The sequence below is a fragment of the Salmo salar genome, chromosome ssa01 (assembly GCF_905237065.1).
Source record: "Salmo salar chromosome ssa01, Ssal_v3.1, whole genome shotgun sequence".
Classification (NCBI taxonomy): domain Eukaryota; kingdom Metazoa; phylum Chordata; class Actinopteri; order Salmoniformes; family Salmonidae; genus Salmo; species Salmo salar.
In genome coordinates this window covers 28,656,655-28,945,012 of record NC_059442.1, presented here as the reverse complement: position 1 = coordinate 28,945,012, position 288,358 = coordinate 28,656,655, and the positions used below count along the sequence as shown (strand labels likewise).

Here is a 288,358-nt window from a genome sequence, read left to right as displayed (position 1 = left end):
ACTATAGAAAATGACATCTTACAAGCGTTAGGACGTGACAAGCCTAGTGAATGTATTTCAATTGACTGATTTCCTTATGAACTGTAACTCAGTAAAATCTTTGAAATTGTTGCGTGTTGCGTTTTTTAAATTTTGTTCAGTATATGTTATTATATTCCAGACTCTGACATTGCTCGTTCTGATATTTCTGATATTTTTTTTATTTTGGAATATGTGTGTATTGTTATTGTATTGCCAGATATTACTACATTGTTGGAGCTAGAAACATAAGCCGTGCTTAATTTGTAAATTGTGAGGTGCCAGAAGAAAAAGTGAGAAGTGAGCGCGAGGAGGGGTGACCTCAGGAGCTCTGAGGTACCGGAACGCATCACCTTTATAATAAATCATCGCATTTTCATATTGAACACATGGGTAAATGTTGGCTTTTTATAAACGCATTTCATGCAATTCTACACCATTTTACATGACTGGAGACTTTGGCATAATCAGTTTTAATGCCGCGTTCAAAACAACTGGGAACTAGGAGCTGGGAAATCTCCAATTTCTGACATCAGTTCGTTCAAGACAAAAAAAAAAAACGAGATCCGAATGGGAAAATGTGTTTTGAACGTTCATCCAAATCGGTGTTCCAAGTCGGGAACTCAGGCTTCTTTCTAGATCTCCGACTTTCCGACCTGATGATCACTGACGTCATGATTGGACCATGTTTTTCGTGAGTTCCCAGTTGTCTTGAAAGCACCATAATACCGTACAAACTAACAAAATGATAGGCTACTTTGACACTGACAAACTGAGAATCTGAGATCAATAAAAATGAGGTGCCTGGAGACATATTGTAGAGGCTACAATGAGGAGGAAATTACAGTCCTAAAAATGCTTTCCAGTTTCACCCAATGATGCGCAGCTCACTCGCTGGTGATGGCAGATGGGCTCGTGCCAAAAGCCCCTCTCTCTCTCTTGTTTTAAAACAATATTTGGAAGTTGATCAAATATTTTGACAGCCTACAGCAGACATAATAGAGTCTTCTCTTTTCAGCAGGAGCCATTTGCTTTTCCAGCCTGTGTTTTCCATAAATGTATTTGGAATATTGAGATAGGCCTGTTTTGTATGCAAGCTGTTTGTTTACTGACTGATTTACGAGCATTCTCAATTTGTAAGTCGCTCTGGATAAGAGCGTCTGCTAAATGACGTAAATGTAAATGTGATTCACGACTGTAGGTGATGCATTGTTATTGGGCTCCAATCCACACCTAGAGTATGTTTTTAAAGAAGCTATTGATCCTCTGTGGCAACATTATAGGTTTTCTCATGGTGTAGTAGGCTATTCTGAATTATTTAATTTCTATCTGAACAGACAGCAGTAACTCTATAACTTTGGCAAATGTATTTCAATTTAGCAGCTCCTCCAGAAAATAACCCTTCATGTGGCTGTGATTCTAAAAGGAAATAAATAATAAATGATGAAGTGGAGAGATGAGGGTAGCAGGCTCATGTCTATCAGAGGATAGAGAGAGAGAACGATCATAGAAAGTGAATTTCATTCTAGTTTTGTGAGAGATACAGGTGTGCTTCTCACACAGCCACGGCGTTGGTGATATTGTGTGTGGGGGGGGGTCATCAAGGCAAGGGTGGCTACTTCGAAAAATCTCAAATATGAAATGTATTTTGATTTGTTTACCACTGTTTACCACCACTAGAAAATAGTACAAATAAAGAAAAACCCTTGAATGAGTAGGTGTGTCCAAACTTTGGACTGGTACTGTATTTTCATGACAGGAGAGGTACTGGATCCGGCCAAATATGTTCCGGAAAGAAACTGTCCAAAACTGTCCAAAAGGGAGAGGTGCTGGATCCTGTTTCAAATGAAGAACATAAGCATTTCAATGCACCTGCACAGTGGATGCCTTAACCCCAACCTTATCCCCCAAAATTACCAAGAAAAAATAATAAAACATTACATTATTTATCTTTCATCTCTGTGTTTCAGAATTTTCCTTCAATAGAGCCCCACGGTGGATGAGTCATAAAACATAGCGGTCAAACATGGACATTTTCCCAATTCTCTTTCCTCTCTCTGTGTTTCATAAATGTCCTTCAATTCGCAAGAGGTTGAATGTATCTCATTAAAAAAAAGCGTCCGAGCAAGCGAAACAGTGCCCATCTGTCTCTGTATGTGTAACCCATCTTTCTGAAGCTGTCTGGTCAAAAAAAGTATGATATTGTTGTTGCTGGCATCATTGAATGCAAAGGAAGCCAGCAAGCATTTGGTCCTCCCTTGATAAAAAAGTATACAGTAATAGCCAATCAGCGTTGAGCTAAACTGAGTGAGCTCAACTGTGAATGGTCCTTACACACAAAAAAAAGTGTCAAGGGAAGCCAGGATGGGTTTGGCTTCACACCAATCACATCAAGCCAAATGTCATTTGACAGAAAAACAACGTGAATTGTTACATCTAGCTAGCTAAAATTGTCCCTTAGCTAGCTAAAATTGTCCTAAATTAGTCATGGACGGAGATAGGGACTTGTGGTTTACTTAATTCTCCATACTGGCCTATGATTATAAAGGCGATTCTAATCCAACAATGAATTCATTGAGCCCCTGGCCTGAGAGGATGGAAGTTCAATATGTAGCTACAGTAGGTGTAGTAGGCTAATGTAAACTAGCTGGCTAATCATTGCTCATGAAAGGAAGTTAGACTAGCGAGCAAGCATTTAAGCCAGGTAGCCTAGGCCAACAAAAACTTAAAGTGTGTACTGTATGGCAGTGATAGACTCGGCAACATGAAAGAGAGGATGATGGCATTGGAAGCCAAGTAGGGTGATTCAACATGTTTTTTCTATTTACACACACATGGAAATCAGTACCATGGACAGCCATGTGATATTTAGCTTACGCTGATTGGACTAAATTGTTTTTGGAATCTTTTAGTTGTCACTGTATTAGACTAAGCATATGTAATTGTATGACATTGAAATGTTAAAGTTGCTAGAATAGTGGAGCCAGCTCCTGTTTTCTTTTGCGACTTGCAGTAACTTTGCGACTTGCGGTAACTATCCAGTGTTCTAAATCAATAATTGTTTAGTAGTCTGAAAATACTGGAAACATTAACTTGATTGACCATGCTGTAGGTCATGTATCTGTCACATGCAATATGCTTTGTGGACTCCACCGGACAGCTGTTGCTCTCTGGTTTTATGATGTAACAAAGGTGTGGTTGAATTTATTCTGCCAATGTGTCTTCTTATTCTCTCAGTCTTAGGTCTATATATCATGGTGGCAAGGCATATGAACTAACAGGTTATAGAGAAAACAACGCAATTATCACAACACATAGGTTGTAATATGGCTTTTTTTCTTGGCTTGGCTTCTCCAGTGATTTTTACTGCACCTCTACCGCGACCAATACCGCGACCAATTTGATTTAATTTGATATTTGTGTGTCCTTACCAGGGCCTAAAATGAACACCCGCCACCTGCCAAATATGGGTATATTTTGGCATTGGCGGGTAAGATGTCTATTTCACCAACCACATTGGCCAGTGGTCAACGCTCCACAGTGCGAGCATTTCACTTGCATTTGTGAGTAAAAATAGTCAAGTATGATCTCATAGATTGTAAAATATGTGCAGCAGTAGTTGTTTTCAAAGTATTTCCTCTATTTTGTTTCATAGCTGGTAAATTAATTGCAGCCAGTCAAAGAACTAAGAATCCTATACTGAACAAAAATATAAACGCAACATGCAACAATTTCAAGATTTTACTAAGTTACATTTCATATAAGGAAATCAGTCAATTGAAATAAATTCATTAGGACCTACAGTTTTCTATGGATTTCACATGACTGGGAATACAGATATGCATCTGTTGGTCACTGATACCTTAAAAAAAGGTAGTGGCATGGATCAGTATCTGGTGTGTCTCATGCAGCACGAGACATCTACTTCGCATAGAGTTAATCAGGCTGTTGATTGTGGCCTGTGGAATGTTGTCCCACTTCTTTTCAATGGCGGTGTGAAGTTATTATATTGGCGGGAACTGGAACACGCTGTCGTACACGTCGATACAGAGCATCCCAAACATGGTCAATGGGTGACATGTCTGGTGAGTCAGCAGGCCATGGAAGAACTGGGACATTTTCAGCTACCAGGAATTGTGTACAGATCCTTGTGAAACATGAGGGGATGGCGACAGATGAATGGCACTACAATATGCCTCAGGATCTCGTCACTGTATCTCTGTACATTCAAATTTGTTGTCCGTAGCTAATGCCTGCCCATACATAACCACCATGGGGCACTCTGTTCACAGCATTGACATCAGCAAACCGCTTGCCCACAAAACACCATGCACATGGTCTGCGGTTGTGAGGCCGGTTGGAAGTACTGCCAAATTCTATAAAACAACGTTGGAGGCAGCTTATGGTAGAGAAATTAACATTACATTATGTGGCAACAGATCTAGTGGACATTCCTGCATTCAGCATGCCAATTGCACGCGCCCTCATTGTGTTGTGTGACAAAACCACACATTTTAGAGTGGCCTTTTATTCTCCCCAGCACAAGGTGCACCAGTGTTATGATCATGCTGTTTAATCAGCTTCTTGATATTCCACACCTGTTAGGTGAATGGATTATCTTGGCAAAGGAAAAATGCTCACTAACGGAGATGTAAACACATTTCTGCACAAAATTTGAGAGAAATATGCTTTTTGTGTGTATGGAAAATGTCCGGGATCTTTTATTTCAGCTCATGAGACATGGGACCAACACTTGACATGTTGCATTTATATTTTTGTTCCGTGTAGAAGCGCTGCTCACAGGCATAAAAGTTGTCCAATTTACTTAAAACGAAAGTCTACTTACATTTACATTACATTTACATTTACGTCATTTAGCAGACGCTCTTATCCAGAGCGACTTACAAATTGGTGCATTCACCTTATGATATCCAGTGGAACAACAACTTTACAATAGTAGATCTATATTTTTTTGGGGGGGTTAGAAGGATTACTATATCCTATCCCAGGTATTACTTAAAGAGGTGGGGTTTCAGGTGTCTACGGAAGGTGGTGATTGACTCCGCTGTCCTGGCGTCGTGAGGGAGCTTGTTCCACCATTGGGGTGCCAGAGCAGCGAACAGTTTTGACTGGGCTGAGCCGGAACTGTGCTTCCGCAGCGGTAGGGGGGCCAGCAGGCCAGAGGTGGATGAACGCAGTGCCCTTGTTTGGGTGTAGGGCCTGATCAGAGCCTGAAGGTACGGAGGTGCCGTTCCCCTCACAGCTCCGTAGGCAAGCACCATGGTCTTGTAGCAGATGCGAGCTTCAACTGGAAGCCAGTGGAGTGTGTGGAGGAGCGGGGTGACGTGAGAGAACTTGGGAAGGTTGAACACCAGATGGGCTGCGGCGTTCTGGATGAGTTGTAGGGGTTTAATGGCACAGGCAGGGAGCCCCGCCAACAGGGAGTTGCAGTAATCCAGACGGGAGATGACAAGTGCCTGGATTAGGACCTGCGCCGCTTCCTGTGTAAGGCAGGGTTGTACTCTGCGAATGTTGTATAGCATGAACCTACAGGATCGGGTCACCGCCTTGATGTTAGCGGAGAACGACAGGGTGTTGTCCAGGGTCACGCCGAGGCTCTTAGCACTCTGGGAGGAGGACACAATGGAGTTGTCCACCGTGATGGCGAGATCATGGAAAGGGCAATCCTTCCCCGGGAGGAAGAGCAGCTCCGTCTTGCCGAGGTTCAGCTTGAGGTGGTGATCCGTCATCCACACTGATATGTCTGCCAGACATGCAGAGATGCGATTCGCCACCTGGTTATCAGAAGGGGGAAAGGAGAAGATTAATTGTGTGTCGTCTGCGTAGCAATGATAGGAGAGACCATGTGAGGATATGACAGAGCCAAGTGACTTGGTGTATAACGAGAATAGAAGAGGGCCTAGAACTGAGCCCTGGGGGACACCACGTGGTGAGAGCACGTGGTGCGGAGACAGATTCTCGCCACGCCACCTGGTAGGAGCGACCTGTCAGGTAGGACGCAATCCAAGAGTGAGCCGCGCCGGAGATACCCAACTCGGAGAGGGTGGAGAGGAGGATTTGATGGTTCACAGTATCAAAGGCAGCAGATAGGTCTAGAAGGATGAGAGCAGAGGAGAGAGAGTTAGCTTTAGGAGTGCGGAGAGCCTCCGTGACACAGAGAAGAGCAGTCTCAGTTGAATGACCAGCCTTGAAACCTGACTGATTTGGATCGAGAAGGTCATTCTGAGAGAGATAGCAGGAGAGCTGGCCAAGGACGGCACGTTCAAGAGTTTTGGAGAGAAAAGAAAGAAGGGATACTGGTCTGTAGTTGTTGACATCGGAGGGATCGAGTGTAGGTTTTTTGAGAAGGGGTGCAACTCTCGCTCTCTTGAAGACGGAAGGGATGTAGCCAGCGGTCAAGGATGAGTTGATGAGCGATGTGAGGTAAGGGAGAAGGTCTCCGGAAATGGTCTGGAGAAGAGAGGAGGGGATAGGGTCAAGCGGGCAGGTTGTTGGGCGGCCGGCCGTCACAAGACGCAAGATTTCATCTGGAGAGAGAGGGGAGAAAGAGGTCAAAGCATAGGGTAGGGCAATGTGAGCAGGACCAGCGGTGTCGTTTGATTTAACAAACGAGGATCGGATGTCGTCGACCTTCTTTTCAAAATGGTTGACGAAGTCATCCGCAGAGAGCGAGGAGGGGGGGGAGGGGGTGGAGGATTCAGGAGGGAGGAGACGGTGGCAAAGAGCTTCTTAGGGTTAGATGCAGATGCTTGGAAGTTATAGTGGTAGAAAGTGGCTTTAGCAGGAGAAACAGAGGAGGAAAATGTAGAGAGGAGGGAGTGAAAAGATGCCAGGTCCGCAGGGAGACTAGTTTTCCTCCATTTCCGCTCGGCTGCCCGGAGCCCTGTTCTGTGAGCTCGCAATGAGTCGTCAAGCCACGGAGCAGGAGGGGAGGACCGAGCCGGTCGGGAGGATAGGGGACATAGAGGGTCAAAGGATGCAGAAAGGGAGAAGAGGAGGGTTGAGGAGGCAGAATCAGGAGATTGGTTGGAGAAGGATTGAGCAGAGGGAAGAGATGATAGGATGGAAGAGGAGAGAGTAGCAGGAGAGAGAGCGAAGGTTGCGACGGCGCAATACCTTCTGAGTAGGAGCAGAGTGAGTAGTGTTGGAGGAGAGCAAGAGGGAAAGGATACAAGGTAGTGATCGGAGACTTGGAGGGGAGTTGTAGTGAGATTAGTAGAAGAACAGCATCTAGTGAAGATGAGGTCAAGCGTATTGCCTGCCTTGTGAGTAGGGGGGGACGGTGAGAGGGTGAGGTCAAAAGCGGAGAGGAGTGGAAAGAAGGAGGCAGAGAGAAATGAGTTAAAGGTAGACATAGGGAGGTTAAAGTCACCCAGAATTGTGAGGGGTGAGCCATCCTCAGGAAAGGAACTTATCAAGGCGTCAAGCTCATTGATGAACTCTCCAAGGGAACCTGGAGGGCGATAAATGGCAAGGATGTTAAGCCTGAATGGGCTAGTAATTGTGACAGCATGGAATTCAAAGGAGGAGATAGACAGATGGGTCTTGGGAGAAAGAGAGAATGTCCACTTGGGAGAGATGAGGATTCCAGTGCCACCACCCCGCTGACCAGATGCTCTCGGGGTGTGCGAGAACACGTGGTCAGACGAGGAGAGAGCAGTAGGAGTAGCAGTGTTTTCTGTGGTTATCCATGTTTCCGTCAGCGCCAAGAAGTCGAGGGACTGGAGGGTAGCATAGGCTGAGATGAACTCTGCCTTGTTGGCCGCAGACCGGCAGTTCCAGAGGCTGCCGGAGACCTGAAACTCCACGTGGGTCGTGCGCGCTGGGACCACCAGGTTAGAGTGGCAGCGTTTGTATGGCGTTTGTATGGCCTGTGCAGAGAGGAGAGAACAGGGATAGACCGGCACATAGTTGATAGGCTCCAGGAGAGGCTACGCTTGTGTTTCTTGGCTATTCATATTGTTTTGTTCACAAGTTTTTCTATGTTTGAGTTTCAACTGCTAGGGAAGAAAAGACAATTATTTTACTAGTCAGACTCAATCTCTGTCACGACTTCCACCAAAGTCGGCTCCTCTCCTTGTTCGGACGGCGTTCAGCGATTTTCGGCGATTTTCATATATCCATTTGTCTTGTCTTGTTTCCATACACACCTGGTTCTTATTTCCCCAATTAAGCTACTTGTATTTAACCCTCTGTTTCCCGTCATGTTTTGTGTGTAATTGTTTCATGTTGCTGTGGTGTCTTTTTACGCGCTTTACTTTTGTTATGTTCTGTGTTTTTGAGCGCATTTGATTTATGTTGTGCTCTCACGCTACCCTCCTGCACCTGACTTTGCCTCTTTTACACACGCTGACAGAATTACACACCTTCAATGGAGTCAGCAGGATCAGGTACCTCGGTTAGAGGAGTCGAGGAGCACGTCCAGGAACATTCGGCCATGTTACAATATCTTGGTGCCATGATAGATCGCGTTGTCCAAACCATGGACCTCTGGGAGAGACAGGAAGTCTCTCCAGTGCCTCGACCAGCACAACCAGGGTTGTCTCCATCCGTTCCATCCGGAGAGAGTTCCAGTGGGATGCGTCTCTCCCTTCCCAGGGAGTATGATGGAAAGGCAGCACAGTGCCAGGGATTCTTGTTACAACTGGACCTCTACCTGGCCACTGTGCACCCAGCTCCCTCAGGAGGAGAGAGAGTGGCCCCCCTCGTCTCCCATCTCACAGGAAGAGCGCTGGAGTGGGCAAATGCCGTGTGGAGAGAAGGAGACACAGCGCCAGACCACGTCGAGGAGTTCACCCGTCGCTTCAGGGCCGTCTTCGACCATCCACCTGAGGGCAGAGCGGCGGGGGAGAGGCTCTTCCATTTGAGACAGGGGACGAGGAGCACCCAGGACTTCGCCCTGGAATTCCGGACCTTGGCCGCCGTAGCAGGCTGGAACGACAGGGCCCTCATCGACCACTATTGATGCAGCCTACGAGAGGACGTCCGACGTGAGCTGGCCTGCAGGGATGCCACCATTTCCTTCGACCAACTGGTGGATTTGTACATCCGGTTGGATAACCTGCTGGTCACCCGCAGACGTCCAGAGGGGGCTCTGTCGGTTCCATCATCCAGCACCCCCGCTCCGGTGCCCATGGAGTTCGGAGGGGCTGCTCATAGGGAGACTGGAGGAGGAGCCATCACGTGCGCCATCTGTGGCCACAGAGGACATACTGCCAGTCGGTGCCGTGTTGGTTCCTCTGGGAGTCGAGGCAATAGGCAGGGCACTCTGGTGTCACCCCAGGTGAGTTTGCACCACACTCATCCAGAGTCCTCTGTTGATCAACTGTTTGTGCCTGTTTGTTTTCCCCACATTCCCAGCATAAGGCATTCATCGATTCAGGCGCAGCTGGGAATTTTATCGACAGCGCATTAGCCATTAGGTTAGGGATCCCTATTTTTCCTATAGTTAGACCCTTCCCGGGACACGCTCTAGATAGTCGACAATTAGGGTCCGGGCTAATCAAGGAGGCCACCATCTCCTTGGCCATAGTTATGCAGGGGAATCATGTGGAGAGAATCAGTCTCTTTCTCATGGACTCTCCTGCGTTTCCTGTGGTACTAGGCCTTCCTTGGTTGGCTCTGCATAACCCCACTATTTCCTGGCAACAAAGGGCTCTCACGGGGTGGTCGCGAGAGTGCTCAGGGAGGTGTGTAGGGGTTTCCGTTGGTGCTACCACGGTGGAAAGTCCAGACCAGGTCCCCCCAGAATATGCCGATTTGGCTCTCGCCTTCTGTAAAAAGAAGGCGACTAAATTACCACCTCATCGACGGGAGGATTGTGCGATAAATGTCCTGGCAGACGCTGCGCTTCCCAGGAGTCACGTGTATCCCCTGTCGCAAGCGGAGACGGTGGCTATGGAGACATATCTCTCTGAATCCCTACGTCAGGGGTACATTGGGCCCTCTACTTCACCCGCCTCCTCGAGTTTCTTTTTTTTGAAGAAGGATGGAGGTTTACGCCCGTGCATTGACTATAGACAATCTCACAGGCACAAACATGACTCTAGTTGCGCTACCACAGTAACCTCCCATCCCTTAAAGGGGCAGGTGAATTTTTTTGTCTCATCTGTGTATTTTGGTTAAATGTTTATTAAACAATATAAAACATGACTTACTTCTTACTAATAATACATGTATTGTTTTAGATGCATTATAAAGCATATTCATCTGTTTTTTATGTGTTTTGTTGGTCTACTTTTAGCTTGAAATCTTTTTATTTTGGCTGGTAAAACATCTGAGTGACTGGTAGATTTTTTTTTATCTACCTGCCACAGTGGCTGGTGGACCAATAATTTTTTTATAACCTGGTCATTACCTTATACTTGTCTTTAGTGGAAGAAAAACATATAATGCACCCTACCTGTCAGCCATAAGCATATATGCAACACTATATCTCTGCTAGACACTTCTCTATATTCTGGATTCCATATTTCTACTTGGGGCCAGCCCAGAGCACACCCAAGGAGTGGCAAGGTCAGAGGAACCAGGTTAGAGGTCCGGCCTCGGGGCAGGGTGCAGGATGTGTTTGGGGTCTGAACTCTTCCTCCTGGCTCCTGGGGGAGTTGAGATAAAGCTAGTGAATGACACCACCACCCAGTCAGGCAGCCAGCCAGGCACTGTCTGATGCAGCCCAGCAGGTTGGGAGGGAACCAGGCCAAGAATAACTCCCAGCTCCTGAATCAATACACCATAGAAAAGAATGGCAGAAGGTTATCGAGTCTGCTGTGTGTTACCACAGGGCAAGGGTTTGGCTTTTACAGGAGAGACACATCTGGCATCTTGGTTTTCCCCCTGGGTCACTCCCTGCTTCTACAACAACAACCAACCTCACATGCACACAAACATCCCAAGAAAGGGTATATACACACAGCCAGGAAACCTCAGTCACAGAAACAAAAAGACAGCTAGGAAACCTGTCACAGAAACAAAAAGACAGCCAGGAAACCTGTCACAGAAACAAACACAGCCAGGAAACCTCAGTCACAGAAACAAACACAGCCAGGAAACCTCAGTCACAGAAACAAACACACACATTCCATCTGACACAGCCAGACAGACCAACCCATTCAAAAATGCTGGCCCCGTAGAATTCTCTGCATACGCATCTTTACCACATCTGTGCTAACTGTGAGGTGGCATATGACTTAGTATATGTATTTATATGTACATAAGTATAGGTACCTGTATAAACTTTTGTTAAGCCACACACACACACATCTACTGGGAACATCCCTGTGTTGCTGTGGTGACATGCCATAGAAGAGGGGTGTTTTACAGGTTTAAGACAGTGGGTCTCGTGCCAAAGCGTAAATCACACAATCCCGCTGTGCTGCGCTCCATACCGCTGTCTCTCTCTCTCTCTGGGTGACAAGACAGGTCCAGACCTTGTTTCACCTGCTCCACACCTTAGCCCCAGTCCACAGAAACTCCCCAAATACAAACTCACAGCACAGTAAATACAGGGGTAAGTCTATGTTCACTGCCACTTTACTTGCATTGGCAGTAAATCAAATCCATCTGCATGTAATTATCCCAGGGATAAAGGTGGGGTTTCTGTTTCTGTAGGTGTCTGAGGTGACACACTTTCTGCAGCACAGGCCAGCATCTGAGTGGGACTCCTACTTACATTCAAGCTACAAAATGCACATTTATGGTGTAGAAGTTAGTGCCGGCCGAATCGCGTTATTTGAAATGAACCCTGTTCTGAGGACAGGCCTGGTTGTGGCTAGATATGTTTTGAGTCACGTCAGGGACAATTTGAGCATTTTAGCTAACCCTAACCGTTTTTATAAACTTAACCTAATTATCCTAACCTGCTATGTTAATTCTCCTAACTTGCTGCGTAAGTTCTTCTAACTTACTATGAAAAGTCACTTTGGCTGTACTCCATCTAGTCAAAACTGGCAGGCCTGCCTGTAGAACAGGGTGAGTGACCAATAACGTGATACACCTCGGTGCAGAGCCCAATATATCAGAGCTCAGAAAAACCTGCGTTTGTATTGAATAAGACCTAAAATATTCCATTCCCCTAATTTCATGTGCTCAAATAGCTATTAGTTGTTATTCTGAACGAAAATATAAACGCAACGTGTAAAGTGCTGCTCCCATGTTTCATGACCTGAAATAAAAAATCCCAGAAATGTGCCATATGAACAAAAAATCTGATTTTTTAAAAGATTGTTTTATAAAGTTTTGTGCACAAATTAGTTTATATAGCTGTTAGTGAGCATTTCTCCTTTGCCAAGATAATCCATCCACAAGAAAGGTGTGGCATATCAATAATCTGATTAAACAGCATGATTATTACACAGGTGCACCTTGCGCTGGTGACAATAAAAGGCCACTCTAAAATGTGCAGTTTAGTCACACATAACAATGCCACAGATGTCTCAAGTTTTGATGGAGCGTGCATTTGGCATATCGACTGCAGGAATGTCCACCAGAGTTGTTGCCAGAGAATTGAATGTTCATTTCTCAACCATAAGCCACCTCCAAAGTCTTTTTAGAGAATTTGGCAGTACGTTAAACCGGCCTCACAACTGCAGATCATGTGTATGGCGTCATGTGGGCGAGCGGTTTGCTGATATCAACATTGTAAACAGACTGCTTCATGGTGGCAGTGGGGTTATGGTATGGGCAGGCATTAGCTATGGACAACGAACAGGCCCCATGTTGCAAGGCTCTGTTCCAGTTCCCACCAATATCCAGAAACTTCGCACATAGATTGAAGAGGAGTGGGACAACATTCCATGGGCTACAATCAATAGCCTAATCAACACTATGCAAAGGAGATGTGAGCTGCATGAGGCAAATAGTGGTCACACTAGATACTGACTGGTTTTCTGATCCACGCACCTACATTTTTTTAAAGGTATCTGTGACCAGATGCATCTGTATTCCCAGTCATGTGAAATCCATAGATTAGGGCCTAATGAATTTATTTCAATTGACTGATGAACTCTACAGCAGAGTCTCACAACTCAATCGCTGGTTGAAAACTGTTTTCTGCCCCTCCCAAAAGATAGAATTTGTAGATAATTGGCCCTGTTTCTGGGACTCACCCACAAACAGGACCAAGCCTGGCCTGTTGAGGAGTGACGGACTCCATCCTAGCTGGAGGGGTGCTCTCATCTTATCTACGAACATAGACAGGGCTCTAACTCCCCTAGCTCCACAATGAAATAGGGTGCAGGCCAGGCAGCAGGCTGTTAGCCAGCCTGCCAGCTTAGTGGAGTCTGCCACTAGCACAGTCAGTGTAGTCAGCTCAGCTATCCCCATTGAGACCGTGTCTGTGCCTCGATCTAGGTTGGGCAAAATTAAAGATGGCGGTGTTCGCTTTAGCAATCTCACTAGTATGAAGACCTCCTCCATCCCTGCCATTATTGAAAGAGATTGTGATACCTCACATCTCAAAATAGGACTTCTTAATGTTAGATCCCTCACTTCAAAGGCTGTTATAGTCAATTAACTAATCACTGATCATAATCTTGATGTGATTGGCCTGACTGAAACATAGCTTAAGCCTGATGAATTTACTGTGTTAAATGAGGCCTCACCCCCTGGTTACACTAGTGACCATATCCCCCGCACATCCCGCAAAGGCGGAGGTGTTGCTAACATTTATGATAGCAAATTTAAATTTACCAACAAAAAAAACAACAACGACGTTTTCGTCTTTTGAGCTTCTAGTCAAGAAATCTATGCAGCCTACTCAATCACTTTTTATAGCTACTGTTTACAGGCCTCCTGGGCCATATGCAGCGTTCCTCACTGAGTTCCCTGAATTCCTATCGGACCTTGTAGTCATCGCAGATAATGTTCTAATTTTTGGTGACTTTAATATTCACATGGAAAAGTCCACATACCCACTCCAAAAGGCTTTCGGAGCCATCATCAACTCAGTGGGTTTTGTCCAACATGTCTCTGGACCTACTCACTGCCACAGTCATACTCTGGACCTAGTTTTGTCCCATGGAATAAATGTTGTGGATCTTAATGTTTTTCCTCATAATCCTGGACTATCGGACCACCATTTTATTACGTTCGCAATCGCAACAAATAATCTGCTCAGACCCCAACCAAGCATTAAAAGTCGTGCTATAAATTCTCAGACAACCCAAAGATTCCTTGATGCCCTTCCAGACTCCCTCTGCCTACCCAAGGACGTCAGAGGACAAAAATCAGTTAACCACCTAACCGAGGAACTCAATTTAACCTTGCGCAATACCCTAGATGCAGTTGCACCCCTAAAAACTAAAAACATTTGTCATAAGAAACTAGCTCCCTGGTATACAGAAAATACACGAGCTCTGAAGCAAGCTTCCAGAAAATTGGAACGGAAATGGAAATCTTCTGATTAGCTTGGAAAGACAGTACCGTGCAGTATCGAAGAGCCCTCACTGCTGCTCGATCATCCTATTTTTCCAACTTAATTGAGGAGGATAAGAACAATCCGAAATTTATTTTTGATACTGTCGCAAAGCTAACTAAAAAGCAGCATTCCCCAAGAGAGGATGGCTCTCACTTCAGCAGTGATGAATTCATGAACTTCTTTGAGGAAAAGATCATGATCATTAGAAAGCAAATTACGGACTCCTCTTTAAATCTGCGTATTCCTCCAAAGCTCCGTTGTCCTGAGTCTGCACAACCCTGCCAGGACCTAGGATCAGGGGAGACACTAAAGTGTTTTAGTACTATATCTCTTGACACAATGATGAAAATAATCATGGCCTCTAAACCTTCAAGCTGCATACTGGACCCTATTCCAACTAAACTACTGAAAGAGCTGCTTTCTGTGCTTGGCCCTCCTATGCTGAACATAATAAACGTCTCTCTATCCACCGGATGTGTACCATACTCACTAAAAGTGGCAGTAATAAAGCCTCTCTTGAAAAAGCCAAATCTTGACCCAGAAATTATAAAAAACTATCGGCCTATATCGAATCTTCTATTCCTCTCAAAAATTTTAGAAAAAGCTGTTGCGTAGCAACTCACTGCCTTCCTGAAGACAAACAATGTACACGAAACGCTTCAGTCTGGTTTTAGACCCCATCATAGCACTGAGACTGCACTTGTGAAGGTGGTAAATGACCTTTTAATGACGTCAGACCAAGGTTCTGCGTCTGTCCTCATGCTCCTAGATCTTAGTGCTGCTTTTGATACCATCGATCACCACATTCTTTTGGAGAGATTGGAAACCCAAATTGGTCGACATGGACAAGTTCTGGCCTGGTTTAGGTCTTATCTGTCGGAAAGATATCAGTTTGTCTCTGTGAATGGTTTGTCCTCTGACAAATCAACTGTAAATTTCGGTGTTCCTCAAGGTTCCGTTTTAGGACCAATATTGTTTTCACTATATATTTTACCTCTTGGGGATGTCATTCGAAAAAATTATGTTAAATTTCACTGCTATGCGGATGACACAGAGCTGTACATTTCAATGAAACAAGCCTGTGTCTCAGACATAAGGAAGTGGATGGCTGCAAACTTTCTACTCTTAAACTCGGACAAAACAGAGATGCTTTTTCTAGGTCCCAAGAAACAAAGAGATCTTCTGTTGAATCTGACAATTAATCTGGATGGTTGTACAGTCGTCTCAAATAAAACTGTGAAGGACCTCGGCGTTACTCTGGACCCTGATCTCTCTTTTGAAGAACATATCAATACTGTTTCAAGGACAGCTTTTTTCCATCTACGTAACATTGCAAAAATCAGAAACTTTCTGTCCAAAAGTGACGCAGAAAATTTTATCCATGCCTTTGTTACTTCTAGGTTGGACTACTGCAATGCTCTACTTTCCGGCTACCCGGATAAAGCACTAAATAAACTTCAGTTAGTGCTAAATACGGCTGCTAGAATCCTGACTAGAACCAAAATATTTGATCATATTACTCCAGTGCTAGCCTCCCTACACTGGCTTCCTGTTAAGGCAAGGGCTGATTTCAAGGTTTTACTGCTAACCTACAAAGCATTACATGGGCTTGCTCCTACCTATCTTTCCGATTTGGTCCTGCCGTACATACCTACACGTATGCTACGATCACAAGACGCGGGCCTCCTAATTGTTCCTAGAATTTCTAAGCAAACAGCTGGAGGCAGGGCTTTCTCCTATAGAGCTCCATTTTTATGGAATAGTCTGCCTACCCATGTGAGAGACGCAGACTCAGTCTCAACCTTTAAGTCTTTACTGAAGACACATCTCTTCAGTAGGTCCTATGATTAAGTGTTGTCTGGCCCAGGGGTGTGAAGATGAACGGAAAGGCTGGAGCAACGAACCGCCCTTGCTGTCTCTACCTGGCCGGTTTCCCCTCTTTCCACTGGGATTCTCTGCCTCTACCCCTATTACCGGGGCTGAGTCACTGGCTTACTGGTGTTCTTCCATGCCGTCCCTGGGAGGGGTGCGTCACTTGAGTGGGTTGAGTCACTGACGTGGTCTTCCTGTCTGGGTTGGCGCCCCCCCTTGGGCTGTGCCGTGGCGGAGATCTTTGTGGGCTATACTTGGCCTTGTCCCGGGATGGTATGTTGGTGGTTGGAGATATCCCTCCAGTGGTGTGGAGGCTGTGCTTTGGCAAAGTGGGTGGGGTTATATCCTACCTGTTTGGCCCTGTCCGGGGGTTTCATCGGATGGGGCCACAGTGTCTCCTGACCCCTCCTGTCTCAGCCTCCAGTATTTATGCTGCAGTAGTTTATGTGTCGGGGGGCTAGGGTCAGTCTGTCACATCTGGAGTATTTCTCTTGTCTTTTCCGGTGTCCTGTGTGAATTTAAATATGCTCTCTCTAATTCTCTCTTTCTCTTTCTTTCTTTCTCTCTCTCGGGGGACCTGAGCCCTAGGACCATGCCTCAGGACTACCTGGCTTGATGACTCCTTGCTGTCCCCAGTTCACCTGGCCGTGCTGCTGCTCCAGTTCCAACTGTTCTGCCTGCAGCTATGGAACCCTGACCTGTTCACCGGACGTGCTACCTGTCCCAGACCTGTTGTCCCAGACCTGCTGGAACCCTGACCTATTCACCGGACGTGCTACCTGTCCCAGACCTGCTGTTTTCAACTCTCTAGAGACAGCAGGAGCGGGAGATATACTCTCAAAGATCGGCTATGAAAAAGCCACCTGACACTTACTCTTGTGTTACTGACTTGTTGCACCCTCGACAACTACTATGATTATTATTATTTGACAATGCTGGTAATTTATGAACATTTGAACATCTTGGCCATGTGCTGTTATAATCTCCACCCGGCACAGCCAGAAGAGGACTGGCCACCCCTCATAGCCTGGTTCCTCTCTAGGTTTCTTCCTAGGTTTTTGCCTTTCTAGGGAGTTTTTCCTAGCCACCGTGCTTCTACACCTGCATTGCTTGCTGTTTGGGGTTTTAGGCTGGGTTTCTGTACAGCACTTTGAGATGTCAGCTGATGTAAGAAGGGCTATATAAATACATTTGATTTGAATCTAGTGAGGGTTTTTCATTTCCTGTCATTTATCAATTGTACAACAGTAACATTACATGAAGCAAAAGGGAAGACAGGAAGGCTCCAAAGCCCTATTCCACCACAAAAGCAATTATCATTTCCTAACTGAAAGTGACAGATCTGCTTTGTAACACAAATATATGTCTCTGTTTATCCTCCATCTGCGGAGGCATCTGTTTCAGAATGCTTTCTCTCTCTCTCTCTCTCCTCTGTTTGAAATGCTGGCTTACACCACATTTCTCACCTAAGGACTGTCATTTCCCTGAACTCAATACCCTGCAGTCCACAATGCACCTGCTGAAATTGGAGAGCCAATGCATGGGGATGCTTGACACCTAGAACATGCATCAATGCCAAGATTCATTCAAATAGAACATATTATAAGTGTGGTTGCCCTTGCACAGATTATTTTGTTTTGTCCTGAAGATGAATGTTTGCACTCCTGCCATGTGTAAATGTGTCCTTCTGCCCATAAGGAAATTAAATAGAGAGCCTAAGACCCAGGCATCCATTGAAGCCAACGTGGAGAAAAGTTATATATCTGTCAATGTCAGGTGGAAGTGCACAGAGTAATCATTGCTGTTAAAAGCCAGGGTCACTTTAAACCTTTGTCCCCAATGTTCCTTCCCATGTCGGGTCAGGGTCCTGCTAAGTTCAATGGTCTCAGCCCAGTGTTAAGAGTGGGGTGACAGGTCACAGGTGAAGAGGATACCAAGCAAAAACATCCATGCTGTAATGAGTAGCATTGCTATGAGTATTGGTGGGCCTCTCTCATTGAACTGGCCAGACAGGTCATTGTAACAGCTGTCGTAGAGAGGGGACCAAAGCACAGTGTGTTGATTGCTCATGATGATATTTATTTTAACTCAGAATAATAAAGACAAAATAACAAACAGAAAACAATCAGCTCACAGTTCTGTCAGGTACATAGACTAAACAGAATACAACTACTCACAAACACAGGTGGAAAAAAAACCCTACTTAAGTATGATCTCCAATTAGAGACAACGAGGACCAGCTGCCTCTAATTGGAGATCATCCCAAAAAACAACAACATAGAAATAGAAAACTAGAACTAAACATAGAAATAGAAAACATAGAAAAACACAAAACACCCCCTGTCACGCCCTGACCTACTCTACCATAGAAAATAACATCTTACTATGGTCAAGACATATCAGACATCCAACAATATGGCCACACTTGACCACACAGGTCATTTTCATAAAAGTTCAAAAGGGCTGCATGATCTTCCACCCTTGATCGCTGTCATCAGCCAAAGAGATTTGAGTGGACAGCAGATATGGAGGTGGTTAACCACTCCAAATGAGCAAAAAAAGAAGAACAATATGAGGATGAGGTAGTTGGATGGGCTATTCACAGATGGGCTATGTACAGGTGCAGTGATCTGTGAGCTGCTCTGACAGCTGGTGCTTAAAGTTAGTGAGGGAGATATGAAAGATATGAATCTCCAGCTTCAGTGATTTTTGCAATTCGTTCAAGTCACTGGCAGCAGAGAACTGGAAGGAAAGGCGGCCAAATGAGGAATTGGCTTTGGGGGTGACCAGTGAAATATACCTGCTGGAGTGCGTGCTACGGGTGGGTGCTGCTATGGTGACCAGTGAGCTGAGATAAGGCAGGACTTTACCTAGCATAGACTTATAGATGACCTGGACCCAGTGGGTTTGGCGACGAATATGAAGCGAGGGCCAGCCAACGAGAGCACACAGGTCGCAGTGGTGGGTAGTTTATGGGGCTTTGGTGACAAAACGGATGGCACTGTGATATACTTTTTCTAATTTGCTGAGTAGAGTGTTGGAGGGTATTTTGTAAATGACATCGCCAAAGTCAAGGATTGGCAGGTTAGTCAGTTTTACGAGGGTATGTTTGGCAGCATGAGTGAAGGATGCTTTTTTTGCGAAATAAGAAGCCAATTCTAGATTTAATTTTGGATTGGAGATGCTTAATGTGAGTCTGGAAAGAGAGTTTACAGTCTAACCAGACACCTAGGTATTTGTAGTTGTCCACATATTCTAAGTCAGAACCGTCCAGAGTAGACATTCTGGCTGTCCTCTCCATGCCTTTTCACCTCTAAGTATGTTGGAGATTGGAGAGTAACGGACCCATTGAAATCAACAAGGTGCCTGCTAGGCTTCTGGAATAAGGAGCAGGACTCACAGCAACCCATTTCACACACATTGGACTTGGATCAGCAGGAGAACATTAGAGGCATGTATGCTTGAGGAGACAAAAATATACAGTACTCTCTACACTCAATACATATGGGGTGGCAGTCCCTGGTTGCAACCATGAAATTATCTCTGAGTTTTCACTGGGCTACCCACACATCTTAAATCAGGGATTTTCCTGCCATTGAATTTTATTTTCAGGATGCCTAATTCCAAATGTGTGTTTTTTGATAATACATTTTCGGGATGAAAACCGCGCTCAGTGTAGACTTAAATGACAAAAAAAGGAGATATAAAGTACTTAGAAAAGATAACCGACATAGAGTATATCATTTTTAAATATTATAAACTTTGAGAACTAACAATCACCAAAATAAAAGCTAGACATTTAAGGAGAATTGAAATTTAGTTGATTCAATGATTGTTAGTTAATGAAAATTCCACAAACAATAAATTTAGCAACAAAATAACATATCATTAGTCATGGAAAAATGTGTACAATTGCAGGAATTTAGCTTTAAAAGTGTAACCATTTCTCTCAGCTCCATGGAGAAATTTGTAGAATTGCTGAAATTATCTTAACCTGTTGGGGGTAGGGGGCAGTATTTACACGGCCGGAAAAAAACGTACCCGATTTAATCTGGTTATTACTACTGCCCAGAAACTAGAATATGCATATAATTATTGGCTTTGGATAGAAAACACCCTAAAGTTTCTAAAACTGTTTGAATGGTGTCTGTGAGTATAACAGAACTCATATGGCAGGCAAAAACCTGAGAAGATTCCTTACAGGAAGTGGCCTGTCTGACCATTCCTTGAGCTTCTTGCCTCTGTTTATTGAAGACTGAGGATCTTTGCTGTAACGTGACACTTCCTACGGCTCCCATAGGCTCTCAGAAGGCGGGAAAAAGCTGAATGATGTAATTCCAGCCCCAGGCTGAAACACATTTGCGCTTTTGGCAAGTGGCCGATCAGAGGACAATGGGCTTAGGCGCGTGCACGAGTCGACCCCATGCTTTATTTTCTTTCGTCTTTTTACCTAAACGCAGATTCCCGGTCGGAATATTATCGCTTTTTTCCGAGAAAAATTACATAAAAATTGATTTTAAACAGCGGTTGACATGCTTCGAAGTACGGTAATGGAATATTTAGAATTTTTTTGTCACGAAATGCATCGTGCTTGTCACCCTTCTTTACCCTTTCGGATAGTGTCTTGAACGCACAAACAAAACGCCGCTGTTTGGATATAACTATGGATTATTTGGGACCAAACCAACATTTGTTATTGAAGTAGAAGTCCTGGGAGTGCATTCTGACGAAGAACACCAAAGGTAATAACATTTTTCTTATAGTAAATCTGACTTTGGTGAGTGCTAAACGTGCTGGGTGTCTAAATAGCTAGCCCTGTGATGCCGGGCTATCTACTTAGAATATTGCAAAATGTGCTTTCACCGAAAAGCTATTTTAAAATTGGACATATCGAGTGCATAGAGGAGTTCTGTATCTATAATTCTTAAAATAATTGTTATGCTTTTTGTGAATGTTTATCATGAGTAATTTAGTACATTTTTTGTAAATTCACCGGAAGTTTGCTAGTTCTGAACGTCACATGCTAATGTAAAAAGCTGTTTTTTGATATAAATATGAACTTGATTGAACAAAACATGCATGTATTGTATAACATAATGTCCTAGGTGTGTCATCTGATGAAGATCATGAAAAGTTATGGCTGCATTTAGCTGTCTTCTGGGTTTTTGTGACATTATATGCTAGCTTGAAAAATGGGTGTCTGATTATTTCTTGCTGGGTACTCTGCTGACATAATATAATGTTTTGCTTTCGTTGTAAAGCCTTTTTGAAATCGGACAGTGTGGTTAGATTAACGAGAGTCTTGTCTTTAAAATGGTGTAAAATAGTCATATGTTTGAGAAATTGAAGTAATAGCATTTCTAAGGTATTTGAATAACGCGCTACAGGATTCCACTGGCTGTTACGTAGGTGGGACGATTTCGTCCCACTGGCCCTAGAGAAGTTAAAATAACTTTTCATGTTCAAAATTGTGCACTCTCCTCAAACAATAGCATGGTATTCTTTCACTGTAATAGCTACTGTAAATTGGACAGTGCAGTTAGATTAACAAGAATTTAAGCTTTCTGCCAATATCAGATATGTGTATGTCCTGGGAAATGTTCTTGTTACTTACAACTTCATGCTAATCGCATTAGCCTACGTTAGCTCAACCGTCCCGTGGAAGGGACACCGATCCCGAAGAAGTTTGCCGCACATACTGGAGATCCCAGATAACAGCTTACACAAACATCAGCACACCACTCCCATAAGGAACTGTATATTCCAACAGTTCTCTAGAGCGCCAAGATGGGCATTCTAAAGGGGCGGCTGGATTTTATCTCTAAAATCCAGCCGCGCCAATGAGCCGACCTTGCCCATTGCCACGCCCACTGCCACGCACGCCACCTAAATCAAATCAAGTACATTTTTATTTGTCATGTGCTGAATACACGTGTAGAATTTTGGGGTGGCAGGTAGCCTAGTGGTTAGACCATTGTGCCAGTAACCAAAAGGTTGCTGGATTGAATCCCCAAGCTGACAAGGAAAAAAATCTGTCGTTCTGTCCCTGAACCAGGCAGTTAACCCACTGTTCCCTAGTAGGCTGTCATTGTAAATAAGAATTTGTTGTTAACTGACTTGCCTAGTTAAATTAAAAAAAATACAACAGTGAAGTGCTAACTTACAAGCCCATAACCAATAATACATTTTTAAGAAAATAGAGTGAAGAGAATATTTACTAAATAAACTAAATTTAAAAAAACATTTATTTTTTAAAGTAACACAATAAAATAACAATAATTGAGCTATATAGAGGGGGTACCAGTACCAAGTCAATGTTCGGGGGTACAGGTTAGTCAAGGTAATTTGTAGATACAGGTAGGGGTAAAGTGACTATGCATAGATAATAAATAGTGAGTAGCAGCAGTGTAAACATAAAGGGGGCGGTCAATGCAAATAGTCCAGGTGGCCATTTGATTACTTGTTCAGCAGTCTTATGGTGTGGGGGTAGGAGCTGTTAAGGAGCCTTTTGGACCTAGACTTGGTGTTTCGGTACCGCTTGCCTTGTGGAAGCAGAGTGAATTGTCTATGACTTGGGTGACTGGAGTCTTTGACCATTTTTGAAGTTTTGGACAATTTTTAGGGCCTTTCTCTGACACCGCCTAATATATAGGTCCTGGATGGCAGGAAGCTTGGAACCAGTGATGTACTGGGCCGTATGCACTACCCTCTGTAGCGCCTTGTGTACCTAGCCATACCAGGCGGTGATGCAACTGGTCAGGATGCTCTCGATAGTGCAGCTGTAGAACTTTTTGAGGATCTGAGGACCCATGCCAAATCTTTTCAGTCTCCCGAACAAGGAGAGGAGCCGACTTCAGCGGAAGTCGTGACACAGTCTGTGTTAGCAAAACAGTCCTGTAGCGTAGCATCTGCGTCATCTGATCACTTCCGTATTGAGTGAGTCACTGGTACTTCCTGCTTTAGTTTTTGCTTGTAAACAGGAATCAGGAGGATAAAATTATGGTCAGATTTGCCAAATGGAGGGCGAGGTGGGGCTTTGTATGTGTCTCTGTGTGTGGAGTAAAGTTGGTCTAGAGTTTTTTTCCCTCTGGTTGCACATATGACATGCCGGTAGAAATGAGGTAAAACAGATTTAAGTTTGCCTGCATTAAAGTCCCCAGCCACTAGGAGCACCACTTCTGGATTAGCATTTTCTTGTTTGCTTATGGCCTTATACAGCTCGCAGAGTGCGGTCTTAGTGCCAGTGTCGGTTTGTGGTGGTAAATAAGCGGCTACAAAAAATATAGATGAAAACTCTCTTGGTAGATAGTGTGGTCTACAGCTTATCATGAGGTACTCTACCTCAGGCGAGCAATACCTCGAGACTACCTTAATATTTGACATTGCGCATTAGCTGTTATTGACAAATAGACACACACCCCCACCCCTAGTCTTACCAGATGTAGCTGTTCTGTCCTACCGATGCACGGAAAACCTAGCCAACTGTATATTATCCGTGTCGTCACTCAGCCATGACTTGGTGAAACATAAGATATTACAGTTTTTAATGTGCCGTTGGTAGGATAGTCTCGAACGGAGCTCATCCAGTTTATTGTTCAGTAATTGAACGATGGCCAGTAGATCGGATGGTAGAGGCGGTTTACCCATTCACCGACAAATTTTCACAAGGCACCCTGATCTACGCCCCCTGTATTTCCTTATTTTCTTCATGTGAATGACGGGGATTTGGACCTTGTCAGGGAGTAACACTATAATCTTCGTGTCAGACTCATTAAATTGAGTAATCGCTGTTCTGTTATCCAGAAGCTCTTTTCGGTCATAAGAGCTGGTAGCGTCAACATTATGTACAAAAGAAGTTACAAACAATGCAAAAAAACACACAAAATAGCCCAATTGGTTAGGAGCCTGTAAAATGGCAGCCAGCCCCTCCGGCACCATCTATGTGGAATAAGCCTGTTTTTGAATCAAGAAACAAAAAGTGTTAATAGTGTATTCTCAGCCAGCAGAAACCAACAGAAAGCCAGATTTAAATATGGGGGAAATGCTTGAAATAGAAATATGTATTTATATCACTAGATAAACCGGGCTATGAAAATAATGAATATGGCATCCAACAATTTACCGTTAACAAGCGTGACAAAGCGATTTCACATTTTTCAAGAGGCCAGGACAGCACTCTCATTAAATTGGACTGATCCAAGTTTATTTTATTTAGCCTTTATTTAACTAGGCAAGTCATTTTCTGGATGCTCTTTGCTTGATGATAGTTATTTATCCGCTTGCTGAGAATTCATCCCTTTGTGTTCAGGAATCATCCATTCACAACACACAACACAATCATCTGTGATGTCCACAGACCTTCAGAGTGAGGCCCATGCCTGGTTGGTTGTCTGTCAGTCTGTCTGCTCCAGCCCTGCTCTACACAGAGGTCAGTTGGGGTCAGGGTCCCAGACACTCTCCATGGGACAGACAGGGGGGGTAGGGGTGCAGCTGGGCCTGTCCTGGATGAGGAATGGGGGATAATTCTATCAATTTAAAGCAGTGGAGAGTAATCTATACTCTGGCTCAATCTGACAGGAGTGACAGTGACTCTGTCATATAACAGCTCAATTACGATGTTCTGTCTGACAATGTTCTGACAGGACATGATAGGACAGGCTGATGAAGGCTCATAAGTGTTTAAGAGAAGTTCTACCCTGCGGTACAACCTTTCATTTCCCCAGGAAGAAATTACATTTTACACAAAGCCTCCTAAAACAGCCTCCCGTGAAAGACATACATTTTATACATAATTACACCTGCATACCTGGATAATAGGGGAGATAAAACCCTGCCAGAATGACACAGCCTACATTATCTGTTTACCGTAACACTGACCGCTGGGCTCTTATCAGAACAGTTTACTGCCTCTCACCTCTTTATCTTTTCAGATTGGCCTTGCTGACTCACTGCTGAAAACTCTTAATATGCATTCAAACGACTTGACTGCCACTTGGAGTGTGCATAATTACCTAAATTGCACATGCTCTATCACCGCTCTCTGAAAAGTTGTTCCTTCACATTCAAAGAGATTGTGTGTGCGTGTGTGTATTTGTGTGTGTGCACACGCTCTGGCCAAAACAGAGCCCACATTATTATAGCAGACTACAGAACGTCTGATCCGATCTGAATGGAGCCGCGGCACTGATTGACCTGAAAGTTTTCAAGTAAAACTGTGTGAGCAGTCTCCCAGGCTTAGGAAAATCAGGCAGGCTCCGCTGCTCCCCATGCCATTCATCTGTTCTCATCTAGCTGGTGCCCCCGCACATTGACTCTGTACCGGTACCCCCTGTACTGTATATTGCCTCACGTGACAAATAACATTTGATTTGATTTGATCTAGCTCTGCTCTGGTCTGCGTAGCCTGTATTATATAGCACTCAATGTAATTTCGCTGCCTGCTCAGGAAGGCCATGAGGAGAGGTCAATTCCAAACACAAAGCTGTAAACCCCATTTTATGGTGGATTTTATGAGGCCCACGCTACTCTGTGTCACTCTTTATTTGCTTCACTGCTGACAAACCATGTTCCCTGAGACCCGGCTGCTCCGGCAGTCGCGTATATTCACACCCCGAACAGGGAAATATATGAACCCACTTTTAACAATAAAGAAAGCTATAAACATTCCCCCAAAATAAGAGAGTCCAGGAAATGAATAGCATTGCCTTTGAAGTGTGGTTTGAAAGAGCACAACCACATTTTCCTTTTAGCTAATAAGGCCTAAAATTGTCCTTTTGCTCAAGAACATAAAATATTCTCATTACAAGGCTACACACTGAAAAATAAATAATTGTATGTGCTCTTGTTATGCCATCTCTTCACAGGGCCTGTAACTAGTTTATCCTCCAAGTGATGAAGTTAGGGTGAATAAGAAGTGAAAGCTGACAGTTAAGAGGGATGTGCATCAGGACTAAGTAAAAGAAGGTGAACAGAGAAGGTCAGTTTTTGTGTGAGGGTTATGATCTATTTGTTTGGGGGTGAGGATGGGCAAATGGAAGACCATTGTAGAAGACATTGTGATGATTAAAACAGCAGGGTAAGGGTTGGACATTCTTGTGATCAAACTGGGAGGACTGACATTTTACCCCCTCACCTACCACCTTGATTAATCCACCTGACCCAGTCTGGTGTCAGTTTATTTTAGAGGGGCCGTGGTGCCGTTGTCACCGGGGGTTGGGTACAGGTGTCTCATCTGGCCACCCGGTGGCCTTAACATTCCATGGTGCACTTGTCCTGAGCACGTCCCTGGAGAACTCAGGAAACAGTGGACAGAGGCTGACACACATAGTGGTACAATATTTAATGTCTTTGGTAAGCTGTTCTGTTCAGCTTCAGGTTAAGTTCATAAAAGGGTTTTCTTCTTAAAGCTGGGTAGAATTAAGTAATTACAGTAAGCCATCAATCTAGGGCAGTTTTGGAAATTAATTGCCAGTCCGTCTGTTTTTTCTGTAAGATACAGACTAGATATTAAGTCAATCCAGTGTTCAAGTAAGAAATGTGTGACAACAAACTGTCCATACAAGCCCTGTCTATGATTTCATAAAAATCAAGGCAACATTTTATTCACTCAGTGAAATTGCTTTTCCCCAGTCTGAATGGCTGGGCATTAGCACTTGAGCACTTCTAAGGAAATCTGAAAACCTGAGATGAAAAGCCAGCTTTAAGCCTAAGGTTCTTGGGGAGGGAATTATGTCTGAATCATTTCTGCTCTTTCAAAGCAGTAGTGCTTTCAATAAAAGGGCTAAATGGTGAGGCTTATAGTTTGCCATGTCAAAATGACAGTATAATTAGTAATTCTGCATTGGTAGAATAGAAGGATCTGAAAGGAGACCAGAGAACAGACAGATGATGTACCACAACTTGTGCTTCATACCTCCATCTCAAAATAATAGAGCGTATAACTGCTTTTCTGAACACAAAAATATACAGTTTTATTTATTGCACTCTTTTTAACATTTTTCTTCCTTTTTCTCTATCATTTCCATAAGTCTGGATGTTCTACACTGATCCCCACCCAGGGGGTCGGCCTGGGTCTCATGACCTCTGCCCCCCCCCTCTGGGAGAACAATGATCCTGGCTCACCTCTTCATCGCCCTAGCCAGATGGCTGCCTCCTCGCTGGGGTCCCACTCATGGCCAAGGTTACTCCCATCCCCAGCCCCGCTCTCTCCTCTAGTTTGCTACCCCTGCCCTCCCAGCACGTGTCATCCCAGGGACAGGGACACTGACCCTGTTTAACCCTAACCCCAACCCCAACAGGGTCCTCTGTTCAAATGGACAGGCAAAGAAAAAGGAACCAGTATGAGTGAAGAGCTTGAGTATACTAATGTATAAGACTGTAGATCTCATCTCGCCTCTAGATATACTGCACGTTCATCTTTCACTGCTAGAAACAGTGGTCCAACAATAGAGAACCATGAGAAAAGCCATAGCAGTCAAAATGGTTTGATAGATCACAAATGCTTCGCCTACATTATCCTAAATCAATTGGCACCTGTGCCATCCTAAGCGGACACACAATTTGGGGGGGTATTGACTGAGGGCTATGATCAATGAGAGTGGGTACTTGTCAGGGACACAGGGGTCCCTCCCTCTCCCCTTCAATAGAGCGACCCATCAGATCAATGCCCAGGAAAAGAGTCCTCCCCCTGAAAAACTAATTACCTGAGCATTTTAGACAGCCAAGTCACCATGCTTTGTTTATGTAGGCTGTAATTAGGGAGATAGTCAATAAAAGCAGGACGAGGTTCGACTGAAAGAGGCACAATGGGAGGAGGTGAGAGGTGTGGTTGCATCAATGTTGCCAGCGCACTGCCAATGATGGAACCCAGGGAGGGAGGGAGGGAGGGAGGGAGTAGACTGCAGAAATACAAATTAATTATCATAAAGGCAGGATTCAAGACTTCATGATGCAGGCTACCTTGAGAGTTTCCCAGTGCAGTCTAAGTGAAATGCCAGTACCCTGCTCAAGCATCGATTCCCCACAAGTATGGTGGCGTTAGGCTGTTTTATACCAGCACTTCAGCACGCAATTTAAAGTTGCTGTGAATATTTATGATGAGTTTAAAGACAACCGCCCTCAGTCCCTCAGGTGTCGCAAAGCAGATGTAATCAGAATTCAGAGAGGCCTCTTCTCTTCCTGTCAATAAACTCCTAGTCAATAGCCACTGTGAGTTGTAAAAACATGCTCTGCTAATAGTGTCTCTATGACTGGTAAAGTAAAAAAGGACACTAACAGGCCTTAGAAGGACCTGGTTCAGCCACACACCTTCTTAAGGCTCCATACACTGTAGATGAGAAGGGCTGCCTAGTAGAAATTCAGATTTCTCTTGTTCATAAAGTACTACTGTAATTATTAGAATGGCTTTGGAGCCACAGCTTAAATTCATTTACATGTGGAAATGTAAAACAATATTCATGGGAAACATTTCTCTGAGGGAATAAAAAAAAACTGACTTCAGAAAAAAAATGTACAAGAGAACAAACAGTACTCTAGTCTCTCCGATACAGTCAATCGCAATATCAACATGTCACCAGAAGTGTCCTCTCCCTACGTGTGAGTGATTAGCACAGGGGGGATGCAGAGTGATTTTAGATCTTACCCTACCTTTTGTTCCCACAGGGATATAATGATAGTTTGTGTTCGTGGCATGTCTCAGGCCTACCATATGTCAGCAGAGCTGTTTTGGGGTAGTCTGAGGATGGTCCAGGTGGTAGTGATTCTGTGGGGTGGAAGAACTTAAGTGGATTAATGTTGAAGCACACACTTTTAATAGCATGCCACACTTCTAGAGTAGTACATGTCTGAAAGAATGCCAAATTATACTTTTTAGTTTTGTTTTATTTTACATATTGTGTGTGCACATGAGTAGGCTGGTTCTATATTGGCCTCGTCTTGCCCTTCAATAGATAGCTTCAGAGACCTCATGTTAGTACTGCTCCATGGTGCTGATTCTTATCTTTAATTAAAACCTCTATTTCCCTATGCAGATAGACGATTTCCTCCTGGTCTAATTACTGCAGTTTAACTTGTACATCGTGTTGCTGGCTGCCTGGTAGATGATTCATCCAGAGAGCATTGATCCCTGACCAGCACAGCTCCTTACATTCATTAAGACACTTTACACCACCAGGCCTGAGAACAGCAGCCTAGTGCACCAGCTCTGATTAGTTAATAATATTCACACGTCACTACAGAGAACAAAGGATGATGGAATGTGCTTTGTGGCTGCCCGACAATGTTAATTTTGCTTTGACTCTAGTGTTCAATTTGTACATTTGCAGGGCAGAACAAAAAAGAAGCCAAGCCAAGTATCATACAGATCTTCTCCCGACATTCCCCTTCCCCTCCGTGTCTCATTTACTAAAATGAGTTTGTTTCTCTCCCTAAACACACTGAGTGCGTACACAAGCTCCCATTAGGCCTACAGAAATGCATGCTTATAAAAACATACTGTATCTAACAAATATGGTACACAAGGTACATTCCTTGCCAAATGACGACAGTTTTATCACAAATTCAAAATGGACTGGTGGATTGAAGTAAAAAAAATATGTGTTACAACTACAAGCTGGAGTTTTGGAATAATTGCATCGTGTCTATTTTCCGCTTAGTCTACATTGCGAACTGTTCGTGTCATTTAGAATTTTGACCCTGCTGGTCATCTATGAACATTTGAAAATCTTGGCCATGTTCTGTTATAATCTCCACCCGGCACAGCCAGAAGAGGACTGGCCACCCCTCATAGCCTGGTTCCTCTCTAGGTTTCTTCCTAGGTTCTGGCCTTTCTAGGGAGTTTTTCCTAGCCACCGTGCTTCTACACCTGCATTGCTTGCTGTTTGGGGTTTTAGGCTGGGTTTCTGTACAGCACTTTGTGACTTTAGCTGATGTAAGAAGGGCTTTATAAATACATTTGATTTGATTTGTTTAGCATAGGCTATAACCCCCCCGTAACATAAACAGGTTCCACACTGAAAATATGCAAACACATTAGTTTGATAAAGACAAAGAGCATATTTTCATCATAATCATTAAGCATATGCTAACTCACCATACAGATGCCATGGCCGTAATTCATGCAGTGTTCAATGTGGAATTGTTAATCCATTATGAAAATTCCAAAGCACAGTCAGAATAACCTAAATCGAACGTCTGTATATCAAAAAGTAGACCGATTTTGGTTTGTAATACTGAAAGAATGGTCTTTCAACTCACCAAATTGAGCCCCGTTTCTTTGAGAATAACTGTTCCAGACTCGAGATACACATCACTTCACACTGGCAACCTTTTTTCATTTGGAAAAATATTCTGTTCTATTTCATTCTGTTATTTGACAATAAAATAAGAGTCTTGACTTTGATAAGGGCTCGGGAAAAAGAGTGTCTTGCCTGATAAATGAACAAAGAAAGTCTATGCCATTGCACAGCCATAGGTTTCTACAAGCAAGCGCCAATGCTGAGGTTACTGCCTTTTTGAAAATTGTGTTCCATGATATAATATAACCAGTTGATATTATGGTTTCAATACATTTATCTTAAATGGCACTTGCTTTTTTATTGACTGAATATATATGGGGCAATTTAGCAATTAGGATTTGTTATCTGTAATGGTTATGATAAATTAGGCATTGTTGTGCACTGTTGGCATAGGCCTATACTCGAACAGTAAAAACATGTCAAATCCCCATCCCTACAGGCATTTTACATTAATGGAACGTCATATCCTCACACCAGAATTTTTTTTCAATTAGTTATATTTTACTGGTTAATAACAACACATTATAGAAATAAATCAATATCACAAGGTATACATGGGCAGCAACTGAAGGCATCATACTAAAGGCCTGCAGCTACATTGGAATACATAAAGGTTTGAGTTATGTGCTAATATCAAGTTATGATTCAACCCTGAGTCATGTTGCAGTTTAGTTTGCATCCCTTCTTCTGAACAGAGAGGATAAGAACGACATGGTTGACTGAGTAAGCAGCTTCCCTGTCCTACAAGTATGCACACAATTTGAAAAGCTCTCTTTGTTTGGGATAGCGCCCTGTAGGCATTCTCTGGAGGGCAGTGGTGGTGGTGCCTTCTAATCAGAGGAGAGCTTGGAACTCCCATGTGTGGCTAAGTCCCCTCTGGACAAACCAAAATAAGGCAAGGGAAAAACAAGTGTTGTTTTGCTCCGCTCTCTTTCTCGCTCTCTCCCTCTCTGTCTTTCTCTGTGGGTGTGTGACTGGAGGCTGGGGACTCCTCTGTGTCTGTTATCTCCAGACAGCAGCCCATGCCCAGTGAAGAAGACCGGGGGTGGCAGACACCACATAGATCCTGCCTCACTGTCTCAGGCTCTACCTTAGGAAAGAGTCTTATCACAGCCCCAAGAACGGACCTGCTATAAATGACAAAGATTTTGGCAAAAAGCAAGCAAAACATACCAACATTTGTGTGATTTTATAACTTTTTTTAGGCATTTTGGTGTTCTCCAAATGTCTGCAGTTGGGTAAAGCAAATCAGTGAATACTGGAAAACTACTTTTTAATAGCACTTAAGTTGTCTTTTAGAGTGCAAAGCTCATGGCAGGCCCCCCCACCCCGCTGACTGGCAGGCATTTCTAACGGTAGTGTATAGTTTTGCATGTGTAAATGTACACTGTAAGCAGGTTGGCTCATGCTCTCTTAGTTACAGTTCTTCTGTCACACCACATTTTCTCTATCTATTAGCTTTTGCCCTTCAAAAGGAAAACAGACTTTCACATTACATTTGTTTAAGAGATATGTTCTTTCAAATTATAGATGTCCTCTAAGTTCACAAAAAGCTAATTACAATAATAAAAAAATTGTATGATTGTTCTGGCAGTGAAACAAAGGATTTTCCAACTCAACAAACAGTTTCCTGCCACCCCCAGCAGAACAGAGGAAAGACTAACCCTCCCTCATCCCAGTGGAAGGCTCTCTTTGTTCTGAACACAATGGTGAACATCTTTGACAACATCAAAGAGTTCCAGGGTGTTTCTCAAACCAACTCACTAATGAGAGATGACCGTCCTGCACAAGTGTGATTACATCAGCTTCATTAAGGGCCCGACTGATACACTCTAATACACTGGTCTGAAGCTGCTGCCTCCTCCTCTCCTCCTCTCCTCCTCTCCTCCTCTCTTCCTCTCCTGCTCACTTACAATAACACCTGCCTGAGATGAGTGACAGGGAGGGAGAATAACTTACTGTTCAGGCGTTATACCTTTTATACTCAATCATTAGCCGATTTGATCATATTTACATAAACATCACATGGGTGTTAACCTAATGGAAGACTGAAACCAATTGTGTAATTTCTGTAACACCTTCCAATCACACACCTCCTTGACCTTCTCTTCCCCTATATCTTTATAAAAAGCTCACAGAGGTAAATGCAGAAAGGCAGAGGGCCCATTTATCCAAGCAGTTTCTGTTTATCACTGCGCACAGATTAAAAACCTATCCACTGTGAATAAAAAGGCAAAGAAAAAACAAAGCCAAACCACTTATCGCCAAGTCACCTATAGGATGTTAAAACACAAGCATTCCAAACCATGCGAAACGTTGGCGACCAGGTGCAGAAGTAGAGAACAGATAATGACAAACAACTTGACCCTGAATTTCATTTAGTCTGCGAGGGATAGCACACCACTAGGAGTTTATTTCCACCACTGACTTCAGCAGCCATGCATCAAAGTCACAGCATCTAGCCTCTGTATTTACAGCCTGCTCGCCCAATACTTATATTGTTATGGACTATTCCGTAAAATTGGGCTTTGTAATTAATCGTGGTTTATTGTTGGATTAATTGCTTGACCTTTTTGCTGTGTGTGTGTGTGCATGCGTGTGTGCATGTGTGTGTTTACATGTGTGTGTGTCTACATGTTCATGTGTGTGTGTGTGTGTGTGTGTGTGTGTGTGTGTGTGTGTCTACATATGTATGTGCATGCAGTTGTGTCTGACTCTTTTGAGAGAAAGAGGAACAGAGGCACAGAGAAAGACAGACAGATACAGACAGAACCACCCACAGACCTGAAGGCACAGCTTGATGATTGATCAAACAGTATCCCATCAAGACATAGTATAACATAGTCATGCCTGGCCTGAGCTCCAACAATCACCCAATATTTCCATGCCAGTATTCATCCAGCACCTGCCATTCCAGATCATGTGGCCAAAACAAAAAGATTATTACATACCCATTTCTAAATGAAATGTTTTGTGATTAATAAAATAAGTACATCCAATCAGAGTCAACTACATTGGTTTCAATGGGAAATCAATTAGTTATTCCTCCAGTGATTTCTGCAGGATAGGCCTGAATCCCTCCTTTCCACCTCTCATATTTAGACCTTTCTCCTACTCCTCCTACTCCAAAAGTAAGTGAATGGTTCCATCCTCCCTCCTTCTTCCCTCCCTCCATCGTTATTTGAGGTGCCCCATTAAAATTAGCATTGTTTTATGATAATTCCTTTTGAAAAACCCTGTTGATGGGGGAGATAATTATCTTGATTATTCAGGATATATTATTCAGGGTGTGTGGAACAGAGCAGAGCCTCCGCTTGGGGCCATTCTTCCCCACAAGTGGAAATAATTGTAATGTGGCAGATGTTCAATTATTGTTATTTCAAGCACAACAGATCATAATGAAGTGTGTATTATTCTATCATATTCATATCCTCCTTCATGCCCCCTATAAACACTAGTGAGTCGTTATTTTCTCTCTTGTGCAAATGTAGTTATTAAATGTTCATCAACTATCTCTATAGCCTATATCCCATTTTATCAACAGAAGCTGATCACAATGTTGAATCCAAATACACCCCGTTTAGAGAAGACTACTTCTGAGAATATCTCTGGACTGACTACTCACTCAGATGGATGAAAACATTAATATTTCCAAAGAAAATACAACCAAGCAGCTTACTTTTAGACTTAAACAGACGTGTCTGTAAATATAAAGCATCCTATTACAATTGGACTAGTAATAGTACTATCACAAATCTCCACTGCATAGTGCGCCATAGAGCAATGCCAATGAAAGATGATGGATCAATGTGCTCTTTTGAAAAGACCTTCCAGAAAAACACCAAAGGAAGCGCGCCTGCGCTTGATATGATCTGGAGTTCTCACAATAACAAGGGTAGGCACAAGGGCACTGTTCTCAAAGGACCACATCTATTATTCATCTAAAGATCTCATGAATTAGCAATGAGACAATCTAACCATATATGTTTTACATCAGAAACAGGAAAAACAGTGTTATCCCTAATATATCTTTTGCTATTTAAAAAAAATGCAATTAGAATTTGAAGAGAAGCATCTGATGATCTGATAAATGTGTAGCGTTAATATTTGATTCAAACTAAAAGCATAATGGACAGAAAGACATGCTACGGTCAGCATTGCAGAAAATCTACATTTGATTCAGTCTTTTCACTTTTGATGCTTATAGTTCCATGTCTTATCGTATAATGGTCTCATATCCAATGTATAACGACTCACAGAAGGAGAAAAAAGCACTCTTGCAATGGAGATTAAACGACATCTGGTTGAGTTTTTTGTCCAACGCTATATCTGCTGCCCCATTAGCTGTGTTCTTCTACATGAGTAAGGCTAACCCATTACCACCAATAGCCCAAACCAAAAACTGTGGATAGATGGCAGCATTCGGGGCAAAACCGAAAGTGCGAACCATCACAATTATCTACGGCAAGGTGAATGGGAATGTGGTTGAATACATTTACATTACATTTACATTTACGTCATTTAGCAGACGCTCTTATCCAGAGCTACTTACTAATTGGTGCATTCACCTTATGATATCCAGTGGAACAACAACTTTACAATAGTGCATCTAAATCTTTTAAGGGGGGGGGGGGTTAGAAGGATTACTTTATCCTATCCTAGGTATTCCTTAAAGAGGTGGGGTTTCAGGTGTCTCCGGAAGGTGGTGATTGACTCCGCTGTCCTGGCGTCGTGAGGGAGCTTGTTCCACCATTGGGGTGCCAGAGCAGCGAACAGTTTTGACTGGGCTGAGCGGGAACTGTGCTTCCTCAGAGGTAGGGAGGCGAGCAGGCCAGAGGTGGATGAACGCAGTGCCCTTGTTTGGGTGTAGGGCCTGATCAGAGCCTGAAGGTACGGAGGTGCCGTTCCCCTCACAGCTCCGTAGGCAAGCACCATGGTCTTGTAGCGGATGCGAGCTTCAACTGGAAGCCAGTGGAGAGAGCGGAGGAGCGGGGTGACGTGAGAGAACTTGGGAAGGTTGAACACCAGACGGGCTGCGGCGTTCTGGATGAGTTGTAGGGGTTTAATGGCACAGGCAGGGAGCCCAGCCAACAGCGAGTTGCAGTAATCCAGACGGGAGATGACAAGTGCCTGGATTAGGACCTGCGCCGCTTCCTGTGTGAGGCAGGGTCGTACTCTGCGAATGTTGTAGAGCATGAACCTACAGGATCGGGTCACCGCCTTGATGTTAGTGGAGAACGACAGGGTGTTGTTCAGGGTCACGCCAAGGTTCTTAGCACTCTGGGAGGAGGACACAAGGGAGTTGTCAACTGTGATGGCGAGATCATGGAACGGGCAGTCCTTCCTCGGGAGGAAGAGCAGCTCCGTCTCGCCGAGGTTCAGCTTGAGGTGGTGATCCGTCATCCACACTGATATGTCTGCCAGACATGCAGAGATGCGATTCGCCACCTGGTTATGTGAAGGGGGAAAGGAGAAGATTAATTGTGTGTCGTCTGCATAGCAATGATAGGAGAGACCATGTGAGGATATGACAGAGCCAAGTGACTTGGTGTATAGCGAGAATAGGAGAGGGCCTAGAACAGAGCCCTGGGGGACACCAGTGGTGAGAGCACGTGGTGCGGAGACAGATTCTCGCCACGCCACCTGGTAGGAGCGACCTGTCAGGTAGGACGCAATCCAAGCGTGGGCCGCGCCGGAGATGCCCAACTCGGAGAGGGTGGAGAGGAGGATCTGATGGTTCACAGTATCAAAGGCAGCAGATAGGTCTAGAAGGATGAGCGCAGAGGAGAGAGAGTTAGCTTAAGCAGTGCGGAGAGCCTCCGTGACACAGAGAAGAGCAGTCTCAGTTGAATGACCAGTCTTGAAACCTGACTGATTTGGATCAAGAAGGTCATTCTGAGAGAGATAGCAGGAGAGCTGGCCAAGGACGGCACGTTCAAGGATTTTGGAGAGAAAAGAAAGAAGGGATACTGGTCTGTAGTTGTTGACATCGGAGGGATCGAGTGTAGGTTTTTTCAGAAGGGGTGCAACTCTCGCTCTCTTGAAGACGGAAGGAACGTAGCCAGCGGTCAAGGATGAGTTGATGAGCGAGGTGAGGTAAGGGAGAAGGTCTCCGGAAATGGTCTGGAGAAGAGAGGAGGGGATAGGGTCAAGCGGGCAGGTTGTTGGGCGGCCGGCCGTCACAAGACGCGAGATTTCATCTGGAGAGAGAGGGGAGAAAGAGGTCAAAGCACAGGGTAGGGCAGTGTGAGCAGGACCAGCGGTGTCGTTTGACTTAGCAAACGAGGATCGGATGTCGTCGACCTTCTTTTCAAAATGGTTGACGAAGTCATCCGCAGAGAGGGAGGAGGGGGGGGAGAGGATTCAGGAGGGAGGAGAAGGTGGCAAAGAGCTTCCTAGGGTTAGAGGCAGATGCTTGGAATTTAGAGTGGTAGAAAGTGGTTTTAGCAGCAGAGACAGAAGAGGAAAATGTAGAGAGGAGGGAGTGAAAGGATGCCAGGTCCGCAGGGAGGCTAGTTTTCCTCCATTTCCGCTCGGCTGCCCGGAGCCCTGTTTCATTGCCTTACGGAGAGCAGTGCAGTTATGCTCTCCATAAGGCAATGAAACAGGAAACATGTCAGTACAGAGACAAAGTGGAGTCGCAATTCAGCGGCTCAAACACGAGACATATGTGGCAGGGACTCCAGACAATCACATATTACGAAGGGAAAACCAGCCACGTTGCAGACACCGACTTGTTCTCGGACAAGCTAAACACCTTCTTCACCCACTTTGAGGATAACACAGTGCCGCCTGACATGGGACGCTTCTGTGGGCTCTCATTCTCCATGGCCGACGTGAGTAAGACGTTTAAGCGTGTTAACCCTTGCAAGGCTGCCGGCCTAGACGGCATCCCTAGCCACGCCAGGTTTCTTCCTAGGTTTTGGCCTTTCTATGGAGTTTTTCCTAGGGAGTTTTTCCTAGCCACCGTGCTTCTTTCACATGCATTCCTTGCTGTTAGGGGTTTTAGGCTGGGTTTCTGTACAGCACTTTGAGATATCAACTGATGTACAAAGGGCTATATAAATACATTTGATTTGATTTGTTGTCCCCACATGCATCAAGATGTTCACCCAAGAAAGCAAAGGTAACTGAACTAAATGACTATCGCCCCGTAGCAGTCACTGCTGTCATCATGAAGTGCTTTGAGAGGCTAGTTAAGGATCATATCACCTCCACCTTACCTGACACCCTAGACCCACTTCAATTTGCATACCGTCCCAATAGATCCACAGACGATGCAATCACCATCACACTGCACACTGCCCTATCCCATCTGAACAAGAGGAATACCTATGTAAGAATGTTGTTTATTGACTACAGCTCTACCTTCAACACCATAGTACCCTCCAAGCTCATAATTAAGCTCGGGCCATGGGTCTGAAATCTGCCCTGTGCAACTAGGTCCTGGACTTCCTGACGGGCCACCCCCAGGTAGGGAAGGTAGGAAACAACACCTCCACTACACTGATCCTCAACACAGGAGCCCCACAAGGGTGTGTGCTCAGCCCCCTCTTGTACTCCCAGACTACACTCAATCATAGGACCTGCTGAAGAGATGAGTCTTAAATAAACACTTAAAGATTGAGACAGAGTCTGCGTCTCTCACATGGGTAGGCAGACCATTCCATAAAAATGGAGCTCTATAGGAGAAAGCCCTGCCTCCAGCTGTTTGCATAGAAATTCTAGGGACAATAAGGAGGTCTGTGTCTTGACAGAAAGTTTCAGATTTTTGCAATATTACGTAGATGGAAAAAAGCTGTCCTTGAAACAGTCTTGATATGTTCGTCAAAAGAGAGATCAGGGTCCAGAGTAACGCTGAGGTCCTTACCAGTTGTATTTGAGATGACTGTACAACCATCAAGATTAATTGTCAGATCCAACAGAAGATCTCATTGTTTCTTGGGACCTAGAACTAGCATTTCTGTTTGTCCTTATGTCTGAAACTCAGGCTTCCAGGGAGGGCAATTTTGGGGCTTCACCAATGTTTCATTGAAATGTACAGCTGTGTATCATCCACATAGCATTGAAAGTTAACATTATTTTTCCGAATGACATCACTAAGAGATAAAATATATAGTGAAAACAATAGAGGTCCTAAAACGAAACCTTAAGGAACACCGAAATGTACAGTTGAGAGAGGACAAACCATCCACAGAGACAAACTGATATTTTCCCGACAGATAAGATCTAAACCAGGCCAGAGCTTGTCCGTGTAGACCAATTTGGGTTTCCTGTCTCTCCAAAAGAATGTGGTGATCGATGGTATCAAAAGCAGCACTAAGGTCTAGAAGCTCGAGAACAGATGCAGATCCTTGGTCTGATGCCATTAAAAAGGCAATTTACCACCTTCACAAGTGCAGTCTCAGTGCTATGATGGGGTCTAAAACCAGAAGTGTTTCGTATCCATTATTCGTCTTCAGGAAGGCAGTGATTTGCTGCACAACAGCTTTTTCAAAAAATGTTGAGAGGAATGGGAGATTTGATATAGGCCCGATAGTTTTTTATATTTTCTCGGTCAAGGTTTGGCTTTTTCAAGAGAGGCTTTATTAATGCCACTTTTAGTGAGTTTGGTACACATCTGGGGGATAGGGAGCCGTTTATTATGTTCAATATAGGAGGGCCAAGCACAGGAAACAGCTCTTTCAGTAGTTTAGTTGGAATAGGGTCCAGTATTCAGTGTAAAGGTTTAGAGGCCATGACTATTTTCATCAATGTGTCAAGATGTGAGTGTCTCCCTTGATCCTAGGTCCTGACAGTGTTGTGCAGACTCAGGACAACTGAGCTTTGGAGAAATACGCAGATTTAAAGAGGAGTCCGTAATTTGCTTTCTAATGATCATGATCTTTTTGTCAAAGAAATTCATGAATTTATCACTGCTGAAATGAACGCCATCCTCTCTTGGGGAATGCTGTTTTTTAGTTAGCTTTGCGACAGTATCAAAAATAAATTTAGGATTGTTCTTATCCTCCTCAATTAAGTTGGAAAAATAGGATGATCGAGCAGCAGTGAGGGCTCTTCGATACTGCACGGTACTGTCTTTCCAAGCTAATCAGAAGATTTCCATTTCCGTTCCAATTTTCTGGAAGCTTGCTTCAGAGCTCGGGTATTTTCTATATACCAGGGAGCTAGTTTCTTATGACAAATGTTTTTTGGGTGCGACTGCATATAGAGTATTACACAAGATTAAATTAAGTTCCTCGGTTAGGTGGTTAACTGATTGTTGTACTCTGACGTCCTTGGGTAGGTGGAGGGAGTCTGGAAGAACATTTAGGAATCTTTGGTTTGTCCGAGAATTTATAGCACAGCTTTTGATGATCCTTGGTTGGGTTCTGAGCAGATTGTTTGTTGTGATTGTAAACATAATAAAATGGTGGTCCGATAGTCCAGGATTATGAGGAAAAACATTGAGATCCACAATATTTATTCCATGGGACAAAACTAGGTCCAGAGTATGACTGTGGCAGTGAGTAGGTCCGGAGAGATGTTGGACAAAACGAACTGAGTCGACGATGGCTCCGAAAGCCTTTTGGAGTGGGTCTGTGGACTTTTCCATATGAATATTAAAGTCACCAAAACCCACTGAGTCGATGATGCCTCAGAAAGTCTTTTAGAGTGGGTCTGTGGACTTTTCCATGTGAATATTAATGTCACCAAAAATGTGAATATTATCTGCCATGACTACAAGGTCCAATAGGAATTCAGGGAACTCAGTGAGGAATGCTGTATACGTCCCAGGAGGCCTGTAAACAGTAGCTATAAAATGTGATTGAGTAGGCTGCATAGATTTCATGACTATAAGCTTAAAAACACATTTTTTTTGTAAATTGAAATTTGCTATCGTAAATGTTAGCAACACCTCCGTCTTTGCGTGATGATATGTCTCTCTTGTTGTGATGTGTGTTTTGTCACTGCAGGAGGCCTTTTGCCTTTTGGTAGGCCGTCATTGTAAATAAGAATTTGTTCTTAACTGACTTGCATACAGTTAAATAAAGGTTCAATAAAATAAAATAAAATATGGTCACTAGTGTAACCCAGGAGGAGAGGCCTCATTTAACACAGTAAATTTATCAGGCTTAAGCCATGCTTCAGTCAGGCCAATCACATCAAGATTATGATCAGTGATTCGTTCATTGACTATAACTGCCTTGGAAGTGAGGGATCTAACACTAAGTAGCCCTATTTTTAGATGTTAGATATCACAATCTCTTTCAATAATGACAGGAATGGAGAAGGTCTTTATTCTAGTGAGATTGCAAAGGCGAACACCGCCATGTTTAGTTTTGCCCAACCTAGATCGAGGCACATACACGGTCTCAATGGGGATAGCTGAGCTGACTAAACTGACTGTGCTAGTGGCAGACTCCACTAAGCTGGCAGGCTGGCTAACAGCCTGCTGCCTGGCCTGCACCCTATCTCATTGTGGAGCTAGGGGAGTTAGAGCCCTGTTTTATCGTAGATAAAATGAGAACACCAATCCAGCTAGGATGGAGTCCGTCACTCCTTAGCAGGCCAGGCTTGCTCTGTGGGTGAGTCCCAGAAATTACTGGGACTCACTGTTTTCTGGGAGGCAGAAAACAGTTTTGAACCAGCGATGGAGTTGTGAGACTCTGCTGTAGAGCTAGCACATCACTCCCCTAACTAGGAGGGGGCCAGAGACAATTCTTTCTAGCTGATTTATACACTTAGGCTATGTTGCGCTTGGTGACCTCTGACTGTTTCATCCTAACATTGTTGGTGCTGACGTGGATAACAATATCCCTATACTCTCTACACTCACCAGTTTTAGCCAGCATGTAACGGTTGTCTGTGGAAGAAGGAGTAGACCAAAGCGCAGCGTGATACGTGTTCATGATGTTTATTATAACTTGAACACTGAAACAAAAAAACAAAGTGGAACAAAACGCAACAGCTCTGTCAGGTGAACACACCAAACAGAAAACAACTACCCACACCAACCCTGTGGGAAAAGGCTACCTAAGTATGGTTCCCAATCAGAGACAACGATAGACAGCTGTCCCTGATTGAGAACCATACCCGGCCAAAACAAAGAAATACCAAAACATAGAAAAAAAGACATAGAATGCCCACCCTAGTCACACCCTGGCCTAACCAAAATAGAGAACAAAACCCTCTCTATGGCCAGGGCGTGACACAGCACCATCTTCAGATTAACCTTTTGGGGTTGTGCGAGGGGGATTTATACTACTATCTGTACTTATTTGTGGCACAGACACTGTTTCATCCTTTCCATAAATGAACCTTGTCAAATGATTGCGTCTGAATCTGGGCTTGCAGCATGGCTATCCTCACCATAAGGCGATCGTTCTCCTGTATATTATGAGTACAGCGACTGCAATTAGAAGGCATAATGTTATTGTTACTACTTAGCTTCGGCTGGTGGAGGTCCTGTAGAACCATGTCCAGATAAAGCGTCCGGGGTGAAAAAGTTGAATGATAAAATAAAAATATAAAACCGTAACTAAAAAGTAAAAACCATAAAGTTGGCAGGTAGCAAAGTAACACTAGCAACAAAACGTACAGCAGCACGTAAACAAGTCCACAAGTTGAGAGCATCCTGTCGGGCTGCATCACTCTCTGGTACGGCAACTGCACCGCCCGCAAATACAGGGCTCTCCAGAGGGTGGTACGTTTTGCCCAACGTATCGCCAGGGGCACACTGCCTGCCCTCCAGGATATCTACAGCACCCGATATCACAGGAAGGCCAAAAAGATCATAAAGCACATCAACCACCAGAGCCACGGCCTGTTCACCCTGCTATCATCCAGAAGGTGAGGTCAGTACTGCTGCATCAAAGCTTGGATCGAAAGGCTGAATAAAAGCTTCTATCTCAAGGCCATCAGACTGTTAAATAGCCATCAGACTGTTAAATAGCCATCGCCGGCCTCCACCTAGTACCCTGCCCCGAACTTAGTCAAAGTCACTAGCCGGCGATCACCCAGTTACTCAACCCTGCACCTTAGAGGTTGCTTCCCTATGTACATAGAAATGGAATCACTGGTCACTTTAATAATGGAACACTGGACACTTTAATAATGTTTACATACTGTTTTACTCATTTCATATGTACAGTGCATTCGGAAAGTATTCAGACCCCTAGACTTTTTCAAAATGTTGTTACGTTAAAGCCTTATTCTAAAATTCATTCAATTGTTGTTTTTCCTCATCAATCTACACACAATACCCCATAATGACAAAGCAAAAACATGAAATATCACATAAGTATGCACCTCAGATAGCAGCCCAAATAAATGCTTCACAGAGTTCAAGTAACAGACACTTCTCAACATCAACTGTTCAGAGGAGACTGTGTAAATTAGGCCTTCATGGTCGAATTGCTGCAAAGAAACCACTACTAAAGGCCAACACTAAGAAGAAGAGATTTGATTGGGCCAAAAAACATGAGCAATGGACATTTGGTCTGTCCTTTGGTCTGATGAGAACAAATGTGAGATTTTTGGTTCTAACCGTTGTGTCTTTGTGAGATGCAGAGTAGGTGAACAGATGATCTCTGCATGTGTGGTTCCCACCGTGAAGCATGGAGGAGGAGGTGTGTTGGTGTGGGGTGCTTTAATGGTGTGACACTGGCGATACGCCATCCCATCTGGTTTGCACTTAGTGGGACTATCTGTTTTTCAACAGGACAATGACCCAACACACATCCAGGCTGTGTAAAGGCAATTTGACCAAGAAGGAGAATGATGGAGTGCTGCATCAGATGGCCTTGCCTCCATAATCACCTGACCTCAACACAATTGCGATGGTGTGGGATGAGTTGGACCACAGAGTGAAGGAAAAGCAGCCAACAAGTGCTTAGTATATGTGGGAACTCCTTCAAGACTGTTGGAAAAGCAGTCCAGGTGAAGCTGGTTGAGAGAATGCCAAGAGTGTGCAAAGCTGTCATCAAGGCAAAGGGTGGCTACTTTGAATAATCTAAAATCTAAAACATAGTTTGATTTGTTTAACACTTTTTTGGTTACTACATGATTCCATATGTCTTATTTTATAGTTTTATCTATTATTCTACAATGTAGAAAATAGTATAAATTAAGAAAACCCCTTGAATGAGTAGGTGTGTCCAAACTTTTGACTGGTACTGTGTGTATGTATATATATATATATATTTCTTAATTCCATTCTTTTACTTTTAGATGTGTGTATTGTTCTGAATTGTTAGATATTACTGCACTGTTGGAGCTAGGAACACAAACATTTTGCTACAGCCGCAATAACAGCTGCTAAATATGTGTATGCGACCAACAAAATCTGATTTGATTTGATTTGACCACCTTTGACACTCAGATAAATGGGCTGTCTCAAACAACAGCGGAATATATTCAGACAGAATATCCTTTCTCTGGTGCTGTACAGTAATGGCACGTACCCATTTGAGATTTACTCCGATGATTTACCCAAAAGACCATCTACGCGGACCGGCACCGGTGTCGCACAAGTCCATGGCTCCGGCGGACCTGCTCTGACTAGGTGCCAAGGCGAGGGCACTGGTGAGTTAGGGCGGGGTTTGTGACATCGTCGATAGTCCTCCGTGCTTGCCCCCAGTGGCCCCCCAAAGTCTTTAGTGTCACACCGATGGAAACACAAAAACACTAGAGACCACATTAACATAAAACACTGGTGACACACTGGTGTGGGGTAAATGGTTCTATCTGGCCAGGTTGATATCAAGATTTTAACTTGGTAACATCGAACAGTGTGGCATGTAATAATCCTAAAAGACTGAAACCAACATACAGGGTGGGAAGGCCTTTAATTAGCAGTGAAGGACCCCATGTAGGTGTCCATCTGTCTGTCTGTTCCTGAGGGCAGATGTCCCTCGCACCATGCCCTATCACAGTCTTTCTGGGGTTTCCTCCTCTAACGCAGATCCTCTTTTAATTAAAACGTTGTACTAACTGGCCTGAGCGTGTTACACACTATCGTCCTGTAGGGAAGCAGGCCTATCCCAGAACCCTCCTATAGAGGACGTTCGGGGTCTGCTAGGATGGAGACATGATAGGATCAGACATGACGCAACTGTCTCCCTCTAGGGTGGTGTAAAGACTGTCCTGCTACACCTGCCCATCCCTCACTGGCCAGCCAACTACACTACAGCAACAAAAGAGACTGGATCAAGCCAAGAGGCTCAACCCAAATGAGCACAGGTCACAAGTGCTACTTCACAGGCGATACTATTGTAGAGGACCGTCAATAAATCCAATATGATGGATGATTTTTGTAAAGCTTGTCAGCACAGAGGACAGACGACTGAGGCATCACTGCCATGTTCTATGATAAGCCAAATCCTTTACGGCATAATCAAATCAAATCAAATTGTATTTGTCACATGTGCCGGAAACAACCGTACAGTGAAATGCTTACGTATAAGCCCTTAACCAACAATGCAGTTTAAGAAAAATAAGTGTTAAGTAAAAAATAGATAAATAAAAAATTATTAGAGAGCAGCTGTAAAATAATAGTAGCGCGGCTATATACAGGGGGTACTGGTACAGAGTCAATGTGCGGGGGCACAGGTTAGTCAAGGTAAGTGAGGTACACTACCGTTCAAAAGTTTGGAGTCACTCAGAAATGTCCTTGTTTTTGAAAGAAAAACAGTTTTTTTGTCCATTAAAATAACATAACATTTATAAGAAATACAGTGTAGACATTGTTATAGTTGTAAATGACTATTTTAGCTGGAAACGGCAGATTTGTATGGAATATTTACGTAGGCGTACAGAGGCCCATTATCAGTAACCATTACTCATGTGTTCCAATGGCACGTTGTGTTAGCTTATCCAAGTTTCTCATTTTAAAAGGCTAATTGATCATTAGAAAACCCTTTTGCAATTATGTTAGCATAGCTAAAAACTGTCGTGATGATTAAAGAAGCAATAAAACTGGCCTTCTTTAGACTAGTTGAGTATCTGGAGCGTCAGCATTTGTGGGTTAATTACAGGCTCAAAATGTCCAGAAACAAAGACCTTTCTTCTGAAACTCTCAGACTGACCAATAAAAAGAAACGATTAAGATGGGCAAAATAACATAGACACTGGACAGAGGAAGATTGGAAAAAAGTGTAATGGACAGACGAATCTAAGTTTGAAGTGTTCGGATCACAAAGAAGAACATTCGTGAGAAAACATGAGGAGTGCTTGACGCCATCTGTAAAGTATGGTGGAGGCAATGTGATGGTTTGTGTGTGGGAGTGGTGGTAAAGTGGGAGATTTGTACAGGGTAAAAGGGATCTTGAAGAAGGAAGGCTATCACTCCATTTTGCAACGCCATGCCATACCCTGTGGACGGCGCTTGATTCAAGCCAATTTCCTCCTACAACAGGACAATGACCCAAAGCACAGCTCCAAACTATGCAATAACTATTTAGGGAAGAAGCAGTCAGCTGGTATTCTGTCTATAATTGAGTGGCCAGCACAGACACCGGATCTCAACCCTATTGAGCTGTTGTGCCCATCAAGCCAATCCAACTTGTGGGAGGTGCTTCAGGAAGCATGGAGCGAAATCTCTTCAGATTACCTCAACAAATTGACAACTAGAATGCAAAATATCTGCAAAGCTGTTATTGCTGCAAATGGAGGATTCTTTGACGAAAGCAAAGTTTGAAGGACACAATTATTATTTCAATTAAAAATCAACGTCTTGACTATATTTCCTATTAATTTTGCAACTCATTTCATGTATGTTTTCATGTGAAACAAGGACATTTCTAAGTGACCCCAAACTTTTGAACGATAGTGTACATGTAGGTAGAGTTAAAGTGACTATGCATAGATAATTATCAGAGAATAGCAGCAGCGTAAAAGGGGGGACAATGCAAATAGTCTTGGCAGCCATTTGATTAGCTGTTCAGGAGTCTTATGGCTTGGGGGTAGAAGCTGTTAAGAAGACTTTTGGACCTAGACTTGGCGCTCCGGTACCGCTTGCCGAGAACATACAGAGGGAGGTGTTTATTCACAGGGTCCTTAGCTTAGTGATGAGCTTTGAGGGCACTATGGTGTTGAACGCTGAGCTGTAGTCAATGTATAGCATTCTCACGTAGTTGTTCCTTTTGTCCAGTTGGGAAAGGGCAGTTTAGAGTGCAATAGAGATTGCATCATCTGTGGATCTGTTAGGGGGTATGCAAATTGGAGTGAGTCTAGGGTCGGTCTTCATTTAGGCAGGTTACGTTAGTGTTCTTGTGCACAGGGGCTATGGTGTTCTGCTTGAACATGTTGGTATTAATTAAAGACTCAGTCAGGGACAGGTTTAACATGTCAGAGAAGACACTTGCCAATTGGTCAGCGCGTGCTCGGAGTACACGTCCTGGTAATCCATCTGGCCCTGCGGCCTTCTGAATGTTGACCTGTTTAAAGGACTTACTCACATCAGCTATGGAGAGCCTGATCACACAGTCGTCCAAAACAGCTGATGATCTCATGCATGCTTCAGTGTTACTTGCCTCGAAGCGAGCATAGAAGTCATTTAGCTTGTCTGGAAAGGCTCGTGTAACTGGGCAGTTTGCGGCTGTACTTCCCTTTGTAGTCTGTAATAGTTTGCAAGCCCTGCCACACCCGAAGAGCGTTGGAGCCGGTGTAGTACGATTCAGTCTTTAGCTCAGTGCTGATGTTGCCTGTAATCCATGGCTTCTGGTTGGGGTATGTAAGTACAGTCACTGTGGGGGCGACGTCATCGATGAACTTATTGATGATGCCAGTGACATGTTTCAGTCTGTGCCAACAAAACAGTCCTGTAGCTTAGCATCTGCATAGTCTGACCACTTCTTTATTGACCGAGTCACTGGTGCTTCCTGCTTTAGTTTTTGCTTGTAATTATGGTCAGATTTGCCAAATGGAGGGCGAGGGAGAGCGTTGTACACGTTGTACTCTGTGTGTGGAGTAAACTTGGTCTAGAGTTTTTTTCCTTCTGGTTGCACGTTTAACATGCTGGTAGAAATTAGGTAAAATGGATGTAAGTTTTTCTGCATTAAAGTCTCCGGCCACTAGGAGCGCCGCCTTTGGATGAACATTTTTCTGTGTGCTTATGGCCATATACAGCTCATTGAGTGTGTTCTTAGTGCCAGCATCGGTTGGTGGTATTGTGGTGGTAAATAGAGAGCTACGAAGAATATAGATGAAAACTCTCTTGGTAAATAGTGTGGTCTACAGCTTATCATGATATACTCTACCTCAGGTGAGCAAAACCTCTAGATTTCCTTACTATTAGATTTTGTGCACCAGTTGTTGTTTACAAATATACACAGATCTCCACCCCTTGTCTTATCGGAGACGGCTGTTCTATCTTGCCGATGCAGCGTGAAACCCGCCAGCTGTATGTTATTCATGTCGCCGTTCAGCCACGACTCGATGAAACATAAGAAAATACAGTTTTTAATGTCCCATTGGTAGGATATTTGTGATCGTAGTTCGTCTATTTTGTTATCCAATGATTGTAAATTGGCTAATAGGACTGATGGTAGAGGCAGATTACACACTTGCCATCGGATCCTTACAAAGCACCCCGACCTACGTCCCCGATATCTCCTTCTCTTTCTTACGCGAATCACAGGGATTTGAGCCTTGTTGGGTGTCTGCAGTAAATCCTTTGCGTCCGACTCGTTAAAGAAAAGATCTTTGTCCAGTATGAGGTGAGTAATTGCTGTCCTGATAATCAACAATTCAAATCAAATCAAAGTTTATTTGTCACGTGCGCCGAATACAACAGGTGTAGACCTTACAGTGAAATGCTTACTTACAGGCTCTAACTAATAGTGTGAAAAAAAGGTATGTGTGTGTGTGTAGGTAAGTAAAGAAATAAAACAACAGTAAAAAGACATTTGAAAATAAGAGTAGCAAGGCTATATACAGACACCGGTTAGTCAGGCTTATTGAGGTAGTATGTACATGTAGGTATGGTTAAAGTGACTATGCATATATGATGAACAGAGAGTAGCAGTAGCGTAAAAAGATGGGTTGGCGTGTTTTTGGACACAATGCAGATTATGTGCGGAAGCACTGGTTGGTCGGGCCAATTGAGGTAGTATGTACATGAATGTATAGTTAAAGTGACTATGCATATAAGGTAAACACATGAGTAGCAGGAGGGGGCAGGGGGAGGGCACACAATGCAAATAGTCCGGGTAACCATTTGGTTACCTGTTCAGGAGTCTTATGGCTTGGGGGTAAAAACTGTTGAGAAGCCTTTTTGTCCTAGACTTGGCACTCCGGTACCGCTTTCCATGCGGTAGTAGAGAGAACAGTCTATGACTGGGGTGGCTGGGGTCTTTGACAGTTTTCAGGGCCTTCCTCTGACACCGCCTGGTGTAGAGGTCCTGGATGGCAGGCAGCTTTGCCCCAGTGATGTACTGGGCCGTACACACTACCCTCTGAAGTGCCTTGCGGTCGGAGGCCGAGCAATTGCCGTACCAGGCAGTGATGCAACCGGTCAGGATGCTCTCGATGTTGCAGCTGTAGAACCTTTTTTAGGATCTCAGGACCCATGCCAAATCTTTTTAGTTTCCTGAGAGATAATAGGCTTTGTCGTGCCCTCTTCACGACTGTCTTTGTGTGTTTGGACCATTGTAATTTGTTGTTGATGTGGACACCAAGGAATTTGAAGCTCTCAACCTGCTCCACTACAGCTATAGAGAGCACAGGCCCCTTACCTGAAAGGTGGTAATCCATTCCCATTGAATGCCAACAGAGCTGGCCTTTCAGAAGCTTCAGGTGTGGAACCTGTACAGCATGGAGCTGCTACAGGAGAACATGATCAGCTGTAGCCTAATACATTGCAATCACAGAAACCCAAGAGAAACCTATTAATCAGAATCAAATATAGATCATTGATTGCTTTATTCTGAATTTTGGTTTCTCCATTTTGTATGTGAGTAATGTCATACATATGTCCTGACACAACATATGTGTGGTATTCGGCATAATTCAATTGTTTTCCTAAATAATGTAACAGCTATGTAAATTCTTGGGTAAGCCATCAGGTTCCAGATGAGAACTATTCTGCAGGCGGTTCACATATGCATGAAATTACTCACATGCAAATAGAGCGAGACTACATGTGCATAGGCGTCACGCTGACAATGTGCGTGGGATCAGATTTGTGCCTAACTTGCAGGTTGGCATTTATTGGGATGATTCGTGTACTGGAGGCAGCTCTGCAGAGTGGTCACTAGCTGGCACAGCCACAAAGTCATGAAATCTCATTTGAAACCTAACATTAACCTTAACCCTAACCTTAACCACACTGCTAAACCTATTCTTAACGCTAACCTTAAATTAAGATCAAAAGCTTATTTTTGTTTTCATAAATGTGTACAATATAGCCAATTTTGACTTTCCAGCTGGCCCATATAGTTGACATCGCTCAGTTCTGCCTCCATGACAAGATTCATGACAATAAATGTCAACCTGCAACTTTCTCCCTAGGGAACACAATTACGGACCGATTTACACATCCTCGTCTCTGTGTTGGCCATTAATCTTAAGCAAAGTGCACTTAAGTTGACCTAAAGCACAGCAATGTTCTCTGTTAATGAACACAATCAAAACAGGGCTGAATCGTCTGAATCCTGAACCATATGTTCATCTACCATGCCACTCAGGTTGCCTCTTCTCAAAATGATTTTAAACTAAAGGGAATTCATTCTTCTGGTTTGTTATTTGATTTCTGTTTGAGCTGCAGGTCCATTTTTGAAAGCAACAGATTGTGGCTAATTGATATTGCCTGATGCCAGGAAAGATAACACACAATCTCAGGAATGTCTCAAATTGAAAATATTTGATGTTTTTATATTGAACGACCTGTATACAATATAAACTGTATGTACACTAACCATTTTGTTTGACATTCATGTTTTCAATTATATTGAAACGATTATTGCAATTCAATTAATCTTACTCTGTTTGTTGGCTGAATGACTGAAGAGTGGGGGTAAACCCTCATAAGTGTCTTTATGTCTACAAACAGGCCAGACATTGGCTTAAACAAGGCTTGATGAATATTCAAACATCTCCTGCACTGCCAGGGAGGGAATCCCTACAGCCATTTTAAGTGCTGCAGTTCATTATATCAGGCTCTAAAATGGAGATCTGAAGCCCTGTCTTGTCTGATGCCCTCCAGCTTTTAATTAACTAAATTACAGCACACTTCTCCCCCATTGATTACTGCTAGGGGATTGATTCTGTTTTCACACAGGCATAAAAGTGCTCCAGGTGTGAAAACTGGTCCTAATGAGGAAAGCTGTGTAAACTGCAGAAATACAAAATATCTCCTAACAAAGACTTTGTTATGACAATATTAGGCGACAATGTCGATTCTTTTTTTCTATATATTTTATTACTATTTCAATATATAATTTGCAATAATTTCGCTATGTGGACCCCAAAACCAACAACCAAAATAAAACATTTGCTTTTGTTTAAGAAACAGTTTTTTGTTCAAAATGAGGGGACAGTGCTGGTTGGAAATGACTGGCTTGGCTGTAACAGGGCAGAGCAATGTCAGTGACCAACACCATCCTCCCTGTGAGTCCTGGAGCACAGTGGACCACCAGACCTCCCCACAATGCCATACTCACCCTATGATTGGAGCCAGTTGGGAGAAAAAACAGGGGTGAAAGAAGACGTAATGTCTTCCCGGTACGGGACCTCCTGAGGGTGCACCCTGCGTGGACCCAAAAAATGTATCGGCAGCAGAGCGACCCTGTATGTTCTGCCGCCCTAGGCGAGACAAAAAATGACCACCCCCCTCATATCCCCGCTAAACTAGAATAGGGTACAGCAGGGGTCGGCAAAAAGTTTAGCCTTCTTCTCAGCTAATAGCTAAGTTTAGTAGGCTGTACCCTATTCAGTTTAGTAGGCTGTATAATCAGTTCAATGTCAATAACATATCCTAATATTTTCAATCTGATTACACTGATGAAATCACCAATGTCTCTATTAAATTTGTTTTTATATTTCTTTGTGCATTGATTGGGGAAAAAAGCTTGCAACAAAGAGAAATGTTGCTCTGAAAAAGTCAATAGGCATTCTTACCATATTTCTCCAATGCCAAACCAGAGCAACGAAACGATTGCTGTTTACAAATAATTCAATATTAGACATCCTTATGAATCTAAGCACGGCACTTTCAAAATGTACCTTTCCACCCAGGCTCGAACGACGCAGACAAATAAGCTTAATGCTGGCTATTCGTCTGTTTCTTAATCCAACAACGTACATGCTTCCCTAAAAGCTACCTGCATGGTTTAAACATCTTCTCTTTTCAGAAAGTGAAAAGCTAAATTAATAAGGACAGATTAGCAGTCTATTTTCTGTCTCATCGAATATTGAAGGCCGCAGCTGAGCTTCAGAACGTCTTAGAGATCAGTCATATGCCTCAGTCATGTATTTTGTGTGCATTTTAAAGCTTGTATCTCGCATAAGGCATCACGGAGTTAAGCATTGTTATAGAACACTTTATATTATCTGGATACTTTGTATTTATTTCAAAATATAAAGTTAACAATAGGTGTCCTTTTCTTTAAGAAAGGTTATGGCATACCATCACTCAATTTGAGCGCTCGTTTTAATCTGCCGCTAATTCTGCCTAATTCTGCCTAATGGGCGGGCCGGCCGTGGGCCCTAATCATATAATTATATTTAGAATCCCTATTAATTCAATAGCATCCCGCATCTCTGTGGGCTTAGTCATTAAAATGTATTACCTTTTATTGTGGCATAAACACAACCAGTCATGATGTTTTTATATAATTGTCAATCACTTCAAAGGCCTCCTTTACTAGGTAACCCGCGCACGTTCATCCACTCACAACATAGTTCCAGCCTCTAAACAAAGCGGTGAATGGAAAGAGACATCTGTTACACAAAACACCACAAAGTGTAATGACATTTGGTGATTGTCATTAGGCCAGAATCGATGCCTCCACTGCTGTCCAACACATCTCGGTTTTGGCCACTCATTTCTGCCTTGGCAAAATGTCAGTGTTCTCGTTGAACCACATGGTATTTTGGAGTGTAGGCTATACCACCCGTATTCATGTCCATTTGTTCATTGTTCATGCCTCTGACATGCAGTAACAATAAATAATGGTTTAATAGCCTACAGTTGTCTTGACATTTTGTTTTCATTATTGTGATAGGCGCATATTTTACAGGTACAGCATACAGCATTATTTTGCTGGGACGCCGTACTATACCGCCTTACTTTCACCCCTGCTTTTAGCCCTGCATCTAAAAAACACAGTTACAGCTATTTCACAGACACATGATAGGAACTTGTCCCGTTCCATCTGCAGCCCTTTACCAAGATGGACAATTTGGACAGAGTGAAATTGCTCAGTTAAATTGAGTAGGATGGGTTGAAAATGGTGCTGTGTGTTTCCCCTATCCAGGCAGAGAGAGTATAGTGGTAGCTAGTGTCTCATGTGATCAGCCAACACTCCCTCTGTCTATGGAGATTACTGGCCAGAGTGGATCTCACCTTCATGCTCATCTCACCTTCAGGCTCCTTCAGAAGTGGGCCAAAGATTCTCCCCTTTCCACCAGTAACAACCTGAACTGAACCTCCAGCCAAGCCTATTTGACAGAAAAACATGATTAGATTCAAATTTTCCACATAGTCAGTCTAGTAAGGCTCATCAGCAATGAGTGGAGAGAGACAGAGCAAGACAAAGAGCAGTCATTTCACTTAAACATAATTACACCAACAGACACAGACCTGACAAAATAAGTCATTTGAAAATAGGCGTATGTCTACATACTCTAACAAAATAATTGAAATCTGCAGGGTACTGGTATAGTGGTAGTGGTGCTTCCCCTTGACCACACATTAACCCTGGCGGTACAGGTTCAAACCCTGACTCTCCATTCCATGTCTCTTCTTTTCTCCTCCATCTCAATCACTTATTCACTGTATCTGTCAATGAAAACAACAAAATACATTCTCTTATTCACAATGATGGCCTAGGAACAGTGAGTTAACTGCCCTGTTCAGGGGCAGAACAACAGATTTTTACTTTGTCAGCTCTGGGATTTGATCTAGCAACCTTTCAGTTACTGGCCCAATGTTCTAACCACTAGGCTACCTGCCACCCCTTAATATGTATATGTACATAGCTACCTCAATTACCTTGTATCCCTGCACATCAACTCGGTATTGGTAGTCCCTGTATATAGCCAAGTTATCGTTACTCATTATTGTTATGCATTTATTCCTCGTGTCACTATTTATTTTTAAAATAAATCTTTATCTTTAGCTCTGCATTGTTGGTGAAGGACCCGTAAGTAAGCATGTCACTGTAAGTCTACACCTGTCTAACAAAGCATGTGACAAATAAAATGTGATTTGATTTGATTCTGCACTATTCTATGAGGCCTTTCTATTAAATGTCCTCATACAGAAGACTGTGCCTGAGGCTTGCTTTAAGGAGGCTCAGGGCTAGAGCTTTTTGAAGAAACCTGATAAGTGATCTGTGACTGTCAAGTGGAGAAAAGTGGTCTACAAAACCAACAGATTTATTTTTTTTATCTTTTAAGAGCACACTAGTTTAAAAAAGTACCATTCAGACTGGTAAAGTCCCAGTGAATGACATCTATTAGCAGGGCTGATACAGTTCATTTATTTCATTCCTACTTCAGTATTTACTCTCTGTTTCCTTCATCCCAGGGCTTGCTCCTAGCAATATTTCAGGCTTTAGACTCAATTACTGATGCATATGACTCTTCTCTATAGTACATACAGTATACTACTGGAGAGATCAACATTACAGACTGTATGACATCCAGTTAAGGAGAGAGGAGTTGTGCTGCACTCGCTCCAGCACCCCATTACACATGTGGGTATAGGATATGATATGAGCTTTCTCTCTATCCCTTTTTCTCCCTTTTGGAGAGAGGGACCATAGGGCTGACAGGCTGAGGCAGTCATTGTCATGCCATCTGAATGCCATGACAGTCTCTCTCCCTCTCCTCATCTCTCTCCCCCTCAACCCCCCCCCTCTATCTCTCTCTCTCTCTCTCTCTCTCTCTCTCTCTCTCTTTCTCTCTCACTCTCTCTCTCTCTTTATCTCTCTCTGGACCCACAGGGCACAGCCTCTAACACATGAACTTGTGAGACAGTGAGCTCTCACACATTAAGAGAGCCTTCAGTCATTGCTGACATGTAGGTATTCCAGGTCCCGTTTTAACAGATAGGATTTTTACTGGTATCGTTTGGGGTAAAGAACCTCACTCAAGGGTAAAGCAGCTGTCTGAATAGAACCCCCTGCCTCCATCCCCTTTGCTCCTCTCCTCCCCGTTATAGAGCAGATTAGCTCTGTGCATCAGACCATACTGCCCACTGCCATATTATACATTATAATTATTCCGGGACACATAGAATACCAAAATATTACCCATTCAGATGATTTCTACACTGATAGAACCAGAGGCTACATCTACAGTACCTACTCATTCCCAACCACCAAATATCTCAAGTATTGCATCAACAGATACAAATCAAATCCACAAAGATTTTTACTCAAGCTTGGCTCCGGTCCAGAGATAACACTGTAAAATCTCATTTCCGTGGCAACTTGAGCCGTATGGACCACTCCAAGCCTCCATCACTCACTCTGAGCTCAATAACCTTGGACTCATATTTCTCTGTTGCTGATTTAACGCCTCACAAAATTGCATTGCGGTAGAGGTTGTGCTGATGTTGATGTCTCCACTACTTTACTGTCCTGTGTCCCGTCAGTCTCTCTCTGTTATTTATCTGGCCCGCTGCGATCTACGCTATGACACATGAGCACCGCCCAACCACCCATTCATCTCCCTGTTAAATATGGTGCCAGAGAGATCCGGTTGGGATCAGAGAGCCGAGGTGAAGTATGCTGTGTTTTGAAAACTCTGCCTGTCTGTCAGCAGAGTTATGAGCAGCCAGGAGTTCATCTGAAGTTCTGCTGCAGAGTATCCTCCTTCTCCTGAGCTCTCACAAGTTGTAAAACTATATTTAAATGCAAATAGTTGACTATGGGTAGATACATTCTGCATCGGAATGCAACCGAGTCATTTGTCTTAAAACCTCTCTGGGATATGCCGTCCCACCTCACCAACAGCCAGTGAAATCGCAGGGCGCCAAATTCAAACAACAGAAATCTCATAATTAAAATTCCTCAAACATACAAGTATTATACACCATTTTAAAGATACACTTCTTGTTAATCCAGCCACAGTGTCTGATTTCAAAAAGGCTTTACGGCAAAAGCACACCATGCGATTATGTTAGGTCAGTGCCAAGCCACAGAAAACCATACAGCCATTTTCCAAAGGAGAGGTGTCACAAAAGATAGAAATAGCATTAAAATTAATCACTAACCTTTGATGATCTTCACCGGATGGCACTCCCAGGACTCCATGTTAAACAATAAATGTGTGTTTTGTTCAATAAAGTTAATCTTTATGTCCAAAAACCTCATTTGAAATTGGCGCGTTATGTTCAGAAATGCATTGTGTCAAACAAACATCCGGTGAAAGTGCAGAGAGCTACATTAAATTACAGAAATACTCATCATAAACATTGATGAAGGATACAAGTGTTTAACATACGATTAAAGATAAACTTCTCCTTAATGCAACCGCTGTGTCAGATTTCAAAAAGGCTTTACAGTAAAAGCACACCATGCGATTATAGCGTTAAAATGTATCACTTACCTTTGATGATCTTCATCTGATGGCACTCCCAGGTCTCCATGTTAGACAATAAATGTTTGTTTTGTTGTTCAAATACCTCCTTTTTGTTCGCGCGTTTAGTTCAGTAATCCAAATGCACAAGGCGCGCTCACAAAGTCCAGATGAAAAGTAAAAAGAATTCCATTATAGTTTGTAGAAACATGTCAAACGATGTATATAATCAATCTTTAGGATGTTTTTATCATAAATCTTCAATAATATTCGAACCAGACAATTCCTTTGTCTTTAGAAAGGAAAGGGAATGGAGCTTGTGCTCACGGCCGCGCGCGATAATCAACTCAAGGCTTTCAGCCAGACCCCTGGTTCAAATAGCTCTTATTCGCTCCCCTTTCACAGTAGAAGCCTGAAACAACGTTCTAAAGACTGTTGACATCTAGTGGAAGCCTTCTGACCCCATAGACACACTATATTGGATAGGCAATCACTTAAAAAAACTACAAACCTCAGATTTCCCTCTTCCTTGTTGGATTTTTCTCAGGTTTTTGCCAGCCATATGAGTTCTGTTATACTCACAGACATTATTTTAACAGTTTTGGAAACTTTAGAGTGTTTTCTATCCAAATCTACTGACTATATGCATATTCTAGCTTCTGGGCCTGAGTAGCAGGCAGTTTACTCTGGGCACCTTAGCCAAGCTACTCAATACTGCCCCCCGTTCCCAAAGAAGTTAAGATTACATATAATATCATGGAAGAACAATATGTGATGTGCTACATCGTGATATAAAAACCACAAAAGTCTACTCAAAGTGCTGATGTCTATTGAGAGTGGTACAGTATACATGTAATATACATATACACAGATATATTTCCCTGTATGAGCTGTACCACAGTGGCTTTAATCTGAAATTGTCACGACTTCCGCCAAAGTCGGTTCCTCTCCTTGTTCGGGCGGCGTTCGGCGGGCGACGTCACCGGTCTTCTAGCCATCGCCGATCCACCTTTCATTTTCCATTTGTTTTGTCTTGTTTTCCCACACACCTGGTTTACATTTCCCTCATTACTTGTTGTGTATTTAACCCTCTGTTCCCCCCATGTCTGTGTGTGAAATTGTTTATTGTTAAGGTTGGTACGCTTCCGGCTGGTTTGCGCCGGGTTTTTGTTTGATACCCGGGCTTTGTGGCAGCCGGTACTTTGTACTTGGGTTTTTGTACTTTGTGCTGCCTCACTTGTTCGTTGGGCATTTATTTTGTGACGCAGTTGCGTTCTGTGCAACATGATTGCCTAAGTAAAGTGCTTTGTCCACTTATCTCTGCTCTCCTGCGCCTGACTTCCATGCACCAGCTACACTCACCCCTTGACAGAAGTCATACTCACTCTGTGTGGGAACACAACACAAGGGGTAGAAAATCTATATTTGAATGACCTCAGTCCATCCTGTAGATACTAGAATATATATATTTTCTCTTAAATCATTAACAACTAACTGTCCATGGTTTTCAGCAGGAGGTTGGGGAGATATCATCGGGGTGAGGGAATAAGAGAGTAAAAGGAACTCCCGACATATTTTAACAACAAATGAAAAATATATAAGGGGTAATATGGAGGTATATGGAGTTGTCTTTATGTAAATGAGGAACCTCTATCTGCTTCACGATGACTCGCACATAGAGGACTGTCGCGATCAGCTGAGCCAACTAGAAAATATAATGGCATGATGAAGTAAAAGTCACTAAGCTGGAATTGGAATATGAATTAATTGAGACATTTATTAGTGTCTCAAGACATTACAGTTCAATATACGCCAATTAATTGCAGTACATTTGATTTTCTGAATAGCACGGTAGTGTTATTAAATTGGCCCAGCTGTGCTGTAACTTCACTGAACAGAGTCAGGACATTAACATATTCTATTTCTGCAAGGCAATGTCATTGCCTATCACCAGTCTATATGCCCAATTTAGAGGTAACTGTCGGCCATTCAGACAGCATTTCCTCCAAATAAGGTACCAAAATACTATTTATTTATTTACTTGCACTAATCGTAATTCAGTACACGCCAGGCCTCTGATAATTACTACATTCTGCATGCACTGGCAATTAATTCACATAAATATTGGACCACAACACTGTAGACACATGTACAAAAACATGTTACATAAATATGTATGCAATCATCAACATTCACAACGCAACATATATGAGCATCCTTGATTAGCGTGTGCCTGGATATATTGGCCTTGGTACAGTAGCTGTTTACAAGCAGGAACAGGGAGAGGGAATACAGTGTAGTAGAGACGACTTCTTCTAATTGGCCAGAGATCATTACTACCATGATGATGCTCCTACACTACATTATTTTAGTGGCAGTATTCAAAATGTCAGCCCAGTTGGTAATTACCAAAGCATGTTTCCAGCACAACCTAATAACCTTCCTTTACAAAGACCACAGATAAAACCTTCTCTCTCTCTTTGTTCAAAAGACGGTCAAAACCAGTTGCCAGGCTTTTGTCAGAGATTTAACCACATATTTTTCACAATGCACAGACAATGGGTTCCAGTAAATCGATCAAACAAAAATACGGATCAAAGAATCATGTCACTTAAATTCAATTTTGCCATTGAGATGAAAATGACCACTGACAGGACTGAACAAACGGAGAAAAGGTTTTAAATGGAGGGCAAGAATGGAAACATATTACGTTATGATAGTAGATTACAAATGCATGGTGTTCCAACAGGACAAAAACAGCTGGCATATCAACCAAACGTTTCCCCATTCAATTTCCCCTCTCATATTAATGCAGATGTTTGGTAAGAAGAATGCCCCTCTCCCCACAGGTGTGATTACTACCTCTGAGGGTTTAGAGCTTGAGGTAGTCACCTCATACAAATACTTGGGAGTATAGCTAGATGGTACACTGTCTCTCAGCACATATCAAAGCTGCAGGCTAAAGTTAAATCTAGACATGCTCCTCTTTCACCCTTGCTGCCAAACTAACCCTGATTCAGATGACCATCCTACCCATGCTAGATTACGGAGACATCATTTATAGATCGGCAGGTAAGTGTGCTCTCGAGCAGCTAGATGTTCTTTACCATTCGGCCATCAGATTTGCCACCAATGCACCGTATAGGACACATCACTGCACTCTATACTCCTCTGTAAACTGGTCATCTCTGTAAACCCGTCGCAAGACCTACTGGTTGATGCTTATTTATAAAACTGAAGGACCATACCAGGATCATATTGACCCAGGGCCTATATCTCAGTGCTTTTGTAACATCTTACTCCATTTTGTGTTGAATAGAATTTCTTGTCTATAGCACATTTATACAATGGTCTGCTCTATTGTAAGTTGTTCATGTGGTGTTGAGCTATTGAGGAAGAGCAACAGACAGGTTTGCACACAGTCCACATCATAGCTCACATGCATGGACAGACTCACGAGAACCCAGATGCCATTTATTTAATAATTAACGTCTGGCTGAGATGAACTTTGATTTCATTGATCTGGTCAGGCCTGGCTGAGGAGAATTGATGGGCGACAATGACTCACCATCCAAACTGTGAGAGAATCTGTGTGGCTGGAGGATTTATTGAACACATTACAGCAGAGAGCAGAAACATGCCTCTGTCACCAGCATGACTAATATCATTACAGAACAAAAACGATAGTTTGTGTTGCCGTAATTTGTGTACTGTCATGGAGATGGACTATTCATTAACTGTTTCAGTCAGAATGAATGCCACCGTGCAGACAAAAACATACAAACCATTCAAGCAATTAATCATGCAATTAATCCAGCTATGTTGATCCTTTTTAAAGACGGCGAGTAATGACACCGTGATCAGAGTCTATATTCACTATGTTCTCAGATGCAGAACCAAGTGAAGCGGTTCCCAAAAGGGCTGCTAGTCTGACATTGTCAGGGGGGGGGACGCAATCATGCAGACAGAAAACATTATCCCAGTCCCTCCCTGTGTTCGAAGGTACTGCCAAAAACCATACAGGTGGAAGAGTGACAGTGTAAACAAACAAGGGGAAGGTGGAGGTGGAGGTGGGTGGATACTCCCATAGACAGGCTGTGCTGTCTGTCACCAGGGGTGTGTGGGCATGGAGGCAGCAGCTATTATCCGGGAGACTGCTACTGTACTAGGGGTAGGGGACTTCCTCTTCCCTATTGTACTCGGCAGGACACCCCCAAACAAAGACCTACACAGAGGAGTAGGGAAAGGTGGTGTGTGTGGGTGGAACCACAGGAGTGGTGGTGGTGGGGGGGGGGGTGTTTCAATGGCACCATGCACTCAGGAAGCTGCTCCTTTTTCTGCAAATTGCCTGCGCCTGGTGATGTTGGCTGCCACCTCCTCTCTCCCAGATTAACTCCACAGGGAAAATGAAGGGAGGAAGGAAAGGAGGGAACAAGAGAGGCCGGATATAGGAATGAGAGGGTGGGGTGTTGGGGTGAGTGCTATTATCAAAGCACCCTTTTCTTTTCTCCTCTCCATCTCTCTCTCTTGTTCTGCCTGTGTGTAAAAGGATCTCCTGTGCAAGAGTGGACAATCCATACTGAGATTGGTGCGCTGGTGACTGGGGGTCCAAATTGAAACTCTTTCCCTCAACCAGCTCACCAGGGGATCCAAAGAGGGGAGAAGACTGGCAGAGAGGAGACTCAACACATCAACATAGGGGCCAAACTACAGTACAGTGTGTTAGTGTGGGGATTGTGGTAGCACCTGAGTTCCTACATTCTCTCAATGAACTAGAGCAGGTAGATACTGTAGGTCTGTGCATAGTGTGAAGAGTCTGAACATTATGCACAGTGCTCCAGTCACCTATTATAATTCCACCCATCATGCCAGGTCTCTGGTTCCCAAGGCCTTGGACCTGCATCCTTTAATCTCCAGTGAATGGCCTGAGGCTGACCTTCAACTGTGGGACACACAACCACACACTCCTCCACTCTATTGTAGTGCTGGCACAAAATCCCCTGCCCTATCTGTCCCTCTCTGTCCCCTGAGTGGGTGTAATTTCATTAGGGACTCAGGGACCCTGGTCTCCATACAGCTGCATATCTTAACATGAGCCTCTCCATAATCCTGCCCTTGGGCACTATTAATGACCTGGCTGTGTGTGTCTGAGAGGCCTCTCCATCCAGCCAGGGCACTGTAATGAAATACCCCTCCACTTCCAATTTAACGCAGCACCAACCCTCTAGTCACTGGGATTACTCTCACCTATCGTTTACAATTTTAGAGAGAAGGTTTATTTGATAAATAGTCATAATCCATTTAATTTTTAATATATATATTTTTCCTGAATCTCATTTGGCTCAGTTTATAGTCTCCTCTCTCCCGCCCATTATTTTGTCCTTCCTCGCTGTAAGAGTAAAAAGTAAAAATTACTTTCATTATTGTTCAAGTGAGAATTTAGACATACAGCCAATGTTGGCAGATCAACATGGATTGCAAATATACGCAAGCTATATCTTAAAAAAAAATATTCCTGAAATACATAACAGCATTAATGCAGAATTCAGCTTGTTTCTTGTTAGTCAAGTCATCAATCAAAGCAGGTCACTGAGAAAAGAAATGACCGTGGTGATTGTGACTGGGGTCAGATGTACACCCCACTCTCCCGCTTTCAAAGATGACTGAAAGGCAAAGAGAGGCATCTCTGGGTTCCTTTTCCACAAATGAGGCCAAATTCAATCCAGGAAGGGTGGAGGTCGCCGTCCTAATATGGTTAGTGAATATTCTTTTGTCTTGATAATTGCTTTACCACTCAACTTTTAGTTGTAATTACATCACTAGGTTAATATCAGCATTGGGTTTATGTTAATCTAATACTGGGAGGAGTGGGTGAGCATAGCTGTTAAATCCTGTTGATTGTGTTAGAGACTATCGTTTTCAGCGATTCAGCTACATTCCAGAGCCATTAGAGCAGGGGCGGAAATCGCGGGGGGGACGGGGGGGACACGACCCCCCCATCCTGGGAAAAATATGATTTGTCCCCCCCAATATATCACTGAAACATAACTATGTAATTTAAATAATATTAATAATACGCAATGAAAGCAATTGTGCTGATTATAGACACTTAACAGCGCGTTTTTAAGTTTCAAAAGATTGCGACCCCCCCACCCTTTTCCTCACAATGGTTTGATCCACTGGCAAGGTAACAGAGGGGTCGTAGCCACTGTCTGGAAGGCACTCAATGAACGTAACTGACGTGAAGTTAATCCAGTCAATCGCGCACACACACTAGCTGAATATGCACAGCTAGCGCGCAAATATTAACTATTAAGCTAGCTAGTACCTATTCCATTTATGTGGCCTCGTCAAAGATGGAATCTTTGCTATGGTTAATTTATTCCGAGATCAGCATGCAGATGACGTAAGTTAGTGCTTCAAAGTCCCTGTGATAAGGTTAGCGATAAACTGATTTAACCCAGGTAGCAAAGATTATAGCAAACACCACTGAAACTGAATTGGTGCTCGCTAGCTTTGCAAATTCAGCTATTGTTGGAAGCCAGCCAATATGAAACAAACTATTAAAATTACAAAAGGTTGCAGCATATGTTATGTAAATGGTGAACTCATACAGCTGTCAACTCTTGTCATTTTAATCCGTTTCACATTTGCTAGCTACCTTTTAGATCGAAGCCCAAATAGAATGATAAAAGATAAGATGATAGAAGCCCATCTCCTACTGTAAATAACCTACACACTGTGTGTGTGTGTAGCCAGCCAGCCAGGTAGAAAAATGGCAGAAAAATAAAAGACGGACATCAGAGTATTTTTCACTACACCAAAACGCAAAGTAAGAATCCTAGTAGCCTAATATCTCAAAGACTAGTTGATAAAATGTTCATAAGAAAGAAATGAAATTCTAATGGAAATGTTTCACAATGATGTCATTAGGCAGAGCAGGCAACAGATTGCACACAGACAGCAGAGTTGGGGACAGATATGCAGGGACAGACTGGCATAGACAGGGAGTCTCAGGTAAGTTTGTTGAGTCTTTGTTTGGCAACATTATGAAAGGTTCTCCATTTTTTTACTTGTAAAATAGGAACATAATTGGAAAATGCCATGGATACCCCCACTCAACTTAAACTGGTGACTGAACTAAGATTTGTTAAAGGCAAGGGTATTGCTGTTGTGAATAGTTGTGTAGTTTTGGGTACCGGTAGTTAGGAGTACGGCAAACACCTTATTTCTTTGGTTCCTCAATATACATTTACCATATTACAATGTAGGCTATGTGTTACAGCACTACTTTTGGTGTCCCCCTCAGGAATTGCTCTTGAGAAAATGTCATGTAATTGTCCCCCCCAAAGTTGATATCAGATTTTCGCCCCTGCATTAGAGGGGTGACTCACTGGCTCACGCTGTCCCCAAAGAAATCAGTCCCCCAGCAGACATGAAGCACAAGTGACAGACGAATCACTGATTCAAAATAAGACATTAATCATCACACTTTTACAGCTCTTGAATATGACGTGAACACGCATTCACCAACCCACACACAAACGGCTGCTGCTTAAAATGCACACAGTCTCACACTGACTAATGCATGGCCATTATTGCACTCTGATAGCCTTGGCATCAGCCAGATTGCGCACAGACTCTTCTCAGCGTTTAATCCACATCACATATCCAGAACATCAGTGTTTTCAGAGAAGTGAGGAGTCAGGAACAGCAGAAGGCACACTTCACCAACAACAATATATCCTAATGCTTACACTGGCTCCAAACTGGGATGTTATCCCATGATTAGAGCAGAACTGCTGAACTGTTCCTATCGATCCATGATCCTCCATGTAGAATTATAAAAATAACAAAAACAGGCCTTTAAAATTGCAATTCATAAACCTGTTGTCATATGCACATTTGAAGGTTTGTGGTAGAGCTGGGACGATAAACGGAAAATGATCAACACCGACCACTTATCACTGGGAAGTAGCCTATACTAGAGAAATGTGAAGTTTGAAATGAAATACGTTTGTTAATATGGGTCATTGTTAATCTTAGTAATTTAAAGGATACATTTAAAAACTGTGTTGCACTGTTATAAATGTATCGTTCCATATATCGTTATCGCATCAATTCTGGCAATGTATTGTTTGTTGTAGAAATAATTCAGTTGTTTTAGTATGTTCAGGGTCTTTTCACTAAGATATGAATAACCAGACATCAATTCTTATCCACTAGAAAGACAGTTGAGATACATTTAACTATTATGCTCTGATGAATGATGGATGTATACTCATGAAAAATCTCTTAATATCTCTGTCGTCTCTTTATGTGTACAAATATTCAACAGTATTGAATAATGCTCAGTGAAAACTAGATTGATTAGGGAAGATCAGTAGGCAGTTGGTAGGTCATCTGTCAAAGTAGAGAAATCATTACAACTGAAATCCTCTATAAGGGGAGAGATAGTGTGGAGTCCCAGCATCAGTTCACACACAGATGATGGAAGACTACTGTGCAACACTGGCACAAATCTTCAAACTGTAGGCCTACACTCCCATGATGTTTACTGCATGCTTCCCCCTTTATATCGTGCACACTTTATGAATTTTACATGCCTTTTCTCCATACTTTGAAAGACAATAAGCGCCCTTTCTGGAGTGCTGGCACTGTGGTGCCTTCCGGACCCAGATCAGACCCCCCGCAAAGAAACCCGTCTGAACTGACTTTGAGAGGGGAGAGACAGACAGCGACGCCTGCATGCCTGAAGTTAAACTTGGCCCAGCTCCTACATATTCATAGGACGCTTTTTGGAAAATCAAAACCTCCCAAAATTCATTTTAATAAAACCGCTCCCGTCTTGGATGTGAGAGCTTGTTTGATGTGTGTGAGGGAGGTATGGTGATGTAATTAAGTCAGGGCATCTGGATGCACCAGCAGCATCCTTGGCTTGGCTACCTTCTGTCTGTATGATAAAAACCAGTGAGATTCCGGTACACATTGACAAGAGCAGTCACAGGCTTTTGTTTCAGGCAGCTTATGCGTCAAAAGGAAAGTGATATATCGTATTCAAAACAGAGAGAGGGAAACATAGGGTAAGACAGTCAGGGATAATGTGGTCCACAAATTGTGGTGACACGTGCATGTTCCATGTTCATGTGGAAAAAATATTTTCTGTGCAGAATTTAGGAGCTGATTGTACCATTTGACTGGCCTCACCCCACTGCCACCCCATGTATGGACACATGAGAGAGAGAGGATAGACAGAGGGAGAGCCTTGAGAGAGCCTTTTCATTTGAATAAGAGAACATTATACTGCCAAATGGGTTGGAACAACAGTCAATTTAATTCAGTGCATTCAGACATTGTACTCCCACTCTGTGAAATAGTTAGAAGGAAGAGGGGGGGTAGAGGGTAAGACTGAAAGATAGACAGAGTGCTGTACAGTATGAACACTCATGTTCCTTATATCTAACAACATGTCAGAGCCCCACTATCACATGTAGAAGGGAAAGTTTTCTAAGGGCTCAAGACACTCACAGAGATTGTTCACCAGTCCACGATACACATCACATCCATTAAAGTGTCTGTCTGTGTGTGTGTGTGCACATCTTTGCCTCCTGAGATTTGCTTTCTTTGTGATAAACCATAGTATCTGCAGTAACAATATCTGTAAAACTCCCTACTGTCTAGTCAATAACCATCAGTGTGTGTATGTGCTCAAGACTGTTAATGTTCTTGCGCTGCCTGAGTTGTTATAATGTAACCTTATTTATCAAAGCATTTGGAGATTTTATGATGATGTGATTTATATGGACTTGTGGCATGTTAATGATGCCAGCAAGCCTTGCCTTGCCTTCCATCCATATTCATGAACAACTGTGTTAAGGGAGCAGTGGGAGGGGGAGGAGCTCCACTAGGCGTACCAATGCCAAACCAGAGCTGCCAAAGGCAAGAGTTGCAAGAATACATGCAGACTTTAGATATCTAATACATTTATCATTCCTTCTGACATTTTGAAGCGCAAACCTGGTTTTCATCCAACCATTTCATGCAGAGGAATTACTTGACGCATAAAAAAGTATCGACAGGGATGATGGAAACAGGAAATGTCGGTAGAATTTCATAAATGTCGACATGGTGAAATCTTTCTGCGTTGGTAAAATGAATTATGTGACAAATGGCGGTGGAATCGCCTCTATGCACAAATATCGAAGTCAACTTTGAATCACACAATGATTTGGTACATAAAGGCCTACCACCACAACGTGGAAAATAATGAAATGTTTATTGGCAGATTAAATAAGTTATGATGAACTTAACATGGTGGTTAAGTGCACGAGGATCATGCACATTTCCAATAGGCTAAATATCAAGGGTAGGCTATTATTTAATGCTGGTGACATGATAAAATGAGCTTGCTTTTATCCATATCTCATCATATAAACCCCTGTCCACTTCATTTTTGTATTTATTTATTTAACCTTTATTTAACTAGGCAAGTCAGTTAAGGACAAATTCATATTTACAATGACAGCCTACCAAATGGGCCTCCTGCGGAGACGTGGGCTGGGATTAAAAATAAAAAATAAAAATATAGGACAAAACATACATCAGGACAAAAGAGACAATACAACACTACATAAAGAGAGACCGAAGACAGCAACATAGCATGGCAGCAACACATGACAACACAGCATGCTAGCAACACAACATGACAACAACATGGTAGCAACACACAACAGGGCAGCAGCACAACATGGTAGCAGCACAAAACAGGGTACAAACATTATTGGACACAGGCAACAGCACAAAGGGCAAGAAGGTAGAGACAACAATACATCATGCAAAGCAGCCACAATCTGTAAATTCTTGTCTAGAGAGCATGTGTCAAACCAGATTGGGCAAGTTTGCTTTTTATCGCAACAATTCTTGTTAAAAAAAAAAAAAACATTGGTACAGTAGAGTTGAAAATACACTGGAAACCGATTTAACATATGTTTTTTATTCGGTACATGGGAACTTAACCACAGAAGTGCTTTTTATGTGCATTACGTCATCACGCACAGCCTTTTACCCGCAACAAGTCAGTTTGATGGAAACACACATCTGGTGGGAAAATGCTCAAATTGTTTTTATGCAGATTTAAGAATATTCACATGAAAATCTGTGGCCAGTTGGATGGAAACCTAGCTGCATACTGTAAAAGACTAGGAGGAGAGTAGAGTGGTAAAAGCTCTCCTGGATGTAAAGGGGTACCAACCAGGCTGCCTGTGGACTCGCAGCAGGGAAGGGAGGGACATGTTCTGAGGATTGTGGATATCAGCTAGTGAAACCTTCAGGTCTTCTAATTCCATCTCAGTTGCCCAATTCACCATGTTGAAAAGCGGGTGGATATAGCAATGCAGCTTGCAGTTAGGTTAACTGCTTTTGGACAACAATAAGTCCATGAATGACAGTAATAAACCCAAAAGCTTTAGATTAGCAGATCGGAGGATGTCACACCACTGTGGTATTTGGAAAACATATTTGAAAACAAGAGGATTACAATGTCCTACTCATAATCAGCATGGCAGAGCAGAACAACCTTAAACAAATAATCCACAGACCCACAGGGTCGCCGGTTCAATCCCAAAATGGGATTTTACATATATAAACCATCAGCAGAGAACTTCATATGCAGTGGATTACAAAGGGAAGGTTTGCATGTTGAGGTGCTGGTAGAATTTTCATTCTGCCAAAGAACTGTACAGCTGTGCAAATACTGTTACAGTTTCTAAGTAAGCAGTGGGGGCCACATTCAAAGCAACCAATCCACTTCAAGGATGTGGTGTTAATTTAACCCTTCACTCTATACTATCCATTTCAATAAAGGAGCACAATTTTACATCCTATTAGCTATCATGGCCTAATCAATGAGCTGTGGCCCCAAACAGCTGAAAGTTAATTACCAGGGCAGGTCTCTGTCTGTGCTGTCAGCCAGTCAGGTAAGTATCGGTAATTAAAAGCAGGGAGAAATTTCTGTCGAAGGTCCCAGGTAGTGGGACGCAGCAGGCTGAACAAAATGTATTGTACTGAGACTCCTGGGTGAGGCCTAATTTGCAGTGGAACCAATCAATAAAACAATTTCATCTGGGTTGCTATGGAACAACATATACCAAAACAGATGGGGAGGTGGGAGTGCATCTTGTTCTTGTTCTTTTGATAAAGATATTTTGTGTGTTGTCTTTTTTGGGGTTTGTTTTTAGAAAATATTCCAGGTATAAAAGGAGCAGTGCGTAGTGTAGTCAAGGACATCTCTTTTGTCCCTTTCTCAGATGAATGTTTCCAAAGCCCTCACATCTGTACTTTCATTACTGCAGTCATACAATGGGCTGTGGAGAGTTGACTCATGGACCACAGTCAACATACAGTGCATTCGGAGAATATTCAGACCCCTTGACTTTTTCCACATTTTGTTGCATTACAGCCTTATTCTAAAATGGATTAAATTTAAAATGGTTCCCCATCAATCTACACACAATACCCCATAATGACAAAGCGAAAAACAGATTTTTAGAAATGTTTGCACATTTATTACAAATTTTAAAAAAGGAAATAGCTTATTTACATAAGTATTCAGTTCAGGTGCATCCTGTTTCCATTGACCATCCTTCAAATGTTTCTACAACTTGTTGGAGTCCAGCTGTGGTAAATTCAGTTGATTGCACATGATAGGGAAAGGCACACACCTGTCTGCAGTGCCTTGCAAAAGTATTCATCCCCTTGGCATTTTTCCTATTTTGTTGCATTACAACCTGTAATTTAAATGGATTTTTATTTAGATTTCATGCAATGGACAAACACAAAATAGTCGACATTGGTGAAGTGAAATGAAAAAAATTACTTGTTTCAAAAAATTATAAAAAATAAAGAATGGAAAAGTGGTGCATGCATATGTATTCACCCCTTTACTAGATCTGGTGCAACAAATTACCTTCAGAAGTCACATAATTAGTTAAATAAATCCACCTATGCGCAATCTAAGTTTAGTTTTTTATTTTACTAGGCAAGTCAGTTAAGAACAAATTCTTATTTTCAATGACAGCCTAGGAACAGTGGGTTAACTGCCTTGTTCAGGGGCAGAACAACAGATTTGTACCTTGTCAGCTCGGGGATTCGAACTTGCAACCTTTCGGTTACTAGCCCAACGCTCTAACCACTAGGCTACCCTGCCGCCCCATGTGTCACGTGATCTGTCACATGATCTGCAACATCACTAAGCAAGGGGCACCACCAAGCAAGCAGCACCATGAAGACCAAGGAGCTCTCCAAACAGGTCAGGGACAAAGTTGTGGAGAAGTACAGATCAACGTTGGGTTACAAAACAATATCCGAAACTTTGACCGTCCCACGGAGAACCATTAAATCCATTATTAAAAAATGGAAAGAGTGTGGCATCCCAACAAACCTGCCAAGAAAGGGCCGCCCACCAAAACTCACGGACCAGGCAAGGAGGGCATTAATCAGAGAGGCAACAAAGAGACCAAAGATAACCCTGAAGGAGCTGCAAAGCTCCACAGCGGAGATTGGAGTATCTGTCCATAGGACCACTTCAAGCCGTACACTCCACAGAGCTGGGCTTTACGGAAGAGTGGCCAGAAAAAAGCTATTGCTTAAAGAAAAAAATAAGCAAACATGTTTGGTGTTCACCAAAAGGCATGTGGGGGACTCCCCAAAAATATGGAAGAAGGTACTCTGGTCAGATGAGACTAAATTTGAGCTTTTTGGCCATCAAGGAAAATGCTATGTCCGGTGCAAACCCAACACCTCTCATCACCCCGAGAATAACATCCCCACAGTGAAGCATGGTGGTGGCAGCATCATGCTGTAGGTATGTTTTTCATCGGCAGGGACTGGGAAACTGTTCAGAATTGAAGGAATGATCGATGGTGCTAAATACAGAGATATTATTGAGGGAAACCTGTTTCAGTCTTCCAGAGATTTGAGACTGGGACGGAGGTTCACCTTCCAGCAGGACAATGGCCCTGAACATGCTGCTAAAGCAACACTCGAGTGGTTTAAGGGGAAACATTTAAATGTCTTGGAATGGCGTAGTCAAAGCCCAGAACTCAATCCAATTGAGAATCTGTGGTATGACTTAAAGATTGCTGTACACCAGCGGAACCCATCCAACTTGAAGGAGCTGGAGCAGTTTTGCCTTGAAGAATTGGCAAAGATCCCAGTGGCTAGATGTGCCAAGCTTATAGAGACATACCCCAAGAGACTTGCAGCTTTAATTGCTGCAAAAGGTGGCTCTACAACGTATTGACTTTGGGGGGGTGAATAGTTATGCATGCTCAAGTGTTCTGTTTTTTTGTCTTATGTCTTGTTTGTTTCACAAGAAAAAATATTTAGCATTATCAAAGTGGTAGGCATGTTGCGTAAAATCAAATGATACAAACCCCCCAAAAATCTATTTTAATTCCAGGTTGTAAGGCAACAAAATAGGAAAAATGCCAAGGCGGGTGAATACTTTTGCAAGCCACTGTATATAAGGTCCCACAGTCTACAGTGCATGTAAGAGCACTGGTGTCAAAGGAATTTTCCGTAGAGCTCCAAGACAGGATTGTGTTGGGTACCAAAACATGTCTGCAGCATTGAAGCTCCCCAAGAACATAGTGGCCCCCATCACTCTTTAATGGAAGAGGTTCGGAACCACCATGACTCTTTCTAAAGCTGGCCGCCCGGCCAAACTGAGCAATCAAGGGAGAAGTGCCTTGGTCAGGGAGATGACCAAGAACCCAATTTTCACTCTGACAGAGCTCCAGAGTTCCTCTGTGGAGATGGGAGAACCTTCCAGAAGGACTAACATCTCTGCAGCACTCCACCAATCAGGCCTTTATGGTAGAGTGGCCAGACAGAAGCCACTCCACAGTAAAAGGCACATGAAACCCCACTTGGAGTTTTCCAAAAGGCACCAAAGTACTCTCAGACCATGAGAAACAAGATTATCTCGTCTGATGAAACCAAGATAGAACTTTTTGGCCTGAATGCCAAGCGTCACATCTGGAGGAAACCTGGCACCATCCCTACATTGAAGCATGGTGCTGGCATCATCATGCTGTGGGGAAGTTGTTCAGCAGGGACTGGGAGACAAGTGAGGATCGAGGGAAAGATGAATGGAGGAAAGTACAGAGACATCCTTGATGAAAACCTGCTCCAGATCGCTCAGAACCTCAGACTGGGGGCGAAAGTTCACCTTCCAACAGAACAACGACCCTAAGCACACAGCCAAGACAACACAGGAGTGGATTCAGGACAAGTCTCTGAATGTCTTTGAGTGGCACAGCCAGAGCCCGGTTTCAACCCGATCTAACATCTCTGGAGAGACCTAAAAATACATGTGCAGTGACGCACCCCATCCAACCCGACAGAGCTTGAGAGGATCTGCAGAGAAGAATGGGAGACTCCCCAAATACAGGTGTGCCAAGCTTGTAGCATCATGCCCAAGAAGACTCGAGGATGTAATCACTGCCAATGGTGCTTCAACAAAGTACTGAGTAAAGGATCTGAATACTTATGTAAATGGATATATAATTTTTTTTATATATACATTTGTAAACATTTCTAAAAACCTGTTTTTGCTTTGTCATTATGGGGTATTGTGTGTAGATTGATGAGGTTTTGTTTTAAATCCATTTTAAAATAAGGCTGTAATGTAACAAAATGTGTAAAAAGTTAAGGGGTCTGAATACTTTCCAAATGCACTGTACATTCCTTTGATATATTACAGTACATAATCAGAGCACCTCAATGTCCTTCTCCTCACGCAGCCATGTATAATGCTTTCAACTTCAGCAGTCTTCTCCACATCGAGGGACACCAGTAAATTAAAAATAATTAGCACACATTAAAGCCATCTATCCATCTTTCGATATCCAAACGTCTGTAGAACACCCATGTACTGAGGGCCGCTTGACAGACTGGCCATGTACTTTACCTCCAGTCCAGAGTACAGGTACAGTGCCTTCAGAAAGTGTTCATACCCCTTGACTTACTCCACATTTTGTTGTGTTACAGCCTGACTTCAAAATTAAATATGTTTTTTTCTCACCCATCTACACACAATGCTCCATAATGACCAAAAGTTTTTTTAGAAATGTTTACAAATGTATTGAAAATTAAATACAGAAAAATCAAATTTACCTACGTATTCACACCCCTGAGTCAAGACTTATTAGAAGTACCTTTGGCAGTGATTACAGCTGTGAGTCTTTCTGGGTTAGTCTCTAAGAGCTTTCCACACCTGGACTGTGCAACATTTGCCCAATATTCCAAAAAAGAATAATTCAAGCTCTGTCAAATTTGTTGTTGATCATTGCTAGACAACCATTTTCAGGTCTTGCCATAGATTGTAACTCGGCCACTCAGGAAGATTCACTGTCTTCTTGGTCAGTAACTCCAGTGTAGGTTTGGCCTTGTGTTTTAGGTTATTGTCCTGCTGAAGGTGAATTCATCTCAGTGTCTAGTAGAACGCAGATTGAACCAGTTTTTCCTCTAGGATTTTACCTGTGCTTAGCACCATTCCATTTCTTTTTATCCTGAAAAACACCCCAGTCCTTAATGATTACAAGCGTACCCATAACATGATGCAGCCACCACTATGCTTGAAAATATGTAGAGTGGTATTCAGTAATGTGTTGCATTTGATTTGCCCCAAACTTAACACTTTGTATTCAGGACAAAACGTGAATTGCTTTGCCTCGTTTTTTTTGCAGTATTACTTTAGTGCCTTGTTGCAAACAGGATGCATGTTTTGGAATATTTTTTATTCTGTACAGTCTTCCTTCTTTTCACTCTGTCAATTAGGTTAGTATTGTGGAGTAACTATAATGTTGTTGATCCATCCTCAGTTTTCTCCTGTCACAGCCATTAAATTCTGTAACTGTTTTAAAGTTACCATTGGCCTCATGTTGAAATCTCTGAGCGGTTTCCTTCCTCTCTGGCAACTGAGTTAGGAAGGATGGCTGCATCTTTGTAGTGACTGGGTGTATTGATACACCATCCAAAGTATAATTAGTAACTTCACCATGCTCAAAGGGATATTCAATTATCTACCAATGGGTGTCCTTCTTTGCAAGAAATTGGAAAACTTCATTGGTGTTTGTGGTTGAATCTGTGCTTAAAATGTACTGCAGATAATTATGTGTGTGGGGTACAGAGATGAGGTCGTCATTAAAAAATCATGTTAAACACTATTATTGCACACAGAGAGTCCATGCAACTTATTACGTGTCTTGTTAAGCACATTTTTACTCCTTAATTTATTTAGGCTTGACATAACAAAGGGGTTGAATACGTATTGACTCAACAAATTTCAGCTTTTCATCTTTTATTAATATGTAAAATTGTCAAAAAACATAATTCTACTTAGACATTATGGGGTATTGTGTGTAGGCCGTCGGAAAACAATCTAAATGTAATCCATTGAAAATTCAGGCTTTAACACAACAAAATGTGGAAAAAGTCAAGGGGTGTGAATACTTTCTGAAGGCACTGTAGAGGAAATCCCATAGGGAAATAGCTATGTGCTGTAACATGATTACAGCACATAGACCTGGCAGAGATCTGAGAGCTAGGCCTGGTCTCTCTGAATGCCAATGGACCACAGGCAATCTCTCACTACAATAGTAAGATTGCATGTTAATTATGAAAATCACTAGTGAACTGATCATAAAGAGTGTTCTCCTGAATCTCCCACCCTCTCTATCTCTGTCATCGTACCCATGCACCCTGTCTCAGGTTTCCCGGTCCCCACATAACCAGTGTGCTGAGAGACCCCACAGACACCGTAAGTATGAAAGGAGTGGATGTGTGTGTCTCAGGCCAGGGAGGCCAAGCTCTAATGAGAGGCTCTAATGTGGCTCGATGAAAGGAGTCTGGGCTGGGCTGGGACGGGAGAGTGATGGGGCTGTTGACACGGGGCCAGGGGGCTGGAGCCGTACAGTTTAAGATGTGGACGTGGGTCATCGTGTTTAAGTGTCAGCATGAGGGCATGTGAGAAATCCATGTCTCTCAATGGTCCAGAACCACTTCAAAGTTCTTCCCTGACATTGGAATACACATCATTTATGGTTGGTGAATTTTTGGACACTAGGACACTAGGTTCACTGTCTGTAATTTCAGTTTGATATTTCCACAGTATTAGTAGAGGCAACCCATACATTTTGCACTTCTCTGTGGCTTAATGGATTTTGGTCCTAATCTGTAAAACATAGCAGATCCTATTGAGATTCCAGGGTTGGCTTTGAGAAATTCTTAGTGCAGCCAAGCAATGGAGCTATCAGGAAAGCTGGCTGCCTTCCCAGTCTTCTTGCTCACCTTTTTCATATCTGGCACTTTATGAGAGACTGCTTCATATCATTTTTTCACTGATGAGACTGTAAATTTAGGTAATCTATGTGGAACTCCTGGGCTTTTTATGCTTGCCTTAAGAGTTTTCTTAACTGTCTCTTAGGTTGTAATTCTTAATCATATTCAGATAACAAGCCAAAGGCTTCCTAGTTGCAGATTGTCTGGACTTTGGTAGGCCTTTGGCTACTGCTTCAACAACTGCCACTTTCAACTTTCTCTCTGTTGTGATTCGGATGTTCTTCTGACGGAAAATGGCTGCCTTCCTTGATGAGGCCTTGTCAATAAGGTCCATGGTAGTAGTGACATACTGTGCTGCCTGTTTTGGCATACAGGCCTTAGTCCTTTGAAAGCTCTTCCTTCTGGCAGATGGAACCCGTACATCTTGCCCTGCTGTCCGCAAGGATCTTTTAAAATGTTCAAGTTGCTTTCTCGGTTCTTCTAATTTATCTGCTAGTTCCTTGAGACAGATTCTCTCTGCCTCTAATTACTCTTGTTGTGCTTTCACCTGCTTTGCCTTTTCTTTGTGCCGAGAGAGATGGTCGCCTCACTTCAGGTCCTTAGGAAACTATGCAGTTATTAGTTTTTTATGTATTATTTATTACATTGCTAGCCCAGAAAATCTCAAATGTTATTACATACAGTCTGGAGGAACTATTGGATATAAAAGCGATGTCAACTTACCAACATTACGACCAGGAATACGTCTTTCCCGAAGCGGATCCTTTGTTCGGACCTCCACCCTTGACATGGGATCTTATCCCAGAGGCTGACCCAAAACAACGCAGTCACCTCAGGAGAGGCAGACGGCGCGGCCTATTGGTCAGACTCAGAAGGCGAGCACATCATCCACCGCTTCAGAACATATTACTCGCCAATGTCCAATCTGTAGATAACAAAGTGGATGAAATTAGGACACCAGTTGCCTTCCAGTGAGACATCAGAGACTGTAACATTCTATGTTTCACGGAAACACGGTTCACTCGTGATATGTTGTCAGAGTCGGTACAGCCACCCGGTTTCTTCACGCATCGCGCCGACAGAAACAAACATCTCTCTGGTAAGAAGAAGGGCAGGGGTGTATCCTTATGATTAACGACTGATGTTGTAATCATAACAACATACAGGAACTCAAGTCCTTTCATTCACCTGACCTAGAATTCCTTACAATCAAATGCCGACCGCATTATCTTCCAAGAGAATTCTCTTCGATTATAGTCATAGCCGTGTATATCCCCCCCAAGCAGATATCTCGTTGGCCCTGAAAGAACTTCACTGGACTCTATGTAAACTGGAAACCATACATCCTGAGGCTGCATTTAATGTAGCTGGGGAATTTAACAAAGCTAACCTGAGAACAAGACTTCCTAAATTCTATCAGCATATCGAATGTGCGACACGAGCTGGGAGCATTCTGGATCATTGCTAATCTAACTTCCGCGATGCATACAAAGCCCTCCCCCGCCATGCCTTCGGCAAATCTGACCATGACTCCATTTTGATGCTCCCAGCTTATAGACAGAAACTAAAACAAGAAACGCCTGTGCTCAGGTCTATCCAAAGCTGGTCTAACCAATCGGATTCCACGCTTCAAGATTGCTTCGATCACGTGGACTAGGATATGTTCCGGATAGCCTCAGACAATAATATTGATGTATACGCTGACTCGGTGAGCGAGTTTATTAGCAAGTGTATCGGCGATGTCGTACCCACTGTGACTATTGAAACCTTTCCTAACCAGAAACCCTGGATTGATGGCAGCATTCGCGCAAAACTCATAGCGTGAACCTTTGCTTTTAATCATGACAAGGTGACTGGAAACATGACCGAATATAAACAGTGCAGCTATTCCCTCCGTAAGGCAATCAAACAAGCAAAGTGTCCGTATAGAGACAGAGTAGAGTCGCAATTCAACGTCTCAAACATGAGACGTATGTGGCAGGGTCTATAGTCAATCACGGATTACAAAAAGAAAACCAGCCCCGTCGAGGACATCGACGTCTTGCTCCCAGACAAATTAAATAACTTATTTTCTCGCTTTGAGGACAACACAGTGCCACTGACATGGCCCGTTACAAAAACCTGCGGGCTCTCCTTCTCCGTGGCCAACGTGAGTAAAACATTTAAACGTGTTAACCCTTGCAAAGCTGCCGGCCCAGACGGCATCCCTAGCCATGTCCTCAGAGCGTGCGCAGACCAGCTGGCTGGTGTGTTTATGGACATATTCAATCAATCCCTATCCCAGTCGGCTGTCCCCACATGCTTCAAGATGGCCACCATTGTTCCTGTTCCCAAGAAAGTAAGGTTACTGAACTAAATGACTATCGCCCCATCTGTCATCATGAAGTGCTTTGAGAGACAAGTCAAGGATCATATCACCTCCACCCTACCTGATACCCTAGACCCACTCCAATTTGCTAACCGCCCCCAGGTGGGCGCCCCCAGGTGGTGAGGGTAGGAAACATCTCCATCCTGCTGATCCTCAACACTGGGGCCCCACAAGGGTGCGTTCTCAGCCCTCTCCTGTACTCCCTGTTCACCCATGACTGCGCGGCCATGCACGCTTCCTACTCAATCATCAAATTTGGCTTGTCACCTAAAACACTCACAAACAACTTTTACAGATGCACAATCGAGAGCATCCTGTCGGGTTGTATCACCGAGGCTCTCCAGAGGGTAGTGCGGTCTGCACAACACATCACCAGGGGCAAACTACCCGCCCTCCAGGACACCGACAGCATCCGATGTCTCTGGAAGGCCAAAAAGATCATCAAGGACAACAAACACCTGAGCCACTGCATGTTCACCCCGCTATCATCCAGAAGGCGAGGTCAGTACAGGTGCATCAAAGCTGGGACCGAGAGACTGAAAAACAGCTTCTATCTCAAGGCTATCAGACTGTTAAACAGCCATCACTAACATTGAGTGGCTGCTGCCAACATATAGACTCAAATCTCTGGCTGCTTTAATGAATGGACTTAATAAATGTATCACTAGTCACTTTAAATAATGTCACTTTAATAATGTTTACTTATCCTACATTACTCATCTCATATGTATATACTGTATTCTATACCATCTACTGCATCTTGCCTATGCCGCACAGCCATCACTCATCCATATATTTATATGTACATATTCTTATTCATCCCTTTACATTTGTGTGTATAAGGTAGTTGTTGTGAATTTGTTAGATTACTTGTTAGATATTACTGCATTGTCGTAACTAGAAGCACAAGCATTTTGCTACACTCACATTAACATCTGCTAACCATGAGTATGTGACCAATACAATTTCATTTTCCTCTTTTGACCTAGCTGCTCTCTGTTCATGTTTTTTTAAAGCCAGCTTCACATTCTTCTCTTTCTTTTTCTGCAATTCTGTTCTTGTAAGTGTTTTCTTAACACATTTTTGGTTGCTCTCCTCTCTTCGCTTTGCTCTCATCTTCCGCATTCTCTGGGAATCACTGGCATTATATATTTTTTTCTGCTGCTGCAGCTTTTCTGCCTTCTCTTTGTCTTCGCTTGAAATATTCCTATTTTTTGGGATGCTATCAGCAAGGGACATCTCATGTCTCTATTTTGTGTTGTAGTTTCGTCCTTTGTTTTATATTTCCTCATATTTTTTGGGGTCTTTAGTCTTCATGCTGCTTCTCCAACTTGGCTTTGTGGTTCCACTTGTTCTTTTCGGAGAGGATGAGACTCATTCATCTACCTTATTACTTCTTATGTGTAGCATATATGGCAGCTTGTTTTGGGACATTATTCAACTTTGAACTTTGAACCTGTAAAATTTCAAATAAAATGTAATTGTAAATAATACACACAAAATTCCATCAAATACGATTGGGTTCCCGAGTGGCACAGCGGTCAAAAGCACTGCATCTCGAAGCATCACTATAGTAGCTGGTTCGAAATTCAGGCTGTATGATTTGGATTCCCATAGGGCGGCGCACAATTTGTCCAGCGTCGTTGGGGTTTGGCCGGAGTAGGCCGTCATTGAAAATAAGAATTTGTTCTTAACTGACTTGCCTAGTTAAATAAAGGTTTAATAAAAATGAATACATTTTAAAACTGTCTAACAATATTTTCTGGAAGGCTATGTAAAATAATTATAATATTATAATATTGATTAATCATAAATAAAGGACGACAAGTAGGCCTATGGAAAACTGGAGATTTAGAAAATGTTCAAATATTGTAGGTTTCGCTTTCAAAATCACACTTTTTATAGAAAATATAGCAAATTGGAGGTTGTATATCCACAACAATGCTTAAACACCATCAGTAGACCACTTGCTGTAGTTCCTCTTTAATTAAACTGTGCACCTTGCAATTGAGAAATTGACTAGACATGTGATGGGAGAGTTTGCAAAACAAACGAACGCCCATCCAATTTACACAAACCATCATGTAATCATTCTGCCAGGTATGCTTTCTTTGCAGTCAACATTTAATTGGGAAAGATTTTTGGAATAGCCTTTAGAAATGAATGTTTTGTATGTGCATAGCAGTCATGTTGTGCATCATGATGGCTCCACATAAAAGCCAATTTATGCTTGCTCTGGCAATGCATCTGGAGGCTCCGTGTGGAGGGTTTGTCAAAATTGCTGGCATGCGGATCCCAAATCGAGCTCCGTACCATATCACCATGCACCGCCCAAATGTTTTATCAATGGGGAGGGCTCCTCTGTATAGCTCCGCATTGACATAATTGTTTGACGGTTGGTGGGGGCGTGAGGTCCTGTATAAACACAAATTCACTTCCTTGACAACTTCCTTCACAACAGCTCTACTCTGCTCCACAAAGTGCAAGAAGTATATAATCAATGCTCTGACTTCTGCGGAGGCCGGATCGCAGTAAATACTGTACTGCCACTGCAGACGTCGATTGACCATGCAGAGCCTTTTACACAGACTCACTGTCCCATCACAAGTCAGCTAGCGTTCCATCACCCATCACTTTCACTCACTCACGAACTTGACACTTTCTCTGCTTAATGTAACAAATCTGCCATAAAATGCGCTGGTCTGCATTGGCCGTGCAGTGATATGACCTCTGCAGAAGTCAGGGCATTCATACTTCTTGCACTTCGCTGAGAAGCGCAGAGCTGTTGAGCAGAGCTGTTGTGAAGGAAGTTGTCAAGGAAGGGAGTTTGTGTTTATACAGGACCTCCCTTAATCGTGTATGGTATCACACAAGCTCTTTATCACTTGACTGTCATTAAAAAAATCCTCTCCTGAATCAGTTGATGTTGCGCAATACTGTCCCCTTGTAACTTAACAGATAGACATGAAATGTGCATCAAACAACTATTATGGATAATTATTGAAGAACCCCGTTAATGACAGTATGGATTTTTCTTTTATTAATCATGTTAAAGTTACTCTTTCTGATAGAAGCATTCGATTTTGTAATCACTGGCATTATTTTGGAGATGTGTGTGTTTTCACACCATAGCATAGGGAGATACGAAATGTTACGAGGTGACAGTGCACTTCCGAGATCTCCATACAAAAAAGTGTCCAACAGCAATATCCAGGAATTTGACAGGATCAACTTCAATGTGTAATTACATTTTTAAGTGCTTAGTATGCGATATAACAACAAACAACAGTATCATAAATGTATGGAAATATGTCATGTATGCTCACTCTCCAGCCTCTAGGTCACCAGGCTGCTCATTATGGCGCACACCTGTCACCATCGTTTCGCGCACCTGCGTGTTGTCAGACTCACCTGGACTCCATCACCTCCCTGATTACCTTCCCTATATATGTCACTCCCTTGGTTCCTTCCCCAAGCGTTATTGTTTCATGTCTGTGTGGTGTCCGTGTATCTTGTTTTGTATTATACTCCGTTTATTAATTATAACACTCACTCGCTGACCGTCCTTCCCGACTCTCAGCACACATCGTTACAGAATGACGCCTCACCTAAGGGAAGCATCAGGGAGTTTTTTTGGTTCCGGTGGGAATGTCTTCGGGTTCGGGAGCCACTACAGGCTCTCATGCCTCAAGCAGATCACAAGGCTCCCCTGCCTCCGCCGGTTTGTCAGGCTCTCATGCCTCAGCCGGATCGCCAGGCTCCCCTGCTATAGCTGGCTTGTCGGGCTTTCATGCCTTAACCGGATCGCCAGGGGTGACCGGGGTGACTGGTCCGCTCCTGATCCCCGGGATCGTCCCTTTGGTTGGCGTCCTGCAGCTGAGACCGAACACGCCGGGGAGGGGGTACCGTCACGTATGCTCTCTCCGGCGCTCTAGGACTCCATGCTCCCGCGTTTCAGCCGGACAGGTTTCCCACGCCTCAGCAGAGGTGACCGGTCCACTCCAGATCCCCGGGATCGTCATTTGGTCGGTGTCCTGCGGCTGGAGCCGCGCGTCGGGGAGGGGGTACTGTCGCGTGTGTTTCCTCTCCGGCCTCTAGATCACCAGGTTGCTCGTTATGGCGCACACCTGTCACCATCGTTACGTGCACCTGCGTGTCATCAGACTCACCTGGACTCTGTCACTTCCCTGATTACCTTCCCTATATATGTCACTACCTTGGGTTCCTTACCCAGGCCTCATTGTTTCTGTTTCATCTCTATGCTTTGTCCATGTTTCTCGTTTTGTATTATGTTCCATTTATTTATTAAAACACTCACTCCCTGAACTTGCTTCCCGACTCTCAGCACATGTCATTACAAAAAGAAAGGATATGCTTTATGTCAGACAATTTTGACCAAATCTGTGAATTCTCCAAGTATGAGAAAGGGTTTCAACATGTACATATGTTCCCCCTTTATATCTTAATGTGTTCACATGAAAACAAATGGCAAATTATTATTATTGACTTTGTAACAGCTATAAACAGTCCAGTACAAGAAATGCTCACTCGTACCATACTTGGTATGTTATGTATGATTTTACTGAGTGTACTAACATGGCATTCACTTAACTAGAGGTCCATAAAGAACTTGTGCTCATGTTATAAATTGCAGAGAGTGAGTAACTATAGATAGTCCTGCGGCTGAATCAAAGAAAGTAATTAAAAGAAAACACCTTTGCTGTAAATAAATGCAAAGCAGGGCAGTACCTAGTAGTCCCAAAGACCCGACTAGTAAAGGACAAGACACAAGGCAGATTGATCCAACCTATCATGGCATCAAAGGATGCATTGATTCTCCACCTTCTTTGGCTGTTGATGAATAGTCATGAGAAGTAGAGGGGATTGTACCAGTCTGCCAGCCAATTCAAATAGGCAAACAGCAGGACATGATACTTCCTGCCAGACAGGCCATCGTCACGGCAACTGTTGCCACGGTACAGAGCTGCCAGCCTTGGTTTGATCTGCCTGCGGAGCGGAGGCTCGGATGTGATGCTGCCAGGATGAGAGGGGGAGGGAAGGAGGTAGGGACGGGGGGCTTAAATGTTGTGTAATTAACCTCTTCACTTTGCCACATTCCTCTTCAGAAATCAAAACGAGTGACAGCTTCCTGTCAGCAGCCTGCACCAATCAGCTGCTAATCTCCCTGACAGAGAGAGAGAACACAAAGACAGTGTTGGTGCTGTCACCGTCGTGGTGTCACTGAAAGAGTCTAAGGAGACACACTGCTGACGTACAGTATCAACATCTCCATTTTGACAATGAAAGAGCTCTTTGCTACTGAGATGTACATTTGGGGAAATTCTAATGAATTATCCTGAGTAAGCATCCTCATCATATTTATGCATGTGAAAAATAGACAAAAAATTGACAGAAAAAAAAAAAAAAGAGGATGGGTAATCAAGTGGTTGAAATACAGACCTGGAGACAATTCAATGAATAATTTCTCCTCTCCTATTACTTCTGTAGGCATGTCATCAGAAATGAGATTTTAATAGGTGTGTGGCTTTTTTGCCTGCCTCTGTCCTTTGTTGATGAGTCCATTTCCACTAGCCTTCTCATGGAAACCCTGCAGATATCTTATGAATATCATATAGCCTAGATACTAACTCTCCTCAAAGTGGGTATCTATATTCAGGTTTTTGTGAATGTGGATTATAATGCACTGACTGACACGTAGCCTAATACAGTAAGAAAGATAATTCCCAATATAGCACTCCTGCCTGGCCTTCAAGGTGGAGATGGCACCACCGAGCAAATGAAACATTGAGGCACAGCGGAAACTTTTCTTGAGAGGCTGGGTTAGAAACTTGTGCGACTTGTGAAGGTTGTTTTTGTTCAGACAGAACAGGCCATTCATCATGGAGGGAGACAGACAGCAGTGACCTGCCTGCCTGCTGCATAAGGGCTGCTGAGAAAGCAATCAAAGCTCTGTCTCCCTCCGACAACGTGCTACAAAGAGTTCATCCTGGTGAAAAGACAGAGTGAAGCCAAACACACTCCATTCTGCTCTGTGATGAGCAAAACGGGAAATTCAATTCATCTTTTCCACTTCTATAATGGAGACCTGCAACCACATTAGTCTCTGATTTCATTGAGTTACAGTTAACCCCAAAAAGTAGACAAATGATGTATATGGGATGTGCAAGCCTCATGGAAAGTGAGAAGTCAGATTCTTCAACTCCTATATGTGACAAATAATGTCTTTAACGTATGTCTCTACCCTTGTTTACTTTTGAGATGAACACACATGACAGATTGTTATGTCAACATTGCTATGTCAACATTGTTATGTCAATATAACAGAATGTGACTGTGGACTACGAGATGCAATTATAGAATGCCGGCAATAAGGGAAAAGGGTTGTCAGGTTACTATTTGAAGCTAATCCACAGTGTATTCCCCACACTACTTACCAGATCTGATCTTTAGATAAACATGAGGACAGAGCCAGATAAGCCAGTTACACATCTCCTAATCTAGACCTAATGCAGAGCAATGGTGTGTAACCCCATCAACAAATCCAGCTGACTTTCAGTTCAGAGTTCATTCAGAAGGTATAGACCCCAATCCCCACACTGATCCCAGCCAGCTCTATGGCGTGTTGACAAAATAGTCACCAATAGGGAACATCAAAGTAGGCTGCCCTTTTCAGCAACACCAGGTCTTAGGAGGGCCATCTACAGATCTTTTACACGCCCTGGCAGGAGGACACAGTCATTAGCCTGATTTCCTCGGATGTACAGTAGAGCAACCTATCTGTTGGATGTAATGCACCTTACTACACACACTCAATTAGGTATTCAGCCAATCTGAATAGGCTAATCACAAAAACTCTTACATGTGTAATTCAAATAGTAGATGACATTGCCTTAACATTTACAATCAGTATACTAAAAGCATCTCACACATAACTCTTTCAAACAAAGTGCATCGTTATGTAAATCTTCAGTTATCTACATGAATCAATCTGGAGCCAGGGATACAAAGACCAATCAAAAAGAGCACTGCGATAGAAACAATAGTTCCCAGCTGTCATCAACATTTTCATAAGGTCAAATATTCTGTGGTAGTCTGGTCGATTTCTGACCATGTTTTATCTGTGCATAATTTGAGCGTTAGATCCCCACCCGGCCCAGTCTCTCCCTCCTGTTGTAAGATGCAGAGATAGAGGCCGATTAAAATCCTCTGAGATCAGGAGGATTAGAAGTGACAGTGAGGGGCTAGCAGGTGGCCAGCAGGTGACCACGCTCATTTGCTTCCGTATCTTACTCATCTATTCATGCACTGTGCTGCTAGATACCTTATCTACAAGGTCTACCACAGGTCAGTGGAGATCCATAGAACAACGATTCGGTTGTTTTCCAACAGTGGCACATGAGGTTAATTAAATGGCCTTTCATACCTTTACCGTATTGCTGATCAAAGAAGAACCCAAACTCCTGTCTGTAGCTACTAGCAGTTGTTTATTTCCCTACTTCAAACACACATCTTGTCAACAGGACAAATTACAAATGTACTCAGCAAGCATACTAATGACTTCTGTATATCTTAAACCGAGTCAAAGTAAAGTAAAGTACTCCCCACGTAACTCTGCATGTTTCCATGACAGCCCATTCAGAGTCAGTCAGTATGTGTCTTGGACACCTAGCTGGTCAGTCAGGCAGAGCGACACTGCTCTGTTGTCGGCTGCCAGCTCCCTGTCAGAAGTGAACAGAACTGGGATGTGTGTGTGTGTGTGTGTGTGTGTGTGTGTGTGTGTGTGTGTGTGTGTGTGTGTGTGTGTGTGTGTGTGTGTGTGTGTGTGTGCGTGTGCGTGTGTGTGCTTCTGGAGGTGGACGGACACAGCAGCTTGCCAACGCTCCCTTGTCAAACCATACGAGGCCAACTCATCCACTGACCCACGTCCAGACGTGGGGGGGCTTTCTTCATGAGGCTACAAGATGTTTCACTTTGTGGCCGGTGCCAAGATTACAATCTATTATGCCAATTATCTCTATTATATTCCCATTGCCACGTGACAGAGGCCTAGCTCATGCCTTTACCCTCATCTGGTCATGCTCTGCATAGGAGGATTCAATAAACAAGGTTAAGTGTTAAGTGATAGATCACTTCGGCTGTCTCCACGGGCATTTCATTCCTTTTCACATAATGAATAGGTCTGGCTTTGATTTGGTGCCTGTAGTGTTATCTGAACTCAATGTCAGAGTGTTAGACCTTTATGTCTATACACCCAGAACTTACAGCCCTTACACTACATCTTATGGGACCCTAGATCTTAAAGCCCTATTTAAGAGTGGAAGTGGACTCACTAATGTCATCTGTTTTGGAGAGCAGGGACAGGGGGAGGGAGACGTGGGAGTCTTACATCTCCCCAAGCCTTTGATCATTTAAGGACTTTTTCCCAAACCAGCTTGCTTTAATTACTGGGAATAAGTGCCGACATTTGGTCAAATGTATAGCTTTTCTTGAGAGAAAAGGCTTGGGTTTAGACTGTGCAATCTATGTGATTTCAGTCAGAGCAGTAAATCCAATGCCCAGGGCAGCTCCAGCTTCCAGGTACCCCAATAGAGCAAGGGGACTCATACATTTTTTCCCATCTACATGGACAGTGGATACAGCAAACAACTGGTCAGTGTTATCTACTACATTGACAGAGACAGTCAGTGCTGCTGTTGTAAACAACTCATTGGGGTATTCCAATCTCATTTATGAAATGGTTACATTCAGTCACTCCTGGGCCGTCAGCTGGGTAATTTTCTTCTAAATTAACTAGGAAATACAGAGAGCACACTGTTTCTGTCATGATTTAAAGTTGCACCCATGTTGAAGTGACAGAGATACACAATAGCGTAGCATCAAACATCAGTAGGTAAGTTAGTAGAAGACATCCACTGGAGAGAGGGGGTTGAGAGAAAGAGATAGAGAGAGAGAGAGAGAGAAAGAGAGAGAGAGAGAGATCAAAATGTGCTATAATTGAAGAGGGACACTATTAGGATACTTTTTTTGAACAGTTCAGTGTGAGGGGAAAAATCCTTCAATTTATTTTCAGATGACAGGAAAGGGAAAATCGAAATTATGATTAAACTTTTTTGAGCCGAGGGGTGAGGGAGTAGGGCCTACTTGACTTTTCCATGAACTCATTTTTATTCTCATAATATCCGACTCCCTGCGCATATGAGAAGAGCCCTGAGGCAAAGAGAGCAAGGGAAGACTGGGTCTAGTGGGCCAGGAGCCCATGGACTCAGCAGCCATTAGTACTCAGCGGCAGGCCTGACCAACTGTCTCCATGTAGACACAAAGCACGTCGCTCAGAGCAGTGGGAAACCGTCTGAGCTGTCAGGGGAATGAATGACTTGTCACAAGACACTCACTTTCCACCAAACAACTGCAGGCTTAGATTTCCTCTCCAATGTAAATAAAAGTGTGCTGTGTAAAATCAGTAAAACTATAGTTATAAAGGTAGAAATGTCAGCGCATAGAAGGATTAAATCAAAGTATCCAGTACTGTACATCAAATCAAATCAAAGTTTATTGGTCGCGTACACAGTTTTGTAGATGTTATTACAGATGCAGGGAAATGCTTATGTTTCTATCTCCAACAGTGCAGCAATATATCTCTCTGGTCACCCCCAAAGCCAACTCCTCCTTCGGCCGCCTCTCCTTCCAGTTCTGTGCTGCCAATGACTGGAACGAACTACAAAATTCTCTGAAACTGGAAACACTTATCTCCCTCACTAGCTTTAAGCACCAGCTGTCAGAGCAGCTCACAGATTACTGCACCTGTACATAGCCCATCTATAATTTAGCCCAAACAACTACCTCTTCCCCTACTGTATTTATTTATTTATTTTGCTCCTTTGCACCCCATTATTTCTATTTCTACTTTGCACTTCCACTGCAAATCTACCATTCCGGTGTTTTACTTGCTATATTGTATTTACTTGGCCACCATGGCCTTTCTTTGCCTTTACCTCCTTTATTTCACCTCAATTGCTCACATTGTATATAGACTTATTTTTCTACTGTATTATTGACTGTATGTTTGTTTTACTCCATGCGTAACTCTGTGTTGTTGTATGTGTCGAACTGCTTTGCTTTATCTTGGCCAGGTCGCAATTGTAAATGAGAACTTGTTCTCAACTTGCCTACCTGGTTAAATAAAGGTGAAATAAAATAAATAAATAAATAAATATCTATCAATACAATTACACTACACACATAATCCCAATGTTTAAAAAAATAACAAGAAATTAAGACATCAGAACGAGCAATATCAGAGTGCAGAATATAAATAAATATGTATATATATATGTGGATGGTGTGTATGGACAGTATATTAATGGAAAAGGTGTGTACAGCAATAATTATATAGGATGAGCCATGACTAGCATACAGTATATACATATAAAGTGGGTAAAACAGTATCTAAACATTATTAAAGTGCCCAGTGTTCAATGACTATGTACATAGGGCAGCAGTCTCTAAGGTGCAGGGCAGGGTACTGGGTGGAGGCCGGCTAGTGATGACTTTAACAGTCTGCTGCCCTGGAGATAGAAGCTGTTAATCAGTCTCTCGGTCCCAGCTTTGATGCACTTGTACTGTCTCCACCTTCTAGATGGTAATGGGATGAATAGGCCTTGGCTCAAGTGGCTGACGTCCTTGATGAGCTTCTTGGTCTTCCTGTGACACAGTGTGTTGTAGATGTCCTGGCAGGTAGTGTGCCCCCGATTCATTTACATTTACATTTTAGTCATTTAGCAGACGCTCTTATCCAGAGCGACTTACAGTAGTGAGTGCATACATTTCATACATTTTCATTTCATAGATTTTTTTTGTACTGGCACCCCGATGATGCATTGAGCTGACCGCACCACTCTCTGGAGAGCCCTATGGTTGCGGATGGTGCAGTTGCTGTGATACAGTCCGACAGAATGCCCTCGATGGTGCATCTGCAGAAGTTTGTGAGGGTCATAGGGGCCAAGACGAATTTCTTTAGCCTCCTGAGGTTGAAGAGGCGATGTGAACACCAAGGATTTTTAACTTTTCGACCCTCTCCACTGCGCCCCCCTCGATGTGGGTGGGAGCGTGCTCTCTCTGATGACTTTGGTTGTCCACAATCAGCTCCTTCGTTTTGTTGATGTTGAGGGAGAGGTTATTTTCCTGTCACCACACCGCCTGGGCCCTCACCTCCTCCCTGTAGGCTGTCTCATCGTTGTTGGTAATCATCGTTGTTGGTAACCATATGACGACACCCTGTTGTGTCGTCATATGGTGCCATATGGTATTGTCCCTTCCTGTAATATACTTATGCTAAAATGTGTATTATATTCCACTGAGTTATTTACTTTATGTTTGTATTCTTTTCCTTTATTATTTCTCATTGTTGTTGCATTGTCGAGAAGGAACCTGCAAGTAAGCATTTCGCTGGACGGTGTATCCCATGTGCATCCTGTACATATGACAAATAAAACTTGAAACATATGGTACTCATCACCAGGAATCTAATGTGCAAGAGAGTGGGGCACTTCTCTTCACCACTGAGAGCTCTGAGTTGGCCCTCCTTCCCTCTGAGTCAAAGAGCACCCAGACCCAGCGCTGCTAAAGGCTAAATGCACCCATGGATTTGATTAGAAACACAGCAACCAGCTTCTCCTGCCAGGCCACCAAATCATCCCACTACGCTTTTAATCAAATTAAATGAACAGGGAGGAAGCAAGATGGTATCACTCAGCATGGTGGACTTCAACATCTCCACTCATCTACGATATATTGCACACCAGGAGACCTGGCATCACACGGAGTAGAAAACCATATTTGATAGAGGCGTCATTAATCTTGCTGCACCTCTAATATCTATTTGATGGCTGCATATTTCATTCTTGTCAAACTCCCACCCCAAAAAGTTTTATTCTTCATAAATCATTTCACAAAAATGCTTACATATGCACCTGGGAGATGAATCATCACAAGCAGCTCTTTGGTACCATTAATCAGATGGGGAAAACGTATCTGTGGAAACAGGTTGTTGTTAAATATTTGCTGTACTGCTGTACTGTCATACTGTACTGTCTTTGGTAAGGCCTTCATTACATTCTCCTCAACCTAACTCGATGACATTCATATCTAGTTGGTTTGAGGACGGTTATGGGTACCAATACCTAATGTAGCAGGCAGAAGAAGAAAACAAACTGTCATGGATGGTTCCCTTCTGCACTGTTCAACCAATCAAGTAAATATGGAGGAGTTAAGATGGAGTGAAATGGTCCCTTAACATCAACAGCAAGGTGAAGTAGGTGCAACAGCACCTCTTCAACCTCAGGAGTATGAAGATAGGCAGAAACTGCTTCTCCAATAGAAATCCCCGATCACGCTTTTAGGTGATGTCATGGTGACGTTGGCCAGCTAAACTCATGAGCAGAAACGCGTCATTTACTCGGGGATACCTAGTTAGCTGTACAGCTGAATGCCTTCAACTGAAATGTGTCCTCCGCATTTAACCCAACTGGGGGGATGCCTTAATATAGATTGTGCCTTTAGATTGCTAGAAAATGAACAACTAAGGAAGATGTTTCACTTCTCTCATTGACTTCTCTAGCCCCAAACGCCAGCCTGGTTTGCTTGGTCTGCTTCGCAAAAGTTCCCAGAAGTCTTGCGATGTTGCACCTCTGGGTTTAGAAAATCTGTGGTGTAGCCTTGTTAAAGTCCAAAAGTAGAAGCTGCGTCACAGGCTCTCTTTTCATTTCCCCTGAACACGGGAACATCCGGTTGTTTGGGACTTGGCAGAGGCTAGGATACCAATGACCAATAAATAGGTCATGTGGTTTTGAATTATGTAGGCCAAACATAATGGTTTATTTCAAGACAACCAATAAAGGAAAAATCATTCCAAGTCAGCTATAAGAAGAAACATTTTATTCACAGATAAAACTCAACACGAGCTGCCATATCATACATTTGTACACAGGGTCAGAAAATCCTATAGAAAACCAAAGACATTAGAAAATATGGGTTTTGATATGAAATATGACATACATCAACTTTCTTGAAAAAAATGTTTTAGTTTGCTAATAGTCATGAAACTAACCCAGCATGATCGAGAGCCAAAGATATTATAAAAATGAAAATGGTAAAAATGGAATAGAAATCATTCTTACAAATTAATAAAAAATCTCATGCAGCATCTTCAGAAAGGGCCTGAGGGTATATCTTTGTAAGAGGAAACAAAACAAAGGAATATTTTAATTATATAAATCAAACACATCAAAATACAACCAAATCCAGTTTCTTACTCTAGATAACCAAATCCAGTTAATCTTCTTTGTCCACACTGTTTTCAGAGAAGTGATTAAAACACAAACATTCTGGCAGCTACATACAGCTAGTTGATTGATTGTATTTGCCAAACAACGTCTAAATCTGAAGGCGGCAATTTCTTCACTGCATGTAAACACGGGAAACTGTGCTTTCTCATGGCCTTTATTTAGGACACTGTCCTCTTGGAGCCTATCCTAGTCTTTGATTGAGACATCCGGTTAAATTAGTAAAGAAAGTAGAAGGTTGGAGAGAAGTGTTATATGTGTAATATGTGTAGTTTTGAAGCATAACTCAGAGAGGGTTCTGAGTCCTTGCAAACTGTCTGTGCTGTTGATCTTAGTGCTTTATAGAGGTTATTCCTATAGTGGAAGTGAGAATGTTGGAATGCATAGAACCAAGGCTTGGCCCCACTTAAAAGAGCACACCACAAAATAGCCATCGAATGACGCTTGCTTGTGGCATCTCATCTATGCCCTTTTGTTTGTGTCAGTAGAACGCAGTAGAGGCCCGTCTGGGGATAAAATAGGCGCACTGACGAGCACCTCTGTGCCTGGGAAAAATACTCAGCATGCTTTCCCCATCGCTCTGGGGGTACAGGGAGGGTGACAGAGGTCTGTCAGGTTGACTCTGGACACCCCTAGCACAGAGCACTGGGGAGAGCCAACCGTCACACCCATGAATCATGGCGTACACACAGCCTGTTGGGAGCAGGCCCTGTATGGTGACCCCTCTGATTGATGTGTTCTGCCGTTGCCACATCTCCAATTAAATAAACAAGGGCAAACACAGCTCCGCCCCACATACCACATACTTTCCTCTCCCCTTCTCTACACCTCCACCATCACCCATCTCAGCACCTCCACTGGGGCCCTTTGTGATCAAGGCAACTGGAGGGAAGAAACATTTACTCAACCCTGCTAGCTTTCAGCTGGCAGTGGCTGAGTGATAACAGTAAATTGAGTCCTTGACAAGATAACACAGACCTGTTTTAAAAGGTAGACTACTGAACCAGAAAGATAACATAAGGCGCAAGAGGCTGGATGAACATGGGCAAAATGCTGACTGAGGTTGGTTTGAAACATGAGAAAAGGCAAAGTTTGGGAACGCAATAACATTAGCTTATTGCTCTTCTTTTTTTTCCTTTTTTTACCTAGAAATTATATTTACACACAGCATAATCATATAAATACACTATACAATGCAATATAAAATAATTATTTCTTAAAAGGAATATGTTCAGGGTTTGCTTAGGTATGCTGGTTATGATACTAGCACCATACAAAAAATAATGACTCAAAATAAGTCGAGTGAAAAAGGCACTTCCGGGTCTCGTTGAATGACTCTTGGGTAAATGATGGCCTCTCTCTCATCATGCTGGAACACAGAAACTGTTGTGTCTGTGCACACACTTATCTCCCATTCCAACATGAACATGTCCAGAACGAGGCACTGCAGATAAGTCGGTTCAGATCTCCTGTCTCCATGCAAAGACACCCAACCCGTTTGTCTCATCTTTCGTCTTTTTTGTTTTTCTTGTCACTTCATTCCAGCAATAACTATGAACTGGCTGCTACATTTCATAATTCTTCCTTTCTCACTTCCTTGATTCTCCATCTCTTCTTTTGCTCATTGTCAGACTTCCACTTCTCGCAGTCCCTCTTGAGTGTTGGGCGGTGATGCCACACTGATGTCGAAGCAGGTCACCATCATGACACGTGACTTGCATAGGTTGACACAGAACTCCAGCTCCTCTGTGACCTGACCCAGGGCCTGCAGGTACTCCTGGGACTCCTTGTCCAAATCCTGGTCCACCTCAACTGGAAGAGAAGAGACAGGAGAGCAGAGGAGTAAAGTCCTGGTCACACACAATCAACTGAAAACTGTCCACAGAATCAAGTTAACTTTCAATAGGAAGATAACTTTATATTTTTGGAGGGAATATGAATAATAAAAAGGTGTACATCTCCATATGCCCCAATCCTGGTAGAATAATGTAGCAGACACTCACACTCTCCTATCCACTTGCAAGGGTCCATCATCAGCCGGGTCTTGGTGTCCTCTAGCTCTTCCTTAAGTGCCTCATGTTTGACCTTCAGCTCCCTGATCTGCTGCTGCCGCCGCTCCAGAACCTTCAGCTTACTGTTGAAGTACAGCAGGCCCTGAGAGAGAGAGAGAGAGAGAGAGAGAGAGAGAGAGGTGAGTGACTGAGGAACTGTTTGAAATAAAGAATAATAATAGTCATTCCCTATCATTTTTGTTGCTGCTGAAGAATTGCAGGATATACAGACACAGTCGTGTGTATTAACATTTCCTGTCACAATAGAACAAACCTAATTTGAGATATGTGCATGCAACTCGAACAATCCAATTACTTCCTGTTCTTCCCCACTTAACCCTTACTCCAAACTATTCCCCAACTCCCATTAAAGAATAATCAAGCCTCAGCCATCCAGCGAAATCAACATACCTTCTCAACATCCTGGAATGGCTGCTAAAGATGAGAAAAGAGAGGAAAATAAAATACATAATGTAAAAAATATGCTTGTACTCTAGAAAGAGTAATGATCTCACAGTTAGAAGTCAAACAAATACAACACACAAACATGCATGAATATACAGAGTACTAAACCCTGTATACTGTTTGTAGACAGAAAAAGCCATGCGCACACAAATAGACATCTGAGAATACAAGCATGGAAACCAGCCATGATGCACACATTGCATGGTATTCCAAAACTGGCCCGGGAACAGTGGGGGATGTGCGAGGCAAAGCACTTCATTACCAGCCATTCAGCCAGTGATGGTTGGGAAAGACAAATTGAAGATCATCTTTTCCTAATTGAAACTAAATCAAACCACCATTCAGCTGATGTAATATCTTCTCTTAACAAATTCCTGTCTGGCTGCCTCTAACTTGTGGGAGCAGTTAATGACCCGTGGCAAGTGGAGCCAGCCATAAAGAGCCATCAGGCAGCCAGGGATGGGCTATGGTGATGGCTGATAGGGTGTGGGGATGTAGAGGGGGGACGCACATTCATCATACATTCCTGGACTGCTCTTTCCACCACCACCACTCCTTCCCCCTCTGTCAATCAGCACCAGCAGTGAGCCCCAGCGATCAGTCATATCTAAAGCAATTAACGCCAGACAGTAATTGCTTCCTGATCTCTTCACATTCCTGGTCACACAGACACATAAAGACTTTGGGATTCGCTATTGGCCAGACTAAAGGTCAAACATCTCAGATGCATATTTTCACCTTGTTCTTTAATAAGAACCTGAGAAAGAGTGAGCTAAGACCTTCCCACGATGTCATGCCTACCAGCCCGACTTCACCAGGGGGCTAAGGGAGGCTTAACACTCTCAGTTAAAACTTGTGCCCCCTCAGTTTTAGTTGTATGTTCCGATACGAAAATATAAAAAAATAATTGAGTGACAGGTTGATGCAAAATCTGTATCTCCGCTGCGCTGTGTCAGCACAATGGACAGAGCGTGCCACGGTGTGTGTAGGGGGGCTATGGAAAGCCACTTGGGCAGTTAGGTATGAATCCTTTGGGTTTCCATAAAAGCGGGAAAAACACTTTTCATCTGTGGTAGGCTAAGCGAATAACGTATACGCCTCTGCCTGTAATATTTGATTTTGATTTATACGGGCGCAGTCAAGTTTATTGTTGAAGCTGCTTCACTCAACTCTGCCTCACGCCCTACCACTACAGAGTTTAGTTAGCTTCTTATCTAGCTGTTAAAAACATTAGTGTTATTAACCTTAGCCTATTTAGCTAGCTCACTGCCACGATGGATATCAGAAATTGCCTTCGCCAACGTACCCACACAAAGCCAAAGTGTAAAATAATGTTCTTGGATGCTGTCAGTGGTGAAATTTCAGAACTATTCAGAGAACGCAGGCCTTGTGTGCCCTTGACCCAGAGAGCCATGACTTTCTAGATTGAAAAAGTTGAAACCACTGCTAGATCTAAGTAAAACCAGGCTGTATCACAACCGGCCGTGATTGGGAGCCCCATAGGGCGGTGCACAATTGGCACAGCGTCGTCCGGGTTTGGCTGGTGTAGGCCATCTTTGTAAATAAGAATTTGTCTAGTTAAATACTTGCCTAGTTAAATACAGGTTAAATAAATAAAATAAAAATAATAATAAAAAAATTAAGATTTGGTGGAAGCTGAGTTTAGTGTCGCTCGCCAGTTTTTGCAGACTGAAATTGCCCGCTCTGGCTCCAATGAAGACGATATGGACCCCACTTGATATCCTGAAACGATTATCTGGGCCTCTCTCCGCTATGCCGACCGTGCTTACTGGACTGACACATGGATTGACCTTTGGGGCGTCCACAGCTACATGCGAGAACTCATTTCCACTTTGACAAACGTGTTCAGTCAGCACAGAAGAAGCATGCTACACCTGAGGAAAGCTCAACTAATCCAACTGGCATTTGAGGGGATCATACATGAAGATTTTGGGGAGAATGGAATGATCGATTACTCAGGAAGTTCCACAGAGAATCAACGAGGCTGCAAAATCTTCTGAAAAGGTAAGAACAATCTAGCTGGTTGTTTTTTTAATCAAAATCTTGGTGGTATAGCCAGTGGTGTCATGTCAGCAAAAACCTAGGGTATGGAATGGCAAAATGACTTCCTTAGACACCAGCCTAGGTTTTCAAAAGCCTTGATTTAGTGCGTAGGGTGCTGTCCATGGTGCTGATAGAGCGCAACAATTTGTCACTTCTTGGTCAAAAGCACTCTATGGTCTAGGTATTTTAACTTTGATGTTTATTATGGTATTGCGTGACATAAGCAGACTTTAATATAATTCAAATGCAAGAACCACAAATAATTGTGCCCCCTCACCGATTTCCACTGCCCCCTTAGTCACTTTATCCTGGCACTGGGTCTGCATGCCTGACTTCAACGTAGCACATTCAGAATATTTCTGAGATCAATGTGACACATGCAGACTATTGCTGAGCTTGACATTGCTAAGCAGCATGTACTGTATGTAGGGATGAACTTAAACCTAATGACTCTAAAATAAGTGGAGTAACAGTATGGGGAGCTTGTATTACAGACAGTAAGCATGACCCTTCACTCACCTCAGCCGAGTCCTCCTGTCGTCGCCTCTGGAGCCGTTCCACATCATCGATCTCGTACACCTTAATCTCGAAGGGTTCCTTCAGTGGTCCTGACATGGGCGGCAGGTCCACCCACTGGCCAGCTGTGCCAGCCTTCTTCCCCAGTGACGAGGTGTCTGGCAGGGGGGCCGGGATGAGCCGCCTCCGCTGTAGCCCTGGAGAGACACAGACACAGACAGACAGGCACCTCAATTACTGCTGGAAATATACAATGGTAATATCTGCCAGGGCCGAGCTGTACAGCTCTATCTATTAGTAAATATGTATGAAGCTGAGACTGAGATGTAAAGAGATAGCACGCTTTACACAGGCCTCCTGAGCGTGCTGTTGATTGCATATGTATAAGGCTTTCACCACTGTATATTTTAAATCCCTACCAAACAATATGAATTTAAAAGATTGACTGCATAAATCTAAGAGAGCTGGAACAAGTGGAAGATTCTGCTGCTGTTCAACTGAGTTCAAAGTCATCTAATTTTTGCTGAATCAGAAAGGTGACAAAACCAACTATAAGAATCACATTTTAAAAAGTTAGATTGATGAGGTACAAGATTTCCTGGGGGAGTTGGGGAAAGCGACAGTTTGTCCTTGATGTTGTTTGGAGATTCTGTGCTATACTTCTCTGGCATACTACTTCATTCAGTAGATCTGTAGAAATGTATTTCTTATTTCAGATGGGAACACCACTCAGTCTGCTTTCAGCATGACACTTTCTAGTTAAAGTCAACAGCAGTGAACCTTGACACTTAACAAAGCTTAACAAGAGATTGTCTAAGCTGATCTGCACAGCAATCAGGGGTATTTATAGACGTGCTGTGTGACATTTAGACAATAGGCATTATTGAGGAGTGGTAGAAACAGTTAGAATTATGACCTACCTGAACAACCTTATCCATTATTTAACAAGTGGACTGTTTGACATTGTAAATAACAACAAAGACTGGGCTTAAACAAGACAACTTGGAAAAGGACCTGAGTAATTCTTGGGATTTTATAGAACTTTCAAATTTTTGAATGCCTCAATTCATTCCTAGACTACACCTACAGTACGCTGTTGTTCAGGATATTATCAGATAGATAATGCATAATGATGTATACAGATTCAGAGCTATTACCATTGCGTTTCTTGGGGGATTTGGATGTCCTGGGGCGGCCTGAGGAGGACATTCCACTCTCACTCATTGAGTCGTGTGCAGAGGAGGCGCTGCCTGTGGCCTCGCTGTCCCGGATCATGCTCTCATAACCACTGCTGCCCCCGCTGTGGTAGAACAGGGCTGTGCGGCCCATAGCTGGGGGCAGCTCTCCACTCAGAACACTGCTATTGTCACTGCCATGGCCACTGCTGTAGCGCTGTGGCCTTCTGGGGGCTGTGATCTTACTGTAGGGGGAGGGCAGCATGGCCACGGGGGACTTGTCATCACTCAGGTTCACCCCACTGTCATTACCACTGTCAGAGTCCCCTGAGCCCCTCAGGTGTTTGCCTGATGTGCTGCCTGTTGCCAGCTCACTGACCCGGCTGTTGGCTGCCCGCATAGCATGCTTGGTGCCCATGATAGTCCCCCGGCCAGGCTTGCTGCTGACGGCTGCGTTGGCTCGTGGGGCGGAGGTCTTGCCAGTCGGGGGAAGGTTGGCATTGGGGTTCCTGGTGGCTGGAGCTGCCAGGGACTTGGTGGAGGAGCTCAGGCCCTTAGAGTTGCTCGCTGACAACGAACGGGCCTTACTTCCATTGACCGCTCCTAGCGCTCTGGGGTTAACACTACTTTTGACCTGCCCAGGTTTACCTAGAGCACCTGTAGCACAACAGGGGGAAGTTGGGGATGTAGCAATGGGAGAGCTGGTTGAGTTTGGTACACCGAATCTGGGAATGGATCTGCTGGACTTGCTGCAGCCCAGGCTGGCTCCACTGTTTTCTCGACTGAGAGTGGGCTTGGAGCCCACCATTGACATGCTGTCACACCTTTCCAGAGACATCTGACTGCCGTAATGCTGCCGACTAGCATCTCCTCTGGCCCTCAGACTGGATGTGGCTTTGGCCGGGGTGTAGTCACCTCTGAGGCTGGAGATTTTGAGGCTGTTGGAGTCTCCTCTGCAGCGGATCTCTAGTTCATCCTCTGACACCGTCCCCCTGGTAAGTTTGGGCCTCCCTGCTTCCCCGTACGCAGACTTTAATGCACTTTGGGGCAGCAGAGGTCTGTTTTTCTGATCCAGACTGGACTTGCGCACTGGAGGTGGAGGAGGTGAGGTACCACCAGGTTTGGGGAGCATGCTGGCTTGCTGCCCATTTGCCTTTCCATTCTTCCCCAGAGAGGAGAACTTGAGAATGTTGGTTGTGGTGATGATGTTCTTGGTTGTGGCCTTGGTCTCTGGGGAGACGTGGATGACAGGCACAGTGCCCAGGGTGGTGGCCCCTCGTCTGAGCTGAGGCATCTTGCTGGGGGGCTCCACTTTCTTACTGGTGGACTTCTCACAGCCGTCCACCACCCTCTGGGCTGAGGTAGAACCCTGCACCTTGGGTGGGCGAGATAGACCATTGCTGTTGACAACACCAGCTTTGCGGCAGGGAATGCCACTTACTGGGGTTCTGGGGAGCTTGCTGGTGGCGCTGGAGTCTGGAAGTTGAGGTTCAGAGGGGTTGACGATGCGCTGCCAGGGGTCCTCCTGCTTGACTTCCTGTCTCTGTGGTTCACGACTGCTGCTGCTACTATAGGCAATTGATGAGGTAGGTTTTACTTTCCTGGGAAGACTGGAGTGGACTATGTAAGGGCCCTGGGAGGGCTGGGAGGAGGAGCTGAGAGAGTTAACTTTAGCTGTTTTGGATGGGAATCTGAGGGATCCTTTGGTTGACTCGGGAGACAGAGGGCACTTTGTCAGGGACAGTTTGCTAGATGCTGCACTGTCACTGTCCAGTTCAGAAAAGCTAAAGCCACTGTCGTTCAGGGAGTTCTTGGCATCCCTTCGGGATGATTCACAGTGGAACATACCCAGGGAATCCAGGTAGAAGATGCCGTCTGGGCCGATGTGCTTAGTCTGTGGGAGGAAAACGTCTGCAGAGTGTACCCTTTCACTCTCCAGAGTACAGACGCTGACCTCGCTGAGCCAGGAGCTGATGGACGAGCCCCTGCTGCCCACACACACAAATGAGTCATCCTGTAAGGGGGTGAGCACCTCGATGTTGACCTCTTCACCCCCCACAGCAGATGTGTAGGCGTCAAACTCGTCGTTGATGCTGCTGATGATGCTGACGGGCCGGGAGCCGGAGGCAAGGGCCTGCAGGGAGCAGTCGCTGTTGAAGCTGATGATGCTGGAGGGCCGCCCGTTGTCTATGATGCTGCCGATGGACAGCTCCTCCACCACAGTGAACACCAGCTCATCCTCTCCGTTCAGCTCTACAGGCTGCTGCAGGGTGACCGTAGCCCGGAGGATGTCCCTGTCCAGGCACCTCTCTCTCAGGGTGGAGCGTAGCTGGCACACCTCTACAGGTCCCCTGGTCTGGGTCCTATCAAGGAAAGGGTCCCCAGATTCCCCCTGTTTTCCAACCTGATGGCTCATTCCCACAGGGGGCATTCTAGTAGGGGACCTCTCCTCTGCCTCTCCGTTGCCCCTGCGTGAATCTCTCTGCTGTGGGGGAGGGGGAGCAGGCTTGGGTAAGGGCTTCTTGTTGAAGTAAACCTTCTCCCGTACTACTGGCTCAGAGACTGGCACCGTGGCCATACCCTGTTTGATTGGGCTTGCTCTGCTCTCTGACGTCATCACCTTCTCACCATCAGCACTTGTTCTACATATGCTCTGTGACACCCCTCTGGAATGTTCCAGTTTAGACTTAGAAGGGCTGATATGGGGGCTACTGGATGGAGGAGTGGCTACAGATTTAGGAGCAAGTTTAGGTGATATGTTGTCCTGGGAGGACGAGGCTTTAGTTACAGTCTTTGGGGAAACAGAGCCAGGGCATTCCTTTGCTTTGCAGTCCATCTTGGGGCTGGCCTGACTTCCCCTGCCCTCTCCAACAAACGCTGTAGGCTCCTCGCTGCCATCGATACACTCCAGGCGCTCCTGTAGCTCAGCAAACGTGTTGCACTTGAAGAAGTGATCCCTGTCCAGGGGGCCATCCTTCCCAGACCGCTTCCTGTTCAGGGAGGGGATGATGGGAACGAAGGTGGGGGGGCCCTCGTTGTCACTCAGCTCCCGGTCTGAGATGGCGGCGCCCCCCGGCCCCACATAGATGACGGTGTCACAGGACTGTTCGCTGCTGGAGGAGTAGTCTGGGTCGCTGAGCAGGGAGGGCAGGTCCGGGTCCAGGGCCACCGTCCGGGGGTGGAAGGGTCTGAGGTGAGGTGGCCGACGGATCCTCCCCTCCTCACAGGAGCTCTCCCCTCCAGAGGAACTGGATGCATACTACAACACAGAAACGTACAGAGACTTACAAAACAGTGTATATAGGAAATGTGCTTAGCACATGAATGCGCTACATACTTAGACTTTCTGCATAATTCACATGTTCAAGACATAACATTATTACTTTAGACTTATTGAAAAAGTCTATATAATTTTCTCCACCATTTTCCCATTTCCTGCTGTAGATTTACAGTTAATTCAATCACATAATGAATTCACGGTGGAATACATCGTAAGGCAAATATAAATTACTTTGAAATTGCCAGTCCATACATTTAAAGGTTACACATGAACATCAATAGGCACACTGAAATTAATGTCAATAATATGAATCAGTGTGCGTAGAATGCATTATAATTACGCCGAAGACAGATGCTAAATAAATACATGCTGTCATTACACCTAATTATCTGGAGTATATATTTCCTGAATCCGAAGGCATGCATTACACACATCCTAAGGCAGCAGGGTTGGGATCAATTCTAATGGAAGGCAGTCAATTCAGGAAGTGATTTAAATTTAAAATCCCACATTCTTCTAACTTTTTACATAAATAGCTTCTCCTTTTCAGTTAATTGAGAAGTCAGTAAAAATGTATGCAGATTTTTTCAATCATTGAATTGCAATTTCAGTTTACTTCCTGAATTGACCGCCTTAAATTGAAATTGAGCCCAACCCTGTTAGGGAGCCCTATTGATTACATGATTATGTGTTGAGCAAGGAAGAAAAACGAACTCTGAATTATGGAATTAATAACCTTGCATTAAGAGAGGCCCTGATTCATTTCATACCATGGCCTCCAATTTACAGTAAAGTGGGAATAGCTTTTTCAAGATCTCAGTTACGAATAGGCTACTACATGAAATGGTGAACAGTGCAACTTCTGCTAATAAAGTCACTGTAATACACTCTTGAGATCACTAAATACTTATTATAACTGTGACAATCTATGGCTTTCCCTTACCAAAACAGTTCCCTGTACATCGAAATATGCTACTGTTCAAATGGAGAATACCCATGTCTCTTACTCAATGTAAACAATGTATGATACTGAAAGCTCTGCAAGTCCAGACACAGACCTTGGACTTCTTCTTCCTCATGCGGTGGATGCGTGAGGCCAGCTGGATAGTGGTGAGGGAGTCAGTGTAGTTGGCAGGGGAGTCAGAGATGTGGGCGATCATTGTAGTTCTGCAGTTAATGTTCCCCAGCGACTCTCTCAGCAGCATCGTCAGTTTGCTGTCCCTAGAGATGATACGTTCACACACTATCATCATCATCTTCATCATCATCATCATCATCACTGCTCAGGAAACGGCAGGATGTTTCAGTGCCTTATATCAGTGTCGGTTTACGTTCAACCACGGTTCTCTACGCCTTATATTAGTCTGGGTTGCCAGAGATCTTTTTAATATCACATTTGGAACAACTGGTTCTTCGACTGTTATCTCGGGTTCTAAGCTGAACACTCCTTTTACAGTATATTTCCTCCAGTTTTAGCTCGCTTTCCCCATTTCACACTTTGTCTGCAATGCATTCCCCAAATTAAACGTTCTATCTCTTCACCTCCTTTCTGATTCCATAGTGTAGCAAACTACATAGCGGAGACTGAGATATTTCTTTAAGTCTATAGCACGCTAGATAAACACAGCCTTGATAGTAAAGTTAAATGTACTTGCATAAACTTGTCTCGAACATTTTCATTACATGACTCGACTCCTTTGCATATTATATATTTAAGGTATAGACAGAAAGTTCAGTACTAGTTTCCCTACCTGTAAGGTACGTGTTTAGCTCCATTGGCTAAAGCCATGATAACGTTTCCCAGTGCGGTGAGAGACAGACACAGGCCTCCCCCTCCGTCTCGGCTCTTACTGAGGACCTTCTCACAGCTCCCCAAGTCTATGAGGTGCAGCCTGCTCCGTCCGCCCGACACTGTAGATGACACAGGAGGAAGAGCCAGGTGAGGTTATATCTCAGCAGAGACACAGTCAGACACTCCCTCTGAGGGGTTCCCACATGCTGCTGCTGTGCCTTACAGGCAGGAGTGGCACAGCCCAGACCAGACCAGACATGGCAGTCTGATTTATTCATGAGTAAGCCTCTCGGTCTGAAGTGATTCAAATCTGGGCTGAGATTGTCTCAGTTTAACAGACAGGTAATAACGTTCCAGACACATAAAAGTATCTTGTTGTCACATAAATACAAAACAAAGGAGGACAATCTCTGTATTTTGTACCTAAATAGTCATTGGAGATGATGACTAGTTTGGGGGGCTGTGCTATGAAAGCAAAAGTATACATTGATTCAGTTTAGACGGAAGGGGAGCAGAATTTCTCAAAATGTTTTTCAGCAGAGGGGCAGAACATTGTAATGTAGGTCACTGATATTTTATTTCAGATTAAAATCTAGTCAAATCAAACATAACAAGTGTAGACTTAACTGTGAAATGCTTGCTTAAAAGAGCCTTTACACAAGAATTAAGCTATATACAGGGAGTACCAGATCAATGTGCAGGGTATGAAGTATTTGAGGTTGATATGTACATAAAGGCAGGGTAAAGTGACTAGGCATCCGGATAGATAATAATAAGAGTAAAATAAAGAACAGAGTAGCAACAGCATATGATGAGTGTAAAAGTGTGTGTGTGTTGTGTGTTGGTATGGGGTGGCAGGTAGCCTAGTGGTTAGAATTTTGGACTAGTAACTGAAAGGTTGCAAGATCGAATCCCTGAGCTGACAATGTAAAAATCTGTTGTTCTGCCACTGAACAAGGCAGTTAACCCACTGTTCCAAGGCTGTCATTGAAAATAAGAAAGTATTCTTAATTGTCTTGCCTAGTTAAAAAATGGTCAAATAAAAAAAAATTATGTTAGTGAGGTGTGTGTAGTTTCTGTGTCAGTGTAAGATATTTAGCGGTCTTGTGGGTAGTGCTGTTTCGGAGCCTGTTGGTGCGAGAGTACTGTTTGGCAGACTGAACCGTCTTTGGCTTGGGTGGCTGGAGTTTTTGGCCATTTTTCGGGCCTCTGACCTGATATACAGTGAGGGAAAAAAGTATTTGATCCCCTGCTGATTTTGTACACTGACAAAGTGATCAGTCTATAATTTTAATGGTAGGTTTATTTGAACAGTGAGAGACAGAATAACAAATGGAAGAAACACAAAAGAACTGTCAATCTCCCTCGGCCTGGGGCTCCATGCAAGATCTCACCTCGTGGAGTTGCAATGATCATGAGAACGGTGAGGAATCAGCCCAGAACTACACAGGAGGATCTTGTCAATGATCTCAAGGCAGCTGGGACCATAGTCACCAAGAAAACAATTGGTAACACACTACGTCGTGAAGGACTGAAATCCTGCAGCGCCCGCAAGGTCCCCCTGCTCAAGAAAGCACATATACATGCCCGTCTGAAGTTTGCCAATGAACATCTGAATGATTCAGAGGACAACTGGGTGAAAGTGTTGTGGTCAGATGAGACCAAAATGGAGCTCTTTGGCATCAACTCAACTCGCCATGTTTGGAGGAGGAGGAATGCTGCCTATGACCACAAGAACACCATCCCCACCGTCAAACATGGAGGTGGAAACATTATGTTTTGGGGGTGTTTTTCTGCTAAGGGGACAGGACAACTTCACCGCATCAAAGGGACGATGGACGGGGCCATGTACCATCAAATCTTGGGTGAGAACCTCCTTCCCTCAGCCAGGGCATTGAAAATGGGTCGTGGATGGGTATTCCAGCATGACAATGACCCAAAACACACGGCCAAGGCAACAAAGGAGTGGCTCAAGAAGAAGCACATTAAGGTCCTGGAGTGGCCTAGCCAGTCTCCAGACCTTAATCCCATAGAAAATCTGTGGAGGGAGCTGAAGGTTCGAGTTGCCAAATGTCAGCCTCGAAACCTTAATGACTTGGAGAAGATCTGCAAAGAGGAGTGGGACAAAATCCCTCCTGAGATGTGTGCAAACCTGGTGGCCAACTACAAGAAACGTCAGACCTCTATGATTGCCAACAAGGGTTTTGCCACCAAGTACTAAGTCATGTTTTGCAGAGGGGTCAAATACTTATTTCCCTCATTAAAATGCAAATCAATTTATAACATTTTTGACATGCGTTTTTCTGGATTTTTTTGTTGTTATTCTGTCTCTCACTGTTCAAATAAACCTACCATTAAAATTATAGACTGATCATTTCTTTGTCAGTGGGCAAACATACAGAATCAGCAGGGGATCAAATACTTTTTTCCCTCACCGTATAACATTTTTGACATGCGTCTTTCTGGATTTTTTTGTTGTTATTCCGTCTCTCACTGTTCAAATAAACCTACCATTAAAATGACAGACTGATCATTTCTTTGTCAGTGGGCAAACGTACAAAATCAGCAGGGGACCAAATACTTTTTTCCCTCACTGTAGAGGTCCTGGATGGCAGGGAGCTCGGCCCCAATGATATACTGGGCTGTCTGCATCACCCTGTGTAGCACTTTGTGACTGAGGGTGGTGCAGTTGCTATACCAAGCAGTGATGCAGTCAGTCAAGATGCTCTCAATGTTGCAGCTGTAGAACTTTTTGAGGATCCGAAGTCCCATGACAAATCTTTTCAGCCTCCCGGGGGATTAGGCGGCAGCGGCGAACCATTAAACTCTTGTCAGCAAGACTTAGAAATTGTGTGCTTCAAATCCACGCTCTCGTTCCGCTAAGCACAACCCATGAATGCAAACAAGTCTATTTTTTTCACCCATCCATAAACATTCCAAATGAGAGGCTGGAGGCTTGTTATCCATTCAGATTTATTGCGGCTTTATCCACCATCTAGCCCAGTGCAGTACAGTCTCCTATGGCTATGATGGTAATCTCTGACAGCACAGATATCTGTAGAACTACCATTATCAGCAGCAGAACTGATGGGGGGAATTACATCTGCTAATTAACACTATCATTAAGGCATAATAAAGTCATCATTCAATTCTTGGTCATTTCTTTTACTTGATTAAGTCCGTAATCAGCCAGTGGAAGAAAAAAAATTCTGTTCATGTGCAGAAATATGGTTCAGTGCATTCATCTCTGGAGGATGAATCGAAAAGGCCAGAGCATTTGTTGAATCGAATGGGTTAATGATAAATAGTATAGTAGAATGATGAATGAAAATACGACACCATCACTGTCAAAAACACACAGAGTGACACTAGAGATCAGAGAGCGCCTCAAATCATGTAGTAATGATAGATATGCTTAGTGTAGTAGTGGTAGTAAAAGGGATACCTAGTCAGTTGCACAACTGAATGCATTCAATTGAAATGTGTCTTCCGCATTTAACCCAACCCCTCTGAATCATAGAGATGCATGAGGCTGCCTTAATTGACATCATCGGTGCCCGGGGTTGTTGTTGGGGGTTAACTGTCTTGCTCAAGGGCAGAGCGGCAGATTTTTCCACCTTGCCGGCTTGGGGAATCAAACCAGTGACCTTTCGGTTACTGGCCTAACACTCTTAACTGCTAGACTACCTGTAGAAGTAGTAGCAGTTGTACTCACTGCCTCCCTTGCCGCTCTTCTCCATGCGGTACTGGTAGATATGCAATGTGAACAGCATGTGAGAGTTGCGTCTCTCCTCCTCATCTGAGTCGGGCCTGCTGGTGCTGCGTGCTGCGATGGCCGCGTCCAGGAAGAAGGCTGCCTTCTCTGCCGTGGGGGCGCGGAGCTCACTCTGGTTCTGGAGCTGAGGGGGGAAGAGAGAGGCGAGGTAAGGGTAAGGGGGGGGATAAAGAGAAGGAGAGAGTATGGGGTTAGAAAAAGAGTCGGAGGAATCGGAGGAAGGAAAGAGAAAGAGGAGAGAGAGAGGATAGCCAGGTAATTGGACCTAGGCACACATTTCTTACCCATTAGATTGTGTCTTGGGGGCAATTAAAGAAACAGGTATGCACACAGAGGGAGGGGATTATGGAAGGTAATGGAGGAGCAGGAGGCAGGGGCACTTCCCTCCACACGGATGTTGTGGTGGTGGGGTATGGAGAGGGGGGAGTAGGGAATGGGAGGAAAGAGGGGGGGAGGGGGGCATCTAGTAGGAGGCCCACATCACGTGGTTGGAGGAGAAGCCTTGAGGAGCTTCACAGGACTCCAGGCAGCCTTTGAGGTCACGGTCCACACAGAGCCCAAAAAACAACATCTGACGGCAACACCTGTCAGTGTCTTCAAATCCCCCCCACCCCCCCAATTAGTCCCATTGCTATCCAGAGGGCCAGAGCTAATGCAGGAGTAATAGATGCTCAAGCCTGCTGACAGGGGAGTTAATAAAAAGGTATGAAGAAAGACAGCGATATTGTGGATGGCTTTGGTGAGAATATAGCGCAGGGATTATTGAGATAGGTAAAACAGTGAAATATGGGATCAGATTACACAGAGGAAAGACCTGAGATATGAAAGAAAACAGATAATCTTTGGGGTAGACAGAGGTAGGTAGTAGTGAGAATCAGATCAATACACAGACACTAATATATACCAGACAGAGAGAGAGAGACAGAGAGTGAGTAAATAGAGAGTGAGAACAAAGAAAGGGAGGAAATCAGGCACGCGTCTGGCCACCTTTTTTCCTCACCTGAGTGCCACAGATAGGGTCCTCACGCAGGTAGACCCCTGGGGACTGTCCGTCCTGAACGCTTCCCGTGGACACCTCAGACAGAAGGTCCTTCAGCGCCTCGTCCTTCCCACAGATCTCCACGGCAGAGACACGGACAGAGAAGCGCGTGCCCGTCTTCTCCTTACGCTCGTTGATGAGCTTAAAGAGCCAGGAGATGGCGCAGGGCACGATGCCGAGGTTCTGGGTGGAGCCATCTTTGCCAATCATGGTGAATGTCTTGCCTGGAGACGGAGGAGAGGGTGAGAGGCGGCGGGGAAGGGGGATGGAGATATTAATATACAAGTCCTGTGCTGTTGGCTGCAGCCTGCTGCTAATTTCCCTCCGATAAACTAAGAAATACTAGTAATACTGTCTGGAATGTGTAGAGGAGAGGAAAATGCATTACACCTGTTGATTGGGAATGTACTGTATCTCTAAGAACTTACGAAGGGGGTGATTCAAGGAGCAATCCCTGGAGGATGAGCACAGTGGAGAAGAAAAGGGTGACTCAATTAGACTTTTCACCCAGACTGGGTGAAGAGTCCAGGTGAATTACAGTGGTTTTAATTCAAGACTGTTCCCTGCAGCCTCTATATAGAAGTCTCTCTCCCTCCAGCCCCCACCATCTCTCACTAGCCCCTCCCCACTGTCTTATTTTCTCCACAGCCCACTCCACTGCACCACTAATCCATTTGTGAATGTGGGCATCAAACCGATAAAGGGAGACTTTTCTTTGTCTAACAAAGTCCTTTTGCCAGTTTTCAGTTGAGTAGCGGGGCTTGCTTACCAAGCTTGACATGCCCAAAGCAGAAGATGCAACCGTCCGCACCGTTCACCACAGACTGGATGACCTCAGACACTGTCCCTGAGCACACCTCTGCCTGCAAGGAGAGTGGGCAAAAGAGAGAGATAGATAGAGAGAGATGGAGTGGTTAAAGAGCGCATATCTGCCATTCCCCTTTTAGAATTGTGTACATTCCAACATAATAGGAAATATCAAGTCATTGCCAAACACATACACGTACAAAGTATTTTCTATTTGAGAATTCCCAATTATTTCTACAAAAACATTATTCTAGCTATCAAACACAGGAGGAGTATCAGGAAGACAGGCTCTGATCACAGATTCAGAGGGCATCGTCAAAACGAACAAATGCTGCAATGTGTGGCTCATCTTTACAATCTGTTTCACCACCATGGCTCCACTGGGGGCAAGGCTTCTGCTGCAGACAGAGATCTCCTCCCATACATAACACAGATAACAAGGCCTCTTACTGCAGAACAGCTTTCTGTTACTGTTAGCCGCCAGCAGTGTGGTCCCAGCGGCACAATCTAGCAGCCTCGTCTCAGTCTGCCTTACTGGAGCAGGAGCAGGGCTATCAGCTCATATCAGCTGGCTTACTGTGGAGGAGATGTATCTGATGGAGGAAGCTCTGAACCTTACCCCCACTGTGGAGACACTGACCCATGCTGTAGACCCTGTAGCTACTGACTCTACCAATGCTTGATGAGATCCCTAATGGTTCAGCTTCTCAAACCTAAAGATTGTATGCTCTATGGGGAGCAACACAAAGCTTGAGTCGATGGTTCATGTTCCCTTTTTAGTAGGTACTAACAGCATGTTGCCTCACTGCTAGATCTCATCTCTTCAACAATCAGTTCAGAAGATACTGAGTGATCAATGGAAATCTCAATGGTTTTGTTGACAAATGTTTCTAAACAGACCTCTATGGAAAATTTTTGTCTGGATGTTACATGTCCTCAATGTCTGGCCCTTCCATTTTGATCTTAATTTGGGCATGGCTCGAATAGACTATAAGGTCTGGACTGGGAGAAGAGAAGTTAGATATAACCGGACTGAATTCAATTAATTCCCCAGACTTAAGGGCCAGCTGTTGAGGGCCCATAATGGGAAGAATGCCCCCAACCAAAGACAGGCATTTTTCTACTAAGCCCCTGGACTGCACCCAGCCAGCATGAAGATATCCTCCTACCCTTGAAAGAGTGCTCCCCTACAACCACACACACACACACACACACACACACACACACACACACACACACACACACACACACACACACACACACACACACACACACACACACACACACACACACACACAGACTCCTGAATTGCTTGGTCCTTACTTGAGAGGCATCCTGGGTAAACACTGCGTCGAAGGCGAAGATCTTTGGGACGGCCACGGTGGCTCTCCTGTGCCCTGAGTTGGCGCGGTCGTTGACCGAGGGGTCGTAAAGGGTCAGCTGCTTCTTCCTGGGGTCCACCTTCAGGAAGGACATGGACTCTGACGAATCAGGAGCCTCCAGGGAGGGGCAGATACGCATCATCACTTTTACCTGCAACACAAGGAGAGAGGAGAGGAGAGTAGAGGGAGAGAGAGAGCAAAGAACATACATTTAAGCAAACATATGGTGAAAAAACACACATTAAACACAGATAAAGCAGGCACATAAAATAGCTAACATGATACACACATAGAGCTACAGGGGACATAGCAGGAATTTGTAGTGGGGAGAAAATGGACATCTTGAAATCACATGGCAACGCTGAATCTTGATAAGCATAATTTCCATCAAGTCAACGATGATGGACACAACAGTGCCTGTTACCATGGAGACAAAGGTTACCCCTGACAAATGGACCACCATTGCAATTTAAGCTGCCACTCGTGGGTCAACACATGGGCCTAATGGTGTTAATGTAAGGATGATATTGTAAATCATAACAGTGAATGTAATATGTGCCCTTAAATGACTGTGACTCTGAGCGGCCCACCATGCTGAGGGATTATCCAACCAGCAGGCTGCTCTCTGGACCAAGAACAACTCTGACTGCAGCTCTGCAACATGGGAACATATAGTCTCATCTAGTCTAATGTTGTAATTATGTTATGGCCATGACATGTCTCCTCTAGTCTAATGTTGCAACTATGTTATGGCCATGACATGTCTCCTCTAGTCTAATGTTGAAACTATGTTATGGCCATGACATGTCTCCTCTAGTCTAATGTTGAAACTATGTTATGGCCATGACATGTCTCCTCTAGTCTAATGTTGAAACTATGTTATGGCCATGACATGTCTCCTCTAGTCTAATGTTGTAACTATGTTATGGCCATGACATGTCTCCTCTAGTCTAATGTTGTAACTATGTTATGACCATGGCACATCTCCTCTAGTCTAATGTTGTAACTATGTTATGGCCATGACATGACTCCTCTAGTCTAATGTTGTAACTATGTTATGGCCATGACATGTCTCCTCTAGTCTAATGTTGTAACTATGTTATGGCCATGACATATCTCCTCTAGTCTAATGTTGAAACTATGGAGAAACTGAACTGGAGAAAGTGGAGTAAGGTTTCATCTGCATGCACACCACGTTATATGCAAGCTGTGTGTGTGTGTGTGTGTGTGTGTGTGTGTGTGTGTGTGTGTGTGTGTGTGTGTGTGTGTGTGTGTGTGTGTGTGTGTGTGTGTGTGTTTTCATCTGTCATTCTTCCTGCCAAGCCTCCTCAAACACAATCACACCTTTTTTATTCTATGACAACTGCAACACCATTTATAAAGAACAGGTAGGAGTGGATAGTTCCTCTGATAAGAAAAACATCCTCATTCATTCTGTCAACATTTGATTGTGAAAACTCAACCTTGACTATCTTGTAGGATGACAGACAGGAGACATAAACATCTGTGTTGCCAGGAAGAGGAATGGATAGTGGTGTTTCTCCTCCCTGACAGCTCAGTGGGATTGACTACTACTAGGGTGGTAGTCAATCCACTAAACAAGTGCATCGGCACACTTCTCCTCGTCCTCCATGGTTACAAACAGCTCGAGCTTTAACAACCATGCATTGATAACAAATTAAACCTGGGATAATAAAAATATTTTAAAAAACATCACACAAAAACGACTATGATGCCAGTGAGAGGCTGTGCGATATGAGGCTGCCGATACAACTCTAACTGTTCCCCCACCTCCCCTTTCTGCAAAGGCAGCAAAACTGACACAGGGCTGGTCCTTTCATCCTCTGTGTGTCTCTCCTGTGCCATCCGTGCACACACAAAAGGCCCATTCTTCCCCTGGCTTGTTTATAAATATTGCCACAAATCCTGGCTCTGGCGTTAAGGAACAATGTGTGGTGGCGATCCCATTCTGCCACAGAGGGAATTCCTCTCTGGCTTTCCGGCAGCTGAGTGCAAACTCTTTGTGCTCCATGGGGGTCTGTTATCATGACTGACGTGTACATATGTTAAGCAAATTACATTTAAACAGGTTTCCATATATGACTGCTGAGCCTGGCCGGCCCACCAACCGGGCGGGGGAGCAATAGCTAATGTCTAGAGCTTCTATATTTACATTGGCAGAGATGTGATACCAGTGGCCGGTGAGGATCGTCTGGAGCCTCTGCTGCATTTTAACACCTCGGGCCCCTCTGCTAATGGCCCTGTTCTCCTATGTCTTGATCCCACCAAGAAATCCATTAGCTGGGATTTTACCCCAGCAGCCACCCCTCCTCATGTCCAAACCCTCCACTTGACACATCGCCTGGGTCAGCAATGACATCAACTACACATGGATAGACATGTGTGTCTTAAATAAATGCATAACAAAACATCACCTATGCCTCTCAGTGTTTCAGTCAATTCTTGACCACAGAAAATGCATACTGTAGATTAGGGGGAAAGGAGCTGGGATGAATTGTCTACCGTAGACAAAAGAATGTTGGCAACTCAAATCGTGTTGGCTGTGGTTCCTCAAACATGCATTGTTTCACAGCAGTGAACTCTTGGTTGTCTGAACCAGGTGACTCCAAACTGCAGTACTGTCTGAGACACAATGACAGAGATTGAGTTTCCCATAACAGCTTAGTTAATGAAGAGGTAACCTGAGGTTATAAACTCAGAACAATGCTGTAAACAAGCTGATTTTCCTTTTCAAAACAACCCTGTGGTTGTCACATACATAATGTCTAGCTCAGTAAAAGGTGGAGGGAGAGGAAGCTTGTTAATAATGCTGGTGTTTTATGAAGTGAGATTCACAATATGGAACAATTTGTCAATGGTGTGGAAATTTGGCAGAGTAAGCAACAACTTCCCAACCAGGTGGGACCTAATCTTGTTAGGGGACTTCTTCTGCTATGTAAATACAGGATCTCAGCCCAGCAAACAATACCCAATAAACCCTAGAGGAAGGGTGTGTTTATACAGCACTAACGCTATTGACAGACCAATCATCGCCATCCTGCTCGATTTCATCAAGAGGTTTATGGAACGCAGCTAGCAGGAATTGTATTTAACTTTTATTTAAACAGGTTGGGTCACCATTGAGACCAGGCTCTCATTTGCAAGGGAGCCCTGTGAACATGAACATACAATAAATAATATCAATACAATACATACAACAAGATTCATCAGAACAAACAACTCTCACATATCACTTCCCTTAAACTCCATCTAAACTGTCCAATGGAGACCAACGAGTCTAATTTCAAGGTGGCTTGAAGCCTATTCCATGAGCTGGGTGCATAAAACTAAAATAATTTTTCCCCAGATCAGTGGACACCCGCGGGACCTCTAGAACCACGGGACCTCTAGAACCATCCAGTCCAAAGAGTGGGTCTGAAAATTGCTTGATCTTCAGTTGATACGTGAGCTGGTGTAGTGGGAGAGTCTCTGAAGAACTGCTTTATATACAAAAAGTAGCCAATACTGGGCAATAGAACTATAAAAAAATGCAGTGATGTGTAAGAACATTGGAATGAATATTGGAATACGCTGTAGTAATGTTTGCAAACTTTTAACTTTTAAATGGATACTGTGAGATTCTGCCATTGTCCTACTTACCCACAGTCAGATGAACTTGTGGATACCATTTTTATGTCGCTGCATGCAGTATGAAGGAAGTTAGCGAAACTTCCTTCAGGTACAGTAGCATTGCTACTATAACAGTAGACTTCCATTCAGTGAGCTAATGCTAGTTAGCATTGACTCTCGAAACTACCGCTAACTTTCTTAATACTGCAAGCATAGACATAAAAATGGTATCCACAAGTTCATCTGACTCTGGTTAAGTGAATTGGATTCAAGTGTTGTGTTTTCTTTCCCTCACAAACTGTAGTCCATTCAGAGGGAGGAATGCGGCCATAACAAACTGAGTGAATTCATGACATTCCAGCAGGCTTATCTGTCTGCATCTGTATGGACTGGGCCAGACGACTGGCTGTCTATGTACTAATGCGTCGCCACTGTGCATTCTCCCATTTAAATGTCAGTCAATCATAAACATATGCGTGTGTGTTCATACTGTAGGCCTGTTTGTGTATACAAGTAATGCCTGTTGCTCCTTACTTTTCCCATCCCAGGGTTCTCCTTGACCTTTGAGACAGCGCGGAGCAGGCATGGTGGGGCGGGGGGTGGCGAGAGCTGCAGGATGCCGCAGAAGTTGGTGGGGTAGATGGAGGGCTCCTGGGCTCCAGGGTGCAGCAGGGAGGGAGGCTGGTGCTTCTTCCGCTTGGACGAGAGGTTCAGCTTCTGAGCTGCCCTGGGAGGAGCAAACACAAGAAGGTTTCAGCCTAACTTCAAAAACATACACATTAGCCAGTCATCTGTATTGTGCTGGGCAGGAAGGAAGATAAACTTCATAGGAGCCACCAGGCATTTATCTTTTTCATAGTGAGGTATCCAACAGAGAGAAGGCTGTATAATCATTCAGCTGATTGATTTAATGGTCAGGGTTGACATTTGTGAGGGTGTGCAGAGCCTTTAGAAGCCACACTGAGATTGTAGCGGAAAGGTCAACAAGCTCCTTTTTCTCTTTGCCAAAGTAAACAAAGTCGACAGGAGAAGGGCGCTGTGCCACCACTCCCAACGCTACCTCTCTTTCAACTCCCCACTCCCTACCTGTGGCCAAGGCTTTGTAAAATGCTCCAGTTATCCAATTCAAAACAGTACAAACATAAACATCTCAAATGCTTTAATTTCAGCACTGCAATTGCTAACGCACTGCTATGGAACTAAAGACACAATCAAGCCCAATTCTGCAGCAGAGCTTTGCAGGTTTCTACATAAGACAAGCCGCCATGACACCTGTGTTATTAGTAGGTCAGCTGGTGGTTGTCATGGTGCTAATGTACACTAAACGGATCCATGTATCTTCTTCAAACAACACAGGACATGACAGGAACATGACAGGTAAGGATGGCTGGCACAATGTTGCCTTACAGGCAATGGAAATGTTTGTTCTCATTATAGAATTGAAGTGATTGTGATAAGAAATGTTCTGCTATTTCATATGTTACTCAGGATTATAGGTGAAGCTTGTTAGGGGGGCCCTGGTCATGTCCCATGAAAAACATGACTGATCCCTGGATCCCCCATTCACTGAGTCCCCTGATAGACAGACTTGGTGAGGAGAGTGAGAAAAACAGTGGCTTGCGAAAGTATTCACCAGCCTTCGCATTTTTCCTATTTTGTTGCCTTACAACCTGGAAATAAAATATTTTTTCGGGGGTTTGTATCATTTGATTTACACAACAAGCCTACCACTTTGAAAATGCTAAATATTTTTTATTGCGAAACAAACAAGACAAAACAGAAAACTTGAGCATGCATAACTATTCACGTCTCTTGGGGTATGTCTCTATAAGCTTGGCACATCTAGCCACTGGGATTTTTGCCCATTCTTCAAGTCAAAACTGCTCCAGCTCCTTCAAGTTGGATGGGTTCTGCTGGTGTACAGCAATCTTTAAGTCATACCACAGATTCCCAATTGGATTGAGTTCTGGACTTTGACTACGCCATTCCAAGACATTTAAAGGTTTCCCCTTAAACCACTCGAGTGTTGCTTTAGCAGTATGTTTAGGGTCATTGTCCTGCTGGAAGGTGAACCTCCATCCCAGTCTCAAATCTCTGGAGGACTGAAACAGGTTTCCCTCAAGAATATCTCTGTATTTAGCACCATCCATCATTCCTTCAATTCTGACCAGTTTCCCAGTCCCTGCCGATGAAGGTGTTGGGTTTGGGGTGATGAGAGGTGTTGGGTTTGCGCCAGACATAGCGTTTTCCTTGATGGCCAAAAAGCTCAAATTTTTGTCTCATCTGACCAGAGTACCTTCTTCCATATTTTTTGGGAGTCTCCCACATGCCTTTTGGTGAACACCAAATGTGTTTGCTTTTTTTTTCTTTAAGCAATGGCTTTTTTCTGGCTACTCTTCCGTAAAGCCCAGCTCTGTGGAGTGTACAGCTTAAAGTGGTCCTATGGACAGATACTCCAATCTCCGCTGTGGAGCTTTGCAGCTCCTTCAGGGTTATCTTTGGTCTCTTTGTTGCCTCTCTGATTAATGCCCTCCTTGCCTGGTCTGTGAGTTTTGGTGGGCGGGCCTCTCTTGGCAAATTTGTTGGGATGCCATATTCTTTCATTTTTTTAAATAATGGATTTAATGGTGATTTAAAGTTCCGGATATTTTTTTATAACCCAACCCTGATCTGTACTGCTCCATAACTTTGTCCCTGACCTGTTTGGAGAGCTCCTTGGTCTTCATGGTGCTGCTTACTTGGTGGTGCCCCTTGCTTAGTGATGTTGCAGTCTCTGGGGCCTTTTAGAACAGGTGTATATATACTGAGATCATGTGACAGATCATGTGACACTTAGATTGCACACAGGTGGATTTATTTAACTAATCACGTGACTTCTGAAGGTAATTTGTTGTACCAGATCTTATTTCGGGGCTTCATAGCAAAGGTGGTGAATACATATGCACGCACCACTTTTTTTTAACCTCTTCACTATAGGGGGCAGTATTTTCACGGCCGGATGATAAATGTACCCAAATTAAACTGCCTCCTACTCAGACTCAGAAGGTAGGATATGCATATTATTAGTAGATCTGGATAGAAAACACTCTGACGTTTCTAAAACTGTTTGAATGATGTCTGTGAGTATAACAGAACTCATATGGCAGGCAAAAACCTGAGAAAAATCCAACCAGGAAGTTTGACCTCAGATGGCTGTAGTCATTTCAAATGATGTTCTGTCTAAACTACAGTGTCTGTGATGTCATATTGCACTTCCTAAGGCTTCCACTAGATGTCAACAGTCATTAGAACCTTGTTTGAGGCTTCTTGAATACAATTTGATTGAATAATACCCGGAACAGTATGTGGTCAACCTGGGGTCATTGCCTTACCTCGCCCGCGCTCACGAAGGATTAGCCAATTTTCTTTTTCTTTTGTAATGAATCTGCTATTGTCCGGTTGGAATATTATCGAAATTCTACGATAATAACACCCTAAAGATTGATTGTGAACATGGTTTGACATGTTTCTACAAACGCTGAGGGAACTTTATAACTTTTCGTCGACGGTGGATAGATGCATTTTGGAATGGTGATCTGGACGCGCCATCAAAATGGATTTATTTCGACATAAATGATGGACTTTATCGAACAAATGAACATTTCTTGTGGAAGTGGGAGACCTTCCGAGTGCATTCAGCCGAAGATCAGCAAATGTAAGATAATATTTTGAACATATTTCAGCGTTTTGTGGATGCCGTGGCTGGACGGCTAACTGAATAGCTTGGGGCTCAGTACTCAGAATATTGAACAATGTGCTTTCTACGTAAAGTTATTTTGAAATCCGACACAGCGGGTGCATAAAAGAGTACTGTATCTATAATTCTTAAAATAATTGTTATGTATTTTGTCAACGTTTATGATGAGTATTTTTGTAAATTCACCGGAAGTTTTTGGGGTGAATACATTTTCTGAACGTCACACGCCAATGTAAAATGTTTTTAAAAAATATATAAATATGAACTTCATGGAACAAAAAATGCATGTATTGTCTAACATAATGTCCTAGGAGTGTCATCTGATGAAGATCGTCAAAGGTTAGTGCATAATTTTAGCTGGTTTTGTGCTTTTGGACGGCTACCCTTGCTTGGAAAATGGCTATCCTTGCTAGGAAAATAGCTGTGTTGTTGTTTTTTTGCTGTGGTGGTATCCTAACATAATCTAATGTTTTGCATTCGCTGTAAAGGCTTTTTGAAATCGGTTGTAATGCAACAAAATAGGAAAAACGCCAAGGAGGATAAATACCTTTGCAAGGCACTGTAGATAGACCTCTCCTAGTACTGTGGGCTAGTTAGTCCATCTCGTTAAGTGGTTGTCTTAACGCAGTTCCACTGTTCTGGCATTTAGCACGCCTCTCAGGGTAAGATCCGACTGTGTGATGGGACTCTACATAAATCCACGGTCATCCTGCGCTCTCTCTCTCTCTCTCTCTCTATATATATATATATATATATATATAAGTCCCTGTCACTCTCTCTCACTCCCTCATTCTCTCTCTCACTCTCTCTCACTCTTTCCCCTCTCTCTCACTCTGTCCATCGATCTCTCTCTACGACTCAGAGTTAGAGCTGGAGTGGCACAGACTGGTCACAAGGCCAACAGAGCGAGACGCACACATTCCTTATAGTCTAACTGCAATATTACCAGCTATGTAAATCTGTAACATTAAGCCACACTTATAACAGCCAGCGATATGGCACTACTGTGTGTCAGTTACAACCACACCTCAACTTAAAAGTCAAGGTCAGAGTAAAGGAACATCTACAGGTAATTCATATGCACTGAACACTTTTCAGTCACACAGTTCAGAATTGGAGAGTCGCAAGAGACAAAAAATGCTTGTCAACAAGAGGAACAGACAGAGAGAAATGAAGATGGAATGAGAGATGAAAAGAGGGAGGGCTACAGCAAGAGCGAGAAAGAGAGAGAGAGCCTGTCCATCCACGTGTGTCTGTCTCAGCGAGAGACTGTTGCTTGAGAACCCAGCAGCCTGAGCTCATTAGTGCTGCTCTGGGCTCCTCCGGACAAGGTGGGCGGCTATCAAAATATACCCCCGTCTACCCCACTGGAGTGACAGCCCCACCCCTCCCCACCTCCCCAGTACAGCACAGCACGCCCCCTGCAGCGACAGCCCAAGAGCACAATCAGGGAACACACCGCTGGCTGATGAAATTATTATTACATCCAAGAGGGCTACAGGAGGAGGCTCTCCCCAGGGACCAGTCTGTGTGTGATAGCATGTGAGAAGGAGAGTGTGAGGGAGAAAATGAGATGGAATAGATGAATGTGAGATGAAGAAAAGGAAAGAAAAACTCAGCAATGCTCTCTCTCTCTGTGTGTGTGTGTGTGTGTGTGTGTGTGTGTGTGTGTGTGTGTGTGTGTGTGTGTGTGTGTGTGTGTGTGTGTGTGTGTGTGTGTGTGTGTGTGTGTGTGTGTGTGTGTGTGTCAGTCTGCACATGTATGACAGGGAGTTTGCATTACACATTCATTGCTCAAGACAAAGGCTCTTTCTCTCTTCTCTCTCTCCCTCTTTCTCCTTTCTCTCTCTTTCTCTCTCAGATTAGATACATTCAGAGGTGCTGTCGTAGAGATGAAAGGAATCTGCCAACATGACAAAGACACACGGCAACAAACAGTGAACTACAATTAACATTTGGATAGCATTCACAGGTTCCATTTTTTGCTTATTCCCCTGTCCCTCTAAGTGCCCATACGGCATTGCAGGGTATGCCTGTAACCTTGAGGGTTAAAACCAGTCACACAATGAGAAGAAAAGGCATGTGCATCTATTTGAAAGGAGGGAAAGAGAAAGGTGAGAGAGAGAGCAGAGGGAGAGTCAGGGTTGTGTCTAATTCTGTTGTTCCATCAGAACCACTCAATGGGTGATGAGCAATAACATTGAGTGCTCGCCTCTGTAACAACGCACACATACCCTAATGGGGAAATTAATTGCTTGTCACATGGCTTTCCCTCTCTATTTTCTCTCTCTTTCTTTCTCACTCTCGCCTTCCCAGTAAGAGGGAGCTGTCTGTGTGCGCTCAATGGAAAATGTAGAGGGAGGAGAGGCTCGGATTCCCTCACCCACTCCAGCTTGCCCACCTGTTCAACACCCATCTCTGTACTAATGAAGCCGTTTCAGTACACACCTTGGGTCTGAATATCTGAATGCATGCTCAGATACACCAAACACATTTCAGCCAGTTTAGAGGATTATCAGGCAATACAGCGCTGTAGGTAGGCAGTAAACAAGAAGCCTCAGTCCCTCTGATATTTTTTCATACATGGCAAATTAAGAAGGTTTACTGAAGAGTAAATTGTCCAATAGTGCCTAAATACAATCTAATAAAATGGCAAGATAGTGCAAGTGATGGAGAGAAAGACAGTACTTACAGCTCTTTCCAATCCATTATCTAATGAAAGTGCCCAAGTTCAACTTTAGGGACCATGTCTCCATGTCCAGGGTTCTCCATTACTTTAGCATCAGAGACGCAGGGAGAGAGCAGAAAGAGGCGGGGCCGTCACTGATGGGGGCAAGGGGTGTCCTTTTTACCCCCGATTGCAATCACTGAGGTTTCCACTTGATTGCACAGCGGTTTGTAAGGAGCCAAGGGGACAGAGGAAGGGGGGAACCAACGTCATCATAGTAGACTGAGACAAATCCAAGAAGGGTTGAGAGGATGGGGTGGATAGCAGAGGTCCCAGTAAGGAGGTCCAGGGGGTCCAGACAGGTTCTCAGGATGGAGGGAGAGGAGGAGAAGAGGAGGTCCGAGTAGAGAGAAGCACCTCCTCCTCTGTACATATTCCAGTGAAACAAACGCCTGTTCTGTGTCCACACCTCTCCACAAACAAAAGTTCAGTCTCAGTTCAAAGATGCAATACCTCCAACAGAGGCAGGCTCTCCAGCAGTCTGGCAAGACGGTCCTACTCAGATCTCTCTCTCTCTCTTTCACTGTCTCTTTTTCTGTCTTCTTCTCTTTCACTACTTTCCTTTTCTCTTTTCATCCAATAGCCATTGGTTTGTGTTTATTTCTTCCCTCTTTTTCTCTCTCCCAGTTAATCCATGCTGCTACATCTCTGCTGTGTGGCTGTAGCAGGGAGTCCTGATGGCTGTGTCCTTTCCTGTGCCCCGTGCCACAGGCTGAGGGAGGAGGGCTCGGCAGCAGGTATCAGTCAGAGACAGCCAGGAGGTGGAGAGAGAACCAGTGTTAGCCTGGGCTGGGGGGGGGATTGGGAATGGGGAGAATTCCTGCTCCTGTTCCGGCTTTCAATCCTGCTCCTTCTGCCGGAGAAATGCTGGTAGCTGTCCTGCCGTGTCTTTCTCTCCTCTCTCTCTCTCTCTCTCTCTCTTCTCAGCCCAGCCCCTTTTCCCTCCGACAGCCAGATGAGGTGTCAGTGCGCTACTGCTGGCTGCTCCCGGTCGCTCTCTCTGTCTCCACACACAGACACGCGCACACACGCGCACACACACACACACACACACACGTCGCATAAATACTTCATGCATAAAGGAACCCTCTCTTCTTTTGCTTCAAACAGATTAGGTTAGTATGCCTACAGTGCACACGTGTGTGTGTGTGTGTGTGTGTGTGTGTGTGTGTGTGTGTGTGTGTGTGTGTTGTGTGTGTGTGTGCATTTGTCTTTAACTGAGGATGTAATTAGTTAGTTGAGATAATGTAATTAATTGTAAGGAGTGACAGATAGATAAGAAGGGAGATACTTAAGTGTGTGAAGATGGATAGACCACTGAATCAGATGCTGGCTGAACGATGCTTTCACTCAATGGAAAGAGAGAGAGGAGGACAGACAATGAACAGATGACAGGTAGAGAGGCAGATTTATGCAGGGCCGACAGAGACAGACAGTGCACTCACTCAGTGGTCTGGTCAAGGGTAAAAAGGGGAAAGCTTTGTGTGTGAGTGGGCGAAGCTAGTTTGAAAGTAGCCTGTATTCCCACAACTGCCAATTTACCAGCAAGCCTTTTAGCTCTTCTCTGGTCCTGTTTAATAGGCAGTCTGATTTCGACACCATTAGGACGAGCAGAGTGGCTCTGCCATTGAGCAGACATATCCAGTGACTACAGAGCTTTCCTTCTGACACACTGCCCCATATCTGAGCTACAGTCGAGTGTGAGACACAAAACTATCTAGAATATATCATCTATAATACCCCCATAACGCATACAACAATTTTTGTGCAGTGTCTTACATTGAGATAAATCCAATTCATTTCACATATGAAACCTTGGTGTTTTGGGCAGTGATAAGGCAAACCCCACCCACCCTTGGTCACCACCTACCTACAAATCCACAGACCACCTTCAGACCAATACTGACAGCGATCAATAGCTGTAAGACCAACCTAATGTGGACATTGGTCATTGTGACAGTGTCACCCATTGGGATCACGCTTGGTGTGGTTTCATGTGTACATCAAAATGGCGTAAGTATAGGGAGTCACCATTGGGCCAAACTGTCCATCCAGCCCCTCAATGTCACCCTCTGTATAGACCCATTGGACAGATAACTATTGCAATATATATATAAATGAGCCAAGGTAAGATTAATGGAAGAGCAGCACTGGCATCAGAAATAAAGGCTCTGCTAGGCTTTTGTTAATGACACAATGGACATCTATATTTGGGGCTGCCTGCAGGGGGGTGCCCGCCTGCTGTTTCACAGTTTGGCCTGTTGTCAATAATGTCCCTAGCCCCCTATTCAGGCTTTGTCAAATTAGCAAGATAAATTCCTCTGGACCAGAGAGTCATTAGCCGGCGCACCCATTAGCTTGTTTGGGAAAATGTGTCTCTGTTCCTCAGCCCAGCACCATGGCTCTTTAGGTAACAGGGCATTTTCCAGCCTAATTATCATGTTGGCCCCATTTACCATCCTTGACATTGCCTTTCTTTGGTTCCCCCTCTTTTCTCCCCAGACAAGATAACGGTGCTCTGGCCATTCATGCAGGGATCAGATCACTGGGGCTGATATCAGACTGCATTAGCCTCCCCAGCGTGGGTCTGCCTTCTCTGGTGATTAGCAGCAGCCAAGCTCCTGTCTGTCTGAATGGAGATGGAAGCTCTGGGCCCCAGTCAGACTGTACATGTACAACACATTGATAACAACCACATCACAATGAACCCGGTTCAATGTAGTAGCAGACCTGCTGGAGTCTCTGCTGCTCTCAACAGGTGAGTCTGGAGGTGAAATGGTTATAGGTTTGTAATGAATGAAAGGAATGGCTAAAACATTGGCTTATGGGTAGCAAACAAAGAAGTTCCACATGTGTGCAGGATTGATTGCATGCATGTGTTTGTCAATCAGTAAAGGTGTGTTTTTAATTAAAGGAACAATCAATAGGATTTCCCCCCCTGGAGGGCATCTCCCTAGCCACCATAAGTGTGAGAAAAACATACTACTATGTGTTTCCTCAATATTATGAAAGATGTACCGCAGGGGTCAGTATTGGGACCTGTTCTCTTTACTATTTATATAAATAACATTAGTCTATGTATTAAATCGTGTACTATTCATCTGTATGCAGACAATACGGTTATGTATGCCATTGCATTGACTGTTGACCAAGCTATGTTAGAGGCCAATCTGATAGTTGCATTACAGAAAGCCCTTGTTGATTTAAAACTTGTACTTAATGTGGGAAAAAGGAAATATATGTTGTTCTCTAAAAATGTCTCAGATGGGCTACATATTCACTCATTGGATGGCTCGCTCAACGAGCAGGTTCCCGCCTATAAATATCTGGTCGTTTGGATTGATAAAGATTTAAAGTGGGCTTCAATTTTTTTGAAATCGATCTAGCCTCTCACTAAACAGCAGGAAGCAGATTGCACAGTCAACTTTCCTGCCAGTTCTTGACTATGGTGACACCATTTACCAGACTGCAGCAGCCACTACCTTTAAACCATTGGATGCCGTCTACCACAACGCCCTTCGCTTTATTACAGGTGACAGTTTTAATACTCATCACTGTAACCTGTATCAGAAGGATGGCTGGACCTCACTTAAATCCCATAGATCACTTCATTACTCCCTTCTTGTTTAGAAAAGCTCTGCTCCACAAGCTTCCAACATACTGTACTTCACTTTCCTGTTGAAATATACAAATATGAGATACCAAACCCGTTCACAGGGTTGGTTAACTCTTGAGGTCCCGCTTGTCTCCACAAAGTTTGGTAAGCCCGCCTTTAGTTTTAACGCACCACAGTTATGGAAAACCTTACAAAACAAATTACACCTTGATTCTCTGGTGCCGATAGGGCAGTTTAAAACTATTTTATTAAATTAGTTCTCTAAAGTGTGCAATTGTTTCAATTGACAATTAGAACTTGTCATAACCTGATGTAATGTATTTATAGCTGTCTTGTAGTTTTTTATATTTTGTTGTTGTATTGATTTAACTTTTGTCCTCAAGGCACCATTGCAAATGAGACACGTGTCTCAATTGGGCTCCCCTGATTAAATACATGCATGTAGTATGAAGTCCTATGGACAGCTGACACAGTGGCTCAACTGTAAGGGTGAAACACAGGGTTTGTGGGGCTGCTGAATTAGATCATCACATCTGGGCACCAAAACAACGCCAATCGTCCACCTCTACAGAACACCGACAGTGTTGAGGACAACAACAGCTCGCCAAAATTAAACAGCATCTGCATCTCTGCAGTGGCCTGGATGGCCAGAGAACCAGGTCACATCCAGACTGACCCAACAGACAGACCATCACTAAGCCTTCCTCTGATTAAGCTGAGATGACATTAGGACAGGCTTGGGCAGGGGACTGGATACAGAGATGATGTCATAGTGTAGCCAGGGTCTGGCAGCAGACAGAGCACACCACCACACAACGCCAAGATTAAGTATCAGGGTCATCAGGTTGATCATTAAAGACGTCCTCCAGCGATTTGTTTAACTTTTACTGTTGAAAACCGATATCGCAAGTATAAATACCATAAAGTACACACACTAAAGGGTAAGAAAATATATATTTTTTGCAAAATAGTGTTTTTTAGACGCAACTGCAAAGTTCAAGGAGTAGGGCATTCAAGGAGTTGGTTTGATGGGAAGTCGTGATGTCATCGGCCTCCCCCTTGCTTGAGGATCAATATATATAACAAAAGTATGTGCTATGTCATGACTTACCATGACAACCTACTGAGATGTGACTTTTGTTAACTAAATCAGGTGTTAAATGAGTTCAAAGTTAAACTGGGGTGTCACTTTAAGGACAGGTAAAACACTCACATACCTTAACAACTATTTCACCACAGGGAATTGAGGTAGCTAGCTATATCTCAGTGGACCAGAGACTTCATCTAATTCCCCATGAATCTTTGGTTCCACCGAGTGACAGTTTCTCCTGATGTATGTTGGGTGATGTATTAATACATTCATTAGCCCCAACACTGACTACTTGTGGAGTGCATAGAGTGGGCTCTTTAAATAACCTGAAGGGATGTGGGATAATTGCTGCTTGTATAGTGTGGCGGGGGCTAGTGTTACCTGGGCCCCCATATGGGAGGAGGGGAGGAAAGGGCGCTGTTCATGTCCACTTCTCAAATCGGAGGGGGGAATGACAAGGCTGACATGTGACAATGTGTCACCACGGTTTAGTCTGACCATGAGCTCTGCCTCCTCTCTAGCTGGGATGTTAACGTCAGTGCAATCATGGCACCACAGGGATAAATATTCCTCTGGTCTCTCTCAACCTTTCTTTCTTTCTCTCTACTTAACCCCATCTCGCTAAATTAAACTCATGCCTAAAATGGCAACTCATCAAAGAAAATTCACAGAATTTGTTAAATGTTCATTGAGGCCACAAACTGAATGGGGCTTTTATTCTTATCTCTGTTTTACACACTATCCCTATCTGTTCCTCTCTTGCATCAGGTTCCCTTCAACTAACAACTCTAGATCATTATCTTCTTGGTCACTATAGAGGAGTGTCTGTCTCTCCAGTCGGCTTTCTGCAGAACATTAAAATGGAGGAGAAAACTAACAGGCTTATCTCGCTGTCCATCAAATCTTATCAATCTTAAGCTTCTACCTCTTAACTGAGCGCCTGCTTCCGTCCCACAGTCCATGTTAATGGTGGTCTAAAGGGATGGTTCTCTCTCCTAGGCTCGTCCACACAGCATCTGGGAGGAAGTAGACAAATACCTCTAGGCTAGGATTTACTGAGTTTCTATAAAGCCTAACCAGAAATAGATTGATGAATCCCTGGCAGGCCAACCAGGCAGCTATGAATGTGATGTCCTGTTATCTGACCAATAACCTGTTTACCTCATCCCAAAAGCACATGTCTGGCCTTGTAGACAGAACACCAAATGGGGCATAATATGTGTGCTGACTGCTCAAGGCTGCGGGTATCTTTGCTGCACTGATCCCTGGCCAGCTAAAGCAGAATCCATACACATACAAATACACACAGTGCAGGGTTTATCAAATCAAATCAAATTTGATTGATCACATACACGTGTTTAGCAGATGTTATTGTGGATGTAGCGAAATATACAGACTGTTGTCACATATTGTTGCACGATAATGCTAAAATATCTTTCATATTTTTTGCTATCCCCTTTTGGTTGAGTAAAGCAGAAATGTGTAAAGACACAACAATCTCTCATGATCTCCTTAGCATTCAAGTGAAACTGCATGTGGAGTGATGTGGGAAAGTAAGGATTAAGGCAACCATAGATAGATAGATAGATAGATAGATAGATAGATAGATAGATAGATAGATAGATAGATAGATAGATAGATAGATAGATAGATAGATAGATAGATAGATAGATAGATAGATAGATAGATAGATAGATAGATAGATAGATAGATAGATAGATAGATAGATAGATAGATAGATAGATAGATAGATAGATAGATAGATAGATAGATAGATAGATAGATAGATAGATAGATAGATAGATAGATAGATAGATAGATAGATAGATAGATAGATAGATAGATAGATAGATAGATAGATAGATAGATAGATAGATAGATAGATAGATAGATAGATAGATAGATAGATAGATAGATAGATAGATAGATAGATAGATAGATAGAGAGAGAGAGAGATAGAGAGAGAGAGAGATAGAGAGAGAGAGATAGAAACAGGGGTTCAGCAGAAAGAGGGGGCATAAGGAAAATACAATGGGAGAGAGGAATTGGTGTAAAAGCAGAGCAAGGTAAAGATGGGGAGGAGAGGAAATGATGGAGAGAACAGAGATGAAATAGGTGAGAGAGAACTAGATGGTAGAAAACAGACCGAGATCACAGGAGAGGGAGAGGAAGAATGAAGGAGATGTTATGTATAGCCTGGTCCTTACTGAGTTGGCCCAGTGCCAGTAAGGGGCTGTCTGAGAGGAGGTAAATAATGTTATGCCTGAGAAAGAAACAGAAAAATGATTTGGAATTGCTTTATTCCCAAAGTGCACCAAGACGGGAATCCCCTGTTGACCTAAAATACATGAAACAGTTGGAGACTAAATGGAAAACATTCTAATTAAAATGGCATTACTCCTGGTTCTGTGTTGCACTGGGCAGAGGTAGACATTGTCAGTTGCTTGTATCCACTGAGTGGAAGTTGGTCTTTTTTCAACTTTGTTTGACTTTATTCTAAATTTGAAGACACATTTTCCAGAATGTTTCAACAAATTCCTGTTGTCTAGGTCCTGGAGCCATTTTGTTGGATACTAGATCAAGGAGAAGAGGTTTATGCCAACGATGCTAAAATAATCAATCCCAATGAATGTAGCATGAAACAGACTCTGGGATGCCAAGGTTAACCCCTTAGCGATGAGGGAGGGTGTGTTGATGGAGCTGCAGCCAGGTTTCTATAAGGGATGTGTGAGCTGAAACTCCTCCCTGGTACAGCTTCCTGTGCCTGTGTTTTTCCTCCACTAGCCATAAAGCATTGTGTCTCCAGAAGTCAAGCCCAGAACTCACACATACCCACACCCTAAGGTCCCCTCCATACCCCAGCTCCCTCCCACTCAACCCCCATCCAATTGAGAGGCCAAGCACCCCTCTAGCCAAGCCATGGGCTTAAGGAGGGCTTAGGGTGGCCACAGGAGGGATCGGAGGAAGGTACAATATAATTCCATTTGCAGTTCATTTTATTGTTTCCTAAATTGCCTCCTTAATGGCCTCTGCAAACATGTTGTGCTAATGTGGCCTCTCCGAGCATCTGCTTAAGCCCTGGTGAGGCAGTCCAAGCAGAGAGCTTTAGCTCAGCAGCCTTTATTTGTCAGTCAATGAGATAGAGGGACCAATTCAGGGCCTTGGAGGAGAGAGCTGAACATCTTTACAGTGGAGTCAACAGGTCTTCATACAGTAGGACAATCTCTCTTCTACAGGTTGACAATAGCGTATTTACTAAAGTCACACCAGGAGAGGAGAGAAGCTTTGGAGGAAAGGGAGAAAATACACAGTCAGCATGCTGATTTGATGTAGGCTGCTGAGTTTGGAGAACATAGTATTTCCCCCCTGATTTGATGCAGCATGTGACAGATGATAATGAAGATATTCTCTCCTTCTCTCTGGGCTGTAGCATCCCCACCCCTGCTACTTCTGACAAAGATTAAGAGCTACTTTCATCTCCTGCAGAATATTTTCCACTGCTTCGCCGACGCTGTTCCCAGGTACTCCACCACACTGTTATGTTGTCTTCACAGGTCGTAGAGTATGTGGAATAAAATTACACGCCCAACACTTCCTGAGCTGAAACTCACTCGCCCACGTCTTCGCTGTAAGCCTTCAGAGCACATTTTTACTCAGAGCAAAACTACTGTAAAGAAAAACTTTCTGTATTCACTCAACATGTCAGATAATGTGAAACATTCATTCAATACCATGAAGACCATAACATTAAGCTGTCATTGGCTGATTGACATTTCACTATATCTCCAATAATCAATTCCACTGACCAATGGAGAAAACATATCTGATGAGATCATGAGAGAGCAAGACATCTAATATTCATATTGGATGCCTTTTCTATTAAAGACACTTGCTCCTTTCCTTATTAATCAACATATCGTAGAGAGAGAGAGAGTTCTCTCGCTCCACTTCTCTACATCATTAATCAGGGCCTGGCAGGGTAAGACACCTAGCGATTATTTATTTGCTCTCCTCCACGTCGAGACTATCACAACAACCAGTCCTGGTCGAGCCCCGCGGGCCGCTGGGAACATTTGGGAAAGATTAGTCAGTAAATCGAGGGGGGGGATTCAAACATTGATATACTGTAGATGGCAGATTAAATTCTTCCTAAATCTGCCATCTATATCCGAGTCAATATGCACCCCTTGGTAAACATGAGGGATCCAAGTCCAGTGAAATGGATTTGGGATTCCAAAAGGGTAGAGGAATTCCTAGGTTCTGAAAAAGCTATTTTGAGAGGCTAAGGAGAGGTAGAGGACTACAGAGCTGTACCAAACCAACACATGAGGCTAGAGATGTAGACATTTGTAAACAGAGCCAGGGGTCAGTGACTTCTACAGTATTATTCAGGTTAATAAACGGTTTACACACTCACCCACACACACACACTTAAATCACACTCACAATGTTACCTACTGACACACACATCCTCATACACACCCACACACACTCAGTCACATAGTCAGCTCTGCAGCAGACTCTCACATGCTGGGTGATGAACTGATTACAAGCTATATAATCCACTACACCCAGACAGTCTGCATGGAGCCAGTGGCAGGCAGGCTGTAAATACAAACACAAGATAAACCATGTTCCCACTAGTGTTTTTATGTTGATCCTATTTTGATCCTTTACCAAGAATAAGAGACACTGTCCCATCTCTGATTCAAAACTCCAACCATGGCCAGTGTTACGCAACACAAAGAGGACCCTGTAGCAGAACAACAGTAGCGACCAGCCAAGGCAAGCAGAAAGAACAGCAAGAGATGTACGTAAGTGCATTCCCATAGTGGAGGTAGACAATCACAGTCAATACAATCCCTGTCCACCTTGGCTTTGCATGGTTTCCTCTCTGCAGAGAAGTGTAATTCTCTTTACAGCTGTTTGTAAAGTCAACCAGGCCCCAAGCCAGCTAGAGAAGCAGGAGGACAGTAGAGAGGTGGTGGTGGAGCAGTGGCAGAGAAATTCCCTCTGTTAGTGATGATGAGGTAAAAGCTTAACTGCCTGGCCTGATAATGGCTCTCTTGTTCTCTATCTCCCAAATGGCTCTCTATCCTTGTGTGAATAAGAATCGCTTTGGTCTGATATATAGAGAACTACCATTTGGGGAAATCAACTCACACAGATTAGGCCTAAGCAGCTATTCATTATTCATATGTAGTGCAAGGCTGGGACCTGGGACAGACAGGGCTGACAGTGTGGAGCTGGGGGTCTGGAGGACACAGAAACACAGCAGCCCACCGGAAGCCATCTTGTTTCTGCAGACTGAGGCAGTAAAGCCAGGGTGAGCTCATGGGAGCAGGGATCACAGGGAGACAATAGGTCATAACATTCTTCAACGCATATTCCATGCAGGCAGCTACTGGGCAATTAACTTGTATTCTTATTCCAGCTTTTCTCTCTTGTCTCCAGAACAATGATAATAGATTTGCATGACACCTCTAACTGAGGGATGCCATAGAGATTTACATGGTGTGGGGGTAGCCGGGGTGGGAAAATATCAGTTTAAAGACTCCTATCACTGAACACTAATGCCCAGATCCCTGCAGCCCAGCAGGATTCCTATGTCCCTCCATTAGTAGCCTCATCGTCTGTGTGAATGAACGGTGAAGTCCTGGCTGGCCGTGGGTAGAGGAACAGCCTAGCAGGCCTGGTCATGTACTGCCTAAATGCTGAGGCCACAGTCCGTCTCCAGCCCACACACCGTCAAACACAACCTGGCCTTTCAGATCATCACCAACAGCACACGAAGAGACAAAGGCACTCTTATGTCAAGTGGCAGGCACACAGGATGTAGTGGGTAGTGGGTCTCCATTCTAACATTCCCTCGTTTCCCCCTGTGTGAAAGGGATCTGTCACTGCCTGTCCACTGCCTCCCCCTGTCCTACAGGGCTCTCTATGACCCAGTGTTAGCCATAGCTCTACCTTGAGTCAGCATTTCAGCCTTTGTCTGTCAGCTCCCCCCCCCCCCCCTCCCCCTGGCTATGTGAGTGGGCCAGGCCAACCAGACTTCCTGACTCAGGAGTTTAGGGGAAGTAGACATGGTGGTAGTCAGCGCCCTCCTCGGGGGTCTCTCTCCCTTCAAACAGCCAGCTCACAGTGGACCCAGAGCACAGCCCTCGCCCTCCCTCTGGTCGCCCCTACACCAGTCCTCTCTCTTGATGTGTTTACCATGCAGGGTGACAGCCACAACCGCCTCCACCCTGGCAGTCACAACACTGGCCTTCACACAGACACCCAGGGGGCACAGCAGAGTCGCACCAAGGGAAGGCAGAGCCAGTCTATACCACAGCAGTGGTAGCGGGTGGTAGAGCTCCTCAGTGGTGGTCTGATGAGGTGGCGCTATCTCCACTGTGCAGCAGACTGTACTGCCCAGGACAGCCAGAGGAAGTATGACTGGCTTGAGAGGGAGAGTCTGTATTTGGGATACACTCAGGCTGTTCTAAGATAACCTAGCTCCCTCCAATTTCCTCCAAGAAAACAAGAACCAAAACTATTTAAAGCTGCCAATACTAAATAATCAATTAAACAAACTTGGCATTTCCTGTTCAGTTCAACCTAAAATATGAATTAGCAAATGAGGGGATCTATCACCTGACACTATAACAGAAGAAGGGGACTGGGGTTGGATCTGAGAGGTGGGTAGAGGTGTGGGCAATAGACACGGGCTTGAGGAAGGGGTGGAAGGTGTGATATTGGGGTAAAAGGGACGTGGGGTGATCCATCTGGTTGGTGCTAGGCTGGGGTGGTAGTAGTAGGCCCCTCAGGAGAGGATGGGGCCTGCCTGCTGGTCTGCTGCAAATCCCAGAGGCGGTGGGTCTAGGCTGGATCTCCATCAACACCTCCCCACTGATGACGCTAGACAGGGCCCTGATAGCTTTTCACACCTGGCCTTATCCGGAGGCTATAGTGCTAGAGTCCCTTCCCCAGGCTCAGCTGCTGCTGCTGCTGCTACGGCTGCTCAGCTCTGCTCTCCACTGCCAGACATTAGCCCCAGCAGGCTGATAGCCTGATTATGACAGGAAAATACCAGCTGGTATTATATCCGACAGTAAACAAAGAGACCAAAAGCATCCTCTACCAACCATCATCTACCAACTCTCCAGCGCTTCTATTCATTTATTCAGGGCCTTAGACATGTGTTCAACAACTAAGAATCAACAGATTCTATGTAAAAAAAATCCAACAACAATACAACTAAAGGTTTGGCTAAATGAATCCCTGCCAGTCAGGCAATGCTCAACACAGAAGCTAGCATTAACTATGCAGCTCCCCTCCGCTTACTCTCCTCATAATAAAGCTGAGGCTTAACTTGCATTTCAACAGCGTTCTCTCCTGACTAAGCATTCTGCTCACATTCTCCCATCCGTTGAAACATCCATCTCTGTGAAGCTCAGCAACCAAACCATTACCCTTTTACCATGGATTCAGGGATCACACAGAACAACGCCACCACAACATCGACACTACACACACTGACTGCATGACTAACATGAGGAGCACAAACACAAAAACACTGCAGCTGCATCGCCCATCTAAACTAAGATCTCCTCCAGCCCTGGGTTGGTATGTGTGTGACTTACTTGAGTCCCGTGGTGGTGGTGTGTCCGGTGTTCCCCTCCACAGGTCCTGACCTCCTCCTCCTGAAGCTGGCGGTCTGGAGCATCACCCCGAGCATGCTGACTGTGTGTGTGTGTGAGAGAGTGTGTGAGGCACTCAGTAGAACTCCACTCCCCTGCCTGCGTCCACTCAGTCTCTTTATCCCCTAGCCAGCAGGTCCAGCCCAGAGCAGAGTAAAGCCACTCCGCAACTCCACTCAGCATTAATCTGTCCGCCAATTTATCCCTGACACAGATCTCCACTGTCACTCACAACACAGCCGGACAAACACATTGCATTTCCCTTCTGCATTCACACAGTATCTCCCTCTCTCTCCTGTCTCCTCTGTAGTCAAAGTGGAGTGTGGGTGTGAGTGGCCCATGTTACACTTCACCCCCACATCCCTGCCCCCAACACTTACCCCCACCACTACACCAATCCCAACCAGCCCCCACCAACAACCTCACACAGGAAGAACACAAGGACATTAGCACACACGCACATGCGCACACACACACACACACACACACACACACACACACACACACACACACACACACACACACACACACACACACACACACACACACACACACACACACACACACACCATAAGAACAACTTCTAGAGACTTCTCTACAGCAACAATCACTTGATTATACTTTAATGAATTGCAGCCCGTGCCCACAGCTTTTAAAAGGAAGTTGTTGCAACAAAACTTTGATTATGGTATTTGTATGGAGATCTTCTCATAGTTTGATTAGTGCATCAGGGCTGGAGTTCCCAACGGCCAAACATTACCCATTTGTAAGTCAAACAAATACATTCACCATGGATCACAGGGAATCATGTGTTCTGAGTACATCTACATATTTCTGCATGTTCATTGACCAGCTTTCATGTTAGTTGTAAGGAGGCAAAACAATGGTTTCTATGGTTACTTTCCACAGCCTCAATAATGAAGCAGCACTTTAAATTTCTGACACAAAGACCAGGCAGGTCTTGTCTGGGGAGAGGCTGGATTGTTCGACTGTAATTACAGGATAATGCCTTGCCTTCCCCAACCCACAATCACAGTGATTACAGCAGTACACACACACACTCACCTGGGCAGCAGCAGCTGCAGGGCCGCACAGGGCCGTAAAGACACTTCCTCCTGTGCTGACACTCCTCCAGGGCCACATTCCTAACAGCTGTTATCCCTGTTCCTCTGGCCGCCCTGCACACCGCCTCTACAGCAAACACTCCTCTTAGCTGTACGGTTTGCTCTCTGTTACTCAGAACAGCAAATGTAGTTCTGAGCATTGAGGAGAACTGCTCTGTGGTTAGTACTCCATTTGCTTTCCCTCGCCCTCTCTCTTCCATTTTCCCTCTCTCTGTCTCTTTTTCTCCCTCCCTGCATGGGGCCTTAGGGATAGAAACACACCTCATTCCCAATCAGCAGGTATTAATGGAACAGAGGGATGAGCAGGGCGGTCAGTGCGGCAGCAGTGGCAGCGGAGACACGTCATTTAGCTGAGCTGCCAGGGCCCCTGCTGTGAGCGGTGCCTGCTCTCATTACTGAACGCTGTGTCAATGGACTAATCACATGCTCCGTCACAAAGAAATCAGTGTTCAGCACGCTAGTGAGCTGAATGAGCACTCCCTACTGCCCTCACTCTCTATACTGAGATACAAACACTGGCACGTGCGCACGCACACACACACACACACACACACACACACACACACACACACACACACACACACACACACACACACAACTCTGCTAGGACAGACCCTGACCTTTAACACCTACTGTCTTCAGGCTATTTTATTGGCCATGTCATTATTGATCCGGATCAATCTTTCTTTCAGTACACTTTGGTTGATAGGGCAAGAAGAAGGTTTGAACGGGGATTTGGAAAATTGTAACACTAAACTACAGTGCCTTCGGAAAGTATTCAGATCCCTTGACTTTTTCCACATTTGGTTACGTTACAGCCTTATTCTAAAATGGATTAAATAAATAAAAATCCTCAGCAATCTACACACAATACCCCATAATGACAAAGCAAAAACAGGTTTTTAGAAATACCTTATTTACATAAGTATTCAGACCCTTTGCTATGAGAGCAGCTCACAGATCACTGCACCTGTACATAGCCCATCTGTAAACAGCCCATCTATCTACCTCATCCCCATACTGTATTTATTTACTTATCATGCTCCTTTGCACCCCAGTATCTTTACTTGCACATTCATCTCCTGCACATCTACCATTCCAGTGTTTAATTGCTATATTGTAATTACTTCGCCACCATGGCCTATTTATTCCCTTAACTCCCTTATCTTACATCATTTGCACTCACTGTATATAGACTTTTTGTTTTCTTTTTTTCTACTGTATTATTGACTGTATGTTTTGTTTATTCCATGTGTAACTCTGTGTTGTTGTATGTGTCAAATTGCTATGCTTTATTTTGGCCAGGTCGCAGTTGCAAATGAGAACTTGTTCTCAACTAGCCTACCTGGTTAAATAAAGGTGAAATAAAATAAAAAAATAAAAATGAGACTCGAAATTGAGCTCAAGTGCATCCTGTTTCCATTGATCATCCTTGAGATGTTTCTACAACATGATTGGAGTCCACCTGTGATAAATTCAATTGACTGGACATAATTTGGAAAGGCACACACCTGTCTATATAAGGCCCCACAGTTGACAGTGCATGTCAGAGCAAAAGCCATGACGTCGAAGGATTTGTCCATAGAGCTCCGAGACAGGACTGTGTCGAGCCATAGATCTGGGGAAGGGTACCAAAGAATGTCTGCAGCATTGAAATGGAAGAAGTTTGGAACCACCAAGACACTTCTTAGAGCTGGTCTCCCAGCCAAACTGAGCAATCGGGGGAGAAGGGCCTTGGTCAGGGAGGTGACCAAGAACCCGATGGTCACTCTGACAGAGCTCTAGAGTTCCTCTGTGGATATGGAAGAACCTTCCAGAAGGACAACCATTTTTGCAACACTCCACTTATTGTAGAGTGGCCAGACAGAAGCCACTTCTCAGTAAAAGGCACAACAGCCAACTTGGAGTTTGCCAAAAATGCACGTAAACACTCTCAGACCTTGAGAAACAAGATTCTCTGGTCTGATGAAATGAAGACTGAACTCTTTAGCCTGAATGCCAAGCGTCACATCTGGAGGAAACCTGGCACCATCCCTACGGTGAAGCATGGTGGTAACAGCATCATGCTGTGGGGAAGTTTTTCAGAGGCAGGGACTGGGAGACTAGTCAGGATCGAGGCTAAGATGAACCGAGCAAAGTACAGGGAGATCGTTGATGAAAACCTGCTTCAGAGCGCCCAGGACCTCGGACGAAGGTTCACCTTCCAACAGGACAACAACCATAAGCACACAGCCAAGACAACGCAGGTGTGGCTTCGGGACAAGTCTCTGAATGTCCGTGAGTGGCCCAGCCAGAGCCCGGACTTAAACCCGATCGAACATCTTTGGAGAGACCTGAAAATAGCTGTGCAGCAACACTCCCCATCCAACCTGACAGCTTGAGAGGATCTGCAGAGAAGAATAGGAAACTCTCCAAATACATGTTTTCCCAGCTTGTAGCATCATACCCAAGAAGACTCAAGGCTGTAATCTCTACCAAAGTTACTTCAACAAAGCCCTGGGTAATGGGTCAGAATAATTATGTAAATGTGATATTTCCTTTTTTATTCATTTTTTTATAAATTGGCAAAAAATTCAAATAACCAGTTTTTGCTTTGTCATTATGGGGTATTGTGGGTAGATTGATGAGGGGAAAAAAGATGTAATAAATTTTAGAATAAGGCTGCAACCTAACAAAATGTGGAAAAAGTCAAGGGGTCTGAATACTTTCCGAAGGTACTGTATGAAGGGCTGGGCGGTATACTGTATTTTATGATATACCGGTATTGATGTAGGGACCGGTTTGGGTTTTTACTTTATCTTCTATACCGGGATTTGAATATTTGGTTTGTTAAATGTGATACGCCATGTGTAATGTCAATTTTTAAAGTTTACTTCTCTACTTGAGTCATCTCTCTCTCTCTCGGTGCCACTTTCCACACAGACCTAGCCACGCCCCCTGTCACTCAAGGAGCGCATTTGATGTTCCTCTTTTTTGGGTATCTGTACTTTACTTTACTATTTTTATTTCTTACAATTTTTACTTTTACTTCACTACATTCCTAAAGAAAATACTGTACTTTTTACTCCATACATTTTCCCTGACACCTAAAAGCACTCGTTACATTTTGAATGCTTAGCAGGACAGGAAAATGGTCCAATTCACGCACTTATCCAGAGAACATCCCTGGTCAACTACTGCCTCTGATCTGGAGGACTCACTAAACACAAATGCTTGTTTGTAAATTATGTCGAAGTGTTGGAGTGTGCCCCTGGCTATCCATAAACAAAACAAGAAAATTGTGCCATCTGGTTTGCTTAATATAAGGAATTTGAAATGATTTATAATTTTACTTTTCATACTTTAAGTACATTTTGTCAATTACATGTAATTTTGATACTTAAGTATATTTAAATCCAAATACGTTTAGACTTTTACTCAAGTAGTATTTTACTGGGTGACATTCACTTTCACTTGAGTCATTTTCTATTAATGTATCTTTACTTTTACTCAAGTATGACAATTGGGTACTTTTTCCACCACAACAATTGAGTGCAGGAAATGCAGAAATTATAAAAGTGCTGAAATTTGTTTTGGTTGAAGTTGAATTGAACAGTATAAAACAATCAACAAATGAAAAAAGATAAAGCAGACATCCACCTCAATAAGAGTTTATATGCGTGAAACTGCATATAAACTCTTATTCCATAAATTAACTTGAAATGCTATCTGGCCATGAAATGAGTCCAGCCAAATGTGTGCGCTCAGCTACAACATTGGGGATTGGGGGTGGCGGCTCGGAGCAAGGCCTAGCCAATCAGTCTTCCCAGAGGACACTCCCTCAGGGTCCAGCTGAGACGCACTACTACTCCGTCAAAGTGAGGGCAAAAATAAAATTTTACTCATCCAACACATTGGATAACTCTTATGTCGTTTGAGCTGAAGCTCAAAAAAAACAAAAAAACTCTGGCCTCTAGTTCACCAGGCTGCTCGTTATGGCGCACACCTGTCACCATCATTACGCACACCTGTACTTCATCAGACTCACCTGGACTCCATCACCTCCCTGATTACCTTCCCTACATATGTCACTCCCTTTGGTTCCTTCCCCAGGCGTTATTGTTTCTGTTTCAGTGTTAAGTCTGTGCGTTGTTCGTGCTTCTTGTTTTGCGGTTATTTATTAAAACACTCACTCTCTGAACTTGCTTCCTGACTCTCAGTGCACATCGTTACAGACTCATTGATATCACCTAGAATGTATGTGTTGCCACCCTGGGATCACTCACTACTCATAAAGCAAATGTACAACTTCTGTTATTCAAAAACTAAAAATACCGTCATACCGTTCAATTCTATTTAAATACCGTGATATAATAATTGGCCCTATCACCCAGCCCTAACTGTATGTGATGCATCTTTATTAGCTTTGACCCAAGCATTAATTTCATTAAACATTACCTCTACATTTTATTTTTACTGGCGCTATAAGACCCATTCTTCATGAGTCTGTATGGTGAGTTTGGGAAAATAACTGATTTATGAACTAAAAAAGTGAGGAAAAAAATGAAAGCTTAGGAGAAGAGGTTTGATGAGGAATCAGCAACTAGTAATGAAACGGTAGCAATAGTTCAGTTTCAATTGTTGAATTCATACTGAGGCCCATTTCCTGTCTACATAATGACTAGAGACATTCAGAGGGGTTGGGTTAAATGTGGAAGACACATTTCAGTTGAAGGCATTCAGTTGTACAACTGACTAGGTATCCCCCTTTCCCTTTCCCATTATGGAGAGGGGACTCAACCTAAACCATTGTATCTGGGCAGAGAGTAGGGAAGCCACATGAGATAATGCTCTGTGGGAGAACTCTCCCAGCAGTTGACAATAAGAGTAATGGTAGTTGGAGTTTATGGGTTATCAAATTAACATTTATAATAAAATGTTTTTTCAATGAAACAGACAAGTTTAAAATAATTTCAAATGCTTGATTTTTTTTATTTATCTGCACCAGAGGCAATCACTGAGAGGAACCAGTATTTTCTTTCTTTCTCTTTCCCTCTCTCTGGTTTTTCTCTTTCTTCTCAGAATCTCCATAATTGCATTCTAACAAAAATGTAATCTGTGAGTTGAACAGCTTTCCTGAATGTCTGTGGAGCTACACTCCAGAGGGAAGCAGACACTTTGGTTATTCAGCTCAAATATCCACTTTCACATGGATTTAACAAATTTTATCTTTGGAAGACACAAAAAGGAATATTAATTACAAATTAGTTTTCAATCACTTTCAAAACGTGATTAGGCTAATTTGGTCTTCAGGTTTTTACATTGTTAGAGTAAAGATGAAGATGATGATGATGATGATTACATTCTAGTAATGGAAGCAGTGGAGGTGCTTGTGGAGGCAACAGTTGCAGTAACTGAGGAAGTGGGTGTTCTTCCAGTGCATCCCCACCACCTAGCCGTCCACCGCCCTTTCCTGTATCTGTATCTGTATCTGTGGAATGTGATGCTGTTTAAAGCTGACTGAGCCCTGTCATCACCATATGTCTCCTCGCCAAGCAAAACAACACACATTCTTGGCAGGGAAGTATCTCTGGGATGAAATGAAAGGAGGAACCCTTCAATGCTTACACCACCTCCCCTCCTATCCCACCAGGACGCAAATGAGGGGGAAAACAAGTCTCTCTCCCTTCTTTCCCTCTGTTTCCCTCTGAGAGACACACACAGCATGGCTGTCCAGCCTTCGCTTTTTGAGCCCTTGTCCAAAGAAAACAGTAGAAATAATAAATCACCTTCTGAAATTAACCCTGTCCATATCTAGGTCACAGCTTGCCGTTGTTCACACTTGACCCACCGCCTCGCTCACAGGAAGTGACACGTACAGGAAGTTACATTTTTAGAAGAGCATTTGGAATATCCTCCCTGCCAAAGGAGAGGCCCCACAGTCCCAGTCATATACTCTGACCCCGCTAAAGTTGACAAGGGGAGCTCATTTGGAGCATTTGGGGAGAAAGCTGAGCCGTACTGTCACACTTCACAACGTCCCCCTCGCCTGTGTCCTCTGCCTCCCAGGGTGCAACGCGCTAACAGCCCTATGCATCATCCTTACCAGCTTCCCCCAGTTTCCCTCAGGCTAACATTCATTAGGGCACACAGCTCCTTGGGGATTTGAGGCTGTACAGGGACGGTGAATGTACACACTGACCAACCTGCCTGAGAATCTACCAATGACATCCTTCTGCATTAGAGAAGCCATTGGAGAGCTGTCTGTACTCCCAGTGGAGGCATACATATCATCCAGAGCATTAGTGTTGCCACAGCCAAATGGAGCACTGAGTGTCTGCTGAGACTGACTACATACAGGGAGCAGTAGACAACTCACTGGGAATTTAGACAATAGCAAGACTGAATACAAGCTAAACTGCACGAGAGGCAAAACTGACTGACTTTAAATAGAGCCAAACAAAGAAAACACAGCTGTGCATCAAAGAAAAACAAACTGCTTGAACCTAAGCCCTTTTGTGAGACATTATCCATTCATAGGCACTGGTGCCTTGCTAAATGTACACTCACTGCATATTCCACACACTGTTCCAGCACAGCCTAAAATCATGCCATAATTCAACCATGGCAAGGACAACATCTTCATGGAATAGGTCCAGATCACGCTAGACTCTAGTGCAATAATGAACCATGACCTCATTGTGTGAAGACAAGTCTCCACACAGATCCCTTCCACAGCAGCACGCCATACAGAGGCAACCAACCAAACACGCCTTAAAGCCAACATGATACAGCACAACAGACCATAATCATCATCACTCTCTGCCCTGTGTCAGACTCTCTCTTCAGGTGTGATTTGAGTGAAAGGCGGGTTGTGTGTACTGTGGATGGTGCTTACCTGATGAAGAAGGAGGCTGCAGCAGATGCACTCTGAGTGGAGGTGGGTGTGGAGGTGTGGCCAGGGGCAGGGGGGGTGACGTCACACTGTCCCAGCTGGACGGCGCTCCTCTGTTGGCTGGGGGTCAGACTACAGTTGGAGCTGGGGACAGGGGCCTCCGAAGCAGGGACAGGGACGTCCCTCTCTACGTCCCCCATCAGACCCTGTGCCTGCAAAGAGACAGACCGAGAGAGACAGACAGAGAGACCAACAGAGAGAGACAGAGAATTAGCAATGAGTGGGCCTCAAGAGTTAACCACCACTACTGGACCCCAACACCTCTCTTCCAGCCCATTTACTCCCTCTCTCCTCTCCTCCGCCACAGATGGGCAGGCAGCTGCTCTGGCAATCCCAGTAAACGGGTGTCAGCTATTCACCTCAGCAACAACTAACTCCCCACAGGATGGCAAGGGCATTGGACTGTACTAGACTGGACTGGACTGTATTAGACTGGACTGGACTAGACTGGACTGGACTGTATTAGACTGGACTGGACTAGACTGGGCTAGACTGGACTGGACTGGACTAGACTGGACTGTATTAGACTGGACTGGACTAGACTGGGCTAGACTGGACTGGACTAGACTAGACTGGGCTAGACTCGACTACACTGGACTGGACTAGACTGGACTGCTTGATTCTGGCAACACTAAGGAGGATGCACGGTGTGAATGATAATTAAGTGATAGTCAACATCTAATTACAGTTTAGCCGTTAAATCATTGTCCATATACATACATCAGCAGCTAATGTGGCATGTGTGAGCAGCTTTGTAACGCACAACTTGATTTAAACAGGAAAATAAATATTTACCATCCAACAACAAAAGACATCTCCATATCTACACACAAACCATAAGCAGTAGAATACCATAGTAGACGCAACCCTTTTCTCTGATAGGCCCATGATGACTACTGCTCTGTGAAGGTTCAGATGTAGAGGGGTAACAGAGCAGAGCCTGTCTGCAGCGCTGCCTGCCAGCTGGGGTATGACTCAGGAGCAGAAGGAAGCTGCCTCAGCCTGGCCCCAGGCCCCAGGGGTGGTAATGACTAGGGGTGATGAGGCAGGTCCCAGGCTGCTCTCGGAGTGCTAGTCTGGGGGAAGGGGGCCAGAGAGTTGGTCTATCTCTGACAAAGTCCACTGATCACCCAGGCAGCCCATAATACACATCGCTGTTCCTACCAGGTTCACCATGACAACATAGGGTTAATCCTCACCCTAACCACGAGTATACCCAACTGTACAGTGATCAATGAAACTTGACAAGAACCAGTTTTGTGGGTCAGCCCAAAACAAATGGTAGAATTAAGCCTCTGTTTTCATTTACATTTATCCTGGTGACACCTCCACACTGGATAACCAGCAACCTGGAGTCAAACACGGCATGCGGCTTCACAGTATATATTTTGTCAACACTATCCAGTCCCTCTGCAAATTGACTTGCTCAATGTTTGCCCTAGATTCATGTTCATGTAAGTAAAATAACATAATTTACAATATTTGTATAAAGTGTTCTACTGGTGTACGCCATCTATCAACAGAGGCTGACAGCTGAACTATTTATATGACATAACTGACATGCGAGTGCTATACATCAATATGCAGGGGCATACATTCAGACATTCACATGAACACAGGCACCTCCGGCAGTAGGGCTATACCTCAGCACAAACACGGACACTAGAAGCTTGTAATGATCACCACAATCAAATGTGGTTGTTTTGAATCCCAAGGGAATTGCTCATTGACTGTACCTCAGAGAGCCATTTGTGCATGCCACTTCTTCTTATTAATAATCACATGAAGTTATTTTTGTTAGATGCCAGACACCTGTGTTGTGTTGTTCCGGATATCCATGGAAACAAGACTAATCATTGAACATGCTTATTTAGGATGGTGTTTTGGCTGTGTTGAAAGTCCAACATGGTGGTTGGTGGGTTGTGAGACAGCGAGGGCCTCTTGTACGTGTACATGTCAGGGTTATGATTTGTGAAGTGCGTGATGGAGAGACGAGGTGCAAACTGAAATGAGCCGAGCGTAGATTCTTCACACGCACCTGGCGGAGCGGAAAGACTCACGACAGCAGGCGGGTGTCCGTGACAGGACCTCAACCCATACCAGAGAGGTGTACCCATGTCACATCATCCAGAAAGACTGAAATACTTCACACACTTAGGCAGGAAGCCTATCTGGACAGCTCATCCACAACCCTGTCATAGATTAAGCCAATTGTGGTGTCAGGTTTTAGAATCAAAACGGCAGCAGGTTTGAGGAGCCCACTGAGGGTAGGGAGTGAGGGTGGCGGAGGATTGTTGTGGGGTGTAACCAGAATGAACAGCTCACTGTAACACACACGGACACCCATATGATTTTGAAAAACACATCATAATGCCTGTCAGGAGAGAGACTCAGGACTTAAGCTCTTCAAGCAACCTGCTCTACAAGGCGGTAGGCCAGTAAGGCCACTGCTGTCCCTGGTTAAGGGCCCTGGTCAGGTAATTAGGCACTGACAGTGGTGCCATGTGTCCAGAGTGTCAGTAATGAGGGGACCTACCACCCTTCAACGCCCAACGCCCTGGCCCCCCGCACAGCCGATAGCTCCTGTTTCCCAGCAATGAGGGGGAGAAGAAGAGACAACATGATTTCAATACAGACTGTCTCAGGCCAGCTGGGCTCAGTGACTCCCTTCCCATCAGCATTCTAAAGAGCATCCACTTCTCAGAGCCGGAGCCTAGTAGGGATCCCCGGTGACCTCTGATCCCACTGTCCGACAGGCCATTACTGCTGAGGTGAAATAAACCCTGCTAATCTGGGCCCGTCCTGCTCCAATGGCTTCTGCAACAACTACAAATGGTGGAAACTTTCTACTTTTAAACTCGGAAAAAACAGAGATGCTTGTTCTTAGGTCCCAAGAAACAAAGAGATCTTCTGTTGAATCTGACAATTAATCTGGATGGTTGTACAGTCGTCTCAAATAAAACTGTGAAGGTCCTCGGCGTTACTCTGGACCCTGATCTCTCTTTTGAAGAACATATCAAGACTGTTTCAAGGACAGTTTTTTTCCATCTATGTAACATTGCAAAAATCAGAAACCTTCTGTCCAAAAATGACGCAGAAAAATTTATCCATGCTTTTGTTACTTCTAGGCTGGACTACTGCAATGCTCTACTTTCCGGCTACCCGGATAAAGCACTAAACAAACTTCAGTTAGTGCTAAATACGGCTGCTAGAATCCTGACTACAACCAAAAAATGTGATCATATTACTCCAGTGCTAGTCTCCCTACACTGGCTTCCTGTTAAGGCAAGGGCTGATTTCAAGGTTTTACTGCTAACCTACAAAGCATTACATGGGCTTGCTCCTACCTATCTTTCCGATTTGGTCCTGCCGTACATACCTACACGTACGCTACGGTCACAAGACGCAGGCCTCCTAATTGTCCCTAGAATTTCTAAGCAAACGGCTGGAGGTAGGGCTTTCTCCTATAGAGCTCCATTTTTATGGAATGGTCTGCCTCCCAATGTGAGAGACGCAGACTCAGTCTCAACCTTTAAGTCTTTACTGAAGACTTATCTCTTCAGTAGGTCCTATGATTAAGTATAGTCTGGCCCAGGAGTGTGAAGGTGAACGGAAAGGCTGGAGCAACGAACCGCCCTTGCTGTCTCTGCCTTGCCGGTTCCCCTCTTTCCACTGGGATTCTCTGCCTCTAACCCTTTTACAGGGGCTGAGTCACTGGCTTACTGGTGTTCTTCCATGCCGTCCATGGGAGGGGTGCGTCACTTGAGTGGGTTGAGTCACTGACGTGGTCTTCCTGTCTGGGTTGGCGCCCCCCTTGGGTTGTGCCATGGCGGAGATCTTTGTGGGCTATACTCGGCCTTGTCTTAGGACGGTAAGTTGGTGGTTGGAGACATCCCTCTAGTGGTGTGGGGGCTGTGCTTTGGCAAAGTGGGTGGGGTTATATCCTGCCTGTTTGGCCCTGTCCGGGGTATCATCGGATGGGGCCACAGTGTCTTCTGATCCCTCTTGTCTCAGCCTCCAGTATTTATGCTGCAGTAGTTTATGTGTCGGGGGCTAGGGTCAGTCTGTTACATCTGTAGTATTTCTCTTGTCTTATCCGGTGTCCTGTGTGAATTTAAATATGCTCTCTCTAATTCTCTCTTTCTGTCTTTCTCTCGGAGGACCTGAGCCCTAGGACCATGCCTCAGGACTACCTGGTATGATGACTCCTTGCTGTCCCCAGTCCACCTGGCCGTGCTGCTGCTCCAGTTTCAACTGTTCTGCCTGCGGCTATGGAACCCTGACCTGTTCACCGGACGTGCTTGTTGCACCCTCGACAACTACTATGATTATTATTATTTGACCATGCTGGTCATTTATGAACATTTTAACATCTTGACCATGTTCTGTTATAATATCCACCCTGCACAGCCAGAAGAGGACTGGCCACTCCTCATAGGCTGGTTCCTCTCTAGGTTTCTTCCTAGGTTTTTGGCCTTTCTAGGGAGTTTTTCCTAGGGAGTTTTTCCTAGCCACCGTGCTTCTTTCACATGCATTGCTTGCTGTTTGGGGTTTTAGGCTGGGTTTCTGTACAGCACTTTGAGATATCAGCTGATGTACGAAGGGCTATATAAATAAATTTGATTTGATTTGATTTGGAGGAGGAGTGTATACAGTAGATGGACCACTGGGATGCACAACAATAAATCAATTTCTTTCTTGATTTTCCTTAAATGTTGCCCTAGAAAATGTTTTTTGGGGGACTGAACAGTATAGGATGGACTCATCAGAAAAGAGTTCAAATAAAAATGTGCCTCTTCTATGCTTCACTCACTCTCTCCCTCCTCTATGCTTCACTCACTCTCTCCCTCCTCTATCCTTCACTCTCTCTCTCTCTCCTCTATCCTTCACTCTCTCATTCCTCCTCTGATGTTCACTCACTCTCTCCCTCCTCTATCCTTCACTCTCTCTCCTCTATCCTTCACTAACTCATTCCTCCTCTAATGTTCACTCTCTCTCTCCCTCCTCTATCCTTCACTCTCTCTCACTCCTCTATCCTTCACTCACTCTCTCCCTCCTCTATCCTTCACTCTCTCTCTCCCTCTATCCTTCTCTCTCTTTCTCTCTCACTCTCGCTCTCCGCCATCATTCACTCGCTCTCTCAATGTGTGGCAGGGTGCCATGCAGGCCCAGCTGTACTGTGGCAGACAGCAGCCCAGATGGTCCACTGGGCTTCCAGTGGGTATCAGACAAGTGAGAGGTCACACAGGGCCACTAGCGGCCAACCACACACTCTAAACCCCCAGGGTCAAGAGCACTTGGTTTTAGCAGATTAGCGCGCATTTGATTGTGGAGCAGAGAGCAAATCCCAGATTTGTGTCAATCAATTAGTCATCTTGTAGTGTCCACTGTTAAGTTCAGTATTCACTACTCAAACTGTTGTCTGCACTGCTTAGAATGACGGAGTTGTTAATCTAACTAAACCTGACATCAGGGGTTAGAAGTCATATGTGTTAAATTATCAACTGAGGGGGGAATTCAACAACAGATGCTTTGATTTTGCTTCATCAGGTTTTTGGGAGACTGGAGTTCTCTAGCGGACCTCCCAGAGGATGGATGTGCTGTTTCCTCCATTTAACCCAAATATGACTCATTCTCTCAGTGAGCCCATTGCCCCAGCTGTTAACTGTAGTGTAAATGAACACATTTAATGCCAAGCCAGAGCCTTTTCACTGTATGAAAGTTTCATGGGCTGTGTGCTGGTAGACTAGATAGAGCCTTAAGGCTGGCACACATCACACCGAAAATGAATCTAGTGTTCGTCTGCCGATCACGCGATTCTATTTGTAAAATTGGTGAGCACACGGTTCACAAATTGCGTTCACGGGTGCTAAGTACTCCCGACCAGCAAACGCTATTGGTGTGTCTGAGTCGTAAAGCCCTCGGAATAAGACACTCTGTAAGATTGCTGTCAAACAGGTGGCATCTCCCTTCCTTTGTCTGCACTACAGAGCTCAACACTCGTCCCACAATGTATTCAAGTGGGGAATTGTGAATTAAAGCACTTGCCTTTAGGGCACAGCGCAGCACCAAATCATCTATGGCCTGTGCGGGTTTTTGTCATTCTGAGGGATCTTGTTTTAATGAAAGAAATGGGCTTTAGAAGTAACATCAGGCACATTTCTACTGTTTGTATCGTGGTATCCTGAAGGAACATGTGTCTCTGAGGAGGCCCAGGCTCAGCCGTGTGGCATTGTGCAACACTTCATCCTAGCTCCCATCGGCTCTAATTGCTTTTAGACACATAGGAGAACACAAGTCAGTCTCTCTCCCTTTATGCAAGGCCTTTCGATTTGCCCTAGATTGCACACATGCTGTTAAAAGATTCTGGAAGCCGCACATAAACTGCCACTAAAAGCACTTGTTGACAGTTTAAGAGAAAAACCTGTTTGTAATCTTCAGAGTCCAGAATAAGGAATAACACTGATGGATGCCGTAATTGAGTGCAATTTTCGAGACAGCGATTTTCAATGCCATATTAAGTAGAAGCACCCAAAACAGAAATAAAATGGAGGAGCCATAAACAGCTTCTGATTGAGAACATAAAAATGACAGAAGTAGAAAATATTAGAAATTGACGACTGCTTTTTGCTCAGTGCTCTCAGACTCCCTTGTGTAGAATGTCACAGCAATGTATAAGAGACAGGTTAGAGGCTTGGTCCAGCTGTCCCATCTCTCTCTCTTTCTGCAGGAAGAAAACTCTTCAATATAAAGGACAACATCCCATAATGATAACCCTGGAATAAAATAGATTACAAGACATGGGGAATATGTCTGTATGGAGCAATATACTGTAGTATGCCTGAGACGAGAGTTACAGGAAGATTGTAAGGTGGTCATTGGTTCTGAGCTGCCCTTGAGGAGGAGGTCAGTACATTAGTCTTGGTCTCCCCAAGTAGCCTGTACCACCCAGGAGCCATGACTCCTGAGGAATGAGAGGTCACCTCTCCTGCAGAGTTTTGAGGCTCAGGGTCTGAGTGAGGTTCTTCTCATTTCTCTAAAGGATGTAATCATTCCATTGTCAGACTTTGTTCGCTCAAAGTTCTCAAGCCAAGGTTCACAAATAACTTTGAAAATAACATTGACAAGAGTAACAAGCTGTCTATCCAAAATATTCCTAGATGTACTTTGACATAGTGTATCTGTATCAATAGTGATAATGATGAGTTTTGAAGGTCTGAATACATACTGGGCTGGGCTGAGGGAGGAAGTTGTTGACTCTGGAGATGCTCCACATGCCCTCAAGGTACTGCTGGGCCTGGATAGTGACCGATCCCAGGGTCCCAGTCAGCTGCCCTCCCCCCACCGTCACCTGGACACTGGTCTTGGGCCCAGCAGAGACAGAGGAGCCCTGTGGACAGCCCTGCCCTCTGTGACAACTCTCCCTCAGGGGCAGGATGGTGTGGGCTTGGGCGTGAGCTTTAGAAGGCTGCCTCACATGGGCACTGGCGGAGGAGAGTGTCAGTTTATGAGGTTGTCCAGAGAGGTTGGTGGAGGGCAGAGCAGGCATGTCGTGGCTCAGGGTCAGGGCCGCGGGCGTGGCGCCTACTGTCTGCAGGGCCTCCTGCCTCAGCTGGTGGAGAGGCGTAGAACACACCTGACAGCAGCCCTCATGGCTCCCAGGCACTTGGAGCTGGTCGAATAGGAAGGCTGCGTAGCCAGGATCCTGCAGAGAAAATAAAGAGAGAGACTTAACATGGTCCCATTCAGAGAAAAGCATGGTAGACTACGTCATATCTCCATATCAGTGTGATTGGGGGGTTTCCTTGATGTTAATATTTTCCAGGCGTGTCAGACAGTGGCTATTGGTGTGGTGCCTCCTGGAGGCTGCCCTCTGTGATCCTAGCTCAACCTCCCTCCCCCCCCTGCCTGCCTGCACTAACCACAATCACATCCCCCCCCCTCAGGAACTCTAGAGCTGCTTGTCTAGAGCTGCTCCGCCTGCAACCAGAGACAGCAGATCATGTTGCTGGTGGATGACCCTGCCTGGGCCTTGGACCCAAGTCAAACAACAGGGGCAAATCAGAAGAGGTAACGAAAAGGGAGTTTGGGGGATTAGTGGGAGAGACTCCACCAAAGTCTGAGCATTCCTTTGGAACACCAACTCAGCCAGACTCTTCTTTAACTTTCTGCAAGGCTCCTTAAGGCCCCAGACCCTGAATAAGGGTTTTACACGGCACCAAATTAGAGAAGGAAACCAGTGGAGGTTTGTCCTTTCCCTCTGCCTGTTAAAAGACTCCCTGGAGTGTCCCTCACAGTTGGGTAGGAAGGGAGTTGTGGGGGTTTAGAGAAGGAACCACAAAATAAAACAACAGCTGAGCCGATCCTAGGAGCTCAGAGCGTGCTATTTACATATGATGATAGTCAGTATGAAAACATACGATAAGACGCCCAGCGTGAAAAAAGAATCTCCCCCTGACAGATAGAGGCTCATAGAGTCTCTGACGATCACTCACAACACCCAGCCTTTCATTAGTGATTACAAGTCACGTCATCGCTGCTTTTCCTCATCATGCAAGTGAAGTTCTAACACCCCTTTTTTAATTATTATAATTGTATTATTATTATTATTATTATTATTATGTTGTTGTTGTTTACCCCTTTTTATCCCCAATTTCATGATATCCAATTGGTAGTTACACCCTCAAATACTCTGTGTACACAGACGTAAACGCAGACGCCCACACACAGACGCGTTCACACACACACACAAACACACACACAAACACACACACAAACACACACACAAACACACACACAAACACAAACTCACAAACACACAGTCCCAGTCTCTGAAGGGGTATAAAGGCGCGGTAACCTCCCACCCATTGGAGTGGAGCTCTAAGACAGAAGACCACAGATACATATTGTTTATGAGGCCTCTGTTCCAGTGAACCTCTGTGGTGATCAGGAGGAGTGAGACGGCCTGGCCAAACAACAATCCACTGCTTTTAATGCAGCGCCACTTAATACAGCAGGCCCAATATAGCAGTCTCCAAAGACACAACCCGTAGACTTTAAATCTCCTCCCTCTGAAGACAGCTCAATACAGAGACTTTTAGGTGACCTCTATCTACGCTTATAACTACAGTAAAAATGGGTATCATTACAGAGAGAATACAAACTGACCAGTTTCTCTATCCAGTTTCTCTATCCTCATCCTTTTATAAGGGCCGGGACGATACCAGTATCACAACGTTTTTTTCCATGGCAAAAATGAAAACACAGTGCAGACCAAACTCTTTTTAAAAACCTGCTGTATGTCAAATATTGTGTCCTATAGCTTGGAAAATAAATACATGTGACTCTGAATGCTTCTAACATTAAGCATGGAACACACTGAGAATCTCACAGCCGATAGACTGCCGGTACTTATCACAGTGGGAGGCCATTCCTCCTCTTGCTAAGTCAAAAGCGGTACCTGCTGCGTGCCGACCCGATAGCGACAAACCTGCCATTTCTATTTGTAGAATCGCAATGCTCCTCAGTGGCCAACAACTTGACTTTGAGCCAATCAGAGAGCACGGGAGAGCCAACCCATTTTCTATGCTATGTTGTGCTAGCTATGGAATTTGCTAATGTTAGCTAGCTAAATATTTGGCTATTGGCTGGCACTGGCAGTATGGGATAATCATCTTGCTAGGTAGTTATCTAGCTGTGACCATCTGATTAGTATCAACAAGGGCTTTCTAAAAATTGCAACATTTGCGCACATAGCTTGGAATCTAGACCATAAGCAATACGCACGGATATGCATTACTAAACAACGCTACAGACACTTTCTGGTTTGGAGTATTTTAACAAGGCTGAGTGGCTGACGACTTCCAAGGTCTTTGCTGTGTGAACACAAAAGAGATTGACTGCCAACACTGTTAAGGGGTGCAAAGTACTGTCAGCAGGAAAACGTTTGACAATCCTACAGGTGTGTCTGAGCTTTTAGGGCTGTTTTCCTAAAGTTAAATCTGCTTCATGTTTTGTTTACTTGTCACGATACTAACGAGTATTGCGATACTGGTATCGTCCCGGCCCTGCTCTTTCTAACTAACAGCCAAGCCAGGGCAGGGGACATCATCATCTTCATTTGGTCCCTGAGTATCTAAGCAGTGTAAGGAGTCCCTATATCTCACTGATCTATCCACAATACTGATCTAGCCCTCATGATGAGAGAGATAGATCACCAAGCAGATTATCTAGAGAGGGGACCACAGAGCACATAGGCCTGCCCAAGGAGAGGCTGCTGCTCGGATTGGCCCTGGGCAGGACACGACTGTGCTGGTCCTCTTCCAATATGGATTTTCATGGGATAAAATGGGTTTAATACTGTATACTTAGTGATATACTCTGATAAATGATTAATTACATGATACTGACACTATTGGCAATGCATAGCTAGTGTCACGCCCTGACCTTGGAGAGTCTTTTTTAATTCTCTATTTTGTTAGGTCAGGGTGTGACTTGGGTGGGCATATCTAGGTTTCTATTTCTTTGTTGGCCTAGTATGGTTCCCAATCAGAGGCAGCTGTTTTTTGTTGTCTCTGATTGGGGATCATACTTAGGCAGCCCTTTTTCCCACCTGTGATTGTGGGATCTTGTTTTTGTGTAGTGCCTGTGAGCACACCATTACTTTCTGTTTCGTTTGCTTCTGTATTTGTTTTGGTGCGTTTCATTCATTAAATCATGCCTTGGTCCATTTCTAACGACGAGCGTAACAGCTAGTATGTAAAGCAGGGATAGTTGGGATAACTAGCTCATACTGTAGATCATCCTACAGCTCTTATCATAGTGTTGGGTGGGGTTATGTTGGCTACGAAACTAGAAGCACAAGCATTTCGCTACACTTGCATTAACACCTGCTAACCATGTGTATGTGACAAATAAATCTGATTTGGATTTGGATTTAATGCAGGATATGTTAGCTACAATTATCCTCTTAGGAGGATTTAGGAGGAAATTCACATGAACATGCATTTATGTAAAGAGGCTTAAAATGTAAACACCATTGAGCTTTGGAGAAAGACAGTGATACGTATGAGGGATCTAATGTGAAGGCATTCTATTTCAACCCGTTTAACAGAGGGCAGTTTCTGAACTCACCAGGTCTGTGACAAATCAGGGGAGAAATCAGAGAGAGAGAGAGAGCGGGGGTAACATATCACCACGGACACGCTTCAGTCTGGAAAATGTATTTAGTTGTGAGCAGTCATAATCAGAGTAACCCACCCTGGTTTCTTCAGCTCCACCCATTCCTCACCCCTCACCCTCCCACCAAGCCAACCCTATCCCACCTCAGGGCATATGGAATAAATCAATTCCTCTTTCCTTCTCTCTCTCCCATACATCCTATACCTTCCTCCCTCCATGTATTGTTAGGTGTTGATTTAGGAGTGCCAATAAAACCAGCCACAAAGCTCAGCCCATCTGCTATTCTGGAGGTTCTGGAGGTTAGCGAGTGAGTTTCCCTTGTAAAGCTGTCTGTCTGTGAGCATTATGCTCTGGGGAAGAGTGAGCTAGAGGTCAGGGGTAGGAAGTGGATCATGGTGATGCTGATGGTGATGATGATGGTTATGATAGTGGAAATGATGATGCTAGCCCATCTTTGAGGTGGAAAGTCTGAAGGGCAGATAATATGTGATTATCTCCACATCAGGTATGAGGAAAGCAAGCCGTAAATCAAAAATAATCCGAAAGGGCATGACCTTGACTCTCTGTCTGTCTGTCTGTCTGTTGTTTTAAGGTTTCAACCTGTTGGGGATAGGGGGCAGTATTTGCACGGCCGGATAAAAAACGTACCCGATTTCATCTGGTTACTACTCCTGCCCAGTAACTACAATATGCATATAATTGTTTGATTTGGATAGGAAACACCCTAAAGTTTCTAAAACTGTTTGAATGGTGTCTGTGAGTATAACAGAACTCATTTGGCAGGCCAAAACCTGAGAAGATTCCAAACAGGAAGCGCTCTCTCTGACCATTTCATGGCCTTATTGATCATCTCTAACAAAAACAGGGGATCTCTGGCATGACGTGACATTTTCTAACACTCCCATAGGCTCTCAGAAGGCGCCAGAAAGCTGAATCGTGGCTTTGCAGCCCATGGCTGAAAAACAGTAGCGCATTTTGATAGTGGTCGATCAGAGGACAATGGGACGGGGCGCGCGTGCCCGAGTCGACTCCATGTTTACTTGCTCTCTCTTTGAATGAAAACCACCACTCCCGGTCAGAATATTATCGCTTTTTTACGAGAAAAATGGCATAAAAATTGATTTTAAACAGCGGTTGACATGCTTCGAAGTACGGTAATGGAATATTTAGAATTTTTTTGTCACGAAACGCGTCGGGCGCATGACCCTTATTTACCCTTCGGATAGTGTCTTGAACGCACGAACAAAACGCCGCTATTTGGATATAACTATGGATTATTTTGAACCAAACTAACATTTGTTATTGAAGTAGCAGTCCTGCGAGTGCATTCTGACGAAGAACACCAAAGGTAATCAAACTTTTCTAATAGTAAATCGGAGTTTGGTGAGTGCCACACTTGGTTGGTGTCAAAATAGCGAGCCTGTGATGGCTGGGCTATCTACTTAGAATATTGCAAAATGTGCTTTCACCGAAAAGCTATTTTAAAATCGGACATATCGAGTGCATAAAGGAGTTCTGTATCTATAATTCTTAAAATAATTATCGTGAGTAATTTAGTAAATTCACCGGAAGTGTTCGGTGGGAATGCTAGTCACATGCTAGTCACATGCTAATGTATAAAGCTGGTTTTTGATATAAATATGAACTTGATTGAACAAAACATGCATGTATTGTATAACATAATGTCCTAGGAGTGTCATCTGAAGAAGATCATCAAAGGTTAGTGCTGCATTTAGCTGTGGTTTGGGTTTATGTGACATTATATGCTAGCTTGAAAAATGGGTGTCTGATTATTTCTGGCTGGGTACTCTGCTGACATAATCTAATGTTTTGCTTTCGTTGTAAAGCCTTTTTGAAATCGGACAGTGTGGTTAGATTAACGAGAGTCTTGTCTTTAAAATGCTGTAAAATAGTCATATGTTTGAGAAATTGAAGTAATAGCATTTCTAAGGTATTTGAATAACGCGCCACGGGATTCCACTGGCTGTAGAGTAGGTGGGACTAGCCCATAGAGGTTAAAGGATTTCAGCCTGAACTGCAGCTTGTCAAAATTCTCAGAAATGCACACCTCAAAAATGAATGCTGTTTCCTAGGTGATATCTGATTCCAATGTACAGATAACAAAATTGGATTGTACAGGCAAGTTCCAAGATATTTTTAACACAAACCGATGACCCAAGGAAGTTGTGTAATTCCTAATGTGGAATACATGAGACGTGACATACTGTACTATGCATGTATTGAGGCCTGATGCGTTTTTTTTTATTATCCATGTGATCTATTGCTGACAGGTGCAAGTGAGTGTAAATAATAGCCCAGTTTGAGAGCTGCATCAACACAATACAAGTGTTCCATCCATTGAGAGGGACATGAAGGCCTGAGCTTCTTCAACCATTGTTGGGTACAAGTGGAAGACCACTAGGCTTCAGAGCACAAGCACTCTAGAAAGAGAGGGAGCATGAGTTAGGGACATGGAGAGAGAGAGAGGGAGGCAGGTTGGGGTTGTGCCCCTTGCCTGGGGGCTTGTGGGTCATTGTGTTGGTTTACTGCCTGTCGACGAGGATCTTTATTAAACTCTGGGGACGAATTAAGTCAGATGCTGTGGCCTTATTATGGAAAATAGGCCAGCATGCAATGGAAAAGAAGGGCCTGTGGAATCTACGTTTACCGTCTGATGAAATTCAGCCATGGATCGACCGACCGGATACAGAAAGCCGAACCATGACTTACTTAATTAAGGAAGCGGTCATAGCGATTTCAAATGCATGAGGCCCCTTGTCATACTAAAGACTTTCAGACACGCTCCATTAAAAGCAGAAAACTCTTGGAAACAATCATTTATATTCCATTGAGTTGCGGAGCACCTGTCAGATGGGGAGCAGTGACCTTTACCACAGAGCAGGTCTCTGTGTTGTGGTGGCCATTCAGTTAAAGGAAGCAAGAGGCAGTACAGCCACAGCACACCCAAGAGTTGACTTCATAAGATTCAATTGTGCAATCTCTTATTCCTTCCTTCCTTCTTCCAGTTTTTTCCTACACTATTGTACAGGGAAACTTTCCCCCCGATGACTCAGTAGGTCAACACAGTGCTGTCTTTCCACACTTGAGCCCATTCTCAATAGTATTATTGATGTTAACACAATAGAATCCGGCAGAGTTTTTCATACTTCCTATAACGGCGTATAAAACCAACAGGACCACACAACAACACAGCTGCTTATTCTGACGCCTTTTAAAAACTGGAAATCCTCCACTCTCCCTTCTCTTATTTCTCCATAAGGACAGCTTAAGAAAGTCTGAGCCGTATCTGTTTACTTGTTCTCTGACACCTTTGGCCCTGTCAGTAGTACTGTCCCAGTGTGTTTCAATGGAACTAGGCCCCAATAAACCACAGGAGCCTACAGACAGATCCCACAGTGAGGACGAGAGCCGTCAACAGGCCTACTTTCCCACAGGTAGCCTGGGCTCTCCCTGACAGCCAGGCCAGAGAAAAACGAGCACAGCTGCAGGCCTGCCCTGGGTGACCACAGGCCATTAAGACAGATTACATTCCCAGGATAAAAGGACCACATCTAGCGGTAATCCCTCCCCTTCATACCCTCAACTCTCTCACCCCTCAGCCATCCCCTGGAGCAGCAGTGGGCTGGACAGCCTCAGCAGACCCGTAGATCTAATTTGACTTCAGGAGCAGTTAATGCTGAACCACCAGTAGAAGCAGAGGACAACAGATCATTAAGTTTAACCACCCAGGTCCTGTGCTGTGGAGCTAGAGAAGACAATGAGTCAGGATATCACACTGGCATGCTGTTTACCTCTGTGGAAACATCTCCTGTGCCACACAAATTGGGAGGGTCATCAAACCACATCAAATAGATGTTTACTGCTGCCTGCCTGTCTGTCTGTAGCACGCAGAACACTTTCCCAAGCAGAAACTCTGTATTAGCAACAGCATTGGAGTTTTGTTATTTGTCTGCATGACAAAATAAGAACATAATTCCAGAGATAGAATATCCACCACTGAAGTACTTAATTCACTCCTGACTGACAAAAGAACAAAGTTCTCAGTTGAAGTAGCTTACTAGCGTCGCTACAGTACTCTAGACTGCCCTATTTTCATGATGATATCTGGACCCCATTAAGTACTGGAAAACAAAACATTAAAATAGTACATTACAGTATTTTCCCCAAGTAACCTAGACAATATAATTTTGTCATTTAACAAATGTGTTATAGAGGGTATGTGCTCTGCTTAGTCATCCTTATGTCCCATCAAAGTGAATCCCTATTAGTCAATACATAAACAAATGCTTTCATGTCTAACTAAGTACGTTATTAGGCTATGACTCTACTTGCGGAAAAACTATGATTGACAATTGTTTATTTCATTTTTCTAGTCAAACCAATGGATGCAGACCTACCTCAAGTCACTTTCCAACAAAAAAGCAACAGCAAATTGCATCATTATTTAATACAGCCACAGGTAAATCGGTTGACTGGCACTCTGCTATTGTGTCGGGCCCATCATCGCCATTTACCTGTGATATTCATGATACAGCACTGCCTCTTGTGCCCTATTGCTTTAATAACACTTTTACCAACATACTAAAATAACAATAAATTAAATACTTTCATTAAAACATTATTTTGATAAGTCAATTCATACAATTTCATTCTTCCACCAGAAGATATAGTCTGGACAAATCTCCTTGTTAGTTATTTTGGTCATGTTTCTACAGATGCAACCCAGTTGTTTTTGCATAGTATCTATGCAAAAGGACTGGTTGTCCGTTCTAAACAAAATGGTTGCTATGCAGGCTGGATAATGTTCTTGTCACTTGCTAGCTAGCTAGCCAACTTCAGCTAACTTAGTCACGTCAAACAATGAACCTGGAATAACAGTACACTAGCTGCATATTCATTTGAGCTTTTTCTCTATTGGCATTTACTTGGCTATGTCCATGACAAGCATTTCGCTACACTCGCATTAACATCTGCTAACCATGTGTATGTGACCAATACAATTGGATTTGATTTGATTTGATAATGACGTTGGTCCGTGATTTCGACTGGCTCAGAAAAATTGTCTCCTCTGGGCACGTGTATGGTACTACAGAGATAGAAATTCAAAAGTGAAACATTGTTTCCGAGTTCGGACAGGCAGACAACGAGTTTGGACAGGCAGACAGCGAGTTCAGACAGGCAGACAGTTATTATATTAATAACCCCCTAGAGTCGATGTCTGCACCCCCGAGGAAATCTAATTAGCATAATAAAAGAATTCCCATAAAAATCCATCAGTTTAAGATAGAGATATCTGTTGCATCTCAATCCACCACATCCACAGATGTCACACTTCCACATCAGCGGTGAAAGGTGACAGAGCTAGAGAGGTGTTTGTCAGACCATGATACATCCCGAAAATCAGTCTTCTCACAAAATCATCTGTAGTGTCGAACGGTTTGGCCTACAAACGTTTTGCTCTACGACCTCCACAAGCGTCTGAAGTCGGTACAGCTGATCTGCCAACTTCTGTCAGTAGTGTCTGAAATGTTTGGGCTACACACTAATATGACCCCTCTGTGGAAAGGTGAGACTCATGAACACGTACATGTTTTGCTCTAGGATGCCCACAGGCCTCACAAGACTCGTCTGAAGGTCCCCCGGTACCAGTTGAAAAAGGAATAGAAGTACAGTATATATGGAGACTGTTTTGTGCCAAAAATAAAGGGGTTAAATTCTCAAAATATGTTTATTGATCTTTCTTATATCTCTCAGATATCGGACAGGAACCTCAGAACAAACTTCCTTTAGATTTTTTGGGGGACTATCTGTTGTTCCATGTAGTGAATCTGTTATTCAATGCGTTTCTATGGGCTAATAGCAGTAAGGCCCAAAAATTGTCATTCTTTAAATTCAAAATCAAATAACTAAATGATCATTGGCATGACCTTCTTAAAACATTCCATATAGCTTAGTAGAACCCCCTCCCAGCGGGCAGAGGTGTTCTTTTACTGTTCTAATTTTGTTGGTAACCAGTTTATAATATCAATAAGGCACCTTGGGGGTTTGTGGTATATGGCCAATATACCACGGCTAATGGCTGTATACAGCCACTCCGCGTTGCGTCGTGTGAGGGCAACCCTTAGCCATGGTATATTGCTTAATTAGCGCTATGCAAACATTAATTTAACTGTGCTTTTCAGATGACAGCGGGTGGACTTTTTGAGTTGATGTATCCCTCATGTGCTTTGATGTTGTTGTGAGGACGAGAAGACTGCTGCAAACGCTTGCGCTGAACTTTCTTGAGATGCTTCTGCAATTTGCATTGGAGGGGTAGGTTATTGTGCAGCGCAACCTATTGACTGGGGTGTTTTGGGAACCTAATACGCAAAAGCCCCACTGACTCAAGGCCTATATAATCGAGTCTACTTACTTACTTACTCAGAATCGATTCTACCTGTCATACTGTGTCTGGAAGAAACATAACTTAGCAGGACAGGCCTACATGAACAATTTATGGCTGTTTTGACATTTTTCCAACATCAAGCCTAAACATCAAGGCAAATGGAAGCACTGACAGTTCTTAAAATAAAGACAAATATGTCAAGCTATTAGTTCCTGCCTGCTGTGCAATTTAAAAAATATATATTTTATTTCACCTTTATTTAACCAGGTATGCTAGTTGAGATCAAGTTCTCATTTACAACTGCGACCTGGCCAAGACAAAGCAAAGCAGTGCGACACAAACAACAACATAGAGTTACACATGGAATAAACAAACATACAGTCAATAACACAATAGAGAAAATGTCTATGTACAGTGTGTGCAAATGAGGTAAGATAAGGGAGGCAAGGCAATAAATAGGCCATAGTGGGTGCAAAGGAGAAGAAAAAAAACATTATGGGGATGAGGTAGTTGGATGGGCTATTCACAGATGGGCTATGTACAGGTGCAGTGATCTGTGAGCTGCTCTGACAGCTGGTGCTTAAAGTTAGTGAGGGAGATATGGGTCTCCAGCTTCAGTGATTTTTGCAATTCGTTCCAGTCATTGGCAGCAGAGAACTGGAAGGAAAGGCGGCCAAATGAGGAATTAGCTTTGGGGGTGACCAGTGAAATATACCTGATGGAGCGGATGCTATGGGTGGGTGCTGCTATGGTGACCAGTGAGCTGAGATAAGGGGGGGCTTTACCTAGCAAAGACTTATAGATGACCTGGAGCCAGTGGGTTTGGCGACGAATATGAAGCGAGGGCCAGCCAACGAGAGCATACAGGTCGCAGTGGTGGGTGGTATATGGGGCTTTGGTGACAAAACGGATGGCATTGTGATAGACTGCATCCAATTTGCTGAGTAGAGTGTTGGAGGTTGTTTTGTAAATGACATCGCCGAAGTCAAGGATCGAAAGGATGGTCAGTTTTACGAGGGTATGTTCGGCAGCAATGAGTGAATGATGCTTTGTTGCGAAATAGGAAGCCGATTCTAGATTTAATTTTGGATTGGAGATGCTTAATGTGAGTCTGGAAGGAGAGTTTACAGTCTAACCAGACACCTATGTATTTGTAGTTGTCCACATAGTCTAAGTCAGAACCATCCAGAGTAGTGACGCTGGATGGGCAGGCAGGTGCGGGTAGCGATCGGTTGAAGAGCATGCATTTAGTTTTACTTGCATTTAAGAGCAGTTGGAGGGCACAGAAGGAGAGTTTGGCATTGTATGGCATTGAAGCTCGTCTGGAGGTTAGTTAACCTGTTATGGATAGGGGGCAGTATTTTCACAGCCAGATAAAAAACGTACTTGATTTAATCTGATTATTACTCCTGCCCAGAAACTAGAATATGCATATAATTATTAGCTTTGGATAGAAAACACTCCAAAGTTTCTAAAACTGTTTGAATGGTGTCTGTGAGTATAACAGAACTCATTTGGCACGCCAAAACCTGAGAAGATTCTGTACAGGAAGTACCCTGTCTGACCATTTCTTGGCCTTCTTTGCCATCTCTATCCATTACAAAGGATCTCTGCTGTTACGTGACACTTCCTACGGCTGCCATAGGCTCTCAGAAGGCGGCAAAAAGCTGAATCGTGGCTTTGCAGGCTCTGGTTGAAACAAAGTAGCGCGTTTGGGTAGTGGCTGGTTACAGTACTATGAGACTCAGGCTCGTGCCCGCGTCGACCGAATGCTTTGTTTTCTTTCCTCTGTTTACCTAAACGGAGATTCCCGGTCGGAATATTATCGCTTTTTTACGAGAAAAATTGCATAAAAATTGATTTTAAACAGCGGTTGACATGCTTCGAAGTACGGTAATGGAATATTTAGAAATCTTTTGTCACGAATTGCGCCATGCTCGTAACCCTTATTTACACTTCGGATAGTGTCTAGAACGCACGAACAAAACGCCGCTATTTGGATATAACGATGGATTATTTTGGACCAAACCAACATTTGTTATTGAAGTAGCAGTCCTGGGAGTGCATTCTGACGAAGACAACAAAGGTAATCAAACTTTTGTAATAGTAAATCGGAGTTTGGTCAGGGCTAAACTTGGTCGGTGTCTAAATGGCTAGCCGTGATGGTTGGGCTATCTACTGAGAATATTGCAAAATGTGCTTTCACCGAAAAGCTATTTTAAAATCGGACATATCGAGTGCATAGAGGAGTTCTGTATCTATAATTCTTAAAATAATTGTTGTGTTTTTTGTGAACGTTTATCGTGAGTAATTTAGTAAATTCACCGGATGCTTGTTCTGAACGTCACATGCTAATGTAAAAAAGCTGGTTTTTGATATAAATATGAACTTGATTGAACAAAACATGCATGCATTGTATAACATAATGTCCTAGGGTTGTCATCTGATGAATTTTAGAGGAATTTGTATTTCGCGCCAGGCCCATCATTGGATATTGGAGCAGGTGTTCCGCTAGTGGAACGTCTAGATGTAAGAGGTTAACACAGTGTCCAAAGAAGGGCCAGAAGTATACAGAATGGTGACGTCTGCATAGAGGTGGATCACAGAATCACCAGCAGCAAGAGCAACGTCATTAATGTATACAGACAAAAGTGTCGGCCCGAGAATTGAACCCTGTGGCACCCCCATAGAGACTGCCTGAGGTCCGGACAACAGGCCCTCTGATTTGACACACTGAACTCTGTCTGAGAAGTAGTTGGTGAACCAGGCGAGGCAATCATTTGAGAAACCAAGGCTGTTGAGTCTGCCGATAAGAATGTGGTTATTGACAGAGTCGAAAGCCTTGGCCAGGTTGATGAATACAGCTGCACAGTATTGTCTCTTATCGATGGCGGTTATGATATTGTTTAGGACCTTGAGCGTGGCTGAGGTGCACCCATGACCAGCTCGGAAACCAGATTGCATAGCGTAGAAGGTACGGTGGGATTCGAAATGGTTGGTTTTCTGTTTGTTAACTTGGCTTTCGAAGACCTTAGAAAGGCAGGGTAGGATTGATATACGTCTGTAGCAGTTTGGGTCTAGAGTGTCTCCCCCTTTCCAATCTTTGGGGATCTCAGACGATATGAAAGAGAGGTTGAACAGTCTAGTAATAGGGGTTGCAACAATTTTGGCTGATAATTTTAGAAAGAGAGGGTCCAGATTGTCTAGCCCTGCTGATTTGTAGGCGTCCAGATTTTGCAGCTCTTTCAGAACATCAGCTATCTGGATTTGGATGAAGGAGAAATGGGGGGGGGCAAGTTGCTGTGCCGGGTGCAGGGCTGTTGACCAGGGTATTGGTGGCGAGGTGGAAAGCATGGCCAGTCACAGAAAAATGGTTCTTGAAATTCTCAATTATTGTGGATTTATCGGTGGTGACAGTGTTTCCTAGCCCCAGTGCAGTGGGCAGCTGAGAGAAGGTGCACGTATTCTCCATGGACTTTACAGTGTCCCAGACCTTTTTGGAGTTTGTGCTGCAGGATGCAAATTTCTGTTTGAAAAAGCTAGCCTTTGCTTTCCTAACTGCCTGTGTATATTGGTTCCTAACTTCCCTGAAAAGTTGCATATCGGGGGGCTATTTGATGCTAATGCCATACGCCACAAAGATGTTTTTGTGCTGGTCAAGGGCAGCCAGGTCTGGAGTGAACCACGGGCTATATCTGTTCCTGGTTCTACATTTTTTGAATGGGGCATGCTTATTTAAGATTGTGAGGAAAGCATTTTTAAAGAATAACGAGGCATCTTCTACTGACGGAATGAGGTCAATATCCTTCCAGGATACCTGGGCCAGGTCGATTAGAAAGGCCTGCTCGCTGAAGTGTTTTAGGGAGCGATTGACAGTGATGAGGGGTGGTCGTTTGAGCGCAGACCCATTACGGGCGCAAGCAATGAGGAACTTCATTTGACTCTATGTAAACTGGAAACCACATGCTGAGGCTGCATTTATTGTAGCTGGGGATTTTAACAAGGCTAATCTGAAAACAAGGCTCCCTAAATTTTATCAGCATATCGAATGCGCGACCCGGGCTGGCAAAACCCTGGATCATTGTTATTTTAACTTCTGCGATGCATATAAAGCCCTCCCCGCCCTCCTTTCGGGAAAATCTGACCACGACTCCATTTTGTTGCTCCCAGCCTATAGACAGAAACTAAAACAGGAAGTGCCCGTGCTCAGGTCTGTTCAACGCTGCTTCGACCAATCGGATTCCACGCTTCAAGATTGCTTCGATCACGTCGGACAATAACATTGATGAATACACTGATTCGGTGAGCGAGTTTAATAGCAAGTGCATCGGTGATGTTGTACCCACAGCATCTATTAAAACATTCCCCAACCAGAAACCATGGATTGATGGCAGCATTCACGCAAAACTGAAAGCGCGAACCACTGCTTTTAATCAGGGCAAGGTGACCAGAAACATGACCGAATACAAACAGTGTAGCTCTTCCCTCCGCAAGGCAATCAAACAAGCTAAGCGTCAGTATAGAGACAAAGTAGAGTCGCAATTCAACGGCTCAGACACGAGAGGTATGTGGCAGGGTCTACGGTCAATCACGGACTACAAAAGGAAAACAATATCCACCGCGGACCACGATGTCTTGCTCCCAGACAAACTAAACAACTTCTTTGCTCGCTTTGAGGACAATACAGTGCCACTGACACGGCCCGCTACCAAAACCTGCGGACTCTCCTTCACTGCAGCCAACGTGAGTAAAACATTTAAACGTGATAACCCTCGCAAGGCTGCCAGCCCAGACGGCATACCCAGCCGCGTCCTCAGAGCATGCACAGACCAGCTGACTGGTGTTTACGGACATATTCAATCAATCCTTATCCCAGTCTGCTGTTCCCACATGCTTCAAGATGGCCACCATTGTTCCTATTCCCAAGAAAGCTAAGGTAACTGAGCTAAATGACTATCGCCCCGTAGCACTCACTTCCGTCATCAAGAAGTGCTTTGAGAGACTATTCAAGGACCATATCACCTCCGCCCTACCTGACACCCTAGACCCACTCCAATTTGCTTACCGCCCCAATAGGTCCACAGACGACGCAATCACAATCACAATGCACACTGCCCTAACCCATCTGGACAAGAGGAATACCTATGTAAGAATGCTGTTCATCGACTACAGCTCAGCCTTTAACACCATAGTACCCTCCAAACTCGTCATTAAGCTCGAGACCCTGGGTCTCGTCCCCGCCCTGTGCAACTGGGTCCTAGACTTCATGACGGGCCGCCCCCAGGTGGTGAGGGTAGGTAACAACATCTCCACCCCCGCTGATCCTCAACACTGGGGCCCCACAAGGGTGCGTTCTCAGCCCTCTCCTGTACTCCCTGTTCACCCATGACTGCGTGGCCATGCACGCCTCCAACTCAATCATCAAGTTTGCAGACGACGCAACAGTGGTAGACTTGATTACCAACAACGATGAGACGGCCTACAGGGAGGAGGTGAGGGCCCTCAGAGTGTGGTGTCAGGAAAATAACCTCACACTCAATGTCAACAAAACAAAGGAGATGATCGTGGACTTCAGGAAACAGCAGAGGGAGCAGCTCCCTATCCACATCGACGGAACAGTAGTGGAGAAGGTGGAAAGTTTTAAGTTCCTCGGCATACACATCACAGACAAACTGAAATGGTCCACCCACACAACCCCAGGAGGCTGAAGAAATTCAGCTTGTCACCAAAAACCCTCACAAACTTTTAAAGATGCACAATCAAGAGCATCCTGTCGGGCTGTATCATCACCTGGTACGGCAACTGCTCCGCCCACAACCGAAAGGCTCTCCAGAGGGTAGTGAGGTCTGCACAATGCATCACCGGGGGCAAACTACCTGCCCTTCAGGACACCTACAGCACCCGATGTCACAGGAAAGCCAAAAAGATCATCAAGGACAACAACCACCCGAGCCACTGCCTGTTCACCCCGCTATCATCCAGAAGGCGAGGTCAGTACAGGTGCATCAAAGTGGGGACTGAGAGACTGAAAAACACCTTCTATCTCAAGGCCATCAGACTGTTAAACAGCCATCACTAACATTGAGTGGCTGCTGCCAACATACTGACTCAACTCTAGCCACTTTAATAATGAAAAAAATGATGTAATAAATGTATCACTAGCCACTTTAAACAATGCCACCAGGTACAATGTTTACATACCCTACATTACTCATCTCATATGTATATACTGTACTCTATACCATCTACTGCATCTTGCCTATGCCGTTCGGCCATCGCTCATTCATATATTTTTATGTACATATTCTTATTCTTATTGTTGTGAAATTGTTAGGTTAGATTACTTGTTAGATATTACTGCATGGTCGGAACTAGAAGCACAAGCATTTCGCTACACTCGCAATAACATCTGCTAACCATCTGTATATGACAAATAAAATTTGATTTGATTTTGATATGATCGTTGAGATCCTGGTTGAAGACAGCAGAGGTGTTTTTAAAGGGCAGGTTGGTTAGGATGATATCTTGAGGGTGCCTGTGTTTACAATTTGGGGTTGTACCTGGTAGGTTCATTGATCATTTGTGTGAGATTGAGGGCATCTAGCTTAGATTGTAGGATGGCCGGGGTGTTGAGTCGTGATGGATCAGCAGGGATCCGTGTAGTAAAAAGGTTCAGGCCAAATGGCAAAATAGGTATAGTAGCCATAGAAATTGACTGAAGGACCACTTCAGCTAACAGTCCGGCATGCTCTAGACAGCTAGCGGGGCCGCGGCTAGCAGGCTAGCAGATGGGCATTCAGGGGACGTCGCGACGAAGGAGCCTGTTGAAAAAAAAAATTTGGGCGGATTACGATTACGTCGGTAGTCCAGTCAGGATGGATCGGCGGGGCTCCGTATCGGCAATAAAAGGGGTCCAGGCCAATTGGAAAAATAAGAATTGTAGCCCAAGGAGTGGCTGATGGACCTCTTCAGCTAGCCGGGAGATGGGCCTAGCATAGGCTAGCTCCAGGATAATTGGTGCTTGCTTCGGGACAGGGAGGTTAGCCAGGAGAATAGCAGCTAGCTAAACGGATAGCAGCTAGCTAGCTGCGATGATCCAGGTGAAGAAGTTCAGAGCTTGTGGTAGGAATCCGGTAATATGGAGAAAAAGGAGTCCGATAAGCTCTGGGTTGAAACACGCTGTACAGACTGGCAGGAGTTGTCCTGGCTAAGGTTAGCTGATGACCGCTAGCAGTGGCTAGCTGACTATTAGCTAGTAGCTAGTTAGCTGGCTAGCTTCTGTTGAGGGTTCTGGTTCTAAAATAAAGAAAATAGCAGATCCAAATCACATTGGGTGAGGCGGGTTGCAGGAGAGTATGTTGAAGTTGGGGGTTAAGAAAAATATTTTTTTAAATATGCGAAGAAAAAATATATAAAAATATATATATAAAGATATATACACGGGACACGACAAGACGAAGACAAAAGACGCCTGACTGCTACGCCACCTTGGAATGGAATTATGTGTGCAGTATTTTTATGACTGTTATGTGCAGTGTTAATACTGAACAAAAATATTAATGCAACATGCAACAATTTCAACGATTTTACTGAGTTACAGTTCATATAAGGAAATCAGGCAATTTAAATAAATACATTTGGCCCTAATCTATGGATTTCACATGACTGGGCAGGGGAGCAGCCATGAGTGGGCCTGGGAGGGCATAGGCCCACCCACTTGGGGAGCCAGGCTCAGGCAATCAGAATGAGTTTTTCCCCACAAAAGAGCTTTATTACAGACAGAAATACTCCTCAGTTTCATCAACTGTCCGGGTGGCTGGTCTCAGACGATCCCGCAGGTAAAGAAGCCGGATGTGGAAGTCCTGGGCTGGCATGGTTACACGTGGTCTGCGGTTGTGAGACTGGTTGAACAAATTCTCTAAAATGATGTTGGATGCGGCTTAACATAAAATTCTCTGCCAACAGTTCTGGTGGACAGTCCTGCAGTGAGCTTGCCAATTGCACCCTCCCTTAAAATTTGAGACATTGTGTTGTCTGACAAAACTGCACATTCTAAAGTGGCCTTTTATTGTCCCCAGCACAAGGTGAACCTGTGAAATGATCATGCTGTTTAATCAGCTTCTTGATATGCCACACCTAACAGGGATGTAAACACATTTGTGCAGAAATAAGCTTTTTGTGCATATGGAACATTTCTGGGATGTTTTATTTCAGCTCATGAAACCAATCCTTTACATGTTGCGTTTATATTTTAGTTCAGTATAGTTATAGATAATGCTACAGCAGTGGTCACCAACCTGGTCGATCTTCAAAACATTCCCAGTCGATCACCAAATATCTCTGTAGAAAAGCCAATGATAAAGACTTGCGCTCCTTTTTATTGTATTCATGTTGCGCTGTTGGCAATAGGTGCACTGGATTCAGACACACCAGCCCAGAACTTCCCATTTTGAACCATTTTGTTTGTTTGAAAAGACAAACAATGACTACCCAGCGGACCGGGAGATCTGTGGCTAAATCGAGTGTGCCTATTGCACTTGCCAATCGGATAGCTCAAAACACCAACAGCTTCCACAACTCCGCCCTCAGCAAAGTTTTATACTAGCCTAAGTGACATTTTATGACTTTTAAAACCATGACCACAGAGAGAGACTGTCAAAGAACACAGCAAAGAGCTGCTGTTTTTATGAGTGAGTTCATGTGTAAGTTTTTATTCAGCACTGTCAACACTGTTTTTATTCAACACTATTACAAAACATAAAACGTACTTCTCCCTACTTCCACTTACGCTGCAGCTGCAATGAATGAGTAGCCAAGTGTATTGATAGCCCTGCATTTTAATGTCGAGGAATATTTAACTTTCTCTGGTCATAGAAAAACATGAATTTGTGCATGAGGCAGATGAGGTGAGTCTCCAGCTTCGCTATCAGGTGGAAGATGTTGTCCCCTCTCTCTGAACAGTCTCACCGAAGGAAAGGAAGGAGAGAGTAGGGACCATGAGAGGCGGACCCTCTGCTGCTCTCACCCTCCCACCGCTGAGACTAATGCGGTGTTCAAAACAACTGGGAACTCGGAAATCTCAGACTTACAACTTCAGTGCGTTCAAGACAACTGGAAACTCGAAAAAATGATAGTTTTGAACAGTCATCCAACTCGGAATTCCAAGTCGGAAACTTTAGCGTCTTTTCTAGAGCTCATCGTTTCCAATCTGAAGATCACTGACGTCATGATTTTACCTGGTCGTCGCCCCCCCCCCCCCCAAGTTCACAGTTGTCTTGAAAGCAACATGACCATTAGATGCTGGTACCATCAGTCCAGTAAAATAAAAAAGCCAATTATTTGCAAATTATTTAAATTTATGCTCAGCTGTGCCTTGCAAGTGCTATACCAACTATTCTATTTTATTATCAAAGCTCAAGTTTTGAAATATAATATGGTCTGAGAGGAACAATGCTGCCAGGCATATATGCCCATATGCTGTGATAATCTATTAGGCCTAATGCACAAACCTCCTTCCTACAGAACTGTTTTTATTAGGTTAATGTTACATTTTTTTAAAGTCACCTTTAAAAACATTCTGAGCGGTAGATCTCGGCTTGCTTTTTGACGGCGAAAGTGATCTTGACTCAGAAAAGGTTGGTGACCACAGTGCTATGTGTGTAATATGCTATGTATAATTTGACATATGCAAGAAGAAGCCTATTACACTACTATTACAGAGCCACTCCTTTTCCATTATTTATACAACCAGATGCCACTGTCTATCAAACAGTTAGCCATAGATAGACGCTATGGGTCAAGTAGGATGCAAGAATTAATGGACCTCTGTAAAACAACCTTCCTGCAATCAAATGACCTCATATAATGATATTGTATGTCACAACTAGCTTTCAGACACAAGACTCCCAATGTTGTGTCCCAAAGCTAGTCACAACTCCATATGGCTGGCCCATTTGTCATTGTCACTCATGTTACCAAAGAGTAAACACAATAGGGTTCTAGCTAACTTTCGTAGTAACTTTGTCATGTCTGTGATTACAAGAACACGCAGCGCCTGATATGAATCACTGTACAGCTGTAAAGGTGGGAGGAATGGGTGAAAATAAGAGGGTTAGTGACTGAACCTTGTGTGTGTGTGTGTGTGTGTCCGTTTACACCACACCCATCCATCACTCCAACCTTTCGCCACTTGGCCAGTTAATTACCTCTTCTTGTTCACTCATGCACACAAAGAAAACAAGCTCCTTTCAGACTGTTTGGGCAGATTTCATCCATCCCTCTCCCATTTAATGTCTCTCTCTCCCGCAGAGACCTAAGCCAGCCGTCAGCACTCTGTTTTTACTCCAGATCAGTCAATCTGTTATCAGCTGGGTTATGCTATAGGCTAGGCTGGAGAGCTGGGGAGCAGTGGATCCAGGTTAGACTCCCCTGTAAGAGAGTGAATGACTTAATCAACTGACATCTTCATCAATGACATCACATCAGTGGACACTACTAGAATTACTACTATCATTCACGACTAAATGTAATATTTAGTTTAAGATTGCGAGGAGTCTTGTGTTTGGTAAAACAAGTCAGACTTTCTCTAGGTCTATAGCCCATAGAGTAAAATTCTGTTTCCCTGACCAGTAGTATAAATGATCTAGCAGGGGTGGGCAACTCCAGTCCTCCAGGGCCTGATTGGTGTCACACTTTTTCTCCATCCCTAGCAAACACAGCTGATTAATCAAATTGCATTCTAAACTGAAGATCATGATTATCGTAATTTCCGGACTATTGAGCGCACCTGAATATAAGCCGCACCCACTGAATTTTTTATTTATTTTTTGAACATAAATAAGCCGCACATGTCTATAAGCCGCAGGTACCTACCGGTACATTGAAACAAATGAACTTTACACAGGCTTTAACGAAACACCGCTTGTAACAAAAATAAATAGGCTTTAACGAAACACAGCTTGTAACAAAAATAAATAGGCTTTAACGAAACACGGCTTGTAACAAAATAAAAAATTGCAGTAAACTGTAGCCTACCAAGAAAGTCATTGGTCACCATCTTCCTCCTCCTGTGCACTGAAACCACTGAAGTCATCTCCTTTCAAAAAAAATTGAAAGCGGGAAAAATCCATATATTAGCCGCGTCATTGTTTAAGCCACGAGGTTCAAAGCGTGGGAAAAAAGTTGCGGCTTATAGTCCGGAAATTACGGTAGGTGGTTATTGGAGTCAGGTGTGTTAGCTGGAGCTGGGGCAAAACTCTGACACCAATCAGGCCCTCAAGGACTGGAATTGCCCACCCTGAGATTCTAGAGTGAGGAGGCACATGAGATGTGGGTTAGTGTGATGGGGAGCAGGGGATTCAAACACATCAGACCACAGCAACTGCTCTACAGCAAAGTCAGCGATGCATCTATGATCTATGATATGTGTCATGTACCTCTCTATTTCACCAGTGCAGCAGTACACATACAGCAAGTATGATTAAATATATATGTTTTTCTCTTATACCAGAGATCTTCTACTCTGTTGCCTGTGGCCAATCTGGAAGAGACCAAGCAGCAGCAGCACTCACACTGCTCTCTCCCACTAGGGAGACAATGCATGCTGCTCACCAGCTACTCAGCACTTCTAATTAGAATACCTGATTTCCCACTCTTGGAAACTCTCCAGATAGTTCTTATTTTTTTATTAGGTTTACTGAAACAAACAAAATGAAATCATGAAAAATTCAGCAGGCAAACTGGAGAACCAGGTGTTGTTTTAAGCTCTGCGGGTATTGAGGAGAAGGAGGAGGAGAAGGAGATGGTAGGGGGAAGGAGGCTAGAGCCCCCAGGGTCAGTCCAGGAGCACCATGCTAATAAGAGCTGTACTGGTTGGAGTTCTACACACTGGAAGGCCCTTGTCAAAGAACCAGTCCAACTTCATCCTGCCCTCCTTGTTGGTGCTCGCTGGTAATGAAATAGAAAAGTAATTGTTTCAAGTAAACCTCTTGAAAGTGTCAAAAGGAAGAAAAATAACAACTCTCTCTCATCTGTCGCTCTCCCTCTCCACCCATTCAGTTTTGAGTCTGTCAGAAACCTGCCTCTCCTAGACTTGCAGTGTCTCAGGGAGCAGCAGGAGGTTAGAGGAGAGAAACTAAATGTTGGCAGAGGATCATGTCTGCTCCCACAACAAAATGTCTGTCAGATCGGTCTGATAGCTTTCATGGTTTGGTATGGATAGTTTGGCTACAGCTGCGAGGCGGAAGGCCTTGTCCCCTATCAAGGAAAACCAACTGGAGTGACATTATGAGATGTTTTATACAGTAGTAAGTGGGCTCTCATAGCTGTGCATTAACTTTATATATTGGTATTCGAAGTCATAAACTGGGGCTTGTAACAAGACCTATTACTGTACATGAGGAGAACCCACTCCAGACCTTTCAGTGCAGAGGAGGATGCTGATACAACAGTTATAGCTGAAGTGGCTCCAGCACAGTGCTTCATTTCCTACCCAATCTTTACAGAGTAATAACAGCCAGCTGCCTCTCCTCTGTGTGAATTGTCCCACTCAAGTTCCATTCCATTATAGCCATTGAGAGTTTGGAGGTTTGTGAATCTGTTAATTGTTCATATGGGTGGCATTACATTATCTCCAAGTACGATTCTGATAGACAAACTAACTGAGAACACAAGATGATGATGTAACCTGCCTAAATGACATTCGCCCTGTAACACTCACATCTATAGCCATGAAGTGCTTTGAAAGGCTGGTCATGGCTCACATCAACACTACCATCCCAGACACCCTGGACCCACTCCAATTCGCATACCGCCCCAACAGATCAACAGATGACGCAATCTCTATTGCACTCCACACTGCCCTCTCCCACCTGGACAAGAGTAACACCTATGTGAGAATGCTGTTCATTGACTACAGCTCAGTGTTCAACACTATAGTTCCCTCCAAGCTCATCACTTAGCTAAGGACCGTGGGATTGAACACCTCCCTCTGCAACTGGATCCTGGACTTCCTGATGGGCCGCCCCCAGATGGTGAGGGTACATTTACATTTTAGTCATTTAGCAGACACTCTTATCCAGAGCGACTTACAGTAGTGAATGCATACATTTCATACATGGCCCCCCGTGGGAATCAAACCCACAACCCTGGCATTGCAAACATTTCGCGTTGCAAACCCCATGCTCTACCAACTGAGCTACAGAGTAGGCAACAACACATCCACCACGTTGACCCTCAACACGGGGCCCCTCAGGGGTGCGTACTTAGTTGCCTCCTGTACGCCCTGTTCACCCACAACTCTGTGGACGTGCATGACTCCAACACCATCATTACGTTTTCTGATGAAATAACGGTGGTAGCGCTGATCACAGACGACGATGAGACAGCCTATAGGGAGAGGGTCAAAGACCTGGCAGCATAGTCTACAGGATAGGACTTTAGTGGAGCAGGTCGAGAGCTTCAAGTTCATCGGTGTCCACATCACTAAGGATCGATCATGGTCCACACCAGAGTATGTGAGAGGAGTTGAGCGGTTGGAAATCTCACTTGCCCACCGCTCCAGGGCGCTCCACATCCTTTCCAACCACTCCGCGCTCACAGAAGAAAAGCTGCCGCTCCAAATTTGCTCCATTCACTATAATCACAATTGAACCAATACCCATCTATTTTTGTGACTACCTGAACCTACCATTTGGTTTTGAAGTATTGAAACCAAACCATAAGATTTGAAAGAAAAGTATTCGAATAAACATGAGAAGGTGAATGTAAGAAGCTCACACAACTTCAAATAGGCTACATGTCATATTAAACAGCATATAAACACTCTAAATACGTCAGGAGCCAGACAGGGAGTCTAAGAAGGACAAAAAATGAATTATTATCTCCACATTTGCAGAGACACTGGGGATGCTAAACACTCTTTTGGCCACTCTTGCCAGGCTGGGCAGAGATGCAGTTGTTTTTTTATTTTTCTATAGGTAGGCCTAAAGGTTTCTAGGCAAAACGATCCAATCAAAATGGTAAGCTCCTTGAATGTGGGAATATGCCAGGCCTAATAGAATAAAAATGAACTAAACGTTTAAGAGATTTGATTTTTAGTTTTGAAATACTTTGCTACAATGACACTCTTAGTTATCTACCAACCAAATTCCTTTCTTTTAGCATGTGCATGTAGTAAGTACACCATCATGCTTTTGAGATACATGTCTTTTCAGATTCCACTATGGGGTGGTAGGTGGCCTAGTGGTTAGAGTGTTGGGCCAGTAACTGAAAGGTTGCTAGATTGAATCCCCAAGCTGACAAGGTAAAAATCTGCCATTTTGCTCCTGAACAAGGAAGGTAACCCACTATGCCTAGGCCGTCATTGTAAATAAGAATTTTTTCTTAAATGACTTGCCTAGTTAAATAAAAAAATAAAAAATATTTAGTTGTGGACACTACATCACCGCACTCCTGCTCTTGGTCCTCATCTTTGTTAGTCACCTTGATTTTGCACCTGTGTGTTTTATCCAAGTCATAGACTGTTCTCTCTGCTACCGCATGGCAAGAGGTACCAATGCACCAAATCTGGATACAACAGGACCCTGAACAGCTTTTACCCCCAAGCCATAAGAATGCTAATTAGTTAGTTATATACACTTGAAATCCGCCCTAATTAATCGGCCATGCCGATTAATCGGTCGACCTCTATTATAGATTAATGAACAATATCTGTTTATGGTCCAATAACATATTTAAAATGATCCATCTACCCTGCAGATCTGTTCAGACAATTTGCACATTCGGATAAAAAGTATTATTTTGACTTTCTTTGCTGATGGGAGAAGTACAATACCTTTCAAAAGTTTGGAGTCACTTAGAAATATCCTTGTTTTTTAAAGAAAAGCAAATTTTTTGTCCATTAAAATAACATCAAATTGATCAGAAATACAGTGTAGACATTGTTAATTTTGTGAATGATTATTGTAACTGGAAACGGCAGATTTTTTTTATGGAATAGCTACATAGGCGTACAGAGGCCCATTATCAGCAACCATGACTCCTGTGTTCCAATGGCACGTTGTGTTAGCTAATCCAAGTTTATCATTTCAAAAGGCTAATTGATCATTTGAAAACCCTGTTGCAATTATGTCAGCACAGCTGAAAACGGTTGTCCAGATTAAAGAAGCAATAAAACTGGCCTTCTTTAGACTAGTTGAGTATCTGGAGCATCAGCATTTGTGGGTTCGATTACAGGCTCGAAATGGCCAGAAACAAAGAACTTTCTTCTGAAACTCATCAGTCTATTCTTGTTCTGAGAAATGAAGGCTATTCCATGCGAGAAATTGCCAAGAAACTGAAGATCTCGTACAACGCTGTGTACTACTCCCTTCACAGAACAGCACAAACTGGATCTAACCAAAATAGAAAGAGGAGTGGGAGGCCCCAGTGCACAACTGAGCAAGAGCACAAGTACATTGGAGTGTCTTGTTTGAGAAACAGACACCTCACAAGTCCTCAACTGGCAGCTTCATTAAATAGTACCGGCAAAACACCAGTCTCAACGACAACAGTGGAGAGGCGACTCCAGGATGCAGGCCTTTTAGGCAGAGTGTGTGTTATTATTGCCCATATTAATCTTTTCTTTTTTATTGGCCGGACTGAGATATGGCATTTTCTTTGCAACTGTGCCTAGAAGGCCAGCATCCTGGAGTCGCCTCTTCACTGTTGACGTTGAGACTGTTGTTTTGATTAACCAATGTCAAGTCCTAGCTGTTGGAGATCAGATACACCCCCTTCCCCTAAAACACACACATGCTGGTCCCCAGTTGTGACCATTTTCCCAAGCATCTCAGTGCAGTCAGACCTTTGATTATTTTGTGTCACCAGGGCCACAATAATTTGCCCCTATCTGATTATCCGAGTGTGACCCCCCCTCCCCATGGGTTACTGCAGCTAGTCTTGCCAGCACTGCCACTACCTGGGCACCCCACCGAAATCCCTACCAGCTAGGTACAAGGTCGTCAAGGTTATCATTAGCAGCTTTGAGAAATTACTTGTACATTATGCTCACCCATCCGGGGGCTTTGGCTTTGTAGGACCAACCCTGCCAGGCAGGCTCAGAATCTTGATGGACTGTGCTGCTTTAGTGGGTCTCTGACCGCAGTTATCTTTCTGTTTTGGGTGAGTATAGGCTACTTAAAGTAGGCCCATAAAACAGATAAGGACTTCTCCTTAGTGTACGGGTCGCTCAGGTGGGTGTCTAGGGTGTAAGGTTGGGGAGCATTCCATCATGATAGGACAATTAATAAATAAACAACATTTATAATTTATTTTAAAATGTACAGTGCATTTGGAAAGTATTCAGATCCCTTCCCTTTTTCCACATTTTGTTATGTTACAGCCTTATTCTAAAATTGATTAAATTCATGTATCAATCTACATACAATACTCCATAATGACAAAGTGAAAACAGGTTTTAATAAAGTTTTGCTGTGCAGCGACACTCCCCATCCAACCTGACAGAGCTTGAGAGGATCTGCAGAGAAGAATGGGAAACTCCCCAAATCTAGTTTTGCCAAGCTTGTACCCAAGAAGACTCGAGGCTGTAATCGTTTGCCAAAGGTGCTTCAACAAAGTACTGAGTAAAGGGCCTGAATACTTAAGTAAATGTTATATTTCAGTTAAAAAAAAGACATTTGCACAATGTTCTAAAAACCTGTTTTGTAATTATGGGGTATTGTGTGTAGAATGATGAGGGGAAAAAACTATTTAATCCATTTTAGAATAAGGCTGTAACGTAACAAAATGTGGAAAAAGTGAAGGGGGCAGGATTTTTCCAAAATGCACAAAATTGAAAGCTCTCTCTCACAACCCCTGCTCGCAGACACACATTGGCTCTGGGATTTGCAACCATTTTCCTTTTTCACTCACTTAACTCCATACTTTTCCAAACACAAAAACACACACCCCACCTTCCATCACAATACACAAACACACAATACACAAACTTTTGTGTTCCAGTTCCTTATATTTGAAGATTTATTATTTCGCTAAGTGTCCTTTCTTCTAATGCTGTCTTATCTATTTATAAAATACTATAAATAGTAAGTCAAATACTAATTATTTTACAACATTCCCTATCTTGAATGGTGTAGTTGTAGTTTATTTCTTTATCAATTGCGGTTTCTGATTGTTTTCTTATATTTTTTTTCATTACAATCCCTACCATGGATAATATTTGATGTTCCATTATTCAACTCCTCTATGGGAACTTTGTAATATTTAGAATAGCCATGGAGTAGTCTTGGTGTCACGGAAGATTTGGTTATCAAAATATAGTTTATTGACTTCGAGAGCTACACATTTCCCTTTTAATCTATTCTCCTTGAAGAGTAGGTACAGAACTTTGCACTGTTCTGTAATTTCCTTCTGGAACGTCAACCTTCCATCTTTTTACACAAGTAGACTACAAATGCATGCTGGGCCGGGCATGCCCTGAGCTTGTGAAGTGACCACTACTGGAGGGAAATTGGAGCTGGCGAGAAGGCCGACACTCCAGCCTTTGGGAATCTCAGGGTCCACACATATCAACACAGTCATGAAGAGTGCAAGAAAACGCCTCTTCCCCCTCAGGAGGCATGGGCCCTCAAATCCTCAAAAAGTTATACCAATGCACCATTGAGAGAATCTTGACTGGCAGCATCACTGCTTGGTATGGCAACTACTTGGCATCCGACCGCAAGGTGCTACAGAGGGTAGTGCGTACGGCCCACTACATCACTGGGGCCGAGTTCCCTGCCATCCAGAACCTCTATACTAGGCGTTGTCAGAAAAAGGTCAATGACTCCAGCCATCCAAGCCATAGACTAATCTCTCTGCTACCGCATGGCAAGAGGTACCAATGCACCAAATCTGGATACAACAGGACCCTGAACAGCTTTTACCCCCAAGCCATAAGAATGCTAATTAGTTAGATAAATAGTTAACCAAATATCTACCCGGACTATCTACATTAACCCTTTTTGCACTAACTTTTTTTGACTCATCACATACCCTGCAGCTACTGTTTATTATCTATCATGTTGCCTAGTCACTTTATTCCATGTTATATGTACATATTAACCTCAATTATCTCGTACCCTTGCACGTCGACTCGGTACTAGTACCCCGTGTATATAGCCAAGTTATCGTTACTCACTGTGTATTTATTATTACTTTTATTACTACGTGTTATTACTTTTTTAGTATTTATTTCTCTCTGCATTGTTGGAAGGGCCCGTAAGTAAGCATTTCACTGTTAGTCCACATCTGTTGTTGACGAAGCATGTGACGTATAAAATCTGATGATGAGCAAATCTGCAATCACATTTTAGTAAGTTATCCAGAGTGACTTACAGTAGTGAGTGCAAACATTTTCGTACTGGTCCCCCATGGGAATCAAACCACCACTCTGGTGTTGCACATGCCATGCTATACCAACGGTGCCACACGGAACCATCACAAAAATGAATCAGCAGCAGCACTGGTCCTTTCAGCTGGTAATCCACAGAAAAGCTCTCTTAAACCCCCTGAGATGGCAAACTACAGCTGCAGCCAGTAGGAGACTGACTCTGAAAGGAAAAGGTTAATTATTGAATAAAAATGCAAATACAGAGAGGAAAATATTAGAACAGAGGTAATTGCATGAGATTTCTCCATAGCATTATGGAGAACTTTGTCTCATCTTAATCAACACATCAGCATGAACAGAATTCATAATGTACTGACGAGTTTTGCAACAAGAACAACAACAAAAGCAGACTACTAAACCTCCTTTGTCTTTGAAAAACAATATTAATTATTTCATTGAAATCATTGTGACTGTCAGAAAAAAAGCCCCAACCAAATATTTATATGTACTTGTCAGAATAAAGCTGTATGCAACTGACGACAAGGTGAAATGTTGAATACACATAATTATTCTCTTCACTCCCCTGGTGGAATGGACAGTAATTATGCTGGCATATTGCCAGTGTCTCTTATTATTGACACATTTGGCGCTGTCCTGTACTCTGCTCTACTGTCCTATGTGCACTGTACTATAAAGCACTGCATCTCTTTGAGCTGTGCTGAGTTGCCCTGCTCCATTCCAGGCTGTCTCCACAGAGCTGGTGTGTGAGCAGAACAATAGAACAGAGAGTGGAAAGAGACAGTGTGGCAACTGCAGCACAGGTTAGCATGCAGGTGTCACGCTCGTCGTACGAACTGGAAGCATACTCGGACCAACGTGCAGCGTGATCTCGGTTCCACATATTTTATTTAAGTGAACCACACAAAACAATAAATGATCAAACGAAACGCGACTAAGTGGTGCACAAACACAAAACACAAAATAATATCCCACAAACACAGGTGGGAAAAATGCTAGCTAAATATGATCCCCAATTAGAGACAACGATTCCCAGCTGCCTCTAATTGTGAATCATACAAATCACCAACATAGGAATAATAAACTAGAACCCCACATAGAAATAATAAACTAGAATACTACCCCCCCCAAAGGTGCAGGGTGGGGGGGTGATTGGTGCGGAATGAAGAACCCACTCATCCCGTGGATCCGCCAGCATCGGGGGCGGCTCTGGTGCAGGCCGAAGAACCCGCTCATCCCGTGGATACACCAGCCCTGGCCTGGACATCGGTGCAGAGGAAGGCTCCGGCCATGGAGCAGGACTGGACGTCGTGCCTGGACTGGGCATCGGCGCAGGGGAAGACTCCGGCCATGGAGCTGAGTTTGCCGCCGGGCCTGGACTAGGCACCGGCGCAGAGGAAGGCTCCAGCCTTGGAGCGGGACTGGACGCAGTGCCTGGACTTCGGCGCAGAGGAAGGCTCCAGCCTTGGAGCAACACTGGACACTGTGCCTGGACTGTAGACCATCTCAGGAGATTGTGGACTGTATACCGTCGTTGAAGGTTCCGGACTGGGGACCGTCGTTGGAGGTTCCGGACTGGGGACCGTCGTTGGAGGTTCCGGACTGGGGACCGTCGCTGGAAGCTCTGGACTGGGGACCGTCGCCGGAAGCTCTGGACTGGGAACCGTCGCCGGAATCTCTGGACTGTGTAGGTACACTGGAGGCCTAGTGCGTGGAGCTGGCACAGGACGTACTGGGCTGTGGAGACGTACTGGAGACCTAGTGCGTATAGCCGGCATCAATGGTACCAGTTCGATGACACACTTCGCACGGTGAGTGCGAGGAGCTGGCACAGGACGTACTGGGCTTTGGAGGCGCACTGGAGACCTGGTGCGTGAAACCGGTGCAGATGACACCGGACTGGTGTCACACTCCTCAGCACGCCCACGCTACAGCCCCCTCATCGCCACCACCTCTCTCCGGAATCTTTCGTTGAGTTCCTCCTTCGACTCCTGACGGTTTCTGGCTCATTCCTTGGCTCCGCCGACCACCCCGTGTGCCCCACCCCAAAAAATGTGGGCTGTCTTTGTGGCCGCGAACCCCGGAGTCGTCTCTGTCCTCCCTTCTCTCCCTGCGTCTGCCGCCAAGGAAGGCGATCCTGTCCTGCCAGGATTTCCTCCCAAGTCCAGGATACCTTCTCCTCCTGGACATGCTGCTTGGTACTGTTGTGGTGGGATATTCTGTCACACTCGTCGTACGAACTGGAAGCATACTCGGACCAACGTGCAGCGTGATCTGGGTTCCACATATTTTATTTATTAAGTGAACCGCACAAAACAATAAATTATCAAACAAAACGTGACTAAGTGGTGCACAAACACAAAATAATATCCCACAAACACAGGTGGGAAAAATGCTACCTAAATATGATCCCCAGTTAGAGACAACGATTCCCAGCTGCCTCTAATTGGGAATCATACAAATCACCAACATAGAAATAATAAACTACAACCCCACATAGAAATAATAAACTAGAATACCCCCCAGTCACGCCCTGACCTACTACACCATAGAGAAACAAGGGCTCTCTATGGTCAGGGCGTGACAGCAGGAACACTGAGGCCTGGTATAGAAGGAAATACCAATTTAACCATGAAACAAAATTATATTAACATTCTAATAATGGATTCTAAGAGAATGCAATTATCATTAATAATTTCAGCATTTAGCATCAATTTAGACTTCTCAGTCAGGAAATTACATTTTAATTGAAAATTGCAGTCGATTTGGCTATCAGGACTTGACTTGAATTGGAGGCATGTTAATGGTGAGCGAGCATTGACAGGAAAACATCTCCAGACAAAGTGTACTGTGGCTTACCAGGACTGGTTGTTTTCTCCTGGCTAATTGAGATGTCTAGACATATACAATTGAATCTCTGTAAGATAAAGGGATAAGGGGAAAGGCAGAACCCCCTCTATCTGGGATGGAAACAAGACTACTAATCCACTTAATGATTGTAAAGACTTTTCTTTCTTTTTCCTAGTGAATACTACGCTTATCAAGGGTGTTTACAATGGCCATTTCACCACTTTGTCTGCTAGAACCAATGGAATACTGCAAGTGGCTGTTTAGCCCACAATAAAACCAATGAGCTACTTCCACCATTTCACTTTACATTCAAATGAGTTGGGGGTGGCCTGGTGAGTTGATGTGAGACCAAATTGGTCCTGAAGAAAAAGGAATTGGGGATTTTTGCTAAATGTGCATTATATGTTTTCAGGCTCATTCATGGGCCATTAATTCAGGTGACAAAATACCATTCTTCTCTACAGTGAGGATTAGCTAGGTATATAATACACCTTTTTTTTGCACACACACACGATAGCGAAAAAAGGTAGGTCAGTTTGCTGAAGCTTTAGACTATCCACCTGTCTGAGCGAGCCGGTACTGTACATGTGCTGAAAGGCACTGACAAATCACTGCCACAGTAGAGCAACAGTAACCAACAGCACCAGACTGGCCTTCAGTCTGCACAACCAATAACACAGGAAAAGAGTTACAATCCAACTCCTATTGTCATGGCACAGATGTAAATATTAGCAGATAAAAGCATACGCAACAGTCATTTATCATCTGCATATGAATGAATGGGGTTCGGAGATGGGTGTGGAGTTTTCATCAGGATTTAGTTGACTAGATTCTGCTGTTCCCTTCCCTCCAGATCTATCTGTTCACATCGCCTGTCAGAACAGAGCCTGTGGGAGTCAGGGATCCAGGGAGTGCAGGCCAGGCTGGCATTAACACAGAGAGAGCAATGAGAGAAGCAGACTGGCTGCCCTCTGCTTAGACCTGCAGGTTCACAGCTGCTTTGTGAGTGCATGGCCTTGCCTCCACAGCAGTAAAACGGAACAGGGCAGTTGACGTGAAAATAGAAAGTCGGGCGGAAACGCTTTCCAGCAGCATGATTTATATTTTTTGCTCAAGGGTAGAGTGGCATTTGTCTGAGCCTCTGTCTACACGACCCCCAGGCCCTATACTGATGTAAGGATTTTTGTCCATTTAAGAGCACGAGTAACAGAGCAGAGAAATAACAATCCTCACTACAAGAGGAGAGCATCACAGTCATCTGCAGCCCAAATGCTTACAATGCCACAGTGCAAAATATCTATTATACTGTACATTTGACAGTGGAGAACAGCTGCATTTAGCATAATGTCAGGGGTGCCTGGGATTATGCATTTCAAAGCTGCCCATTTTATGCATTATGTTTGAGTGTGAAATGTGAGTGCAGTGCTATCATGTCATGCCAAATCACATACTACATCAATGTCTCCTGCTCTAAGAACATAAAAATGAGCCTGTAAATTATTCGATGGTACCACACACACACACACACATAAAGATGAAAGATGGCGCCGATAGAGAGGGCAGCCGTGCTTCTGGCCCGTAGTCAACTTTGCAGTATTTCGTTTTTTTATATGTGTTATTTCTTACATTATTAGGCCAGAACATTTTTTGTGTTATTACATACAGCCGGGAATAACTTTTGGATATCAGAGTGGCGGTAACTCACCAGCATTACCAGCATTACGACCAGGAATATGACTTTCCCTAATCGGATCCTTTGTTCGTACCCCCCAAAGCAATTGAACTGATTCCAGAGGCTGACCCAAAACATAGCCAACGGAAAAGAGGTACTCAGAGTGGACTTCTAGTCTGACTCAGGAGGCGCGCACACCACCCATCGCTTCCCGAGTATATTATTCGCGAATGTTCAGTCTCTGGAGAATAAAGTTGACGAGCTGAGGGCGAGAAGTTCCTTCCAGAGAGACATCAGGGATTGTAATATACTCTGTTTCAAGGAAACATGGCTCTCTCGGGATTTACTATCTGAGTCCGTACAGCCAGTTGGGTTCTCAGTTCATCGCGTAGACAGGAATAAATATCTTTCTGGGAAGAAGAAGGGCGGGGTTGTATGTTTCATGATTAACTACTCATGGTGTGATTGTGATAACATACAGGAACTCAAGTCCTTTTGTTCACCCGACCTAGAATACCTCACAATCAAATGCCGGCCATATTACCTCACAAGACAATTCTCTTCAATTCTTGTCACAGTCGTGTATATTCCCCCTCAAACCGATAACACGATGGCCCTCAAAGAACTTCACTGGACTTTATGCAAACTGGAAACCACATATCCAGAGGCCGCATTTATTGTTGCTGGGGATTTTAACAAACCAAATTTGAGGAAAGTGCTACCGAAGTACTCCATTCTAACACATCGAATGTAGTACTCGCGCTGCTAAAACACTCAACCACTGCACCTCCAACCACTGCCCTCCATTCGGCAAATCTGATCACGACTCCATTTTGCTCCTCCCGTCCTATAGGCAGAAACTCAAACAGGAAGTACCCGTGGTAAGGAATATTCAACGCTGGTCTGACCAATCGGAGTCCACGCTTCAAGATTGCTTTGATCACGCGGACTGGGATATGTTCTGGGAAATCTCAGAGAATAACATTGATGAATATACTGATATGGTGACTGAGTTTATCAGGAAGTGCATAGGAGATGTTGTAGCAGGGTCTACAGACAATCACGGACTACAAAAGGTAAACCAGTAACATTGCGGACACCAAAGTCTTGCTTCCAGACAAGCTAAACATCTTCTTTGCCCGCTTTGAGGATAACACAGTCCCACCGACGCGGTCTGCTACCAAGGACTATCAGCTCTCCTTCTCCGTGGCGACGTGAGTAAGACATTTAAGCGCCCTCGCAAGGCTGCCAGCCCAGACGGCATCCCTAGCCGCGTCCTCAGAGCATGCGCAGACCAGCTGGCTGTTGTGTTTACGGACATATTCAATCTCTCCCTATCCAGGTCTGCTGTCCCCACATGCTTCAAGATGGCCACCATTATTCCTGTACCGAAGAAAGCAAAGGTAACTGAACTAAATGACTATTGCCCCTTAGCACTCACTGTCATCATGAAGTGCTTTGAGAGACTAGTCAAGGATCATATCACCTCTACCTTACCTGATACCCTAGACCCACTTCAATTTGCTTACTGCCGAAATAGATCCACAGACGATGCAATCGCCATCGCACTGCACACTGCCCTATCCCATCTGGATAAGAGGAATACCTATGTACGAATGCTGTTCATTGACTATAGCCCAGCATTCAACACCATAGTACACTCCAAGCTCATCATTAAGCTAGAGGCCCTGTGTCTGAACCACGCCCTGTGCAACTGGGTCCTGGACTTCCTGACGGGCTGCCCCCAGGTGGTGAAGGTAGGAAACAACACCTCCACAACACCTACACTCCCACAAGTGTGCGTGGAAAAATAACCTCTCACTCAACGTCAGCAAAACAAAGGAGATGATCACGTTCTTCAGGAAACAGCAGAGGGAGCACTCCCATATCCACATCGACAGGACCGCAGTGGAGAAGGTGGAAAACGTCAAGTTCCTCGGCGTACACATCACTGACAAACTGAAATGGTCCACCCGCAGACAGTGTGGTGAAGAAGGTGCAACAGCCCCTCTTCAACCTCAGGAGGCTAAAGAAATTTGGCTTGGCACCTAAAACCCTCACAAACTTTTACAGATGCACAATTGAGAGCATCCTGTCAGGCTGTATCACCGCCTGGTACGGCAACTGTACCACCTGCAACCGCAGGGCTCTCCAGAGGGTGGTGCGGTCTGCCAAACGCATCCCTGGGGCAAACTACCTGCTTCCAGGACACCTACAGCATCCGATGTCACAGGAAGTCCAAAAATATCATCAAGGACAACAACCACCTGAACCACTGCCTGTACACCCCGCTATCATCCAGAAGGCGAGATCAGTACAAATGCATCAAAGCTAGGACCGAGAGACTGAAAAACAGATTCTATCTCAAGGCCATCAGACTGTTAAATAACTAGTACACTAGAGGCTGCTGCCTATATACATTGACTTGAAATCACTGGCCACTTTAATAAATGGAACACTAGTCACTTTAATAATGTTTATATATGTTGCATTACTCATCTCATATGTATGTACTGTATTCTATTCTACTGTATCTTAGTCTATGCCGCTCTGACATTGCTCGTGGGGCTGTGGGGTCAAAGGTCACTTAATTGTGTGACTCCTGGAGGTCAGCATCACTGTGGCATTCTGCCTTAGCTGTAGAACACCACCTGAAGGTCTGTTAGGAAGACAATGAACTATGACCTCTCTGCTGATGACATCAACCTCAGTCAGCAAACACGGGCCACGTCTTAATCTGGGTAAGGAGCAGATCGCTGATACCTGCAAGTTTACACAGGGCTGATGGGGCTCTCTGTGATGTATACTTCTCTGGTCGTGTTCTCAGTTAGTTATAAAAATATGAAGGCTGGAACACGAACACCTTATTCCATCTCATCTCACCCAGTCTCATCAGTGGCCCTCTATGGATAGCCCATGACCAGCAACTCTCTCCAGACTGACTCGGAGCTGCAGGACAGACATCTATATATCTCTAAATATGCTGAAATTGCTCCACTCTACCCATTTGTAACAGCCAAGCATTTCGGTCAACCTGTCACCTAAATAAGCAGGTACACAGGCTGCTGGGAGGACGTAGGACACGACGACAGGGCCGTTTGCTGCAATCTGATCAATCTAACAATGACATTCTTGAGTAAGCAGCCTTTTAAAGAACCATAAATAACCTAACTAAAGCTTGCCACTAACTCCTGGCATTCCACAGGAATACCTTTCAGCTATTCTGGCTGGCTCCTAAACCCTAATCTGGAGCAGAGGCAGAACAGGGGTCAATATTTAGCCAGCTCTCTAATCAGCTGTTTGTGCAGCATACCTGTCCATTCTTCTCATTAACCCATATGGGTGCAGATGCTGTGCCATGATTCTCCATAGCATCAGCTCTGACTCTGCTGCCTGCACCACACCGCTAGTTTAGCTCACGCTGGAATGCACACTCTTAGTAGTTTATTTGATGGCATTATAAAAGCCAATCTCCCACCAGACACTAGGTGTGAGCAGGGGAGTTGTCTTCCTGTTCTAACTATTAACAAATAGGTGTGATGCATTGAATACGATAAAATAATAAGACCATTCCCTACATTGTGGAAAACGTATTGTGTTTGAAGTTCAGGGGATCATCCTGAAAAGGAGGGTCCCGTTTAAAAAATTATTAACAAAATGCCAGCAGTGACTTCCTTTCCTAAACAGTGGCTGAAATCTCATGAGGCTGGCCACCCACTCTGGCTATAGGTGGAGGATGATTAAACTCCTCTGCCCGTGTCTGCTTCTCTGAAGGGACGATTCGCTCAAAACTGTGTCAACAGCTGGGAAAAGGATTCCTCCCTGTCTGTGCTTTGTGAAAGTGATATCCCGCTGTGGGTAACGCCCTTTACAGGCTTGTTTTCCCAGCTAGGAGGGTCACTGTCAGGGAGGCCTGCTGGACATCCAGCCAACACACATCAAGGCAGTACTTTCTTATCCTCCATCTCGCCGCTGTCATTTCCTGTTTTGACAGGAAGCCGGGGATGATAGCACATCGACACAAACAAGGAGAGATTACCTCCGACCCACGGCAGCAGCTGTCCTCAAGTGGCCGTACCAGGGTAGGAAATCTCAATCAATAGGGGAGTACACACACACACACACACACACACACACACACACACACACACACACACACACACACACACACACACACACACACACACACACACACACACACACACACACACACACACACACACACACACACATACAAAAACATACACACAAATGTTTAACCCCCTGCACACACACCTTCCACTTGTTTTCATCTGCAAACCCTAGATGACTTGTCCATTTTCCTTTTTTTTTTTAGCACAACACCAATACAGTCATGTGCATGCAAAACACATCCCTCCAGCCTCCCAGCGGTTTGTCAGAGGAACAAGGCACAGACAAACCACTGGGTAATAAAACAGACCTCCAAAGTCATGGAAGCAACAGAAGAGGAGATAGATGAAAGCAAGTGTGGTCTGTCAATACAGGGACCCTAAGGACAAATTTGGGGGGGTCAGCGATGGAGCAATGTCAATATCTGGCTGGGGCTGAAAGGAGAGCTTTGAAGGCCAAGGGAGGTGTGGACGGGTTCCGTCTCTTGTCTGACTCCGGGCCTCTTTTTGGAATGTGTGTCTTTCATGTTCTCAGGAAGCCCCTGGCGGTGAGACACAACAAGAAGAGGGACGGGGGTGTTAGGAGGGCCTTTGTTGACGGTGTGAGAGCCACAAAAGGACGGGACACTTGACTGCCCTCTCTTATCTCCCCCTCCCCTTGTTTATGAGCTAATTAACCATTGTTCAACTCTATTTCCCCAACACCCCCTCCCTCCTTCTACTCATACCACCATAAGTACCACCATAAGCATGACTTTCATTCCTTTACGCCCCCTCTATAACATAACACCCCCTTTGGAACAGCTTTCAGTGACTGTGTAGTGCTCTACCCCCTACAGCTCACTATTTCTGCTTTTTGACTGTAACACCAGTGTTACACTAGTATATACCCCCTCGTGTTACACTAGTATATACCCCCTCGTGTTACACTAGTATATACCCCCTCGTGTTACACTAGTATATACCCCCTCGTGTAACACTAGTATATACCCTCTCGTGTAACACTAGTATATACCCCCTCGTGTAACACTAGTATATACCCCCTCGTGTTACACTAGGGAAATTGTGTTTCCATAGCTACAGTAGGGCTGACAGTGAGGACTTCTGAAGAGCAGAATAAACAACCTCTGCATAATCAAAACAATTGCTTTGTGAGGTGTTAAAGTTCACAGTTAGCCATTGTTATGTAAAGGCAAGCTGAAAAGTACCAGTGGCCTGGCTTTGGCCCCAGGTGAGAGAAGGAAGGCGGGAGCCATAGACAACATAGATGGAAACAGAAAAGTCTGAGCCTTTTGGGTAAAACACTGGGGTAAACCCTATATAGAAATCACATCTGGCCGTGATTGGGATTCCCATAGGGCGGCGCACAATTTCCCCAGGGTCGTCCGGGTTTGGCCGGAGTAGGCCGTCATTGTAAATAAACATTTGTTCTTAACTGACCTGCCTGGTTAAATAAAGGTTACATTTTTATTTTTTTATTTTAAATGAACTGCTGGGGCTATTTATCTAACTCATGAATGCAATATCATGTAGATTACCCTGCAAAGCATGTAAAAATAAAATGTAGCCTATAGATATAGATATATAGAGAGTGAGAGAACATGACATAGATCAAAAAGATAGAGACAGAGAGGGCTCATATTCACACATACACAGTTCAAATCCAGTTCAAATGTGCTATCATGTCTTAAGTGACCCAAAGTCTTTTATTGGGAGTTCAAGTCTGCCCCTGTCTGACCCCACTATAGGACGCTGGGGCCCCACAAGCCTCCCAGGAAAAAAGACATGAGGGCATGATGGCTCCGTGTTAGACACAGAGGAGTCACTGGACGGTCAGTGAAGAGGACAACGTCTCAGCTGCAGGATTTCCTGACATACTGTGTAGTGTCTCTGATCTTGGAGACTGATCGACAGCCTGAAAGTCATGTTGGGGCAATATATTACTCTGAGATAGAGTAAGAACTGGATGTTGTGTCCCTGTTAAAGAGACCAGGAGCTACATAGCTGAGGACAAGGGTGTTCTAAAACAGAAACAAGGACACACAGAGTGAAGGAAATATTGACCTGTATAGGAAGGAGGCCAGAGGTGAGGTCAGGTCCAGGAACACAGAAAGGAAAAGAAAAGACAAAGTTAGTGAAGCACAATACAACGGTTTCATAATCAGTTGAAGTTCTAACCTTGTATGAGGACTCACAGGTATCCCTTTAAATCTATTCAGAGCAAATCAACTGTAACAGAATTGAAATTGGCAACACAATACTGTGGCCTGAAAGGCTCCTGAGGTCCAGTCAAAGAACAGCATTGCTAGGTATGACTAAGGCCTCCCTTGGAAACCAGAGCAATAGTTGGATGCCAAACTGAAGCTGACGCAACTAGTAAAACACTGTGCGTAAATAAAACGACGCAGTTAAGCTTGACCACATACGTTTTACGGCCCGCTGGTTGTCTGGACTTGTGGTGGACATTACAAGATGTCCCTGGTTTGTATAGGATCTGTTTCCCACCACAGGCTCCAGGGCTCCAGGCACAGATGACTCAGAGAGGGGAGGTGGGCGGGAGGCTGCCCAGGGTCAGGGTCTACGGCCAGGCAGGACACAAACTATTTCAGATCATCATCCACCACCTCCACCCCCACCTACCACTCCATCCCCCCTCCCAGCAGTAAAGTTGCGCAGGAATCCATGAAGGCCACAGGCACAGGTGTACTCCCCAAGAGCTTCCCTCCCCTCTCACTGTGCATCTGAAGAGGGGAAGGATTTCCATGTTGCACAGACACGTTCAAAGGCATTCCAGCTATGTTATGTTGGATGCATACATTTAGAGTGGTCCAAACAAAGTCCAAACAAATTCTCTGTAGTACACGAAACACCATGGCATGGGAAGTTCCATAGCAACCATACGTCTAAAGATTATAAGACAGCTAGCTTTAGGCTTACTTGCCAGTCTTGTAGGTTCAATGTGAGAATACAGTGTTTGGCAAAATGCTATCAGAAACACCTAACAACTAAATGGCCACTGATACCAACTCCAAAATATGCTCAGAGTAATATCTGCAGGCTAATTCATGACATCCCATTAGAAACAGAGGCTGTTATCATGGCGTTGTATAAAAACAGTATGGAGATAAGCAGGGAGAGGAACCTAAACCAGGGAGAGGAGTGATGGGGATGAGGAATCAGCAGAGAGACTCTCAAAGCCAACGCCAATGGCCACTCTGGAGAGAGCAACTTACAAGCTTGGCTGTTACAGAGAGCTAAAAATAAGGCCATTAACACCCACACACACACAGCTTGAGAGTGGGGAGTGGGACGGCACTTGGCTGGAGGGCCGGATGGTGTGTGCTGAGTCTGAGTTCCCAGGCTACAGGGACAGGGGAATGAGGAGTAACTGGATGGCTTTTATTGTTTGTGGTGAATTGATAGTAAACGTTGAGGAGGGGAGCAGATTGGGACTCGTAAAGAGACAGAGAGGTGTGAGTTTAAGTGCCCAGCACAGAGAAGGGATGAAACAGGGCTCTTCAGGAGAAGCATGTGAGGACAGAGTGACATCATAAACCAGCCTCACTGTAACAGAGGGGATGAATAAAGAATACTCCTCATTTATGTGTTAGTTACAGAGTCACAGTGAAGGGTTTGAGTGTGTGTGTGTGTGTGTGTGTGTGTGTGTGTGTGTGTGTGTGTGTGTGTGTGTGTGTGTGTGTGTGTGTGTGTGTGTGTGTGTGTGTGTGTGTGTGTGTGTGTGTGTGTGTGTGTGTTTTGTTCACAGCTTCCTAGTCACCTTGGTACTATATGTCAGTGAGTGTCTGCCTGTCCTCTGATGTTATCCCCCCCACACACACACACTGGTGCATAATCCTGCCAACCATTCTCTGAGCTAATGACAGACTCTGATTATCTCAAGTACATTCCACTCTCTCTTTCTCCCTCTCAAACTCTGCCAAGCTATAATGTTACCCCACCCAGTGCTCTGTATAAGGTTCATCTGAGGATTCCTCATCACACAAAAAACATTCTGTCAACCAAGAAACCCCTGGCACAACCCTTGGCAATTCCATGACAGGTGACTGATAAACAGACATGGGATAATGAGGAGAATTTATCAGGTGTAATTTCTTACTATCAAAGTTCAACGCACATCTTTCAAACACCTTCCGGGGCAATAGGAAGCTATTGTTCAGGATAAAGTGTTTAGAGAAGCAGTCATATTGTGATGTTATCAGTCATCTTTATCAGTAATCTAAAGAGACTAGGGGAGACATAACAACGTTGTCAAAAATAAAGACTTTAACATTTGCATAACAGCATGGTCGATAAGGACGGAGGGAGAGTTATCAGCTCTTTATGATACAGTTAATCTCCTGTTTGTGTAAGCAAAGAAACACACTCTCTCTCTGAATATCCCGGTCAGTAAAACAACGATAAGGCAGTCTAGTCTTGGCAGCTCTGGAAATGGTCCAGAGACTTCATAGCTTCACTTGCCAGGGCAGCAGTAGTCAAGCCTGACATTTGTAAAAAATACATTCATATAACAACTGAGGAGATAGCATCTGATGAAAATCCATTTAACTGTGCAGCCAGAGATGCTCTCTTCAGAGTTCTCTCTTTCCAATAATTCAGCTTCAGTTTGTCAGTGTAATGGTGACCTTGCTTTCATTGTGAGGAGGAGTGCAATGTCATTGTCGTCAATGGAGGCTTTATCCAGGGCAATATTGCTTCAGTCATTTCACTACTAACTGAGAAGACATGTCCTGTAGACATATTCACACAATGGACTATGATTCAGAATAAACAAAATATAAATATATATATATATATATATATATATATATATATATATACAGTTGAAGTCGGAAGTTTACATACACCTAAGTTGGAGTCATTAAAACTCGTTTTTCAACCACTCCACAAATTTCTTGTTAACAAACTATAGTTTTTGGGAAGTCGGTTAGGACATCTACTTTGTGCATGACACAAGTCATTCTTCCAACAATTGTTTACAGACAGATTATTTCACTTACAATTCACTGTATAACCTGTTAGGGCTAGGGGGCAGTATTTACACGGCCGGATAAAAAACATACCCGATTTAATCTGGTTATTACTACTGCCCAGAAACTAGAATATGCATATAATTATTGGCTTTGGATAGAAAACACCCTAAAGTTTCTAAAACTGCTTGAATGTTGTCTGTGGGTATAACAGAACTCATATGGCAGGCAAAAAACCTGAGAAGATTCTGTACAGGAAGTACCCTCTCTGACCATTCCTTGGGCTTCTTGGCTCTGTTTATTGAAAATGTAGGATCTTTGCTGTAACGTGACACTTCCTACGGCTCCCATAGGCTCTCAGAACCCGGGAAAAAGCTGAATGATGTAATTGCAGCCGCTGGCTTAAAAACTTTAGCGCCTTTGGTAAGTGGTCTATCAGAGGACCATCAGACTGAGGCGCGTGCACGGGGCGACCTCATGTTTTTACTTTCTCTCTCTTTGAACTAAAACACAGATTCCCGGTCGGAATATTATCGCTTTTTTTACGAGAAAAATGCCATGAAAATTGATTTTAAACAGCGGTTGACATGCTTCGAAGTACGGTAATGGAATATTTAGATTTTTTTTGTCACGAAACGCGTCGGGCGCGTAACCCTTATTTACCCTTTCGGATAGTGTCTTGAACGCACGAACAAAACGCCGCTATTTGGATATAACTATGGATTATTTGGGACCAAACCAACATTTGTTATTGAAGTAGAAGTCCTGGGAGTGCATTCTGACGAAGAACAGCAATGGTAATAACATTTTTCTTATAGTAAATCTGACTTTGGTGAGGGCTAAACATGGTGGGTGTCTAAATAGCTAGCCCTGTGATGCCGGGCTATCTACTTAGAATATTGCAAAATGTGCTTTCACCGAAAAGCTATTTTAAAATCGGACATAGCGAGTGCATAGAGGAGTTCTGTATCTATAATTCTTAAAATAATTGTTATGTTTTTTGTGAACGTTTATTGTGAGTAATTTAGTAAATTCACCGGAGGTTTGCGGGGGGTATGGTAGTTCTGAACGTCACATGCTAATGTAAAAAGCTGGTTTTTGATATAAATATGAACTTGATTGAACAAAACATGCATGTATTGTATAACATAATGTCCTAGAAGTGTCATCTGATGAAGATCAAAGGTTAGTGCTGCATTTAGCTGTGGTTTGGGTTTATGTGACATTATATGCTAGCTTGAAAAATGGGTGTCTGATTATTTCTGGCTGGGTACTCTGCTGACATAATCTAATGTTTTGCTTTCATTGTAAAGCCTTTTTGAAATCGGACAGTGTGGTTAGATTAACGAGAGTCTTGTCTTTAAAATGGTGTAAAATAGTAATATGTTTGAGAAATTGAAGTAATAGCATTTCTAAGGTATTTGAATAACGCGCCACGGGATTCCACTGGCTGTTACGTAGGTGGGACGAAATCGTCCCACTGGCCCTAGAGAAGATAATAATTCCAGTGGGTTAGAAGTTCATGTACACTAAGTTGACTATGCCATTAAACAGCTTGGAAAATTCCAGAAAATGATGTCATGGCTTTAGAAGCTTCTGATAGGCTAATTGACATCATTTGAGTCAATTGGAGGTGTACCTGTGGATGTATTTCAAGGCCAACCTTCAAACTCAGTGCCTCTTTGCTTGACATCAAGGGAAAATCAAAAGAAATCAGCCAAGACCTCAGAAAAAAAATTGGAGACCTCCACAAGTCTGGTTCATCCTTGGGAGCAATTTCCAAATACCTGAAGGTACCACGCTCATCTGTACAAATAATAGTACGCAAGTATAAACACCATGGGACCACGCAGCCATCATACCGCTCAGGAAGGAGACGCGTTCTGTCTCCTAGAGATGAACGTACTTTGGTGTGAAATGTGCAAATCAATCCCAGAACAACAGCAAAGGACCTTGTGAAGATGCTGGAGGAAACAGGTACAAAAGTATTTATATCCACAGTAAAACGAGTCCTATATCGACATAACCTGAAAGGCTGCTCAGCAAGGAAGAAGCCACTGCTCCAAAACCACCATAAAAAAGCCAGACTACGGGTTGCAACTGCCCATGGGGACAAAGACCGTACTTTTTGGAGAAATGTCCTCTGGTATGATTAAACTGTTTGGCCATAATGACCATTGTTATGTTTGGAGGAAAAATGGGGAGGCTTGCAAGCTGAAGAACACCATCCCAACCATGAAGCACGGGGTGGCAGCATCATGTTGTGGGGGTGCTTTGCTGCAGGAGGGACTGGTGCACGTCACAAAATAGATAGCATCATGAGGATGGAAAATGATGTGGCTATATTGAAGCAACATCTCAAGACATCAGTCAGGAAGTTAAAGCTTGGTTGCAAATGGGTCTTCCAAATGGACAATGACCCAAGCATACTTCCAAAGTTGTGGCAAAAAATGCTTAAGGACAACAAAGTCAAGGTATTGGAGTGGCCATCATAAAGCCCTGACCTCAATCCTATAGAAAATGTGTGGGCAGAACTGAAAAAGCTTGTGCGAGCAAGGAGGCCTACAAACCTGACTCAGTTACACCAGCTCTGTCAGGAGGAATGGGCCAAAATTCACCCAACTTATTGTGGGAAGCTTGTGGAAGGTTACCCAAAACATTTGACCCAAGTTAAACAATTTAAAGGCAATGCTACCAAATACTAATTGAGTGTATGTAAACTTCTGACCCACTGGGAATGTTATGAAAGAAATAAAAGCTGAAATAAATCATTCTCTCTACTATTATTCTGACATTTCAAGTTTTTAAAATAAAGTGGTGGTCCTAACTGACCTAAGACAGGGACTTTTTACTAGGATTAAATGCCAGGAATTGTGGAAAAACTGAGTTTAAATGTAGTTGGCTAAGGTGTATGTAAACTTCCGACTTCAACTGTAGGTAGCACATAGGAGGACATTTTTCTCTGTTGAGATCATTTCCTTTTGAATTTCTAGCCAAATGTAAAATGTTCCTGTTTTGATTAATTTTATAGAGTGAGTTAGGTCTGCTCTCTTCCAAATTAGCATACCCCCTAAGTCCCTTCCCTGTTTCACACCTGGTAGTTTGGTGGATGGGACTGCCAGCTCTCTGTAACCTAGACAGCCACCAGTGGGTCCATCTCCTCTATACCATGTTTCTTGTAGAATGACAATGTCTGTATTTCTGATTTCTTTGGTGAAGTCCAGGTTCCTGCTCTTTAGGCGAAAGGCAAATGACCTCAGGCCTTGGATATTCCAGGATGAGATAGTGAAGGCTTTGTGTTCCATAAAGTATCTGTGTCTCTCTATCTCTCCTCACGGAGCGGGATGCGCAACCATGAAAAGAGCAGGAGCGTGAATTTTTATTGCCATTTTCACACAGTACAGATTTATACTACTTAACCACCATCAAACACCACAAAAACACATGCACACACACAGTCACATGCACTTACAACAGGTAAACCTTGCCAAACAGGGCTATGAGCCAGTGAGACAAAGGGGGGGATCCAAGGATAGACAGCGCTGGTGGTCTCGTTCAGCACATTGCTATAAGGCTGGTGATTTGTCTACTGTCACAAGGCCTGTTATTAACTTACTGCACTTCTCTGAGAGTAACACTGGAAATGTAGCTCAACAATTATTTATCCTATACTCTGAATCAGTTCCAGAGATGTGCTCCTGACAGCCAGACTATTGTACATCTCAGTTCATTATGTCCTATGGAACCCAGCAGCAGGGCAGCCTGAAAGCACACAACAATCTATGTCTCTCACACGCACACGCACACGCACTGGTTGCCTCTGCCAGGATGCTGAAACTTGGTCGCAAGTGAATCTTTCAGCAAGACAATAACCCCAAGCACACATCAAAATCTACAAAGAAATTGTTGGCCCATTGAAAACCCATTAAAAACCTATGGTTTTAATTGAAGAGGGCAATCCATAAGTGCAGATGAAAGAGATCAAGGATATGAGAGGATTCTGTATGGAGGAATGGTTTAAGATCCCTCCCAATGTCTTCTAAAATCTCATAAAACATTTTAGAAAAAGGGTCAGTGTCGTTATCCTCGCAAGGGGATTGTGCTGGAGTATTGAAAACAGGGAATCCAATAATTTTGACCACTATCATTTATTTTAAATGTTTTATTACTTGTTAAACAAAATCTATTTTATTCGTATAAAATTATATTTTTTTTTCATTTTTGGAGCATACAATATACTTCAGTATTTATTATTTATTTTATACAGTATTTTTTGCTTATATTTATCAAAGGATCCAATCATTCCGGACCTATGCAATAGTTTATGTGTCAGGGGGCTAGGGTCAGTCTGTTATATCTGGAGTATTTCTCCTGTCTTATCCGGTGTCCTGTGTGAATTTAAGTATGCTTTCTCTAATTCTCTTTCTTTCTTTCTTTCTTTCTTTCTTTCTTTCTTTCTTTCTTTCTTTCTTTCTTTCTTTCTTTCTTTCTTTCTTTCTTCGGAGGACCTGAGCACTAGGACCATGCCCCAGGACTACCTGGCCTGATGACTCTTTGCTGTCCCCAGTCCACCTGGTCGTGCTGCTGCTCCAGTTCCAACTGTTCTGCCTGCGGCCATGTAACACTGACCTGTTCACCGGACGTGCTACCTTTCCCAGACCTGCTGTTTTCAAATCTCTAGAGACAGCAGGAGCGGTAGAGATACTCTGAATGATCGGCTATGAAAAGACAACTGACATTTACTCCTGAGGTGTTGACCTGTTGCACCCTCTACAACCACTGTGATTATTATTATTTGACCCTGCTGGTCATCTATGAACATTTGAACATCTTGGTCATGTTCTGTTATAATCTCCACCCGGCCCAGCCAGAAGAGGACTGGCGACCCCTCATAGCCTGGTTTCTCTCTAGGTTTCTTCCTAGGTTCTGGCCTTTCTAGGGAGTTTTTCCTAGCCACCATGCTTCTATACCTGCATTGCTTGCTGTTTGGGGTTTTAGGCTGGGTTTCTGTACAGCACTTTGTGACATCAGCTGATGTAAGAAGGGCTTTATAAATACATTTGATTGATTAGATGTATGCCATGCAGGCCAATCAACCAAAGTCCCCCTCGAAGGTTGTTTCCTGTGGCACCGCCCTGCAGCGGACAGCCGTTTCCTTTTGTTGTTGCCAGACAAGAATAGAATCCGGAGGGGCGGGATCGGGGGGGAGACCAACACATATTGCTCTCTCTCAACCACATGCTGTCCTGTTTACAGATGTATACAAACACACGTCTCTTACACACTACAAATGTGACTTGTGTCAAGGAACTAGGCGTATGTCGCACGTCACTACTTCACAGGAGAGGAATTTGAATGTAAACATTTATTTTCCATAAAAATATTTTTGGGGCAGAAATGCCTTCTAGAACACTTGAACTTTCATGTGCTTTATTAACAAACTTGTATGCTATCTGTAAATATGAATACAATTGTTAAATTACGAGCCTAGTTGGTTTAGCCACGGAAAAAAGCGAGGAACCTTCCCGCTAGCCATGTTTGGTTGAGATAATGAATAGGCTGGAATTGCCGAGAGATGAGTTCGGATTGGTCTGCCATGTAGCACACTGTCTATAACATGAGCTGCTCAGTATGTGTTGGTAATCCTTTCTATCGCAGTTTTTTTTGAAAGATATAACAAAGAACTGCATAAGTGTTGCTAATGCTCTCTACTTTCTGGAGGACCAAGTTTTGAAATCAGTGGAATGCCCAATGGAAGCAGAGTATGATAGCTAAGGAGATGGAGAACATTTTGCCGTTTGATTGCAAATATGCGGAGGGAGTCGAAAAGAGAACACACAGAAGGCTGTTGTATAAAACACCTGTCTCTGGATTACAGTTGAAGTCGGAAGTTCACATACACTTAGGTTGGATTTATTAAAACTCGTTTTCAACCACTCCACAAATTTCTTGTTAACAAACTATAGTTTTGGCAAGTCGGTCAGGACATCTACTTTGTGCAAGACACAAGTCATTTTTCCAACAATTGTTTACAGACAGATTATTTCACTTATAATTCACTGTATCACAATTCCAGTGGGTCAGAAGTTTACATATACTAAGTTGACTGTGCCATTAAACAGCTTGGGAAAATCCAGAAAATGATGACATGGCTTTAGAAGCTTCTGATAGGCTAATTGACATCATTTGAGTCAAAAAGGGGGATGCTTGCAAGCTTAAGAACACATCCCAACCGTGAAGCATGGGGATGGCAGCATCATGTTGTGGGGGTGCTTTGCTGCAGGAGGAACTGGTGCACTTCACAAAATAGATGGCATTACGAGGCAGGAAAATTATGTGGCTATATTGAAGCAACATCTCAAGACATCAGTCAGGAAGTTAAAGCTTGGTAGCAAATTGGTCTTCCAAATGGACAATGACCCCAAGCATACGTCCAAAGTTGTGGCAAAAATGGCTTGTGGACAACAAAGTCAAGGTTTTGGAGTGCCCATTACAAAGCCCTGACCTCAATCCCATAGAAAATGTGTGGGCAGAACTGAAAAAGCTTGTGCGAGCAAGGAGGCCTACAAACCTTACTCAGTTACACCAGCTCTGTCAGGAGGAATGGGCCAAAATTCACCCAACTTATTGTGGGAAGCTTGTGGGAGGCTACCCAAAATGTTTGACCCTAGTTAAACAATTTAAAGGCAATGCTACCAAATACTAATTGAGTGTATGTAAACTTCTGACCCACTGGGAATGTGATGAAAGAAATAAAAGCTGAAATAAATATTTCTCTCTACTATTATTCTGACATTTCACATTCTTAAAATAAAGTGGTGGTCCTAACTGACCTAAGATAGGGAATTTTTACTAGGATTAAATGTCAGGAATTGTGAAAAACTAAGTTTAAATGTATTTGGCTAAGGTGTATGTAAACTTCCGACTTCAACTGTACATCTTCAAACTAAGGGCAACCATTGCATCCGTGGCAGAGAGAGAGAAGTGTTCATCCATGTATATGGGTAAGAGAGTCTAGCTAGCTACATTTTCAGATATTATACATTTCTAATTTAGTCAGAAAGTAATTTTCATTGCAAGTTAAAGCGTATTGTTAGCTAGCCAGCTAACATTAGATGGCTGGCTCACTAGCTAACGTTACGTGTATGATCGGTGTAGTAATATTATTCTTATCTCAGAGCCATTTGCATTGCTAGTTATAACCCTAGCTAACATTGAACCTAGTTGGCTAGCTTTAGCTACAGATTCATACAGGGTAGTAACGTTATGAGTTAGGATTATGGTTCATTGTTTAGCTAGCTAGCTAGCTACATGTTAAAAAAAAGACTACAATATGCAAGTAACCAGTTCACTGTACCGTTTACACCTTCTGTATCCTGTGCATGTGACAAATCAACTGTTTTAATTATTTAATTTTATATAGTGTGTGTTTACCAGAGACGGTAATAAGAAGAACAACATGATCTGCACCAAAGTCAAATTAGGATATAACGTTAGGCCAACAAGACAGTGTCCAAGTTATACAATTCTCTGGTAGAATGCCCTGCTTATATTTCATCACACTCACAACCGTAAAATATTTTCTGTAATTAGTTTGTAAATATGAACTTGATTGAACAAAACATGCATGTATTGTATAACATAATGTCCTAGGCGTGTCATCTGATGAAGATCATCAAAGCTTAGTGCTGTGGTTTGGGTTTATGTGACATTATATGCTAGCTTGAAAAATGGGTGTCTGATTATTTCTGGCTGGGTACTCTGCTGACATAATCTAATGTTTTGCTTTCGTTGTAAAGCCTTTTTGAAATCGGACAGTGTGGTTAGATTAACGAGAGTCTTGTCTTTAAAATGGTGTAAAATAGTCATATGTTTGAGAAATTGAAGTAATAGCATTTCTAAGGTATTTGAATAACGCGCCACAGGATTCCACTGGCTGTTACGTAGGTGGGACGATTTCGTCCCACCTTCCCTAGAGAGGTTAAAATACACCACCAGGCTGCTGATGTCATGCAGTCTGTCATTTTTGTGTTTATTCTCTTTCATAACGACAACAGCAAGTTTGATGTTGGATGACAATGGAATGTTCATGATGTCACTGCGACAACTGTCTACAGACATGTCGATAAACGTAGTATAAACCAGCCTTCAGTCTTAAAATGTTTGGTTGTTTAGTACACTACCATACCGACTCTGTTTAGCACATGGCTTCACATGTGAATCCTTAAAGAGATGGGTGTGAACGATGCTGAATGGGTGTAGACAAAGAAGAACTCTCCAGTACATGTACTAAAACATTCGAGGGCCATTTTCTCAAAAGTGGGGTTACAAGTTTATCAACTTTCAAAGCATTATTACTTTCCCATTGTTCCTCGACTGTAGTGTATGATACACCATTTTCTAGCTCTGAGTCTCTACTTTAATCCTATGTAAAAAACACAATTTCACATTTTTCTACGTATGATCGAGCCGGTCGGTCACAATTGTGGCCATCTGTTGTGCAGACACCCATCCAGCAAAATAAACAATCAAATGGTTAAATTAAGGTTAAATAAAATGTAAATAAATACAAAAACCACACAGTACAGCAATGAGGTACTAATGAGGTGACCAGGTAAAGAAAATAGCAAAGCAAGAGGAAAACAAAAGAGTCTCTGAATGCAGAGGTAGAGTGTGATGAGATTGTCCCCTGCTCCAGCTCTGTACTGCTGACTGAGCCACACAGACACAGCAGGGCTTTGATTGATGCCTGTGTTCTCTACACTGGTTGACATCAGATTATTGCTCTGCAGTTTAACACTGCACACATGCCATAAAGCACAGCAGCACAGCCTAGCCAGCCTCAGGGTGGGCATGGAGGAGGAGACAGCCCAGCCCGCAGTCTACTCCCTCTCTCCCCAGGCAGGGCTCTCCCTCAGCAGGCTCTGCAGGGTGGGACCTTACGCCTACACCTTCACCCCCATCCCAGACCGGTTACAACCAAACCAACAAACTCCTGAGGATCCATAGCTCATATAATGAACAAAATAATGTATGAGCCTACTTTTTTCTTGAATGTGGTCATGCTCTGTATTTACCTTTCAGCTCAGGTTTTATGACATCCCACAATCTATTTACAGTTTTGTATTGGATTGACACAATGATTTCTGTTCTTCAAATTATGTATTTCATTGGCTCTGCTGCTGTGGATACTAAAGGAAACCAAGTTGTCATTTTGTAATTTGGGTCAACTATCCCTTTAACAGTTTGGCCTGTCAATCAATCACCGTGGGTGGGATTGTCAGGGGAGGGGGCAGGATGTTTGAGTCACAGAGTTGGTAGGGTTTCAGACCTGTCAATCAATCACTGTGGGTGGGACTTTGAGGGAAGTCTAGTCTAGAAACTAGTCTAGTCTACTCTTTCAATTAAATGTATTGTGCCAAAAACTAAATCTAGTCTACTTTTTCAATGTAGCTTATTATGGCAAAAACCTAAGAAAAAAGGTTGTGTTCTGTCAAGTAAACATGGAACCCCTGTTGAAAAACAACATAGAATTGCAGGAAAATGGTTTTAAAGATGCAAACATGTTCAGGAGTAGGACCCCCAGACAGTTTGTGTACCCCCACTGTTATACAAAGTCCGACTTCATGAATAGATCTACAGGTATGATTGAAAAATGAAGCAGGTGTTAAACAACAAAGGTAGAGGTAACCCCCAAGACAAGCCAGAGAAACAGCAGCCAGCCAGGTAGACAGGCTCACTCAGTCTGACCCCTCTCTCTCTCTATCGCTCTCTTTCTACAACTCCATCTCTCTCTCCATTTCACACATACTGTATATACACAGTGTACAAAACATTAAGAATGCCTAAAATTGAGTTGCACTCCTCTACCTCTGAACATCCTCACTTCATTGGGGCATGGACTCTAATGTTTCCCACAGTTGTGTCAAGTTGGCTGGATGTCCTTTGGGTGGTGGACCATTATAGATACACACTCAAACCGGTGCGCTTGGCACCTAATACGATAGCCCGTTCAAAGGGACTTAAATATTTTGTCTTGCCCATTCACCCTCTGAATAACACACATACACAATCCATGCCTCAACTGTTTCAACTGTTTTATGTCCATCGTTGACCTCTCTCCTCCCCTTCATCTACACTGATTGAAGTGGATTTAACAAGTGGCATCAATAAGAGATCATAGCTTTCACCTGGATTCACCTGGTCAGTCTGTTTCATGGAAAGAGCAGGCATTCCTAATGTTTTGTACACTCAGTGTATACACACATGAATTATGCAAAGCCCCCCAAAAATCCCAAAAGTTTTGAAAACACCACTCATGACTTCAATCTCTTCAGATACTTCACTTTCTTGGTTTGGATGCATGGTGAGCACTGACCCTGACCCTGTCAAGTCAACATGGAAGAGGCAGATGAGAAGTGAATTAAGGTTTTATAAGCTCTGAAATGTCACCCAGGGCTAAAAAGGTGGTGATGCAAATACTGAAAGTTTGTACCTAGCCTGGACATACAGGCACACGCATACACAAATGATAAATAAACATTAGCACAGACATAAACAGATGGATAAGCAAATACAAGGACATACAAACAGATATAGCACGGTTAAGTAATTTCATTTTCACCTTACTTCAGAAAAGAATGTGTGACAATTACTTGGCTGAAATCAAAGTAACCCTTTTAAACCGTTTTTAACATCTTCAGCTGAAAGAAATCCATGAAGGTGAGAAATTGCATGACAATGTTACAAATACATTACATGCACATTCTCAAGTCAACCATTGACCAAGCAATCTCACACACCTGTACATGGGTACTATGGCTTTTATTTGACCAGTGCCCGGTTTCCTGATTGCGATGGAACTTAGGCTTAGAAGTATTTAACGATGCATCTTTCCTACAACGACCGAAGATGTAATATGCTTTTCCCAAAACACTACGCAGAGAGAACGGTCAGGAAGTGCATCGTTTGAACATATGTCAATTATGATAGGATCAAAAGAAAAAGGGAGCGCTGCACTCGGATCAGCTTTCTCCATTCAAATCTTTCCTTAACATTATAATTACTTGACAATACTGACGAAGGATCAGCTCATAGAAAGATATTACCACCTACGGCTGTAAATATTGAGGGAGATTATTCTAATGCTTACCCAATACAAATGTACTAAATAACAGATCATTGCGCACATGTTAGGCTACCAGTGGTGACCTGTCATACAGGGCAGGTGGGGCTTTATTGAGCCACACATTTTTAGCAAAAAGTAATAATAATAATAATTAAAAATAAATGTTGGGCTTGCCTGTTTTACATGTAATTTTAGCATTAATACGTGTCACATATCAGTTTGCAAACAATGTAAAAAAAAAAGGATATATCATTGAGTTCATAAAGCCGCATACAAACATGGTCTCTTTTTTGTTTTCTTGAGTAAGGCAGCTACAAAATGCAGGTGTTTCAGCCTAGCTCAGTGCTTTCTGTGGTGGTGGGGCAAGCCAGCAGAAAATGCGGAGCGTTGCGCCGTGATTGGCTCAGTGTTCTGTCACTCATGGGGACACTACGTCACTGCCAAGTCTAAGGGTAGAGCTAGAAAATTCTAGCCCTTTGGGTGCTGCCATAGAGTTACATTAGAAGTGCCCATCCAAGAAGGCTCAAGGTCATTGGCCACAGATGAAATGAAGTCAAATCACATTAGCTTTGATTGGACTAATCATGTCAACATCATACTTTCAAAATATTAGCTAGCAGTAATCATCATGAATTAAGTCAACAATCTACTGACAAATCCTTTTTAATCCTTATCATATGAAGAGAAATAATGAAGAGAAATTATAGATAAAATGTATCGGTGCTCATCGGCCATTGGACATAAACATTACATAACAAGTTGGAAATCGCAAATTCAACAATGAGTGGTTTGGAAGGAATCAGTGACAGTGGCTAACTGCAAGCATTGCAAAGTATTCACTAGCTTGCTATTCAGTGGAGTGGCTGTGTGGTCCCAAATCTGGGATTAAAGGGCTCTTTTCCAAGTTTAAAATGATAAACATTCAACATTGGCCATGCTGTCAATGAAGCATGATTTGTGCCGTGCTCAAAACTTGACTTCAGCGACTTCAAGACAACTGGGAAGTCAGGAATAAATGAGCTCCGACTGGGAAAATACGTTTTGAACGGTCATCCAGCTTGGAATTGTAAATCTGGCCTCTTTCTAGAGCTACAACCTGAAGATCAATGTGGTCATCATGATTTGGCCTTGTTTTTTTTAGAGTTCCCAGTTGTTTTGAAAGCACCATAAATCCAGAAAATGCCAGACTTTGATGACAAAATTTGCCCACGAAAGACCGCCGCGCCACCTTCCTGTTCAAGTGACCACAGCCCAACAAGGTGAGTCCAAAAATGGCTTGTATGCTGCTGCATAAATGATATGCTTGCGAGATATGTATACCGTAGCTAAGAAAGTAATACTAAGTGCATGTTGTGTAGTAAGATGTTAGTAGCCCATGTGCCTCACCCTAATAATTTGGTCCATTCTACTGTTCTAACTTGGTGGTGTACATGTAGCCTATAACCTGTTTAAGAGAAATGTAATCATTGAATATTGTAAGAGCTTTCATTGTTTGCTTATATTCCCCACTTTATTTATCCTACGGTTCTGACTTGGTGTACAGGGAGAACACTGTAAGAACTGCCCATGTTCTGAATTCTGTTGCTGTACATTTCAAAAGTGCTAAACAAATAGTTATATTCACTACGTCCATCCTAGCTCGCTCATTAATGTCTTAATTAAAATTACGGATTGCCTCTTATCCGCTTGTCGTCCCCTTATGCCATAGTTTGTACATCTCAATTGTCAGTAGAAACCACATTTGTTTAACCTGTTGGGTCTAGGGGGCAGCATTTGCACGTCTGGATAAAAAAAATGTACCCGATTTAATCTGGTTACTAATCCTACCCAGTAACTAGAATATGCATATACTTATTATATATGGATAGAAAACACTCTAAAGTTTCCAAAACTGTTTGAATGGTGTCTGTGAGTATAACAGAACTCATTTGGCAGGCAAAACCCTGAGACATTTTCTGACAGGAAGTGGATACCTGATGTGTTGTATTGACTTTAAACCTATCCCATTGAAAAACACAGGGGTTTAGGAATATTTTGGCACTTCCTATTGCTTCCACTAGATGTCACCAGCCTTTACAAAGTGTTTTGAGTCTTCTGGAGGGAGATCTGACCGAACAAGAGCCATGGAACGGTGATGTCCCATTAGACACCTGGCGCGCTACTTCATGTTGGGTACCCTCGTTCCAATACGTTATAAAAGAGTATGCATTCGTCCACCTTGAATATTATTCATGTTCTGGTTAAAAAAGGCCCTAATGATTTATGCTATACAACGTTTGACATGTTTGAACGAACGGAAATATATTTTTTCCCCTCGTTCATGACGAGAAGTCCGGCTGGCTTACATCATGTGCTAACGAGACGGAGATTTTTGGACATAAATGATGAGCTTTTTTGAACAAAACTACATTCGTTATGGACCTGTGATACCTGGAAGTGACATCTGATGAAGAGAATCAAAGGTAATGGATTATTTACATAGTATTTTCGATTTTAGATCTCCCCAACATGACGTCTAGTCTGTATCGCAACGCGTATTTTTCTGGGCGCAGTGCTCAGATTATTGCAAAGTGTGATTTCCCAGTAAGGTTATTTTTAAATCTGGCAAGTTGATTGCGTTCAAGAGATGTAAATCTATAATTCTTTAAATGACAATATAATATTTTACCAATGTTTTCTAATTTTAATTATTTAATTTCTGACGCTGACTTGACTGCCGGTTATTGGAGGGAAACGATTTCCTCACCATCAATGCCATAGTAAAACGCTGTTTTTGTATATAAATATGAACTTGATAGAACTAAAAATGCATGCATTGTCTAACATAATGTCCTAGGAGTGTCATCTGATGGAGATTGTAAAAGGTTAGTGCATCATTTTAGCTGGTTTTATGGTTTTGGTGACCCTGTCTTTGACTTGACAAAACATTACACACAACTCTTGTAAATGTACTGTCCTAACATACTCTAAATTTATGCTTTCGCCGTAAAACCTTTTTGAAATCGTAAAACGTGGTTAGATTAAGGAGATGTTTATCTTTCAAATGGTGTAACATAGTTGTATTTTTGAAAAATTTGAATTTTGACATTTATTTGGATTCAAATTTGCCGCTCTTGAAATGCACCTGCTGTTGATGGAGTGCACCACGGGTGGCACGCTAGCGTCCCACCTAGCCCCAAGAGGTTAAGCAAGTCAGCCATACCAGCTATGTTTTTTTTTAAAAGGCAGTAAATGAGGCTGAATGAACTGTTTTGCTGCGAGTCAAGGCTCCGCTGATAGCCAGGTGTATTTATTTCATTTTTTTCTTTAACATTGTAGCAGTGGTAAGATGTTGGGACTTTATGTAGGCCCAAACAGTTTGTGGGCACCGTTTGTCACCGTTATAGTGCAATTAATATATTGTTTAGTTTTTTAGCGCCAAGATTTCCATGCTAAAATCGCCACTGTAGGCTACACATCATTAAATATATTGTGACAAATGACAGACAGTAGCTTACAAGTAGCAAAATAGATCTCAATTGACTGAACATGAAATTAATTTCAATATGATTGAAATAGGCCTATAGCTTATTGTTTATATTTTAATGCAGGCATCTCAGTTTTTATGTTTGTTTGTATCAATTGCAAAAACATTGGCGACTTGGTATTTGTAGTCAACTTTGTTGGGAAGTCATCAGCGGTCATAGAGATATGGATAAACCATGGATAAAATATGTTTAGTGGACCTTCTGTGTATAAAGTGACACGGGAGGGCAAAAATGCATCTAAAATCTAAATCTAAAAATGCTGTTCTACGAGTGGTCTGAGGCAAGCATTAGATTATGAGCGTTTTCAAGTGCAACGTTAATAACAATGGTTTTAGGAAACATCTCTGAGATTTAACGATGCTCCTACGAAGGTTCTAAAAATGAACTTAGCCATAAGATGCTTTTGGGAAACAGGCCCAGTGCAGCACACAAGTCCCTAGTGGCCAGAGGGCCTCAGTGCAGAATGGTGGAGTCCACTCTCCTTAAAGGACATGTAGCACAAGATTAGAGTTCTATCGTGTCTATATATAAATACATACTGTCGACAAACTAGGCCTACCTGTTCATCGTCTGCTCTTACACATATCAATGTAGTTATTCATTATCAGCTTGTGAGCAAATAGCAGGCCTGTTCAGTCATTGTCTGCAAACATCAATAAAACACTTCATTCACCACCTCCACAATGCCCGCTCCATTCCACCACATAGCTACAGACACTGCCCTGGGGCAGTAAACCTGCTTTCCCTTTGGTCAGAGGGCAGAGGTCAGAGGTTAAGAGAGAGGTGAGGTCTACCTGCCAATGACCTCTACCTCCAACTGTTCAGATTAATCCAAGTCTACAAACCCATGACCTGTACCCTTGCTGCAGTCATAACACAATACCTACTTATCTCTTCTAGCCATCAGAACAACCCTGCATAAACTCACACTGGCCCTGGCACTGGCACTGGCTGTATGAAAAACAAAGACATACAGTACACACACACACACACACACACACACACACACACACACGCACGCACGCACGCACAAAGACACATTTCTAAACATACACAATGGAAGCGACTGGAACCAAAACATTTCAACCAATGAATATATTGGTCAACTTACAATGCGCTTACATTGAACACAGAATACAAAGAAAGTAGAAGGAAAACATGAAGGAACGTTTCTAAAGGACATTCTTTGTACAGTGTGTTTCATCAACTATAAACTTTGCTTGACAAGGAGCTTCAGGGATGCATGCTTTGAAAGCAGGGTGTCGATACACCAGCTTGTAAACCTAACAAACAATGGTTTTCCTTCCCTGAGCGCTTTTTTCTCTTTCAAGGTTTGGGTGATAGAGAAAGGGAGGGAGGATACTCATTTCAACCACCATATCAAGTAACTGTCAGCATGTCTAGACCAGGGGCTTCAGATGCTGCTGCCTGGCCATGGCTGAGGAATTAAAGCCCTTCTGGGTCACAATACCGCCGGGCTTTAGGGCCTTTAGAAACCCAATGGCCCATTGTTGTCACTGACAGCTCCTTAACTTTTCATGAGATGGCTGACAGTGCAGACAAAACAAACCTTCCTCCTCCCAATCCATCACATGGCACGGCCAAAATATTGAGTAACCCTTTCAGGGCAGAAACCATCTGAAGGAGTGTAGGAGGGGGGTATTGTTCATTAAGTGCGGGTGGATCTGAGCCAGGTGTACAGGTATGGTCTTTCTATAGGCATGTTGAATGTTGACAGATCCTCTGATTACGGGAGAGGGGTAATTAGTGCTTTGAACCTGAGGTTAGCCTTTAAGTGACCATCTTTCCCCCTATTATACCTTACCTTGCCTTCATGTCCAGCCACATGAAATATAGTGTGTAATGTCTGCTGTAGTCATCCAGACTGTCTGCCATTTACCTTTGAAGTTTCTTGTTAATTTTTTATGATATGAATCAAATACTGTACATTAACCAGGTGAATGCCTTTGATTGGGGGTGAGAATAAATTCTGCAGAACCTCAGTGTCTCCACTAATGCTGCCTCTTAAGTAAAGCCCATTCTCCCCAGGCTGCTGCAATGCTCTTCTGTCTAACAATGTCTGGTTAATGTGTGTCCAAGTCACTGTATTTTACTTAAGAGCAGGGTCTTACCTCAAGGACAAAACTCCATCATGACAAAGATAAGCTTTAGAGTTACTCTAAGTTGAGACTTGACATATTGTATTAAGATGAGTAGGTATTACGTGATTGGCTGCATTAAGTGAGGTGAAGTGGAATGGGTGATGTCAGACAAAGCACATGCCAGCTATAAATATTAAAACAAAAGACATGGCGACACAGGAACTGCTCCTCTGAAAATGAGGCAGGTACTTAAAGTCGGCGAGAGTGAAATAATACTAATTGCTGTCACTGGTTGTGCAAGCTGCAGCAGACCATAAAGAAAATAATCTGTCACCTTCATTGTTCTAATGCTGACCCTGCGTTTCCCTCGACAACACCTCACAGCACTGCAGCAGCCGTCTCCCTCCCAGCCCAGCTGTAGTGTATTCTGGCTGCTGCTACTCTGAGCTCCTTCAGGTTGACACTGAGCCAGTGGCCCAGAGCATAGAGACACTAGTGAGAACAGGAGCTCTTCAAGTTCCCCAATGAGTCATAACAACGTTAGACTGACCTGAGAGAGTTCTTTGAAAGATAAACAGGATAACAGAAAAGCCACCTCTGAGGCAGTTCACTGTGTCTTTGTATTTCCTAGTGAAGTCTCCCAAGCCAGTCCCTGCCTAGGGATTCAGCATATCACACTCATTCATCCCAAACTGTCTTCCTTGAATGTATCTGTTGGTTGTTACCGCTACTGTACTCAAACTATTAGTCTACTGGAAGTCGGGGCAGGCTGACTTCCTCATCACAAAAACGGGACTGGAGGAGGATAGGGCAAGGAAGGGGGAAAGCCCTCACATAAACAGCCTCCGCTCTCACATGATAGGTACAGCAGAACTCTGTAGCTTTGATGCCAGGAGCACCAACAACCTAGCACAGCAATCTTTCCACCACACATCACCTGGCCCTTTTCCACCAAAGGAAATCTGTGAAAGCCATCCATCCACCACCACATCCAGTCCAGAGCCTCCAGGTGGGCAGCACAGGCCCAACAGGACAATGGAGCCCTTTCTCCTGCAGCTGGAGAAATTGATACCATGAGGCAAGCACAATAAGAGCACCATGCCTTGACTGTTTACCACCTTAGAATTAGGGCCCAATTTAGCCATCAACATGTGCATAATAGGAGAAGGAAGGGGCAGCCCCCATCCCACCCGCCAACCCCTCCACACCTGGAGAGGACCACACAGGTAACTGAGAGAGGAGGACTCAGTTCCCATGGAGAAGGACTGGCAGGTGGGATAGTGTATGTCTGTTGGGGGAGGGAGGACTTACCTAGTGCTTCAATATATAGAGATCTGATATGATTTAGGCCACCCCACATAGAGACTAGACCACACATACAGAAGTTCAATTCCTCCAAAAGGTTTTTCCCCGTCCCGTATCTCCCTGTTCCCATAAGAAATTAGGTGTTGAGGGGATTCAGAGAAGGCTGTAGGGTTTGTAATCCAAGCTAAACATGAGACCGTCCCTCCAACACGACAACAAAGGAGAAGAAACCCTGGGGCAAACTCACGCAGAAGCGACAACAACAATAAGTCTGAGGGCCTATATTTAACAGCAGTGGGAACTGTGGGGCGAGCCATACAGGAACACTTTCAATGCATGGCGAAGGTCAATTGGGACTTAACTTCCTCCTCAGACTCTGCCACTTGCTTATTTTCTCCCTCCTTGCCACCCCCCCCCCCACCCCTCTCCCCGACAACATAATAAAGAGATAAGCATTGTTTAGCAAAACAATGAGCCACTTCCAAAGACCTTTTGGTCTCAGACGCTGAGTTTTCACATCCATGAACACCGTGTGGCCGTGAGCAGAGAAATAAAAGACTTCACAGGAAGACTGGGACATTATAATTGGAGTCATTACCCCACAGCCTCTCATGACTCCAGTATCTACAGAGGAGAAGGACTTGATATGTATTACCTCTACAACCAACCAGAGGACAAAAGCAGCTCTATAATAAGGTGTGTTGGTATGGGAAGTTATAGCCACAGCTTTTGCGGTGACCGTATTATCGCCAGTCCGGTGGACACAAGTCATGAAGGCAGTCAAATTTGACATGACCGTTTAGTCACAGTAATTAGGCTTCTCCAAGCTCTGATGGTCATTTGTAGCCTACCAAACTTGCTAACTGTCTGGTACTCCGCACTCTATTGTCCCTCTAATTACTAAGAGATTAATGCAAACATATTTGAATATCTAATCAAGCACTATTTATTTTTTTACCTTTATTTAACTAGGCAAGTCAGTTAAGAACAAATTCTTATTTTCAAGGTTAACTTGTGGATTAGTGGGACGCTACAGTCCCATTTCGACGTTTTCCGGTTGAATTGCAGAGTGCCAAATTAAAATTAAAATACTATAAATATTAAACTTTCATGAAATCACAAGTGCAATACATCAAAATAAAGCTTAACTTGTTGTTAATCCAGCCGCCATGTCAGATTTTAAAAAGGCTTTACGGCGAAAGCAAACCATGCGATTATCTGAGGACAGCGCCCAGCACACAAATGCATAACAAATCATTTTCAACCAGGGAGTTGCGACACGAAAGTCAGAAATAGCGAAATAATATATGCCTTACCTTTGAAGATCTTCTTCTGTTGGTACTCCAAAAGGTCCCAATTACATTACAAATGGTCCTTTTGTTCGATAATGTCCTTCTTTATATCCATAAAAACTCAGTTTAGCTGGCGTGCTCCAGTCAATAATCCACTCGGTTTCCCTCCTTCAAAATGCATACAAAATGAATCCCAAACGTTAACAATAAACTTATCCAAACAAGTCAATCAACGTTTATAATAAAACAATAGGTACCCTAATACGCAAATAAACGCTAAAATTTAAGACGGAGAATCGTTATTGTCTTTACCGGAGAAAAATACCAAAGAACACATTCTCATTCACGCGCTTCGAAACACTACAGCCAAAATGGGAGACACTTAGAAAAACTACAATTTCTGGCTCATTTTTCCAAAAACCAGCCAGAAACTCTTTCTAAAGACTGCTGACATCTAGTGGAAGCCCTAGGAACTGCAATCGGGCACGATTTTGCCCTATTATAAAAGTGCCAGCCACTGAAATCAATGGTAGGATGACATTTATTTTGGGGGGGATGGTTTGTCGTCGGGGTTTCACCTGCCATTTCAGTTATGTTATACTCACAGACATTATTTTAACAGTTTTAGAAACTTTTCCAAATCTACCAATTATATGCATATCCTAGCTTCTGGGCCTGAGTAGCAGGCAGTTTACTTTGGGCACACATTTCATCCGGACGTCAAAATACCGCCCCCTATCCCAAAGAAGTTAACTGCCTTGTTCAGGGGTAGAATGACATATTTTTACCTTGTCAGCTCAGGGATTCGATCTTGCAACCTTTCGGTTACTAGTCAAACACTCTAACCACTAGGATACCTGCCGCCCCATGAGAGCCCATGAGCTCATGTTCCGCAACATTTCTATAGGCTATGCAATTGCGTGAGAAAACAGAGTGATGGCCGCTAATAAAAATATGAGGATCCCATCAGCTTTCTATAGGCTAGGCCTACTGTATTTATTTCTCAACTTTCCTAATATTAAGCACATTGCTTATATTTACAACAGGAGTACAGCCTACCTGGCTGGCATGAAAATAAACCACGGGAAAAGCATTCTCCATTCGCTATTTAAGTGCATAGATGACTTGTTTTTTTTCCGCTTCCCCCGTTTCGATACAGGTGCATCATAATGGTCTATTCTAAATCAAAACAAATGTCACACATATTTTATTTAGTAATGGCAAGTTTCTGCAGGGGGTGCTGAGATGTTGGCCAGGGTAGGGGTAGCCAGGTGGAAAAGCATGGCCAGCCGTGGAAAAATGCTTATTGAAATGATCGATTATCTTAGATTTATCGGTGGTGACAGTGTTTCCTATCCTCAGTACAGTGGGCAGCTGGGAGGAGGTGCTCTTATTCTCCATGGACTTTACAGTGTCCCAAAACTTTTTGGAATTAGTGCTACAGGAAGCAAATTTCTGTTTCAAAAAGCTAGCCTTATCTTTCCTAACTGACTGAGTATATTGGTTCCTGACTTCCATGAAAAGTTGCATATCGCAGGGGTTATTCGATGCTAATGCAGAATGCCACAGGATGTTTTTGTGCTGGTCAAGGGCAGTCAATGAGGCAGTGATCACTGAGATCCTGGTTGAAGAAAGCAGAGGTGTATTTAGAGGGCAGGTTGTTCAGGATGATATCTAAGAGGGTGCCCATGGTTACAGATTTTGGGTTGTACCTGGTAGGTTCCTTGATGATTTGTGTGAGATTGAGGGCATCTAGCTTAGATTGTAGGACAGCTGGGGTGTTAAGCATGTCCCATGGCCAAATTATTTCTTAAAATTAAGCACATTAATCTGTTTTACAAGGGGTGTAGAGCCTAACTGGCATATATAAGCAGCACCTGAGTTTCAAGTTTGGGGAAGATAATTTACACCATAAAAATGCACCTTTATAATAAAAGCATTACATGCATAATTGCATTTGCCTTCACTTTTGATAATGGTGTTTTCCGCTAATGGAACATTTGCGCTTATAGCCTACTACCATGTGTGCAATGCTGCACTTACAATGTTAAGAAATATCCTAATAGTTTATCAACATTTTAAGGTAAACATTCTGATCTGTTGCGTCAGCCACATTTCATTAAAAAAAAATGTTTTGATGCTAGTTGTTGTATTCATTTGGGATCTTTCTCATCCCACAATGTCCCAGACTATGTTTGCAATATTTATTTATCGCACAGAATAGAATAGGTCGACTTTTGTACTATGGGGATAGCAGATTGACATAGGCTAGTGCTTTTGCTGTTTGTTAGGCCTAATCATCTTGTTGGCTGACGAAAAGTAAATGTAGACAGTTCTTCCAATATCTTCAATATGCACCTCGGAATTTGATAAAGACGCACGCAGTTGCACGGTGCCTGTATATAGCCTATACTGTTATTTTTCACTGTTTTTTACTGTTGTTTTTATTTCTTTACTTATCTATTGTTCACCTAATTCATATTTTTTACTTAAAAAAAAAACGCAAGTTGGTTAGGGCCTGTAAGTAAGCATTTCTCTCTTCGGCGCACGTGACAAATAAACGTTGATTTGATGTGTCTGACTTGTAGCCTGTGAGAAAACCCGATCACGTGACAGAGAGCCATGAAAGTGTGAGAGACGCTTCGGATTGCGCAGCACACTCAGGGAGAAGGGCACAATGCAGCACTCCCGGCCGCAAAAGGCATGAATTATTTTAGGATGCATTACGGCCAACAAGGGGATGCCTCCGTGAAATGTGCGGCATTATCAAGTGCTTGTCAAATTGTGAATGAGAGACTATTGGAGTGTGTACATCCTGCACAAAAACAAAGCAGAGATCGTGCCTTTCAAGGGACTTCTTTCAAATCATCATTAGTCTCATCATGCAGCCTTACAATGTATTAAACATCTAAACATATAGCCCAATGTTTGTAGAACAACTAAAGTTATATTAACAACTCTAAATTAAGCATATAGGAGTACCTATTTCTTCATTGCATGCTTCTTTAGACCTGTTTAAAATAAATAATAGATTTATTGTGAAGGTGTAGGTTATATTACATAGATTTATTCAACTTTTTTAAATGGCTTGTAGGCTATGTGTGGAAGGCAGGAGATGCTATATGTGTTTATATTAATTAACGGTCAGTTATCGTGAAACCAACAGCTATTTCCTTGACAATCACCACAGCCCTAGCCACAGCTACTACATGCTGGAAATACAGAGCTCACAAGTCTTACAGCCATGTCTCACCCTGCCGTTGTGTACCCATTGCACTGGACTATCTCATAGGCACATTGGCAGTGGGTACAAACGTAAAACCATCAGAGCGGTGCCCATCAGTGATGGACCACAAGGCAAAGCTGGGGCATGGGTCATGACTCATGACTTTGTCAGAAACCTGCAGAATCACACTGCATCCCTACAGCTAACTACACTGGGAGGAGGGTGGCAGCACGCTTTATTCTGAGCATGCCATCTGTGCCCCTATATCACCTGCAGTAAATGAGTGGAACCAAGGCAGCCTGTCCCTGTTACGCCAACAGAGCATGAGGTGAACAAACACACACCGATCTCCCATTACCACATGCCTCATAATAAACGTAAGACCCACCTCACTGGACTCATTTCAAGAGGGGGGAGGAGAAAATACGTTATTTCCATGTCATTGCAATATTCACACAAATCAACCAAGAGCACAGATCAGCAGAGTCATGGTGGTGGCAATTCAGGTTGATCAACTGTAGGTAGCCTTGGTGTAAAATTTATGAAAAGTATTACATTGCATTACTGGTCAAATACAACCAACACTTAATAAGACTCAAAGTAAAGTTAAACATGTATTCACAAACCTTTAGTGAACTTGGGTCTGCCAAGGCCAGCGCTTGCCTCTTCAGCTCAGTCACATTCATTTGACACTGTTGGCAAAAGCTTCCTTTGCCGTCCCTTCTCTCCGACTCGGAGACAGTCACCGACCCAGCGCCCTCGGGTGGTGGTCGGCTGTTACACCTTGCATACTCTGATGAGTGAAGTATTTTCCTGGTATTCAGATGAAGAGGGAACGGCGACTCTCCGCTGGGACAACCCTCCACCTTCGTCAGGAGAGAAACGCAAGTCAGTTCAAATAGATTCATTGATTTCTATGTAGGAAAATACAATGGATTCAAACTTGTAGACGCACAAGCACAGGTGTGGAAGCATAACGTTATTTGTCTGGAGTTGTTTGTTGAATACCTTGACAAACTGCATGAATGTCAAAATGAATAGGTAGACATTATCAATCTGCAGAGATCGGATAAATGCGATCCAAAACAATCGGGTGTGCTGCGACAGGTGTAATTGTAAATCGGAACTGATCACTTTAACTGTATGTGTACAATGCTTACATGCTTAAAACACTTACAGTAAACCTGCAGTTGTCAGGGTCCCGTCCATGAGTTGCATTTCCCCAAAATGAGTTCATTCTCCTAGGTCTGGGTATACCTACTAGACGTAGTTCTCACATACACTCAACTGCGTAGTTGTAAATTGAAGTGTCAGTCCCTACACACTTGTGACTAAAGCAAAACCGTCTGCTGGCTACCACTTCTGTAGAGTAGACTAATAACCATGGCTGTGTGCTGCACTGGATCAGTCCCATGACAATACAATACGAGTGAAGTGAAGTTTTGGTCCTCACTGCGCACGGTGGGCGGGAATCAACTCTTTTAAATGGGTGGGGTTCACAAGACAACTTTTGGGAAACTTTTTGGCGCATGATTTGACACTGCAATTGTAAATCACGTAAAAACCGTAGGTGCGTGGATCAGACAGGGTAGTTCAATGTGTGATCGTTGTATTAGGTTTATAGGTTATTAGGCTAGATATTTATAAAGCTGAACTTGCCCATTGTAATTGCTGCTTTTATCAATGCATTGCAGTAGTTTCAAGTTGTATTAGTCGTATGTACAGAATACACATGGAATACAGTACACCGTCCAACGAAATGCTTACTTGCAGGTTCCTTCTCAAGAATGGAACAACAATAATAAATAATAAAATATAAGATATATGAACATAAAGTAAATGGCTCAGTAGAATATAATAAACATTTTAGCATGAGTATAATACAGGAAGGCACAAATTATAGTTCAATATTTAGACATCTATCAGAGAAAGGGGGAATTGGGGTGCAAGTGTTTAAATTGTGCAGCATAAGCAATAAACTGTAAATAAGAGTCTGGTAGTAGCAGCAATTGTGATGTGTGTGGCATGAATGCTACATTTCGTTCTGCGCTGCAGACGGCTGTATCGGTCCCCTAATACAGGAGCAGTAAATGCCCAGTGCACTTCTTTTGTTGATATTTTTTTTTCCTACCCTGCAGAGGGAAACATCGGTCCGCTAATGCAGGCCAGGCAGGCCCGCTAATTGGGCAGGATTAGGCGGCCGCCTATGGCAGCAGATTGAAGAGGGATGACTTTTCTGAGCTAAACTGACCAAGACCCACCTCCAACAACACATAAAACCTCACATAATTCTCTCAACCAGTGGTATATGGGTTTTTAGGTGAGTGCTGATGCCGCCCAGTGATAAGAAGAGGCCACTTTGGCTTATGCAGGGGACCAAAATATTTTGTGTTTCCATTCCCAGCGCCTCTCCAGGGTGCTGTGGAGAGAATCATCGCTGCACGCTCTACCAACGTTCAGTCAAAAAAGTCATCTAACACAGGGTGTGGTGTGTATTGGTAAAGTGGGACACTTTCGTTTTCCAGAACACCTTACATAATCATCCTATTGTCTTAAAACCCAACATGATACCATTCTAAATAGCTTAATAACTCTACTACACTATACCAAATAAAACATATATAAATGTTAAAACCAGGATGGGTGACTCTTCTTCAAACACAAATTGTGCTGAGAACAATTTTTTTCAGTCAATACTGACAAATTGGGACACTCAATTCTTTATTGTAAAGAAGTTTCATTAGAGAGCATATGAGTCATTTCAATATTTTAACTAGAAACTTAAACTATTCATACAAATGAAATGTATTCAAAGATGTTTTATGTATTTTTGTGGAACATTATTATCATTATCATCATAGTTGATTATAATTATTTGGTGTAGCCCAGATGTTATTTTATAGCCTATAAATGAAATAAAGTTTACTTCATCTAGGCCTATCAGCTCAACATTCTCAACACTACACTCTAATGGACATTTTGTAGAATGAAACCAAAAAGACCTCACCCCTCAACAATTTCAATGACTGTTTTATTGTCGCCAGAGTCAAATACAGCAAAATAAACCGTTTTAGTCATCATATACCTGTATGGTTATGAATATAGCTAGCAAGGATTTGTAATTTTGGTGAGGTAATATATTTCTACGTAAAGTGCAGCTATGCTAGCTTTTTCTAGCAAGCTAGCTGATAGCAGATTTGAGGAAAATGAAATTGAACATTTGATCCTATTTACAAAATGGATTTCTGTTCAGAAAAAAATGTATTTCATAACCCCCAAAATATTTGTTCTGCATTAAAATGGCAGAGGAGAGTGTCCCAATTTGACAGTAACAGTGTTTCGCAGTTTCACAGTAGGCTACTGGCATACTGGGACACCATCAACATGTCAATGTTCTAAAAAGGTGAAAGTAGTAAAAAAAAATAAAAAATTTAGTCATTTTGATTTACAATAAAATTAATCCATTCCATTTCAACGTCTGGAAATGACATATTTTAGACATCTTTTCAACATCATTTTGCTTACTCTAGTTGTGCAGGGGGGCAATATTTTTTTCTCGGAATGGTCAGGACCAGCCCTGAATACAGGAGTAGTAAATGACCAGTGCATTACTTTTGTGAGAGAACATTTTCCCCATGCTGCAGACGGCTGTATTGGTCCGCTAACACAGGAGTTGTAAAGGCCCAGTGCACTACTTTCTGGCAAATTTATTTTTATTAGTGAGTGAGTGAGTGAGTGAGTGAGTGAGTGGAGTGAGTGAGTGAGTGAGTGAGTGAGTGAGTGAGTGAGTGAGTGCATGTGTACAAAGGTGCAGAGAAAAAGTGCAGGTGGTCAGTCCACTTCAAGTGTTCAACAGTTTTATGGCTTGTGGATAGAAACTGTCTCTGACGTTGTTGGTATCAGACCTCATCCTACATAGCATGATAGTAGGGAAATGACTGAGTTATTTCTATAGCCTAATGACATAATTATTTGAAATATTCATAGTGATTCTAGATTATTGTAGTCAATGGCTGTATCCTGTTCTCACACAAGCAGACACATTTTTAGACATTGCTTCACAGACAAGTCAATGGGCACAGTACATAGCCTCAGCTACTGAGCTTTACAGCCAATGCGTCCCGTTCTTGCTACTTTGGCGCCATCCTTTGGTAAATACACAGATTGCTGGATGGATTTCCCAAAATAAGGGCCATGTTCAATATTTCATTAAAAAACTTTAAATATTTCATGTTGATGATGTAAGCGACAGAGGCTTCGTTCTTCATTGTGAGGATCCCTTCTACCCTCACATGACCCAGTTGCAACCCTTTGTCTGTCTGTCTGTCTGTCTGTCTGTCTGTGTCGTCGACTGGGTTGAGTGGGTTTACGCTTGACAGCGCAACTGGTAGCAAATTATAGGCGTCCTTATGGGGTTAACAGAATGAGGTAAATGTAATACTGCCAAACGTTAATTTTGCAATTACACATTAAACATAACATAAGCTATTCACCCAAAAAGGCAAATACAAAATTGACTCAGAATATGTTGTCATAAATAAGAAAATTGTGTTTTTATCTGAAATTATGGCCGTTCAAGTCTGTCATTGTGGTCATTGATTTCGAGTCTTAATTTTTGGCTATCACTGCTTGGTGATTTCTGAACAGGAGAGAATGAGCACCTCGTTTACAGAAGCCAAATTGCTTAATAAAGCAATGATTGTTTTGGACCACAAAGCACCATCCACCCTGTTACTCTCTTCTGTTTGTTTAAATTATTTTGAAGAAGAGCAATCCAACCAGCGATCACGCAACGAAGTTGGCATGGTTGATAAGACGCATCGGACAATCAGAGGAGCTGTTCATGGTCCTGAAATACCTGGCGCCCGTCATGTTAATATGTACAGGGTCCGAGACAATAGACTTTGTAGTTTAGGCTACCTGTAAATCCAGGTTTGTAGCGTTACAGCCAACCAGTGATAACTTTGTCTATCAATTTACCTATTTATAATCATTATAATGTTCCAGGTAGTTGGGGTGTGTATTAGGTTACATTTAATGTTTGTGAATGTTACAGTTATTTAGAGTGCACTCACTCACCTTTGCTTTTCTCCTCAGAAGATGACTGGTAAATCCAAATATGATATCAGAGTCCACGAAGAATGTTCCCAGATCTATGAGACTGGGGTTGGGCTTGTCAGGTCCAGAGGAGCCCGAGGAGTTTGGTAAAGCCATGAGGGAAATGTGCGTAATATTCCACACCCCGGGTTACCGAATTGACATCTATATTTTTATATTCATTTCCATTTCAGGAGATATTTTCATAGACCCTAAAAGATCGCATGATTTCAATTCAAAAGCTATTTCGGACATCCAACAATGACTCAGAGAGAGCTCACTGTCTCTCCATAACCACTCCACTCAATGCCCAACAATTGCGACGTGTGCGCAAATATATCTTTCCCGTGCATTGCCAGCAGTCCAGCAAGACAATAAACCAATACAATCCATCCGTAATCGATACCTTTATATCCACAGGTATAGCATTTTTTTACCCATCCTTGTTCGCATGCCTGGTCTTTCAGCTCGTAGGTCTCGGAACGAAATCACATGTGCCTAAGGAGGACCACCTTTTGCAGTCCCACACCCTCTCTCACTCTTTCCTCCTCTCTCGTTCACTCACTCACTCACTCGCCCAGTCGCGCAATTCCCCTGTCAGTTAGTCGTTTGCTGCGCTTACTGCGGACTTGCTAGAGGCTCCAACATTAATTTATCAACGCAAACACGCACGAGAGACCTGCGTAATCCAACAGCTTCGCAATGAGCCGGTTTGAGATCTTTGATGAAACTAAACTTGTGCCCATTTAACTTAGTTGGATCCTCTCGTTTTTTTTAATGAAACTATTTTGCAGGGAAAACCCTGAGTTGATCAGTGCAGTGCACACAGAGTCAGCTCTTGCGTTCAGGTGTGTGTGTATCTTGGGGCTATTCATTACGACGCTAACATATGTAGGCTGTTGGTTTAGCTGCCTTCCACTTCCAGATCAAATGTTAATATGTAAAAATGTTTGAAAGACAATAATGTCTTATTTTCAAAGCATTTTCAAATACAGAGCCGTTTTAACTAGAATTTCAAAGTAGATCATGTATATTTTGTGTGCTTTGAAAGCTGAAGAGAGGACATTAGGGCTGTTCTCTTAATAAAACATCTTATCTGGGGTGCACAGAGGACCTTGTTTTAGATAAGCAGCCAGTCATTACCGCCATAATAAACTCATTGGTACCCAACGCCCTTTGAAGATGTCTCTTTAAAGCTTCTATATAGTTGTGTGTACGAATGTTTTCAATTTATTTCAATTTAAGATTGTATTTCATCATTATTATGCAAGCGCAGAATATAATTCAATACACAATTATGTGTGCTCGTGGTTGGGTTCACTGAAATGTATGAATTGGGTAGTCAATATTATTCAACCTTTATTTAATCAGGTGTGTTGCTTGAGATAAAGCACTATTTAGAAGCAAGATTAACCTGAGGGATATCAAGGTGGTTTAAATGATGCAGTTGGCTTATTAGTGTTGTGGGGATGCCCATAATAAACTCTATATGTGACCCAGTTATGCACATTTCCCACTCCACCACAAACAAACGATCAACCAAACACACACTAATACGCACAGACACAACCACAGCTTAGACTTGTTAACTGGAAGGATTCACTGAAGCTTCAGAAGACCAATAATTACTCTCCGTAGTATAGATGATTTACCATGTCCGACCACCACCCAGTTCTCCACTGGAGAAGGTTCGGGTCACCCTGGGCCGCTGATGAAATTCCAAGCACCACATCCCGTGGGACTACTACCCCTGCAACTGCTGCCCTTGAGCATGTAGGGAAATCGCTCTGGCATATCATTAACACCGATCAATATCTTATCCAACTTGCTAACCTTTGCAGTACACAGGGCTTCATGAGAACCATTTACCACATATTGGTCATGTTGTTGGCGCACTGCTGAGAACACAGGAAAGAAAGCTGCGCCTTGGATGCAAGAATAATCTTTGGAATGCGCTTTAATTAATGATTCATACATCAACACAAAAAAAGCTAACGTTATTACCATAGAAACATTGGTATCATTATTCCTAGCGGTGTAAAATGTAATTATTTTAGTCGAGGATGCTTTTTTTTTGTTACCAATAGCCTATTCATTGTACTCTCCTTCTGAAACAACAAAGATGTTTATCCTTCACCGGAAAATGTGTCAAACTGGCTGGAATCCAATTTGCTCTTTCCTTCAGCACCTCGGACAGCGACCATGCCCAAGGTGCTGTTTGTCTGGACTTCAGAAACAGTTGGATACAACGAGGCTATTGACATTAATAACACAAGGGGGCACACGAGAGCGAGCGAGAGAGAGATAGAGACATTATGTATTTCCCACAGATCACACAGACCCACAAAGACTTTGAAAATAAATCCGACATTGATAAACTCCCATATCCTGTCAGGGGAAATACCACAATGTGCAATCACAGAAGCAAGATTTGTGGCCCCTTGCCATGAGAAAAGGCCATCAAGTGGAGCACAAACAACATTGTAAATACCACCTATATTTATCTATTTATCTTCCCCCACTTTTCATACAACTATTTGCACATTGCTAAAACAATGTACATAGCTGCTCTATAATACTTGTAATGTCTACCTTTTTAAACCTTTTTGAGTGAAATGTTTACTGTTAATTTTCAAATCTTTTTTTAAAATTTTTTATTTGTTTCTTCTCACTTTTGTTTGTTTAATTCACTTGCTTTGGCAATGTAAACATATGTTTTCGGTGCCAGTAAAGCCCATTTGACTTGTATTGAGTGAGAGAGAGACAGAGAGAGAAAGAGAGTGGGAGCGAGAGAGAGAGACAGAGAGAGAAAGAGTGGGAGCGAGAGAGAGAGACAGAGAGAGAAAGAGAGTAGGAGCGAGAGAGAGAGACAGAGAGAGAAAGAGAGTGGGAGCGAGAGAGAGACAGAGAGAGAAAGAGAGTGGGAGCGAGAGAGAGAGACAGAGAGAGAAAGAGAGTGGGAGCGAGAGAGAGAGACAGAGAGAGAAAGAGAGTAGGAGCGAGAGGGAGGGAGAAAGATAGAAAGAGGCTCATATATCAAACAAGGTTAATACACAGGTGAACATTGATGTACAAATGTAGGCTACGGTGTTATAACAATAAAACAAGTTTCTCAAAACTTCTGGCATCTTTGATTAAGCTATGCTACAGACATGGCGTGAAATCAATCTAATCCACTCTTCTTAATTAACAATCTAATCAGCCTAGGCTATACTCAAGGATTCATGATACTCAGTGTAGGGCACTTCATCTATTGCCTTGGAAGTATTTGTCCACCAGATCAAGTGGTCCTAAACATTTCACAATTTTGGCAAAGAACTGTTGAACTGTTAAGAACCACTCCACCAGAGAGACCAAACTACATGGAGGCGTCACTTCAGGTGTTCCAAACTGGCATAAAGAGCACTGTCTGCAACAGACAAAGATTTTAGTTCAGGTTACAGCCATCACTGTAGGCCTAAATTACACCACCAGTACTTCATATTTTTAGAGCAGTTTGAAAATACATTTCTTACATTTTAGTCAGTGCCACTTACATGAGCAATAAGACTAAAGTGCCTTGCCTTGACAGATTTTTATAGGCCTGATGTAGTAGGCCCTAAGCTAAATAGGCATATTTTTACAAAAGTTATCTTACCGTTAGTGGAGGTTTCATCTGAGCCATCCATGCCTATGCTGTGACTTCAGGGAGCAGCAGCTCTTTATATAGTGTTTTGGGGGTAGGTTCACACAATCTTTTCATTCAGCGAGGAATGAAGGCCATGCAGGTCTGACTGGCTGAGCTGGGTTCCACCAGCAACCTGTGCTGTACAACATACAGCCGCCCTGATGACGACGCCAAGTGTAGTCACTCACTCTCTGCACATTGCTGGAAATGTTCTGAAGTATCAACTCTGTACCAAACAAAGAATGATGGTCCTTGCTAAATATTTATCTGATGGGTATACACAAATGTAGCCTATTATAGTACATAGCCTAACAAACTAATAAATACAGCTAGATTAAATACTGCATGGATGGCAACATAATATAGGCAAACACTAGGCAGCATACTTTTGGGTGTCTTGGGTTGCTTAACTTTTTGAGGCGCAATAGAACAGTAGTCTTGAATTATGATTATCCATATTCATGGATTATTCAAACATCTCAAATTGTTTTCACACAAACTTCTCCCCTATTCTGTTCCAACAGGGGGAAGGATATAATCAATCCAAGGCTCTGTGTGTAGTTTACATGAGTGCTGGTGCAGCTCCAACCCCTTATTATTCACATTGATCTCCTTGGGAGAATGCAGGGATCTCAACTAATGAAAATAACCTCCAATAAAAGAAGACAAACACTCCAATTCATATGAAAAGCATCAGATAGTAAGTACTGAAAGATGTTTGAGACTTCATCTGAGAATTGTGAGCCTGACGTTCCCCATGTATATGTCAAAATACAGATTTCAATGCTGTCTACAAAAGTATTTTATTGAAGTACATGTTCTATAAATGAACTGCATGACATTCACCATCTCTCCTGGCAACTTCTCAACCTCTTACAGCAATAAAGCAGCAGTCACAGAAAACAGAATCTACTGGTGACAAAACTAAAACAGAACAAAAGGGGCTGTTCTGTGAAGGGAGTAGTACACAGCGTTGTACGAGATCTTCAGTTTCTTTGCAATTTCTCACATGGAAAAGCCTTCATTTCTCAGAACAAGAACAGACTGATGAGTTTCAGAAGCAAGGTCTTTGTTTCTGGCCATTTTGAGCCTGTAATCAAACCCACAAATGCTGATGCTCCAGATACTCAACGAGTCTAAAGAAGGCCAGTTTTATTGCGTCTTTATTCAGAACAACAGTTTTCAGCTGTGCTAACATAAGTGTATAAGGGTTTTCTAATGATCAATTAGCCTTTTAAAATGATAAACCTGAATTAGCTAACACAAAGTGCCATTGGAACACAGGAGTGATGGTTACTGATAATGGGGCTCTGTACGCCTATGTAGATATTCCATAAAACATTTTTTAAAGCCGTTTCCAGCTACAATAGTCATTTACAACATTAACAATGTCTACACTGTATACCTGATCAATGATTTTAAAATGGACAAAATATGTGCTTTTCTTTCAAAAACAAGGACATTTCTAAGTGACCCCAAACTTTTGAACGGTAGAGGCGATCAGGGAACATCCTGTTGTCCACAAACCTGTGTGCTTCAGATACAGCATATATGTATACATTTAATCACAGTCAAGTATAAAGTTATGATACATTTTCTACTAGTTACACAATAGTACAAATATGCATGACAAAAACAATGACATGGATTGACACATACTAATGATAATGTTGACATTTCAAATCAAATCAAATTGTATTTGTCACATACACGTGGTTAGCAGGTGTTAATGCAAGTGTAGCGAAATTGCAAGTGTAGCGAAATTAGTGTAGCGAAATTAATTGAATCAAATAGTTAATTGACCATGAACATAGAGAGTAGGAGTGTACCACTCAGTAATAGTTACTGGATAACAGCTGTAGTGATGTCCAGCTATATGACATTGGTCTCTCTGCCCGGGCTGTTAGAGTAGGGAAACAAGTAAGCAGGGTGAGGCAACCCCAACTACAGAAGACAATGTGGGTTGGAATTTCACATTGATTGGAGTAACCGTTTGTCTCTGCAAGTTCCTTTAGATAAAAATGTAATTTAGCAGATGCTTTTATCAACTATAGAGGACGCTGGATTTGGATGCTAGGAGCTGTGTGGAAGCAGAACAGAGGGACGGATTGTCCTGTTTCATAAACAGGAAACACCTCAGATACCTGTACTTTCAGGAGGTGGAAAAAATGTATCACTCATGCAGTCTAAGTGAGACTATAAGCATATAGGCAAACAGTTATTCACACAATGATTTCCGTTTACAATAAATGTCTCTAAGCGTTTCATAAAGCACATCTAAAAGGTACAGCATTCTACCCATCACGTGCCTAGAATAAAGAACAGCATTCTACCCTGTGCTTCCAATGATCTCTGATAATGCATATTAGAGTGAATTGCTCCACATGCATCATATACTGTGGTATATACAAAACAAACAGATATAGTGCTGCCCGTTCTAGGCACAGTGCATCCATATTACTTGACATTCAATGTTGTGCTACTAGTGCTTCTACAACTACAGTTTACCAACTGTATATGAGATTAACACAAATATATCAATTGTAAATGGTTTGGATGAATCTAAATAAAAACTGTTAATCTGCAAACTTGTGCAAATGTCCAGAGTAAGAGAGTAAAATGGAAAGGTAAGAGTTGAAGGTCTTAGCCTTCAGGATTCTTTTGGACAGGCTGAGAACTCAATGTATTCTCCATTCTGAAACACACAAGGGGAAAACAGTTAAGAGCTGAATTTCAAGCAGTGCTGTTCAATACAAAGGGCAGCAGTGATGACATCAAATGAAGGCTTTCTTTGCAATCTCTGCTACTAATCCACATAATGCATCTCAGAGTAAACTTCTCACCAGGCGGTCATCATACCAGACAACACAGCTTAGAGGCCATCACAGGAACAAATCACAAAAGCCAGGCAGACTACAACTGCAAAGGTTTGTGTCACTGTCTAATCGAACTCAACCAGGCAGCCATTTTGAAAACACTCATGTAGGTCATACTCAGATGCAACACATCACCATACAATGAGAGGAGACAAAGGTATGACCACCAAGCACAGGAGAATCCAAAGAGCTAGTTGTGGCCCTTCTAGATTTACCTCAGCAATATCTTTAAACAGAGGCTGGAAGTAAGCAAAAAAACATGTTATTGGAGCACATGGCAAAGTTGAAACTACGTCCCTATTCTGTAGCCTACATGGTTTAACTAGCCTATATGTCAAATCTAATTTATAGGCTACCTCTTAGATGTTTCATGCCACACCATTCATTCACAAGCATGGATCATAGTAATGTTTTAGTAAATATATTGCTAATCTGATAAACATCTATAAAAACTCAGTCAAATCTGTTAATACAGGGATGAGATGAGACTCATTCTCATGTTGAAAAGTAAAATGACCAAAGATGGATTACCTCATTACTTTCATCTGACTGATGAGGAAAAACAGTGGTGACTAGGAGGTTTTTAATAAATAGGAAATTGTAACAAGTTGAAGATAGAAAAAAAGTGGATCATACAGTGTGCTGAACTGGTTTAGGTTCGTCACACAATATAAACGGACAAAGACAGGTACAGTAAAATATTATTCACTTTGTTTGATTTCAGTGAGCTCAGGTCGGGGAGAGAAGCTCTCTTAATTGAGGCAGAGATGAACACTGTTGGAGGAGCACAGAGGAGAACAGTAAAGCTAGATCACAGTCCATCTCTTACCTGGGCGTGGTACTGGCTGACCTGGTGTAAGAAGTCAATCACAACTTCATTCCCCACAGCCTTAGCCTAAGAGAGAAAACCTAATGATCAATCTTACATAACTAGTCTGGTTTACTTTTACAGTACACATCCTTTACTATCCATGTTACATAACTAGACTGGGTTACCCTTAGCCTACACATCCTTTACTATCCATGTTTGTAAGTTGGAGAGACTCCCAGTCCCAAACACTCACCACCTCCATCGGAGTCTGCCCGTCGTAGCCTGGCGTGTCCAGGTCTCCCCCGGCCAGGTGCCACATCTCCAGGCCCTCAATGTCAGCACTGGCTGCCAGACTGCGACACAGTACCAGATAATTCATTGGGAGGGTTGATATTCAAGAGGTTCCATGATAAAGGGACTAAACAAGCAATCAGATATCTACAGTAATAACATCAGGTTTTATAGTATAATCTTAGAATAAACCCGCTACTTGATTCTGAATAGGACTGAGTGTGCTCGTTTGCCTCCAGAGACAAAGGTCTTGCTCCAGTAACAGACTAAATCTATCTTTTCTAAAAGTGAGGATTTCAGCTAAACGGAGCAATTCAGGGTTCTGTGGTGTTGGTGATGTTTGGATGCTGCAGAGGTCTGAAGCTATGTGGTCAGGGAGCATTCCAAGTGTTTACGCAAGACAACTAGGACAACTGGTCGTACCTGCACAAACTATGTAGGATCAGTATTGGACAATACATGTGTGAGAAAGTGCTGTGTGTTTCTCACCTGCACAGCTCTGAGCCGGCATCCTCCAACTCATCCCTGGAGAAATGAGCTCCAGTCTTTCTCAGCAGCTTCACCACCTCTTTGTGTCTGGATGGACAGACAGACGGACAGACACACACACACGCATAGATATGACCGACCCTTTTCAAATACAGATGCTATACACAGTGAACTAGAATCAAGGAAAAGATGAAAGGTAGAAAGAAAATCAACATCACACAGTGTGAGTCAGAGTTCAACTGAAACCATAAGGTGGAACACTACTGATCCATTGTTTGAGGTCTGATTTATTAGGACTGCAATGTGTATTAGTCATATTTCTAGTTTTCAAAGTATCTGCTGACAGTGACCGGTTATGGCACTGTGACTGGGTGCTAAACGAGTAGCGACAAGTTCCAGTTAACCACCCACACATGGAGTCTTAACAGAACGTCTCAGCAGTTCCAAGGATACACTACACAATGGTGGGGGCAGAAAGCACAGCTCCAAGTTGGCACACTCCTCAAATAGAGACATGTCTAAAGATGGCCAGAACCAGGGACACTTTGAGATAAGGGTTGGCCATAGAGACAGTGGCAAGCTAAGGCTAATGTATTTCCAGTCCTTTTGTAAGAGACTAGTCACAGTTTCTATCATCCATGAAACTGAAGACAGACAGGTAAGACTGGTTCAAGCCACTCCACTCAGTTTCACTCCTTATATGGTCATAAGGAAGGAGAGATAGGTGGCTTTGAAATGTGGTTTAAACTTAAAAATGGCATAAAGCCTAAAAAAACTAACAAATTCCATAAATTGTTCTTTATTGCAAGTACTGTAACTGTTACAAAATGGAACATATTGCATTATCATAGAGACTTACTGATTTTTGACAGTGTAAGAGAGACAGAATGGGACAAGGCCATTTCCCCAAGCACACAGGTGTCGGAGGTTAATTATGCTGCCAGGTTGAAAATCCCACTCTGCAACCCTCTGTCCTTCAGTTCCAAGTCCACATGGGCATGCCTGCCCTGCCAACAGTTTACAGCCACCTTTCTCAGTGCTCTCACACACACACTTGTACAAGTGTACACACTTGTGTATTTCTCCTTGAGGCACCCACAGCATGATATTTAAGACTGCAGCCTTGAATGTCTTACTCTCCCCAAGCGATGAGCACACGGCAATGTCAACAAATGATCATAAATACATGAAAATAACAACTTTGGGTGAAAATAAATACTGGCGCTATTGGCAGATTACAACTAGCAGCTAATTATTGTGGTGGCCTCAACTCCATCAGAACTCCTCTAGTTTCAACCCCCATCTGAGAGCCCCAGTAGCAGTCCTCCCCTCCTGGACATGATAGTAATTTAGCAGGCCCAGACTCCCTGCCTCAGACAACGTAATGACCTGCAGTCTAGCGGCCTACTGTTTGTACACCATTCCCTCTAAAGACTGCCATGGAAATATAAGGAGGTTGTTAATGGCCAAATGCCCCACTTAATTCTGTGTGAATGATATCATTACTGTGTGATGCACACCCCCCTCCCTGGGCAGATAGAAGCCATCATTTAGAATGGGCTACTGGGGGCTTGAATCATAAGGAATGGGTGAACATCTACTGTAGAGGCAAAGCTTTTAAGGACATATCATACTCCATTTCCACCAACGCCATCCCTCTATTCCTCAACAGACCTCAGCCACCCCCCCAAAATGTAAAGCTCTCGTCTTTGCCCACATGTTAGCTCAGTCCTACCTGAAGCGCACAGCATTGCGTAGGGGTGTGTCCCCATAGCGGTCTTTGGCGTAGACAGTGGCGCCCTGGCTCAGTAGATACTGCACCACTTTGAGGTGGCCCTCACAGGAAGCGATGTGCAGAGGGGTACGTCCATCATAGTCCCCCAGACTTAGGTTACTGCCCTGATGACAAGAAACACATCTCATACTGTATAGTTAAATAATAAATCAATATTACTCTGTCATGGTAATACTGTGTATTTTAAAACAATGTATTGAGGTATCAAACCCATATAGTGAACGTTGTGCTACACATTGACCTGGTGCACACCTTACTGTCACCGTTCAGACTCATCTCAAATTGATACTGGGTGGTTCGAAACTCTGAATGCTGATTGGCTGACAGCCGTGGTATATCAGACCGTATTCAACGTGCATGACAAAACATACATTTTTACTGCTCTAATTAAGTTGGTAACCAGTTTATAATAGCAATAAGGCACCTCGGTCGGTTTGTGATATATGGCCAATATACTACGGCTAAGGGCTGTGTCCAAGCACTCCATGTTGAGTCGTGCATAAGAACAGCCCTTAGCCGTGCATAAGAACAGCCCTTATCCGTGCATTAGAACAGCCCTTATCCGTGCATTAGAACAGCCCTTATCCGTGCATTAGAACAGCCCTTAGCCGTGGTATATTGGCAATATACCACACCCTCTCGGGCCTTATTGCTTAAATATATCACCTATAAAATAGGTTCAACCAACTGTAGCGTGGGACTGAGGGAGTAATACAAGCACACACATTTTTCTCTTTCACCCTGTACACTGATGATGTTCTGGGTCAATTTGACCCAATACACTAAATACATAAATCTTTGATACTTATACCAAAGTCATAAATCAAATTACATTTTAAGCTAATTTTTAGCCAAACTTCAGATCACTATCCTTCGGCCTCTGAACATCACAAGGAAAACATACTTATATCCTTGAGATAGTCATGGTTAGACCTTTACTGCATAAAATACAGTTTGTCTCTAGCACAAAGGTCAATGTCAAATTGCAGGTCAAGTACATAGTTTCTTTGTTTTACAAGTTAATTAACCCTACCTAGAGGTCTAGATGAGGGGTCATGGTGAAAAAAATGAAGTTAAATAGTATTTCAGAGTTGTTAAATTCACTACTGGGTCAAAATGACCTTCAACATAAGGGGTCTCGTAAAAGAAGACCAAATATGCTGTATTCTTTTCACCAAGCAGGCTAGGTGAACACAGTCTTCAGAGTGGAACAGGAATAGATAGAACTGGTATTTAACATTGGATTTTGAGAGTCATTTGGGCTACTAGGCATCTATCTGCATTCTGCATTGAGCCGGTGAATGTAGCAGAACCAGTCAGGTCATCATAACATATGTGACTTTCATGGTACAGTGCAAAGTCTGTGGTATCAGTATGGAAACGTGTCATATAACACACAAACATATGGTTTGAACTCTGTCCTACAGTCCTGTAATCATGTGGTTAGAACAGGTGTTTTCTTCTCCCCTCCTTATAGTATGTGAGGTCAGTTGTTGCAGTGATTCTTTTTACTAACAGACATGTTATATTTACGTAAATGTTCCTCACCATCTCCTTTATGGCATCCAAGGCCTCCACGTCTCCCACCTTAGAAGCGGCACAAGCTAAGGTGGGGGTCAGAGCATCCCGGACGGCTTCTAGCTCCTGGAAACATCAGCAGAAAAACCATCAGCTGTCATGTCAATACAAAGACTGACAATCAGTAGAGGAATGCTTTATGTAACGTGTTGTAAGTAACGCCTATAAAAATACACTATCAAGTTGGATTTAACACTTTGGAAAAAACCCAACCTCTTTGGCATTGCAATGACTTGAGAAAGTTGTTTTTTTGTACTTCACTGTCCTATCAGATAAGCCAGAGCCCGATGAAAACATGTCAGGTGGAAAGTAACCCCGTAGACTCAGTGGTGGTGAGTGTGTGTGATGTGGCTGGCTGTGCGGTGGCCTCACCTCCTTACAGCTGATGCTCAGGGACTTGGCGATGACCTGGATGAAGCGACTGTCGCTCAGAGTGAGCTTGGCCCCCTGCAGGTCAGCAATCATCTCTCCCCTCAGGTTCTGACTCAGCATCTGGACAGGTACAACAGAGACAACAAAGGACAGATAACACACAAACACAGTCAATACAGACAAGCATGATCAAGGATTCCACCATCATGTCACTGAGCTTTATCCGCATGTGAATCATCCCTGCCATCTATTGCTGGTATTTTCTTCTTAAAATAGGACTAACACAGATGTCACTCTAAAGTTCAGCCTAATGTTGACATTCGCTTCAAAAGATTTTCTATAAGGGGCCTACAAAGTGTAGTGAGGTAATGAGTGGTTTGACTGGGACTCCTACCTTTATTTTGGCCTCTTTGTTGAGGTCCGTCCTGGCCAGCACGTAGGACAGCTTGCACAGGGCAGCCTCAGGAGTCATGTCACAGCCTGCCACCAGTCCTGCGTCACTCAAGGCCTGAGGGGATCAGGAAGACATGTTAACACACATCCATCCACATCATGTGCACTCTCCCACTGAACACAGTGTTCTGGGGTACCTTTCCGGTGGCGTACGATGTGGTGACAGAACCCCTTAGACACTGGGTGCAGTTGACCATGATCACGCCCCTCTCTGTGGCATTCCGGAACTCCTCAAGCAGGTCAGCACGGTTGTCAGGGGCGTTTCCACTACCATACGTCTCAAGGACGATGCCCTCCATGGGCGCCTGCAGGAAGGACTTCACCTGCACACACAAACAGACACAGACAGCGAGATGAGCGGCCATCTCAGTCTGGCTTGTGGACAAAGAAGGAGTGTATGAAGCTAGGATCAGGTTTAACAACCTGCCCAGACCCCCAGCCCATCTGGTGCATATGCCCCCCAGGGTGATTCACTGGCTCTAGGATCTCTCTTTAAAACACCAGCTCTGGCATCTGGAGGAGATGACTCAAATGGCCAGGCAGGGGGAACCATTAACTTCAAGGTGTTCAGAGACAGCAGCATTTCACTTGGCAACGGTCCTGAGACTCAACTTGTGGAGGGAGGGAATCATAGCAAGTTATCTTCCACTGGATTTCAGATCAAGCGGCTAGCTAGCCAAAAATGTGTGCAACACAGAACCCCAAATAAACCCCATGCTGGCAGAGACCATGGAAGGCAGATAACATAAATTTAAAAAAGCATGATGGCCAGCGTAGGCAGAGGGACCAGATTGAGACAGTAAAGCCATCCTCCCCTCAATCTGTAGCGAGGGAGGCGTATCTAATTGTTTAAGTGTCTGTGCCAAGCCCCTCGTCTTTAGCGGGTAATTGGACATGCCCCATAACCCTGTCTCATTTTTCACTGGACTAAACGCCGCTGGCAGCCCCAAAGCTGCTCCCGGCTGTATGCAGACCACTTGGAACGCCCACACGATGCTGGCTCGTCAGAAAACACAGTAGGACCTGCATGAGAGGATTCACCACAACAGAGCTACAATGAAGAGTTTTAGATAAATATGACCCCAAATGGCTGTTCTGATTTAGTCTTTCTACAATAGGGTATTACTTTCACTATTACTGTATATCAGAAGTAGGAAGACAGTTGTGATTTAGTCTTTCTACAATAGGGTATTACTTTCACTATTACTGTATATCAGAAGTAGGAAGACAGTTGTGATTTAGTCTTTCTACAATAGGGTATTACTTTAACTATTGCCGTATATCAGAAGTAGGAAGACAGTTGTGATTTAATGATGTGGTTGAATAGTCAACAGAAACAGGGCAGAGCCACTATCCACCCCTTCTCACCCCCACCCTGGGAAGCCTCTTACAGTCATCGCAGTGATGCCAGGGAAGAGTCTCAGCAGACCCACATTACGGTTCATCTGAGTGCTCACTCTGAACCGCGAGGTTGTGTTTGCTCTCCACACCGTGTCCCAGTTAACTGCAGGGGAGAGGGAAAGAGTTCAGTGAAAACATCAATCCATCGGCCACGTCAAAGATTTGAACACATAACAGGACAGACCCAGTATTACACCACTTGATTACTTTTAATATCCACTTCAGCATTGGCCAGAGGAGCCAGGTTAGGAGAATTGAAGGCATTGAAACTCCCAGAATCCACCTTGGTCACACGGTTGCCCCGGTACAGCTTGTTGTGGAAATACAGACAAACCTAGAGACGCAGATGGAGAATGAATGAAACCTCCTAAGACATCATTATTAAGCATATACACTGAACCAAAATATAAAACGCAACATGTAAAGTGTTGGTCCCATGTTTCATGAGCTGAAATAAAAGATCTCAGAAATGTCCCAAATCCACAAAAATGTTGTGTACAAATTTGTTTACATCCCTGTTAGTGAGCATTTCTCCTTTGACAAGATATTACATCCACCTTACATGTGGCATATCAAGAAGCTGATTAAACAGCATGATCATTACACAGGTGCACCTTGTGCTGGGGGCACAAGGCCACTAAAATGTGCGATTTTGTCACAACACAATGCCACAGATGTCTCAAGTTGAGGGAGTGTGCAATTGGCATGCTGACTGCAGGAAAGTCCTACACAGCTGTTCCCAGATAATTTAATGTTCATTTCTCTACTATAAGGGGCCTTCAATGTCATTTTAGAGAATTTGGCAGTACGTTCAACCGGCCTCACAACCGCAGACCACGTGTATGGCGTTGTGTGGGCGAGCGGTTTGCTCATGTCAACGTTGTGAACAGAGTGCCCCATTGTAAAGGTGGGGTTATGGTATGGGCTGCTATGGACATCGAATACAATAGCATTTTATCAAAATCAATTTTAACGCAGAGATACCTTGACAAGAGCCTGAGGCCCATTGTCCTGCCACTCAGCCGCTCTCCCCCTCTAACCCTGGTCTGGGAGTCCAGTAACATGGTTGCCTACCCCTGTACTAGTGGTATAGTATATACACGAAGTGTACAAAACAAGGTGTCGAAAGTGTTCCACAGGGATGCTGGTCCATGTTGACTCCAATGCTTCCCACAGTTTTGTCAAGTTGGTTGGATGTCCTTCAGGTGGTGGACCATTCTTGATACACATGGGAAACTGTTGAGCGTAAAAAAATCCAGCAGCGTTGCAGTTCTTGACACAAAGTGGTGTGCCTGGCTACTAACACCATACCCTGTTCAAAGGCACTTAAATATTCTGTCTTACCCATTCACCCTCTGAATGGCACACATACACAATCCATGTCTAAATTGTCTCCAGGCTTAAATCCTTCTTTAACCGGTCTCCTCCCCTTCATCTACACTGATTGACATCAATAAGGGATCATGTCTTTCACATGGATTCACCTGGTCAGTCTGTCATGGAAAGAACGTATCCTTAATGTTTTCTACGCTCCCTTCTACAGTCACAGTCATTTTGTGCTATTGACTTAACAGAGCATATGACAAACCAATTGATAAAACACAATTACAATCACATTTTCCTCATATCTTCATTTAAAAAGGTATCATTCCATCTTTATCGATAGTAGCACATCGTCTAGATACAGCATTATATAAAGGCCCCGGAGAGTGTGTACATGTTGTTATTCCGTGACTCTTAAAGATAAAACATGCTTTGACAACTCAGAAGTCTCATCTGGCAGTTTCAGGTCCTGTATTGCGACACTCACACATTCATGCTTTACTGAACAGTCTTGTTAGACAGGTGGTTTAAGGCTTTTGGTGCCTATTGTCTGCCAACAAAGTTCATCCTCACACTTCATCAATCAGGGAGGACATAGCCAGTCATATCACCTTATTACCATAGCAGGCTAAAAAGCTAGACACATGTCAACAGCATGGACAATAGTATGAACACATTCAATTAAGAGAAATGTGATATAGTTCTCATCTAAAAATGTGCAACTAGGAATATTTGGCCAAGATGATTCAACTACATTGCATTCAAAAACAAGTGCAGGTGACATGTAGTCAGCTGTGTGTGAGTGCTGCTCCAAGAAGAAGTGTCCCTCCCTCCTCTACTCACCTCAGGAATGACAAACTGACCAGCGATCAGCAGTGCCCCCAACAGGTTGTCTCTTCCATCGTTCCTCATCTCATAGATCGGCACCTGCAAGAGGTCATAAAACAACATTTCACCCTTCTGTTATCTTTATGAAGCAGTTTAGCTGTACGGATGGCAGGTGTACCTGGGAGCCGGTGAGGATGACAGGCTTCCCCAGGTGCTCACACATGAAGGACAGAGCAGATGCTGTGTAGGCCATGGTGTCCGTGCCGTGGAGAATGACAAAACCGTCATACTTCTCATAGTGTTTCTGGAACCAAGAGACAAAGAGAACAGGATCAGACTTTAATCAAAGGTTCCAAGGTCAAAATGTGTAGCCTACATCTTGCCACAGGCTACTTGAAATAAGTACTGTATTTAATACAAACGCTCCAGTACAGTAACATAACAGGAAAGGGACAGCTGAATTTTACTTCAGTGAATGACTTGAGATTGTTGTGTTATTGCATCATAATGCCTCTGCTTATGTAAATGGTTAAAGTCAGGGTTATGGTTAATGTTGGGGTGAAGTGCAGATAAATAAAATGACCACACCAAGTACCTCAATGTCCTTCCCAATTGTAGCCCAGTCATCTGTGGTCATATTGCAAGAGTCCAGCAAGGGGCTGTACTCTAAAACAGTGTACACTATCCTCTTATTTTGTTTACACAGCCTGGGAAAAGACAAGTTGAGTCACAATCATCCTATAATAACCAAATCTTCAGAAAACACCCAAAGAAACTCTGCGTCTCCAACAGAGAAGACAGTTTACATAGAGACACAAACAATCCAGGTTAAGCAAATGTGGCTATTACATTTTTTTTTTTAAACAACCCTCTTTTTTGTCTTGGTTGTTCTGTTTACTTTACAAACTCATTAAGACATGGAGCCGGTTCTGTTAACATGAGGAAAAGGCTGAAGATAAAGGAAAAGAGTGAAACAAGCCTAGCCTACTTTATGAAGCGAGACAAAATCTATTTGGTTGGACCTTCTGTTTCAGCAGCAGGGTGCCCAAACCAGTTCCTAAGCGCTGGGTGTGAATTATGGACATGATGAGGGAGGGGGCGACTCCCTGGGAAGTCTATGATGCTGCATGAGGAGTTACTAATTTGCGGGCGTTCTGAGGGGTAAGGGGTGCCTTTTGGGAGTACGGAGGGGGGATGAAAAGGGGTGTGTTCATGTTTTAGCGAGACCCCATGTTCTAATTAGACGGGCAGCTCATCCTGGCCTCCCATGCATATTAATATGTCCTCTAGATGGAGGTAACGTTGGCGTCCCGTATTCTCCTGCTTGCACTCTATTAAGAGATTGTGCCTGGACTAAGCAGCTGTGCAAAGATTTACCGTCTAATCTCCATTTTTAAGACATGGGACAAGACACTGGAGGGCAGGGGGTGCAAACCATTGAACCCCCCCTTATTGAGGGTTCAATAGAACAGCAGGGGAAATAGCAAGCTTACCCCTCAGCACCTAAGCAAAGGCCTAAAGACACCCACCTAATTAGCCCTGGCTCCAGACACAATCCTCAGACATATGTTGTTGATAATATTAAAGTGATAGTGTCGCTGAAAACAATATTCAAATCACAAATGATTCATTTATCTCCTGGTATAGCCGACGGTGTGGCAGGGAAATGGGTATTAGCATATCGAGGGTTGGGTAGGATGCTGCCCTGTGGCCTGGCCTGCTGATGAGGAACAGAGTGGTGACAGAGGCAAATGGGAGGTTGGGGTGAAGGCTTCCCACAGGGAATCTCACTACTGCTGCTTTTCACTCAGCTGTTCAATAAAATCAACAAACCAACTTCCTACTCCACACAATGTAAAACATTTAAGCAATGTTAGGATATATTGACATTAGCTTTGTCAATGTTATTTCAAGTCCACTGCACATGCTCACTGCAAAGCATAACATAAACGAAACAAAAACCAAATAACTCAGGCATTAGGGACATTTAACAGCAATGTTTGGTGACAGCTAGTATGTGTTAATCAACATTAACTTGAAGCCACAAAAAGGAACATAATGATGGTAATTATGAAAATTAACCTTACAGAAGCAAGGAGGAAAGAGTATGATTGAATCAACTTCTGAAATTACACTGAAAACATAATGAGACTGATACATTTGTCTGTGGGACGGAATCTGAATCCATACGTCCTATGAATCTCCTGTGAGACTGTTGAAGCGATGAGGAGTAGAAGGCTATGGAGGTGACATGGCAGTCCTCCAAACAAACATTACCATGAACCAAGCAGGCACAGTGCCACCAGCCCCCCTTCATGCAAACAGCTTAAAAATAGCATGCTTGTGTAGTTCTCTTATCTGTCCCCTATAACCCAGGCCCACCCTGCCCCCTCCAGTCTCTATATCTGTGGTCCTGAGCTGCTCTGAGTGGGTTTGAGGTGGAGGTGCTGAGACCTGTGCTGGGTGTCTGTGTAGCGATTAGCGTGCAGGCAGGCAGAGGCGCCCCCACTGCCACCGGCATCACAGGCCCAGAAAGGAGAGGAGGTTGCTGGGAGGGATTTGACCCAGGGTGCATTGGCCTGGGCTCAGGCAACCTCCGTTTGGAAGAGCGATAGCCAGCACCCCTCGGATCCGACCTGCCAGGACCATATTCAGCAGAGGGCCCTCTCGCTGCTCCTGAACACACGCACTGAGAACCAGACTACAGGAATCAAACATGCTCAACACAGATTAGCCTCGCTCTCTGCCAGCGTGGCACCAGCAACCCCTCGCATGCCTATTCTCTCTCTGGCAGCAGCAATACTCCTGGGGTTGCTACTGTAACATTACAGAAACATTATGAGAACTTGACTGTTCTGCACTGTTTTTAGCTAGACATGAACCAATGAGAGTAGCTCCCTCCAGCGGGAGCGAGGCGAAGTATCTGAAGAGAGGGAATAAGGGTAGAATGTCAGGCAGGCGTGAACACCGCTACTGAAATGCTGCAGCACAACTCCCTACAGGTGTGTGCTCCAATGATCCCTCCCTGACAGGTCCACACAGACAACAGAGCAAACTGTTCCTGCCAGGCACTGTTTGACACCAGGCGGGACAGATACAGAGGATTCAAACCACACAGCGTAGCGCAGGCACAGTATGCTACCAGTATTTCAGGACCTTTTTGATAGTTCATCAGCGAGGTGTGTCGGCATCCTGTCAAAACAGACAGTTTTAGAGTGAAATGTTCCCAGGCATGCAGGGAATAGAAACGTGTGTATGATATCCCCTAACAAACATTGTATATCCTGTAGGCCTACTGCTATGGAGGGGTCAAAGTGAACAGATTTTGGGGGAGGAGGTCAACTTTTATCCTGCCTTGTAGGTTGAAAAGCCCTGAAATAAAAGCTGTCAATGGTTATAAAACAGGAAGCAGAGCTTCAGTCTTGTGGGATGCAACGGTACCGTGAGCCCACGGTTCGGTAGGTATCACGCCTTACCACGGTAATGGTATGGTTTCGGTATCTTTATATTATAAAAAATAAAAACATCACCCTTAAAACAATGAACTCTTCTTTTTGCCTATAGACAAATGAAACTTTCCATCCAGAAAAATGGCAGCATGACTGACTAGGCCTGGTTTCTGTTTCTACTGTATGAAAAACATTACAATTAAAAGTGCTTCTTAGCTTTGACAACCTGTAGGTCTTCATCTCCCAGACCAGTACATAGTGAACCGTCACAGTGAGGTAGCTTTGAGTTGCTCTGGAGGGCCAACTATCAGTGGAAAGAGCTAGATTGGGTGTCTGTGTCAATTCCTTTTCAATTTCTCTCTGTGGTGTTTCACAGAGTTTGGGAATTTGTTTGCTGCTGAAATGTGTGCGGGAGGGGACATTGTAACGCAGTAATAATTTTTTATTTTTCATCAGGTGATGAAATCCCGAGTCAGTAACCACCGAATAGGGCTGCAAATCTTTGGCTATGAATACTCCCACTGCTATCATTATTTCTTTGCTTTTCTGAATTTGTCGCAAATTGTTGTTGGAAGGCAGCAGCGAGAGATTGTTCTGTTTTGGCTAACGAGTGGACTCTCCTTGCTCCAGCTCCACCTGCAAGGGATACGGCCGGGTGACGGCCACGTAAATGACACGTTAGAAGTGTTTCCACTCGAGTAGCCGACAGTGGCAAAGCAACGCTTGCAGACTGTACTTTGCAGACTGTTTGTTTATGGTCTTCTTTACCCTCGTCATTGTATTGACCGCTGAATCCAGAATGTTCCCACACAGCAGATTTGAAAGACGGCGGTGCCTCTTTAAATGTGCTTCTCTCTGTCTCGCTAGCGCTCGCCATTGTCACGTTGGAGATGAGATAATATTTGTTTTTAGTTCCCCCCTCTTCATGGGGCCCCTTTAGAGAGGTTTCCTACTGAGAAGTCATTGCAAATTGTCCATTAGTTGTTTAACAGGGAGAGGGTTGCGGTCACTACATTGAGACATTGCTGTGGAGTGAAGTTTGTCAGCCCTCAGGAGCCCCCTAACGGCCACAAGCTGTGCGTCTGGTTCTCTGGATCTGAATGTACAACGTGTGTGTAGTCTGCAGCGCAATAACAACATTTTGGAAATTATAGGAAGATGACAGGCATACCGTAATTCTGCTGTTCACGTGTAAATATTGAACCGTACGGGGCGTAGCGAACGGTTCGATAACACACTGTGTACCGTTGCATCCCTACAATACACACTCATCTCCTGGTTAAAGAAATGGTAAGGGCGTGAAAATGTATGTATCGGTAGTACCGGTAGATTGAGGTCCCCTTCACATATTTCTATAAGAACAGTTATAGCCTAACTACTATTACTCTACTCTAATTTTATCATCATCTGTATCAAACTCCAAACTCTCCATCTGAAGTTTGTCAGTCAAACAGCACAAGGTTGCGTTTTCTACAGTGATGATGTGTTACATGGATAGTAATCTTTTCACAGTTTGAATGATTGTACGAAGACTGTACAATAAAGTAAAACATGTCAACATTTAACGCTAGCCTATATATTAATAACAGCAAAGACAAAGTAAAAAGAAGCAGAATAAACAGAAATAGAAGGCTGCAGAGGAGCCCAGGAGAGGTGAGGTGAGGTGGAGTGTATGGGTGACTTACGGCAGGACAAGGGTGTTCTCCTGTGGGCCACTCGTGCTGTAGTAGTCGTACATACGGGTCTGCAGGGCATACTGCTCATCATGGAGGATGGGAAGCTTTCGCAGGGCCTTAACAAACGCATTAGGCTCTGGGGACAGCACTGTGGATGAGAGGGACAGAGAGAAAGAAGATGTTGCCATTAGTGTACAGAGCAACATAACTAATCAGAGTTCAGGAAGGGTGAGCCCAATAACAGCCTACATAGATCTGAGTGTGATGTTTATTTTGAAGAGAGGGTAGCAGTAAGCAACATTTTGGAGCATTCAGATAGCATATTCCTATGTAGAACACACACTCTCTGACATGTAGAATAAGGTTTCACGTCAGCTCTATTCGTGGCATTTCTATCTGCAACGTTCAATAACGTTTGGCTACGAAAGCGTTTGGCTATCGAATGTAGCCCAGGTTTACTATTCCCAGTAAATCATGCCTTGTATTATACTCAACCCTAGTGGCAAATGTGAGAATTACATCAATATGAAAAGTAGGCTGTTTGGAATATAGTTCTAATCATTCATGTATTGGGAAATGTCTTATATAACTCATCATAGGTCAATAGCCTACCAGAATATGCTAATCTAATAAACCAACAACAGAGCCTGGGTCTTCAATGGTGAAGTCAGTTACCACTGAGTGCCCATTTCCTGAAATGAGTCCCCAAGTAGCCGGAGTAGGTTGCAGGCTAAGTGTCACACTGGCACATGACTGCAAATGCGTTTCAATGGGAGAGATGAGGCAGGGCAGCTGAGAGGAGTGAAACCTGAGTCCAACCCCCTGGAATAAACTGCTGGCTAAAATTAGGACCTGTGAAAAGTGGACCACCAGCCAGCCACATGTTACAGTAGATGGAAAGATTGCATAAAGATAATTCTTGGGACTTCCCAACAGAACCTTTGGAATGGTGTGAAAACGGTAGACCTAGAAACTATGGCCATGTTATTTATGGTCTAGTGTTTACTCCAAGTACCATCCACAGTAATGGATGCTGAATGAAATGAGAAGGGCTGGTTAGCCTAGAGATCGCATTCAGCAGACATTTGATCCAAAGCGCTTAACAGTTAACACATTTCCTTGGCCCACAAAGGAATCTTCATTCTTTCCCCATGTCCCATTCCAGGAAATGAACTATTCAGGAAACAGTAGCTTTCAGTATTCCTCAAGGTTCCGTTTCAGGATCTCTCTCTCCTTTTACTGCTATGCGAACGACACACATCTGTACATTTCAATGAAACATGGTGAAACCCCAAAATTGCATATCCTTGAAGCCTGTGTTTCAGACATAAGGAAGAGGATGGCGGCAAATGTTCTACTTTTAAACTCGGACAAAACAGAGATGCTATTTCTAGGTCCCAAGAAACAAAGAGCTGGTTATACAGTCGTCTCAAATAAAATTGAAGGACCTCAGCGTTACTCTGGACCGTGATCTCTCTTTCGACAAACAGAGCAATAATATTTCAAGGGCAGCTTTCTCCCCCCATCTTCATAACATTGCAAAAATCTGAAACCTTCTATCCAAAAATGATGCAGAAAAACTAATCTGTGCTTTTGTCACTTCTAGATTAGACTACTGCAATGCTCTACTCTCCGGCTACCCTGATAAAGCACTAAATAAAAACTTTAGCTAGTGCTAAATATGGCTGCTAGAATCTTGACTAGAACCCAAAAAAATGTATCATATTACTCCAGTGCTAGCCTCTCTACACCTTCTACCTGTTAATACTAGGGCTGATTTCAAGATGTTACTTCTAAACTACAAAGCACTACATGGACGTTCTCATCTCTCCAATTTGGCCCTACAGTACATACCTACACATACGCTACGGTCACAAGACACAGTCCTCCTTATTGTCCCTAGACTTTCTAAGCAAACATCTGGAGGCAGGGCTTTCACTTATAGAGCTACATTTTAATGGAATGGTCTGTCTCTCCATGTGAGACGCAGACTTGGTCTCGAACTTAAGTCTTTACTGAAGACTCATCTCTTCAGTAGGCCCTATGAGTGTAGTCTGGCCCAGGGGTGCAAAGGTGAACGGCAAGGCACTGGAGCGAAGAACCGCCCTTGCAGTCTCCCCACTGGGACTCTCTGCCACTATTACAGAGGCAGAGAGTTTCTCTCTCTATCCAAAGAATGGAGTTGAAAAGATGGGCAGATAAAAGTTCCAGTGTTGTATCGCAAATGTAATTATCTTTGTAAGGGTGTGTGGATGAAAGCTCCTGATTCAGCAGATCTTTTCCTCAAATTCATATTCTAGACTGCCAAAGGTTTGTGGTGAACACTATCATTTAGTTCAACTGTGACTGATTGGACAGTTACCCAGTACTGAAGCAAACAATACCTTTGTTTGTCTTGTACCCTTAAACATAATATTATTAAGTTGAGTCCTGCTGTTGCCTAATCTTGTATGTCATAGCTAGTTATTCATTAGTTGACCGTTAGGGCAGTACACATCCATCCACACTGTGTGTTGGTAGCAAATGTTGAAACTTTAATCTTTACTAAACATGCATGGACAAACATGACCATGATTTTCAAGGTACAACGAATATGTTGCAAGAAGTTCACATGACCTTCTACAGCAGGGTTCCCCTACTGGCAGCCCAAATGTGGCCGATGGGTGGTTTTATTCCTCCCTACGTTTCCTGAACAAAAATTATATATTTTTATGTTTTATTTTTATTGCTGGGCTCCCGAGTGGCGCAGCGGTCTAAGGCACTGCATCTCAGTGATAGACCCGTCACTACAGACCATGGTTCAATTCCAGGCTGTATCGCAACCGGCCGTCATTGGTAGTCCCATAGAGCAGCGCCTAGCGTCGTCCAGGTTAGGCCGTCATTGTAAATAAGAATCTGTTCTTAACGGACTTAAATAAAAGGTTAAATAAAAAATAAACTGTAAAAACACCAGGAAATCAGCTCAAATGACTTTAATTTTGTAACTGTGTTCCCAAGTATTCCACGCGTAATAGAGAGACACGTGATCGTATACAAAAAAAAAATAATGTTAGAAATGACTATCACATATTATCTCTGTTTGGGCTTCTTGTTATCAATTTGCGATTATTTGTAAATATGTTCCCCCCTACGACCATCCGCGGCTGAATGTAGTTGATGATTCCTGTTCTACAGTTAGATAATTACGTCTAAGTGTTTTATTGTTATAATTTACAAAACAAGTGTAACAGCAGTTTCATTTGACAACTCACGAAACGTGTATTCATAACGTCTTGCAACGGAAACAGTTTACCGTTTAAGAACCAAACGGAAGGAAACGGAGAGGGACCTACCAGAATTTGACCAATATAAACTCGTTTCCGTTGCAATAGTTTTTCGTTTGGAGTAAATGGTTTCTGTTGCAAAACGTTTCGTCTGTGTAATGAATTCACTGCGACTGTAGCTAGCAAGTTTCCTCCATCAATATGCGCGCGTCACACAGCATCATTCAAATCAAATAAATGTACTTTGTTTGGGCAACAACAAATACATTTTAAAAGTCCCGGTCAAAACCTCTTTACCGTTATTATGGTACATCATCCCGATAGTTCCTCCGGTGTTGATGACCAAGACTCGCGCTTCAGCACAGGGGCTCACATCTAGAGACTCAACACTGTTGCTGCTCGACAACCTCCTTCGTCGGCCTGGCTGTGCCACATTGCTCCGGTAAAAAGAAGTTTGCGATTTAAACACATCAGACTGATCAAGTTGACTCAACCTTGAATGGGACAAAGCTCTAGTGAGAGAGGTCATTTCTGAAGCTGGAGACGGATATGAGGTAGACTTTTTACATTCCGCCATGATTCCTATACAGCTGATGGCGGAAGAGTGCATGTTGAACCAAGGGATGTTCTTAAAGTGACAGACCGCTACCAATGACAGGGTGCTGTGATGTGCCAAAACGCAATTTACAGAGAAACGTATCTATATCAGAACTGTAATGTTACTAATCTGCTTGATTGTATTATAAACCTAAGCAAATATAATGATTCACAATGATAATATTGCCCAAAATGTTTTTCCAAGTAAAACAATGCGCATGCAATGCCATGATAACAGTGAGACTAACACCATGCCCAAACCAGACCCGCGCCATCGTGTGCAAATTGATTTTGTCCATCCAGACCAAACGCGATCACGACACTGAAATATCAAAACAATTATATTAATTTGGGGACAGGTTGAAAAGCATTAAACATTTATGGGAATTTAGCTAGCTAACTTGCAGTTACTAGCTAATTTGGCCTAGGATATAAACGTTGCTGTTATTTTACCTGAAATGCACAAGGTCCTCTACGCCGACAATTGATCCACACATAAAACAGTCAACGGAATCGTTTCTAGTCATCTCTCCTCCTTCCAGGCTTTTTCTTCTTTGGACTTTATATGGCAATTGCCATCTAACTTTCATAATAAGGTGTATTACCACTACTGACCGAACTCAGTTCATCTTTCAATCACCCACGTAATTATAGCCAATGTGGAGATGGCATGTGGGTATCTGCTTCTATAAACCAATGAAGAGATGGGAGTCAGGACTTGCACTGTGTTCAGCATCACAAATAGAACTGACTTCTATTTTAGCGCTTGGCAACACAGACGCTCGTTGGCACGCTTGAGCAGTGTGGATGCAATGATTGAATAACATGTATGTGTAAATGTATTTTGCAAAGCTCTGTGGTCAGCATGTGAGACTCACCAGAAGAAGGCATATATAAGCCTAGGCAACTGTACCACCTGACATGACATGACACCAACGCTTTACTAACGTCTGCGTGACGTGTCTGACTTACATGATTAGTGAGATATTTAACATTTCTTCTTCATTATGGAGAATGACAAGTTCTGAAAACGAACGTTTCTCTGTCTCATAATTTTACCCTATTAATTCAGGCATGTAATGTGCGATAATGCTATATGACTCAAAATATTGAGGTAACATGGTTAATTGCATAGTCCAAGAGTTTGGTGATGTTTGAAGGCAGTATTAACTGAGTGAAAAACTGGTTGGTATTTTCCCCATTGTCAGTAAGTTAATGGAGTTAGGCTAGGTTGCTAATGGTTTACATGAATGAGAAGGAATTAACATGGCGTACAAACGTTCTGTACTTTTTTTTCAAACTTATGGATCCAATTTGTTTTATTTTCCATGAACAAAGGCTCAGTTTACTTTAGGTAATATGTAAATATGTGATGTCATGATCAAATGCGTTAGTGTTAATATTTATACGAAAATAGCGTGTAACAGTTTGCTAGCTTGATGCTAACCAAATTTAGCTTGGAGTTTTTTAGAAATTGACACTGATAGTACAATGAGTTAAATATATATATATATATATATATATATATATATATATATACACACAGTTGAAGTCGGAAGTTTATACACCTTAGCCAAATACATTTACTCAGTTTTTCACAATTCCTGACATTTAATCCTAGTAAAAATTCCCTGTCTTAGGTCAGTTAGGATCACCACTTTATTTTAAGAATGTGAAATGTCAGAATAATAGTAAAGAGAATAATTTATTACAGATTTGATTTCTTTCATCACATTCCCTGTGGGTCAGTAGTTTACATACACTCAATTGGTATTTGGTAGTACTGCCTTTATATTGTTTGACTTGGGTCAAACATTTCGGGTAGCCTTCCACAAGCTTCCCACAATAAGTTGGGTGAATTTTGGCCCATTCCTCCTGACAGAGCTGGTGTAACTGAGTCTGGTTTGTAGGCCTCCTTGCTCGGACACGTTTTTTTCAGTTCTGCCCACATATTTTCTGTGGGATTGTGGTCAGGGCTTTCTGATGGCCACTCCAATACCTTGACTTTGTTGTCCTTAAGCCATTTTGCCGCAACTTTGGAAGTATGCTTGGGGTCATTGTCCATTTGGAAGACCCATTTGCTACCAAGCTTTAACTTCCTGACTGATGTCTTGAGATGTTGCTTCAATATAGCCACGTAATTTTCCATCCTCATGATGTCATCTATTTTGTGAAGTGCACCAGTCCCTCCTGCAGCAAAGCACCCCCACAACATGATGCTGCCACCCCTGTGCTTCACTGTTGGGATGGTGTTCTTCAGTTTGCATGCCTCCCCCTTTTTCCTCCAAACATAGCGATGGTCATTATGGCCAAACAGTTGAATTTTTGTTTCATCAGACCAGAGGACATTTCTCCAAAAAGTATGATCTTTGTCCCCATGTGCAGTTGCAAACCGTAGTCTGGCTTTTTTATGGCGGTTTTGGAGCAGTGGCTTCTTCCTTGCTGAGCAGCCTTTCTGGTTATGTCGATATAGAACTCGTTTTACTGTGGATATAGATACTTTTGTACCTGTTTCCTCCAGCATCTTCACAAGGTCCTTTGCTGTTGTTCTGGGATTGATTTGCACTTTTCGCACCAAAGTACATTCATCTCTAGGAGACAGATCGCGTCTCCTTCCTGAGCGGTGTGATGGCTGCGTGGTCCCATGGTGTTTATACTTGCATACTATTGTTTCTTTTTCTGAGGTCTTGGCTGATTTCTTTTGATTTTCCGATGATGTCAAGCAAAGAGGCACTGAGTTGGAAGGTAAGCCTTGAAATGCATCCACAGGTACACCTCCAATTGACTCAAATGATGTCAATTAGCCTATCAGAAGCTTCTAAAGCCATAACATCATTTTCTGGAATTTTCCAAGCTGTTTAAAGGCACAGTCAACTTAGTGTATGTAACCTTCTGACCCACTGGAATTGTGATACAGTGAATTATAAGTGAAATAATCTGTCTGTAAACAATTGTTGGAAAAATTACTTGTGTTATGCACAAAGTAGATGTCCTAACCAACTTGCCAAAACTATAGTTTGTTAACAAGAAATTTGTGGAGTGGTTGAAAAAAATGAGTTTTAATGACTCCAACCTAAGTGTATGTAAACTTCCAACTTCAACTGTATATATAAACTGAATGTGTAGATGTATGGTGACTTCACGTTTGGATGAACGGACCAACGGGACTGCCATGGGCAAGTCCCTTGACGGGTACCAGGAATGGTGGAAGGAGGACAATCTGAAGGTAATTATCTTTGCACACAACACAGCAGTGTCCAGGCCTCCAGAGTATTCACTCTGAATCACCTGCTATATGGAGGGGAGCCGCAGCAGTTAACTGATGTAAACAATACAATTGTATATAACATTATTGCATATACTGTAGTATTTAAAATGTTTTATTGACTTAGTGTTTTTATTTAGCTGTTTTTGTATAACGTACTTTGAGGTCACTGATACTCCACCTGATGTGGAAGTTGTCAAACCAGATCAGAACGCCTTCGAAGTCCACTTTCAGGCATGGACTGAGAAGGATGTGGAGGTTTTTGACTAGGTAAAAATTATTGTCCGCTGTTAATTTTATTTTCTGGCCTTCCAAGAGATATAAGAGATGTATTTTTAATAATATGAAATTTAATTGCATTAATTTCTATTATCAATCAAGGTGAGATTGAACATGGACTGAGCGCATGAGAAAAAGGAGAGCCACCCGAGAAGAATCAAGGGGACCAAGTGCTTCGACATCTAGGTGAATTATTTGGCTTGGAAGAAGGACGAAAGGAAGGCGAGACCCCGGAAAGCTTGGTGCTCTTTCGCTCCTAGCTGGGGTCAACATCTGTTAAGGTGAATACAGGGGCGAAAATCTGATCAACTTTGGAGGGGACAATTACATGACATTTTCTCAAGAGCAATTCCTGAGGGGGACACCAAAAGTAGTGCTGTAACACATAGCCTACATTGTAATATGGTAAATGTATATTGAGGAACCAAAGAAATAAGGTGTTTGCCGTACTCCTAACTACCGGTACCCAAAACTACACAACTAATCACAACAGCAATACCATTGCCTTTAACAAATCTTAGTTCAGACACCAGTTTAAGTTGAGAGTGGGGGTATCCATGGCATTTTCCAATTATGTTCCTATTTTACAAGTAAAAAAAATGGAGAACCTTTCATAATGTTGCCAAACAAAGACTCAACAAACTTACCTGAGACTCCCTGTCTCTGCCAGTCTGTCCCTGCATATCTGTCCCCAACTCTGCTGTCTGTGTGCCATCTGTTGCCTGCTCTGCCTAATGACATCATTGTGAAACATTTCCATTAGAATTTCATTTCTTTCTTATGAACATTTTATCAACTAGTCTTTGAGATATTAGGCTAGTAGGGTTCTTACTTTGCGTTTTGGTGTACTGAAAAATACTCTGATGTCCGTCTTTTATTTTTCTGCCATTTTTCTACCTGGCTGGCTGGCTACACACACACACACAGTGTGTAGGTTATTTACAGTAGGAGATGGGCTTCTATCATCTTATCTTTTATCATTCTATTTGGGCTTCGATCTAAAAGGTAGCTAGCAAATGTGAAACGGATTAAAATGACAAGAGTTGACAGCTGTATGAGTTCACCATTTACACAACATATGCTGCAACCTTTTGTAATTTTAATAGTTTGTTTCATAATGGCTGGCTTCCAACAATAGCTGAATTTGCAAAGCTAGCGAGCACCAATTCCGTTTCAGTGGTGTTTGCTATAATGTTTGCTACCCGGGTTAAATAAAGGTGAAATAAAATAAATAAATAAAAGTTCCCTTGCGACAATTTAGCTTTTGTACCGAGACCAGTTTGGACTTCAGTTTATCGCTAACCTTATCACAGGGACTTTGAAGCACTAATTTACATCATCTGCATGCTGATTTTGGAATAAATTGACGATAGCAAAGATTCCATCTTTGACGAGGCCACATAAATGGAATAGGTACTAGCTAGCTTAATAGTTAATATTTGCGCGCTAGCTCTGCATATTCAGCTAGTGTGTGTGCGCGATTGACTGGATTAACCTCAGGTCAGTTACGTTCATGGAGTGCCTTTCAGACAGTGGATACCACCCCTCTGTTACCTTGCCAACTAAGGAACTGGCAGTGGATCAAACCATTGTGAGGCAAAGGGTGGGGGGGTCGCAATCTTTTGAAACTTAAAAACGCGCTATTAAGTGTCTATAATCAGCACAATTGCTGGTCGTGTCCCCCCCGTCCCCCCCGGGATTTCCGCCCCTGGGTGAATATAAAAATGTCATAACTATTTGCATTTTCTGCCTTGTGGTGGGTGGCATCGCCATGCTGTCAGCAGTACCAACACTGGCCCAGGGGTTTTTACAAATAGTACATCTCAAGGCTAACCACTGGAACACATTAAGTAACTGCCATTTCCAGCTAGGTACTGTTAAGGTGTATGACTCCAGTCATCATGAAACCACCCTCGAGTTTCTCTCTACTCATCTCTCTTATCTTTCCCAGGGACCATCCCTTACCAACCCCACTGACATCAAAAATTACACAGGTATCCTTTCTTTTCTGTCTGCTATTCTGTCATTATTGCATGTCTAATCAAACATTTAAATTAAATAATTCAATAACTGTATTTTTACATACTTGATAATCATTAAACCTGTGTGTTTGCTTGTTTAAGTCCTCCTCCTACCCTGTTCCCTTTACTCTGCTCCTCTTCTCCAGGACCTAGGGGTTCTGCCTAACACCCAGACATGGATCCACCTGATGTCCTCCATTACCAACCACCCTCCAACTTTTCATTACATCAGCTACTGTTATTGTCAAGTTGTCATTATCTGCTAAGAAAGAGCAAGACAATTATCATACTGGGCACATAATGTGAGCTGCACAGATTAGCTAAAAACACTAGCACTGCAAACACTCAGAACAAAGAGGGCAGCAGCGCCTGGACTTCGCAGTTTGCCTCTTCGAGTCCACTACCTGTTGAAAACAAGTGACAGGCAGAACCTCCCATCCACACAAGCCCCACCTGCTCTCAATTCCACACACCAGAATTCTGTATTTCAGTCTATGATTGCCATGTGAGTGCACAAAAAATCTGAATGTAAATTGACACACATGTACCAAAAAAATATCAATGGTTATGTATTTAAATCTAAAATATTGCTAGATTGGTTTTCACAGCTGTTTCATAAGGTGTTCGTTATTGTAAATTGTAACTATCTCTTGATGGTATTTGTTAGTTCAACATTATTAGTTGTAACATAAGACAAACAATATATATATATATATTCAACCACAGGGGTGTACTAATGAGCTATGATTTAAATGTAAAAAAATTGTATCATAATTGAGGACTAAAGTTATTTCAGTGTAGGTAAGGGAATGCCTGTTTAAAATGAATACATGCCAGCCAGACAAGCCAGTGTATGAATCAAATGTATTTGCTTTGTGATAGGTAAGGTAAGTCACATTAATGTGTGTGGGGGGCATTGAAATGATATTATGTTTACCCTGATGCCTGTTTAAGATGATAAATAACATTCATCGCAATGGTTAGCTTATGCAAATAATATGAATACATTTTGCCTAATTAGTAAATGACGTGGGGGAAAATCGGGATCCTAGTCAGGATTTTGTTTGTCAATTCCAGATTAAATATATGTCTTCATGTCTATCAAATATGTAGGTAAATGTGGGCCAAATCAATGACAAACAGTTTAAATGTTCATGACAAATGTTCATGACATGTGATCAAAACAGGCTGGGGTGTTTTCGGTTACGTTAAATCTAGCTGCGCAAAACCTTCGGTAGGCTAGTGGACTACGGACATAATAGTGGAGTTTATCATTGTTATAGACTAGACCGCTTTATAACATCTGGACAGTTGCTTTTCCTATGGCTAAGCAAATACGTGGTAGCTTATGCTTTTTCACGTCTCTATAACAAGGCCTATGTCCTCACATAACCCCTCAATTCGAACCCTGCTTTTAAGCATAAAACATCTCCACAGAAATGTAAAGACTAAGGATTGCATGGTGACAGTCTGTTAATCCGGTAAACTGGGAAGACGGGGGAAAACGAGGTAAAATCACGACATCAGTGATTTTCAGGTCAGAGAAAGTTGCCAGAGATTCCGAGTTGGTTGACTGTTCAAAACAAAAATCCCAGTCTGAGCTAGTTTTTTTCAGAGTTCCCAGTTGTCTTGAACGTACTGAAGTCGGATATTGTCGACTTCCGAGATGTTTTGAATGCGTTACTAGAGACCTAGACTATTTTACCTTTATTTAACTATGCAAGTCAGTTAAGAACAAATTCTTATTTTCAATGACGGCCTAGGAACAGTGGGTTAACTGCCTTGTTCGGGGGCAGAACAACACATTTGTACGTTGTCAGCTCGGGGATTCGATCTTGCAACCTTTCGCTCTAACCACTAGGCTACGCTGACTACCCCCATCAAAGAAAAGGAAAGGGGGATGCCTAGTCAGATGTACAACTGAATGCATTCAACTGAAATGTGTCTTCCTCATTTAACCCAACCCTTCTGAATCAGAGAGGTGCGGGGGGCTGACTTAATCGAAATCCACGTCTTCGTCGCCCGGGATCACAATTGTGTCATTCTGCCTTGCCCAAAACCTGTTCTTTTTAACTTCTTATTTATCTTTCGGCAATATTCCTACCATTGCATGAAATTATATTACTGTTAATATATTTTCAACGCTATCATAATGTTTGGTGTTTTTACAACTACAGTCGTTTCTAAACTTTCTATTCCATTCTTCTCTCTACTAAAACGTCATCGTCCTTGAATGGATGTTCCGTTATTTGCCAGTAGATGGCGCACAATTACACAATGTAATTACACAGGACAATAATAACGACATTATTGTGTCTAGTAAGTGACTAACAGACGTCCATTAAACTCAGCTCACTGTTGACCTATTTTGAATATCTTCAGTGAGATTGCTGTTAGCCTGGTTGCCGTCTCTGTTCAGCTATTACATTCCACTCCATGCCACTCCTGTCATTGAATTCCACTCATTGCCACTCCTGTCATTTGCCAATGGATATGAAGGATGGGAACATTCCATTCCAGCTAAACAATGGATATATAGCAATTAGCAAAAAAAAACATCTTCATACACGTCTAAAATCTATGAATATAAAATGTGAGAACAGTAATATTTTACACACACATGAACGTACACATAAGCAATTATTTATGATGAAAAAACACAAATGGGAAAAGTTTGGAATTAAACTCTTCTGGATATACAGAAGAGTACAAAACATTAGGAACACCGGCTCTTTCCAAGACATAGACTGACCAGGTGAATTGAGGTGAAAGCTATGATCCCTTATCGATGTCACTTGTTAAATCCACTTCAATCAGTGTAGGGGAAGGGGAGGAGACAGGTTAAAGAAGAATTTTTAAGCCTTTAGACATGGATTGTGTATGTGTGCCATTAAGACGGTGAGTGGGCAAGACAAAAGATTGAAGTGCTTTTGAACAGGGTATAGTAGTAGTTGTGTAATAAAGTCTGTGTGAGCTGGTGTGGAGGAGTCAGGCGCAGGACAGCAGATATGAGTAAAAAACGTATTTACTCAAAATCCAAACAAATACAACGCAATAATGCGAGCCCACAATAACGGACCGTATTACATACAAACAATTACTCACAAACAAACATGGGGAACAGAGGTTTAAATAATGAACAAGTAATTGGGGAATTGAAACCAGGTGTGTAAGACAAAGACAAAACAAATGGAAAATGAAAAGGGGATCTGCGATGGCTAGAAGGCCGGTGACGTCGACCGCCGAACGTTGCCCGAACATGGAGAGGGACCGACTTCTGTGGAAGTCGTGACAAGTTGCCAGGCGCACCGGTTTGAGTGTGTCAAGAACTGCAAATCTGTTGGGTTTTTCACACTCAAGAGTTTCCCATGCGTATCAAGAACGGTCTACCACCTAAACGACATCCAGCCAACTTGACACAACTGTGGTAAACATTGGAGTCAACATGGGCAGTGGTGGAAAAAGTACCAAATTGTCAAACTTGAGTAAAAGTAAAGTTCTCAATAGAAAATCACTCAACTAAAAGAGAAAGTCACCCAGTAAAACACTACTTCAGTAAAAGTATTTGGTTTTAAATATACTTATGTATCAAAAGTACATGTAATTGCTAAAATATACTTAAGTATCAAAATAAAGTAGAAATCATTTAAAATTCCGTAAATTACGCAAACGAGACGTCACAATTTTGTGTTTTTTTATTTATTTACAGATAGCCAGTGTAACACTCCAACACTCAGACATAATTTACAAACGAAGCATGTGTGTTTAGTGAATCCGCCAGATCAAAGGCAGTAGGGATGACCAGGGATGTTCTCTTGATAAGTGCGTGAATTGGATAATTTTCCTTTCCTGCTAAGCATTCGAAATGTAGCTTTTGGGGGGACATGGAAAATGTGTGGAGTAAAAAGTACATCATTTTATTTAGGAATGTAGTGAAGTAATATTAAAAGTTTTCTGTAAATATTTCATTGCCACAAGTCTGTCATTGGCTCTTTCTTACACCACAACAATAATGAAACTCACATGTATAGTCCCCTGCAATGTCCTGAGAGCTATAGCTAAGTAATGGACATAGCAACTCTCAATATTGGGGTTTACATGCTCTTTTAAATAAAATTGGGTTTGGATTTAGCCTCACCTGTCACCTGTCAATTAGCAGGGATTAAATTGTTTTACTTTGTGCAAAGTGAATGAAATCCAGAGGGCTGTAAATAAAGCTTATCAAGAGATCACATGACTACCAACATCTACATGGGCCAGGGGATCAGATTACATCATGAGATAGAGAGAGAGTGTGAGAGAGAGAGAGAGAGAGAGACTCCCTATAAAGTAGAGAAGACACAACCAACTTTCCTCTTGAGATTCCCTGTGAGATTTGGGGAAATGACACAGTAGCAGATATATGTCTCATCAAATTCATCAAAGGGATACTGATTTCATTCTCAGGTTAGTGCCATTTATTTGACTTACTCTGAAACATCGTTTGATGAGTAAAATGAATAAATTAGTTTGAACAATGATATTTTTTATGAGGTATCTATCCATAGTATGATTTTACATTCCTTTAAAATGAGAAAGATGTATTGATCAAGAACTTTGTTATTACACAAGAGTCAGGGCCATTCCTTTTTACATTTTTGTAATAATATAAAAAACAAAATGCTCAACTCCATTACGAAGCAATTATCACATGTTAATACAATGGTGATCCCACAGGAAATACACAGTTAATTCACTGGTATAGCTAATTATTGAACTTCCATCGTTTTGCAATCCCTTCCCCCACACGGTGATACTACAGAAGCCACTGACAACTAAATGCAGAAGCCGCTGACTGCCACGAAGCATGGACTACACAGGTACCAAGTCCAGCAACATAAGGGCCTGCTCCGTAGCCTGGAGTTGGAGCATAGATACTGTATGAGGGGGATCGAGCAGCAGCAGAGACAGTACTACAGGGCACTGGGGAGACTGGGGTCTGGCTGCTGTCCCGCATCCCAGAGGTCTAGAGCAAAGATTCCCTGTAGCTCCAATCTTACTGCCCTCCACGGTACACATACAGGGAGCTGGAGAATGGGGTCTACCAGGGCCCAGATGGCCACATCTGTGGATGGGAGGAGTGACACTGAGGAACCACAACCCGACCCGAGATTGTCCTTGGACCAATCTGCCGGTGTTGAGACTAACATGATTTGGACTAGGGCTGTTGTCAGACAGCCTACTTGGGCAACCTTGACGTTTGCAGATATAAGACACAGACACATGGCCATGATCCAAATGATGGAACCCTTCAGGAACTGGAAACACATGATTTTGTCATCTACAGGTCAGCCAGACACCAACCAAGAGCCTAGCTGGAACCAGCAAGATCCAAACAGCCCACAGGTCATGAGGTCAGCCAGCATCAGAACACAGAGAGTACATCCACATGCATCCACACAGAGATTTAAACAGTTTAACAAAACTGACAGATAATAGATAACCTACCCATCACTATTGGTGCTCCAAGAGATAGACTAGGACTTGTAAACTGTTCAGTCATTGTCTGCAAACACCAATAAAACACTTCATTCACCACTCCAAAATGCACGCTTCATTCCTCCACCTAGCTACAAACACTGCCCTGGGGCAGTAAACCTGGTTTCCCTGTGGCCAGAGGTCAGAGGTTAAGAGAGAGGTGAGGTCTGCCTGCCAATGACCTCTACCCCCAACTGCTCAGATTAATCCAAGTCTACAAACCCTTAAACCGCTGCAAGGCTTTCTCTGTTAATCATTCTGGGTAATCATTGCAGTTTGTGAAGTCCACTCTGTATTCATATTCTTATGTCTTAGTACATAGTATAAGTGCCTATGTGGGGGTGTAGGCCATGGTGCTTGTTTGACTGACCTGTACCCTTGTTGCAGTCATAACACAATACCTACTTATCTCTTCCAGCCATCAGAACAACCCTGCATAATCTCACACTGGCCCTGGCACTGGCTGTACGAAAAACAAAGACACAGTACACACACACAAACACAAAGACATATTTCTAAACATACACAATGGAAGCGACTGGAATCAAAACAATTTCAACCAATGAACATATTGGTTAACTTACAATGCTCTTACATTGAACACAGTGAGAATACAAAGAAAGTAGAAGGAAAACATGAAGGAACGTTTCTAAAGGACATTCTTTGTACAGTGTGTTTCATCAACTATAAACTTTGCTTGACAAGGAGCTTCAGGGATGCATGCTTTGAAAGCAGAGTGTCGATACACCAGCTTGTATTCCTAACAAACAATGGTTTTCCTTCCCTGAGCGCTTTTTTCTCTTTCAAGCTTTGGGTGATGGAGATAGGGAGGGAGGATACTCATTTCAAACACCATATCAAGTAACTGTCAGCATGTCTAGACCAGGGGTTTCAGATGCTGCTGCCTGGCCATGGCTGAGGAATTAAAGCCCTTCTGGGTCACAATACCGCCGGGCTTTAGAAACCCAATGGCCCATTGTTGTCACTGACAGCTCCTTAACTTTTCATGAGATGGCTGACAGTGCAGACAAAACAAACCTTCCTCCTCCCAATCCATCGCATGGCACGGCCAAAATATTGAGTAACCCTTTCAGGGCAGAAACCATCTGAAGGAGTGTAGGAGGGGGGTATTGTTCATTAAGTGCGGGTGGATCTGAGCCAGGTGTACAGGTATGGTCTTTCTATAGGCATGTTGAATGTTGACAGATCCTCTGATTACGGGAGAGGGGTAATTAGTGCTTTGAACCTGAGGTTAGCCTTTAAGTGACCATCTTTCCCCCTATTATACCTTACGTTGCCTTCATGTCCAGCCACATGAAATATAGTGTGTAATGTCTGCTGTAGTCATCCAGACTGTCTGCCATTTACCTTTGAAGTTTCTTGTTAATTTTAATGATATGAATCAAATACTGTACATTAACCAGGTGAATGCCTTTGATTGGGGGTGAGAATCAATTCTGCAGAACCTCTGTGTCTCCACTTCAGCTGCCTCTTAAGCAATGCCCATTCTTCTTTAGTGCTCTTCTAACAATGTCTAGTTAATGTGTGTCCAAGTCACTGTATTTTACTTTAGAGCAGGGTTTACCTCAAGGACAAAACTCCATCATGACAGAGGTGAGCTTTAGTCTTACTCTAAATTGAGATTTGACATATTGTATTAAGATGAGTAGGTATTACGTGATTGGTTGCATTAAGTGATGTGAAGTGGAATGGGTGATGTCAGACAAAGCACATGCCAGCTATAAATATTTAAACTAAAGACATGGCGACACGGGAACTGCTCCTCTGAAAATGAGGCAGGTACTTAAAGTCGGCGAGAGTGAAAAAATACTAATTGCTGTCACTGGTTGTGCAAGCTGCAGCAGACCATAAAGAAAATAATCTGTCACCTTCATTGTTCTAATGCTGACCCTGCGTTTCCCTCGACAACACCTCACAGCACTGCAGCAGCCGTCTCCCTCCCAGGCCAGCTGTAGTGTATTCTGGCTGCTGCTACTCTGAGCTCCTTCAGGTTGACACTGAGCCAGTGGCCCAGAGCATAGAGACACTAGTGAGAACAGGAGCTCTTCAAGTTCCCCAATGAGTCATAACAACGTTAGACTGACCTGAGAGAGTTCTTTGAAAGACAAACAGGATAACACAAAAGCCACCTCTGAGGCAGTTCAGTGTCTTTGTATTTCCTAGTGAAGTCTCCCAAGCCAGTCCCTGCCTAGGGATTCAGCATATCACACTCATTAAACCCAAACTGTCTTCCTTGAATGTATCTGTTGCTTGTTACTGCTACTGTACTTGAAAAATAAGCCTACAGGAAGCAGAGGGGGGGATTGTCTAGGGGGCAGGCTGACTTCCTCATCACAAAAACGGAACGGCAGGAGTATAGGGCAAGGAGGTGGGTGTCGTGACTTTACTTTCATTAATCTGATGATTTATGTTATTTATGTTATTTATTTTAATCAACTAACTATGTTTAATTGTTACATCATTTAAATTAATCAAGTAACAATTAACTCATTAGGATTTGGGGCACCAAGTGAGCGGTTGTTTAAAGAGTTACCATCTTGCGAATTAAACTCTAAAGGTCTTTACCTATCACATCAAAAAAACAGTCAGTGTATTCATCATTACCTCTTATCATATCATCATTCTGAACAGTCGTAACCTTCTTGGATCTGCAAAAACCCCCAGCCTTACTCATGATTCAGAACTACACAAATTGGTTAAATTATTTATTTACTAGCTAACTAAATGATAAAACAGGATAACATACAGACTTAATGCATGAGAAAAAGGTCCCTAGCAGACTGACAACATATGGCGGCTTGTTACACAGAAAATGAAGGGGGGGGGGGGGAAGGGACACTTATCGTTGATACATTTTTTAAACTATTCTCACAGTAATCATATATGGTAAGGGTTCCAAGATGGCATAGCAGTCAGACATCCTTTGTCCTCGCCTTGTCGTGTCCCGTGTATACATTTTACATTTTACATTTTAGTCATTTAGCAGACGCTCTTATCCAGAGCGACTTACAGCAGTGAATGCATACATTTCATAGATTTTTTTTTCTGTGCTGGCCCCCCGTGGGAATCGAACCCACAACCCTGGTGTTGCAAACACCATGCTCTACCAACTGAGCTACAGGGAAGGCTATATATATATATATTTACATGTTTTCTGCGCATATCTTTTTATATATTTTTTTTCTAAAAACTCAACTTCAAAACACTCTCCTGCAACCCGCCTCACCAATTGTTTAAAAAAAAAAGTATTATTCACCTCAAATCTGAAATCCACAACAGAAGCTAGCCAGAAGTTAGCCAGAAGTTAGCCAGTTCACTGGCTAATATTAGTATTCAGCTAACCACGGTTGGTGGTCATCAGCTATCCTTTAGCTCAAATAGCTATCGCCAGTTTTTGTACAACGCGACTCAGACCAGAGCATACCGGACCTATTTTCTCTCCATATCCCCGGATTTCTACCGCAAGCTCTGGACATTTACACCTGGATCTTGCAGCTAGCTAGCTGCTATCCGAGTGGCTATTGGCTAACGTTGGTCCCGGAGCAAACATCAATTATTCCGGAGCTTGCCAGCTGAAGAGTTCCATCAGCCACTCCTGGGCTACAATCACCTATCCGGACCCGTTTTACTGCCGATGCGGAGCCCCACCGGGCCTTCACGACTGGACTACCGACGTTATCTGCCCGAGGGAGTTATCCAACTGGCCCCTCCATCGCGACGTAACCTGAACGCCCATCTGCTGCCCGCTAATCGTTAGCTGTCTTACGGCTGCTAGGTCTATCGGACAATATAACTATTTTGCCAATTGGATTGGTCCCCTCTACCACACGGAACCCCACTAATCTACCGACAGAAACGCACGAGGTGGCTAAAAACAGACCATCTTCTGCCAGCTTGCTACCCATGGCCCGGCTAGCTGTCTGAATCGCCGGGACCCCAACCAACCTCACTACTCACTGGACCCTCATGATCACTCGGCTAAGCATGCCTCTCCTTAATGTCAATATGCCTTGTCCATTGCTGTTCTGGTTAGTGTTTATTGGCTTATTTCACTGTAGAGCCTCTAGCCCTGCTCATTATACCTTATCCAACCTTTCAGGTCCACTACCCACACATGCGATGACATCACCTAGTTTCAATGATGTGTCTAGAGACAATATCTCTCTCATCATCACTCAATGCCTAGGTTTACCTCCACTGTATTCACATCCTACCATACCTTTGTCTGTACATTATGCCTTGAAGCTATTTTATCGCCCCCAGAAACCTGCTCCTTTTACTCTCTCTTCCGGACGTCCTAGACGACCAATTCTCATAGCTTTTAGCCGTACCCTTATCCTACTCCTCCTCTGTTCCTCTGGCGATGTAGAGGTGAATCCAGGCCCTGCAGTGCCTAGCTCCACTCCTATTCCCCAGGCGCTCTCTTTTGATGACTTCTGTAACCGTAATAGCCTTGGTTTCATGAATGTTAACATTAGAAGCCTCCTCCCTAAGTTTGTTTTATTCACTGCTTTAGCACACTCTGCCAATCCGGATGTCCAAGCCGTGTCTGAATCCTGGCTTAGGAAGACCACCAAAAACTCTGAAATCTCCATCCCTAACTACAACATTTTCAGACAAGATAGAACGGCCAAAGGGGGCAGTGTTGCAATCTACTGCAGAGATAGCCTGCAGAGTTCTGTCCTACTATCCGGGTCTGTACCAAAACAATTTGAACTTCTACTTTTAAAAGTCCACCTCTCTAAAAACAAGTCTCTCACCGTTGCCACCTGCTATAGACCACCCTCTGTCCCCAGCTGTGCTCTGGACAAAATATGTGAACTGATTGGCCCCCATCTATCTTCAGAGCTCGTGCTGCTAGGTGACCTAAACTGGGACATGCTTAACACCCCAGCCATCCTACAATCTAAGCTTGATGCCCTCAATCTCACACAAATTATCAATGAACCTACCAGGTACCACCCCAAAGCCGTAAACACGGGCACCCTCATAGATATCATCCTAACCAACTTGCCCTCTAAATACACCTCTGCTGTTTTCAACCAAGATCTCAGCGATCACTGCCTCATTGCCTGCATCCATAAATGGGTCAGCGGTCAAACGACCTCCACTCATCACTGTCAAACGCTCCCTGAAACACTTCAGCGAGCAGGCCTTTCTAATCGACCTGGCCCGGGTATGCTGGAAGGATATTGACCTCATCCCGTCAGTAGAGGATGCCTGGTTATTTTTTTAAATGCCTTCCTCACCATCTTAAATAAGCATGCCCCACTCAAGAAATGTAGAACCAGGAACAGATATAGCCCTTGGTTCACTCCAGACTTGACTGCCCTTGACCAACACAAAAACATCCTGTGGCGTTCTGCATTAGCATCGAACAGTCCCCGTGATATGCAACTTTTCAGGGAAGTTAGAAACCAATATACACAGGCAGTTAGAACAGCCAAGTCTAGGTTTTTCAAGCAGAAATTTGCTTCCTGCAACACAATCTCAAAAAAGTTCTGGGACACTGTAAAGTCCATGGAGAATAAGAGCACCTCCTCCCAGCTGCCCACTGCACTGAGGATAGGAAACTCTGTCACCACCGATAAATCCACTATAATTGAGAATTTCAATAAGCATTTTTCTACGGCTGTCCATGCTTTCCACCTGGCTACCCCTATCCCGGTCAACATCACTGCACCCCCCACAGCAACTCGCCCAAGCCTTCCACATTTCTCCTTCTCCCAAATCCAGTCAGCTGATGTTCTGAAAGAGCTGCAAAATCTGGACCCCTACAAATCAGCCGGGCTAGACAATCTGGACCCTTTCTTTCTAAAATGATCTGCCGAAATTGTTGCAACCCCTATTACTAGCCTGTTCAAACTCTCTTTCATGTCGTCTGAGATTCCCAAAGATTGGAAAGCAGCTGCGGTCATCCCCCTCTTCAAAGAGGGGACACTTGACCTACACTGCTACAGACCTATATCTATCCTACCCTGCCTTTCTAAGGTCTTTGAAAGCCAAGTCAACAAACAGATTACCGACCATTTCGAATCCCACCGCACCTTCTGCAATCTGGTTTCAGAGCTGGTCATGGGTGCACCTCAGTCACGCTCAAGGTCCTAAATGATATCTTAACCGCCATCGATAAGAAACAATACTGTGCAGCCATATTCATTGACCTGGCCAAGGCTTTCGACTCTTTCAATCACCACATCCTCATCGGCAGACTCAATAGTCTTGGTTTCTCAAATGACTGCCTCGCCTGGTTCACCAACTACTTCTCTGATAGAGTTCAGTGTGTCAAATCAGAGGGCCTGTTGTCCGGACCTCTTGCAGTCTCTATGGGGGTGCCACAGGGTTAAATTCTTGGGCCGACTCTTCTCTGTATACATCAATGATGTCGCTCTTGCTGCTGGTGCGTCTCTGCTCCACCTCTACGCAGACGACAGCATTCTGTATACTTCTGGCCCTTCTTTGGACACTGTGTTAACAACCCTCCAGACGAGCTTCAATGCCATACAACTCTCCTTCCGTGGCCTCCAACTGCTCTTAAATACAAGTAAAACTAAATGCATGCTCTTCAACTGATCACTGCCTGCACCTGCCCGCACGTCCAGCATCACTACTCTGGACGGTTCTGACTTAGAATATGTGGACAACTACAAATACCTAGGTGTCTGGTTAGACTGTAAACTCTCCTTCCAGACTCACATCAAACATCTCCAATCCAAAGTTAAATCTAGAATTGGCTTCCTATTTCGCAACAAAGCATCCTTCACTCAGGCTGCCAAACATACCCTCGTAAAACTGACCATCCTACCGATCCTCGACTTCGGCAATGTCATTTCCAAAATTGCCTCCAATACCCTACTCAATAAATTGGATGCAGTCTATCACAGTGCCATCCGTTTTGTCACCAAAGCCCCATATACTACTCACCACTGCGACCTGTACGCTCTCGTTGGCTGGCCCTCGCTTCATACTCGTCGCCAAACCCACTGGTTCCAGGTCATCTACAAGACCCTGCTAGGTAAAGTCCCCCCTTATCTCAGCTCGCTGGTCACTATAGCAGCACCCACCAGTAGCACGCGCTCCAGCAGGTATATCTCACTGGTCACCCCCAAAGCCAATTCCTCCTTCGGCCGCCTCTCCTTCCAGTTTTCTGCTGCCAATGACTGGAATGAACTACAAAAATCTCTGAAACTGGAAACACTTATCTCCCTCACTAGCTTAAAGCACCAGCTGTCAGAGAAGCTCACAGATTACTGCACCTGTACATAGCCCATCTATAATTTAGCCCAAACAACTTCCCCTTCCCCTACTGTATTTATTTATATATTTTGCTCCTTTGCACTCCATTATTTCTATTTCTGCTTTGCACTTTCTTCCACTGCAAATCTACCATTCCATTGTTTTACTTGCTATATTGTATGTACTTCGCCACCATGGCCTTTTTTCACCTTTACCTCCCTTATCTCACCTCATTTGCTCACATTGTATATAGACTTATTTTTGTACTGTAATATTGACTGTATGTTTGTTTTACTCCATGTGTAACTGTGTTGTTGTATGTGTCGAACTGCTTTGCTTTATCTTGGCCAGGTCACAATTGTAAATGAGAACTTGTTCTCAACTTGCCTACCTGGTTAAATAAAGGTGAAATATATATATATTTTTAAATATACTTTGCACACAAACCACCACCTGTTTGAAGTAAGAAAATATGAATGTATTTACATTTGAATGCCTTTGTTCTCCATTTATCTGTCAGAATCAGCCCTCCTTAGGAAGGTTGTTGGCCTTTTATGGCATGCTTGTATGGCTCTGATTGTCCGAAAGGGGTCTCCCTTTTCCCGTCTTCTACTGTTGTTCACTCTGGAAGATGCTCCTCGGAAGTGGTTAGCCAGCCGTGTCAACAGTTCCCATTGGTGATGAGAATAGCATACTATGGTGATTTCAGAAGTTTAGTTCAGTAGGATGACTTGAAGAGTAGTAGGATGGTCCCACTTAGATTCGCATTCCTAGATTTTTGACTCAAGACAGATAATCAGCCGTACCAGTGATTGTCAGAGAGGGGAGTTTTCTCCTCTCTCCACCTCGTGTTGATAGTCAGAGTTTGAACCACTCTACACGTGCGGCTGCAGCCTGGCGACGTTCTGGTCTAGTCTGGGAGGTGAGTTTATTTCCTTCACCTTGTGTTGAGGTTCAAAGTTCCAACCATTTCCAATGTGTAGCGACCACTCCACACTTTGGGCTGCAACTCCCCATCTTTCCTGGTCTCATTTTAATTCGTTACCCATAATTTTATACAGTTCATTCAAAAGGGCGGTTCCGTCAGGCTGACATGCTCTCTGACCTCACTCAAGGGCGTGGCTATTTACTATGCACAGTTTATAGGAGATAGATTCTCTTATGGCTCCGAAAATCACATTACTATCTTAACAAAAATACTTGAATCGTTTTTCATATCTCATATTCAACGTTAAGGATGGAAACATGACAGATAAAGGGGATATACTTTCCAAGTTATAGTATTTCCTTTACAACCTTTTTAATGACATCACAAAATAATAACCAATATGACATTAGTTTTCTATAGATCATCTCTGACCATTCCCCATGTTCTTATGTTAGAAATTTTGTTCCATTATTTGCTTTAGAAACTGTTAGAGTTTTGGCGGGAAGACATTCCTTTGGTTAATAATGGACAGGAAAGGGAGTCCTCTTCTCTTGTAATTTACAACAGGGTGTGAACTGTCATCCACCCAGCAACCCCCCCTCTTTGTGGGTGAGAGAGAGCCTGGCTACTATCATCCACCGCCAAGCTGATCTGACCCATTGCTCACAGGACAGTCATGACAGTCCCCCTCTGGTGGGTTTAATCTTGGAAGGATTCTGCAAGTTGCAACCCACCATAAAAATGACCACGGGATGTCCTGGTTTGTGGATCATCGTAGCAGTCCCCCTCTGGTGGTTTACCCTGGCAGGATTTCTGAAAGCTGCACACCACCACAGGAATGGCCAGGGATGTCCTGGTTGTGGATAGTCATTCCGGACCCGTTGTCCAGTTGTCCAGCCTGGTGGATCTAGGTAGTAACTTAGACAGATGTTAATAATGCACAACACTCACGAAATACATCATTACATTTCTACCACAAATGAGCGTCGATGTGGCACTAATTGGTGGTTGTATGGGGAACTTGTTTGTGGCTCTTTCACTTCCTAAGTGTCAAAGAAAATGAAGGAAAAATAAATAAAAACACAAACAAAAGACAAAATTAGTTACCACACGTTAATCATCTAATGGGATTATATTCTATATACGTCCAAGGTCTTGGCTAAATGACTCTATCATGGTATTTTTTCTAATGTCATATCTAGGGCGATCCTACTTAGCGGTGTGTTGCTTAGGGCACTATCCTAAGTTGATAACTACATAATAAGTCTACAGCTGTAAGGCACTACCTTCGGACAGGCTACGACAGGGCTGGGCAATTATTTTCCATGGAGGTCCACATTAGAATATATTTTTGCCACTGCGGGCCAGAATCATATTACAGGATTATACATCATGTGTATGACTGTGTTGATAGATATATCTACTGTATATCATGTCCAGATATGCTACTTATTTAACTTTTTTAGCATGCACAGAAATAAACCACCTTCATGTTCTCCTTCTAGTAGGTATTTTCATTATTAAACATGCAATGAACTACATGGAGGGAAAATAACACTGTGCATTCAGCACCACAGATAGAATACTTGTAAAAGAATATGTACAAAAACACAAGAAAGAGAGAGAGCTCAACATTACATTTAAAACCTGTTGTGGATAGGGGGCAGTATTTTCACGGCCGGATGAAAATAACGTACCGGGTGCTTTCACCGAAAAGCTATTTTAAAATCGGACATGGCGATTGCATAAAGGAGTTCTGTATCTATAATTCTTAAAATAATTGTTATGTTTTTTGTGAACGTTTATCGTAAGTAATTCAGTAAATTCACCGGAAGTTTCGGTGGGTATGCTAGTTCTGAACATCTCATGCTAATGTAAAAAGCTGTTTTTTGATATAAATATGAACTTGATTGAACAAAACATGCATTCATTGTATAACATAATGTCCTAGGAGTGTCATCTGATGAAGATCATCAAAGGTTAGTGCTGCATTTAGCTGTGGTTTGGGTTTATGTGACATTATATGCTAGCTTGAAAAATGATTTCTAATAACGTTCCTCCTGAATGGAGGGTTCTATTTATTAGTGTGTTAACCATCAGAAGAGTGTTTTGAAGATTCCCTTCTTTGTGTTGCAATCTGAGTAACTACTACCTCCTTTGTCGCTGTTATCAAGGGCAATTCGACTTGTTAGGTCTCTAACCTTCTTACTGACTGTTGATGGACTGACTGTTGCTGGCTATCCTACCAATTTATTCCAAAATGTTTGTCACGTCCTGACCAGTATAAGGGTTATTTGTTATTGTAGTTTGGTCAGGACGTGGCAGAGGGTATTTTGTTTATGTGGTTCGGGGTGGTGATTTATGTAGTAGGGTGTTTGATTTATTATTTCCGGGTTTTGGTCTATGTTCTGTAATTCTATGTTCTTTCTGGTTTGTTGTATGTCTATGTTTAGGTTGATGGGGGGTTGGACTCTCAATTGGAGGCAGGTGCTTTCTCGTTGCCTCTGATTGAGAGTCCTATATATGGGTAATTGTTTGGTGTTGTGGGAGATTATTTCTTGTTTTGCCTGTATGAGCCTGACAAGACTGTTTTGTTGTTCGTGAGTTCTTCGTTTTGTTATTTTGGTGTTCTCTTTATTTAAAAATAAATACAAGATGAGCATCCACATTCCTGCTGCGTTTTGGTCCTCTATCCCCGACGACAACCGTTACAATGTTATCCTACCGGAACACATGATTAGAGCATTTTACTCGTTGCATTGTAGTTGAGACTATACATGGCAAGGAATGATTATTGTTACCATTTGTTTTTGGGAGGTGGAAAGTCCACTGGACTTCTTTTACTACCAGTGTGGTACAGCTCAGTGATATCTCAGATGCATTCTAAGGTTATCCCCGTCGAGGGCGTGTCCATGGGGAAGTTTCTCATGGAAGTTTACAACTTGATTTGTTTCCTGATCGGGCGGCCTCGTATGGTGTTGCACGTAGTCTCGACCCCCACCCACTGGCCTTGACGAGGCTCATCATGGATCTGGGCTAGTATTCTCCCCCTTTGTATCTCGGCACCAGCGGTTGGTGTTGGGGTCCGAGGCACAAAGGAAAAGGTTGAACCCGTTGTATGAGTTCTCAGCAGCCGCATTGTTAGTAGATTGACTGTAACCTTTCAACCAAATCTCCTGGTGTTTGTACTACAAAACGCTCAGTGGCCGTCGTGTCCTGCCAGTCACCAGTGTCCGTGTGTGGCAATCGTTCCAGTACCTGCGAACTGAGACGAGGATATCTTTCTGCGATATCGCACAGTTTCACCAGTTGGAATCACAAGGTCAGTGGCGGGACTGACGCCGTTAGTTTCATAGAAAGGGGTTTCAGTCCCTCTCAAAGCGGAAAATGTCTAATCAGAAGCAGAGTCCACTCTGCACGTTTCCTGAGATGGCCGCAGTGCTTGCGGAAGTGTCTGAAGGACAAGAGAAGTTAATCTTAGCTACAGTATCGCATGACTCTAAGGATGATGGAAGTTGCTCACTCACAGAGACCGCTGGCTCGAAATCATGAAAATAATAGTAAATCACGTTTGCTGATTGAATGTGACAAGATATCGTAATATTACCCGCTTGAGTCAGATTCTGCACCAAAAGGTATCGAAACGTCTTTTTCCCAAGGGGTCCTGTCGACAGATATTCCTTGTGGATGACTGTGTTGCAGCCAGCGTTAGGAGAAGACAGTGTGGTCAGTGGAGACGGCATGGTTACCTGTGACCACAATTGGTTGTTTTTCCAATCCATCTGTGGGATCAAACGATCCATCAAGTCTGCTCCGAGTAGCAGGTGTTCAGTTTCGAGGCTGGTACATACACAGGGTGAACAAGCGAAGTGTAGTTTCAGCATGAGTCGCATTGTGAGAGGGCGAGGTAGTCTGAGTGAAACCTCGAAGTTTAGTGTCGCATTGTTCCATTTCTAACCAACGTTTAGCTGAGTTCAAAGCCCTTTGGAGATCATTGAACAATGTTTGAAAGATAAGCGATATTGTCGAGCCCAAATCAATTAGCGCATCACGGGTTAACCTCTCTAGGGGAGGTGGGACGAAATCGTCCCACACTATTCAACAGCCAGTGAAAAATCAGAGCGCCAAATTTAAAACCACAAAATGTCATAATTCAAAGTTCTCAAACATAGGACTATTTTACACCATTTTATAGATACACTTCTCCTGAATCGAACCACGTTGAGTGATTACCAAAAGGCTTTACAGCGAAAGCAAAACATTAGATTATGTTAGGAGAGTACATAGACACAAATAATCACACAGCCATTTTCCAAGCAAGCATATATGTCACATAAACCCAAACCACAGCTAAATGCAGCACTAACCTTTGATGATCTTCATCAGATGACACTCCTAGGACCATTATGTTATACAATACACGCATGTTTTGTTCAATCAAGTTCATATTTATATCAAAAAACAGCTTTTTACATTAGCATGTGATGTTCAGAACTAGCATACCCACCGAAAACTTCTGGTGAATTTACTAAATTACTCATGATAAACGTTTACAAAATACATAATTATTTTAAGAATTATAGATACAGAACTCCTTTATGCAATCGCTATGTCCGATTTTAAAATAGCTTTCGGCGAAAGCACATTTTGCAATATTCTGAGTAGATAGCTCGGCCATCACGGCTAGCTATTTTGACATCCGCCAACTTCGGGGTCACCTAAACTAGAATTACTATTAGAAATATTGGATTACCTTTGCTGTTCTTCGTCAGAATGCACTCCCAGGACTTCTACTTCAACAACAAATGTTGGTTTGGTTCCAAATAATCCATAGTTATATCCAAATACCTCAGTTTTGTTCGTGCGTTCAGGTCACTATCCGAAGGGTAACGCGCGAGCGCATTTCGTGACAAAAAATTCAAAATATTCCATTACCGTACTTAGAAGCATGTCAAACGCTGTTTAAAATCTATTTTTATGCTATTTTTCTCGTAAAATAGCGATAATATTCCAACCGGGCAACGTTGTATTCATTCAAAGACTGAAAGGTAAAAATTGAGACGTTTCGTGAATCTCCAGTCTCACTGTCCCCAGGCTGACCACTTACAAACTCTGCTCCTATACTTTGCCCAGAGACAGCAGACACCCATTCCACTTTCTGGCGGCTTTAGAGAGCCAATGGAAGCCTTAGAAAGTGTCACGTTACAGCACAGATGCTGTAATGTCGATAGAGATGCAACAGAAGGACAACAAATTGTCAGACAGGGCACTTCCTGCATGGAATCTTCTCAGGTTTTGGCCTGCCATATGAGTTATGTTATGCTCACAGACACCATTCAAACCGTTTTAGAAACTTTAGAGTGTTTTCTATCCAAATCTACTAATTATATGCATATTCTAATTTCTGGGCAGGAGTAGTAACCAGATTAAATCGGGTACGTTTTTTATCCGTCCGTGAAAATACTGCCCCCTAGCCCAGACAGGTTAACTTGGCTTTCGAAGACGTTGGAAAGGCAGGGCAGAATGGATATGGGTCTGTAACAGTTTGGGTCTAGAGTGTCACCCCCTTTGAAGAGGGGGATGACCGCGGCAGCTTTCCAATCTTTAGGAATCTTGGACGATACGAAAGAGAGGTTGAACAGACTAGTAATAGGGGTTGCAACAATGGCGGCGGATAACTTTAGAAGGAGAGGGTCCAGATTGTCTAGTCCAGCTGATTTGTATGGATCCAGGTTTTGCAGCTCTTTCAGAACATCTTCTATCTGGATTTGGGTGAAGGAGAAGCTGGGGAAGCTTGGGCAAGTAGCTGCGGGGGGTGCGGTGCTGTTGGCCGGGGTTGGGGTAGCCAGGAGGAAAGCATGGCCAGCCGTATATAGAAATGCTTATTGAAATTTCCAATTATCGTGGATTAATCGGTGGTGACAGTGTTTCCTAGCTTCAGTGCAGTGGGCAGTTGGGAGGAGGTGCTCTTATTCTCCATGGACTTTACAGTGTCCCAGAACTTTTTGGAGTTAGAGCTGCAGGATGCACGTTTCTGTTTGAAAAAGCTAGCCTTTGCTTTCCTAACTGACTGTGTGATTTGGTTCCTGACTTCCCTGAAAAGTTGCATATTGCGGGGACTATTCGATGTTAGTGCAGTACGCCACAGAATGTTTTTGTGCTGGTCAAGGGCAGTGAGGTCTGGAGTGAACCAAGGGCTATGTCTGTTCTTAGTCCTACATTATTGGAAAGGGGCATGCTTATTTAAGATGGTGAGGAATTTACTTTTAAAGAACAAACAGGCATCCTCTACTGATGGGATGAGGTCAATATCCTTCCAGGATACCCGGGCCAGGTCGATTAGAAAGGCCTGTTTGCAGAAGTGTTTTAGGGAGCTATTAACAGTGATGAGGGGTGGTCGTTTGACCTTGGACTGTGGGAGAAAGGTAGACTTGCTGAGGGAAGAAAGATAGAAATACATTAGCTAGCGAAAGAGGAGACTGACAGCAGGCCCTGAGTTGAAATAACAGATGGCCATACATCCCCAAGTAGGAACGGCCAGGCAAGCTGTATGTATGGCCATGACTAAATATATGCCAAGCGTAAGCCTGCAATGCATGCATTATTTTCATATCCATATGAGGAGAGTCTAGCCCCTACTATGTTAGAGCTAAAAGCAGATATGGGCGTTATCCAGCCACTACAATGTTAGAGCTAAAAGCAGATGAGGGCGTTATCCATTGGGTTGAAAGAAAAAGGTGGCAGAACGCATAGGGGGTTTTACTTCATTTACATAAAGGATGGATTTATGTATTGTATATGCATAAAAGCAGAGCCGGGGCCTAAGGAAGGCAGTTGTTGTCCGCGGACCGGCTCGGCTTTATTACTCTGTATTAAAGTCTATATTGAATTTACAAGTTCTTGTAAGAAGTGTTATTCTTAAGACAATTTTCCACGACAGGACCCATAACGGATGCAGGCAATGAGGCAGTGATCGCTAAGGTCCTGATAACAGCAGAGGTGTATTTGGAGGGGCCTCCCACTCCTCTTTTTATTCTGGTTAGAGCCAGTTTGCGCTGTTCTGTGAAGGGAGTAGTACACAGCGTTGTACGAGATCTTCAGTTTCTTGGCAATTTCTCACATGGAATAGCCTTCATTTCTCAGAACAAGAATAGACTGACAAGTTTCAAAAGGAAAGGTCTTTGTTTCTTGCCATTTTGAGCCTGTAATTGAACCCACATATGCTGATGCTCCAGATACTCAACTATTCTAAAGAAGGCCAGTTGTATTTCTTCTTTAGAGATGCTGTATTTTTGATAGAGATGCCCTAGAGGATAACAAATTGTTAGACAGGGCACTTCCTGTATGGAATCTTCTCAGGTTTTTGCCTGCCATATGAGTTCTGTTATACTCACAGACACCATTCAAACAGTTTTAGAAACTTTAGAGTGTTTTCTATCCAAATCTACTAATTATATGCATATTCTCATTTCTGGGCAAGAGTAGTAACCAGTTTAAATCGGGTACGTTTTTTATCCGGCCGTGCAAATACTGCCCCCTAGCCCCAACAGGTTAACCAAATCCGTATGTACAAGATTTTGTGTCCAACAGGTGAATTACAGGAGAAGGTGATACAGCCAAGAGACTGGGTGTGGATCCAATCGTTGGAACGAAAAGACTGGAAACAGCCCCGTTGGGAAGGACCCTACCAGGTTCTGTTAACTACTGCCTTTGCCATTAGAATAGCTGAGAGAGCCACTTGGGTCCACGTTACCCACTGCAAGAAGGTAGGGAACACATACAAGCACTACTGATCACACACAGAGTTAGGAGAAGAACCGAGTACCAAAAGGTGGTTACCTCCTTAACGAAGATTCCCTAACCCGACCTGTCATCATTGTGTGTGTTCCTAGAGTGTGAGTATGGGGTGGTTCCGGGCAGATAGGCTACAGGCAGGAGAGGGTTGGCGATTTTTGGGAATATGGGGGACCCTAAGCTGCATCACAGTACTAATAATATTCTTACATCCAGATCCACCATCAGTCAGCATAAATCGTACCAAATCTCTACCAGGGTTGAGAAGCAAAAGACAAACTACTCAAAATAAGGGCAGGCAAGGAAGAATAACATATAAAATAGGGGTTAGAGAAGGACAAAACATGGGATTTAGGATGAGGGTACTAAATATGACTAACGGGAGGGGACATTGTTATAATGAGATAACTGACGACAACACCCCCTTATACCTGTGTCAACCAACTAGGTCTATGTGTTCCTGGTCACAGGTATTTAAACACACATGGGGCAGGGAATATGAGACTAATATCTGGAAATGGAGTGCACGGTGGGGTGTTGAACAGAATAAGGATATTCCCTCATGTATGTTGGGAATAGGAGTAACTATACAAAATGTGACTAGGAATGACATGCAAATGAAGTATATGGCATGCGCTGATGAGTATGGCAAGGATACCTGCATATCATTTCAGTTGACAGACACTACAGTGAAATACAACGTAGTAAATCCGTTATTAGGAAGTGATAATTCAGGTGGAGAATCCACTAGTCTACCTGATGTGAAGGATTTCCTTTTCCAAGAAAGGAACCAAGGGGAGATAGAAGGAATACCAGATGAAAATCTGGTTAAGATGGATGAATTACACGGCCAGGGCTCTGGGCCAAACCAATTGTTATGCATGTTCTACTTGGCGACCAATTATGTTGACGGCTCCAATGCCACAGACTATGCTCTCTTGTGTGTTAGACTTAGGATCTAATCAGGAGGAGGTAAACTGTACAGGGATGGGGTTGGCCAGATTAAAGAGTGCAGCCAATCCACCTCAGTTCACTCTAACTCCTGGAGAGTATCAGTGTTATAGACACAGGAATGGCAGTAGGGATTTGGTAGATTTTAATGGATGTAAGACAGTAGTGAATTGGTGACAGACTTAGATTCGGAAGTGCAGGAGAAGATTCTTAACCTTACAGCACCTATAACTGATGTATTGTGGGCATGTTCTGACCAAGGACGCATAAGGCAGATGTTACCAAAAGGGTGGGTAGGTACTTGCGCCCCAGTGTTATTGGTACAACCAGTGAGGATTAGTCATCAACGGCCAGTGGTGAGTGAAATAGTAAGAAATAAGAGAAGTCTGGTCCTAGATGAGCTCATATGGATGGATTCCATTGGGATCCCTAGAGGAGTACCAGATGAATACAAGGCGTTGAATCAAATAGGTGAAGGGTTCACAACTACTTTCTTTTGGTGGGTTACGATAAATAAGAATGTGGATTGGATAAACTATATCTCTTATAATCAACAAAGATTTGTAAATCAGACTAGAGATGCAGTGAAGGGGATCTCTGACCAATTATCCGCCACCTCTTTCATGACTTGGCAAAATAGGTTTGCTCTTGATATGTTATTGGCAGAGGAGGGCGGGGTTTGTAGAATGGTGGGGGTCATTGCCATACTTTTATTCCAAATAATACATCACCAGAGGGGACTGTAACTAGAGCCTTGGCAGGGTTGACCGCACTAAGTGAAGAATGGGCTGAGAACTCAGGGGTTAATACATCTGTGACAGGGTGGTTTGATTAAATGTTTGGCAAATGGAAAACCATAGTAGCTACTATTGTGGGGACTGCTATTGTTTGTATGGGTATGCTGGTATTATGTGGTTGTTGTTTTATTCCCTGTGTCCGAGGTTTGGTGAGTAAGGCGTTGGAGAATGCAGTGACTCAACAGAGGGTGAGGTACGGGCCCATCACAGAGTCTGACCAATTGAATGAACGAGATACAGATCTAGACCTGATGGACACCGTTGATACATTCAATCCTGAGGAGACGGAACTTAATGAGACGATTTTCAATGTTTAGAGACTGTTTATTCAATGAAGATCATGATAAAAATCCTGTACAGAAGAGTTATGATTGGAAGTAGTAGTAAACAGCCTTCGATGAGTAGATGATGTATATACATTTAATGGTTTGATTTGGTATGATTTTATTGTTTAATAAAAATTGAAGTATCAGAGTGTAACATTTGGTCAAAGGGTGGATTGTTAGAATAATTTGTATGTGTTAGGAAAATGACTTAACTGTTCCACTCTGTTATTATAGGATAGGGTGATATGTTTAAGAATAATGGGAAGATAAAATCAGGATATGGGGAGATCGGTTAGGATTGTAAAACTTTGAGGTTATATTCTTTAGTAGGGATGTAAACTGAGTGAAGTTGTAAAATAAAAACATTGGAGAGGTTTCAAACCAAGAGGGTCATAAAGGGGGAGGAGAGGTGAAAGCCTTGAAGAATGTGGCAAGTTTTTATGGTTCTTTGTGGTGAGTGGAAAAGTACTGGTTGTTTGAGAAGGGAGTGGTCTAAAGATAAGAATTTGTGTGTATTATAAAAGGACTGAGTCCTAATTTTTGACTTTAGAACGTTCTTGTCACAGCTGTCGTGGAAGATAGAATGGGACCAAGGCGCAGCGGGTTGCGTGCTCAACATATTCATTATAACAATGAGAACACCACGGAAAAACAATAAACAAACTAACGACAGGAACAGAGAAGCAGGCTCAACAAAAGCAGTGCTCTCAAACAACTACCCACAAGTGACAAACAAAACACACACCTACTTATAGGACTCCCAATCAGAGACAACTAGAAACACCTGCCTCCAATTGAGAGTCCAGCACCCAACCTACACATAGAAAAACTAACCTAGAACATACCCATAGAAATACAAACATAAACCAGTGACCAACAAACCCCGTAATACATAAATCAACTACCCTCTGCCACGTCCTGACCAAACTACAATAACAAAATATCCTCTATACTGGTCAGGACGTGACAGTTCTCTGAATAAACTGTACAGACCTTTTGCTGAAAGCTGAGTCCTTGCCTAATTATTATTAACCCAGTGTCTTACAAACCTTGGGGATTAGTCAAGGCTTATTGATTGTTAATTATTATCATTGGGATTCGAAAATTCCCATAACAATATTAGATTGACATAGGCTAGTGCTTTTGCTGTTCCTTAGGCCTACTCATCTTGTTGGCTGACGAAAAGTAAATGTGGACAGTTTTTCCAATATCTTCATTATGCACCTCGGAATTGGATAGGGACAAGCATTGTTGCGTCCCGGATGTGTCTGACTTGTTGGGTGTGAGAAAGACCCGATCACGTGACGGAGAGCCATGTGAGTGAGAGACGCTTTGGATTGCGCAGCACTCTCAGGGAGAAGGGCACAACACAGCACTCTGGCCACAAAATGAATGGATTTTTTAGGGTGCGTTACTGCCACGAAGGGGATACCGCCATGAATTTCGAGACATTATCAAGGCATGCTTGTCAAATTGTGAATGAGTGACTATTGGAGTGTGTACAGCTTGCACAAAAAAACTAAGCAGAGCTCATGCCTTTCAAGCAACTTAAAAAAAAGCATCATTAGTCTCATCATGCAGCCTTACGATGTATTACAAATGAAAACATGAAGCCCAACCTTTGTAGAACAACTAAAGGTACATTAATAACTCTAAAATAAGCATATAGGAGTACCACTCAACGGGACATCAAAAACTGTAATATCCTATGTTTCACGGAATCGTGGCTGAATGACGACATGGATATTCAGCTAGCGGGATACACGCTGCACCGGCAGGATAGAACAGCACACTCCGGTAAGATGAAGGGGGGCGGTCTGTGAATATTTGTAAACAACAGCTGGTGCACGGAATCTAAGGAAGTCTCTAGATTTTGCTCGCCTGAAGTAGAGTATATTGTGATAAATTGCAGGCCACACCACTTGCCTAGAGAGTTCTCAGCTATACTTTTCGTGGCTGTTTAATTACCACCACAGACAGATGCCGGCACTAAGACCGCACTCAGCCAGCTGTATAAGGAAATAAGCAAACAGGAAACCACTCACCCAGAGGCGGCATTCCTAGTGGCCGGAGACTTTAATGCAGGGAAACTTAAATCAGTTCTACCAAATCTCTATCAACATGTTAAATGTGCAACCAGAGGGAAAAAAATTGTAGATCACCTGTACTCCACACACACAGACGCGTACAAAGCTCTCCCTCGCCCTCTGTTTGGTAAATCCGACCACAACTCTATCCTCCTGATTCCTGCTTACAAGCAAAAATTAAACCAGGAAGCACCAGTGACTTGGTCAGATGAAGCAGATGCTAAACAACAGGACTGTTTTGCTATCACAAACTGGAACATGTTCCGGGATTCTTCCAATGACATTGAGGAATACACCACATCAGTCACCGGCTTTATCAATAAGTGCATTGAGGACGTCGTCCCCACAGTGACTGTACGTACATACCCCAACCAGAAGCCATGGATTACAGGCAACATTCGCACTGAGCTAAAGGGTAGAGCTGCCACTTTCAAGGTGCGGGACTCTAACCCGGAAGCTTACAAGAAATCCCACCATGCCCTGCGACGAACCATCAAACAGGCAAAGCGTCAATACAGGGCTAAGATTGAATCATACTACACCGGCTCCGACGCTCGTTGGATGTGGCAGGGCTTGCAAACTATTACTACAAAGGGAAGCACAGCCGCGAGCTGCCCATTGACACGAACCTACCAGATTAGCTAAATCACTTCAATGCTCGCTTCGAGGCAAGCAACACTGAGGCATGCATGAAAGCATCAGCTGTTCCGGACAACTGTGCGATCACGCTCTCCGTAGCAGACGTGAGTAAGACCTTTAAACAGGTCAACATTCACAAGGCTGTGTGGCCAGACGGATTACCAGGATGTGTGCTCCAGGCATGTGCTGACCAACTGGTAGGTGTCTTCACTGACATTTTCAACATGTCCCTGATTGAGTTTAATACCAACATGCTTCAAGCAGACCACCATAGTCCCTGTGCCCAAGAACACAAAGGCAACCTGCCTAAATGACTACAGACCCGTAGGACTCACATCCGTAGCCATGAAGTGCTTTGAAAGGCTGGTAATGGCTCACATCAACACCATTATCCCAGAAACAATAGACCCACTCGAATTTGCATACCGCCCAAACAGATCCACAGATGGTGCAATCTCTACTGCCCTTTCCCCCCTGGACAAAAGGAACACCTATCTGAGAATGCTATTCATTGACTACAGCTCAGCGTTCAACACCATAGTACCCTCAAAGCTCATCACTAAGCTCAGGAACCTGGGACTAAACACCTCCCTCTGCAACTGGATCCTGGACTTCCTGACGGGCCGCCCCCAGGTGGTGACGGTAGGTAGCAACACATCTGCCACGCTGATCCTCAACATTGGAGCTCCCCAGGGGTGCGTGCTCAGTCCCCTCCTGTACTCCCTGTTCACCCATGACTGCATGGCCAGGCACGACTCCAACACCATCATTAAGTTTGCTGATGACACAACAGTGGTAGGCCTGATCACCGACAACGATGAGACAGCCTATAGGGAGGAGGTCAGAGACCTGGCCGGGTGGTGCCAGAATAATAACCTATCCCTCAACGTAACCAAGACTAAGGAGATGATTGTGGACTACAGGAAAAGGAGCACCGAGCACATCCCCATTCTCATCGACAGGGCTGTAGTGGAGCAGGTTGAGAGCTTCAAATTCCTTGGTGTCCACATCAACAACAAATTAGAATGGTCCAAACACACCAAGACAGTAGTGAAGAGGGCACGACAAAGCCTATTCCCCCTCAGGAAACTAAAAAGATTTGGCATGGGTCCTGAGATCCTCAAAAGGTTCTACAGCTGCAACATCGAGAGCATCCTGACCGGTTGCATCACTGCCTGGTACGGCAATTGCGTGGCCTCCGACAGCAAGGCACTACAGAGGGTAGTGCGTATGGCCCATTACATCACTGGGGCAAAGCTGCCTGCCATCCAGGACCTCTACACCAGGCGGTGTCAGAGGAAGGCCCTGAAAATTGTCAAAGACCCTAGCCACCCCAGTCATAGACTGTTCTCTCTACTACCGCATGGCAAGCGGTACCGGAGTGCCAAGTCTAGGACAAAAAGGCTTCTCAACAGATTTTACCCCCAAGCCATAATACTCCTGAACAGGTGATTACCCGGACTATTTGCATTGTGTGCCCTCCCCCTGCCCCCCCCCCCCGCTACTCTCTGTTTATCTTATATGCATAGTCACTTTCACTATACATTCATGTACATACTACCTCAATTGGCCCGACCAACCAGTGCTCCCGCACATTGGCTAACCTGGCTATCTGCATTGTGTCCCACCACCCGCCAACCCCTCTTTTTACGCTACTGCTACTCTCTGTTCATCATATATGCATAGTCACTTTAACCATATCCACATGTACATACTACCTCAATAAGCCTGACTAACTGGTGTCTGCCTTGCTACTCTTATTTTCAAATGTCTATTTACTGTTGTTTTATTTCTTTACTAACCTACACACACAAACACACACATACCTTTTTTTTCTTTCTTTTTTCGCACTATTGGTTAGAGCCTGTAAGTAAGCATTTCCCTGTAAGGTCTACACCTGTTGTATTCGGCGCACGTGACAAATAAACTTTGATTTGATTTGAACACAAAATAGCCGCATGTGCGCACTCCCTCAAATCGTTTGGAGAAAATATTTATATTTTATTCAGCTTTGTTCAATTGTATTCTTCATACTATAAAATAATTCCACAGAATTATAATCAAATCTGGTCTGCTAAATGAACTAGTGTAGCCCACAGCCATTTGGCATAGTCACATCAGGACCTAACATACGGACAACTCAGAGTATGCTATTCTTTTATTCGGAAATAGACCACATTTTCTTCATATTATGCTTCTTTAGAACTGTCTAAAATAAATAATGGATTCATTGGTGTAGGTTATATTACAGGGATTTATCAGACTTTTTAAATGGCTTGTAGGCTATGTGTGGAAGGCAGGAGATGCTAAATGTGTTTATATTAATTAACGGTCAGTTATCGTGAGACCAACAGCTATTTGCTTGACAATCACCACAGCCCTAGCCACAGCTACTACATGCTGGAAATACAGAGCTCACAAGTCTTACAGCCATGTCTCACCCTGCCGTTGTGTACCCATTGCACTGGACTATCTCATAGGCACATTGGCAGTGGGTACAAACGTAAAACCATCAGAGCGGTGCCCATCAGTGATGGACCACAAGGCAAAGCTGGGGCATGGGTCATGACTCATGACTTTGTCAGAAACCTGCAGAATCACACTGCATCCCTACAGCTAACTACACTGGGAGAGAGGGTGGCAGCACGCTTTATTTACCTGCAGTAAATGAGTGGAAGTTGGAACCAAGGCAGCCTGTCCCTGTCCCAACCGAGCATTACGGGACAAATACACTAGCGGTTGTGTGGGGGGTGGGAGGCAACAATTTTGGACCCCCTTGTGGCCCCCCTAAATGTGCAGTATGAAATCATTTTTACATAACAATTTTTTGCTATCATTCTTTTTTTGCATCCGTTATTAGACAGTGGCAACGATGATGATTATGAACATGGTCTTTTGCCTGCTAATGCCTGCAATGCAGTGAAGAAAACAATATGACAACAATAACGTCTAATGTAACTGGCCCCTCTAACAGTACAACTGGCCCCAGCTTGGCCCCCCCAGTTGAAATGGTCTAGAACCGCCACTGGTCAAATACAACCCCCACTTGAGACTCAAAGTAAAGTTAAACATGTATTCACAAACCTTTAGTGAACTTGGGTCTGCCAAGGCCAGCGCTTGCCTCTTCAGCTCAGTCACATTCATTTGACACTGTTGGCAAAAGCTTCCTTTGCCGTCCCTTCTCTCCGACTCGGAGACAGTCACCGACCCAGCGCCCTCGGGTGGTGGCCGGCTGTTACACCTTGCATACTCTGATGAGTGAAGTATTTTCCTGGTATTCAGATCAAGAGGGAACGGCGACTCTCCGCTGGGACAACCCTCCACCTTCGTCAGGAGAGAAACGCAAGTCAGTTCAAATAGATTCATTGATTTCTATGTAGGAAAATACAATGGATTCAAACTTGTAGACGCACAAGCACAGGTGTGGAAGCATAACGTTATTTGTCTGGAGTTGTTTGTTGAATACCTTGACAAACTGCATGAATGTCAATATGAATAGGTAGACATGAGCATTACCAATCTGCAGAGATCGGATAAATGCGTTACAAAACAACAGGGTGTGCTGCGACAGGTGTTATTGCAAATCGGAACTGATCACTTTAATTGTATGTGTAAAACACTTGATATGGCTAAAACACTTAATAACTGTACAAAATAAAAAATCAGGATGGGTGACACTTCTTCAAACACAAATTCTGCTGAGACCAATTTTTTTTCAGTCGATACCTGGCAAATTGGTACACCTTGATTGGCAAAGTGGGACACATAATTATTTACTGTAAACAAGTATACATTAGAGAGTGTATGAGTAATTTCAATATTTTAACTATAAAAGTCAATTGTTCATGCAAATTAAATGTTTTAAAACATGTTTTATGTATTTTTGTGGAACATTATTATTATTATCATCATACTTGATTATAATTATATGGTGTAGCCCAGATGTTATTTTATAGCCTATAAATGAAATAAAGTGTACTTCATCTAGGCCTATCAGCTCAACATTTTCAACACTACACTCTAATGGACATTTTGTAGAATGAAACCAAAAAGACCTCACCCCTCAACAATTTCAATGACTGTTTTATTGTCGCCAGAGTCAAATACAGCAAAATAAACATACTGGGACTATTCTAGTTGTGCAGGGGGGCAATATTATTTTCCCGGAATGGTCAGGACCAGCCCTGAATACAGGAGTAGTAAAGGACCAGTGCATTACTTTTGTGACAAATTTATTTTTATTAGTGATTGAGTGAGTGAGTGAGTGAGTGAGTGAGTGAGTGAGTGAGTGAGTGAGTGAGTGAGTGAGTGTTTGTGTGCAAAAGTGTAGTGCAGGTGTTCAGTCCAGTTCAAGTGTGCAGCAGTTTGATGGCTTGTGGATTGAACTGTCTCTGACCTTGTTGGTATCAGACCCCATCCTATATAGCATGATAGTAGGCAGATGACTGAGTTATTTCTATAGCCTAATGTCATTATTACTTGAAATATTCATAGTGATTTTAGATTATTGTAGTCAATGGCTGTATCCTGTTCTCACACAAGCAGACACATTTAATGCTGTCTAACGTTTATTTTACAATTACACATGAAACATAAGCTACTCCCCCAAAAAGGCAGTTATAAAATTGACTCAGAATATTTTGTCATAAATAAGAAAATTGTGTTTTTATCTGAAACTATGGCCAATCAAGTCTGTCATTGTGGTCATGGATTTTGAGTCTTTATTTTTGGCTATCACTGCTCGGTGCTTTCTGAACAGGAGGTAGAGCGCACTGTCACGTCCTGACCAGTAATAGGGGTTATTTGTTATTGTAGTTTGGTCAGGACGTGGCAGAGGGTATTTGTTTTATGTGGTTCGGGGTGGTGGTTTGTTTAGTAGGGTATTTGATTTATGTATTCCGGGTGTTTTTGGGCACTGTTCTATGTTAGTGTATTTCTATGTTCTGTCTAGTCTTTTGTATTTCTATGTTTTGTTAATTGGGATAATAATGTGGACTATAGGGAGCAGCACGCTCGGGAGGAGATGGCATCCTGGTCGCTGGAAGTATTGGAGGCAAGGATTGACTGGACATGGGAACAATTACTGGACCATTGTGACAACCTGCCTGGGAAGCAGGTAGAGGTGGAGAGGCAGCCCCAATAATTTTTTTGGGGGGGGCACACGGGTAGTTTGGCTAGTCCAGGCAGTAGACCTAAGCCAGCTCCCCGTGCTTTTTATGGGAAGCGTTTGGAGTGGAGAGCACCGAGGTATGCGGAAGTGCGCACGATCTCGCCCATACGCACGCACAGTCCGGTGCGAGTGATCCCAGCCCCTCGCAAGTGCCGTGCTAGAGTGGGCATCCAGCCTGGTAGAAGGATGCCTGCGCAGCGCATCTGGTCACCGGTGCGTCTCCTAGGTCCAGGCTACCCTACGCCCGCTCTACGCACGGCAACCATCAGGCCCCTGCACAGCCCAGTTGGCCCTGTACTAGCACCCCGCTCGTACAGGGTTACTAGTTCCATCCAGCCAGGACGGGTTGTGCAGGAGGTGCGATCGAGACCGCCAGTGCGCCTCCACGGCCCGATACCTCCAGCACCATGCATCAGGCTTCCAGTGCGTAATCCCAGTCCAACTCAGCCCGTTCCTGCTCCCCGCACTAGCCCTGAAGTGCGTGTCCCCAAACTGGCACATCCAGTACCAGTACCACGCTTCAGGCTTCCAGTGCGTCAGTCCAGTCCCGAGCTTCCGGCGACAGTGCCCCGTCCAGAGTATCCGGCGACAGTGCCCCGTCCAGAGTATCCGGCGACAGTGCCCCGTCCAGAGTATCCGGCGACAGTGCCCCGTCCAGAGTATCCGGCGACAGTGCCCCGTCCAGAGTATCCGGCGACAGTGCCCCGTCCAGAGTATCCGGCGACAGTGCCCCGTCCAGAGTATCCGGCGACAGTGCCCCGTCCAGAGTATCCGGCGACAGTGCCCCGTCCAGAGTATCCGACGACAGTGCCCCGTCATGAGTATCCGGTAAGAGTGTTAAGCCCGGAACCGAGTGAGACGGCCTACAGTTTGGAACCGAGGGAGACGGCCCACTGTGCAGAACTGAGTGAGACGGCCCACAGTTCGGAGAGGGGTGAATGGGTCTACAGTTCGGAACCGAGTGAGTCTGCCTACTGTCTGGAACCAAGCGAGTCTGCCTACAGTCTGGTTGGCTGTAGACCAGAACCTGAGCCACCTCCAGTATAGGTGGGTTGGGGAGGGGGGGTGTAGCACAGGTGCCGTCGTTGACGGCAGCCACCCTCCCTTTAGTTTAGGGGATTTATGTTTGTTTTGGGGTAATTTTGTTTTTTGTGTGAGGTGACTCCGGGGTCTGCACCTTTGGGGGGGGGTACTGTCACGTCCTGACCAGTAATAGGGGTTATTTGTTATTGTAGTTTGGTCAGGACGTGGCAGAGGGTATTTGTTTTATGTGGTTCGGAGTGGTGGTTTGTTTAGTAGGGTATTTGATTTATGTATTCTGGGGGTTTTTGGGCACTGTTCTATGTTAGTGTATTTCTATGTTCTGTCTAGTCTTGTATTTCTATGTTTTGTTAATTGGGGTTGGACTCTCAATTGGAGGCAGGTGTTTTCTAGTTGCCTCTGAGAGTCCTATATATAGGTATGTGTTTGAGTACTTTGTGGGAGATTGTACTGTGTATAGCCTTGTGCTCTCCTTCTTGTCCGGTTATAATAAAGAAGATGAGTGCACATTTCCCCGCTGCATTTTGGTCTAAATCCGACGACAACCGTTACACGCACAGCGAATGAGCACCTCATTTACAGTAGCCAAATTGCTTATTAAAGCAATGGTTGTTTTGGACCACAAAGCACCATCCACCCTGTTACTCCAACCAGCGATCACGCTACGAAGTTGGCATGGTTGATAAGACGCATCGGACAATCAGAGGAGCTGTTCATGGTCCTGAAATACCTGGCGCCCGTCATGTTAAGATGTACAGGGTCCGAGACAATAGACTTTGTAGTTTAGGCTACCTGTAAATCCAGGTTTGTAGCGTTACTGATCACCTTGTCTATCAACTGACTTATTTATTAGCATTATCATTTTCAAGGTAGTGTGTATTAGGTTACATTGTATGTTTTGAGTATGTTACAGTTATTTAGAGTGCACTCACTCACCTTTGCTTTTCTCCTCAGAAGATGACTGGTAAATCCAAATATGATATCAGAGTCCACGAAGAATGTTCCCAGATCTATGAGACTGGGGTTGGGCTTGTCAGCTCCAGAGGAGCCCGAGGAGTTTGGTAAAGCCATGAGGGAAATGTGCATAATATTCCACACCCCGGGTTACCGAATTGACATCTATATTTTTATATTCATTTCCATTTCAGGAGATATTTTCATAGACCCTAAAAGATCGCATGATTTCAATTCAAAAGCTATTTCGGACATCCAACAATGACTCAGAGAGAGCTCACTGTCTCTCCATGACCACTCCACTCAATGCCCAACAATAGCGACGTGTGCGCAAATATATCTTTCCCGTGCATGGCCAGCAGTCCAGCAAGACAATAAACCAATACAATCCATCCGTAATCGATACCTTTATATCCACAGGTATAGCATTTTTTTAACCATCCTTGTTCGTATGCCTGGTCTTTCAGCTCGTAGGTCTCGGAACGAAATCACATGTGCCTAAGGAGGACCACCTTTTGCAGTCCCACACCCTCTCTCACTCTTTCCTCCTCTCTCTCTCTCTCGCTCACTCGCTCGCTCACTCACTCACTCATTCACTCACTCGCCCAGTCGCGCAATTCCCGTCAGTCAGTCGTTTGCTGCGCTTACTGCGGACTTGCTAGAGGCTCCAACATTAATTTATCAACGCAAACACGCACGAGAGACCTGCGTAATCCAACAGCTTCGCAATGAGCCGGTTTGAGAACTTTGATGAAACTAAACTTGTGCCCATTTAACTTAGTTGGATCCTCTCGTTTTTTTGAATGAAACTATTTTGCAGGGAAAACCATGAGTTGATCAGTGCAGTGCACACAGAGTCAGCTCTTGCGTTCAGGTGTGTGTGTATCTTGGGGCTATTCATTACGACGCTAACATATGTAGGCTGTTGGTTTAGCTGCCTTCCACTTCCAGATCAAATGTTAATATGTAAAAATGTTTGAAAGACAATAATGTCTTATTTGCAAAGCATTTTCAAATACAGAGCCGTTTTAACTAGAATTTCAAAGTAGATCATGTATGGTTTCAAATGTGTGCTTTGAAAGCTGAAGAGAGGACATTAGGGCTGTTCTCTTAATAAAACATCTTATCTGGGGTGCACAGAGGACCTCATATTAGATAAGCAGCCAGTCATCACCGATAATAAACTCATTGGTACCCGATGAAGATGTCTCTTTTGCTGGGTGTGAATGTTTTCAAGTTTGATTTAAGATTGTATTTCATCATTATTATCCCAGAGCGGAATACAATTCGATAAACAATTATGTGTGTTCGTGGTTGGGTTTTTGCAAATGTAAGAATTGGGTAGTCAATATTATTCAACCTTTATCAGGTGTGTCTCATAGAGATAAAACACTATTTAGAAGCAAGATTAACCTGAGGGATATCAAGGTGGTTTAAATGATGCAGTTAGCTTATTAGTGTTGTGGGGATGCCCATAGAAAACTATATATGTGACCCAGTTATGCACATTTCCCACTCCACCACAAACAAACGATCAACCAAACACACACTAATACGCACAGACACAACCACAGCTTAGACTTGTTAACTGGAAGGATTCACTGAAGCTTCAGAAGACCAATAATTACTCTCCGTAGTAAAGATGATTTACCATGTCCGACCACCCAGTTCTCCACTGGAGAAGGTTCGGGTCACCCTGGGCCGCTGATGAAATTCCAAGCACCACATCCCGTGGGACTACTACCCCTGCAACTGTTGCCCTTGATCATGTAGGGAAATCGCTCTGGCATATCATTAACACCGCTCAATATCTTATCCAACTTGCTAATCTTTGCACTACACAGGGCTTCATGAGAACCATTTACCACATATTGGTCATGTTGTTGGCGCACTGCTGAGAAAACAGGAAAGAAAGCTGCGCCTTGGATGCAGCGAATAATCTTTCGATGGTGCTTTAATGAATGATTTTTCTGGGTCAACACCAAAAGCTAATGTTATTCCGACAGAAACATTGGTATAATTTTTCATAGCGGTGTAAAATTGAATTATCTTTGTCTAGAATGCTTTTTTTTGTTACCAAAAGCCTATTCATTGTACTCTCCTTCTGGAACCACAAAGATGCTTATCCGTCACCGGAAAATGTGTCAAACTGTCTAGAATCCAATTTTCCCTTTCCTTCAGCACCTCGGACAGCGCTTTTTGTCTGGACTTCAGAAACAGTTGGACACAGCGAGGCTATTGATATTAATAACACAAGGGGGCACACGAGAGAGAGAGCGAGAGAGAGAGAATGAGAGAGAGAGAGAGAGAGAGAGATTCTGTATTTCCCACAGATCACACAGACCCACAAAGAATTTGAAAATAAATCCAACATTCATAAACTCCCATATCTGTTAGGGGAAATACCACAATGTGCAATCACATAGCAAGTTTTCTGTCATGAGAAAATGAAATCAAGTGTAGCTTTACTGTTCATTTTCGAATAGTTTTTTGATGTTGTTAAATTTGTTTCTTCTCACCCTTGTTTGTTTATTTCACTTGCTTTGGCAATGTAAACATATGTTTTCAGTGCGAATAAAGCCCCTTTGAATTGTAGCGAGAGAGAGAGAGAGAGAAAGAAAGAGAGTGGGAGCAAACCTGTTGTTGGCAAACTCCCTTCACTCATCAACCCTGGACTTGAATGTCATCATCAAACACACCTGGATCCAATCTCCACTCTATCACTGTATATATACTCCCTCTGTCATTTGTCTTTGTCGGTCATTGTAAATGTTGCTTGTATTCCTGAGAGGAATCTCTTGTACTATTTCCTGAGTACTTTATTATTTGGATTTGTCCTGCTTTTTTAATATATATATATATATATATATATATATATATATATATATATATATATATATAGTGCTTTAATAAATTCAGAAGTTCGAAACCTGCGACTGCCTCCTGCCTACTCCTCTCTACACCTGTGACAGGGAGAGAGATAGAAAGAGGCTCATATATCAAACAAGGTTAATACACAGGTGAACATTGATGTACAAATGTAGGCTACAGCGTTATAAAAATAAAACAAGTTTCTCAAAACTTCTGGCATCTTTGATTAAGCTATGCTAAAGCCATGGCGTGAAATCAATCTAATCCACTCTTCTTAATTAACAATCTAATCAGCCTATGTTATACTCAAGGATTCATGATACTCAGTGTAGGGCACTTCATCTATTGCCTTGGAAGTATTTGTCCACCAGATCAAGTGGTCCTAAACATTTCACAATTTTGGCAAAGAACTGTTGAACTGTTAAGAACCACTCCACCAGAGAGACCAAACTACATGGAGGCGTCACTTCAGGTGTTCCAAACTGGCATAAAGAGCACTGTCTGCAACAGACAAAGATTTTAGTTCAGGTTACAGCCATCACTGTAGGCCTAAATTACACCACCAGTACTTCCTATTTTTAGAGCAGTTTGAAAATACATTTCTTGCATTTTAGTCAGGGCCACTTACATGAGCAATTAGACTTAAGTGCCTTGCCTTGACAGATTTTCATAGGCCTGATGTAGTAGGCCCTAAGCTAAATAGGCATATTTTTACAAAAGTTATCTTACCGTTAGTGGAGGTTTCATCTGAGCCATCCATGCCTATGCTGTGACTTCAGGGAGCAGCAGCTCTTTATATAGTGTTTTAGGGGTAGGTTCACACAATCTTTTCATTCAGCGAGGAATGAAGGCCATGCAGGTCTGACTGGCTGAGCTGGGTTCCACCAGCAACCTGTGCTGTACAACATACAGCCGCCCTGATGACGACGCCAAGTGTAGTCACTCACTCTCTGCACATTGCTGGAAATGTTCTGAAGTATCAACTCTGTACCAAACAAAGAATGATGGTCCTTGCTAAATATTTATCTGATGGGTATACACAAATGTAGCCTATTATAGTACATAGCCTAACAAACTAATAAATACAGCTAGATTAAATACTGCATGGATGGCAACATAATATAGGCAAACACTAGGCAGCATACTTTTGGGTGTCTTGGGTTGCTTAACTTTTTGAGGCGCAATAGAACAGTAGTCTTGAATTATGATTATCCATATTCATAGATTATTCAAACATCTCAAATTGTTTTCACACAAACTTCTCCCCTATTCTGTTCCAACAGGGGGAAGGATATAATCAATCCATGGCTCTGTGTGTAGTTTACATGAGTGCTGGTCAGCTCCAACCCCTTATTATTCACATCGATCTCCTTGAATGCAGGCATTTCACCTAGCTAATGAAAATGACCTCCAATAACAGAAGACTCCAATTCATATGAAAAGCATCAGATAGGTACAGTTGAAGTCAGAAGTTTACATACACTTAGGTTGGAGTCATTAAAACTTGTTTTCAACCCATGCACATATTTCTTGTTAACAAACTATAGTTTTGGCAAGTCAGTTAGGACATCTACTTTGTGCATGACACAAGTAATTTTTCCAACAATTGTTTACAGACAGACTATTTCACTCATAATTCACTGTATCACAATTCCAGTGGGTCAGAAGTTCACATACAGTAAGTTGACTGTGCCTTTAAACAGCTTGGAAAATTCCAGAAAATTATGTCATGGCTTTAAAAGCTTCTGATAGGCTAATTGACATCATTTGAGTAAATTGGAGGTGTAGCTGTGGATGTATTTCAAGGCCTACCTTCAAACTCAGTGCCTCTTTGCTTGACATCATGGGAAAATCAAAAGAAATCAGCCAAGACCTCAGAAAAAAAATTGGAGACCTCCACAAGTCTGGTTCACCCTTGGGAGCAATTTCCAAACACCTGAAGGTACCACGTTCATCTGTACAAACAATAGTGCGAAAGTATAAACACCATGGGACCACGCAGTCGTCATACCGCTATGGAAGGAGATGCGTTCTGTCTCCTAGAGATGAACGTACTTTGGTGCAAAAGGTGCAAATCAATCCCAGAACAACAGCAAAGGACCTTGTGAAGATGCTGGAGGAAACAGGTACAAAAGTATCTATATCCACAGTAAAACAGGTCCTATATCGACATAACCTGAAAGGCCGCTCAGCAACGAAGAAGCCACTGCTCCAAAACCGCCATAAAAAGAGCAAAGAGCAAAGAGGCTTACAAACCTGACTCACTTACACCAGCTCTGTCAGGAGGAATGCGCCAAAATTCACCCAACTTATTGTAGGAAGGTTGTGGAAGGCTACCCGAAACGTTTGATCCAAGTTAAACAATTTAAAGGCAATACTACCAAATACCAATTGAGTGTATGTAAACTTCTGACCCACTGGGAATGTGATGAAATTAATAAAAGCTGAAATAAATCATTCTCTCTACTATTATTCTGACATTTCACATTCTTAAATTCAAGTGGGGATCCTAACTGACCTAAGACAGGGAATTCTTACTAGGATTAAATGTCAGGAATTGTGAAAAACTGAGTTTAAATGTATTTGGCAAAGGTATATGTAAACTTCCGACTTCAACTGTAAGTATTGAAAGATGTTTGAGACATTCTCCATGATTATGTCAAAATACAGATTTCAATGTTGGCAACAAAATTATTTTATTGCAGTACATGTTCTATAAATGAACTGCATGACATTCACCATCTCTCCTTGCAACTTCTCAACCTCTTACCGCAATAAAGCAGCGGTCACAGAAACTGGAAACTACTGGTGACAAAACTAAACAGAAAAATAACATTTTAAAAACAATCCTTTATATTGTAAAATATATAGTACTGGTCAGTACCAGTTCAAAGTTTGGACACACCTACTCATTCAAGGGTTTTTCTGTAGTAACCAAAAAAAATGCTTAAAAGAAATCAAAATATATTTAACATTTTTGATTCTTCAAAGTAGCCTTGATGACAGCGTTGCACACTCTTGGCATTGTCTCAACTAGCTTCACCTGAAATGCTTTTCCACCGGTCTTGAAGAAGTTCCCACATATGCTGAGCACTTGTTGGCTGCTTGTCCTTCACTCTGCGGTCTAGCTCACCCTAAACCATCTCAATGGGGTTGAGGTCGGGTGATTGTGGAGGCCAGATCATCTGATGCGGCGCACCATCACTCTCCTTCTTGGTCAAATATCCCGTACACAGCCTGGAGGTGTGTTGAGTCATTGTCCTGTTGAAAAACAAATGATAGTCCCCCTAACCGCAAACCAGATGGGATGGCGTATCGCTGCAGAATGCTGTGGTAGCCATGCTGGTTAAGTGTGCCTTGAATTCTAAATAAATCACAGACAGTGTCACCAGCAAAGCACCCCCAAACCGTCACACCTCCTCCTCCATGCTTCACGGTGGGAACCACACATGCAGAGATCATCTGTTCATATATTCTGCATCTCACAAAGACACGGTGGTTGGAACCAAAAATCTCAAATTTGGACTCATTAGACCAAAGGACAGATTTCCACCGATCCAATGTCCATTGCTCCTGTTTCTTGGCCCAAACTAGTCTCTTCTTCTTATTGATGTCCTTTAGTAGTGGTTTCTTTGCAGCAAGTCTCCTCTGAACAGTTGATGTTGAGATGTGTCTGTTACTTGAACTCTGTGAATAATTTATTTCTGAGGCTGGTCAATCAATCAATCAAATGTATTTATAAAGCCCTTCTTAGAAGCATGGAAACCTTGAGAGGATCCAGGCTATCAGGAGTGGCCAGTCCTCTTCTGGCTGTGCCAGGTGGAGATTATACTAGAACATGGCCAAGATGTTTAAAGTTGACCAGCAGTGTCAGATAATAATAATAACAGTGCTTGTAGAGGGTGCAACAGGTCAGCACCTCAGGTGTAAATGTCAGATTGCAAGGTAGTCCTGAGGCATGGTCCTAGGGCTCTGATCCTGAGAGAGAGAATTAGAGGGAGCATACTTAAATTCACACAGGACACCAGATAAGATAAGAGAAATACTCCAGATATAACAGACTGACCCTAGCCCCCCAACACATAAATTATTGCTGCATAAATACTGGAGTCTGAGACAGGAGGGGTCGGGAGACATTGTGGCCCCGTCCGATGATACCCCAGACAGGGCAAAACAGGCAGGATATATCCCCACACACTTTGCCAAAGCACAACCCCCACACCACTAGAGGGATATCTTCAACCACCAACCTACTATCCAGAGACAAGGCCGAGTATAACCCCTGCGGCACGAACCCGAAGGGGGGGGCGCCAACCTGGACAGGAAGATCACGTCTGTGACTCAACCCACTCAAGTGACGCACCCCTCCTAGGGACGGCATGGAAGAGCACCAGTAAGCCAGTGACTCAACCCTTGTAATAGGGTTTGAGGCAGAGAATCCCAGTGGAGAGAGGGGAACCGACCAGGCAGAGACAGCAAGGGTGGTTCATTGCTCCAGTGCCTTTCCGTTCACCTTCACACTCCTGGGCCAGACTACACTCAATCATAGGACCTACTGAAGAGATGAGTCTTCAGTAAAGACTTAAAGGTTGAGACCGAGTCTGCGTCTCTCACATGGATAGGCAGACCATTCCACAAAAATGGAGCTCTATAGGAGAAAGCCCTGCCTCCAGCTGTTTGCTTAGAAATTCTAGGGACAGTTAGGAGGCCTGCGTCTTGACCGTAGCATACGTGTAGGTACGTACGGCAGGACCAAATCGGAAAGATAGGTAGGAACTAGCCCATGTAATGCTTTGTAGGTTAGCAGTAAAACCCTGAAATCAGCCCTAGCCTTAACAGGAAACCAGTGTAGAGAGGCTAGCACTGGAGTAATATGCTCACATTTTGTGGTTCTAGTCAAGATTATTGCAGCTGTGTTTAGCACTAACTTAAGTTTATTTAGTGCTTTATACAGGTAGTCGGAAAGCAGAGCATTGCAGTAGCCTAATCTAGAAATG

The 288,358-nt window shown here is 43.4% G+C and overlaps 2 protein-coding genes and 1 long non-coding RNA gene across 12 annotated transcripts; 1 reads left to right on the top strand and 2 right to left on the bottom strand.

Annotated features, from left to right (window-relative positions):
• Window positions 1-89,995: 89,995 nt before the first annotated feature.
• kif26ab (kinesin family member 26Ab) lies at window positions 89,996-217,159 on the bottom strand. 4 transcript variants are annotated; one of them, XM_014186901.2, is made up of 16 exons: window positions 216,578-217,159; window positions 212,125-212,364; window positions 146,532-147,008; window positions 139,247-139,455; window positions 112,928-113,120; window positions 108,705-108,914; window positions 107,344-107,437; window positions 106,536-106,798; window positions 105,476-105,659; window positions 101,720-101,879; window positions 101,027-101,189; window positions 96,671-99,947; window positions 95,517-95,710; window positions 92,880-92,903; window positions 92,421-92,571; window positions 89,996-92,229 (listed from the first exon to the last, which is right to left on the bottom strand). In XM_014186901.2, exons 1-16 carry the CDS (start codon window positions 216,710-216,712, stop codon window positions 92,045-92,047), a joined length of 6,159 nt encoding a protein of 2,052 aa, XP_014042376.2. In that variant the 5' UTR covers window positions 216,713-217,159; the 3' UTR covers window positions 89,996-92,044. The 4 variants fall into 4 exon arrangements, with proteins under 4 accessions (XP_014042376.2, XP_014042418.2, XP_014042451.2 ...); XM_014186943.2 differs by having other exon boundaries at window positions 92,880-92,900; XM_014186976.2 differs by lacking the exon at window positions 216,578-217,159 and adding an exon at window positions 212,676-212,937.
• Window positions 217,160-221,046: 3,887 nt separating this feature from the next.
• LOC106595288 (60 kDa lysophospholipase) lies at window positions 221,047-241,484 on the bottom strand. Of its 3 annotated transcripts, XM_014186734.2 has the most exons (18): window positions 241,165-241,484; window positions 237,614-237,752; window positions 235,636-235,671; window positions 233,075-233,186; window positions 232,658-232,783; window positions 232,495-232,578; window positions 230,536-230,662; window positions 230,319-230,431; window positions 229,065-229,250; window positions 228,869-228,982; window positions 228,475-228,594; window positions 228,073-228,168; window positions 226,465-226,628; window positions 224,730-224,816; window positions 224,203-224,302; window positions 223,968-224,033; window positions 223,354-223,377; window positions 221,047-222,957 (listed from the first exon to the last, which is right to left on the bottom strand). In XM_014186734.2, exons 1-18 carry the CDS (start codon window positions 241,475-241,477, stop codon window positions 222,913-222,915), a joined length of 2,052 nt encoding a protein of 683 aa, XP_014042209.1. In that variant the 5' UTR covers window positions 241,478-241,484; the 3' UTR covers window positions 221,047-222,912. The 3 variants fall into 3 exon arrangements, with proteins under 3 accessions (XP_014042209.1, XP_014042300.1, XP_045572178.1); XM_014186825.2 differs by lacking the exon at window positions 223,354-223,377; XM_045716222.1 differs by lacking the exon at window positions 235,636-235,671.
• On the top strand, window positions 241,150-248,146 carry LOC106595174 (uncharacterized). Of its 5 annotated transcripts, none has more exons than XR_006769501.1 (6): window positions 241,150-241,421; window positions 244,591-244,690; window positions 244,895-244,999; window positions 245,111-245,289; window positions 246,960-247,002; window positions 247,176-248,146. It is a non-coding gene; the product is annotated as an uncharacterized lncRNA (long non-coding RNA). The 5 variants fall into 5 exon arrangements; XR_006769499.1 differs by having other exon boundaries at window positions 244,870-244,999; XR_001326359.2 differs by lacking the exon at window positions 241,150-241,421 and having other exon boundaries at window positions 244,336-244,690.
• Window positions 248,147-288,358: the final 40,212 nt, after the last annotated feature.

Bases quoted from the DNA above. Each gene is read 5' to 3' on its own strand.
- kif26ab (XM_014186901.2), bottom strand. From the start codon at position 216,712: ATGGCTTTACCAAACTCCTCGGGCTCCTCTGGACCTGACAAGCCCAAC. The intron at 92,904-95,516 runs GTGAGTGAAGGG...TCTCATCTTTAG, and splicing joins GACAGGAGGACTCGGCTGAG to CAGCCATTCCAGGATGTTGA. The intron at 92,230-92,420 runs GTGAGTGTCTGC...CTTCTCTTCCAG, and splicing joins TTGCAAGTGGATAGGAGAGT to TTGAGGTGGACCAGGATTTG.
- LOC106595288 (XM_014186734.2), bottom strand. From the start codon at position 241,477: ATGCACTCTTCCGCCATCAGCTGTATAGGAATCATGGCGGAATGTAAA. The intron at 228,595-228,868 runs GTAGGAGTCCCA...GTACCTGTCCAG, and splicing joins ACAAAGAGGCCAAAATAAAG to ATGCTGAGTCAGAACCTGAG. The intron at 224,034-224,202 runs GTGAGTGTTTGG...TTTCTCTCTTAG, and splicing joins GGCAGACTCCGATGGAGGTG to GCTAAGGCTGTGGGGAATGA.